This window comes from Syngnathoides biaculeatus, chromosome 4 (genome assembly GCF_019802595.1).
Source record: "Syngnathoides biaculeatus isolate LvHL_M chromosome 4, ASM1980259v1, whole genome shotgun sequence".
In the NCBI taxonomy this organism is placed as follows: Eukaryota; Metazoa; Chordata; class Actinopteri; order Syngnathiformes; family Syngnathidae; genus Syngnathoides; species Syngnathoides biaculeatus.
Window position 1 is genome coordinate 2,312,816 of NC_084643.1, and position 273,448 is coordinate 2,586,263.

Below are 273,448 nucleotides of genomic sequence, written 5' to 3' on the forward strand. Positions count from 1 at the left end.
GGTTCACGAGCCACTGTAGACTGAAACCGCTCGGAAGTTCACATTAAAAGTAACAGTCAGGTCTCAAAATGGCCAAGTGGCTCGTACGTTTTGTGCAAACCATCACGGGCTCATTGAAGTGTTTCGCATCCGATTGGCCAATTGCATTTAGTCACTCCTTACGGCGACTGCTCAAGTGATTTCATGCAAGAGGGGCCGGCGGGTCAATCGATCACACTCCCGCCCCTGTTACGCGCCCACTGGACAGAGAACCCGTGCACAGAATTCGCTTAAGAGGCAGTACCCAACAAGTGAACAGTGATGACGATTTGCTCTCCTCATTTAACGTATATTGTGCTGTCAGTTCATTGGCGACCGGTCAAGTAGCGGCTGTGCAAAACTAAAATTACGCATGGCACGTTAGCGGACACAAACTGGGCCAAACCGGGAAAATAAATAAGTGCGCACGTGCCCACCCGTCCCTTTTCTTGAATGCATGAGGAGGTAGAGAGCTGCGTTCCAATCAGGTGATCGCGAAAATAACATAACTTTTGTTCACTTAAATTAAGAAAAAGTGCTACCGAATGCGATTCTAAGAGATGGCGTTGACCCTTGCCGAAGCGGCGCGGTCGTGTCATTCCCCGGTGCGGCAAGCGGACAGCAGACAAGCAGATAAGACTGCTGGCGGGCGAGCAAAGGGGAACATTTGTTCGAATTCAAGTGCTTTTAAAGTGGCGAAGTCTTGGCAATCAGTAACGTGAAAGATGTGTTGAATGCGGTTGGCCAAGTGACAATTGCGCGTGTGTGTGTGTGTGTTTCCACACTCACTAGTGCTGGTATGGGGGTGGGGGGGGGGCACGTCATCCACGCAAGGAAACCGTCCAGGGCACCCCACATAAAGGCACTGTTTTCAATACCCAGCATCTTTAATGCCGACGCTGTATATCCTCAGCACCCACTCAGGCAACTTCCTCACTTTTTCTCGCCGGTTCATCACGGCAGCATTCCTTGCCTCACAATAGGGCATGATATGTATTTTTTTAAAAGCATAACGTAGGAATTGGGGGGAAAAAAGTGGGCCCTTGTGTCAAATTATCAACTGACTGACACATATTTGGGTCAAGCATGACCGTCGATAAGCTGCCATATAGTCTGACTCACTAACCGCAAAAAGTGGTAATTATTACACTGTCGCTGAATCTCATCGCCCGTTTCAGTGCCTTTAATAAACAATTTAATATAAAGTAATTGAAACTACTTTCACTCGCGGGGGGGTGCAATAAAAGGAGATGATCACAGCAACTCATTCTGGTCCCTTTAAATCGGTTTCGCATTTAGGCTGATTGAATTCCATATTGGTGTTTTTGCTTGAATAAAAAAAAAAAAAAGCCTAATACACACCCAAAAGAGTGAAACATGAGAAAGCGTAAAAAGAAAAAAAACCACCCAAAACAAGTTCAAGGTTAACATGTTGCAAATTTTCCCCGCGGCCGTTTTCCCACCACGGCTAAAACCTGGATTTGTCCACATATGAACAGTAATATATATTCTGTCATCTTTGAGCGTCTGTGGCTATGTACAAGCTATACACGCGACGAGCAGGCTGAGGGCCAGCTTCCCAAAGCTGTGCAGAGGGAGCAGTTGGTTGGGAAGGTTCCCAGTCCCCCGCCTCCTTCCCCCGCAGTCTGCCCATACAGGTGGCAGTTCTGCTTCACTTGCGATCGTCGATGGTCTTAATGAATTCCACCGCCGCGGTGAACTGCATCCACCAATAGCACTCCTCCCCACTCAGCCGGCTGGCGTAGAAATTATTGATGTACTGAACGGTAGACAGCAGGCAAGGCGGATTCGCCTGGAGGGGAGGAGACGCGGAGATGGGACGACATTAGCCCGTGGAAGGAAAATACAAAATAAAAAATGTAAAAAAATCTCACGCTACCACTGTTCAGGTTACAAAGGCGCGTATGGAAATAAGGAAGAAATATTTTGGAAGGACAAGACCACAGCTAACTAGTATGTTAAATTAAAAGCAAGGACAAAGGAGGACGAGGAAAGCACGAGGCCTCACCCTGATGAGCACAAAGACGAGAACGGGTACAAAGTCATCCGCTCCAGGGACAGAGTCTTCATTAGCCAGGCTGAGGAGGTTCATGATGGTGGAACACATGCGCAGTATACACTGGACTTTATCTCTGGGTGTTTTGTAGGCATTGATGGTCTTGATCTCGGACTGTGCAGACGGCCAGGGAGCTTCCTTCAAGTAGACCTTCAAGCGGCGAACATGCACACATATATAAGCATCCCTTTCTTGTCAAGAAAAACACACACGTGGTCAAAAGAAGCCTGCATACCTCTGGGATTTGAAGTGCTTTATGATTCGCAGTCACTACTTTGGACAACCGCTGGATATGTTCATGGAAAAGCCTGTGGGTGGGAATTCCATATTTAAAGTACAACGTTGTTGTTTTTCCAATCTTGCCATGTTGAAAGAATTCTAAATTGAACTCCAAATTCCCATCCCCTCAAAAAAACAATAATGAAAGAATGTTAAGGTTGAAATATGCAAAGAAACGAATCGCTTACTGTCCTTGATGCATCAGGAAAAAACAATCCCACAAAATATCAAACATACACTATCTAGAAAAACACGTGAACCCTTTGGAACTACCTGGATTCTGGCATCGAAAAGCAATTGCACACAGACACTGACGTGTTTCTACTTAAAGTAAATTTCACAACTAAGGCTGGGAAAAAGTATGGGAAGCGTCGGCTTCAAGTAGTTGAACCAACGAAAAGTAGTTGACGATCTTACCTGCAAAACTGTCAGGGAGAGTTTTGGAGCTTTCGGCTTGAGAAAACAGTTTCACTTCAGTAATATTGCGTGTATTTATATACACCCAAAAAGGCAATGTTGCTCCTGATCAGAGTATTAAGTTGATGATTACTTTTCTTGTCCTTTAGGTCATTGTCCTGTCCCATTCCACTGGCAGACTTAAGTCCAATTTCTGATTTCTATTGGTTAACTGCCACTAAATTTGTATTACTCTTGCCATATTCAAGGTATTTCTGTGACCATTGTGGGTTTTTCTTTCTTTCATTAACATAGTGGTTTTCAAACAAGGGGGTGGGGGGTGCAAATTAAACTAAAAATATGTTAAAAGAAATGAAAGAGTAACTTTTTGCAGGGGGGAAAAAAAAAAGTTTTGATTTTGGTTTATTCTTAATGGCTTGGTAAAGTCACCAGTGTAATTTTTTCAACTGTAAAGGCGACCACTGCAGTAACTGTTGCAAGCTAACCTACGTATATTTAGAAAAACTGTTGGGGTTAGGGGGGAGGTTGGACACAGACATTAACGTCGCATCTGATGACCTGCAGAAACCCAGCTAATTCCAAAGGGTTCACATACTTAATCATGCAACTGTATAGCCTGTGGGGTCTGTGGTACCATACTCTGTGTTCTTGCTCTGTTTTATTTTTTTGGGAATGCTAAGTGTTTGGGCTGACTAAATTAACATCTCATCCCTTTGAATGGGTGATATGTTTTTGAACCGTTACTATTACACAGTTCAGTCAAGTGGCAGAATAATAATACTTAAAAAAGGCATTAGCAGAAACGCTGTTCTGTCAGCATTCTCAGAAACAAAGTGATCATGGTGCAAGGCATCATGTCAGTGGAGAAAGTGCAACTACTAACTGATCTCTGAGAATGTCTCCATCCTGGTTGGGGTAAAAGGCCAGCTTGAAGATGCGGTTCATAACGCTGCGCTCGATGGCCATCTGGGCGTCCTGCAGCTGGTCCTCGCTCGCATACTGCCAAATGGCATCACGGGCCATGGCGCCGTACAAGTAGCGCAGAAAATCCTCCACCGCTGCAGTCTTGTCATCTGCTGCTGTGCACACTTGGAATGCTGAGGGACGTGCAGACGGTAAAAAAAAAAAAAAAAAAAAAAAAAAGTGAATAGTTTCTTGAAATTCTCTTGCAACGTTTTTATGAATCTCGTCAAGCATGGCAAAGTCCAGAAAATATTGTCAAGAACTATTCAAGAAAAGCATTGAGGTACCCTTGATGAAGTCGAGCATCCTGGACTCCATATGCTCAAGAAGGAGGCGAACACAGACTGTGGTGAAATAGCGGTTGGCTACCTCTTTGTCCCTCAGAACTCTCTGGAGGAGCCGATCCAGATGGGCCTGAGAGGTCTGCAGGCCCTGGCGGCACCTCGTTAAATAGGCAATGTAAGGAGCCCGTTTTCTACAGGAAGCACAAAGAGAGGAATTGGTTTGGGGAAAAAGGAGCAGCCACATGACCGCAAACTTTGATGCTCGTTACCTGTAATCCTCCGCGATGGCAGCAAGCAGCTTCCTGCAGGTGCGAGGGTCAAAACGGCTGACGCAACGTGTAGTCTCCTGGATCTGGGCCATCTGGTTCTTGTCCTGGAGGTTAATGGCCTCTGCTAACTGGACCTTCAGGAAGCACACGATCTCATTGTCTGGGAGGGAGAGGTGACGCGACAAGAAGCGTTAGAAACGCAGCAAAGGTCTGCCACGTCCACGTCTGAAACCTGACCAATCCGCCGCTTCTGTGTGACAATGTGAATGACGGCCTCCAAGATGGAGTCGTGAGGTTCTACGGTTAACCACTTCAGTCACTTCATTCTGGAAACTACTGTAGTGTGTTCTCCAAATTTGAGCAAGTAACAACAGAACACTGCTTTTGCGTAGCGTTCAATTACATCTAACAATATCACTGCATCATTCTTAAGGCACATGTTCTGAGGGAGATTTTCATGACCAGTAACTATGGTAACCGCAAGGATGTCGCATTTCTTCTGTGATTTTTACCTTCTGGGTCCATGTGGTCAGGCAAACCATTTCTAGTGGTTACAGACGTCAGGATAGGCAGAGCCACTGAGTCTGCAGAGCACAAAGCCAACCGCAACTTTTTCTTGGCATCACTGGAAGTCAATAACAATCACAGATTAAGACCGATTTTAAAAAGTGTCGATAAGTACGTTATACAAAAGCAGAGTGGGCTTGGTGGTGTTCTGCTCAATTGTGAGTGTCGTACCTGAAAGAAAACTTTGAGCCATGCTGCTGGGCCGTCTGGCTGGCTGAATCTGGGAGGTCGTCGGTAGAAATGTTCTGCAGAGTATCTTCTCTTGGAGAGCCGTGAACACTTTCCTCAATACACATATCTGTGAAAATAAAAGGACATTAGATTGTAAACAAGGCATGGAGACAATTCACACATTCCTAAGAATATAAACAAAACATCCTGTACGTTTCTAGATGGTGATATGGCTCAACAATGTAGACCTCATCGTGGTGTGATCACTGTCTACAGATCAATAAAAGCATTATAATTGTGTCGATCCCATTTAATCTCACTTTTAAGAATGTATTTTGAATGATTGACTGGGCAAAATAATGAGTACATGGAATGGGACAAACTTATAGGAACTTTCTAGGGTGTCATTCAGGGGAAAAGGTGAGTACCGAAGTACAACACTTGAAACAGCACCTGTGTAAACACTACTGAGAAATGAGGCTAGTTGTGTAGCCATTACACATGCTTTTGCAAAGTTTATGTATTTTAACTTACAGAAAGATCATATGTGGGTTAAATAAAGTCTTCCAATTGAGCAGCAAAGACAATAAAGCTTAGTTTCGGGTTTGCAGATGTATCAAATTGCACCGCGTCTTACCCTATGAAATCATCAAAATGTGTAACTTGTGTAATTGGGTTTACACTCAAGTACCGTGCCGCGACTTTTTTCCCATGCTTTCAACGCTGCGGTTTATGCTGGGATGCGGCTAATTTGTGCATTTTTTCTAACAGCCGCAAGGGGGCACTCAAGCGGAAAAGGTAAGAATGAGACCGGTGGAATATATGTGCCGAGAAAGTGAGTTTTACCGTTTAGTTTTTAGCGCTAGCGCCGCGCTAGTATTAGCACTAGCGTTAAACTCTTTGTACTGTCTTTGTAAATATCTTGTCATCTCAGATGAACGCCCATATTTGTTTAGCACAGTTTTTACGCCGGATGCCCTTCCTGACGCAACCCCTCTTGGGGAGTAGAGGCCCCAGTGAGATACGAACTCACAACCCCAACCTAACGACTGAGCTATGGGGCGTATGTATGTACCAAATAGTATTTCCTTTACAAATGTATTAGGTGAGGCTTGTAACCAGGTGTGCTCTGTAGGCCGGGAATTACGTTACTTGACACAACTGTGACAGTGGTAGAAAACGATTGAAAAATCCTGTAAATCCATAAACTAATCGTGACCTCCAGCGCCCTCAAAAGGTGCTCCTGCTGTGGCGCCATCACTCGGGCTGGTTCTTTTTATGTTTCGGTACTTGTCCAGGATGTCTTCAGCTACCTGGACTTGGGAGCTTGGTCTGGGCAAAGGGTCATCTGAAAAAAAAAAAAAAAAAAACAACAAAAATCAATCAACACACAAAAGAAAAAAAGATGAACTTTCCTAAACGTCTTGGAAATGTGATGAACATACCTTGTGGGATTCGCTCCGGTGCAATATCATCTTTCTCATGCTTGTCTCGTTTCCTAAATGCAGCTATAGGAGCTGCGGAGAGCATATGAACATAAGTACGTCGTGACAAAAACTTCAATATAACTGGAAGACAGGCTGACTGTGTGCAACTTATTCACCATCTATTAAATGCACAAAAGGCCAACTGATGAAAAATCTCATTCCAGTTAAACTAGCAAAAGAAGCAAAAGAATTATAATTAAAATTGTGAATAGACCACCAGAATATCATTAAAGTCCACTGAAACTCATTATGGATAATTAAGTCTATGAAGTCAAAATGTCTATGGGGGCTTATCCTATTAACACAAATGGTAAAAAAACAGAAGAAAAAAAAAACAATTGAGGCAAAGAGTGAGATACATGAGAAAGACTGGGTGAAAGTGTAATATAAATGCTGATATTCTGTATTGTCCACACAGTAAAGATACAAAATGATGTAGGAAACAAAATGCACGGATGGGGACTGCGGGCATTCAAAAGGCACCATGTGACATCTACAATTCTAAAAAGGCAGCGACTACTAAGGAGCACGGCGCACAGCCCTGGCGGCGAAGCTAGCTCAGTGGCGAGAGCGTTACCTGGGACGTCACTCTCGGCCGTCCAATAAAGCACTGTGAGGGACACAACAGACAGGGTTGGCCTTTCGTAGAAAGCCCGCCGCTCTGCAGGACAAGCGAGCGTGTTGCCAGGCAGAGCAGCAGGACAAACACATTGCACTCTGCACAGGTTGGCAGCAGACTGGCGGTTCAGGCTCCAGCGGCGCCCAACTTTACCATGTGTCGCCCATTTTGTGAATATCAATTTCATGTTTACTTAAGAAAGACAATTATCGCAAAGAATAATGTGCAGTCACTCTGTGTGGGCGCAGTTCATTATTCCCCAGATAGATGGATGAGATATGGTGGTAGAGTAGAACCGCTACAAGAGATGTGCCATCTATCAGCGGTGATGACAGAGAGGTCCATCTAATGACCATTAGCTGCTGGATGACAGCGCAGCTGGGAGGGCTAGCGGCCATACAATCTACACAGCGAAACCTCCTCTGATGAGTGATTAGCTTCCAACGCTCTTTATAAATCTGCAGCTAGCGAGACGTGAATGAAAAGGGACTGCGCGTGTCTGTTAAGTAACTCTGACAAACAAATCACATCATTTTCCAACTGGAACGTTGTCAATACATAACATACGTAATCATTCTTTCTCATGTTATAAATGGCTTTTCGTGCTGCTCTTTAATGTGTGAGAGTTTCGGGCACTTGTGATTCTGAGAAACTTGAGATACATGAAACAGGAAATGAAGGTGCGTTGCAAAAAAAGATCCACTCTTACTTCCCATTTCCTTACCTTTTGGAATGGCCGAAACGAAACGCTTCTTCCACCATGGCCTGTTACGGTCGGACTTCTCATCATCGCTGTCTTTTCTGTCCTCAGCCTATCCATGGAAACCACATACATTTGCCCGTTATTAGAATTTAGTGGTTTGGACAGTATACAATAAAGGTATACAGTATCACAAAATAAAACTAGCTACCGCGCCAAATACATAAATAAAATATACAGTATTTTGACACATAGCCGCCGAAACACTATAAGTCACTTACAATTTTACACATATTCAATAAATCAGGCCAACATTTCAATTACTGGCCAAAGGATGGGCGTAAATAACGGCTTGACTGTGGAAATAAACAATTTTCTCATTATAAAAACAGAAGCAGAACTTTAACACAGGGATGAGAATGACCCATTTGGAAAGACATTGAAAATGTCTGCCTTGGGGGGTGGGGGGGTTTATAAAACATACTGTTAAATGGTGACCTCTGGTTGCTTCTAATAGTGTAAATACAGGGCAATCATAACATTTTAAAAACTTGAAATATGAGTCCAAACAACCAAAATAATTTTGCCAAACTTCAGACATAAAAAATGTAGACTGAGTGAAATTTATATCAAATACGCTACTTTCGAAATGTTAACATCAGAGTGAAAATACCGACGAAATATTGCCAAAATGCTGCCGGAAATCGGAATGTTGTCATTATAAACACCAAATTTAACGCAAACGGATAGCAATGCCGTAAACATGTAGCAATGTCGTTTTCCGCTATCACAGCTGTGACTAATTTCACGAGGATTGGCGGTGGATGCTGGCTGCCGGTCCTGATCACAGTCTCACCCCGTGACAAGCCGTACCGCCCCCCATCCCCCAAAATATTTTCTCAACGAACCAACACGTTTCACAACAATGAATGATATTTTCAGATGAAAAAACTCATAATTCTGCGGAAAATTCTCATCCCCGTTAACACCATCTGCCGATTTTGAGAGGGCAACATCAATCTGATCTTGTCCCACAATGCACCGCTGCCTAGAAAATCACAGGGCTTGACAGTTACCTCTCCTTTCAAGGAGTCCTTGCTGGGCGACGAGGATGGCCCCAAAGCGAAGGCTCCGGCAGGGTCACGCTCCTCAACCGCCACACGGCGATTCAGCCCAGGGTCGCTCGTGGGTCGACGGCCCGGGCACACGACGTCAGAGCTGCGACTACGGACCAGTCGATCAGGGAAGGAGTGGCGCTGCTTGTTGAGCTCATACTCGGCCTGAGCCAGGCTGAGGGGAATGCTGGGAGGGTAGCGCGTATCCTGCCCCAAGGCGCTGGCTTCAGGGATGGGGGGATCCGGGGGTGGGTGAGCAGGCCTGGCATAGTGCACTTTGGGCCTCACTATTGTCCCAGTGGTGGAACCTGGGACATTAAAAAGCATAGAAAATGTGAAGTCAGCACTTCCTTTGGTACACCTAATTCAATGGACTCAATCACATGAGAGGAGACGTTATTATGGGCAATATATAGACTAATTTTGAAGTGTCCTTTCATGAGTGCTGAAGAGAGAAGGCCACGTGTTCCAACACACACACACACACGAATAAGCACAGTGGGAAAAGGGGGCCGTGCCAAAGTGCTTTGGGTGAGGTCTGTCCACCTGTCTTCCTTTCACCTTGCCACAGACATGCAGCACTACATTTCCTCTCCAAACAATATTTGCAGTACAATGCAAAGCCTACACAAGCTGGAGAAAACTACTCAAATCACCCTAAGGACAAGTGACACGAGGGAAACTGCACATGCATTACTCCACCTAACAATGGGTAATAAAAGTAGGGGAAGGATCTCACTTTCGAGTTATTTTTTTTCAAGCTGTGCTGATTTCCCAGAACATTAGGGTTGATCTTACATGATACTAATTTTGAACCTTTATCGGCTGCGGTAGGAGTGAAATTTACCTTCACCACAGGAGAGGGGATCAAACATGACCAATAAGGAATCAGTTTGTGAGGCTGGTGAAGTCAGTGGGTGCGCTCCTGTAACAACACAATTGGATATGAGGTCATTCATAGCCATCACAAGGCCACCACCGATAAGCAATTGCACATCCACCATAGAGGCTCTCTCAGGGAAAGTGGAACCGTTGGGGTGTCAATTTAAGGAAACGGCGATTCAGATTGGCGGCCACTCAGGAAGTGACAGTGATTGTTGGTTCTGGCTGTTTTTAGAGGCGAAAGACTGAGCAAAGTTAGGGGTGATGTGACCCTTTCCTACCATGGCCTGACTCCTCCCCATCTGGACTGGTTACAGAGTCCTTCCCTCCAAAGTCTGAGCTGCACTCTGAGCGCAGATCCTCTATCTTGTTGGGGATGTCTTCTGAGGTTGCACTGATACCTGCAGGTCAAAAACATACAAAAAAAAATGCCCATGACAAAAGCAACTAATTAGCAACAAAGTCGTCAAATGGGACGTGATAGGAGTCATAAGAAGAAGATATTTTCATTTCTCCTTAGACTGATTTAATCACATTGATGGGAAGCCAGTGGGAGCTTTAAATCATTGGTGTAAGCTCTCTTGGGTTCGAGAGGTAAGAATTATACGCATCCAGACTACATCTGAAATATCCAGTAGGAAGAGAGTACGTGTTAGCTAGCATTTGCTGGCTAATTAAAGTGCCACTGTCATGAAATGCATGATTTTTAGTATGTTAATATTGAAAAAAAAGCAGCCGACAAGGACCCATGCATTTTTTTTCCCCACCACAAAACATGATTTTGACGTATACAGCTTTTTATAACTCCTGCCATGAAAATCCTCTCGAGGGATTTGTTTTTGAGAAAAAGCAGGAAGTGACGTACATGGCAGGACTGCCCTCAAGTGGACTTGTTTGTTTCTATTAGTTTTATCTCCAGTAAGGTAGCTCGTTGTTCCTTCGTGTTAGCCAAAATGCCGGCGCGTTGCATTGCTGGACATTGCTTGAACACTCGGGAGGATTGATTTACCCTTCATAAGTTTGCAAGAGACCTGGTTCATCATGAAAAATGGCTTGCACAATTTCAAAGGACGAGAGCTTTGTGGGTTCCAAATGACAGGTAGGTGTGTATACAGCTACTTTTAAAAAAAAAAAAAAAAAACTTGTCAACAGAGCCGAGCCTGTCGGCGGCCTTGTCAGCCGGGTTGGCTGCCTCATGTCCGCCGCGGAAGTGGGCGTTTATCACCGGCGCGCGGAGGTGCATAGGGCGGGGAGGTGGTTTGGCCTTGATCGCATGTCATCTAAATATGGCTCGAAACAATAGGGTAATATTGCCCCGTACACTTCACTCGGTTGTCAGATGTTTTCATTGAAAAGAGCTTCCTTGTCTGAAGGGGCGTGTCCTACAGTAGGGGCCACAGCGTGTTTTCAACGGCAAATATCCAGGGTGACGTCACGGACAATAAATGCAGCCAATGTGGGGACCACTTGGAGGTCGAATGAGACTTCCGCAACGTTCCGCTCATATTTTTTTTTTTCATGTAGACATTCAAGTGAATAATCTTATGTGTATTTTTCATTTCAATATCTATTTTACAATGTTTATAGGGATGACACTAGACCTTTAAGCAAATGTCCAACAATCATTTTCGCCAACAACAACAATGGCCATCACATGGACATGTGGAGTCCAGCATTAGTTCGGGTGAATTTGCACTGTTATTGTCCGTCATTGAGTGAGTGCAAACGAACGACACCTAGATTCTTACCTGAGACGACGCTGAGGCCAGGAGTGCTCGGTCTCGAGCTGACCTCACGGACTTCAGTGTCGTCCGAGGTGCTGCCAACCCCTGAGCAGCTCTCCAGCTCCTGTAGCCGCTCCTCCTGTTTCGAATCTGGGGCTTCTGCAAATGAACACAAAAGAACTCAGGCTAAAAGACAATATCTTAAACCTACTCTTCTTAATAGTATAAAACATTTCAACTATGGTGCAATCATACAGCACAGCTCCTGCTCCAGTTACAGTGGTTGCAACAAACAGTGGTCATTCAGTCACTCCAGCCCTTGCCTCTTGACTATTATTGCCAAGTACACACATATGCACGGAATCAAAGGATGCATTACCTCGAGTGATGAGAGGCAAACAAACCCATAAAGCTAGTGAGGCCAATTCTTTGGCTGCCCAACGGAGCTGTTGGGTTGAACCCAGAGGTTCCATATGAACAGCAGTACTCATTTGCATGCTCGTTAGTAATAATGTGCTGGTGAAGTGGTCTGCAGAGTGTAGTTTTCAGCTTTCCAACCATGAAACAAGCACGGAATTTGGAAGGGGGGTGAAGCTTCTGCTTGGGATATTACTGAGCAAAACAGGAACCCAAAACAGAATAAAAAGCAATCAACAAACGCATGGATGTCATTTGAAGCGTATATTAAAAGGTGTACAATTATAATTAAAATAAGGCACTGTGTCCTGAAGATACAAAGCTGTAAATAAGGGTCACTAACTTCAAAAGAACAAACTAAAAACAAAATGCTACAGAGTTCATATTTCCTTCATAGAAACATTGGAATCTAAGTTCATGCAAAATGAAAATGATTCGCTATACAGTAGTATTAATATCACTGACCACGAAGCGGTCAGAAATACAGTATGGGTACTGTACTCCTGCGACCCTCCTGAAGATAAGCGGCTCAGAAAATGCATAGATGGATGGATGATATAAATATTTAATTACATGTAAAACAAGGACACAGTGTTTTATTTATATGTACTACATTAAACTAGATACAAACACCTTGATTGGACCATATCAATCAAAATTGATCGTTATTTGCCGAGAATTCCTACAGTAGTTATCATTAAATTATGCAGGTTTGGCAAACGACGAGGATGTGTACGGTGGACTCACAACTGGACAAACTGATAACCAAATATGATCAGCCACACGACACAATAAAATGAGTCGAGAATTGATGCCATGTAAAGTGACTGATACCAGCTGCTGTCCTTGCGCTTCCCTCCCCGCCATTGTACCACAGGTGCAAACACACCTGGTGGTCCCTCTAAGGAAACCCCGAGCTGCCTTTTACTGGCACGCAAGGCTCTGCCCTGAACGACAGGCAAGTGCATACAAATACGATGACAGATGTGTACACACATTCTGGGTGTGGAACACAGTGCAACCACACCTGGTGTTCCAACCCCCACTTACAAGGCAGTAAAAACATGAATATGCATACAAACGCATGCATGGGAACACATATTCATGACCGTTGTGGGAGCGAAGTGCAGGCATCATAACAAGGACCAAAGACAACAAACGGTCAGGGGGTGTGACAGCAGGATGACCCCACCTGAATCACTTGGCAGGACCTCCACGCTCCACGCCTCGCTTGTGGTCTCTGAGATTGTGGAGCCGTAGGGGTCCAGCAGCACTGAGCCTGATCCCGGGAGGCACAGCAGGCTGCCGAGCATGTTCTCCGCAGCTGCCCCTGAGAACAAAGAGGAGGAAAAAGATGGAACCTCCACCTGTCCTGAAAGTCACCTTCATTGTCAAAGCAATTTTTTTTTCCATCCTGGAGTTTTTGTTGAGGTTTCCAATGGTCCTCATTTTTATTTATTCTAAGCGTGGAAAATCAGTTCAATATTACGACCGGTGGAACACATTACTACATTAAATATTTCTAATCATCAATTAGTGTTAGAACTACAACAATATCAATGAAATGTGAAAAAAGATGGGCTGAAAGTTGAAAAGTTCTGCAATAAATGGAGGGAGACTGTCAAGAAACAAACCACTGAGAAAAAGGCAATATGATCTGTTGTGCACACACAGATGGAGAAGATTAGAGCTCAAAAACTGAACATTTGACGCTTGAGACACCAGCAGGATTACACAGCTTGCACCAAAGGATAGAGGTAATTGGTAACATCTCACCTGGCCCGGCCTTCCGGGCCTCGACTTTGAGCTGTTGATTACACTCACATTCCTCATAAACAAATTAGTGCCTCCTGCACACACACACACACACACACACACACACGCACTGTCCACCTCCATTCGGGAGAACACAAGATAACAAGGCAGAAGAATGCAGAGGCGTGGCAAATAACGAGCAGATGTGTAGGAGTCGGCGCTCACGGCGCAAGACGCCAAGCGAAAGCCGCGCGCTCGGGCGGTCCGCCTCGTGACACACATGCGCCGTGAGCAGGCACACATGCCAGCGTGTTCTGCGTAGGACAGTTCTAGCCTGTTGTCCGTGTTTACAATGTTCAAGAGTGCTTGTCTTTCAGGTAGATGATTAAATGAGTGGCACAACAAGAAGCGAAACAATTAGAATTTCTGCCTCATTATCATGGTAATCTTATCAGTGGGATAATGAGGTATTAATGGATATTTAATGTGCATCTCATAACCCGATCCCTTGGAGAAAACACATAAGGAAATCGCTGTAAATTCACTTAATGACGGAAAAGTCCCCCAACGCCATATTCCGAAGAATGAAAAATGGCGCATGCAAATGAGAAGGAACCAAGGTCAATCAGACTGCAGGGACCAAATGAATGTCAGAGAGGAAGATGGAGGGAAAGACAGAGAGTGAGCGAGACAGACAGAGAGTGAGACAGGAGAGACAGAGTAAAATAGAGAGGACAGACAGAGAGAGCGAGAGCTTACCAACAGAAGCACTGAGCCAGGGAAAGATGGAAGTTTAAATCCATACTCCAAGCTGAGGTTCATGAAATAATTGGAAGGAATATACTGAACTGGACCAAAAACGTAACCTCTGATTCATTGGCTTCTTTTGAATTGGACCAAAATAAAACCGCACACTGAAATAAGATGGAAAATGTGATTTTGCCGGGCATCGTAGGGCTTGGAACTGATTAGGCTATTTACGTGTAAAATGTGTTTCTACTTACGAAAATGTAGGTTATGTAATGAATTCCAGAACGAATTAATTTTGTAAGTAGAGGTACCATTGTACTGGAAAAGCCCACCCTTGTTCAACAATTGCCTCATGGTGTTATTTCACCAAAGTGCCACAAAGTGATGACATTTTTCTTAAGCTCGTTGTCCAACTGAGACAAAACGTTCACCTCCTGAGAATCAGATTAATGTACTACATATAAAGTGGAGCGAAATTATTCTTAAATAAAGCCAGGCCGCACCTGCAATCTCCTGCAACCTATCTTCATCCACGTTGGGGTCAAAGTCACTGCCGAGCACGTCGGTGCTCCAGGTCTCACTGACCGTCTCCGAGATGTCCCGATCCTCTGTCAAGCCCATCATATCTCGGATCTCGAACTTGCGCAGTTTGTCATCCAAGTTGTCCTGAGTGGTGGCTGAATGAAACACAATATATACTATTATTTAGAGTGCACACATGCAATACATAAACATAGCTTTCATTTGGACAACGTAATATTCCTGCACACATTGCATTTTCTTTGCCTTATTTGACAGCAAAAAACATGTTTAAATAATAGTCAGATGCTGAGACTCTTGAATGTAAAATGTTTTCAAATTCATCATCCCCAAGTAGAAAACAAGTAAGAGAAAATAAGTTAAAACCAGTTGCCAATACAACATTCTGATAAAATGTTTTTATTTATTTTTCTTGACAAAGCACGCACCTTGTTCGTGCTCCAAAAGCTGGAGAGCCTCCACTCCGTTGCTCCCCGAAGGTCCTGCTCCCAGCTCGGAAACGGACTCGCCCTCCAGGTCAAGAGACGATACTGAATTAGAACGATTCGACGGACCTGAGGAACATATTTTCAAAGAAGAATTTGACGTTCAATTTGGGGAATTCTTTGATTCTACACACCAAACAACAATAATACATCATAGTTTCACCAAAGAGGATGTTTAAAGCTGACCTAAAATCGACAAGCACATGAAAAGTAACTTGGTGGAGGAATGGGCCTCGGATATTTCGAGGTAGACCCATGTGAAAAGAACATTTTAATGTTTCTCTGTCAATTTTCAACACTTAGAAATTAGACATTGTGAGACTTTACGTTACATGATCTACACATGATTTAGTGTGGGTCGAAGTAAAAACATTTTTGTACATAGGCCAATAAATACTGGAAGATATCCGACCTCCCTGCGTTCCCTTCTACTTCCTTTATTTGACTTAAGACTGAAAACTAACCCTCAGAAATGCCTTCCAAGTTGTCACTACAGAGTGAGAAGCGCAGCGTTTTGTCCGGTTTCCCATGCAGCTTCGTGTCGTCCGCGTGGCCGTCACCTTGGGCGGCGTCGGCCATCTGCGAGTTCAAAACCTACAGTGGAGAGTATTGATTACAAATAATGGTCTCCGTGAGACAATATAAATGACGAGGCCCATTAAAATCATAAAATGCATGACAAGGTAAGCACACTACCACTCAGTGAGGGGAAAAAATACGTCATTTTATTTATAACATCATTAGCACTACGGCAGTAAATGCATTCATTGAAGTCACATTACCTCATTCTCTGACATCATTCCAGGGATGGTCTGAGGACCATTTCCTAACGAGATCACCAGCACCTCTTCTGGCATCAGCTCCTGCAGCGAGTCCTGGGCGCTATTCTCTGCCTCCCCCTCCTGGGCTATGTTGGTACGGCTGCGGCTCCGAGCAGCTGCTGCTTGGTGGTTAGGGAGGAAAATGTCAAGATCATCAGCAGCCGATAACCATTTAAGTCATTCATATTTAACGTGAAATATATTTGCTGAATTAAGTGAATCTTAGAAGAAAATTTTGTCATTTGTGAAAGCTGTAGCAAAGCAAATTAAGATTTGTTGAAAGTCTCACTGCGGCGATTCATGACTAACTTGTTTTTTCTTAACATGAAAATAGTGAAATAGTGTCCAAACATTTAAACAGAATCTGATCAATTGAGGGCTGAGTATTCTAACATGCATGGACCTTTCTCAAGGAATAAAACAAAAGTTCGCAGGCATGACAATGAGATCAGCACAGGCACCTCAAACAAATAGCAAAGCTATATCTAATGAAAAAAAATTGGGATGGAGGAATATAGCTTGATGGTTTTTGTGGATGCTACTCCTACACTGATTCTATAGTCTCTCTGTCTCTATTTCAGAACGCAATGACTCAATCTCTATGCAAGTTGATCAACAAACCATAAGACATGTCTTTGCCTTGGTCTATCTCTGCCCCCACTCTAGAAATTCTGTCCTGGTCGACTCATCCAAGCTCCACAAAAGGGATGCCGATTACCCAAGCTGCTTGATCGAACAATTTTTTATGATGTTTGAATTATAACATTTACATCGGAACAACTGAATGATGCTCGACAATTTAGAGTCCATGATGAGCAAGAATAGACAGAATATATTTGGCAAGTAGAACGCGGATCATTTAAATTCTGTGATCAAGTGACATTAACAGACACATTGGTTGAAGTGTCTGCCATACGTGCTTTCGGGATATTAACGAGCAGTTTTCTGCGGTGTCAAGGTATCTAAAAAGTGAGATTCTGTGAAAATCAATAAGACTGTATGTAAATCCCCCAAAATGTTCTGGAGAAAACGGCCCGTAAGGTTGGTTAAATCGCTTTCATGCATGATGTCACCTGAGATTCTCATCTTATTTTGTGAGATTTTGGCAAATGTGACCAGACTTAATGAAACAAACATCCACAAACAACACCAAAATTGTGCAATGCTCTCTCTTTTCGGCTTGTTTCCATTTTTTTTGTAGTGGCGAAGGGGAAAAGCGTAATCCACTGCAAAATTTAAAATCTTACCTAGTGAATTTATCTTATTTCTGTACTAATTCAAAACTGTTTAGACTTTTTCAGATATTTTCAAACCAAAAAAACCCAACTTTTTTTAAAAAAGAAATAAATTCATAAATTCAATTCATACCATTTCAATTGGCAGATTTTTAAAATTGATTTTAGGCTTTCGAGATATTGAGTTTGAAGTGCAAAATTAAAAATCTGCCATTGTAAACATCTTGGACCTTGGGGAAAAAAAAGTCTTCCAGAAAATGCTGAAAAATGTCAAAACTGTCTAAACGTAAAATACATTCACGAGGTAAGATTAGCATTTTTGTAGTGCAGCTCAGTATAAAAGCATAAGTGACAATAAGTCGACGTCAAAGATAAAGGTAAATATGCTGAATCGACACCAGAAAGTGGGCTACATTTCATTTTGTGAACACACAAGTGACTGTTAAACAATTTAGAAATGGAAAATTTCCCTGCCCTGTAATGTAAATTACGTTTCATTACGGAAACGGTTTGACACTAATGGATTAATTTAATCCCCATTATTTCCTATGGGGAAAGCGTGTTCTACATTCACAGAAATCTGAGGTCTACCACCCTCCAAAGAGGTTGGCTTTGACCTCAAAGGCTCTGCTGTACAGTCATCCTTTGGCAAGAAAGTTTTTACAGCTGGAAACAAACATATATAAACATACCGTAATTTCCGCCCTATAAACCGCAACTTGCGTCTTTTATACAGCTGTGGCGTATGGATGTATCAAATGGCATTTCATTTACAAATGTACTGGGTGTGGCTTATAACCAAGTCCGCTCTGTAGGCCGGGAATTCCGTTACGTAAAAATTCCGCATTATCAGTTCACTTTGAGAAGTCCAATAACTGAATTAAATTCTGAATCTGACTTGCTTACTACGTGAATTACAATTTTAAAATACCTGTAATGTCATTTATTACAATAAATTAAAACAAAAATATTTTATGTACGTGTAATGAACCGAGTCTGAAATTTGCCACAAACAGGTCACGTAGCTCATACGATCGGTGCTCACGAAGTAGCCCTCAGTCTCAAAAAGGTTGCTGAGCCCCGGGTTAGGGTTAGCCACCAAATGTATTTTTATCTTCGGTATTGAAAAGAAAAATCTGGTTATGAATCGTTATGTTAATCAGGTTGAAAGAATTTAAAGGTCTTGACCTGATGAATGGAGCAAATTGCAGTGCAATGTGAAGAAAGCACGGTGAAGGCATATGTACAAAAGGAGTGCCAAGTGTCAGTTTTGGTGCTTGAGCTCCTTTGGTGCATGCAGTGATGCTGCAACAACATAAAAGCACAAGACGGATAACGTCTAGCTCCGACGCAACTGAGCGGTTACCCACCGAAAGGAGCTACTAATGGAATATGAGCAGACAGGGAGGAGGCTGTAGGGTCCCAGGATGTTATGGCGGCTAAGTGTTGTCCTGGTCATTCATTGGCAGCACAAGAGGGGGGGAAAAGGGAAAAGCAGGAAGTGGGACACACAACACTTCGCACACACTTCAATCCAGAAGTCTTTGTGTATTGCAATCATATTTCATAAGCAAGTGGTCCATTTCTAATTAAGAAGGCGTTGCGAGTTGGGGTTCTAATCATTTGTCTTGAAAATACTAATGAAGGTAGTCGAGGCATCTTCTCCACCCATTCCAATTAAAGTTGAGTTCATTTATATTTAGTCATTTAATTGGTTGTCATTTCTGTAATTGAACCCCAATCCAGACCAAGCTAATTATCTTTATAACAAGCTGAGGAGGAGCTCATTAACTCCTGATAAAAAACACAGGCCTCAAACTAGCCATCACTGCCCAGCTTGTTTATTTTGCTCTGTTTTACAAACAGTATTCTAATCGTTCCTCTCAATCTCATTTCAACATGTTTGTGCAAAACAGACCACACATCTGCACGTCAAGAATTGACAAGTGCCTGCATCATATCCAGCATTCTAATAAATTGGAAAAGGAAGAGGATCAGGCGGAGGAGGCCAGTACCTATGGGGAGTCTGTTCTTCTTATTAGCAGGAGTGCTAGAAGGTGAGAGCTGGGGGGTGTTGGAAGGAGTGAGTTCCAAACTGTTGCTCTTCCCCGTTTGTGACTGGGGCACGTTGGCCAACAGTGTTTCCAGGGCTATGTGCTCCTCCTCGCGTAGGTGGTCTCCAGCCATTACACTACGCACAAAGTCCACCTATGCGTGAAGACAAATACATTCCTAGTTAGAACTTCACCCTCTGAACACAGGACAAACACACACATTTAGAAACTCTGAGAAGCCGCCATAAAGACATACAACATGCTAAATGACAAAAGGCCATTTGGAGAACTCTGGATATCTTACGGAGATACCATTCTGAAACATTTTAAGCAACACCTGCCAAAGTCTTATAGAATTATAATTACCGTATTTTCTGCACGATAAAGCGCACCCCATTATAAGGGGCACCTTCAATGAATGGCCTATTTCAAAACTGTTTTCATATATAAGCCGCACTGCATTATAAGGCACACCGCCTTATAAGGCACATAGAACAGATGCTACAGTAAAGACTGGGGTTACGTTATGCATCCATTAGATGGAGCTGCACTAAAGGTTCAATATTGATCCATATATAAGGCGCACCGGATTATATGGCGCACCGTCGGCTTTTGAGAAATTTTTTTTTTTTTTTTTAGGTGCGCCTTTTAGTGTGGAAAATACGGTATGCGCTTGTTATCTTACATCTAAGTCTGTCTTTGGCTATAGTAGGATTAGGCAACAGAGCCACAAGGAATATAGGTGGGGGTTTTTTAAGTCTTATGAGGAAAAAAAAAGAGAAGAAGCTCTTCTACAAAGACAAATGCAAAGACAAAAAGAATTTGGGTGTATTTAAATGATAAATATTTCTCTTCACCTGTACTAAAGCGAACCGAGAAGAAAAGTGAATCATGGTAATTGCCAAATTGGCACATCAGCCCGACAGATAAAATGGATTGGCGAGATGGGAATCAACAGCCGCATAAGATGTAGTTTGAGTTTCCACAGAACTAGTTTTAACCGCTCAAGAGTCTAGTGGTTGCATTTATACAATTATAACGCATTCCCAACTGGGTTCAAATTCGGATAGTGTCGCTTTTGTAGGAACAGAATTTTTGCAGAAACCAAGGACCCCTTGTAATTTTAACCATATACTGTAATTTCTCAAAAATAATGCACTATTCTTTCCAAAAATATTTTCAAAAAGTCAAGAGCGCGCATTATATTTAGGTATGGATGAAAAATTTGAAAAATACAATCACGTTTTATAGTCGTATACAAATACATAGTGGTTTAAAAAAGTATACATATACATTTCAATATGATATTTGATATCTTATGTTACACATTTATATACTCTTGGGATTCAAAAAATGTTTCCTCACAAACGCCATGGATAGCACAGATGACAAGGTGTGGGGAGCAAGATGGGATCACTGTTCATGAATGCAGGAGGCACCAGAACTGGACCAAGTCATAATGACGAGTTTGATAGTGATGCACCAAAGATAGTTACGATGGAGGATAAAGTGCACTATGCAGAAACATTTTATGGACAAATATTTAATGCAAAAAATGTTTAAGTGTTAAATACTGTCGTTTATTTAAGACTGTAACGTGTTATCAGCGGTATTTATAAAATGTCATGCCATCGTTGACCATTTATTTTAGTTGGTATAGGGATTCTGTTCTGAAAATTGCAAGGAGCAGGACAAGTGTGTCCTGTGGCCCATCCCGAGATATAAATTACCGCTGCATCAGTACATGCACAAAGATTATTATTAATGATGACTTTTTGAAAAACAATATGAGTAAAAACATTAAAAATACAAACCTAGCAAAATAGAAATCAAAAGTCCTAATATTTTGAGCATACGGATAGCAGCAAATTAGTGGGGCGCGTTGTACATTGGTAGAAGGGTTTTTCAAATTTTTTAGGTCAACTTTGGGGGTGCACATTATACTTGAGAAATTACGGTAGTTTGAGATTTTATAGTAGCTGCAGAAATGCCAATACCAATGCGATCAGCTGGTGATGCGTCACATAGACTGCGGTCCTGCTAAGACCTTCAAGAAGGTTCATCGAGGACATAGGTGGGGTTTCAACTGCTCTTCCACCGATCACCACATCCAGAAAAGCTGCGACGCAACTCTGAAAAAATATGCACAGAAATATGAAGAATAATTATCAGACAATCTTTTGCCGTTTCCCCCCCAAAAAAGTGTGATTCTTACTTTATCAAATTTGGACAAGCAGCTTTTTCGTCTAGGGTCTGCATCGTCTTCGGCCATTGCCAACTGCTGCAAAAGCTGACCAACCTTTTAAAAAAATAATAACAACATGTAACATACAGTATGCACTGCATATCAAACGGGCATGTGAACCTATAAAAATGCATTTCTTCACCTGCATTAAATTAAAGCGAGCCACTTCATTAATGGGGGCGTCTGAGATGATTCCATATTGTTCCGGGTTAACGATTGCTGGACAGATGAAGCACGTGAGCAGGAGGTCGGTACACATAGTGCGCACCTCTCCCACCTCAAGACCTTCCACACATGACAACGTTTTGTACATCTGCGACACAATCCATCGCAGGCTATGGGGAAAGCAGTAGGTGTTCTGCTTCAAATAACCAATAAACTTGTTGACCAGCGCAACTAACTTGGCTTCATTGGTCTCAACAGCTGCCTGTACTCTTTGCTTATAGCCCTCGGAGCCCTTCTCTCCAAAGCGCTCCTGCTGGACTGGAGTCAGGCGCTCAGTCACTTTGCCTGGGTCTGTCTCCAGGTGGTCCTCATCTTCCACCAACAACTGCATGATGGGTTCGTGGAGGGTGGCAGTGAGGAAGAGTTTGGCTGAGTACAGGCCCTCGGAGAAGAGCTTGAAAAGGATGCTGAAGGCACATGTGCCTCGTCGCAGAAGCCGCCGTGGGTTGTCGCTCTCTTTTAGCTCAAACTCTACTAGGTAGCGCAACACCTAGGAGTAGTCAAGAGGGACGGCAGAAAATTGCATTTTATCATTGTGTTTTGCCTAAAATGGTCATTAAACGACTAGGCAAGCAGGCCAAACCTGTAACAAGTAGCTCTCGTCCTCCTGCATGATGCAGTTGCCATAAAGTGAGGTGAAGACAGTGTGGATGACCCCCTGAGTGTGCTCCTGGTTCAGCCTTTCCCCTGCCACGAGGCAGGATGCCACCAGCCTTGGGTTCTCCTGCAACCGGGCCAGGAACTCACCATAGACGGTCTCATGGAAGCCCAGAGTCTTGTAGCCATCGACAAACTGCGTGTCTTCAAGCATTTTGGCATGTTGGCAGCATTCAGCCGGAGAGGCTTCCACGCTACGAACGTGAGAAAAAGACAGCAGACTTCATGTTATTATCCATCTTCTCGTCTCATTCCCAGAATAAGTCGAATATGAGTTACTACATACAAGTAACAAGATTATAAAAGGGTCTCCTGACCTGGTGAGAATGAGCCTATCGAGATTGATCCGCTGTTGCTTGGCAATCCAGGCGGCCCGGTATAGCCTCTCGGCTGTCTTCAGGACATCGCTGTTAAGTCTCTGGATCAGCTGCTTCTCCGATGCCACGTAAAGCCGCTCCTGCTTCAGGTGATGGGCCAGAGTATGGATGTCTGGCTTTACCATCTTTGCAAGCTCTCACAGACTTTGAAGCAAAGACAAAAAGAACAAAGAGAGAGGAAACAATATCCATAAAACAACTCAAAGAACAATTCAAACAAAGGTTTAGCAAAGTGACAAGTGGCTGCCACCTTTGTGGAGTGACCACTTCAAATGTCTCAAAAATCACCCAGAACAAATAAGACAAAAAACTATTGATTACTAACTGCTTAAACTGCTCCACTCTCAAAAAAAAAAAAAAAAAAAAAAGTTTCTATTTGAGCTATGTAAATTCAGATTTCAGGGCAAGTGAGACGTGTTGGTTTAATGTATAGGACTCTAGCCCATACAAGCTATTGATGGAAATTTTTAACTGAAACTTGCCGGCCAATCAGAGAAGATGTACGCCGAGTAGCAGACGAAAGTAAATAGTGATATTTTCAGCAATCATCAAGTTGGAAAATTTACTCTAATCTTACATTTTTGGGGGAGGGAAACCATATTTTTCTATAGCCAATATTACATACAATAAGAAAGTTCCCTTACGAAGAAAAAACAGACTCAACTTCTCCGAAAGCCATCATCCAATTTTTAGAATTATTTTTGTGTTGTGTACTCAGGTTGACTTCAGCATACCAAGCAGACTTAACATTTTGACAAAGGAAAATTTTGGGGAAATTTGATGATGCTGCTACTCTTACCTCAAAAGAAAATGTCTTGGTAATGAGGTAGTACTTGCTATTAGGGTTGTGAATCACTGCTCTCCTCCACTCTATTCTCGATTCTATTCTTACTTTTTAAATGTCCTTGCCACTTACAGCTTGTCCTCAGTAGGCTCACGGGAGAGCTGGAGCCTATTCCAAATTAATGCGGGTGAGAGACAGGGTACACGCTGGACTAGTTGGCAGTACCCGCGGAAAAAAATGTGAACGTGCAAATTCGACTAAGGCAGGCCTGAGACTAAATTTGAACCCAGAACCTTGCCACTGTCAGGCAAACCCTCTCACCACTACCATCTTCTTGACACCTGTTACCTTGGTTCTTAATAAGAATTGTATATATCTATTTTTAACAACTGGTGTCAAAAACAGGAAGCGCAAGAACTTTTTTCACAAGAATCTGACATCACAGAGTATCCCTTTTCAAACTATAGAAAGCACAAAAGCATGGAAATTGAATGTTTACTTGGGGAATCCTCTGCACAATAGTCTCTCTTTGAGCCTGGTTAGTAACATAGTAAAAAACACAGTTTGGGTTTTGGGGATTGGAATGAGACGAGACTCCCTCATAATGGGAACGGCTGCGAGGCGGAGACAATGCTTGCTAGGCTAATAGACAACCACAGGATTAGAATTGATGTCCCTGACAAATTAAATTGGTTATGCAGATTTATACACATAATGGTGAGCCATACATGGACATCCCTTGGAAGAAAAACGAGGGATAAAGCTTTCACACTGTGCTCGTGAGGAGCAGATTGTTGTGTGAAAATTTCTGAACCAACATGAATCATCAAAATTTGGCTCCATACTCCCATGGGCCCTGAACAACATGTTCAATTTGGTTAAGAGAATTCTGTGTGGATTTTGTTTGAATTGTCTGTGAACACGTTTTTTTTTGTTTTTTTTTTTTGTTTTTTTGCCATGCCATCATTCAAATCGAGTCAGAATTGAATTACCACCAAGCAGGGAAGCCCACTTCCAAGTCGGCCAAACAATCCTCATCTGGATCAGCAAGACATTTTTGGATTTAAGGTTTTATGCATGATGAAAATAAATGTAAAAAATATCTTATTTTGCACTGTGGGGAGGGAAAAAAATCTATGTAATAAACCTTCCAGTGCCTCACCCAGAAGTAGATACTGTAGCAATTAGTTAAATCCTGTTTACAAAAGTGGGGAAACACACATTCTGTCAACAAACTTAGCTGAAATAAGTTCAATCTTTACGGTAGCAAATCCTTGAGTGCGAGAGCATCAACGCAGTATTTGGCAGAGCCAAGTGGAGGGTGTGAAAACTTTTCATTTTTAAGTTAAACCTAGCTGTTGCTCATGTTTTAGCTGATTCCTAAGGAATAATGTTTGCAAGGGGGGAGTTCAGCCCCCCTCCAATTTTAAAATTTTATTTGCTTGTCATATGTCAGTCTAAAAATCCGTTATCTTGAAATCAGTGTGTGTGTATCTTCCTTCAATACATTAAATAGATGATATCATGTTTTATTCTATTGCCAGGTTAGCAACTAGCCATGCAGGATGTTCGTGATGACCTTCCACACCAGCACCCATGAAGCAGCACATTCCTCACATATTTGGACGGAACTCAAAAACAACACAGTACGAAGCGACTTGGTCGGAGGTGAACAGCCGTGACTCAAAAGGGCCTCGTGTGGAAGCTCCAACGCTAGCAGTACCAGCTGCACTGAGCTGCCTGGTGGGCCACTCACACCGACCACAGAGGAACTATAAAGCAGAAGAGAAACTACACAAGTGGGTAACTCATGACATCAACGCTTCAATTTTACACACTTGGGCAATAAAGCTGATTCTGATCATGGATAAGGCAGTAAAGTCCATAAATATTTAGTCACGGAGACGCCTCTCAGCATCACAATGAATTTGAAATTAAACCAACAAGATGTGCTTTAATGGCAGCATTTCGGCTATAATTTGAGGGGATTTATGTCCCAAATCAAGTGAACAGTTTGGAATCTCAAGTTTACATGTGTCCCGCACTTTTTAGGGGACTAAAAATAATGGGGAAAATTAATTACAAAATCAAATTTTTACTTTTGAATGCTTGGTTGCAAATGCTCTGCAATCAAGTGGATTCCTGAAGTGTGGAACGCATGGAGGTGATCAGGGGCTGGATTTCATCACTGCTGATGCACTGCTAGGCGTGTTCAGTTTCTGCTGGTTCCTGGGGCATTCTCCCTTTGCATTTGTCTCCAGGTAGTGATATTCATACTCAATTGGGTTCAAGTTAGGTGACTGACTTGGCCATTGAATAACATTCCACTTCTTTACCTTGAAAACCTCATCTGTTGCTTTCGCAGTATCCTTCGGGTCATTGTCCATCTGCACTGAAGTGCCAACCAATGAATTCTGAAGCATTTGGTTGAAGAGGACTACAAAATTTTGCCCGAAACACTTCAGAACGCAACCTGCTGGTATCTCGGCAGGCACGTCCTAAATAAATACAAGGGAAAAAGCTTGCTGGCTGGCATACATGCTCACCTGGACATGGAACAGTTGAGCAGCCAATTGTCTTATTCCTTTTGGTTCAGAGACTAGTTCAGGGCCCAAAATATGGGAATTCTGTCCATCCATTTTCTGAGGCACTTATCCTCACAAGGGTTGCGGGAGTGCTGGAGCCTATCCCATGCTATCATCGGGCAGGAGGCGGGGTACACCCTGAACTGGTTGCCAGCCAATCGCAGGGCACATCGAGACAGACAACAGTCGCAATCATAATCACACCTAGAAGCTCCAATATTTATGAACAAGTATGTTGATTCTTTCAGTAGAATCATTTGGTAATTGTAATTGTTTTTTTAATGCGCAAAAATCACAGCTACCACTATTTTCCAAAATCATGCACACACAGAAATCCAAGGCAATACTCAGACATCCTCTTCCCACTTCCCTTTCAGATAATTTGTTACAGAGCCTGTAAGCAGCATCTGTGGCTCTTACTATAACACCATCTGAAAATTGAACCCTTTGAGCTGAACAAAATAATCCTCGACCACTTTTTGAATATCCATTAAAGCAATAAAAAGAAGAACATATGCCACACTGGTAAGATGCTAATTTTGAGGACAGTTAAGAAAGGTAAAGAGCATCCCTCGACCAAATTGGAATAAGCATACTGTACGACAGCCTGTGCACAATTTTAGCACCTCATACAAAGCGGAATAAATCACAACCTGCTGCATCTTGTGAAGCAGCAAAACGGTAGCAGAAGGGCTGAAGCCAAGCTCTTTCACCTGGGATAATGCAGTTTCTGGGTCACTGAGTGATGTGCACCCTGTGTGTTCATGCCTGAATTGCTCTTACCAAAGAATGACAGTGCCATTTTATCCCCATGTGGAGGACTATATATAATTCTCAAATTATATAGAGGATGTCACAATAACTGAGCTACAAAATGGTGTAGGCACAAAATGGTGCAAAAATAACGGGGTGGCGCTCTCAACGACATCAGCTGATACGACAAAAACAGAATGGGAAATCCAAACATTTTTAATTCTGCTGATGACGGCTGGTTGTGTACTGATTCACAAAGATGACTATCAGGGGCTTGACAATGAATGACATATTATCAGTCAGCCTGTGATTGGCTGATGATCAGTCATCATATCAGTTACTTTCCATCTTTTACACTAAGTCAGGTGACATAGGCTCCAGTCACCATCCTAGCAACCCTGAACATGAAAATGAATGCAATGGATGTATTGGATGAAATGGATGGAACACAGAGGGGAGGAAAAAAAATTCAAAACCTTAGTCTAGGTTACATTGCTTGGTGCTGCCAAGATAAACTAAACTGGACCACAATCAGGTGTAATTTGAGAGGTGCTCAAAGTGAAACAAGCCAAAATGGCAGTAAATTCCCAGTTGACAAGAGCAGAAAATTTGAAAAGAAAACAAATGAAAATGTCTGAGTTTGAAATGTTTGACATTTGGCAGTTTAGTAATGGATGTGGAAATGTGTTATTTTCAAACATCACATGTGGAAATAAAAGTAGCATTTAATGTATACTGTATGGTCGGTGCATAAGCATGACTGAATCCTTGATAACATAAAATTTGCTTTTCGAGTCAATCAAAGCATTATGTGCACTTATTTGAATTGCAGATCTACATTACCGCCCAAATAAATTTTGTGTTTTATCGTCTCCCAGCCTCTGTCAGTCAAAACTGAGTATAGTATTATAAATGAAAAGGTTGGCATGTTGATATGTCTTCAGTGATAGCTGTTGGGATCGTGCAGGTCTCCCAAATGCGGCTGGTAAACGTCACATATTAAAGTACAAATTTGATATGCATTTGACGATTAGAAATTATCTCATTAGAGGGACAGCCAAAGTTGGATGGTTTGGAGACAAGGATGGAGAGTGCAGATTTCGATGGTTTAGACATGTCCAGAGGCAAGAGAGTGAGTATATTGGTAGAAGGGTGCTGAGGATGGAGCTGCCAGGCAAAAGAGTGAGAGTAAGACCAAAGAAAAGGTTGATGGATGTGGGAAGGGAGGACATGAGGACTGTGTGTGTGTTAGAGAGGAAGATGCACGAGATTGGTTTAGATGGAAAAAGATGACACGCTGTGGCGACCCCTAACGGGACAAGCCGAAAGGAAAAGGAAGAAGAACCAACAACTGAATTCATTCTTACAAATTAATACAAGCACAACTGCAGCAATTGATTTCGGCACATTTAACCAAAATTGACCGGTTTTAATTATGTGAGTGGGCTTAATTTACTACGTGGGCGCACTTGTCCATAATATTGAAAGCACGCCAACCAAACTGTGTCAAAACATCGTTCAACATAACACCAACGTAAAGCAAGCAACTTACGTCGGCTCACTCACATTCAAGCTCGGTGAGACATCGACAGAAGCAAAGATATGATGGTGAGCCCGTCAAGGTGCTCATGCGGATTTGGTACATGGAACTCAGACAGCAAACATTAGCCTGCCAATGTTCGCCAAGTAGGCTGCTAAACCTCGGCGACTAGTCAAGTGCGACAAGCTAACCAGCGGCTAAGCTCACTTGGCTACGTTAGCTTAGCTTGCAAGCAACTCACTACACCGAGCGACAGCAAAAATATGTTACGTCGATCAGGCAACTTACCGAACGTAAATGCTACGTGTTGTTCAAATCTCAGGGCCGCCAAACGAGGGGGATCATGAGATTTCTCAAGCGACAGAAAATGTTTGTGTGCGGCTAGCCACCTAGCCGTGACTGCGTCGTACTGGATCTCGGAGAAATTGGCTGTCATTGGCTGTCATCGCGAGGACGACGCAGGTGACGCGCATGCGCCGTCCTCGCTCAAAGGGACAGTCCGTGAAAAATCTTGACAAATACAACAATAACAAACACGCAAAAGAACATGTTTGAACTTTTGCATCGTGAATTTCATACGATAATTTTTCCCCTGCAAATGTTTAATACTGCTGTTTAAACGTGTCCTGAAAAGGATGACCACATAATAGCTATTTATTTAACTCACTGTACTGTTATTCTTATTATTAAACCCATGTATTTGTGCAGCTCTTCTACAATTATCATGAATAACTGGCTGGGTAAATTTCGCCTCATTTGATGCGGCATTCGCTGTTTTCATACGCAGCCTTCATTTTGAGGCATACTTAGTATTTACTGTAATACACACAGTTGTCCACCAGATGGCAGACGAACACAGAAAACGAAGCAAATTTGAGCAGTGCAGAAGAAATGTCCTCTGATTGGCTAAGTCTTTTGAAATGTTATTTCAATTATTATTAATCTGATTTGAAAATATCTTTTCGACTTAAACCTGCGTGAATTAATATCATACAGTACACTTATTTTTACTTCATTTGGTACGATTCCGGTACTTCATGTTCTTTACTAACGTTTCTCCCAAAAAGTGTTGTAAATAATAAAGTGTCGGCTTTTAATGCTTGAATAATCCAACATACTCAAAAAGGACCGCCATAGATCAACAAATAATCAAAATGTGTGTCTGCAAAATCATACAACTCGCCCTTGAAGTCATTTGTTAAATTCCATTTATTATATATCTATATATAGGTTATAAACATCACAAAATATAAATTTGAAATCTTGCACAAAGATATAATCCAGTAAAAGAGCAATTTAATTTTAGTCAGCAATGAGAATGGAAGCAGGCATATCATATCAAGGTTCAGTGTTGCAGACGTTTCAGGAACATTCCACTTTTTCCACTTACAGTTCAAACAAAATGAATATTCACAAAATATGGTTCAAAATGACATTCAGTAGTGATCACTATTTTATTATATTTTATAGATATGTTGTATCGTTACTCTGGTATTGCATATCGTCTAAAAATATACTGCAGGGTTAGTTTGTATTATCCAAGTGATTTAGGTCAATAAGGTAACTTTCTGTATTCTTATTTATGAGTATCAAATGTAACAGCTGAAATATATTGAACTGCAATTTTTCTAACACACCTGAATGAAAAATAAAATCCTTTCATTGAAATAAATCTATGATTTAAATGGGCTGTTAATACAACCTCTTGAGACAGGGGAAAAAAAAAGACTTAAAATTTGTACTTTGCTTTATATTTAAAATACATCTATTTTCAAGTAAAGGCCACTTTCAAACAAAGCAGTTCATCCAAGCACGACTCGTTTCATCTAAAATTTGTTCTTAAAGTAAAAGGCTGTCTTGATTGTACTTCATTTTCTATTAAAACAGTAACTAAAAAGACTGATAGAAAAATAGCCACGCAAATTCAGTTTTCTAAATGAATATACTCTGACTACTGGTCACCAGGAGTAATATTACTATTGCAGGGTATAGTTGACATATTCAGATAGAACCGAGTGGGACTTTTGGCAAATGGGACATAGCCGTGTCTACTACGTGGACCGTGGATGCCAGAAGATGTGCACATAGAAAACTATAAACGTTGTGTGCTTTGTACATTGTGGAGCGGAAACGCCGAGCAGTTCAAATCTCAAACACGTGGACGGTTGCGTTGTTGCGCCCTATTAAATTCTCTGACGGCAAGCAAATTCAAGCAGGGCTAAAGCGAATGTGGCTGTTTGTTGTGCGTCGTCGGTCAACGGAGGTGTGCTAACGGCCAGCGAGGCAAATTGCCCAAATGCAAATTCTTTCACGACAATCTTGAACTTTCCAAATTGCTGGTATTTACAATACGTACATTTGCCGTACTTGAAATTGTGATTATTCCCATCCGATGGCGCTCTAAATGATATCATCCAAGAGATGGGGCGTGTCCACCCAGTCTAATGTTCTCGGCTCCGACGCAGCCATGATCATGCACATAAACTGTTTCCCTGTTCTCTTGTCTATCGGGTAAATGGTTGTCGGAGTGAACCTTCGGTTGCTCTCCACAAACTCGCACAGCTGATTGTAGATTTTGGGGTACTCGTGTCGAAGGAAGACTCCCCTAATCCTGAGCTCCCGCTGGATGTTGACAAAGCACACCTCCCTGGCTTTTCTTCCCTCCTCGCCCTCCTGGTCGATGGCCGGCGTTCCCGGTGGCGGGGTAAGGATCAGAGTGTCCATTTCACTATCCTTTTTCATTAGCTTTTTTTCCGGGCTCGAAGAAGCCAAGGATACCTTTGCATATTTTCGAACCGTTGGCGTTTGGACCCTCGGTGAGGGTCTATTAGGCACTAGTTCACCAACAGCCACAGATACATTCAAGAGGAAACATTCACTGGGATCATACTCACGACCTGCCTGCTGAAGTTCCATGCAGTATTCACCTAAGTTGTCCTTAAAGCCATCCAGTTCTCGGAGAGACAGGTATGTGGGCGACATGACGAGGCTCTCGAGCCCGGCTTGAAGAAAGTTATCAGCGGTCTCCGGATTGGCAAAACCCAGAAAGAGGACACCTCTGCCTCTGGAGAGGTAACCAGCTTTAGCGATACGAGAGAAGGCTTTATGAATCTCTGAATCTTCTCTGCAGAACTTGATAGCGTGCCGACACACGCTGCTCACGCGGCCGTACAGACATGTTTCTTTGTGGGTCTCCCAGTCGTCCCTCCGACAGTTTCGCGAGCAGTAAAAGGTGTAACAGCTATGACATGATTTGAAGTACAAGCACGCATTGAACATGTTTTCGGCACGCTTGCATTTGTTGTTGGCGCACACCATGGTTTCCTCTTCCTCCACGCTGTGGTCCGGAGAACATTCTTCCGCACTTCTTTGTAAAGCATCACAGCCGCTATCGGGGTCTTTGATCGTGTCAGGGCTGGATTTAGACGATGGAAGCTGCGTGTTCAGACATTCACGATTTTCAAGCTCAGAAGATCCCCTGACTTTTTCATCATCTTCCGTAATCAGTTGTTTAAGCTGATCCAGAAAGTCCCCACTCGGCTTCCCGCTGGTCGGTGGTTTGTAATCAACCACTAAGTCAGCTAACAACTCATCAAGTTGCTCCAGACTCTGCTGAAGGGAGACATTGTTACGTTTCCTTTCTTTGGTCATTTCTGCAGTGTTGAATGACTTCTTAAGGTCAGTTGCTCTTGGAGCAGATTTCCTTTCACTGTCCATCGTATTCCAGTTGACGGTGTGCAGCCCACGCCGCTCACGGCTGCCTGTACATATGTCATTGTCCGTGATGGTGATCTCGGGAGTCACAAACCAGTGGCCAGTCTTGCTATTCTTCCAGGGATTACTCGGACCTCGGTCTAAAGACGTCTCCGAGAGAGACAAGGCAGCGTAGCGCTTCGGTGAACTTGAAAGGTTAAGGATGACGGGTTGAGATGAGACATTGGGAGATGCCCCGTACCTCGCTTGGTGAAACAGATTCTCGTAGCTCCTTCCACGAGGCACTGGTTGCTCTCTGTCATTGCGGGGATATAGAATATTGTCCCAAGACTTGGAGTGGTTTTTGGCTTCTGTCCTAAGCCGACTTGTCTCTGCGCTGTAGGTCGTATACCACGGGGGTATACCCGTGTCTGTCCGTACTCTCGGTGGGGTGAGCTGAGAAGACTGGTTGGAGTAACCAGATACGCTTGAGTGATACCAGTCATCGGAAAACGCCTGCGACATGCGAGGGCGTCGTCGCCCTTCTGTGTGGTACTGCCTCGATGGGAAGTATCGCTCCTCGTGAGAGTTGAACGGATTGTTATAATATAAATTTGAGCAACTTTGGTAGTAGGGATTGAAACGAGGGTCATCCCCAAAGTAAGAGCTTGAGGGGGTTTGAGAAAAGTAGGAGCCTGCCTCACTTGTAGGGTATGGTGTACTAAATACAGAGTGTGTTGGCTCTTGGTTTGAGAAATGATCAGTATAATATGACCTGAGAGGAAGGGTATGCACCCATCGATTTCTTGGATCATAAGGACTCGTCATAGTACTTCCACGGCTGGCTAAACTGGACCTGTCGTCCTGAAAATATGCTCTTGAATAAGGATGAACTGAATATCGAAGTGGGTCCTCTGTATAGAAAAACTTTGTTGGGATGTTTGGGTTTGAGTAAGCTCTTTGTTCCTTGTTCAGATACATTGCAGTTGGCGAGGGCATCCGGTACATGTCTTGATGCTGGTAAGAGACGGGAGACATGCTTGTGGCGTAGTGATGGCCTTGGCGAAAATCTCCATTGTAGCATTCACTCGGAGTCGGTGCAGGTGAGGAAATCTGCCGTGGCACATACAAACCTCGAGCGCTACTGGCCTGAGAGTATCTTTGCCAGGCCGGGATCTGCCGAGACGCGTGTTGTATTACAGCGGCATCTGGTTTAATGTCTACGCGGCACCTGACGTGAGGCGTTGCAGCTGGTTTTTCTGATTTACCCTCATCAAAACAATCAGACACATAGAGGGGAGAATGGGGTTGTAGTTTATTGGGATGGACCTCGTTCAAAAAAGCCCTATTGGAGGAATTTGTCTCTCTTTGCGCTTCAGAGGGCCTCAAAGTTTCGAGGGCATCCTTGTCTTTGTGAGCCTCCACTGGAGACACAGAGATGGGCACAGGAGTGAGAGTGGATTTGATTCTGGGAGCACTCCGAGATCTTTTTCTGTTGACAGAATCCGACCACGTGAGGTGGCTGCTTTTGTCTTGGGTGGTGTGCGATTGGATTTGCCTGGAGTTAAACAAATCTGGAGATGAAAAGCGAAGATATCCCGGTTGATCTAGTCCATTCCACGTTAGGTCTTTGCGTAAGGTCTGCTGTTCCGGCCGTTTAAAAGGATACTCCATCCGGGATGACGCAGACTGCGGGTCGTCCAGCGTTTCCAGAAAGTCGAAGCTGCGGCAGTGTCTTTTGTTGACGATTTCCGCTTTATCGATCATCTTCAAGTCACATTGCAAAGACGAGTGAGGGGAAACGACGTGTTCGGCGGTTGGATAGAGAGGAACGTCCTGATACAGAGCTGATGTCAGGATGTCAGGCGGATGTGTCCGGGTCATCTTCATGGAATGTCAACGCCCTCCATTCACTGTGACGTTGCAAAACAACCTAAGGAAGAAAAAGATAAATTGAGCCGAATGCTCTGAGACATGGAAATTGATTGACAATACACTGGATAAATGAGACGCATCAGTTTTGTTCTAGCAGGACATTACATAACTAGTACGTCACTTTGAGCACAAGCCGCAGCCAAGGCTGAACTGTTTTTTTAAAAAAAGATAAAGTGGGATGTTTGTTAGTCAGCAGGCGACTTCCTGGTTCAAGTATGTTGGCGAATACACTGAACGGTGCCATTATTATGGCGCGGTGTAGAAAGTTCCATTGATGCTCTCGTGATAGGAAATGTTGAAAGTGAATCGATTGTACGCACATTTTTATACACATCACATCCAAGCTTTACCAGTTTCCTGTACTTCCTCGGCCCATGTAACGCCCCACATGTCCAAAACACGTGCCATTGTGAGAAATAGGCCAAGGACAACATTTCTCAAGGCACCAAAAATATCTAAGATTTCAGATTTCTGTTCATTTGGGGCAAATATTATGGGGGCAGCACGGTGGATCAGCTGGAAAGCGTTGGCCTCAGTTCTGAGGATCCAGGTTCGATCCAACCCCCGCCTGTGTGGACTATGCATGTTCTCCCCGTGCCTGCGTGGGATTTCTCCGGGGACTCCGGTTTCCTCCCTCATTCCCAAAAACATGCCACATTAATTGGACACTCTAAATTGCCCCAAGGTGTGATTGCGAATGTTGGCTATTTGTCTCTTTGTGCCCTGCGATTTGCTGGAAACCAGTTCACGGTGTACCCCGCTTCCTGCCCGTTGACAGCTGGGATAGACTCCAGCACTCCGGCGACCCTCATGAGGATAAGCGGCTAGGAAAATGGATGGATGGATGAATTATGGAAATGAAGGAAACCATTTTCAACACGTTGCCATTCCGAAGGAATGGAATGGAATTACAAGACCTATTGATTTGGTATAGATGAAAAAGATAAATATGAGTGGTTCTGAATCTGATTTTGACAAAATCTAGTAACGTGGCCGCAAGATCACATTGTTTGATCCCAAAAAAAATCTCAATGCAGTGAAAAAGGTTGTCAATCTCAACTTGAAGGACAGTGAAGATTCAACGGTATTTCTATTTCTATTTCTTGGGTATCTTGAATCAAAGCGAGGTGTTTTTGGGCGTGTGCGATGCACACGACGTGGGACGTTGGCCCTCACCCACGAGCGAACCCTTGAGCTGCCATCTGTTCACGGTGACGACAGAGAACTGACCAGCCGCATCCGTGCCACGTCTGGCCAGCACCCCGACTGAGAAATATCACGTATGCTCTCACTCAAACTATCAGAAGAGACAACACTCAACTGCCCCCCTTGGGCCTGTTTTTTTTTTTTTTTTTTTAGAAGCACGAGATAAAATAAATGCCCAAGAGCTCCAAAATGGGGAAAGACCTCATCTGATAGGTAGATGACTTTTACATTTACAATGAATTGTTGTGCGTTGACAGTTTGTCCTGCAGTGTTTCTTTCAAGTCATTTAAAATCAGATTTAGGTAGGTAGACTGAAAGTGGAGTTGCAATTCAACGACATGGAATGCAGTGTCATGACACTGCAGTCCAGATCAAAATTAGAGGCTCGTCTGGGAATTCTTTAAGTATATAACCCTGAAAGTAACCCTTTACAAAGCACCTTCACGGCGCACCTCCACAAATGCTTGCAGAATCGAACTTTGCGCTATTCACTCGTTTTGTTTTTTTTTTAATGTAGTTGGAAAGGGCTTGAAAATGCCTCAACTTTACAAAATGCAAAGTTTTTTTTTGTTTTGTTTTTTTTTTAAATTCACGGTCAAATAGAGCTCCACAATAGATACGCAAGCCCCTTTCTTTCTCCCTCTTCTTTGTCAGGACTCAAGTTTTAAAATCGCATGCCAGATTGCGTCTCCATAGCGACAGCACACAGCAGCCTTCACCCCGCAAGAGCCACAATCACTGACAAAATGGACTCTGAATCAGCAAATTGATGCTTGCTCCACAGCCGGGACGTAATATATATATAAATATATGTATTTACCGGTAGGCTCTGATGTTAAGAGTGCGTGTTTTCACGTGCACTCTATCCCAATTTTGTGGCTATTTGGGCTGCCGCGAGCATCAAACTTGGTCGCTGTTTTCGCAATTCTTTACAGCTTTGCACCACGATCTCGGTCCAATTTGTTTCGAGTGGAGTGTTCGTGTTGGTGCTGCGGCACCACGGGCCGAATGCGACCGATGTGGCCCGAATGACATCATTTGCGCAGCAGAAGGGAGAAGAAAAAAAAAAGGGGGGGGGGCAGCATTGAACCGCGACAAATTGAACGGGGGCTTGACATTTGCCTCACTTTGTAAAAACAAGACCTGGCGAGTGAAGGACGAGGCTTACCGTGTTTCCATGCACTCGATCAGATGAAGATGAGATGGGGCGGGCGAGGACGAGTTGAAGGAGGGGCGGGGGGCCGGTTGCCGGGGGGGGGGGGGGGGGGGCGTGTGCCCCAGCTTGCAGCACCTGCCGAGAGCCTCCGCGCGCGGATCTGCGCTCTCCGACGCGTCACGTCTGCTTCGCCCCCAAACGTCGAATGGAACAGCGCGTGCGTGGGTGTCTTTGTACGGGATGGAGGTCGAGGAGGGGGGGTCGGCACTGAGTCTGCGTCGAGAGGCGTGGTTACGTACGCGCGGTGCGTGTTTGCGTGTGAGTGCGTGTCAGCGAGCGCGTGTGGCTACAAGGATGGTCTGGGGGTTGGGGGTGGGGGGAAGTGATGCACATTCATCGTTCGCCGTTTATGCAACATGCACACGTGAGCTACATGTCTCTTAATCACTGAAATTTATTAACCGGGTCATACGCAACCTTTGAATTGTCTCGAAACAACTTCGGGTTTCCAGTTTGCGGTGTAGGAACTTGGGAAGTAATTGGAATGACTACTTTGTTACTGTACTAAAACAGATTGAGGAGTATTTATCCAGCCATTTTCCTCACAAGGGTCACAGGCAGGCCGCAGGGACAGAAATACGAGTGAAAATCATCAACCCAAGTCTGACCCCGCTAAATCAAAACAAAGCTAAAGAGAACCCTGACATGAAGTCACTTAAAGGGGAAATCCAGTGCTTTGCATGAACAATGTATCCAATAGGTCATGTAATATGTACCCTATTTTGACAATGTGATGTTAAATCCTCTTTCATTTAATAGTGTTTTGAGAAAATCTTTATTGACAATTATGAATTTTCAGGGACGCTGCCATTTTCAAGAGTCACATGACCTATGTGCACGGATGTGACGTGCACTGTGCCGCAACAAAGGCTCGTTTACGTTGGACACCATTTATGGCCAGCGGCAATTTCTCAGATTTATCCTCATCTGATGAAGAAATAGCAGTAACGGTTGATCGGGAAGACGGAGGAATACTTCCATACAGATTTGAACGTGTGGCTGTAATTAATGTTGACTATTCGGATGCCGCGAGCCGAGCTTCCAGGCGGCGGAGGCCGTTAGCCCCGGACGGCCAAGCTTGGCTAAGGTTCCCTCGCCGCCACCGAAGCTCGGCTAAAGACCTCCGCCGCCGCCTAAGCTCTGCTAAAGGCCTCCGCCGAAGGCGGACTGCGAGCGCCCTTAAAAATTCAGAATTGTCGATGAAAATCTTATCAAAAGCACTATTAAATGAGAGAGGATTTAGCATCAGATTGTCAAAATAGGGTACATATTCCATGACCTATTGGATACACTGTTCATGCAAAGCACTGGATTTCTCCTTTAAGTTGCCTTATGGGTTGCGTTAGTCTTGTGTGTGGCAGAGAAAATGAACTACTTTGCAATCAGAAGAAGAAGAGCGCAAACATACTGTACCGTCTTTCAATCTGTGAAATATTCATATCGAGATAAACTGTCAATCCTCCGTCTGATTTATTGGCCATCTTTTTTTTTTTGTTGACTTTTCTCTGACTCCCCCTACCCCATCAGTCTCACCCCACCACCCTCATCCTCCTCATCGTGGATGGTAAGGAGAGGCCAGGCCGTGAGCCCCAACCCGCCCACGGCATGCGACTGCCGCAGGAAATGTGCTTAGCAAAGCGCTCCCTCGGCAGATACAAATCACGACAACAGATGAGCCACGCTGATCACCCACCGGATCATTTTGTTGCGGTTTTCTAGCCCGCGTAAGGAATTAGCTTGTGTGCACACTTCTTGCAGAACAATGCTGCAAACCGAGAAAAATCACGTTGTGTGGCTTTGGGAACCCCACAGAGTGGATTACATATGAGCATGGGTGACTCACCGTCACGGTGCACCATGCACTGGCATCAGTTCCTGTCAGCTGTTGGTTTGCAGGCATAAGTGTCTGTCATTTGGCTGCTCATAGGTGTCTCGGGCATCGAGAATGCTTTGTGGATAGCAAATCAATAACTCTCTCTTGATTAGAAGTGCACCTATTAAAGGCGCCGCCATTCGATCCATCAAATCACGACCGGCGAATGAACGCGGCTTCACGTGACCTGACATTTTCAGAATAGAAAATGTGCACATTCAGTCGGCCCCCTGAATCGGCACTTATGTCCAATTCGGCCCGGGTCGATTTTGACGGGAAATTCCGGTGGTTTGGATTAACAATGTATCCAATAGGTCATGTAATATGTACTGCATCTTGAAAATGTGATGTTAATCGTCTCTCATTTAATGGTGTTTTGAGAAGATTTTTATCGACGACTATGAATTTTTAGGGGCACCGCCATTTTGCCGAGTCACGTGACGGGTTACGTGCCACACCAAAGGTTCGATTACATGGGACACAATTACGGCCAGCGCTGATTTGTCATATTCTTCCTCATCTGATGAAGAAATAGCAGTATTGGTTGATTGGGAAGACGGAGGAATACGTCCATACAGATTTGAACCTGTGGCTGTAATTAATGTTGAATATTCGGATGGTTCTTTGGGCGGAATGACGCGGAGTCTGACTACTGGAGGCCTACGCGCGATAAGTGCGTAAACAAAGGCCCCCGGGAGCTCTGGGCCGACAGCCGCGGATGGTTCTACGGCGGAGTCTGACAACCGAGCTCCAGGGGTGGGATAAGAGCCCAGCGTTCAGGTGGCGGAGGCCTTTCGCCTAGCTTCGGCGTCCGGGGCTAACGTCCTCCGCCGCCGCCCACTTCGTTAGTCCCGCGGAGTCTGTCGAGCGAGCTCCAGCGGCGGGCTCGCTCGGGGCCTGCCACCAGAGTTCACTCATGCCCGGTCGCTCGCCGCCGGAGCTCACTCATCAGACTTCACGTCATTCCCTTCCGAAGAACCATCCGAATATTCAACATTATTTACAGCCACAGGTTCAAATCTGTATGGACGTATTCCTCCATCTTCCCGATCAAAACATGAGAAACACATACACAATACTAAAAGGATTATTACTTTATCATATTCAGATTCAACACTTGAATCAAATATAATTACGGTAGTTGAGATTACCGCATGTCAGTGGTGCACTAAGACTACGTGCAGCATGAACGGCTTTCAGGAAACCCGCTGGCGATAGCTTTTCCTAAGCGTTTCTTGCCTGAAATCCACTTGAATCTTGTAAATCTTCAGCAAAATAATTCCCTGTCCCCTCCTCTCGCCCCAGACTTCAATTATACGTTCAGCAAAGTGTAAAGCAGATTTGCGGACGTTTGATAGCTCGCCAAACGAGGAGGAGTGTTTTCATTGATACCGTGGTGGTTCTGATTTGATCAAAAATATCATCGTACAGCTTCTAGTATCTCTTTTTCTTTATGGGATGAATGAATCTATCTATCTACATATCTAGTTGTTTTAAGGCCTACTACAGTAGAATTTTTTTTTTTCAAACTAACACACACAATACTACTTTTCAATTAAATCCGGCTCGACATATTTGCAAAAGTCTGATCACTTTTGCTAATAGCATAACCAAACACTCCACGAAATACTCACACCACAACAAATCTGTGTATAAACCAAATCATTTGGGAGTGGTATCCATGGTAACACGGCGCAGCGAGTAGGAGCAAGAGAGAATGAATAGATTTCAAAGGGAATGAAGCATTGTGCTGATGGGAGTCATCCAGACTCTCAAAATCCATCTCATTGCTTGGAATCACTCCGGAGTGCAAATACGCAAAATTGCGGCAGAATTCTGCCTCGAGTTGTGCATTCTGTGGGACGTGAAGGTCTATCCTCTTCCATACGTCCGAGGGACATTTGCATTGCCATAAGGCTTAGCATAAGGAGACGTCTTCCGGGAGAACTAGAGTCGGGAAGATGCCTTGACAGCGACCCACGCGCATGTGGGCCGATGTTTAGAATAGAGTGGACATTCTGTCCAGCTGCACCGAGCAAACACAAACTCCTCTGTCCTGCTCTCCGGAGTCGCTCGGCGACATCCCACGGCGAGGCTTAATTAAATCTTTCCCACACGCGCCTCTCTCATCTTTCCTCATCTGGCGTTTTGGCCAAGCGGCGACTCTGCGGCGGTTGCAAGTTTTATAAACGAGCAAAAGAGAGAAGAAGCCATTTTGTTGCCATGCTTGGAGAGAATGTTTAAATTATTTGTGCTTACAACGGCATCTATGAAAAATTGTTACGTAACGCTCTCACATCACACCAACAGGAAAACGTGCCTAGTCACAGCTTCGTTCGTTCTTTAAAACACTGTCTGATTTCATCGTTGGGGGGGGGCCGTCATCGGCGTCGCACTCCACCGAACGGGAGACAACAATGCTTTTGTGCCCCCGTGAGGATGGAACAGTGAGGCCATTCTTAAGATGGACAACGTTTACCCTCCATTTGACAACAGTGCGATGCCAAGACCCAGCCCGAATGCTCCGAGGCTGTAGCAGCACATAACAAATGTGAGTGTTGGACGTAGCTCTTACTATGATGAAATACAGACTGAAAAGGATCACTGATAAAAACATTTGTCAAATAAATATCGGGCTGGTACCGTCCATGTCATGTCTTGTGTTTCATCATATTTTACATATATGATAAGTGATCCATGGAAGATGTCGGACTGAATCTTGAGGATGTTTGCTCTGCATGAGTTTCAGTCCAAGTCTTCTTTGTAGAATTCGTATGATGTTACGCTCATTAATGTTTGGCACAGTTTTACACCGGGTGCCCTTCCTGACGCAACCCTGTGCATTTATCCGGGCTTGGAACGGACCGACAGCTAGCGGAATAATGTGCTGCCCAACGGGCTGCAGATAATCAGAAAGAAGCAATCAAATAAACAAAGTCAGCACAAAAAATACACAATGTACATACTACCTAATCTATGTTAAAGTTCAGGTCAAATGAAAGCAATCACAATAAACACAAACAGCACAGAAGGTACACAAATCACATCCTGTGTTAAAAATATAAAGGATATGGCGATTTAAAGGATACGTGGATGGAGGGGATTCAAACCACCATGACCCTCACTAGTAGTTCAAGGTTAAGTCGATGATTGATGTTTGGTCCTCATTGTATACTCTACGTAGGTAATAACGTCAGCGCGCTCGGCTAACTTGGGCCGAGCAGCTTGAACGCGAACGATACGGCGCCAATTTGGGTATTAAGATAAGACTTGTGAAATTTACCAAGTCCTCACGACCTTCGTCATACAAGTTATGAAGTTATTCACGTTCGATGTTTCTTCAACACCCACGAATTGATCACAAACGCGGCTCGTTGTTAGCACGCTAAAGAATACTAGGCCGATAAGCAAGTTTAAGTTGACGTTTCCACTTGCCCAACTTGTTATTGGTACTCACTATCCTCGTTGTATACGATTCGTAGGTTTTGCACGACGTGTAGATACTAGCGTTTGATGTTTTCCTCCTCAGTAAACATCGAAAAACAGACGCTTTCGTTGTTAGCGGTCGCAGCTAGGCTAACTTAGGCTAAGCTGCTTTGGCGCGAACGATACGACTCCAATTTTGTGTTGTTTCAGTCCAAGAATGTGCCGAATTTTTCCTGTCCAAAAAAACCTTAGTGGCACATCCCGAGACCGTCTCTTTCATGTCTGTTTAAATCCAAAAGGGCAAATATGGAAGTAGATTAGAGCCACTAGGATTTGAATTTGAAATGTAAAGTGATCACATTTTCAACAGTTGTATTCCAGTATAACTTTTCAATATTAACAATTCAACTGGCTACATTTCGCTGTCTAAAACTCACCATCTGTGCCACCAGGCAGGGTTACTTCAGGTCAGAACCGAACAGCTAGCCAATCCAGTTACGTTTTCTTAGTATGTGACATCACGTGACTAAGAAAGCGAAACTGTGATTGGCTGGGTGTTCTTCCTGGTGGCACAGAGGTTGAATTTTAGACAGCGAGTTGTCGCAACTATTGAAAATGTGATCACTTTACATTTCAAATTCAAATCCTGTTTTCTGTGGCATTTCCAATTCAAATGCAATTTCACTTCACATTTCAAATCCAAATCCTGGTGGCGCTAATCTACTTCCATAGGCAAAAGACGTTTTTAACGCGCAACGGAACCCGGAGTCGTTCGCTTGGCTCAGATGCCACTTGCAAAAATCATCATGCACACTTTCTTGAATTTGCTGATTTCATTGCATCCGAAATGGACACCATGCAATTAGAGATTGGAGCTGGCGGCTGCAGCCATCCGGATGCTCTTTAAATGGGTCAAGTCTCGAAATAACCGGTCTCTTCTTGAAGACGTCGTGAGGGCTCCCCACCACTCCCTCCTCCCTCTCTTGTCTTCTTTTTGTTCGTAGCACAGCGCAATTATTACTCGTACTTCTCTTCTGTATATTACTTGAGAATTGAATTACAAGCTGGCACGGTGGAACAGCTGGTAAAGCGTTGGCCTCAGAGTTCTGAGTTCAATCCCGGCCCCGCCTGTGTGAAGTTTGCATGTTCTCCCCGTGTCCGTGTGGTTTTCTCTGGGCACTCCGGTTTCCTCCCACATCCCAAAAACATACAACATTAATTGGACACTCTAAATTGCCCGTAGGTGTGATTGTGAGTGCGACTGTTGTCCGTCTTCATGTGCCCTGCGATTGGCTGGCAACCAGTTCAGGGTGTACCCCGCCTGGTGCCCTTTGACAGCTGGGATAGGCTCCCGCAACCCTCATGAGGGTAAGCTGCTAAGAAAATGGATGGATAATTAAATGGACTGTTGGGCAGCTTAGCTCAAGAGATGCAAGCGAGTACATTACATTTAGCGCTATAAAAACACATTGACCTTTTGGAGTGGAGTCACGTGACATTCCTGTAGTTTGGATTTAGCTCTCCTGACACTTGAGTTTGCAATGAAAACTTCTGCAGCAAGAAATCGATTGATTCGGTGATACGAATTGAACCTATTTCGCACTACATAAAACAAGCATCACGTTTAGGCAGCCGTGTGCAACAATGGAACCAAACGGTACTGGGACACGTGAATTGAAACTACTTGATGGATACGGTCTGCCTTTCACAACCATAACAGATTCCACTCTTCAGGGAAGACGTGATCCTGCACAAGGGTCCAGCTTCATCATCTGAAGTTAGCTAGCACTCTCCAGTTTTTCCACTCCAAACCCATCCAAGCAACCCCTTTAGAATTTTGTCCCTTGCCTGTTTGGAAGCTCAGATTTGCTCAAAGACCTTCTTCTGTAACCCTTGTGAGGAACATACCGGAGCCAAACTAAACTTCAGAGAGCGAACCCGGTTTTTACATAGCGCTTTGGGTCATGAGGCTCGCAAGTGAGCTGGAAGTCCAACGCGCCGACTTAAGGCGGAGACTCTGAACTGGACGAAAGCAGAAGGAGCATACAAAGTCCTGCCGAGGAGACGATAGTCTGGATTTGAAACCCCGACCACAGAACCGGGGGGGGCGGACGTGCTTACCGCTGCCGCACTGTGCCCACTGATCTAAAAAAAAAAAAAAAAAAGACAGGGTGGCTCATTAGCCACCAAAACTGAAGTCACCATCCGCCATCGTCATACTCCCAAAACAACCATGCCAATCTGTGCAGCGACAGCGTTAATCGCCAGTCTCCCTTGCTGGTAAGTTAGAAAGATTTACTTTGACAGTGTTAAAGTTTGTTTGTAAAGGTTATTTTTTTTTAACTTTCTGATGATCTTAATTCACTTGAACAAAGTTTTGTTTATGGTTGTTGTTGTTCACCGTTCATTCTCTGCTTCATCTTTATAGGTGGACGGTTTTTCGCGAAAAAGCAATGAAAATGTTTTCCCAAACTTCATCACTGGATGAGCAAGAAAACAGATTTTCTGTGAGATTTTTGATGAATTTCATAATAGAGAACTCTGCAAATTTAATTTTTCAAATGCGAGGAAACAAGTTTCAATTTTCTGTCTGAAATCAGACCTCGCAGAGACAACAAATGAACAATGCGTTTAGCATGTATTTTTCCATTGTGAGTCCTTATTTTCAAAAATATATCTAACTGATTGACTTAAAATTTAATGATTTTATTAAAAAAAAGTATTAGTTTTTTTTGCTATGTTATGATGATCGTGCTTCACAGCGTATTTTGGGGAAAGTTGACATGTCAAGGAAATCGGGCCCTAGATGGTGTCATATGCAAGGTGTCTTGGTAGTCACGGTGTTGTCTTTCCTTTGCATTTTGCCTTTTTTTGGTTTAGCAAGTCGAATTAAAAATCCTTCATGTTACCAGAACTGAAAAAATGTCAAGATCACACGACCAGTTTTAATACTACATGCCAAACTTTGAGGAAAAACCCCGCCATAATCCAACCTGTAAACCGTGTCTTCCACACGTTTTGGGAATACAAAGATGGCGGCCAACTGGCTTCAACCAATCGACATCCAGTCTTTTTTATTTTATTTTTTAAGATCAGTGGCTGTGGCACACACATGCCCAATTAACTTTACAACATTGCTTTTCTTACTCAATATTTAAGGGCTTAAACCTCTGTATTTGTCAGTTTAACAAATCAAGTTTTGTCATAAACTCTGATGACTAAAGATTAGTGTATAGTATCTCGAATAAAGCAAGCAGGCTTTTTTTTCAAGTGAATGGATTGACAAATCTGTTACATTCCTGCTTCTTTAAACTATTAATAAAGTGGTTTTCACACTATAGTATGCGCCACTTTGTCATTTTTTACACATCTGGGTAATGAGCAAATCTAAGCAGAAAGTAAATTTTAAAATAAAAAATGCTGTAATGCTCAGTTCTATGAATTATGTTTGTACAGGTAGTGTATTAACTTTTTCTCGTCAGTTGAAGGATAGGGAACTAAAAATGCAGGCTTGCGCCACCTTGTGGTCATATGCCTACAAGTACAATTAAAGCGCGAGTTGTGTAGTAAGAGTCATGTAGTAATAAAATACAAATAAAGTTAGATGAAAGATGTATACACAGAAGGAAGCCAAAAAAAAAAAAAAAAAAAGCGAATTTCCAATTGTTTACTAACCGTCCAAAGGTTGTGTGGGTCAATGGAACAGTTTTGAATAAAAAGTCTAATTTAGTTATTAAACTGTAATGGCTGTTATACTGTACATTAGAGTCAAATCTCTTGCTTTTGTCTATTATCGACTTTATTGGGCATGTGCATATTTCAATCACATTCATTTGCACATCATATAATACAAACATTGCATATAACATCAATTTACATATACTTTTATAATCCACCATGATTTACATAATCTCTTCATTTTTTATGAGCCAGCACGTTGGCATTAGATTTTTTTCCCCATTTACATTATTATTATTATTTTGTGGCAGGCATCGAGCGACAATCATTTCCACTTTCCACTCAAATGACCAAGGATTTTATCTATCCACAATGATTTAAAATAAAAATAAAAAGGAGAAATAAATCAAATTAGTTACATTCACAGACAAATATAACCACAGTCAATGAAATCTGATCCAAAAAAATAAAATCATTGCTGTGTCAACAGATTTGGGCATTTTATAAAACAATACATGACAGTTACATTTACCTGTCATACTAAAAACACCTCACGTATTGTCCTAAAAAAAAAATAATTCTAACGATATTCTGGCATGCACACGGGAGGCTCACAGCAAAGTTCCGACTAGTTGAATCACAAGCCAACGCATAAACTCACAAGCACCATATTGCCTCTTGAAATAATAATTTATAAAAATTTGGACTCATTCAGACACTGCAACTGCACAGTATTCATTCAAGAATTCCTTTCAAAAGTGAGGTCGCCACAAGCACGGATAGCAGCAGAAGCATAAAGGCGACAACCCCCGCACAACACAATTATGTATTTCATGTGAGCAGTTACAGGACATTCTCAGGTTGGTGCACCAGACGGCGCACGAGCACGAGGGGTCACTTCTGCCAGACGACGACACACGAGGACAGCGTGAGGAATCTACTAGGGGACCAGGACTCATTTATGTCTAAAAAGCGCGATACAGTATTGCCATAATACATACATATTCAAGCGGGAATCATTCCCCCCTGGAAGACATTTTCATACCTGGAAAATGAACGAGTTTCTTGTTCCCTTACAGCCAAGATGAACATTTGGACTTCTGACTGAAGACGGCAAGGAATCACAACATTTTCACCACACATGCTTAAACTACTTCAAAATTGGACCTTACGCCAGACAAGCCCACATTAGGAAAGTGTTTTTATTTTACAGATGAACCATATGATATGAAACAGTCCTTGGCTTGTTTTTTTGTTTTTTTTTTTTTGTGGTGGGGGTCGGGGAATCCTCTGCTCACACAGAGGCAACCATTACTGAGTCTTAAGTGCATAATATTCATTTCTTAACCACATATTCCTATATTACATTTCTTTGAAATTGAGCAGATGGGTTTAAATCCGTAGCATATATGAATATTTTGCTAAATGCCTCTGCCGACATTTTTTTTTGTGCGTTGTTGTTTTTCCGAGCCGAAGCCAAGTTGTTGCTTCAAGTGGCCCGGCAGCTGACTAAAACCTGAAAATATAAACTTTGTACATCAGTTTGTTGTCACTGATTTCAAGTATAATTCTGCAGTAAACTCTGTTTGCAAATGCATTAAATAATAAAATAAACCTAAAAATAAAAAAATACACCTCGAACTCATTTGAATGCATGCTTGTCCCTCATCGTCAGTAAACAATTAAATTAAACGAGAATGGAAGTCGCGGAGAAATGCACATTCCGAACAGCATTTGCTGCAAGTAAAAATAAAACAAATACATTTTTAAAAAGACTCAAGGCCAACTGGGCTACTCTCATTTGATAAATCTGAAGTATATGACAGCACATTTGCAGGACAAGAAAATGCAACTCTTGACGTGCTGCATAAACATCAGCAAAAGCGCGCAAGGACGAGCGCAACAGAGAGACGCTTTCATTCTGTTGTTTGGTTTATCACAATAAGTGTGAACTTTAGAGGCGCTATGCAAATTAGTGGAAGCCCTATTTTGCTGCCATTCTTATTTGCGTGTGCGCTCATGCATATGCAGACTGCGTACGCGCGCGCGCGTGTGTGTGTGTGTGTGTGTGTGTGTGTGTGTGCGTGTGTGTGCGTGTGTGTGGTGTGTGTGTGTGTGTGCGTGTGTGTGTGCGTGTGTGTAATGAATTAAAGTGTGCCCTGACGAGAAATATTTCAGACTTGTGTGCCAAAATTGAAAGTAGTCTGTACATTTTGAAAGATGTGGTCTTCAAGGCAGTAACTATAATGTTAATATTTCAATATCGTGCTTATTTCATACGGATGTGCACAGCGTCTTGCTAGAAGGGAGAAGAAGGAATCGGTTCTTCTCTTTGCCGGTGTGACAGTGTGAGCGCTCCTGGTGCTGAAAAGCCTCCTTGCGATGAATGCACATGCGCATATAATTTTGTAAACTTCCAGGCCAGTCTGAAACATCCCCCATCCATGCTTCTTCAACATGGGCCATTCGACAACTTGTCGCCGAGTGTCCATGTTCGCTCTTGACGTCTCAGAAAGACCAAGACAGCAAACGTTAGCGTTAGCGTTAGTTATGACGTATGTTAGCTCCCTCTATGTAGAAGAAGGGTGTCACGAACCAACAGTGCACGGGCAGACCTAAATGCAGGACTCCAAGATGAGGACATGATATTCTGTGGGTTTTATTATAAACGAAAGTTGTGCACGACAACACAGTCCGAGAAGGCAGGATCCAAAACACAAGGAACAATGTCCGATAACTATGAGTCAACTAAAGAGCAGAAGCCAAAGCGTGACTGGGCTATAATGGTGCAGTGGTGGAGTAACGGTGGATGCGGGAAAGCATACTCAATGAACTGGCAAAAACCAGTGACAAAACTCCAACTTAAATACATTGTCTAATCACAGTGCCTCATGTGACACAGCTATGACCGGCGACCCCTCTTGGCCGTGGTCCAGCCTTGCTCATGACAAAGGGGAACTATGAGACAGGGGGATTTCCCAGTAACCGTCTGCTACGTACCCAGAGTTCCCCTGTTAGTAACGCATGGCATTCATCACAGGGAGACTTTTCAGCACGGGGCAGCGCACAGACCTCACACCGGGGCAAGTTTCTTTCAGTGGGAGTGGACGATAATGATGATAATGATGATGATGACGGTGGTGTCTCAGTTTGAGAAGAGACTGACAAAAGAATTGCGTAGACCACGTGCGGCTTCGGCCTTCATTTCATCGTGGCTAAGGCTGGCTCGTGCCATTGTGGTTTTCTGGAATGTTGAAGTTTTTTTGTCAGAGGCTGAGATCCGCCATAAACAGATGAGATGGCAGTAGAGGAGAAGGAAAAGAGGCTTTTAACGACATGCGGCAATCCCGTGAAGTGAAAAGACTAAACCGGGGGGAGAAAAGAGGAGAACGACAAGATGAGCTGACGTCGGACGAGAGGGGTGGACACACCCTGGACTGGTCTCGGAGCCAATCGCGGGGCCAGACAAAACAGCAGGGAGGACAAGTTACTAACACACACGTTTTGGACGTGGGAGGAAGTACCCAGAAAAAAATCCACAGAATCGCAGGGGAGCACCTACAAACACTGCACAGAACCAGGATTCAACCCCCCAACTTCAGAACTACGAGATCAGTCCAGTCATCCACTGTTCTGCCCTCAACAATTTTAAAGGACAAAAAAAATAGTTTCAGACTGTTAAAAAAAAAAAAAAAAAATTTATTTGAGTTATCATTTGTTTGGTTGTTTGGTTGTTTCTTTTTGTAGCACCAGAAAGCCAAAGAAACGAACGGAATGTCACTCAAATGCTACTACTTTTAAAATATTTGATCTATTTTGAGAAACTGAAAAAAAAAAAAAGCTACTTTATGTACAACCGGTAGTCACGTTCTGCAAGTATTTGTTTGACGTGAAATGTCACTTTTGAAAGTGTTCCAGAACAAGCGCTGATAAATCATGCACATTCCAGTGAGTCGTGACACGCTGAGGAGAAATATACGGCACATATACGATACGATATAGTCGTGCACATATCAATGCAAAAAGTGAGATGGGAGATGTAACGGTCACGTCATCACAAATGAGAGTGAAGTGTTGGAAAACGTTTGGTCATGTACAGTACGCGTGTTTTCGCCTGCCATAAATAAACAACTTTTAAATGTGATGATTGTCGAGGCTGCAACGACTTACTTCAGTTGTCCCGGGTGGCTTTCTGTGGGGGCTGCGGCTTTTGCTGCACCGGGGGGCGTCCCCCCGGACCTCCCTGGCCTTGGGCTGCCGGCCGCGGCTGCTGGGTGGCGGGCGCCCCGGCGCGGCCCTGCTGGCCGGCGCTTTTCTGCTGCCCCCCTTGCGACTGCTGTCTGGGGGGCTGTGCGGGTCTCTGTTGCTGAGGTTTCTGACCGGTGGCCCCAGTGGGAGGTCTTTGTTGCTGCTGGGTGATAGACTGTTGCCTCTGAGCTTGAGGGGAGCCTCCCTGGCTTCGCTGAGGAGAGCCCTGACCCGCAGGCACTTGGCTGACCTTGGCCTGGGGACAGGGATCGGCCGAAGCGGGGCTCGCTGCAGGCTGCGGGGCCTGCGCTGCAGCACCTTGCTGGGGGGCGCCTGGTGGGGATACATACATTTGACACTTTGATCATCTTTTACAGCGCAAAGCAAAACTTAGTCACTCACATTTGACACACGCCGCAAATCTGCACAGTCGTGCACAAAAAAAATCACAGGGGTAAAATTTGTTACGAGTAGAAAAAAATAGATATTGAAAAACGTTGCTTATTTTGTGTAGGCTTGACATTAATTTACGTGTTTATGTCATAAACGTTAACTAAACAAGCCTGCTCCTAAACAATAGGTCTTCACCCGGAAACAGGAAATGCAAGTGAACCGTACTGAGCATGTACGGAACTTATGCCAAATGCGCATGTTCAGAGCTTCTTCACGTACTGGAAGCACATTTACGTCGAAAGTCATCAACATAATGAGCCATGTCAAAAGAAATTCAGTTACACCAGGGGTGCTCAATGCGTCGATCGCGAGGCAGTTTTGGTTGATCGTGTGCCGGGGTGCCCCCCCCCAAAAAAAAGACGTTCAACTATCATCCACCTCGTCGCTTGATTCAGGAGTGCCCAAGATGTCGAGTGCACGCACATAAAGTCGCATTCCAGCGAGCCGCCCTCCTATTCACGGCAGTCGCAGCGATGCACCCGTGAACACCCCCCCCCCCCAAACTATAATAAGTATGAGATTGTGATTTACTTCCCAGCTAAAAATTTTCTACAGAAATCTATAGAATTTGTACAGAACAACTTGTTCTATAGAACTTTGGCTGTGATTTTCTGTAGAAATTCTACAGAAGAATAGAATTTCTATAGGACTTGGCCCTAAAGTTCTGTAGTTCTTTTTAGCAGGGTTTGACTTGATCTAACTTCTAACGGTCATTTTCCCCGTGGTACGCCTTATCTTGAAGTCAAAAAATTTTTCCCTCTACATGCTTGCGGAAGATATAGATCATCAACTGCTAGCTTTCATTAATGATTGACAATATCGATACCGCCGTAAATTACGCTAGATTATAACAACATATCACGATTGCCGACAGGAATGCTTGTTCCAATGTTTCGCTAGCTTGTTGCCACTAACGGCAATTATGTTGAACTAAACCTTCAGTATTCTCAAAACATCGCGGGTATAGATCGTTCGTGTTTATTCCTTGACAGGCCAGTGCATTTAATTTTTCTTCATATAAAGTTTATAGATGAAAACATTTTAAATACCGTTTTATATCATGTTCTCCTAAAAGCAATTGAAATTGGAAATGATCATTTCTGAGTTTGAAATTTTTGTTTTCTCTTTTAGTTATGTATTTATTTTATTTTTCATTTACAGTTATGTTATATTAATCCAGTAAGTTTTTTTAAGGTCTTGACATTCCATCCCTAATCACACCCGCAACTTTATCTCCGAGTGACTGAAACCTTCTTGATGCTTTCGTTCTTACCCTGAGGTGAGGGTCGCTGTTGAGACTGAGGAACTCTGGGTTGGGAGACAGGCTGAGGAGACACGGCTTTCTAATGTGCAAACACAAAAACAAAAACACATGAACAAACAAATATTATTCATGATTAAGATGAAGACATGAAATGTGACTACTACCTTTTCCCTTAAGTGACATCTTTCCTGCTGACCTGCTAAATAATTTCAGCACGACAGCAGCCAATCATCACCCGGCGCTCACATTTTCCACTGACGCTAAAAAAAAAAAAAAAAAATCTATTCCCGTACGGAAATGCTCCAGTGGAGCGAGACCTGGCTCCGAGCCCCGCGGGGCCAGTAGTGATTTGCACATCCGGAAAAAGTCTGGACGGCGTGAGTTTGAGGATCCTGGAGACGGATGTGCGAGCTTCATCAAACCACAACGCTTGAAGGAGCTTCCTCATTAAATATAAACACTCCGATTAACAATCAAGAGAGCAACCAAATGTGAACTGATGCTACATTGCTAAGACATAAAAAGTATTCATTTGCCTGTAAATGATTCCACATTTAACTTAATGTATTTATGTGTTATAAGTGTGCGTTGGATATTGTTCGTTTACTTGAATGACAGTATCCTCTCTTTGAAATATTACGCTTAGACGCTTTATGCACCTGCGTTGCCGCGATGCGGCCCGTCGAGGAGCTCGAAGCAGGCGGAATCGTCTGGTTCATTTTCAAAACCACCAGTTCTGCGATCTGAACCCGGTCCTCGTCCTGCTGGTCCCCGATCAGTGGCATGGAGCAGTCGTCTACCTAAAAACGAAGTCGGCGTACGGGCATTTTCGAGACCACCGTTTGCCTCGCGCGCCTCGCACGTCGTTGATCCGATCAGCCCGCCCTGGAGCAGTACCTCGATAATGTAGTCCATTCCGTCTTTACCGTGAAGAGCCTCCACAGCACAGATATCCAAACCTCCAAAGATGTTGGCGCACGTGTCCACCCACATCCTGTACCTGTGTAACATGTCAACTGTTCCGCTGAATAACACGTCGTATGAGCAGCAGTCTCTCGTAATGTCAAAATCTTACTTGTCTGACATGGCCACTTGCTCCAGCATCGATGAGCCGGTGTTGGTTTTCCAATTGCCGGAAATGGAGGTTCGCCTGTTGGTGATATCCGAACTCTCTGAGCATTTTTTTTTTTTTTTTGCTTTTTGTCGCGATGGTTGCTTAGCCGATGGATCCACTCACATGTAGGCCTTGTAATTGTCGCCAATCTTCTGGATGCGGACGTCGTACTTGGCATCGATAAATGGCTCAGATGTGGCGTAGGTTTTGGTCAGGGCAACGATACTGGCAATATCTTGAAAGTCATACTGATTGTCCACTTTCACCTATGAAAGCGAGCGTTCAAATGTGAAAATGTAAGTAATGTTCTTCGACTAGAAAACGAAAAAAAAAAATCACGAATGTAGTTTTACCTTCCCCATTCCTGAGTGGGCGTGGCCCATCTTTATCACGACAGGGAACCGAGAGGACGTGATCTAATAAAAGAATAAATGTAAATTAATTGGAACGCTCATGAAGCACCAAAGCAAAGCACGAAAAACTCATCTGGTGTTTCTGAGAGACTTTGGATTGTCCATCTATCCATTTTCATTGTTGCTTATCCTCACAAGGGTCGCGGAGAGTGTCGGAGCCTATCCCAGCAGTCAACGGGCACGAGGTGGGGTACACCCTTAATTGGTTGTCAGTCAATCGCAGGGCACATGGAGACAAACAGCCGCACTCCCAATCACACCTAGGGGCAATTTAGACTCTCGAATTAATGTTGCAGGTTTTTTGGAATGTGGGAGGAAACCGGAGTGCCCGGAGAAAACCCACGCAGGCACGGGGAGAACATGCGAACTCCACACAGGTGGGTCCGCGATCGAACAAGGAACCTCAGAACTGTGAGGGCAACGCTTTCCAGCCAATTGATCCAAAACTCCCGAGACAAGACACAGACCACAAGGGGTTGGTTCCAGGTGGTACACGAGATGGAATATTAACGAGGAGGTCCGTGCCCGCCTGTGCTCGTGGACGAGAGGAGGAGGACAAGATCAGCAGATGTCATAGCTTACCATTTCCTTGTGGTTTGGATAATAAACTTGTTCAATCAGTGGGAACTCCTCTGGGCCCAGCAGTTTGTGTAGCCTTGACATCTGTGCAAACTACGAAACACAAATCAAATCACATGTTGAGCAGTCACTCACATTTGAAAAACGTACAGGTGTGGCCAGTCATGCCCGCAGATATAAAGTTACTGGTGTGGTCCGCAAGTCATGCCCACAGATGTAATGTTGCGGGTCTGTGTTCTGTTTGTAATTATGAGTGTACCCCTTTAAGAGCGGAGGGGGGCGGTGTCAGGTAAATCAGGAAGTAGAAGTAGGCTGAGCAGCAGCTCGTTAGAGACCGTGTGCTTCTGCGCTAATTAATAAATAAATAAATCGATAAATAAAAGACGACAGGTTGTGGTTCACTGCGCTGAATCGGTTTTCATGTGCGCTGAGAGTGTGCGACAATTGCACAGTAGTGCAGCTTAGGGGTAACATAGGTCAAGACTACACAAAATAAGCGACGTTGTTCCATATCTATGTATTTGTACGCGTAACACCATTTTTAACGCACGTGATTTTTTTTTGCGCTCAACTGTGCAGATTTGCGAGTGCGATGGCGCTCGGTGCGTACGGTTTGAGAGTATCAAACAACCTACCACCCATGGTTTGTCACAGAAATTGTAGACGGAGTGTAAAGAGTTCACGCTTGGCAGTCCCGCATACTGCAGGCCGATCACTAAGTTCCGGTGGTCTCCATTCTTGTCCATGCTGAAGGCGTGCTGTCTGATCAGTACAAAGTCTGGTTTGAAGGATCTGGAATACAAAACGTGCAAAACTTTACAATGAACGCAAATCAAAAAACAGATACGTGGTGTGACAATTCACTTCTTAGGCAAAAAAAAGTCGATGCATCCCATCTGAGAAGTATCCCAGACAGTGGCAGCGTGCTTGGCAATTACAGGGGACTTAGACCAGACCCCAGAATCGGAATTCTTCATAATTTGGGGCAAAATGTATGCTATTATGCTGCACACAAATGGAATAAGTTGCCAACAGAGGTGAGGTCTGCCCCAAGTGTGAATGTTTTTACCCCGTTTGTAATGTTTTATCTCTTTGTTTTCAAATGCCTTTAATCATGTAAAGCACATTGAGCTACCTCATGTATGAAATGCGCTATACAAATACATTTGCTTTGCTTTACTTACAATTATTTTATAATGGGCTCAAGAAGGTCTTCCTTTTTCTCTTCCAACCTCAGTGTGCCGCACAACACACAGCAGAGTTCAGAAATGATTTCTTAGATTAGTTTGCTGCGGGAGAACTCGACAGGCCTGCCCTCAAACCCATTAAACCCATTCGCAATGCGCTCCAACAAACAGCCACACCCACTTTGACTGCACATCCAAACAGCCAAAAATGGAGTAAAATGTCTTCCCAGAAGAAAGGAAGCTGGGAAATTAAATATTTTCTTCCATTTTTAGTTCTTACAACATGTTGCGATATTAATTTACAAGACGCCAATCCAGAGGAAATAGTCACACTTACTTCGTCACCTTATGGCCGTTACGAATTGCGTCGACGCTGACTGTGTAGGTGCCTGACGAGTCGGCAACCAGGTTGATTTCCGAAAATTCGGCCTAAAAAGCACAGGACCAGGATTTATTCACAACAAGCAACCTCACAAACAACCGCAGGGGCTGGTGATGGTGATGATGACAAAGTGACAATTTTGCATCTGTCACACAGAATGAGGCACGCTCATAAAATGTCAGGAAGGCTCATCGTATTCGGGGCATGATGGAAAATATTGAAGTGGAGGAAAAAATGTAACGACTAAGAAGGTTTACAATAATATTTTGAATGTCCCCACACAATCGAGGTAAAAAATATTCATACAACACTATACTATAATCATAATACTTGACTTATTCTGAAAGCCTTAACATTTTCCCGAAAACGGCAAAGGTGAAAAAAAAAAGAGCAGCAATATGTCAATAATAATGCATCAAACTTACCTGCTCGACCTTGATATCATATTCACCACCGTGGACCTTTCTCCCTCTGAAAACTCTCGCCCTGCACGTGAAACGAGAAAAGACATCAAATTGTTATTCCTTAACCACGCAAATATGAATCTGATGTGCTTTGCTTATAGTGAAGGAAAATTTCTGGAAGTGCCAACAGAATGATACAAATTGGATTTTTGCGCAAAATGTCTGTGAAAATGTCAGCCCAGAAGCCTAAACCAGAAAACAAAGCACGAGCTCCACATAAGAAGGCTGGATGAGAGATTTGAACCCTGACCCTCAAAACTGTGAGGCAGACATGCTAACCACTTGTATTATTTCAATGATAATTTCTGGATTTGTTGGAGCATTATAAATTTGGAATTATGTTTTTACCAGTTGTATCGGTGTGTCCTGTGTTGCTCATTTTTAACTTTTTAAATGTCAAATGTAAAAATATAATAAATGACAGAAGTACACTTGTTTTCTTACAGTCTGGATATAAAAAAAGACAATTTATATTTATTATATGTAGATCAAGGTACCTCCATCCTTTAATGACATGGGAACATGTATGTTTTTGTTCATTGGGAAAAAAAAAAAAAATTCAGCTTCCACACAGGTGTCAAACTTGAGGCCTGGGGGCCAGAGGTTGGCCCACCACATCATTACTGATGTTACCCGCTGAAGCGAATCATGAAAATCTACTGCCTGTTTCTTGTTAAAATCTGTACAAAAATTGCAAATTGAGATATTGCAAATCATAATCGGCCAATAATTCATTCATCCATTTTCCAACCGCTTATCCTAACCAGGGTCGCGGGAGCACTGGAGCCGATCTCAGCTATTAACGGGCAGCCCAATAATATCGAGCTAAAAGTATCCATCTTAACACTCCACTAAATAACTTTTTAGTACATGCATGAATATTTTTGATCAGTAGAAAAAATAAAAATAAATTCTACGACAGTCACTGATGGTGTAGTGGTACACACGCCTGCCATTGGTGCAGGCAGCATGGGATCGATTCCTGCTCAATGATGGTGTGGATATCGGCCCTGCAACTGACTGGCGGCCTGTTTGGCGTCCCGAAGCTAGCTGGGATAGGCTCCAGCTTTCCCGCAACACTTGTGAGGATAAATGCCTTGGATAATGACATGATATGACACATTGAAAGGCGGCACAGTGGATCAGCTGGTAAAAGCGTTGGCTTCACAGTTCTGAGGTCATGGGTTCAATCCCGGACTCGCCTGTGTGGAGTTTATGTGTTTGTGGGTTTCCTCTGGGCACTCTGGTTTCCTCCCACATCCTACAAACATGCAACATTAATTGGAGACTCTAAATTGCCCGTAGGTGTGATTGTGAGTGCGGCAGTTTGTCTCCATGTGTCCTGCGATTGAGTTCAGGGTGTACTCCGCCTCCTGCCCATTGACAGCTGGGATAGGCTCCGGCACTCCCCGCCACCCTCGTGAGGATAAGTAGCGAAGAAAATAGATAGAATTCTACGACACAGGTGTCAAACTCCAACCCAATCAATGGATCCAGCCCACCGTATATTTTCTGTTGCAAAAGCAAAGGTGCTCTATATTTCATGTCTCTCGCTGAAATTGGCTCTAAAATTGCAAATCCTCTTCATGTTTACTAAAAAAATTCAAATCTTTTTATTATTATTTTTTTTTAAATACAGCCAAATGCACAATAGTTGAACAAATGATTTCAAAACCATCTATTTCTGGTGAGGGCTAAGAGGACCCGGCACCAGAACTCCATGTGGCCCTTGACAAAAATGTGTTTGACAGATTCTCCTGCAATTTGCTTCTCGTGTTTAATACGTTTCGTGGGGCTTGTGCTCTCACCAGTCTGTGTGCTGGTCGTCGAGCACCAGGAGGATCTTAGCACTGCTTGAGACGCCCGCCCGGTCTGCCGCCTCGGACAGGGTGGCGGCGGCGGCCGCCGTGGTCTGCTTGACGGCGTTGGAGATGGACGAGAAGAAGCCCGAGCCCCCGGCCGCGGACTGCTGCTGGCTTCCGGGCTGGCGCCTCTCCGGCGGCCCCGGGGACACTGCGGGACTCGGCTGCTGCTGCTGCTGCTGGGGCGGGGGCTCGGCGCGCTGCTGGTCCCCCATGTAGCCGTTGGGCAGGTTGGACATGAAATTGCTGTCGGAGAGTCGGCGACGAAGGTAGTTCATGATGATGGAGACTCTGGTACAAAAGACGACGAGAAAAAAAAAAAAGACGTGTTCGCCCACTGAGCGTCGCACAAGTTGTCGATCGGGTCCGATTGGATGACAAATTTCCTGCATACGGGAAAATACATGTATGGCCAATAAACCAAATGGATGCTATTTGGAGGCACCCCGGAGCTTGTCAGGAAAAATCAGGTCTGCATTTGCAGACTGAAGCCACTTGTACGGCGAAGCCTACCTGGGAGGGGACCCGAGAGATCCGCCCGAAAACGATGCTGATTGATGTCTATCAGGGTGAAGAAGGAGACGCCCGAGCTTACATGCGCGACAATGGACACGCGTGCCGTGTTATAAAAGCTCGTGCATCAATCAAAAGTGCTAATTGCTGCGTCACCGCCGTGGCCCCCCGCGTCCTTGGCGTCCGGTCGCAGCTTTCACGCGCGCGGCGGCCTCGGGAGGGGCTGAGGGAGCCTGAAAAACGAGATCTGCGTCAAGCGCCTGCAGATTCAGGCGACGCACTTCCGTTATTGCCTGGCTGGTTTCCGCTGAGTATTGCAAACACAAACCGGATCCTTTTCTGGAACAACGCCACGGCTTCCTGTGCGTGGGTTTCATTGATTGTGTGTGAAATAACCTCACCTTAAACTGCGTGATTGTTGTGGCGATGCCGATGACGTCACGGTAGTTGAGGGTGAATGTCAACTTGACGGCGCTGTCGGGCTCTGGTGCTGAAGAGAGGAGACGCAAAAAGGGGGCGTGGCTCGCGCTCAGACGTGATGCACGCCCCCTGTTGCCTTGACAAGATCGGCAAGAGAATTTGGATCACGTTGCTCTTCTGCTGCACCACCTCGAGGCCCACCAAGGCAACGGTGGCATTTCGACCCTCCACCCTGCCCTCAATTTACAGGAATAAGATTGTTGCTCCATAATACACCCTTGCAAGAGATTTAGCAAAATAAACCCAAAAAATCAGATGTTATATCCGTTGCACCGCATCACAGAGATGTTTCATCCATCCATTTTCTTTTCCGCTTATCCTCACAGGAGTGCGTGGAGCGCGTTCCAGCTGTCAATGGGCAGGAGGCTGAATTAGTTGCCAGCCAATAGCAGGGCACATGGAAACAAACAGCCACACTCACAATCACACCTAGGGGCAATTTAGAGTGTCCAATTAACGTTGCGTGTTTTTGGGATGTGGGAGGAAACCCACACAAGCACAGGGAGAACATCCAAACTCCACAAAGCCTGGGCCGGGATCAAACCCAGGTCCTCAGACCTGTGAGGCCAACGCTTTACCAGCTGGACCATCGTGCTGCCAGACATGTTTCAATATTTTTCAATACTAGGTAACATATAATGTGGACATTGAGCACACAGTGTGGGCCAAAAACCTTGAAACTTTGAAAAATGCATAATCTACCTGTGAATGTTTTTAAATTCCGTTTTTCAGTGCCTTCGGGGGTTTGTTAAATTATGTTATTGCTTTGAAATATTAAAAAAAAAAAACGTGTGATGAGTACGTGTACATATTTAACCACGCCAGGGACCAGCAGAACAACTCAGTGTTCTTCCACTAGATGGCAGAAAGTACAAGTACTGTGTTGTGTATCCATTTATTGGCAATCATACCATACATTATATCTTGCAATAGCTTCGTGTTTAACTACTGGCCCAGATTTTACACTGAGTAAATACGTGAATATGTTGAAACGAACATTCCTGACCACGGGCGTCACCTTGAGGAAGTCGGGCTTTGTGAACAGGTTGAACTCAGGCAGGGTAGCGAGCCGAGTTTGTGTGAAGTGTGGACTCAAACCACCCAAAACAAAGTACCGGAGCCTGACTTGAGACTTCACAATTGTTCTGGTAGCAGCTTTGTTTGTGCAACAAATTGTTTGTCTGTTTGCCAGCTTTTGTATGCGTAGCTTTATGTATACAGGACAGGCTTATCCTCACGAGTGTCACGGGATTGCTGGAGCCCATTCCAGATATCTCTGGGTACGAGGCGGGGTACACCGGCAACTGGTTGCGAGCCAGTCGCAGGGCACAAAGAAACAAACAACCATTTGCACTCGGGGCGATTTAAAGTCTCCGATCAGTGCATGATTTTTGGGATGTCGGAGGAAAGCGGAGTACCCGGAGAAAACCCACGCAAGGACAGGGAGAACTTGCAAACTCCACACAGGCGGGGCCAGGTGCTCTAACCAGGTAGTCAACGTGTCACCATCCATTCAACATCAACCCATCCATGATCTACCGATTTTCCGGGTTGGGACGCAGGGGAAGTAGCTTCAGCAGAGATGCCCAGACTTCCCTTTCCCCAGCCACTTCTTGCAGCTTTTCCGGAGGGATCCTGAGGCGTTCCCAAGCCAGCTGAGAGACATAGTCTGTCCAGCGTGTCCTGGGTCGTTCCCGGGGTCTCTTTCCGGTCGGACATGCCCAGAACACCTTACCAGGGAGGCGTCCGGGTGGCATCCGAATCAGATGCCCCAGCCACTTCATCTGGCTCCTCTCAATGTGGAGGAGCAGCAGCTCAACACTGAGCTCCAAGCTTCTCACCCTATCCCTAAGGGAGAGCCCGGACACCCTGCGGAGGAAATTCATTTTGGTCGCTTGTATCCGGGATCTTGTTCTTTCGGTCACGACACACAGCTCGTGCCCACAGGTGAGGGTAGGAACGTAGATCGACTGGTAAATTGAGAGCTTCACCTTTCGACTTAGCTCACTCTTTACCACAACGGACCGATACAAAGTCCGCATCACTGCAGACGTCTGTCGAACTCCCGCTCCTTTCCACCCTCACTCGTGAACAAGACCCCAAGATACTTGAACTCCTCCACTTGGGGAAGGATCTCATACCCGACCCGGAGAGGGCACGCCGCCCTTTTCCGACTGAGGACCGTAGCCTCGGATCCGGAGGTGCCGATTCTCATCCCGGCCGCCTCACACTCGGCTCCGATTCGCTTCGGTGAGAGCTGGAGGTCACGGCTTGATGAAGCCAACAGAACCATGCAATGCTGAGCCCATTGAACATATGCATGGTAAACATTTGACTGGGCCCCAGGAGGTCAAAGGGCAACTGACAATAAACTGACAATATTATTGCACCAGTATAGTTTTTGCGGAATAGGTGGTGCTATTGCTAAGAGTACCCAAAGAGAGCACTATTGAGCTAAATGTAGTTCAACATGTTGCATGTGTTGTCACTTAAGGGCATGAATGCGCAGCTTTTGACGACTTTTTGACCCAGTCTTGCTGAGCAGCTGCTTGAATGCCATCCATCCGTTTTCTTTGCCGCTTATCCTCACGAGGGTCGCGGGGAGTGCTGGAGCCTATCCCAGCTGTCAACAGGCAGGAGGCAGCGTACAAACACAATCACACCAAAGGGCAATTTAGAGTGTCAATTAACGTTCCATATTTTGGGGATGTGGGAAGAAACCGGAGCGCCCGGAGGAAACCCACGCAGGCACGGGGAGAACATGCAAACACATAAACTCCACACAGGCGAGTCCGGGATTTAACCTGGGACCTCGGAACTGTGAGGCCAACGCTTTTACCAACTGATCCACCGTGCCGCCACTGCTTGAATGCAATATACTAAATATATAACATTTATAGTGCTTTTAGATAGTACATGTGACAAAGACTCCAAAAAGTATTGTTCTGTTTAAGTTTAACATTTCCAGGTCTTGGGAGTCTTCATGCGGAGGGGGCAAAAAAAAAAAAAAAAAAATTTAAAAGGCAACAGCTTAGCAGCATGGCACTCGGCAGATGTGTGCGTGTACGGGCAGGTTGTTGGCGGCCTTGGAAGTCTGGTGGGCTCAGCACACACACAAAAATGCAGTCTGGTGAGATTGCAGTCCAGAGGGGAAGGGGGAGGGTGTTGGGGGTCAGGTGCTGGAGAAACAAAGAGCTCCACTTCACGTTCTTCCTGCCCAGAGGAGAAATGAAAATACGGTAGATGGACGAGTGTCCTTTGTGCAGAAGAGTGCACACAGAACGCCGTCGCCAGCGTTTGTTGCCATTTATCGGCCACCGAGACCAGGTCCTAATCTTCGACCTGGGGCCTGCATTCCTCCCGAAGGATAACAACAAGACGGTGCGACCAAGAGCCTTTGATTGGCTCTCGCAGCAGCCAATCGGAATGCAGGGAATGCGTCCCAGGGAAACCTCATCTTTTGTTTGCCCTCACCTGATACGTTACCTGGCCGAGCGCTCATTACCTTTTCCAACGCCGTCCAGAACTGCAACATTCTCCGGCACTCTGCACTTTTTCTTTTCTTCGGGAGTGCACTCGGGAAAAGGAACGCGGTCATGGCCGTAGCCAACTTCCACTACATTACTCGCATGAGCAGCGGCTTCAAGGTCTACATTTTAGAGGGTGAGCGTTGCTTTTTCCTCTTAAACTCTTCGTGGCGGCTTTGTATCAGTTTGACGTGATGATCAAAGAACCATCTTTTTTATCTTTTAAAGCAGTCGTTGTTATATTTGTGTAACAACCCAAACTGTTATCACTGTATTTTTCTAATGATTCAGACAATTCCTCCCACATGTAAAAGGAACAAATGTGATCATATTTGCGTTTTCCTGTTGAACCACAGCTGTGTTTTTGCGATTCGTCGCTATTTAAAAAACAAATGAATGCTCATGCATCATATTCTTTTCCTGATGAGGGAAAATATCCATGCCCGAGGCTGTAGAAAATCAGCATAGGTGTGGTTAAACCGGCCCCCTCCCTCCGCAAAGGTGTGTGGGAGCAGCTAAGAGAGCGTCGGCAGCGCCCAGCAGCCGTGAACGCTTTTTTTTTTTTTTTTTTTTTTTTTTTTTTTTAAATACAATGCAAAATAGATCATCCGTCAGCTTGCCGCTGACTCATTTTCTTTTGGAGCATTTATTAACTGGGTGATTTGCATATAGTTGGAGTTGCCAGCAATGCGAATTGAAACGTGTTAACTGAGGAATGGGGACAAACAGCGGCCAAAGAAACCTGCAATTGTCTCAATACACAATCAGTCGTTTACTTTGCGTGTTATTTCGCAACATGAGGGAAAACTGAATACACTAATAGTGACATAGATTCCACAAATTCTCCAATTGAAATATAACAAAGCAAAGTACAAGCTATTAAGTTTTAGGCGTTATGGCTCATGTCCTGAAATTGAATCTGTGAAAGCCCCTACGCAGTCAAAACAGACATAACTGTGGGTTTGTCCACGATTACAAAATGTGTCGCTTGTGCCCTTTGAAGGCGTAACCGGGACACATGCCAGCCGTAAGCGCGAAAAACAATATTTACCGTTAGCATTGAATCAGCTGTGTCATGTTGTAACACTCACGGATCAGGTCCGTCGGGTTTTGCAACTTAACGGAGTTTGCAATTAACGGTGAGCCCGGGAAAAAACAAAAATAAAACATTTTCACACGAGACGTCAGTCGCGCGTCTCAATGTTGTGGCTCAACACGAGCGCCACTTTTTCCACTGTCAAATTAAAGCAATCGAATCTTTAGATTATTTTTTGTTTTGCGGAAATTAATGACATTATTTGTCATTGGCTGAGAAAGCCTCTCATTCTAACCCTTTTCTTAGACGCTTATCCTCACAAGGGTCGCGGGTAGTGCTGGAGCCTATCCCAGCTGTCAACGGGCAGGGTGCACCCTAAACTGGTTGCCAGGCAATTGCAGGGCACATAGAGACAAACGGCTGCACTCACAATCACACCTATGGGCAATTTGGAGTGTCCAATTAATGTTGCATGTTTTGGGGATGTGGAAGGAAACCGGAGTGCCTGGAGATAGCCCACGCAGGCACGAGGAGGACATGCAAACTCCACACAGGCAGGTCCGGGATTGAACCCGGGACCTCAGAAGTGTGAGGCCAACGCTTTCCAGCTGAGCCACCATGCCACCCCTCTCATTCTCATATAAATATATATTTTTTCTTTTTCTTCAGGTCAGCCTCATCTGAGGAGCGAAGACAGATTCAGACATATGACAAACGAGCGGACTCGAACCCCAACACTTTATCCCAAACGCAAGCGCGGCCACGAACGATGTCTCACTCTGGAGGAAAGGTTGGTGCGATAATCGAGTTCGAGCTCACAATTTCTTTCCACATTTCTCGTATCCAAATCATATTTTTCTGTTGTTCTGTTTCAGGCGCGAGCGGGTGCTGAGCAGAACCAACGGTAAAGCTGCGCCGAAAGCCGCACCCGCGGTGTTCAATAGCCCCCAAAGTCCCACTTCCACCTGGAGCCCCTCACCCAGTCCCAGCAGCCCTCTGCCCTCTCACGTGTACTACACCCCGGTCCTTGACGAACCACTCGCCCTCATCAAGAAACCCAGGAAGGACGCAGAGAGCACAGAAGAGAAGGCTAAAAACACCGGCACAAGTCAGAGCCAGGTAATAAGATTGCTTGAAAAAAAAATGAAATTGAATTTCGAGGTCAATCAGGATGCCAAAGTACCGTATTTTCCGCACTATAAGGCGCACCTACAACGAACGTCCGGTTTTCAAACTTTTTTCATATATAAGGCGCACCCCATTATAAGGCGCATAGAATAGATGATATAGAAGAGGCTGGGGTTGCATGATGCATCCATTAGATGGAGCTACACCAAAGGCTCAATAATGATCCATATATAAGACGCACCTGATTATAATGCGCAACCGGCGGCTCTTTGAGAAAATTAAAGGCTTTTAGGTGCGCCTTATAGTGCGGAAAATACGGTATATACGGCAGGTGTACGGAATACAGTTTGTATCTTTGTCGTCTCCGTGTAGCTCCAGGCTAACCAGCGTCGTGGTGCATTCGCCTTGCGTAGTCGGCGAATCCAGCTGTACGCCCGCAAGCCCCAGCTCGTCCGAGCTATGCGACCGAGCTAGATTCGGGAAGAAAATGTCAGCAATGGAGGGAAGGAATGCCGTCAACAAGACCAAACAAACTGCTCCTACGTTGACCTGTTTATGTACTGCGGGTGGGATCTGCTGGCAAACCAGTTCAAGCAGTTTTCAAATCATTTTTTTTTTTTCATATTACATTTGGACACTGTTTTTCAGAGTTTTAATTGGGGGCTACCCGGACAAGGAATGAAAATTTTGAGATTTTTTTAGCTTATGTTTTCGAACGCGAGGGCCGATCAGCTGACTCACGATGCGCGCTGTTATTGTGTGTAACGCAGCCTCTGTACGCAGACGTGGGAAATATTTATTCAGTTTTCAAACAAATCGGTTCCCGAACCGCCTTCTGGAACGGATTGTGGTCAAGAACTGAGGTTGTACTGTAACAAACAAAATGTATTAAATGAATCCAAAAGGAATGTTATGGAAATCAAGTGGGATTTCATTGTTCTGACTTTCAAAAAGTCAAAAGTTTGAAATTCCAATTTTTTTTTTTTCACAACCCCCCCACAGATACGTCCCACTGTGATCACTTGCGTCTCCTCATTAAGGAATTCCGCCACGAGCTCCGATGTCCACCAGAGTCCGTCATCAGGTGGGTCTCTCGCTTGCGATTGAGCGTCCACGCTCCAGATTCGGGCCTCGCAATTTAAACCAAAAATGTCTTATAAATCTTCCCGCATTTTTTGTCTCAGTCATCTCCAAATGCAACTACGACCACGTGGTTGAGGAGCATTTCCAGAGGAGTCTGGGAGCGAATTACCAGAAAAGCCACCCCCAGCAGCTCTCCATCAGCGTGTCGGTCGACGACCATTTCGCCAAGGCCTTGGGAGATAAGTGGCTGCAGATTAAGTCCAAGTCGTCCTCCTGCTCATCAACACCCCCCAGCAGTCCGAGCGTCACTCACTCCCCGGCGTACATGCAAAGCCCGCATTCGTCCGTGAAAGAACCCGCGAGCAAATCGCCGCCACCCTCCGGCAACTGGTCGGCCAACTAACTGAAAATTGACCTCTGACCTTGCCGGGGAATTGACTTTTAGCCTAGCACCCTGCTCGTCGGGCAAGGGCAAGTTTTTCGGGGCGCTGTCGGATTGGACCGCTGATCCAGACAACTGTGGCATCAACTGGGATCGTCTTGTTACATTTCTTTCTTCATCTTACCGATAATATCTGAGGCAGATGGCGGTACGGTTGGAGAACCATCAAATTATTCCTTCACATTTCCCACGTTTGATTCTTGTAACGTCACGCTGCATTTCATCGTCTTTATATTTATGTCAATTTCATCTCCACGGTTTACCTGTCGGGCCTATATTTCATGCGTGTTATTGCGATTACACTTGTTATACGAAAGAGAGACCTTGAAAGTCTTTGACAAGTTTGGAATACATGTAAATAAAAAAATGTATAACAGAGAACCTTTGTTATTTGTAAGGACTTTACTTGTATCTTTTTCTTGTCAAGCAAAAAAACTCTTCTGGGATGATGAGTATTGAGATCTGATTAAAACTGGGAAGGGCAGTGCACCAGACAAGTGTGAAGTCCAGTGAGTCACTCGGCGTCTGAGACACGTCCGGTGCACGCTTCACCTTGTACTCAGAGACACGTCGCCACTCACAAAGGGCAAATTTCAGTGACGTGTGAGCAACACAGTCAGGACTTTTCCTGTAAATTCAGGGGAACGTAGCCCGCGTGTCCCGACATGCAAAAGACCTTGTGTTCTGACATTCCTGTCTCCTGAGAAAAGGACTGTGAGATCCTACAGATCCAGTTTGGCGAGGGATAGGTGGGAGGGAAGAGGGGGAGCGGGAAGGGTTGGGCTTGAGAACCTGCCGCGCGCTTCGGTTACTTATTTGCGTGCCCTATCTTGTCCGGCCTCGAACACGATCTCGTTTAAAAGGGTTACTGGGACTTTACTGGTACTACTTCACTCACTTGGTGAGATACTCTACAGTTCAAGGCGTAGGTTTTCGTGAATGACGTGTCGCATTTCAGGGAGGGAAATCTCTTTCATCTAAATGTCTTAAGATATAGTCGAAATGAAAATACTGTAAGACATTCCTTTTGCACCTGCAACATCCCACACGAGCATCCAGGGACTCCATTGAGGACTGCTGACTGTCATCAGTGAGTGCGAAAACTGCTGTCTATTCGCAGCAGGAGTCGCCCTGGGGACAGTCTGTAGGGGCTCTAGCTCCATCTTGAGGCAATTACGCGAATTGATGAAGAATGAGATTGATTCTTTCAAATCAAACCATAACTTTATGAATGAAAATAACCATTTGACAGTGTCGATTAAAAAAGATCACCGCATTTTATTATACAATAAAGTGTATCTGATATTGTGTCCAGTGAGTACATAGTAGTCATTTTTGAAGCGTTAAATTATTAAATACACATTGCAAAACCTATCGACGAACTTTACACATTTGCGCGCAATATTATGAGATTAATTCAGGTATTTACCGAAATTCACGGCCTACAAGAGCACACCTGGTTATAAGCCTCATCCAGTACATTTCTCAAGGAAATACTATTTGGTACTTACATACGCCGCGGCTGTGTAAAAGCCGCAAGTGCCCACATTGAAAAGCGAGATATTTACAAAGAAAGATGGTACACAGAGAGTTTAACGCTAGCGCCGCCGCGCTAATGCTAACATTAAAGTTAGCGTAATGCTAACGCTAACGCTAGCACTACACTAACACTAATGATAGCACCACGCGAAGAGGGCCAGTTTAAAAGAACATACCGGTAAAAATCACTAGGACACGGCAGTAGCAGGCTAGCGCAGCGCTAACACAGCTAACAGCGTGTTAAAAAAGTCGCGGTTTATAGGCCAGAAATTACGGTAAACTGTTATTGTTCACCCAAAATTAAGCAGCCATGAGAATGGTAGAAGATCCTATTCTCACACTGCTGCAAAATAAATACCCGTTGTGTTATGACTGAACGGCAACAAAAGATTGTCATTTTTTTATACCTCAAATACTGCCCAAAACAATGTTTATCACAGTATCACATAGACGGTGCCAATTACAGTGTAAGAGTATAAGCCTAGAAAAATTGACAGGAAAGTATAATTACGATTGTCAACAAAAGTAACATTTCCAGCTGTCGGTACATCAAATCTGGCAGGAAATGCAATCATCCATAAGGAAACAAGAAGATCTGCAACCATCTACATATGAGCGCATTGAAAACTGTAAAAACTCGAGAATTAAAATAGCTCAGTAGAAAAAAATAAGTACAGTTGTAATATTTGCATGTATTTATCTATAGCAAACAGAGGCAGTTTACAGAGGCAAAAATTGTGGCTCTTTGTTCTGGAATTTGGCAGAGGAAAATGAAAAATGCTCTTCAAAATGACTTCAAAAGAATAATCTGAAACAACAAGCTGTTCCAATTTATCTGAAAATGCATGAAATGTTCAAACTACCCAAAGCGTCAGTTGTGGAGGTCACTTCCTGTACAGAAATGGCGAATGATTCTGGCTCATATTTGCAACATCGCGAATAAAATTAGTGAGTGATATGGAAGCTATCAGCAGATTTGGAAGCACTGAAGCATTTTTTTTTTGGGGGGGGGGTTTGATTTTGCTGACACTCAGTGAAGCTTGAGCAGGTTTTCTCAGCCTGAGTCATTAGCGGGTACTTAAACGGGTTGAACAGTAACACATTTTGAGCGGCTTCACTTTTTGCATGGTTACATATGCATCTCATCAATCACCCGTACAAGCAGCAGGTGACTGCTGAGTTTATTATACTTCAGTCCGGATTGGATAGCGAAAAATACATTTTTCATATATATATCGTGATTCCTGCGACGTCAAGGGGGAAACCAAATCCTGTCCCGACACACTAACAAAACGATTCAATACATTAGGAGATTTATTCTTTCAAAATAGGTTGTGCTCGTGTTGAGCGGATTATTATATTAGACTATATTGGTGAACTTTATACCTCTAAATTCTAAAGAAAAAAAAGTAAACGTGAAAGAAACTACTAATAAGACACGACTTTTTTCACATGCTTTTAACTGCAAGGGGGGGCACTCGAGCGGAAAAGGTAAGAGTGAGACCAGTGGAATACATGTGCCGAGGAAGTGACTTTTACCAGTATGGTTTTTTTAACTGGTCCTGTTAGCTCCGGGCTAGCATTAGTGCTGTGCTAGCGTGCTGCTGCTCTGGCTCAGTGATTTTTACCGGTATGTTTTTTTTTTTTTTTTTTTTTTTCAAACCGGCCCTGATAGCGCTCCGCTAGTGTTAGCCCTGTGCTAGCGTAAGCCCTGTGCTAGCGTAACCCCTGTGCTAGCGTATTGCTGCTGTGTCTCAGTGATTTTTACCGGTATGTTTTTTTTTTTTTAACTGGCCCTGTTAGTGTTGTACTAGCATTAGCGCTGTCCTAACGTGTTGCTGCTGTTTCTCTGATTCTTCCCATTTTTTTTTTTTAACCAGCCCTGTTAGCGCTGTGCTAGCGTGTTGCTGCTGTGTCTCAGTGATTTTTACCGGTATGTTTTTTTTTTTTAACCGGCCCTGTTAGCACCGCGCTAGTGTGTTGCTGCTGTGTTTCTGCCGTGTCTCGGTGATTTAGGTATGTTTTTTTAACTGGCCCTGTTAGTGCTGTGCTACAGTGTTGCTACCTTTTTTCACCGGTATGTTTTGGTTTTTTTACCAGGCCTGTTCGTGCTACCGTGTTGTTGCTATGTTAAGCTAAGCTAAGGTCTAAAGACTTTGAAAACTCTTTCTGTGTACCATCTTTTTTTGTAAATATCTGGTGTTTCAATTTGGGTTTCAATGTGGGCACTTGCGGCTTTTACACAGGTGAGGCTTATGTATGTACCAAAATGGTATTTACTTTACAAATGTACTGAGTGAGGCTTATAACCAGGTGCGCTCTGTAGGCCGGAAATTACGGTACATTTGAAGAACATCAATTTGACACTGTCTGTTATGACAAAAAGGTTGCTTTAAAACATGGTCGCTCCAGAACCCTATAAAATGCGTGTCAAAAATTGTATACAGTATAGCCAAAATAATTGATATTTTCATTTCATTTTTCAAGAAAAAAAAAAAGCTGGTTTGAAATGCAGCTCCCGGTGATGGGAAAGAAAAACTTTTGGGGTTCCGCTCTTCTTTCCTCAGAAATCCCTTCAAGACCACTGCAATTAATTTGAGCATGAAAACAAACGGGCCACACATGAGCTACGGGGCAGCACAGAGAAAAGGCGTGCACGCAACCTGCTCGGTATATAAAGTGGAGACCAGCAGGCGCCTTCTCACAGCGCAGCCACTGCGGCGGGCGTACGGGTGGCACTTTGCGTTCAGCTCACTCGGGCGGCGGGACGCACAACAAAGAACACAGTAAACATTCACTCCTGGCACAAATGTGAGTACAAACTGTTTTTCGTGTCCTGCGCTTGCTTCCTTGCCTTTTTGGCCATCATGCTGCTCCATTTGTGTTATGCAAGAGCAGCTAAGGAGATTAAAATGCCGCTATATTTTCATTTGTGACGGCGACTGTTGTTAAGATCCAACTCTTGACAACTCTGAAAGGATCAATTTTTCACAGCTCCCAGGCGCTCCTTTTTGATGGTGTGAAGCACAGCTCGTCTTGGTGCAATTATTTCATCATATAACTCACTGACAAACTGATACAAAGACAAACCAATTATTAATTATTATTTAGTCATTCACAACATGACACGGATCCATCCATTTTCTTCCGCTTATCCAAGGTCAGGTCACGAGAGGAAATAATTGAAGCAAGGAAGTCCAGACTTCCCTCTCCCCAGCCACTTCCTCCAGCTCTTCCAAGGGGATCTCGGGGCGTTCCCGAGCAAGTCGAGAGACGGAGTCGCTCCAGCTTGTCCTGGGGCGACACCAGCGTCTCCTCCCCGGTGAGACGTGGCCGGAATACCTCATTTCGGTTCTCTACTCTGAGCTCCTCCCGGATGACCGAGCCCGGACACCCTGCGGAGGAAACTCATTTCGAGATTTTGGTATTTCAGTCACGACCCACATCTCGTGATCATAGGTGTGGGTAGGAACGTGGATCGCATACCTAAACCTGCCGAGCACCTCAACTACAGAGTGGAAAAGTGTCCAACCCTTCTAATGCGGGCTGGTAGCAGAGACCAAGCCATGTTCGGAGGCGAACCAGACTACATCTAGTCAGAACTCCTCCACGTCACTCACCAGCTCATGGTCCTTCCCGGCCAAAGAGGTGACATTCCACATCCCTAGAGCCAGTTTCTGTAGCTCGGGATCGGATCGCCAAGGTTCCCGCCTTTGAGCACCACTCAGCTCACACTGCACCTGGCCCATCTGGCGCACGGGACGGGGGATCCACATTATCCTTTCGGGCTGTGACCGGCCTACTCCGATAGGTGCAGGCACGACCGCAAGGCAGTCGACTTCAGGACCCCATCTCCAGGCCTCGCTCCAGAGCAGGGCCCCAGTGACCCACGTCCGGACAAGGGAAACCGAGGTCCATTATTTTGACTTGTCAAAGGGGTCTATGGACCTGTGCTTTGTTTGGTCTCTCACCTAGGACCTGTTTGGCATGGGTGACCCAACCAGGGGTGTGAATCCCCAGACAAAGTAGCTCCTAATCCCTCCACCACAATAAGGTGGAACATAACATACAAAAATGTCAAGTACAAAGTCACCCGATGTCTATGTTATTGTGAGTCCTTTGGCCTTGTCTATTCTGTTTTTGGTATGAATTATCACATTATGAATGTGTGTTACACTTGGTGAAGTCAGAAGCGTGTCCTACTGAACGCACCCCACCCACCACCAAAACAGCCGAGATAGATAACACCGAGTTACGCTTTAACATTCCTTTCACTCATAATGACATTTACGTTGCCACTTCCCTCTTCCCACACTTACTAGAGTTGTAACATTTTATAGTCTTGATAAAACATTGTAAAGGAAAGAAAAATAATTTATGGCTCGCACATTGGCACTTTGTTGATGCACTAACAAGGAATTATTGTTGCGTGACGCGTACCGCACTTGTGTTTTTTTGCAGCACGTCTCGCCGCAATGGATGTCATTCCGGTCTTCCAGAACCCCTTGCATCTTGCTTGGAGTCCCGCGGAGAAGCCATACATCCCCAGATAGCGATACATGATTCCATTGTATTAATATCTGTACCGAAGTCATCCCATAGTACCCCACTCAACTGACTCTTGGATTAAAACTTCCAGTTTGCAAGTCACCAATGGATTCCGCCACACTGCTGCCCACCACGCCGTCTCAGGCCCCTCAGGCGGACATGTCCGCTTACTTGTGGCTCTTGATCTTGGGCTTCGTGATTGCCTTCGTCCTGGCTTTTTCCGTCGGGGCCAACGACGTGGCCAACTCCTTCGGTACGGCGGTCGGCTCCGGGGTGGTCACCTTGCGACGGGCCTGCGTCCTGGCGACCGTCTTTGAGACGGTGGGCTCGGTCGTGCTGGGGGCCAGGGTCAGCGAGACCATCCGAAAGGGCATCATTGACGTCCAGATGTACAACGGTTCTGAACACGTCCTGATGGCGGGGTCGATAAGTGCAATGTGGGGTGAGCATCCAGATCAGTGCAGTCTATTGTTATGACTTATCGTTTGAGCTTACCTAATATTGAAATTGATAACTCGAGACATCTTCGTAGTGGTTTGTTCTGCTTTCACAGGTTCTGCTGTGTGGCAGTTGGCAGCCTCCTTCCTGAAGCTGCCCATTTCTGGAACTCACTGCATCGTTGGAGCCACAATAGGGTTTTCCATGGTGGCCAAGGGTCATCACGGGGTCAAATGGGTGGAGCTTCTCCGCATAGGTGATACATTTAGTTGTTGTTTTTTAACCACATTGAACGTGTTTTTAAAATCTGCTGATTGTTTTTTTTGGGGGGGTGCGGGGGCAGTGGCCTCCTGGTTCCTGTCGCCGGTCCTGTCTGGCATCTTGTCAGGGATTCTCTTTTATTTTGTCCGCAAATTCATTCTTAATAAGGTGAGTCATCTCATTTATTCATCCTCATTTCGCTTGGTTCTGTTGTCTGGCACAAATCCATCCCCAGGTAAGCAAAACACTTTTGCAGTGGTGGCACGGCATTAAAATGCAGCGACTGTTTAGAAACCTTGAAGAAATGATTTGGCCTGGTATTGTTGGTGGTGCTCTCTTTTAAGTATTTTTGGAAGAAATGCTCCAAATGATGTAAACTCACTCTTAAATGATGTGGAATGAAATTTGTAAAAGCTATGAAATGCCGCAGGCCGACCCGCTGCCCAACGGCCTCCGAGCTCTCCCGCTGTTCTACTCCATCACCGTGGGGATCAACCTGCTCTCCATCATGTTTACAGGCGCACCAAGTGAGTGACTCCGCAACACCGCCGTGGAACGTGACGAACCATAAGTACTGTTAAAACCACAAAGGAGCGGCCCCTTTTCCACTGATCCTATCCTACCTCCTATCCCCTGCACACACGTCCACCGCGGCATTTATCATCTATCACAGCGTGGCAGAAAGCACTCACATGTCCTCGTTTTGATATTTTAGAGGGTGATGTCCTTTTAAAGATATGCTACACACACATAGTTTTCTTTTTAACCTGCAGCTGTCTACAGAATTGAAAAAGGGGGGGGGGGGGGTCAATCGGGGAATATTTGGCATTGCTGCGATTTAAATGACCAAATTCCCAAATGAAGTTACTCAGCACAAGACTATTTAATGATTGCACGCTCACTACAAAATGAATTTATTGGAGCAATCTTATCAGAGGACTGCAAGCCCCTTTTTTTGTAGACGAGTGTACTTTTACTGATATTGTTGCCAGCGAGGACATCGTCGCCAAATTATAACAAGGACAGTATTACTTCCGAACAACAAAGTCACACGTACATTTAGAAAATTTGCGAACGACATACAGTGATGCCTCGGTTCTCGGCCGCGATCCATTCCAGAAAACGGTTCGAGAAGTGATTTGTTGGAAAACCGAATCGATATTTCCCATTACAATGAATGGAAAAAGAAATAATGCGTTCCAAGCCTAAAAAATTGGGCTTTTTTAAAAGCATTTTTTTAGCTTTTCCTGATCATACACTGTATGGTAGAAATACATGTATATTTTAAATACTTTATATAATAAAATAATTGAGGAAATATATTTATTTTTTGGGTTGAAATGCATGCTTTACTGGTAGTGTACACTAGGCTGGGAGTCTATTGCCGTATCTGTAGCGACTCGGCCTCCAGCCTTGTAAACTTTTTTTACCAGCAAAAGTGCAGAATAACTTTAAACAAGCAACTTGCCTTCTTTGGAGCCATGTCTGGGGGTTAATGCGGTAGTTCTCCATAAGAAGAAAAACAACAGTCACTACCGGGACACATCTGCGTACAGAGGCTGCGTTATACAGAAAAACAAAAGTGCGCTGGTTGCGCCGCACCCGTTATGTCATTTCCATTTCTTTTCTTTTTTTCGGGGGGCGTTCGAATTGACAATAACAAAACGCGTCGTGGGTGGGTCAACTGCTTGCGCCGCACACGATGTTATTTCCGGGTATTTTCGGGGGCCGTTCGAATAGACAATAACAACACGCGTCGTGGGAGGGTCAACTGGTTGCACCGTGCGCGTTATGTTATTTCTGGGTTTTTTCAGCGGCATGGAAATTCACAAAAAAGTGCGTCTGGGTCAGCTGGTCTGGCCGCGCGCAATACGGGGACGTTCGAGTACTGATTTTCGTTCGAAAACAGAAGCAAAAAAATCTCGAATTTTTCCTAAGAAAACGGGGATGTTCGAGAACCGAGGCTTTACGGTATACAAAGATTTCATGATTGAAGATGGAAACGTGCCTCTTTTTTTTTCTCATTTGCTCCTAGTGTTGGGGTTTGACAGGATGCCGTGGTGGGGCACGCTGTGCATCGCGGTAGGATGTGCTGTCGTCACAGCGTTGCTGGTTCGCTTTGTCGTCTGTCCGCGCCTGAAGAGAAAAATCAATCGTGAGTCGATGCTTTTTTGACTAAAACATAAATGTTTCCAAGTGCACAGCTGAAGATGTCTCTCGTGGATGTCGATAAGAAAAAATAGGCGCTGCTCCCGGTGAGACTCCTCTGATGAAGAAGAACACTAACCGGGACGCTCAAGGAGTGCCGATAGCATTACCCCAGCACCCTCAACCGCAGAGCCCGCCAAAAGATACTCAGAATATTGCTTTTAAACTTGGAGGCTCGGAAGAGGCGGACCTCGACATGGAGCCCAAAGACTCTGATGTCAGTAACGGTGAGTAAGATTGCAGTTGTGGTTTTCGTCCGTACTGGACTTGAACTAGTAGAACAGACGGCCCAGAGGAAAGTGAAAAAGTTAAATGAGATGAACCATGTGATTTTTTTACAGGTCTAGATAGCAGTGTCGATCCCATGATTATCACAGATCCTCACGGCGGACGACTGCAGACAATCCAGAAAGACCCGGGTCTCTACAAAGACCTTCTCCACAAGCTGCACATTGCCAAGGTGGGCGACTGCATCGCTGACAGTGACGCAGAGGAGCGGCCCATGCGGAGGAACAACAGCTACACCTCCTACACCATGGCCATCTACGGCATCCACGGAGAACCCAAGAACAAGGACAACGACGACTGGACGCGGAGGTCCCGAGTGGACAGCTACAGCAGCTTCAACTCGGCAATGAGCAGAGGAAGTTCGGCCAAGGATGCCAGCGAGCCCGCTTGGGAGCATCCTCCCGAGGAAGATGAGCTCGAGCTCGACCAACCCGCCGTTTCCTGTCTTTTTCAGTTCCTTCAGATACTAACGGCGTGCTTTGGCTCCTTTGCCCACGGCGGAAATGATGTCAGGTGCGACGGGATCATCATCTATTTGGTGATTTATCGTGGCACTGAACCACAGTGTCAAGGCCGCAGATTCTCTCGTAAAAATTAACATCACACATTTGCGCCGTTACATCTTATTAGACAGCCCACTGATGAAGCTGCTGCGAGAATTTGTGGCTCAATCATGAGCACGCCAAAGCCCAATTAAAAAAAGATTGGGTCCACTACGCAGTTTCTTTGGCAACAACTGCCGACACAGCAGCACAAGTGCAGGAAGACTAATGAGAAGGATTATGATTACACTTTCACTTCGAGCCTATTACAGGTCAATCCATTTTTAAGGCAATATTGTTGACAACTTTGTGATTTCTGTCGTTCTTTTAAAAAAATTAATTTATGATGTAGATTCACCCCATGCAGACTGAACCATGTTAGGATCACTGATCTAAAAAAAAAAAAAAAAAAAAAGACTGGATAGCACATACACATCGAGCGGTATGTTGATTGGTTGAAGCCAGTTGGCCGCCATTTTGGTACTCCCAAAACGTGCGGAGGACAGGCTTTACAGGATGGATTATGGCGGGGTTTTTTCCTCAAAGTTTGGCATGTAGAATTAAAACTAGTCGTGCGAGCTGGACATTTTTTCAGTTCTGGTAGCATGAAGGATTTTTGATTCGACTTGGTAAGCCGAAAAAGGCTAAGTGCAAAGGAAAGATATATAACACCGTGACTAGCAAGAAACCCTGCATATTACCTAGGGCCCTTTTTCCGTGACATGTTAACTTTTCCCAAAATACGCTGTGAAGCTCTATCATCATAACATAGCAAAAAAACTAAGCATTTTTTGTCAAAAAAACATTTAATTTTAAGTCAATCAGTTAGACATATTTTTGAAAATGAGGACTCGTAATGGGAAAATACATGTTAAAAACATTGTTCATTTGTCATCTCTGCGATGTCTTATTTCAGACAGAAAATTAAAACTCGTTTCCTCGCATTTGAAAATCAATTTCAATTTGCAGCGTTCTGTATTATGAAATTCATCTAACTTTTCACAGAAAATGTGTTTTCTTGCTTATCCGCTGATGAAGTTTGGGAAAATATTTATATGACTTTTTGCGAAAAACCGTCGGCCCATAAAGGTGAAGCAGAGAGGGAACAATGAACAACATCAACCGTAAACAAAACAAGTGAATTAAACTCATCGGAAAATTAAAAAAAAAAAAAAAAACTGTTACAAACAAACTTTAACAGTGTCAAAGTAAATCTTTCAAACTTACCTGTGGAATGTTTTCTCACAGCCACGAAACTGGCTATTAACGCATGGTTGTTTTGGGAGTATCAAGATGGCGGATGGCGACTTCAGTTTTGGTGGCTAATGAGCCGTCCAGCTTTTTTTTTTTTTTTTTTGGATCAGTGGTTAGGATATATAGAGAAGCACCTTCATAAAAGAAACGGAGGATTTACAACCACAGTGCCATCTGCTGGATTTAATGGAGCACTACTTCACTTGTCCCCAATTTTTTTTTTTTTTTTCCACGGTTATTGATTCTCAACGATATTTTTTTCCTCTCCAGCAACGCTATCGGTCCCCTTGTGGCCCTCTGGATTTTGTACGATAGCGGTTCTGTTGCATCCAACGCAGCGACTCCTATCTGGCTCCTTCTATACGGCGGCGTAGGCATCTGCGCCGGGCTGTGGGTATGGGGTCGCAGGGTGATTCAGACCATGGGGAAAGACCTTACGCCCATTACACCCTCTAGGTATGACACCCTACTCTGTTGCCTCACACTCCTCACAACATGACAGATTCGAGCACGATTCTGCATGATCTTCCATTTTAGCGGCTTCAGCATCGAGCTGGCCTCCGCCCTGACAGTGGTTGCGGCGTCCAATCTCGGCCTCCCCGTCAGCACCACGCACTGCAAGGTAACGGAAATGTCAACAAATAATGTTTCGACGTCGGGACCAAACGCTGCCTTTTCGCGCGAACGCAGGTGGGATCTGTGGTAGCTGTGGGATGGCTGCGCTCAAGGAAATCAGTGGACTGGCATTTGTTCCGGAACATTTTTATCGCCTGGTTCGTCACCGTTCCCGTCGCAGGTCTCATCAGCGCTGCCATCATGGCTCTGTTCATTTACGTCATTCTCTGATCGCAATCCTCAGTGCGTCCATTACTGCCTGAATCAATCAATCGCCAGCAGGTTCTGTTGATGAGAATTTGTTTCAATGTTTTAAGATATCATAGACGTCTGATTCTGAAGTCAACCCAAGACGATTTGACATACGTGAAAGTCTACCTGGTGCGTGAACATATAAATGAAATAAACACTGACAATGATGAAGAAAAAACATTCAGAGATGTATAAATACCCACTGTCAACTTTATTAGGTATACATTTTGATATTATTGATATCAAATTGACCAAAGGTTTTGATCAACACTGTCAGCAAGGTTAAATCAATTATATTTGTATTACGCTGATCGTCGACTAAAGTGGTGGAGAACTGTAAGACTGTATACGTGATATTTATGTTACATTTTCATGTTTCATCATTCTGTATCTATCATCCCATGCACTTGACAATTGATTTTTTTAAAAATTGCGTAAATGAATTCATTATTCTCAATCTACGTTGACACTGACTGACTGAGTGGGGGCTAGTAAAGATGAGGAAGGCCTTTCATATTTGATGAACTCTGAAATACTTTTTCCGACAAAGAAAAAAAAAATACATCCATATTTCCGTAATTCCCGGCCTACAGAGCGCACCTGGTTATAAGCCTCAACCAGTATATTTGTAAAGGAAATACCATTTGGTACATACAAACGCCGCAGCCGTGTAAAAGCCGCAAGGGCCCACATTGAAACCGACATTGAAATACAAGATATTTCGAAAGAACGACGACAGTACACAGAGAGTTTGATGCTGATGCTAGCGGTACGCTAATGTTAATGCTAGCGCCGTGCTAACGCTAATGCTAGTGCTGCGCTAACAGGCCCGGTTAAAAAAAACATACTGGTAAAAAAATCTCCGAGACACGGCAGTAACGCTAGCGCAGCGCTAACAGGGCCAGACCGGTAAAGGTCACTAATTCTATCTCATTCTTACCTTTTCTGCTCGAGTCCCCCCTTGCAGGCGTTGGAAAAAAATGCACAAAATAGCCGCAGGGTTGAAAGCGTGTGGAAAAAAGTTGCGGCTTATAGGCCGGAAATTACAGTAAACAGTATGTCTACTCATTTAAGTAGTGAAAATCACAGTAAAATGGAAACCCCTGCAGACACCATGTTGGCGGTCACCATATTACGTTTGCCACCTTGGCTGTTCGGTGCTTTGAAATGCGCGGATAGAGAACTGTGATCGCTTGACAACATCATATACAGATTTGCTCTGCAGCATTGACCGCTGCCAATTTGCAATCACAAGGAAAGGACGAAACGTGTGTCAAGGAAAAGAAATTGTGCCTTTCCGCTTTTGCCTTTTGCTACTCACAACTGAGTATTGCAACCTTGGGATTTTTTTTTTTTTTTTTTTTTTTTCAAGAAAAAACTTTCCCTTACATGGAGAGTTCTATGTTGACTGGGCACCAAATATTAGACAAAGTTTTCGCATTGTTGCTTCTTAGAACAGTATCGTCCAGCTTGCATGCACATTTGAAAGCCAACCTCACCTCCGGTTTACTCATTCTCATGATACACTCAGAGGGAATTGTTAAAAACAAAAAAGAAGACAATGCAATTGTCACACTCTGTGTGGCGACAAAATGACCTGACAATTTGTTTTTCTGTAAGTTCCAGTGCTTCCAGTTGCTTTACTATGCCAGTGAACCAACTTTTACCCCGACAACGCAACATGATCAAATGTTGTTTCCAGTTTATAAACTTTAATGTGTAATCAATATGATCTTGGGCTTGTGTTGTAATATTACGTCAAATACTATTGATTTAGTTCATAGGTGTCAAACTCGAGGCCCGGGGGTCAGATCCAGCCCGCCACATGTATTTATGTGGCCCGCTAAGCCAAATCTTCAGGATCAATTTCCACGATTCTTGTAAAAATCGGGGCCAAAATTTCAAATTGTCGTGTATCATAAATGGTAAAGTTGAGATGTTACAAGCATTTTTGCATAAACATGAATAGACATTACCCTTGATTTCTGATTCCTAAACTAATTCATAAATTGATGATGTAAATATGACGAGAGAATTCAATATTTTTGTTTCAAAGATGTACCGGTCCTCGGAGGGAACCCAGGACTACAATGTGGCCCGTGAGAAAAATGAGTTTGACACCCCTAATTTAGTTGCTAAACATCACGGCGGTAACAAAACTTATTTATATATGCAACATACTTTTTAAAATGAATTATTCAACCCCACGTGTTATTTTGCGCTTCATTCAGATTTGTCACTTTCTTAATCGTGTCATATTGTGTAGCAAGCCTTGTTGTTTATGACAGCTACTAAGCCGTGGCCTGGTCTTTGCCACTACATTCAGAATTTTCTTTCTCCACTTGACACAGTAAACGAAATTTAAAAGAAAACAAAAGCGTAAGCTGTATGAAATGTCAACTATTACCTGTTTTAGGATGTTATTTTGAGGAAAGGGACACCAATCGGTTTCTACACGTTTCAGGGAATTGACCTTCAAAATGGCGGCCCAGTTAATAATTCATCACGTGATTGGAAATCACCTCAACCGCGATTGATCACGTGGCTGCAGTTTAACGTGGATGATAAAAACGACCACTAGGCGGTGCTACCTCCCCAATAACAATTTGTGACGAGTAACATCACCTTTTGCACTTTCTCACATGGAAAATAATCATGATTATTTTAAAAACGAGTAGTACTGTACTAGCTGACAAAAAAGGCTGCTTGCTGTCCCCCCACACGTTCTTATCTTCATATTTAGGTTATTGAATGTTTTTTTTAACTGTATTTTTCAGTAAACAGGAGATCATTCTTAGACTTTGTGATGCGGATTAGACTCTGTGGTTTAATTCTGGTCAAATTTTTCTGCTTACTTTTTATTTTTTGAAGTTAAAAATGCCTTGAACTCACTGGCGTGAATGCACATTGATAAATCTAATGTGCAATCAATGGCCTTTGTCGTCCAATTATTATATATATATATTATAGCAAGCCATGTAATATAATGATATACTGAAACTCAAGCATCGGGTTTTCCACATTGTTCAATCGGCCTCACTCTCATTAGGTGCTTATTTATGCACATACTTTGCATTATTCATTTCTTTGGGAATAATCAGTTCGGTCCCACGCTGACGTTCATACACAGACGCGCGCGTGGGTGCACGTGCACGTCAACCGACATTAAGAGGCGAAAACATTGCAAAAAAAAAAATACTGGAATTTATACATAAATCGTAATCCAATTTATTGTGACGTCAGGTTAGCCGTTTATGAAAAAAAAAAACGGGATGACCAATCCAAGTTGGTCTGTTGCAATCCAGCCACACATTTATTTTGAAATAAGACCGGAAATTGCTGGATCTTCTTAAACTGCGCTTGACGGCTTGTGTAAATTTTCAGCCACAAACCGTACAGGTGCGCCGGAGGCATCGACGGGCGTTCGAGTCTCGAAAAAAAAATGTGACGTTGGCTGAACTGCTGCGCGTGGACGGTGACTCGTGCGCGCCCCCGCCGCCGACTGGCATCGTGCCATCCTGGCACGTCGTCAAGGAGCAACAAACTGGCGAAGCAGACGGAGCGACACTAGAGAAACGACGCCTGGTGAACGTCGGACGCTTGGAGAAAAAAACCGTCCTCGCGGTTTTCCCCCCTTGCTCGGAAGACGTTTTTTTGTTTTTGTTTGTTTGTTTTTGTTTTTTTTTTTTTTGCTGTATCCTGGGGATGGTCGAGATGTGAGGCGCCACATCTGCAGCCTACAGGTCGATGTGATACACGCGTCAATTCATGTGCATGTTACCCGAGCCCAGTATGTGGCATGGTGTACGAATCCCATCAACCGGAATCATTTTCGACAAGAGTCCAATAAACTGGATTTGGCCGAATGGTTTTTCCTCTCTGTGGCGGGATCGCGATAAGCTCAATCAGCTCACTCCAACCTGAAGAGCGTCAACATTTTCCCCTTCATACAGATCACAAATATTGATTTTACAAGACTTGAGGAGATGCGGTGTCGGACAAGGATGTCCTTAAAGCAGGGGTGTCAAACTCGTTTTTTTTTTTGTACTTGCGGTTTCCCTCAAAGGGCCGTTATGGTTGTGGAATGATCATCTTTTAACCGCCTCGTCATATTTACGCATGAAATTTGTGAACTAGTTTTGGAATCAGAAATCAAGGGTAATGGGTTTTTCCAACGATTGTTGTTTGGTAACACTCACAAAAAATGCTTATAATAGCTCAACATTATCATTTATGATATGCATCCATCCATTTTCTTCGCCGCTTATCCTCACAAGGGTCGCGGGGAGTACGCCCTGAACTGGTTGCCAGCCAATCGCAGGGCACATGGAGACAAACAGCCCCACTCGCAATCACACCTAGGGGCAATTTAGTGTGTCCAATTAATGTTGCATGTTTTTTGGAATGTGGGAGGAAACCGGAGCGCCCGGAGGAAACCCACACGGGCACGGGGAGAACATGCAAGCTCCACACAGGCGGGTGCGGGATTAAACAGAGGAACTGTGAGGCCAATGCTTCACCAGCCGATCCAGCGTGCCCCCCCATTTACGATATGACAAATTGTAATTTTGGTACAGATTTGAACAAAAAAAAATATCACAGAAGCTGATACACATGATTTGCCTCTGCGGGCCACATAAAATGATGCAGCGGGGCAGATCTGTCCCCTGGGCCTCGAGTTTGACACCTGCGCCTTAAAGTGTAAACAGGATACAAGCTACGGATCCAACTGGATCTCAGAAAGACTTAACTGCATTTGTTCACCAGTGTACCTTCCTGTCATTTATTTACATATATATATGAACATATATATATATATTTTTTTTTTTTTTTTACAGCAAGCCCCCCAATTCCGCCTGTTTACCTGCTCTTGACGAGGAGCTGCCCCAGATCCTCCTCACCATCTGCCGCCTCGCACCCCCGGAGGCCGCTGCCGGTTCCATCGAGAAGCAGGTGGCGAGCGATCCCTATTCGGTCGGCAACAAGGAATGAGCTGAGGACCATGACTCCAGCAAGGCCGCCGGCTTGAAACTGAATCGCCGAAGTCGCCGAGCTGAGCCCATGACTGGGTTCTGGGTTGGGATTTGACCGACAGACACGCGGTTCTCTGTCTCGTCTGGAAGGGACGATGGCTCGCCCGGGTCCGGGCCTGCTGCCGCCGGCGAACGGACTGGGCTACCCGCCCCAAAATCTGGCCAGGGTGGTGGTCTGGGAGTGGATGAACGAGCACGGGCGCTGGAGGCCCTACAGTGCGGCGGTGTGCCACCATATTGAGAACATCCTCAAGGGGGACGCCAGGGGAACCGTCGTTCTGGGGCAGGTCGACGGCCAGCTGTCTCCTTACGTCATCGATCTGCAGTCCATGCATCAGTTTCGACAGGACACGGGTAAGAGACGCGACGGAACGTGGAGTTGTCGTTTGTGTCTGTATAATTCATGGGGGGTAAACACTGGACCTTTTTGGACATTCCGACCCTATTTTAATGCAATAAATGGTCAAAATGACAATTTATGTAATTTTGAAGTTGTTAGTTAAACTTCGAGTTGAGTAATTTGTATTAAAAAAAAAATGTTCATTACAGTGGGGCAGCTGTAGTGTGTTGGCCTCACAGTTCTGAGGACCAGGGTTCGAATCCAAGCTCAACTGCGTGGAACTTGCATGGGGCGTGGCACGGTGGATCAGCTAGTAAAGCGTTGGCCACACAATTCTGAGATCCCGGGTTCGATCGGGGTTTGCATGTTCTCCCTGTGCCTGCGTGGGTTTCCTCCGGGCACTCTGGTTTCCGCCCACACCCCAAAAACAGGCAACATTAATTGGACACTCTAAATTGTCCCTAGGTGTGATTGTGAGTGCGACTGTTTGTCTCGATGCGCCCTGCGATTGGCTGGCAACCAGTTCACGGTGTACCCCGCCTCCTGCCCGTTGACAGCCGGAATAGGCTCCAGCGCTCCCGGAACCCTTGTGAGGATAAGTGGTGTGGAAAATGGATAGATAGGTGTTTGTTTGATTTCACTCAAACATTTATCTAGCAAAATCAGAGAAAATGATGATTTTACAGAGGCGGCCATGCCCCGTCCCCCCCTCCCCAGCTGTAAATTTTGGTCACGGAAGACCTGAAGCGTGAATGTGATCGTGTGCAGCTGCCCGTCTCAACGGTTAAGTCCTCTGTGACCGAGTTTGGGGGGGGTTGCTGAAAACTCAATCGTGCGCTGCAAACATAATGTTTACAAAAATGTAAGCTACTAGCAACTTAAATTTGCAGTAATTGTTCTTCATAGCACATGGCTACCAAACAGAAATATCAATGATTCATTTTTTTACTTTTATCCTATCCTAGTAAAAGTGAGGCCATACAGTCTTTTAAATATGATGCGCATCTAAAATTGGTAAAGTCGTGATTCCTTGGCAAATGATGTCACAGCAACTCTCCCTGGGAGTGATTAAAAGCAAGCTTTGATGTGTTATTCGCACAAGTCTTGCGTAACCTTCCGGGGAACCAACGAGAGTCCTCGTGTCCGGCCGCCCCCACCCCACCCCCCACCCTTTGGGACTTCTGAGTCGGGAGCGTCCGCACGCCACGAGTTGCCCACGTGAAAAAAGGTGCTGCCATCGTTTATTCATTCAAAAGCGTCGTCGGCTTGACGTGACCTTGCTCAAGGGCAGGCTGAACGCGTCCTGAAACTCGCTCGGTTGTGAGCTCCATGCGATGTGGATTAAATAGTCCATAAAAAATGTAATTTGCATTAAGATATACAAGTGCTGTCCGATCTGTTTCTTTTGTGTTGTGGACATTTATTGTGTGCTTCGTGGCTGCATTTGGAAGCCTGCATGCCATGTAACAAAGATAATGATAATAAAAACATTAAAAGTACACCTCACGTCACATCAAACCAAAATCCAGTCAGGGCCCGTCTGTTTGGTTCTGTCTAATTGTCACAGATAAAGATTTGGCTATTTTTAAATCTGGCCAGATGTTTTTTTTTTTTTGTCAGGTTTTGTTTTTTTTTTGCTCAACTCCACTGAAGCTTCGTACATTCTCACCATCTCGCGTGTTTGTGTGAGTTGCATTTTGGGGTTGTGCCCATCTTTGGAGTCACGATGAATTACGAGGACCTGCCCCCCCCCCCCCCCCCTCCCCATGTTTAAGGGGAAACCCAGAAGTTTGCATGAACAGTGTATCCAATAGGTCATGTAATACGTACCCTATTTTGACAATGTGATGCAAAATCCTCTCCCATTTAATAGTGTTTTGAGAAGATTTTTATCCACAATTACGAATTTTCAGGGGCGCTGCCATTTTCGCGAGTCGCATGATTTACATGGGCCTATGTCGTTCCAAACGTTCGATTATATGGGACACCATTATGCGCAGCGCTGATTTCTCGGCTTTATCCTCATCTGATGAAGAAATAGCAGTATCGGTTGATCGGGAAGTCGGAGGAATACTTCCATACAGATTTGAACCTGTGGCTGTAATTAATGTTGAATATTCGGATGGTTCTTCGGGTGGAATGACGCTGAGTCTGACTACACGGAGGCCTACATGCGACATAAGTGCGTAAACAAACGGCCCCGGGAGCTCCGGGTCGGCAGCTGCAGATGGTTCTTCGGACGGGAATGACACGGAGTCTGACGAGCGAGCTCCGGCGACGGGCGGCGGGCCGCGAGCCGAGCTTTCAGGCTTCCGGTGATGACAAAACAGGCGGCGGCGGAGGCCGTTAGCCCCGGGCACCGAAGCTAGGCTAAAGGCCTCTGCTGCCACCGAAGGTGGGCCACGAGCTCCGGCGGCAGGCCGCGAGCCGAGCTTTCAGGGGGCGGAGGACTTTAGCCGAGCTTCGGTGATGCCGGAGCCCTTTTGCGTAGCTTCGGCGTCCGGGGCTAACAAAGCGAGCGGCGGTGGGCCACGAGCCAAGCTTCCAGGCGTCCGGGGCTAACGAAGCTCGGCCAAAGGCCTCCGCCACCACCAAAGAACCATCCGTAGCTGCCGGCCTGGATCTCCCGGGGGCCTTCGTTTACGCACTTATGTTGCGCGTAGGCCTCCGAGTAGTCAGACTCCGCGTCATTCCGCACAAAGAACCATCCGAATATTCAACATTAATTACAGCCACAGGTTCAAATCTGTATGGAAGTATTCCTCCGACTTCCCGATCAACCGATACTGTTATTTCTTCATCAGATGAGGATAAAGCCGAGAAATCAGCGCTGCGCATAATGGTGTCCCATATAATCGAACGTTTGCAACGACATAGTACATGTCACGTACGCCCACGTAGATCATGTGACTCGCGAAAATGGCAGCGCGCCTGAAATTTCGTAATTGTCGACAAAACACTATTAAATGAGCGAGGATTCAGCGTCACATTGTCAAAAAGTGTACATATTACATGACCTAGTGGATACAGTGTTCATGCAAAGCACTGGATTTCTCCTTTAAGTCTACACTCCTGATCACTTTGATCCTGATCACTATTCTGCTGAGGGTTAGTTCAGGAAATGGTCCTATCAGCTCGGAGGAGCAAAAACAGGAACACAGAATTCTTTCTCCGAGATCATTTAATAATATTGCATAACATCCGAGGGAGACTCGTGCGTGCAAGGTCACCTCGCTGCGCATTGATCTCGGTGATGTAAATCTGCAAAGATTTTCTTTAAACTCACCCGCCGCATACACATACAAACTAGAATTAATTTTGTCGTTCTCTGTGACATTGTTGGTCAAAACAGGCCAGTTTTATTTGTAAAGAAAAATGTTATTTACTCCAGAAGTGCAAGTGTTTGTACCCAAGTGTCCTGTGAGGGTAGATGCGTTTTTTCTGGTGCACAAATAAGATTCCAGTCCACAGAAACACTTTTCGCTGTATTGATAGTTGTTCACGTCCTGGTGTGACACTTTGTGTTTGTGTGTGTTTTCTTTCATGGGTGTTTGCTCCGGCTATAAATTCCGCTCCATGTCATTGAATGGTGTAGCTCCCTTATTAATGCAAAGAAAAATCTATAAAAACTAGAGCGTTTATAACAACACTATGATTCTCCTCTGACACCCTTGAAACAGTTCTACGAGCATCACTTCCGCTCATCCGAAAGAAAAACTTGCTGCTGCTTTGTCGGCGAAATGCGGCGCGTCCGCGTCAGTGTGACTGTCGGGTGGTCCGTCGTGTAGACTGGTTGCTGACTGATGTCGGCACAAAAGCGCCGAGCGTGTCTGCGTCGGCTGGGCCGCCGTTTGTCAGCCGTGAGGGCGGCGCTGGCGCCTGTCGGTTAGTGCTTTTGTTGTGATGTGGTGTGCGCAGCCTTCCCCCGCGGCTGGTAGAAAACTGTCACGTGAAGGCCTGACGGACAGCGGCGTGATCGCCTGCTGCCGTTCCCTTTGTTCTTTGTGTTTCCGTCCGTGTCTTACAAATGGTTGAACCGCAGATATGAACCTGGTTTAAATTGTTTTCCAATTAAAATCACTTCAGAAGCCCAAACTACCGTTATTCCTGGCCTGCAGAGCGCACCTGGTTACAAGCCTCACCGAGCACATTTGTAAAGGAAATACCATTTGGTACATACATACTCCGCAGCTGTGTAAAAGCCACAAGTGTCCACATTGAAACCCACTTTGAAACACAAGATATTTCAAAAGAAAGATGGTGCACAGAGTTTAACGCTAGCATGGCACTAGCGCCGCGCTAAACCTAGCGCTACCCTGATAAAACTTCTCTATAGAAATCTATAGAATTCTTTAAAATGTGTACAGAACAACTTGTTCTATACAACTTTGGCTTTGATTTTCTATAGAATTTCTATAAGAATACTATAGGATTTGCATCCTAAAGTTCTATAGTTCTTTAGAAATTCTTTAGAAATGTTCTATACAATTTTTTTTAGCAGGGTAACGCTAACAGGGCTGGTTAAACTAAAACTTACCTGTAAATATCACTGAGACACGCTAGTAACACGGCAGCAACACGCTAGCGCAGCGCTAACAGGGTAAAAGTCACTTCCTCGGCACATATGTTCCACAGGTCTCACTCTTACCTTTTCCGCTCGAGTGCCCCCTTGCGGTCGTGAGAAAGAATGCAAAAATTAGCCGCACGACCGCATCAACAGCAGGGTTGAAAACGTGTGAAAAAAGTCTCGGTTTGTAGGCCGGAAATTACGGTAAATTAATATGCTTCATATAACCACCTCAGTCCTGACTGAATCGGACTGGAATTCTATCAAGTTTCACGGAGGCGTTATATTCTTTTCCCGATCCTATCCAAAGTCGTGGACCCGGTTCAGTCAGAACCAGGCTCCCGGCCTGGGTCCTGTGGGTCCGTGCCTTGTGCCTGCCGTGACGTCCTCATCTACACGCTTGAAAATATGGCAGCTCTCGTTCGTATGCGACAGGGATCTGGTTTTGGACTAGCGTACTTGTACTGTTGTTTTACTCAAAGTGTAAAAGCGATTGCATCTACTGTGCTCCTGATAAATCACGTGACGTTTAAGTACATCCGCGCATATGTCGCTCACCTGAATAACGGCTGTTCCGATTCAATTTACACCAGATCGGAATACTAGGTCACGTCACAATTTTGACGCGAGATCGTCAGTTGGAATAATTTCAGTCTGCGTGTAAACGGAATGACGACTCCGTCCGCCGTGACGCTTTTCGAGTGTGGTGGTGCGAAAGTCAAATGTTGTCGAAATCTGCTTTTATGCCTCGGCAGGTCAGCCGCTGCCGCTTGCTGTCGCGTGCGTTTTCTCCCGGTGGACAATCTCAGTTTTATAGTATTGCAGAAGACCAGTGATGTTTTTTGTTGTTGTTGTTGTTTTCATCTGCCAGAGCTTGTAGGGTCTCGCCTGTTGTTTTTCATGGAACGCTTAAAGGGCTTGAAATGTATTTGCAACTTTGCAAATAAATATGATGGGGGGCTACATTAATCGAATGATATATGATGGAAAAATGTGTGTCGCAGATGTTGCGGCGGGGTTTCTCTTTCTCTAGGAATCATCCGCAAGAATCTGGTATTCATGTTGTTCTCTGGACAATTTCTGACAAAGACTTGGAGAAATCCACCATAGTTTTTCACATACAGTACAAGAGTTGAGAGTTTTCGCGACAGTGTGGATGGAATATCCAACAGAGGGCAGTTTCGGGCTCATAGCCAAGTAGAATTGATCTGTTCTGTTCCCGAGAGGGATGCTTGAACCTCTAAACACTTGTGTAGACGGATCCCCTTTCGCACCGCCCACTCCCACCTGCAAAAGACGCCAGCTTATCTGCCATAACCATCACGTACGCACTCTTGCGCCCTCCTTTTCACGTTCGCTTCCCGACTGTTTTTGCCGCCGAAGTGCCACGAAGCGCAGAGACGAGCAAGTGCTCACTCGGGAATTACTGCTAAGTTGTCAAGGTGGAGCCTTGCCGGTGTTTTAAGGCTCCCTCAGATGCAATTACGAGCTGGCAGAAGGGTTGGCGTGATGAAAAGTTCTCCGGGAAGGACGTTCTGACACTGCACACCGGCAGCTGGAAGTGTCATAAAAATAGCCCGCAGGAAACACGTTAGATCACAAAAATTATAGCTGCTGCCAAGATGAAAAGCCATCTCGCAACAGATAATGCTGACTTTAAGAGGTGAAATTTCATCTTTTTTTGAAATAATTTGACAGCTGCCTCTAAAATATGAAAGGTGATCAAGTTCTTAGCAATAACTAAAGCTTGGGCGGCACGGTAGAGCAACTGGTTAGAGAATTGCCCTCACAGTTCTGAGGACAGAGGTTCAAATCAAGGCCCCAGCTGTGTGGAGTTTGCATGTTCTCCCCGTGTCTGCGTGGCTTTTCTCCAGGCACTCCGGTTTCCTTGCCACATCCCAAAAAAATCCGTTCATTGGAGACCCCAAATCACGAGTGCGACTGTTGCCTGTTTCCATGTGCCCTGGGATTGGCTGGCAACCAGTTGATGGTGTTCCCCGCCAATGATAGCTATGATAGGCCCCAGCAGTCCCGTGACCCTTGTGAGGATAAGCGGCTCAGAAAATGGATGGAACTAAAGCTTTTAATTGACAGTTTTGCCTTGTGTCTTTAGATGTCATTTAAGATCATGCTAAGTGAAAGTTGTATGTATACCACCCCCACCTTTAATGCACATAACTTTATACACTACAACCTCGGTTCTCGACCACAGAAGGCGGTCCGAGAAATGATTTGTTCGAAAACTGAATCGATATTTCCCATTATAATCAATGGAAAAACAAATAATGTGTTCCAAGCCTTAAAAAAAATGTTTTTTTAAAAAGCATTTTTTAGAGTTTCCTGATGATAAACTGCATCGTAGAAATACACGTATAGTTCAAATACTTTATGTAATAAAATCATTTAAGATATATCTTTTTTTTTTTGCTTAAAATGTATGCTTTAGTCGTAGAGTAGGCTAGGCTGGGAGTGCATTGCCGTATCTGTAGCCCCCAGCCTTGTAAACCTTTTTTGTTTTTTATAAACAAAAGAGCAAAATAACTTTAAACAAGCAATAATGGGGGGGGGGCAAAAAAAAACATTTTTACAAAAAGTAACATACAAAAACATTAACTCGTAACATGAGTTAACGAAATCTTTGAAACAACAACTTTTCAACTTCGTCCAAGATCTGTGGCCTCTGCTTGCGCAACACGGTTGCTCCTTTAGCAACATCACTTGCTTTAAGGGCATCCTTGTGTTTCACAATGGTGCTTATTGTCGATTTCGCCATGCCACACTCCTTCGATAGCCCAGAACCACGCAGACCAGACTCGTATTTGGTTATCAAATCTTTCTTAAAGTCGACAGTTTTACGCACAACTTTCCTTTTTACAACACCAGCAGTCTTACTAGTTGCACTTGCCTTCTTCGGAGCCATGATTGGGGGTTAATAGTCCTCAATAGGAAGAAAAAACGTTCGAAAACCGATTTGTTCGAGAACGAAGACGTTCGAGAACCGAGTATTCACTGTAGTATCTTGACTTGATGCGCATTTTTGAATGAGATTTTTTTTCTCACAGGAGAGTGGACCAGGACTTAGTACGTGTTGTCGACAAAAAAAATGTTCCTTTTGTTGTTGTTTTTCCCCAAAGAGACTTTACATAGTTTCTAGCTCTCCATTGCAGATTTAACAGCAGAAGTCCATCCGCACTCCTCGCTTGCCCACGCCGGTATTTTATAAGTTGTATTTCGCGTGGAGTGTTCGTCTCGAGCTCCCACATCAGGTATCTTCTTTGCAGCTGGCAGTTTCTATAAACAATCCTTAGGGAGGGTGGACTCCCCAGATGTCCAGAAAGAGAGTTACAGCGCCTGTGAGATAAGGAAAAGGCCAGCGGCATCTTCACACGCGCGCTGGCCTTGAACATTCATCTGCTTGGGAGCTTAGAGCCGAGCAAGTCGAGCATTTGGAAATTTGGTCAACAACTTGAGCTTTTCGCGATGCACGACTGATGCAAAGTACATTACAGTGCAGATGCGTCTCTAGGCTGTCTTTTTTTGATGTGATGTACAGTGGAGAAAATAAGTATTTGAACACCCTGCTATTTTGCAAGTTCTCCCACTTAGAAATCAAGGAGGGGTCGGAAATAGTAGGTGCATGTCCGCTGTGAGAGTGATAATCTAAAAAGAAAAATCCAGAAATTACAGTGCATGATTTTTTTTTAACAATTTATTTGCGTGATACAGCTGCAAATAAGTATTTGAACACCTAAGAAAACCAATATTAATATTCAGTACAGTAGCCTTGGTTTGCACTTACAGAGGTCAAACGTTTCCTGTAGTGTTCACCAGGTTTGCACGCACTGCAGGAGGGATTTTGGCCCACTCCTCCACACAGATCTTCTCTAGGTCAGACAGGTTTCTGGGCTGTGGCTGAGAAACACATAGTTTTACCTTCTCTCCAAAGATTTTCCATTGGGTTGAGGTAGGGAGACTGGCTAGGCCACTCCAGAACCTTGATATGCTTCTTACGGAGCCACTCCTTGGTTTTCCTGGCTGTGTGCTTCAGGTCATTGTTATGTTGAAAGACCCAGCCACGACCCATCTTCAATGCTCTGACCAAGGGAAAGAGGTTGTTCCCCAAAATCTCACAATACACGGCCGCGGTCATCCTCTCCTTAATACAGTGCAGTCGTCTTGTCCCATGTGCAGAAAAACACCCCCAAAGCATGATGCTACCACCCCCATGCTTCACAGGAGGGATGGTGTTCTTGGGATGAAACTCATCATTCATCTTCCTCCAAACACGGTTCGTGGAATTATGACCAAAAAGTTCCTTTTTGGTCACAGATGACCACGAAACTTTCTCCCATTACTCTTTTGTGTTATCCAAATAATCACTGGCAAATTTAAGACAACCTTGACATGTGCTGCTTTAAGGAGGGGAACATTCTGTGCCATGCGTGATTTCAAACCATGACGTCTTAGTGTATTATCAACAGTCACCTTGGAAACGGTGGTCCCAGCTCTTTTCAGGTCATTAACCAAGTCCTGTTGTGTAGTCCTGGGCAGGTTCCTCACCTTTCTGAGGATCATTGAGACCCCACGAGGTGATATCTTCCATGGGGCTCCACTCCAAGTTAGACTGACCGTCATGTTTAGCTTCTTGCATTTTCTAATGATTGCTCCAACAGTGGACCTTTTTTCACCAAGCTGCTTGGCAATTTCTCCGTAGGCCTTTCCAGCCGTGTGGAGTTGTAGAATTTTGTCTCTGGTGTCTTTGGGCAGCTCTTCGGTCTTAGCCATGTTACAAATTTGAGTCTTACAGATTGTATGGGGTGGACAGGTGTCTTTATGCAGCTAATGACCTCACACCGGTGCATCTGATTCAGGAAAATACATGGAGTGGAGGCGGATTTTTAAAGGGGGACTAACAGGTCTTTGAGGGTCAGAATTCTAGCTGATAGACAAGTGTTCAAATACTTATTTGCAGCTGTATCACACAAATAAATCGTTAAAAAATCATACATTGTGATATCTGGATTTTTCATTTTAGATTATCTCTCTCACAGTGGACATGCACCTACGATGAAAATTTCAGACCCCTCCATGATTTCTAAGTGGGAGAACATGCAATATAGCAGGGTGTTCAAATGCTTATTTTCTTAACTGTAATTGTCATTTTCATCATTGCCTGCCACGTTTGTAGAGTCTGGTGCATTGACTTTTAAGTGCATCATCTCGGCTCGTGAGAATGCATTCCATGTTGGTTCTGTGACGTTCACGCTGCTAGAAATAGTGCAGTCCAAACCCAATTAAGCGCTTCACTTTTAGTCCAATCTCCCTTTTAAGTTCTAATGAGGAGATGATGCTTTGTGTCCTTTCACACAGGTCAGCGGATTGAGCATCCTGCAAAGAGTGGAAGGGCGAAATCAAGAAATATATCGAATTTAATAAATGTTTTTTTTTTTTTTTTAATGAAATCTGTTGCCTGGTAATATCCATTCCTCAGATGCTGCTGATGAAGTGGCGACACATGCCTGCCAAGCTTTGCTGGGAAACAGTTGTTTACAATTTAAAACTGCTGAGCACATCGAGTACAATGCCGCAAATGATTGATTTTGTTTTGGCGCTTTTCATGTAGCCGAGTATGTAGTAAATGTGCGTGGGGGCGATTTTGGCGGTCTGTGGGAGGGAGCAGTGAAATCTAGGGGGTCGATGTTAAAGGTCAGGGCGTTGCATGCGTCAGCACCACAGGGGTCAGAAGACGAGAATGAGCAAGAGCGGCTTCAAGATGCCATTTTGTATGTAAGGGGAGAAGGAAGGAGAAAAATGGCCCTTGTTTGTGTTTGTTTTTCTTTTATTGACTGCATAAATCACTGTGACTGTGTTCACTGTGGTGACGAAGCTAGCAGAGGTACACTCGTTGTCGTTCGGTTGCACTGAAACGCTTCGTCAAGGCAACGGCGGAGTCAACGTAGGCCAAACGCGCTGGCCGGATGCCACGTGGATGTGAACAGGACACGGGCCGGAGAGGAGGGTGGCGAGGATGGTCGACTGAGGTGAGGAGAGAAAAGGAACCCGGTGAGAGGTGTGGAGCGTTTTCCTGATGGGAAGTGACATGGCAGTCCAATGACTCTGTCGGACGCCGCACGTTTTTGCCTTTTACTAAGCATGCAGCTTTGAAAAATGGGCTGAGTCTAACGTCGCCGGGATCCATCCGTTGCATCATCTGTACATGGATGGAAAAATTAGCTTGGAAACAAATCACTCATCGCTTTATCTTTTACTTCCCTCTGTATTAGACCCGGTTTTTAAGCGGTGTATCTGACAAAGGATTATGACCGTGGTTACTATACCTGAGGCCAAATGTCAGATCAGATCAAATTCATACATAGCTTTTTTTCTTTCCACCAGATCATCCCCAAAATTTCAAAGTTTCTCCCTACTCATTTGATTGAGAGCTCATAAAAGATGCTAGTAGGCCTCATTCTTTGACATTACTATAACAACAAACATTGCTGTCTGAGACATGAATAAATTGTAGTTGCTTCGATTTATGGAGTTGATTGCTATTTTCAATGTAAGAATTTAAGTTGGAGGTGGGACTGCATCAGGGTTCCGCGCTGAGTACCTTCCTGTTTGCGGGAGTAATGGATGGGCTGACAGACAAGGTTAGACTGGAATCCCCTTGGACCATGATGTTCGCAGATGATGCAGTGAAAGCAGGGAACAGGCGGAGGAACAATTAGAAAGATGGAGGTACACAGTGGAAAGGAGAGGAATTAAGATTAGCCGAAGTAAAACAGAATATATGTGCGTGAATGAGAGGGGCGGTGGGGGAAGTGTGAAGCTCCAGGGAGAAGAGATGGCGAGGGTGGACGACTTCTATAATATTTGGGGTCAACGATCCAGAGCAATGGAGAGTATAGTAAGGAAGTGAAGAAACAGGTTCAAGCGGGATGGAACAGTTGACGGAAGGTGTCTGGTGTTCTATGTGACAGAAGAGTCTCCGCTAGGGTGAAGGGCAAAGTCGATAGGCCGGCCATGGTGTACGGATTAGAGACGGTGGCTCCGAAGAAACAACAGGAAGCAGAACTTGAGGTAGCAGAAATGAAGATGTTGAGGTTCTCGCTCGGAGTGAAATGAGCTCATTAGAGGGACAGCCAAAGTTGGATGTTTTGGAGACAAGGTTCGAGAGAGCAGACTTCGATGGTTTGGACATGTTCAGAGGCGAGAGACTGAGTATATTGCTAGAAGGGTGCTGAGGAGGGAGCTGCCGGGCAAAAGAGCGAGAGGAAGACCGAAGAAAAGGTTGATTGATGTTGTGAGGGAGGACATGAGGACAGCGGGTGTTAGAGAGGAAGAAGCACGACATAGGCTTAGATGGAAAAAGATGACCCGCTGTGGCGACCCCTAACGGGACAAGCCAAAAGAAAAAGAAGAAGATTGCTAATTTCTCTGACTGAAATATTTTTTTCAGGATGTTTTGAATTCTGTCAGCCGCTACCTATCTTCAACCTGCCAAGCGTGACTTTTATCTTCTGCACTGTTGTACTTTTTCTTCTTTCTCTCCACATCTGTGTCATATTTAGTGACACAATTCCGCATCTCTTCACTTCGACGTTTCGTGTTGTTCGGTATTCAGGGAGGCTCAGTTCTGACAAATGCTCCCGTGACAAATGCGTGACGACCGTGCTTTGTAGCCTGTTGGCTACATTGGATAGAAAGCAGATATTCATGCTGTCACACACGGGGTGTGTGTTGTATCAAGACAAGTGCCGAGTCTGACAGTTACAGAAAGCGTCATTTGAGACAAAAGCCGCGCTGACGTAACTCGGGCTGCAATCAGACCGAAAGAAGACCGAAAGCGCGTCACATTTTGGTTTGCTCTCAATTTGCGCGTTTGGCTGCGACTGCACAGCGGCGGCGTGATAAATTGCGGAATCCCAAATTAAAGCCCAAGGTTCTTTTGAGAACGTGTCATTGTCCCAGCGTGAGCTCTCGCAGTGGGCATTTCACACTTGCTCGAAAGCATATGACAGTACTGTGAACCTTGTTGGCACACGAAGCATGAAGCAAAGAAATGGAATTATTAGGGTTGACGATAAAATAATATTTTTGCAAACTGCCAGGTAAGCGTTTTGAGTGACGAGGCAGGAGATGAATGCACACATTCCTCCGGTACTCCTTTGCCTGCACCCCCTGATGCAAAAGTACTTCTATTTTGATTATTTTCCGTGAGAGCACTCAGCCGAGTCGCGATGTAACCCCATCACGTTTTATTATTAACGACTAAGATTTATCACACTGGCTGCTCCAGGTGAATTTCAAGGCTCAAAATGATATAACATATATTTTTTTTCATCTCGTAAGCATTCACGTAGACATAATGTGATACAGTATAGAAGGCAAAAACTGGCAAGGCAAACGGGCCCTTGAGGAATATTACTGCATAAAAAATACGTTGTTGGACATCTCGCATACCTCGGGAGGAATAGTTTACTGGAGTATAATCGTACTTTGCACACTATAACTTGATCGCTAATTATCCTGATCAGCAATTGAGTGTCGTGTTTCTTCCTTAGATCTGCTTTTATTCAAAACAATGTTTTGACAATGAACATGGATTGATCTTGTCTTACAGTGAAGAAAATAAGTATTTGAACACCCAGCTATATTGCAAGTTCTCTCACTTAGAAATCATGGAGGGGTCTGAAATTTTCATTGTAGGTGCATGTCCACTGTGAGAGCGATAATCTAAAAAGAAGATTTTTCTCACAATGTTTGATTTTTTTAACGATTTATTTGTGTGATACAGCTGCAACACCTGTCTATGAGCTAGAATTCTGACCCTCAAAGACCTGTTAGTCCCCCTTTAAATGTCCACCTCCGGTGCATGTACTATCCTGAATCAGATGCACATGTGTGAGGTCGTTAGCTGCGTAAAGACACCTGTCCACCGCCATACAATCAGTGAGACTCAAACTTGTAACATGGCCAAGACCAAAGAGCTGTCCAAAGACACCAGAGAAAAAATTGTACAACTCCACATGGCTGAAAAGGGCGGTGAAAAAAGGTCCACTGTTGGAGCAATCATTAGAAAATGGAAGAAGCTAAACATGACGGTCAGTCTCAATCGGAGTTGAGCCCCGTGCAAGATATCACCTCGTGGGGTCTCAATGATCCTCAGAAAGGTGAGGAATCAGCCCAGGACTACACGACAGGTCTTGGTCAATGACCGGAAAAGAGCTAGCACCACCGTTTCCAAAGTGACTGTTGGTAATACACTAAGACGTCATGGTTTGAAATCACGCATGGCATGAAAGGTTCCCCTTCTTAAACCAGCACAGATCAAAGCACGTCTTAAGTTTCCCAATGACCATTTGGATGATACAGAGGAGTCGTGGGAGAAAGTTTTGTGGTCAGATGAGACCAAACTGGAACTTTCTAGTCATAATTGCACTAACTGAGTTTGGAGGAAGACGATTGAGTTCCATCCCAAGAACACCATCCCTACAGTGAAGCATGGTGGTGGCAGCATCATGCTTTGGGGCTGCTTTTCTGTACATGGGACAGGACGACTGCATTGTATTAAGGAGAGGATGAGCGCGGCCATGTAGTGTGAGATTTTGGGGAACAACCTCTTTCCCTCGGTCAGAATATTGAAGATGGGTCGTGGCTGGGTCTTTCAACATGACAATAACCCGAAGCACACAGCTAGGAAAAATGAGGAGTGGCTCCGTAAGAAGCATATCAAGGTTGTGGCGTGGCCTAGCCAGTCTCCAGACCTAAACCCAATAGAAAATCTTTGGAAGGAGCTGAAACTCAGTGTTTCTCAGCTACAGCTCAGAAAAACCTGTCTGATCTAGAGAAGATCTCTGTGGAGGAGTGGGCCAAAATCCCTCCTGCAAGTGTGTGCAAACCTGGTGAAAAACTACAGGAAACGTTTGACCTCTGTAATTGCAATCAAAGACTCATGTACCAAATATTAACATTGGTTTTCTCAGTTGTCCAAATACTTATTTGCATCTGTATCCCACAAATAAATCGTGAAAAAAAAATCATACATTGCGATTCCTGGATTTTTCTTTTTGGATTTTCTCTCTCACAGTGGACATGCACCTACGATGAAAATTTCAAACCCCTCCTTGATTTCTAAGCGGGAGGACTTGCAATATATTTTGCAGGGTGTTGAAATACTTCTTTTCTTCACTGTAATACTGTGTGAAGTCAGTGTTGAGTGAATACGACGGTTTTGCAAGCCCCCTTTTTTTTTTTCATTCGACACAAGCCATTACATTATAAAGCTGCTATTTAAATGTGGCCGCTGCACAAAACCACGAGAGACTATAACGTTCCTCGGGGTCTACTCGGAATCCTAACGATAATAGATTTGAACACTGACGGCAAACAAGACCGCGAAGTCAATGGAGGGGAATCAAGGTAATCTTGCCATGTAATAAATACTTTGTTGCTTGTTCCAAAACATCATTAGCTAGCAGGGCTGGAGTCCCCGCTCTGAAGCTGGAAAACGGTGTGGGTGGTGTACCGCCGCCTGAGGCCCAATTAATCCCGCCCACTGTCACACTGCGGAGATTTAATTTCAAAGTTGACATCTTTTCAGCAAGAATTAATGAGTTATTCATTCACGATAACACCATATTACGTGTCGTCAGTCTCCCGCTTTGAGAACTTGTGGTCATCTGTGTGCGATGATTCTTTCGACTTTTCCTTTTTGGTTTTTTCTTCTTTTTTCACCACAGTCGGAACCAAAGCGCGAGTCTCCTCAGAACATTAATACTTTAATAGTCTTGCACTTTTTCAGTGACAGCTAATGTAATCCATCTGGTACAGTGTTACATCTTCAAGCTTCAAAAAAAGCCTCTTGCAAATACGTGCCATATTTGAGGCCGTTAATTTGGTATCCGACGTCTATTGTCAAGAAGAACACGACCGTGAATATTTTCCAGATGCTGACTTTTACCCTCGAATCGCATCCGTGACTATTGTTGCCCGTTAATCTCAGCTGATTATCCTCAATGAATGATGTGCGTGTTTTCTCATTTTAGCAACAAGATATAGAGGCAATAATTGTTCATTTTTGTTGTTTAAGGTGTGACAAACTGGTGGATAGGGCATAAGTATAGTAACTCATGACTCATAAGTCTCGTCTTTGAGCTCTGTTCATTTGCTGATCTCTTTCCTGTGACAGCCATGATGTGGTCATAAACGCAAGATCTGGCTACACTAGACAACACTTGTACTCCACTACTTTAAAATAATATGACTCAAGTAGGGCGGCACGGTGGCTCGGCTGGTAAAGCGTTGGCTTCACAGTTCTGACGTCCCGGGTTCAATCCCGGCCCCACCTCCGAGGAGTTTCCATGTTCTCCCTGTACCTGTGTGGGTTTTCTCTGGGCACTCCGGTTTCCTCCCACAACAACAATAATTGGACACTCTGAATTGCCCCAAGGTGCGATTGTTGCCCGTTGACAGCTGGGATAGGCTCCAGCGCTCCCCGCGACCCATGTGAGGATAAGCGGCAAAGAAAATGGATGGAGGATATTGCTAATGTTGTTAGGTAGGTTAGCAACAGTGACAATCCACTCAAATAACAATTTTTGGGGAGACTAAGTTCCATTTCTTACTTATGCTGCACTGACGAACGCTTCCCTTCTTTTCTCGCTCCTGCCATCCATCCATGCATCCATCCATCCACCCTTCCTGCCCGGCCGGGCTTTAACCGCGTTTGAGCGGCGAACAAATCTTCCCTGGCAACCCCTCGAGGGCCGGAGAGTGACCTTCAATTTGATCGTAATGAGCTGCCCACTGAAAGCTGGGATAGGCTCCAGCACTCTCCTGCGACTCTTTTGAGGATAAGCGGCTAAGAAAATGGATGGATGGATGGATGGATGACTCAGGTAAAAGTGAGGTAGTCTTTCAAATACTTACTCAGTACTCTTAAAAACTGCTCATTAAAGTTTTTTTTTAAAATCAGCATATGTATTGGACCATATAAAAGTATTTATCTTTGTTTGCATCAAATATTGAATAAAGAAACTATTTGCCGTCCAAAGGGTGAGTGAGGGAGTGAGGGAGACTCAGAGAGCGATGGATGGATCAATCCATCTGCAACTGACCGCAAGGTGTTTCCTCAAGATAGAAGTGGGCTCAAATATTGGCACTTGGGTACTGGCAGTGCAGAGAGACGTGAAAAAAATGTGTTTTGTTTTGAAAATCAGGTGCATCTATTGGCCTGGGATGACAAGGTCTTGGGAAAAAGTAAGACCACACGCATTTCGCTGTGCAAGCTAGCTAAAATGATAGCATTTTGGAGACTTTATTTGAAAAAGGATAGATCAAGTAATGAGAGAGAGGGAAAAGCTTATAACTTCCAAGAAAAATAAATCTATTTCAAAGATATCAATAGATCATGATCTTGAGGTCCAAGGTTGTTTCTGGAGATGACTGGCCCACTCCAAACTGGTTCTGCAGAAATAAAGCAATGAAGCCATAAACTTTCATCACATGAATTTGCATTTAAAGGCAAGCCTTTGAATGGTTTTTTTTTAAATTAAAAAAAAAAACATTACCGCAATATGGGACCAGCTTGAAACAACGGCTTAATTTTTTTGGTTTCTACACAAGTCCATGAAAATATTTCTGTACCGTCTGTTGTGCAAATCAGGTTTGGGGACTTCTGATTTAGAGAACTCCCTCCTGCCCTGGAAAGATGGACTGAAATCTTCCATCTTTCATTTTTGCTCGGCTGTTTATTCGTTTTGAGTACCTTGCAGAGCAAAATGTGCACGATCCAAACACGACACGGCTGATTAACTCTTTGAGTACCCCCGCCTCAATGACTCCGGTTATCGCTAGTTCCAGTCATACACGACGGTTGCAAGGTCATTTTATGAGCTAAACTACACGAGCCGTTCCACAGCGACTCATCTGTCACGTCGCTAAGTCAACTTTTTGCTGATGTGGCAAGATAGTGATGCAAAATGTCATTTGTGTGTGAGGCCTGTCGTGAAATATAATGTCGCTCTGTCTGCCCTGACAAACGATGGCACGATATTGTGCGGAGGACGCACGGCGCAGTGATCGGAAATTTCGGCCTCGCGCGTCTTTTTTCAGCTGTCGTGCATCCCGCAGGTAGACCAGCACACGCGCGCGGCGAGCCTCGCCGTCGCACACGTACGCGGTGATGTGGCGAGGACGGTCGCAAATTCTCAAGGTTAGCACGAAGTCTGGTGCCTGGCTGTGCTACTGCAAATTATTTTGGGAGTTTTTGTTTTACATCTGCAGATAAATTGTACGCTACTAGTCTGTTCCTGTCACTCGGGTGAAGCCAAGCAAGACTTTTTGGATTTTTTTTAGTTGGGGCGGGGGGCGGCATAGTGGATCAGGTGGTAAAGTGTTGGCCTCACAGTCCTGAGGACCCGGGTACAATCCCAGCCCTTCCTGTGTGGAGTTTGCATGCTCTCCCCGTGCCTGCGTGGGTTTTCTCCGGGTACTCCGGTTTCCTCCCACATCCCCAAAACATGCAGCATTAATTGGACACTCCGAATTGCCCCTAGGTGTGATTGTGAGTGCGACTGTTTGTGTACATGTGCCCTGCGATTGGCTGGCCACCAATTGCGGGTGTACCCCGCCTCCTGCCTGTTGACAGCTGGGATAAGCTCCAGAACTCCCCCCAAGCCTTGTGGGGATACGTGGCAAAAAAATGGATGGCTGGATTAATTGGACACTCTAAATTGCCCCTAGGTGTGATTGTGAGTGCAGCTGTTTGTCTCGATGTGAACGGCAGTTCAGGGTTGTAGTCCGCCTCCTGCCCGTTGACTGCTGGGATAGGCTCTAACACTCACGCAACCCTTGTGAGGATAAGCGGCTAAGAAATTGGATGGATGGATGGATGGAAGATTGGGGGAGTGGGTTTTGTGTGGCTCATTTCTGGAAATAAGTGGCGTTAACAAGGCACAAAAGTCATCCAGGGAACGTAAAATGGAAACGATTTAAAAACAATTAAATTCGAAAAAGTGTCAAATTTAAACCAACATGGTGATATTAAGAAGTGAAGATATCTTCAGTAAGCTGGTGACTTGAGCCTCTTTTAGCCTCATTTTGTGGTGAGAATCTTTCTTTATATCGGTGTTCACTTCCTCCTTCCTATAAGGCCAAACAAAAAAAAAAAAATCCCTTTTTATTGTCTTGACCTGACAAATCTCACCCTCGTCCTTCTCGTAGTCATTTTCTTCCCCGCCTCTGCCAAACACAACCACGACTGTGGCTCTGCGCATCCGTCGTGATTGCGGACAAAGACAAAATGAAGCTTTTGGGAACCCGAGCGGCAGCTCGCTCTCGCGGCACACGGTTAAGCGCGGCAAATGAATGTGTCACAGCGGCGGAGAAAATGAGCTTTGATGTCTGATTGTGCGAGCGAAGCGCAGCGCAACTGTGATATTGAAACCTACAATGCGGTTCTGTTCAAGCAGCTTAATGCCGGCTGTCACCCTCATTATTGCGGCCTCTGATCTCAGCTTGGTTGTTAATGAACGGTTAAACGCTTTTGACTTCACAGGTATGAACGGAGCAGCTACCTTTCAGTGGTATATGCATGAAATAATAATCTCCCCTCGTGATTTACAGTGACTGATTTGTTTGGGCCAGATGTTTTCGCTCGGTACGTGTGTGATGTATTTTTAACAACTAGGCAGCTTTCTGTTTCTTCATCATCTCATCCAACTTGGATTTATCTGTTTGGGGTGTCTTTTTGGAAAGTGCTTTTTCTTTGCCTCCTGCCTGTTTGCGTTATGGGCAAAGCTATCAGGTATTATTTTAATAACAACCAAGTCAATACTGTAATTGCGATCACATTGTTTCTACTAAGGTTGAATGCAGTTTTTGCTTTTTATTTTGCGTATGATGGTCTGCGGCTTTCGCATTAATGGCATTTCCATTTCTTTCAATGGGGAAGGATGATTTGCGATACGAATTTTTGATGTTTTTGAGTTGTGGACGTGGTCGCTGAAAGAATTCGACTCGTATTTCAAGGCCCCTCTGTACCACCTTTGGCAGAGCATGTTTACATGTCGGACTTGCTAACTCTAGGCAAGGTTTAATGTGATGTAATGTTATTTATCTTATTAGCTTATTACAATTTTGGTGGCATATTAAGATTTCCATCCAGTGTACAGAACACAGAAAATGACCGCTATCGTCATTTCAAGTCTCTGCAGTGACACAAAGATGGACATTTTTACATCCATCCATTTTCTTAGCTGCTTATCCTCACAAGGGTCACAGGGAGTGCTGGTGTCTATGTCAATGGGCAGGAGGCGGTGTACACCCTGAGACAAACAGCCGGACTCAAAATCACACCTAGGGACAATTTAGTGTCCAATTAATGTTGCATGTTTTTGGGATGTGGGAAGAAACCGGAGTGCCCAGAGAAAACCCACGCAGGCACGGGAGAACATGCAAACTTCACACAGGCGGGTCGGGATCGAACCCGGGTCCGAGGCCAACGCTTTCCAGCTGAGCCGCCGTGCCGCCGACATTTCTCCACTTATTACAATATTTTGCCACAGAAAAAATACATATATATGTTTGGTGTGTGTGTTTTTTTTTTTTTTCAAAGCACCTAGTTATGAGGTGAGTGCCATATTTGTACAAATCACACTGCTGGTATGTATTACAATGCATTGATTTGATTGGTTGATTGATGCAAAAAGTCATCATAGGTACAGCTCAAGATATACATGGTAACATACTCACCAGGAGCGAGTGTAGTATCAGGAGGTTTCGGGGTGCTGAGGTTGCGTGTCGGGTTGTGAAGTATGTCTTATGCCCATATTTTGTCATGACTGCATAATTTCCTCATGTCCTTAATGGGGCTCTGTTCTGTGTCCTTGAGTGATATCGCGCATCTCTGCACGTAGCTAACCGTGCTATATTGTATAAGAGAAACTTTGTAATAATCCATTGCCAGATAGAACCGGTCGAGACAGAAACCCTTTGTCTAAGTGGAAAGCCCCGATATCATGCCGCAGGTTTGATACCGCTCATGGTCCGCCCTTCTGACAAGATAAAGTATGAGTCCTTTCTCTGTACCTTCGCACTTGTGATCGGCTTAATATAGCCATTGTCTGTAACTCATAACTGCCCGGAATATACTGTAAGTAAATTCTTTGAATAAACTGTTCATCATCTCCAGGATAACCAACATTCTCACTCCCCGAAATTAAACGAACACGCGGAGGGGAAAAAAGCATCCTCCAACAGTATCCGCAGCACCCTCCAAAACGAGCTAGAAACATCCAATCAAGTCAGTCAGTCAACTAACTAACTAACTAACTAACTTCTCTCAGTCCTGTTCAAATGGACCACCAGGATCATTTCCATAAAATATCAGCACTATCTCCTTCCTGACAGCATAAACTGTGACCTATGACTAAATGCAGCAAAAATGAGGAGTGGTCACGATAATCCTGTTTTGGCATCGATTGCTTGGAGCTAAGAAACGTAGCACACATCCTTGTCGAAGCCGAGCAGTATCGGTGGAGCAAATTTTGAGGGAGTCGGTTGGGGCTGCGTTTTTGTACTTTTATAAGAAATGTCTCACCACACTTTTAATAGGCTTAACACAGCCTCCGAGAAATTAGAAACGCGAAGGATATGGCAGTGTCATAAAGCTTGCGATCCCGGTACTTCTCAGATGGAGAAAGCCTCGATGTGCTGAGCGTGATACGGGCCTTAACTCGGTGACAGACGTTTTCTCCTTGTCCAAGAGTTGAGCTTTGTGCGAGCAGGACGGAGTCCAGTGAGTGGAAAATGTGAGGAGCGGCTCAGCGAGACGGTTCTGGTGCGCGGCCAAGAGAGGCTGTGGAGGGGAAGGTTGACAAGTGGGCCGCTGGCAGCCTGCTCAGGGAAAAGGCCGCAGTTAACGTTCACATGCGGTATACTGCACTGTCGGTGACACTCGCGCCATTGAACGCATCCCACTACAGCACATTAAAATCTCGTGAGCCTTATTGAAAGGTTTTCAACATAAGCGTCAAGGCACTATTCGTTTCGTTTTGAGGCGTTTTGTTATTTGCGAGGTCAAGGCAAGTCATGCATCCCTCTGCCTCTCTGTACAAATTTAAACCAAAATATTATTTACAATCAACTAAAAATTGTGAGCACGAAAAAAACAATAAATCCTGGGTCCCTTCCTGTGGCCTGTGTTCTGTGCAATATCAATAATGTGCAATAGCAACAATGTTCTTATTATTTTTGTACCGTAATTCCCGGCCTTACAGAGCGCACCTGGTTATGAGCCTCACGCAATACATTTGTAAAGGAAATACCATTTGGTACATACATAAGCCTCAAGTGCCCACACAGAAACACGAGATATTTACAAAGAAATACGGTACACAGAGAGTTTAACGCCTACGCTAGAGCCGTGCTAACGCTAGTGCCGCGCTAACAGGGCCGGTTAAAAAAAAACATACCAGAAAAAATCACTGAGACACGGCAGTCACACGCTAGCGCAGCGCTAACAGGCTCGGAGCAGTAAAAGTCACTTCCTCGGCACATATATTCCACCAGTCTCACTCTTACCATTTCCGCTCGAGTGCCCCGTTGCAGCCGTGGGAAAAGGTTAAAGAATCGACTTCAAACCTGTTCTGTTCAATCGCCATTTTGGAAGACTGTGGGAGATGGTAACTGTTGTTAAGGGGGGGCGGAGCTGAATATTGCCAGTCGGAGAGATCCATTGGCTGTTTTTTCCCTCGTAGTAAGTTTGCCCCCGGTGAGGATCAGCGACCAATGGGATTCATTGTGCATGTGTGCAAAACGTACCACGATGTCTTTATGAATATGTTCACGTGGGCTTATATTGAGTTATCTTGGGTGCATGTCTAACAACTCTTTCGCAGATGCACAGTAACGGCGTCGTTAGACTTCCCATTTTAATATTAAGAACGATAGATTGAAGTATCTGATGTGAAGATGTTGAAAATGGAAGGCCTTTCTCCGTTCCTGTTTGACTGCGCAAAGGCGCGAAGCAAAAACCCGACGGAGAAAGAAATACTCGGATGGGTTTGTTGTTTGAAAGAACACGTTCTCATTCGTGTCTTTGTGATGAACGAGAAGAAATATTGAAAGGCCCGGCGACCTGTGACCTTGCAAATGCACATTTGGATGAATGGCTTGAAAAAAAGAAAATCCCACAGATGAACTCCAGGATGCTGTTGAAAGACTTGCGACGAGTTCTCGCTGCGAAGGGAGCTCAATTCTGTTTTATTTTCAATTTCTATCAGTTTAATACTTTTGGCAGATTTCAACTGCATGGCATCTGTTTTTATTTCTTGCAGCTGGCTTGTGAGGTTGGTCCCGGATACTCCCTTTGCATTCATCTGGTCCAGCCATTCAGGAGTAATTAAGGCACCGGTCAGTGCCAGAGGAAAACAAAATGGAAGTACACTTTGCCTCCAGCAACAAACGGGCTGCAGGAAGTTTTTCCTCCAGATGAGACCCGAAGGGGCCGTCGAGCGCACCCTGAACTTCCTTAACCTTGAGCGGCAGTGCGGTTAGAGTGCCTCTGCGGAGTCTGACGAGGCCATACATCACACAGCTTGCGCTCGCTTGATCGGAAGCCGAGGAAGACGGGGGGGTGGGATGGGGGGGGGGGGGGCAGGAAAGATGGCTACTAAAATCTCCTGGCCCCAGTCAGGAAGTGGACACTTTCGCTCTGTTTCCTGTTAGGAAGGACGTGGAGAGTTGCCATAAGAACGTCAACAACTCATGTTTGGATTTTTTTTTTTTTTTTTTTTGTGGACACAGCTGTAAATTACAGCAGTAAGTGTTCTGTTGTTTAAGCGAAACCTTCAAATACTTTTTTTTCCCACATTTTCTGTGCAAATCATGCCATCAAAACGGAATTTAAATTTAATTTCAACTTTAGTTTAGTTTAGGAATTCCAGTTTTCAATGATTTTCTTCCCATCTCCAGAGACTCGGCATCCATCCATCCATTTTCTTTGCCGCTTACCCTCACGAGGGTCGCGGGGAGTGCTGGACCCTATCCCAGCTGTCAACGGGCAGGAAGCAGGGTACACCCTGAACTGGTCGCCAGCCAATCACACGGCACATAGAGAACAAACAACCACATTCACAATCACACCTCAGGGCAATTTAGTGTCCAATTAATGTTGCATGTTTTTGGGGGGATGTGGGAGGAAACCGGAGTGCCCAGAGAAAACCCACACAGGCACGGGGAGAACATACAAACTCCACACAGGCGGTTCTGGGGTTGAACCCGGGACCGCAGAACTATGAGGCCAACACTTTACCAGCTGAACCTCCGTGCCGCTGATACTCTGCATATTAAGTATAAAATCAAAAATATACACTGCAGAAAGTTTCCAAATCATTAAAAGTCAGTTTGTCACGACCCACTGTTGGAAGCTGAAAATACTTCAGCACGATAAAGAACACATTTTGAAAACTGAACTGAAAAAGAAAAGCAATTCCAGTTCCGACCGTCCTTGAGAGATGTCGTGTGTGTGCACGTTTCTGAGCAGCTCCAAATCAAATTAGCCACGCGGATGAATCCTTGAAGGGGGGAAAAAAGTTCACATCGGTGGTTATGCTGATGCGTTCAATCCCTGCAGCCCGTACGGAGTTGCTAAAAGAATGCTGTTTTGTTTTGTTTCTGAACTGATTCTCAGTCTCCTTCTGCTTTTGCACACGCTCCCCTCACACTGTATTTTGTCGCAGCGCAGTTAAGCCGCATGAGAAAGGAAGGATGTCCTGGAAAACTTGCTGATGTGTTGGGATGACGTTTCCCGAGTGATGGGCCAGTGAGCTAAGTGACCACAAGTACCGTAATTCCCCGGCCTACGGAGCGCACCTGGTTATACGCCTCACCGAGTACATTTGTAAAGGAAATACCATTTTTTACATACATACGCCGCAGCTGCGTAAAAGCCGCGAGTGCCCACAGTGAAACCCACATTGTAACACGAGATATTTACAAAGACGGTACACAGAGTTTAACACTAAAGCGAGCGCTGTGCTAATGCTTGCGCCGCACTAACAGGGCCGGTTAAAAAAAATATACCGGTAAAAATCACTGAGACACAGCAGGGGCGGACTAGTAAAAGTCACTTTCTCTGCACATATATTCCACCAGTCTCATAGTTTAACGCTAGCGTGGTGCTTACGCCAGCGGCGCGGTAAAGCTAGCGCTACCCTGCTAAAAAATTTCTATAGAAATTCTATAGAATTTGCACAGAACAATTTGTTCTGTAGAACTTTGGCTGTGATTTTCTATAGAATTTCTACAGAACGATAGAATTTCTAAAGGAATTCTATAGAATTTGGGTCCTAAAGTTCTATAGTTCTTTAGAAATTAATGGAAAATTTTTAGCAGGGTGACACTAACGCTAACAGGGGCGGGTTAAAATAAAACTTACCAGTAAATATCACTGAGACACGCCAGTAACACAGCAGCAACACGCTACCACAGCGCTAGCACAGCGCTAACAGGTCACTTCCTCGGTGCATATATTCCATGGGGTCTCAGTCTTACCTTTTCCGCTCGAGTGCCCGGTAGAAAAAAAATGCACAAATTAGCCGCATCACCGCATAAGCCACAGGGTTGAAAGCGTGTGAAAAAAGTCGCGGCTTGTCGGACGGAAATTACGGTAGTTAGTTGCGCATTGGTGCTCAGAGTTTGGACACCGGTGCAGAGGATTGTGGGTTATGATGTCCGTTTCTCTGAATATTTGATGCTTCGGCTCAGCTTCTCAAGTTTTTCTTTTCTTTTTTTTTTTTTTTTTTTTTTTTTTTTTTTGATCTTACACGAGCTTGCTTTGTGGGGAGGAAGTTTCAACAATGTGAACCGCCAATCTGATGTGACAATTAGTAATATATGCCTGGAGCCTTTCAGACATTTATTACAAAGTAATCTTCATTAGCGGCTCAAGTTCCTGCCTCAGCGCGTATTAATTTCCTAATTGGATTAAGTAAGAGTTTGAATTGAGGTTAAAGTAGCAATTACACTTTTTATGATGAACTTGCTCACTGAAATCATCCTTTAAATTTCACATCTGTGCGACAGTGCCACAAAATACCGATGGTCCCTCTAAATCTTCCAAAGATCAGAGATCACAGAATATTTTTTCCTCATTTAAAAATGGCGAGAATATTCGTCACACAAGTTTTTGTATGATTATTATTACCGGTTTTACTGGGAGTATTTATTCAGTAGTAAATGTGCAAAGAATGCATCTTACGGCAGATGCATGGTGGGTATCTTTCACGGTTTCTACAGAGTCACATTCCAATATGTAATCGTTGAGGATTGCAAGTGTCATTTTAGTTTAAATGGCGACTAATCTAATGTTCCGTTTCAATTCTTTCTTGCATTTTCAGGGACCATGAGGCCAGTGCAGAGGAACTTCTACGAACCGTCCTCCGCTCCGGGGAAAGGCGTGGTGTGGGAGTGGGAGAACGACAACGGCTCTTGGACGCCGTATGACATGGAAATCTGCGTGACCATCCAGAATGCGTACGAGAAGCAGCACCCGTGGCTGGATCTGACCTCTCTGGGCTTCTCTTACCTCATCGACTTCAACGGCATGTCTCAAACCAACAAGCAGACCCAGCGCAAGCGGCGGCTTCGGCGGCGGATGGATCTTGCTTACCCGCTCATCATGGGTTCCATCCCCAAGTCGCAGTCTTGGCCCGTGGGGGCCAGCTCCGGCCAACCTTGCTCCTGCCAGCAATGCATCTTGGTCAACAGCACGAGAGCCGCGTCCAACGCCATCCTGGCATCCCAGCGACGGAAGCTCCACGGAGGGGCGTCCGGCGGTACGGGTGCCGCGGGAGCCCCGACGGCCGTGCGGCAGAGCAACACCTTTGCCGGAACTTCTCTTTGGTCTCCGACCTCGTCGGCCACTAATAACATCAGCGCGGGAGGCGGGCAGGCCAAAGACGAACAGGTTCGGGCGCCGTTGTCCCCAGCCAACTTTGCCGCAATGCCGTCCCATGGCCACAATGCCCTTTCTATCAACGGACAGAACAACCTGAACCGACCGGGCACTCAGCGCATCTCTATGGCCACACCAAGAGGAACCATTCCACCAGGGTAATGAGCTCCGTCTTTGTATCTTTGTATTTCTCTGTACTATTCGGGTTCACGTGATGATCGGTGCTTCTGCAGAAAAGCCCTGGCGTCTCCCACGTGTGTATCTGACATGGTTAGTGCTCCGTAATGAGCTTATGTAGGCCCCCGTAGGCAGGAAATATTGCGGCTCTTTCGCTCGCTTCTCCCTTGAACACATTTGTCATGATCACACTGTGCCGTTGCAGCGCCGAACTGTGGAAGTGTGCGACGTCACCGTCTTCATGGTTTCATTCGTTGTGTGTCTGAGCATGAGAGAGGAGTTGTGGCGTACTTATGAGGACCACTTAGCCGTGGAGGTCAGGTTCTACAGGGAGAAAATGAATAATGGATCGCGGGAAATTACGATTGATCTGAGTAGTTTGCCTCCGTAACAAAACATATGTATACTTTTTCTAATTTTCACTTGAAGCCTGGGGCACACTCCGGTCGAATCCAGTTGGGGGCAGACAATCGCATAAAAATAAGAGTTGCAGACACCCCCCCGCCCATTGAGCGATTGGCTATATGGATGGCCTGAACGGCAAGCCTGCATAGGCTATATTGTATGTTATAACATTTATTAAACCACAAAAAGAGATTAATCATTGAGAAAGGAATGCATTGATAAAGAGAAAGGATGTGGATGGATAAATGGATATTTTAAAGGAGTCTTTGCTGGCTACATTCATGTGTACATACCCAGCGTGGTATGTTTGGGTACATTTTGGTCACAAACATTTATTTTTTTCCTCCATAGGCACATTATTCTACGTAATTCCCGGCCTACAGAGCACACCTGGTTATAAGCCTCGCCCAGTTCATTTGTAAAGGGAATATGATGTGGTACATACATACGCCGCAGCTGTGTAAAAGCCGCAAGTGCCCACATTGAAACACGAGATATTTACAAAGAAAGACGGTACACAGAGAGTTTAAAGCTAGCGCCGCCGTGCTAACAGAGCCGGTTAAAAAAAACATACCGGTAAAAATCACTCAGACACGGCACTAACACGCTAGCACAGCGCTAACAGGGCTGAACTGGTAAAAGTCACTTCCTCGGCACATATATTCCACCGGTCTCACTCTTACATTTTCCACTCGAGTGCCCCCTTGCGGCTGTTGGAAAAAAAAACACCAATTAGCTGCACCACTGCATAAACTGCAGGGTTGAAAGCGTGTGAAAAAGGTGGCGGCTTATAGGCCGGAAATTACGGTGAGTAATGATTTAAAACACAATAGTTCATGCTTTATCGACTCATATTGTGTTTGGTGTCTCGTTGGCCTTAAAAAGGCATTTTCAGCATGAGTGAATGCTTGCATGCGTTTTGATTGGCTGTAAGCCGCTAATTTACATTTTCCGTGGCAAAACCATTGGCCGACCAAATGGCCACTCAGTGAAAACAGTTGCGAAGAACGTCAGTCGGGTTCCGTTTGGCCACGTCGGTATGCAGCACCCTTTTACTAAAATGAAAAGTCTCTCTGATTTCTGATTTCATTCCACATGGTCCTTTACACTCATAGGGAGAGACACACGTATTTCACCAATAAAGACATCTAGCTGCCTTATTACGCCTCACTGAAAGTTTACAGTATTTACTTAATAGCAAATAGATGATCATTTCTATTCCGGAGGTGCACGGTTTGCACGTGCGCAAAGGGCGGTGGAGAAAGATTGTAAATCGAGCGTGCGAGGGCTTTCTCACCCAGGCACTGCCGAAGAGGCCGAGGCACGGCAGAGCGAAACAATTCTCAGGCGAGTGGCTCAACATACAGGATGCGAGTGGTTTACGTACGCTGGCTCGCTCACGTGTGCCCCAACACAAACCTCTTGCACATGCTGGCGTGTGGGAGGGAGGCGAGCAGACATCAGAAATCTACACAGAATGTGAGACATCACTTTTTTTTTTTTTGGCACGCAGCAGAATATAGAAACACAGACACTTGGAACCTCGGGGATTTATTTTATGAGTTGCTCTTTTATGGTTAAATCAGATTATTCCGTTATGAGCACATCCTTCTTTTATTTATGAAAAAACCTGCTTGCAAGAGCTATATCAAATTGATCCTCAAATTTTGTCTCTATTTTGCAAGTCATGAAAATTTTAAAAATGCAACAATGAAGTGTGTGCGTGTGTCTGTGTTTGTGCGTGTACAACACAATAATTGACAATATCACAAGGAAGTAATCTTTGTAAGCACTTAAACTACTGATAAAGTACTTGCTTTGTATCTCATGTTTGTGCGAGTGTACCCAATGACGTAGTGTTCCTATCATCCATGATGAGCGTGAATTAAAATGTTTGTTTGGGGAGGTTGCTTCAAAATGCTCCATGTTTATATGCACAAATATTAACGGTGTGGCCATCTGCTTGCTTGTGTCAACAAATTAGTTTCGTGGACATACAGAGACCAGTATCTCAACACCTGCCTTTTTTTTAATATGCTGCTCCGAACTGTGGCTCATAAAACAGAACAGTAGAAGTAGAAAGCTGCTTGCTTCACTGTACACATACCGTAGTTTGCCATAAAGCATTTAAACATCACTGATTAGGATTTTTAGCTAGGTCGAATGAAGGAGGAGTCCGTCCGGTGAGATGTGGAGGGAGACAGTTTGAAAGTCGCTTGCAGAGCCAAAACACATGACTATGAAATTCAGTCATCCATCCATCTTTTACCACTTATCCAAGGTCGGGTCGTGGGGGCACTAAGTTTGGCAGGGACAACCAGGCTTCCTTTTCTCCAGGCACTTTGTTTAGTTCTTTTGGGGGAATCCCAAGTGGTTCCCAAGCCAGCCGAGAAATGTAGTCTCTCCGGTGTGTCCTGGGGCGTCCCCGGGGTCTCCTTCCGGTGGGACACCTCACCAGGGAGGCATCTGGGAGGTCTCTGAAACAGATGCCTGAATATCTCATTTGGCTCCTCTCAATGCAGAGGAGCAGCGGCTCGACTCTTAGCCCCTCCGGGATGACTGAGCTTCTCACTCTGTCAGTAAGGGACAGTCCGAACAGCCTGCGGAGGACTTTCGGCCACTAGTATCTGGGATCTTGTTCTTTCTTTCGGTCATGACCCACAGCTTGTGACTATAGGTGAGGGTAGAAATGTAGATAAACCGGTAAATTGAGAGCTTCACCTTTCGACTTATCTCCTTCTTTACCCCATAGGAGCGATACGAAGTCGGCATCACCGCTGATGCTGGACCGATAAACCCGTCGATCTCCCGCTCCATTCTTGCCTCTCTCATGAGCAAGACCCCAAGACACCTGAACTCCTCCACTTGAGGCAGCATCTCAGTCAACAGTCACCAGAACCACATCATCTGCAAAAAGAGGAGATTCAATATGGAGGCCATCAAACCAGACCCCCCAGATTCTGTCCATAAGTGTTATGAACAGCATCTGTGACAAAGGGCAGCCTTGGGGGAGTCCAACCTTCAAGTTCGACTTACTGGGGGCAATGCGGACCAAACTCTGACACCAGTCATTGAGGGGCCGAACAGTCCATATCAGGGGGTTCGGTACCCCATACTCCTAAATCCCCCCCACTGGACTCTGGGAGGGACGCGATCGAACACCTTCTCCAAGTCCACAAAACATGTCGACTGTTTGGGCGAAATTCCTTCCACCCTACAACTGCCACGGATGTAGAGCTGGCCCACTGTTCCATGGCAAGGACAAAAACCACATTGCTCCTCCTGAATCTAAGATTGGACTTCCCAATTGACTCAGAACCCCTGAGGGAGGCTGAGGAGTATTATCCCCCCCACCTTCTGGTCCCCCTTTTTAAAAATGGGGACCAAAACTCTGTCTGCCAATCCAGAGGCACTGTCCCTGATGTCCATACAATGTTGCAGGAGCGTTTCAACCAGGACAGCCCCAGAACATCCAGAACCTATCGGAAACCCAGACGAATCTCGTCCATTCCCGAGTCCTTGCCACAGAGGAGGTTTTTAACCGCAATGGTGACCTCAACCCCAGAAATAGGAGATCCCTACTCAGAGAACCCAGACTCTGCTTCCTCATGGGAATTGAGTTTTGTTGTTTGAAATCAGTTTTGTTTCCCTTGCAGGGTTCCTGCTCTTCCAGTCAAAAACCTGACCGGCTCTGGACCTGTGCATCCAGCGCTAGCAGGTCGGATCAGGTCAAGAGTTTCCTTTTGTGATGAATGTATTCCGAGACCACTAAAGATCATTTTTCAATTTGTCTCTGTATTTGTTTGTTTGTGTGTTGTTACATACGCATCAGGTATGACCGGTATCCTGATGTGCGCTGTAGGTCTGCCAGTGTGCCTGACCCGTGCGCCGAAGCCCATTCTGCACCCGCCGCACATCAGTAAAAGCGATATGAAGCCTGTGCCGGGAGTCAACGGGATGCGACGCAAGACCAAGAAAAAGCACCTGAGGAAAGGTAAGAACAGGAGTTGACGGTTGCATTAGGACATCACTTGGAGGAAAATGTCAATTAAATTAAACGTTCTATTTATTCCGAAAGATATCTATGTTCTTGTATAGCTTGCGCGAAATGGACCAGGTACATCCGCAAGGCAGTATAATCTCTTTCAAAACAAACTGTGAGTCCCCTCCCATTAACGTCCCTAAGAATGTCGCAGTGTCTCCCTCAAGGGAAGTCAACTTGTGAACTTTCAGCATTGCAGTTCTGCATTAAGGAATACTAATAGGAGGGCTAATAATTCATATTCATGGGTAGAAAAAAGTGTTACTGCAACAACTATGTTCCATGAGATGCAGGCTAGGAGCAAAGTGGACTGAAGATCAGCCCGTGTGGCTCACAGTCTTGAGACTGTGGTTTCAAATCTCGACTCCAGCCTTGCCCCAAAACCTTCTCCAGCTTCCTCCCACATTCCAAAAACGTGCCTGGTTTGTTCGCTAAAGACTGTAACATGGATGGACTTGCAGGCCAGACAAGACAGACAGAATCCAGCTAACCTTTCTTCTCATCAGTTGGGCTGAGAGCACTTAACAGGCCTGAATGAAAACGGGTCAATGGAGGGCAGTGAAACTCTGGAACCTCCCAAGGGAGTCTTTGTCCTAATTGATCAAACGAGACTTCCATCCCGAGCCTACGCTGCGGTCGCCCTCTTCGTCGGCCCTCTCATTGCTCGTTCACCTTGACGTCTACCTTGAGGTAGAAGTCGTTTTGTTTTTATCCATGTTACTAAACAGGATTGTGCCAAAACTCCGGGGTTGTATTTTCTAACAACAGTTTACATCTATTCATTTTCATCTACAATTTTCATTTAGAACAACAGAACAAAAGCCGTTTGTGGCTGATGCCATTTAAAATGACGCATTATTGAGATGTCTCCATTTCCCCCCGTGTCACCACAACTGTACCTGTGTCAAAACAAAATCATCAGACAGTGGTTATGACGTGTTAGTGTTCATCTCTTTCTGCCTGGCTGCAGCGAACAACAACATTATTTTTTTTTCGGGGTGGGCCCTCCTGTAACGTCATCCGGGCTCTGCGGTGTCCATGTGGTCCCAGCCACGCTGCACTGGGCACAAGCAGACGAGAATTTTTCACACGCTAGTTGTTTTCATCCAAATGTGAACACTCGTGCGCTCATGCAATACACGGTTTAACCAAATACTTTCAGGTGAAGATGTACTTTAGATTAGATCACATGCGACTTCCACTTATCTTACAAGACACCACCAAATCTCATGAGACTTCTTCATTGTGATCCTTTAAAGAAACTGGATTGTATTAACTCCTTAAGTGTTTTTCTTTTCCCCCCTTTGGCTTATTGAGTTATTTTTCACCCACAAAAACGTGAGCGAAGTAATATAGAGCTCGTGCACCTACAAAGTCACGTGACAGGCCATATTGACGGTCTAACATTGCATTCTTCAACGCTAAGTCGGTTGGAGACGAAACGAAAATACGTCTTATAGCACGACGCCCAGAATTTTGTCCGATACCGTTAAACATTTAGAAGGTGATAATAAACGAAGGTATGTGGAAAAATGAGAGACACTTGGCATAGAGGACCAATATTTAATGCCGAAATCGATGTTTTCGCCGATAAGAAAGTGGACTGTTAACCCGCTTCCGCTTGTCTTGGACAACTGGATCTACACGTGGATCTGGTGAGTAAGTCGTCGACATTTACATGGAAGAGTTTGAAAGCGTAAAAAAGTCTGGATGCATACAAATAGTCCGTTGCTGGATCTGTTATCAATCAAGAATGAATCCCACATAGCGATGGAGTCACTCAGATTTTTTTCAATACAAATACCAATATTTAAATAAATGACCCCTGGTTTTACACAAACTCACATTCATTAACTATGATTGGGGAGAGAAAAAAAAAAGACAGCGAGTCGGCTCCTCCGTACACGAAGCGTGTTGCGGCCACACGTTAAACTTTGGTAAACTTCTCCATGACAGATGTTTTTTTAAAATATGCACTGATCTCAAATGAGTCCAATACGTATTTAAAAATAATAATAAACCGCTGGGATAGACTTCAGCCCCCGTACACTGAAATGTGTTCCAGCTACACATTAACCTACGTAAACATCACTGTGACCGACGGTTTATTTTCTTTTTTAAAATATGCATTAGACTCATTTAAAAACAATTCATATTAAAAAAAAAAAAAACATCTGTCGGGGAGAGGTTAAAGTTTAACATGTGGCCGCAACACGCTTCCGTGTACATTGGAGATGACTCCGTCTTTTTTTTTTTTTTTTTTTTTTTTTTAAACGCTTTGTTCTCAAATGAGGCAACTTGGTATTATAAATACTTCTTGGTAATTTGAGACTGAGAAGAATAATTCCTACCCGAAATGAAGTGATCGCTACACAGTCGTGTGTATTCGGTTGGGCACCATCCATCACGTTTAATTTCCGAAATCCATCAATCTTTTCTGGTCTTTTCAGCTGGTGTTCTGTGGAATGACCTCTTTGAATTTCTGTCTCGCCTTTTCTGAGAACCAACAGCACAACAAGTCTGGCGCATTGTGAATATTCTGTTCCGGTTCAATGTCCCCCTCACACTGTCGAGCAACTCTTTTTGACCGTCGATATGGCGCCGTGAAAATGGTGACGTCACGTGCACGAGCTCTATAGAAGTGAAATATTATTTCCAGTGATCCTTTTCTCGTATTTAGCTTACGTCTGTCTGCCTTTTACTGTACATTTCTATTTGTTATTGTCTTTTGCATGACAAGGGAAAACCCCAGAGGATGTTGTCCGACGATACACCGACAAAATTAAAGTGGTACCGGATGAGGTAACACACACACTTACACATGATGCTGGTGTGAGAATCTGAAAAAGTACACGGTTGTGGCAAATACTGCGTTTGGCTTGGGCAGGACTGTACCATCTGCATGGAGAGGCTGGCCATGGCGTCAGGCTACGAAGGCGTCCTGCAGCACAAAGGCATCAAGCCAGAGTTGGTGGGCAAACTTGGCAAGTGCGGCCATATGTACCATCTGCTGTGCCTGGTGGCCATGTACAACAATGGCAATAAGGTGGGGAAAAGCTTGGGAGCCAGCCGTTGTTATGCTGTCACTCTCGGGGGCTCGAATTACAAACTGGCACCCTCTTTCGGCTTGACTGGACCGCACGGAACTGGCAGGCGATCCGACTCCGCAATCGTTCTACACGGACGGGCATCTCGGAGAGTCTCATCGGATCACTCGTACCCATCTCCAAAGCCCGCTACCGGGGTCTGGCAAGAAATCATTTGGAATTCAGCTCATTTTCCTGCAGTCGCATGAAATATTAAAAATGCCCCTTCTTGCTTCGGCAAAAAGCAGGAAACGCAAGCACATTCCTTTGTTCAATCATCGGGACTGATCAAAAATGTTTGTTGTTGCACAAAGACGAAAAAAAAGCACGACAACTCTTACTTGCTGCGGTACGGAAACAATTTGATCAATTTCGTTTGCTCCGTGCCGTAACTCGCATTAGAGGCGTCCTCTTGCTCGGACTTGAACGTAGTATAATCTGCAACGACTGGCTAATACAGAACTTCAAATAAACCCAACGGGAGGAGGGGGATCAACATTTCACGCGTATTTTGTCCCAAGCAGGACGGCAGTCTCCAGTGCCCAACTTGCAAGACCATCTACGGGGAGAAAACGGGCACTCAGCCTCCTGGGAAGATGGAATATCACATCATCCCCCACTGCCTGCCCGGCTACCCCGACGCCAAGACCATTCGCATCGTCTACGACATTCCTGCAGGTGTCCAGGTCAGAATCAGCGACCCCCCCCCCCCCCCTCCACTAATCCTCCTTGGGCTTTGTGCTCTGATCCACCGGCTTTCTCCTTCTTCTAAATCGCCCGCCTTACTGCAGCTCCTTTAGCCGCTTAAGTTTGATGAGTCGTGTACCGAGGTGAGCAGTCTTCTATATCTCCCAGTTTTAGGATAAAGACTCTAAGCCAAGAAGATTTTTCAATGTTATGGAAATTAGCATTGCGTTGCTCGTGCATTCACTCTATTACTCATTTCACGTCCATTGTTTTTGTTGCCGCCTGTGATTAGAAAGATCGGGAGAATCAAAGGCTGCCGATTTGGTCCTGCCGCTCCAGTGGTGCTATAAAACGTTCAAATGACCTTTGAGCGCAGGCTCGGTCCCCACAGGCGGCAGCAGCACTCAGCTGTCACGCTGCCACCGCAGCCACAAGATAGATAGCGACAACCTTCAGCTCTGACTGTGAAGACGGTGTGCCTTCATCATTTCATCGCCAACCTCCAGTTTTGGGCACCCTGCTTAAAAACTATTTAATTTGGACTGATGCATTGGACAAGGGAGTCATTATAGTTCACCATTTAAAGCAAAAAATAAATGTCCCGGTTTCAATGCCAACACTTTTCCTGCTATTATCGATAATAACCCATTAAGGCTCCAAGAAAACCCAATTCACTATGAGATGCTGTAAATTAAAAACTGATCTGATCACACATTCCATTGTCTGAGAATGTGTAAAATAGCATTTTCCTTGTTATTCTCAATCAGAACCCAACAAAATATTTTGATGTTAGGGTTAGGGCAAACCATTTACATCTAATACCTGTACAAAGACATTAATAGGATATTACCGTAATTCCCGACCTACAGAGCGCACCTGGTTATAAGCCTCACCCAATACATTTGTAAAGGAAATACCATTTGGTACATACATACGCCACAGCTGTGTAAAAGCCGCAAGTGCCCACATTGAAATCCACATTGAAACACGAGATATTTACAAAGAAAGACAATACACGGAAAGGGTTTAACGCTAGCGAGGCGCTAACGCTAGCGCGGCGCTGACTGGGCCGGTTACAAAAAAAAAAAAGAAACATTACCGGTAAAAATCAGTGACATGCCAGTAACAGAGTAGCAACACGCTAGCACAGTGCAAACGCTAGCGCAGCACTAACATGGCCGGTAAAAGTCACTTCCTCAGCACATATATTCCGGTCTCAGTCATACCTTTACCGCTCGAGTGCACAGATTAGCCGCATCACCGCATAAACCGCAGGGTTGAAACCGTGTGAAAAAAGTCATGGCTTGTAGGGCGGAAATTACGGTTGTCAGGAGAAAAAAAAAAAACATCTCCAAAGAATTCATACAGTAGCAATCATAACAAATATATTTTCCTTCTGAATTGACAGGATGGCGGTATGGTGGCTTCGCTGGAAAGCGTTGACCTCACAGTTCTGAGATCCCGGGTTCAATCCCGGACCCGCCTGTTTGGAGTTTGCATGTTTTCCCGTGCCTGCGTGGGTTTTCTCCGGGAACTCCGGTTTCCTCCCGCATCCCAAAAACATGCAACATTAATTGGACACTCTTAATTGCCCCTAGGTGTGACTGTGAGTGTGACTGTTTGTCTCTACCTTGCGATTGGCTGGCAACCAGTTCAGGGTGTATCCCGCCTCCTGCTCGATGGCAGCTGCGAAAGGCTCCAGCACACCCGTGACCCTTGTGAGGATAAGCGTCTCAGAAAATGGATGCATTGATGAATTGACAGGATTTCTCAGACCAAAAGAAACCCACACTAGTGATGGGGGGGGGGGGAAATCATCAGCAGACGTAAATGGTGCTTCTGACAATCCAACATCTGAGCACGCTTGCCGATAACTACACAAATATTGAGCATTATCAATGATTTGTGAGGAAGCAATTCCATTGTAAATGGAATAATAACTGCGTGGACTGTGTGTTTCAGACCAATGAGCACCCCAACCCTGGGAAGAAGTTCAGCGCCAGAGGATTCCCCCGGCAATGTTACCTGCCAGACAACGAGAAGGGCAGGAAGGTCAGCAATCCCTCCCCCCCCCTCCCCCCCCCCAAAAAAAAAGAAAAAAAACCATATCTAGGGATTAAAATCTTGGGGGAAAATTACCGGTATGTCTCCGTCCATCTGAAATCTGAAAGTGCTTGAGAGCCCAATTTTAGCATTCAAGTGATCCCTCGTTGTGCCGTCATTCACCGCTTGCAGGTTAGTTTTTCTTGATTAGTGTCGTGCAGATGCTCACCGGCACCTCTCGGGTACACTTTACTCAATTGCTCAAATTGCTCTATTTGATTCCAACGCTGCAGCAACGTCTCACTTACGTGCAAAGGGGCTCTCCGTTTGTGCAGAAAAAGAAACCATACTGACGAATCTCAACTCGTACATTTGGGACGTCACCAAACTTGCTTGAGAATACAAAGAACATGACCTGAATGCCGCAGTCAGAGTTTAGAGAAATGAGTTCACATATGCACAATCACAAGCTGCAGTTATGCCGTTAAAAACATGACTTGCAAAGAATTCTGGGAAGCGGCAGGATCTGACAGCCCTACTTCCCGTCATGCTTTGGTGCCTCCCCAGGACCGTCACTGCCAACGCTAAAGGCGGGAAATGGCATGTGTATGTAGCGGCTCTAACTCTGCGTTGTGTATCTTTTTGGATGATGGATGAATGAGAAGACACACACGTGGTCTGGTCTCGGTTTAGTCCTCTCTTTCTGTATTATAAAAGAGACACATTCACGGATGTTCACAGATTTCTCTTCACAAATACTGTCAAAACTCTCTCTCGAGAAGACTCACAACAAGAGGAAGTGGTCCCTCCCGCCGTACGATACAGTGAAGAAAATAAGTATTTGAACACCCTCCTATATTGCAAGTTCTCCCGCTTAGAAATCATGGAGGGGTCTAAAATTTTCATCATAGGTGCATGTCCACTGTGAGAGAGATCATCTAAAATGAAAAATCCAGATATCACAATGTATGACTTTTTAACGATTTTTTTGTGTGATACAGCTGCAAATAAGTATTTGAACACCTGAGAAAAAACAATGTTAATATTTGGTATAGTAGCCTTTGTTTGCAATTACAGAGGTCAAACGTTTCCTGTAGCTGTTCACCAGGTTTGCATACACTGCAGGAGGGATTTTGGCCCACACCTCCACACAGATATTCTCCACATCAGACAGATTTTTGGGCTGAGAAACACAGAGTTTCAGCTCCCTCCAAAAATGTTCTATTGGGTTTAGGTGTAGAGACTGGCTAGGCCACGCCAGAACCTTGATATGCTTCTTACGGAAACACTTCTACGACGAAAATTAAAGACCCCGCCATGATTTCTAAGTGGGAGGACTTGCAAAATAGCAGGGGTTTCAAATATTTTCTTCACTGTATATACTACAATTCAATTGGTCACCACTTCATGGTTCTACTAGCCCTTGCAATAAAGAAGGATTACTGTACACAGCTATGGTGGTGATGATAAATACATATAAAAGGGGTTAAAATACACTCCGACCAATACTCCTGGTATGAACTTCCCATACTAGACCCTCTGTGCCCCCTCCCCTAGGTTCTCAAGCTGCTGATCACAGCCTGGGACCGGCGCCTCATCTTCACAATCGGCACTTCCAGTACCACGGGCGAGTCCGACACGGTCGTGTGGAACGAGATCCACCACAAGACCGAATTTGGCTCCAACTTGACTGGCCACGGCTACCCTGACCCCAACTACTTGGACAACGTCCTGACGGAGCTGTCGGCCCAGGGAGTCGGCGAGGACAACCTGAAGGACTGAGAGGCTCCTCAGGCAGGAACACAAGCAATCATGCGCTGCAATCTTTAAGGATACGGTAACGCCGGATGAACCCTCTTCACGCAGCACGTTACTCTTTACTCCCTCTGTATGGCAAGACAAGAGCGACAACAACATGATTGTTGTGATCCTTTTTTTTTTTTTTTTTTTTTTGGTCTTGATTATCTTTCGCATCATGCCTGGAGCATGTATGCGTCCTCAGAGACCGGAGTGTGCGTGTGTTGCTGCCGACAAATGTGTCACTGAGCTCTTTTTTCGAATCAAACCGAAGCTTCTGCACTTGTAGCGGGACAAAAAGTTCGTGACGAGGCCAGATTGCTCGGCCCCGCCGTCACTGCATTATGAATGTTGAGCGAATTGCTGCAATAAGTCGAGGTGCCAATGAAGCTTTTCTCACTTAAGACAAATCGTAAAAACAAAATATATCTTTTTTTTTTATCAAGGATTTGCTTCTCCCTTGTTTAGCCAATGCACCGTGAGATTTTCGTGCTTTTCGGAGAAGTTGTTGTGCCCCATCACTTAGGGAGGCAAGGGCTAAAGAAAGTGGTTTTGTATTACATTGGAAATCGACTCCAGTGAGCCAAGAGCAATGAAATCTTTGCTAGTTGGCTTCTGTTACGTTGTTAACCTTGTGGTGATGTCAAATAACCAAGCAGGTTTTGCCCAGAAATGTTGGAACGTACCATTGCCACAATTCCAAGGTTAAACCTGTTTTTTTTTTTTTTTTTTTTTTTTTTGCCACTGATAATGCTGACCTGTTTGAGCTTACACTCCATGCTAGCCTTGTCTCAAGTGGGGTGAAAATCCGTCTTTGGGTCTTTCTATCCATAGGGACGGACGCTGCGGCTGCACCCGCCGAGGCCCTCGGCGGTTTTCCCGAGGAGATCCGTCTCGTGAATCTCGACACTCGCGTGGGGTCATTTGCCGGGACACGCCGCTCAGGGCGCCGCTTTGCTTTTCGCGGGGAGCAGCGAGATTTCTTTATCTCCTCGGTTCACATCCTCTTCGTTAGCAGCAGCACCATCCTTCCAGGAAACATGCAAATGAGGCTTTATCACAGCGGCAGATGCATCGGAAGGAACTACAGTACACTATTTAGGTTTCTCCCCTGTCGGTTTTTTCTCCCCCCCACCGACGTAGATGTTATGCCCAAGAGCGTTTTTTTTTTTATCTTTTTGAAGTTTCTTGCTCGGGATCTTCATGTTGTTGTTGTTTTTTTTTTTATCTTAAAGATGAAAGCTGGGTCAGTGCTGACTTTCCATAAAAGCGTCTGATCAACTTTAATGAGCAGCAATGTTGATGTAAACTTTTTTTTTTTTTTTTTTTGTGGGGCGAATCTCAGTCTTCCACGGCAATTTGGGACAGCGGCTCTTCTTGGTAGTTTGGTTTAAAAAAAAAAAAAAAAAAGCGCTTCATAGCATTTTAAACATTGTTTTGTATTGATACATCATCTTAAAGTACGCGTGATACAGCCTACATTGAACGTGTTCATTTAATTTACGTTTATACCAGAACACACTTTCCCGTCAACATAGTTATAAAATGCCGATGTCAACATAATACATCAAATCTGACAATTTTGTCAGTTTGTCAGGGATCGTTTGATTATGTATGACATGTTAATGGACGTCTAATATAACAAGCAATGTTAGTGTATGCTACTGTCGGTATTTTCATGTAGAATGTGCGTAGTTGACTTGAATAAAAAAAAATAGTCAATGTATCTTTATCATTAGCGGCGTAGCCTAAACAGCATGAGCGTTGTCGTTGTTCCCGAAAGGGTCGTTTGGAAACAGGAAGGCAACTTCTTAAATCGCCTTCAGTCAAATGCAGATATTTGTAATGGTCGATTATCAAAAAGGAGCCACAGATGAGTGGAAATAGATTTTTGCTTTTGTTTTTTAAATGAACTGTTCCCAACCCCTGACTTGCTTTGTATTGTGTGAAATATGCAAATGGACAATATGTAACTTTGCTGCGATGGAGCGGCAGGCCTGCAGCCGCTTGTGCTCCCTCCAAATCCGACGCGGCCCGCCGCCAGCTCGCCAGCCGGGCAAAATGTCCGCATGTCTCCCAACAGGTGGCAGGAGGTCATCTTGGAAGGCAACAAGCCTCAAGTGCAATCTGATGGTTAGGCCGAGGCAAAACCTTTATTTTCTTGGGGGGGCTGCGCTGCCTTTTTGTGCAGTTCAAACTTATTTCCAGCGTTGTTAAATTATTGGATCATGATGAGCATGTGCGCCAAGTTTGAGGAGATTTCATGTTTTTTGCGCTGTAAAGGTAGCAGATGTCAACTAACCATCAAATGATCAGGGATTATCTCATGTCTAAGGGAGAACATTTTATTTTGAAATCCGGTTCTCCATTGCTACTCCCAAACATATTTTGGGTTGAACATATGTTTAGAAATGAATTTGGACAGGAAGTCAATCTTGGTAGTGATTTTTTTTTTCGCTCTCTGCTGACGGCCTCATTCACACTCGATGAAAGAATTCTTTTCTTTATATGCAAAAATATCTGTCGAAAGAGAGCTTTTATCCTTCAAAGAATTGGAATGGAAGCGGTTGCTCCATGAACCGTTTTTTAATTTGTTTCCCTCAAATATTATAATACGATCAATTTTTCGCCATTTACACCGCGGATCAATTTAGCTTTGATTTAAGTGCACGTTTTTTTGCGATCTAACGCGGGACTGCGAGGCAGACGTGCTAGCTACGTGTCACCGTGTTGCATAAAATGCTTTGTTACTTTTTCAACTGAATTCTCATCTGATTAAGTCGGGGGCTGTCTGCGTAAATGCGGCAAAAGAAACTGCTCGCCCTTTGGGAGGCCCGAGCAAATCAATCCAATCTATCAGGGAAACGTCCGCGCCGAGCGAATTTGAATGAACTGGACAAACCCAAATATTTGCGTCTTGATCATGGTTTGGGCCCTTGAGACTTTCAGGTGTGTACAAACTTCTACAACGGAAAAGGAACATAAAAATGCAGTTCTGGTTTGTCCCAGCAGCGTGGAGAGATGGTGTTTATGCAATTTACTATTTTCCAGATGTAAAACCTGATTTATGTGTAGCAAGGAGAGTGACTTTCGGGGTTAGTCGGCGTTTTCTTTGTGAGGTGCCTCACTCCTCCTGTCTATAACATGTTGGAAATCATATATATTTTGAGGTATTTTCCCGATCGTTGATTGTCTTTCAGATAACAATGACACACGCATACACACAACCTTTTTTTTTTCCTTTTGAAGAGGGAAGCGGAGACGACGCATCGTTCTGTGCAACATGTACTATTTACACCTGTAAGCAAAAGTCATAAATGTTCAATGCTTATTGTACATCGCTTAAAAATATACCCAAAACATGTACTGTGGCTGAAATGTCTCGGTATCGCTTTGTCTCCCGAGTGTGTACTGATTGTGCGTCTTGTAAGACAAAATCATCGGCCCGCGTACATAACGAGATGCATGCGAAGCAAAGTGCGGGCTCCTCGAATGGCAACGCGGCGGAAATCACCGTAAAGCTCCTCTTCAGAAAGGTCACGCGGACGAGGTTGTCATTTTCAGCGCCGCGCTCCGCGTCTCGCCTCGGAACATTTTTCGGTTTACGCGCCGTTTGGCTGATTTCGCCCGACGTGTGCAACGCGCTCGGTGTTTTCATTGACATTTCCGAGTCGTGACATCACTTGAGCAGTTTTTTTTTTTCCCGTTCTCCCGGACGAAACTGCAATGAGCTAAAAGAGACAGCTATGCTTTAACTATAAAGGGCTTTTTCGATCAATAACTGAATCGTGGTGACCGTGTTGCATGTTTGTGTCTTTCTTGTGGACAGAAATGGAAAAATAAATGTGCCCTCCACGGGGATGGTTTTGTCTCACCTTTACCACCTTGACCTTGATTTTCTTATTTCTCTATTTTGGTGCATCTTTTTATTTGTGTTTAGCGTTATTTCCCCCCAGCTCATTATGTAGATTTGGATGTGCTTTAGTGGTCATTTGGAGCCACCGGCGAGCGAAGCGTGCGTGAGCCGAAGGCCTATTTGGGATGGCGACCCTGCCCCCTTCCCTCCGGCGCTGACCCAGACGCCACCTCTCATTGGTCGCATGCCCCGCCTAATCGGGGGAAGAGCGGAGGAAACTGCTGCGCTAGTGCAGGTACGTCAGCTCTCATTAGCATTTCAATGCCGCAGCGGATACAAACATGAAAATTCATTTAAGGTGACTGTTGTTCTGTCAAAGGAATTTGAAATTGGCGATGGTGTTATGAAGTCATTCTTTTGTATCACGACTATCTCTGGATATTAAAGTTAACGTTTAAACTGGATCAAGCTCCTGCTGTGAAAGTCAACGCTTGCTTCATCTCTCCCATTAAATCCCAGACATGAAATTAACACTGAAAAGGAATATTATTTTTTTGGGGCCAAGTTAAAAAAAAACACACACAGAATTATCTCCTGACATCATTGTGCACAGTCAGTGAAATTTAATAAATATGCAAGGGATTTACACATCTTTACATCATAAATTACAGTAATTTCCAGCCTACAAGCTGCGACTTTTTTTTTCACACGCTTTCAACCGTGCGGTTTATGCGTGATGCGGCTAATTTGTGCATTCTTTTCTATAGGCGCACTCGAGTGGAAAAGGTAAGAATGAGGGCGGTGGAATATCTGTGCCGAAGAAGTGACGTATACTGGCCCGGTTAGCGCTGCGCTTGCGTTAGCGCTGTGCTAGCGTGTAGCTGCTGTGTTCCTGGCGTGTCTCAGTGATATTTACCGGTAAATTTCATTTTAATCAATCCTATTAGCGTTAGTGCTAGCGCGGCGCGAGCGTCAGCACTAGCGTTAGCGTTAGCACTAGCGTTAAACTCTGTGTACCGTCTTTCTTTGTAAATTACTCGTGTTTCAATATGGGCACTCGCGCCTTTGGCACAGCTGCGGCGTATGTACGTACCAAATGGTATTTCCTTTACAAATGTACTCGGTGAGGCTTGTAACCACGTGCGCTCTGTAGGCCGGGAATTACGATATACAGTTTGTGTTTGAAGAATACTGAATATTGTGAATATTTCACCTGTGTCGCAGCAAAATTTTAAAATAAGTTGTTTTTGTGTGCATATTCACTTGTCGTGTAGGCTGCCCATAGGTCATGCCTCCAAAAACTAAATCTGAGCCCAAAAGAAACCAAATCACTATTTTGGAGTCTTGACAATACCACAACATGAAAATGTAACACTGATTGTCATTTCTGGAATAGTCACGATTGTAAAGAATACTGAAGCTCTTCTATTAATACAAACACTTCAATTTAAAGAGTAAAAGCATTGAAAAGCAGACGGTGATTGCTTACATTAAATTGTATGATTTAACATCATGTATGGATGTAAAATAGATCTAAATTCACAAATATGGTAACTGGGATTTCACACGTCACATATTGAATTGCCAGCATTAGTGGCACCACTTTAAAAAAATTATTGCAACCTACTCAATAATTTGTTCATGTAATCCAAAATAATGTTTAATTTACTCTGTATGTAATCAACCGGGTGGCTGGATATAATATGTAAGAGGTAAATATTACCCATATGATATCATAATGCATCCTTAGCTGAAAGGAAGTACGAAGCATTTGATTTGAATGCTGATAGCACCAAACAAAAGCACACTTTTCTTGTCATAAAAGGCAACAATCAGAACATAATTGATATTGTTGTCATGTGGCAATGTTACCGATGACGATGATGAAGACGATGTCACTGCTACGTGGCAGCCATGGTCACATTGAAAGTGCCAATAAAAAAAAAAAAATCCCACTTTCACAAAGTTAAGCTTACATTACAACAACCTTTTGCATTAAAAAATGAAAAAAGTGTGACGTAGTGACTTGTACACTACATCAGAATATAAAACCTTATTTCTTCGCCCCTCACATTCAACCGCACGAGGTTGCAGGCCACGCGTGAAAAATATCAAGTCCAATCACGCTCCCTTTTATCGCCAGACGTCATAAATTGCCGGGGGCTTTCCTCAAGTCGCTGGCACTCAAAATACAAAGTATGGCCGACCGATTTGGAAACGCAGTAAAAAGGACACGCCCCCGTTCGCCCACATTTCCTCCCTCGCCATCTCGCTTGTATCTCTGAAGGATTTATTGAGATCCCTGTTCGAATCTGTTCTGCAGATTCGCAATTCCATTGGTGGAGTCCTCCTGGTCTCTGCACCGGAAGGTCGCGTGAGCCTGTTCTAGAGCCTCGATCGCCATTAAGAGCCGAGCGGCGAGGCTACGACCTGGTTTCGCGGGGTCCACTTCACATTCGGCGCCATCTACGGGGCAACAGAGATGTTACTTGGCGCTAGTTATCGAATAACCTTGTGATTGATTACCACCACTATGACGCTTCCCGTGAATCTGCATGTCATAAGAAACCACAGTCAACTATCCAAATGTATTTCAAAAGGTCTGAAAATGATTTATTGGAATATTTCTTCAGTCTATCAATGCCAGCTACAAATAGTGACAGTCGGAACAATTAAATGCCCTTCCACTGGATGGCAGACAACACAATCGCTGCCGTTCAGACAAAGGACGGTTATGGAAGTAAATATGTGCCGCCAGGATTTGAATTAAAAATACCATTGAAAATTTTATGTCGTAAAATTCACATCATGTCAAGGTGATCACATTTTCAATAGCTGTATTTCAGTTTAACTTATAAATGTTAACAAATACGGCATATAAAAAAATTCAACCTTTAAAATTCAAACGCAATATTTTCAGTGTCCTGAGATTCAACTGGCGATAATTCGCCGTCTGAAATTCAACTGCCTCCAATTTGCCGTCTGAAATTCACCGTCTAACAACCAGCCAATCAATTTACACTTTCGTAGTCACGTGACGTCACATACTAAGAAAGCGGAACTGGAAGGGCTGGGTTAAGAAGGCAGGGTTACCTTCAAGTCAAAACCCAACACTTAAACCCGTCACGGCTTTGCTGTCACATGAGTGCAACGTACAGAACCGACATCAGCTGATGGACCTTCCAAAATTGAGAAAATAGAATGACATTGTTTTAAATTGAGTGAATACCTTATACTCACTACAAAACCAAAACAGCAAATTGGTCAATTTATTCAACTATAGTATAATGCGCACCCCCAAAATTGACCTAAAAAAAAAAATCAGGAAAACCCTTTTACCAATGTACAATGTGCACCACGAATTTCCTGCTACCCATATGCTCAGAATATTAGGAATTATCTGTATTTATATTTTGTTAGGTTTGTACTTGTATTGTTTTTCTGTACAACGATCATTAATAATAATCATTGTGCACGTGGTGATGTAGACGTAATATAATATCGGGACAGGCCACAAGACACGCTTGTCAGAACAGAATCCCTCAACCGACTAAAATAAATGCTCAATGATGTTATAACATTTTATTAATACTGTTGATAACACATTAATTACAGTTTTAAGTCTTTAACTCTTAAATAGCTGAGCTTAAATAGCTTTCCTATGGCGTCAGGTGGCTATCAAAATGAGCTCAAACTACGTAGAAACGAGCATAATGGGCACATTTTAAAAACGCGAGCATTTCAATTGTGTGCGCTCTCCCGTTTATTTTTAATTTTTTATGTACTCATTACGCCCTTACTACGTAGTTTGAGCTCACGTTGTTTTGACTGCCGCGCTGCTTCCGCATCGCTCGTGTCAGTGATGACACATTTCGTTGAAAAGCGGCTGCACAACTAGCCGTTGTAGCAGACATTTTTTTTTTGTCTTAGTTTAAGTTAAAACAAACTCACGGATAGTCGTTTCTGATCTTTGGTGCAGTAGCAACAAATATGCTACGCTAACGATCGTAAAATGTGAAGCGCCGCCGAGGAGGTAAGAGAGCTCAGGTTGGGGGGCACATTACCGTAATATATATAATTGTGTAACATGAGACTTCAAATATCATATCGCTATGCATATGTATACCTTTTTTTTTAACCACACTATGTACCTCTATATTTTTTATTTGTCATCCATACCTAAATATGATGCGCTCTATTAACCTTTTGAAAATATTTTGGGGAAAAAATTGCACATTATTTTCGAGAAATTACGGTACATGCCCAGATTTCACACTGCGTGAGTACATTTCAAAGTAAGTCCAGATGCTATCACTCTTTTACTATAAAGATCGTCCTTGTAAACGTTTTGTTTTGTGCTGTGCCATGAGATTTTTTTTCCAATGTTTACGATGTGCCTTTGTTCAACAAAGGCTTGGAAAAATTGGAATAAGCCATGGTAACATTTCCAATAATTTGTGGAGTTGAGCTCATGGTGTCAGGTAAAAATGGGGCATCACCTGGGCAGGCGTCGGGGTTGACGTCTTCTGTCTTGCTGGCCGTCTGATCTGCATCTGCCTCTGGAAGATATTTTTTCCTACGGGAACATCAATCATGGCGTCATAAGCGCTCACTTGAAATAATTACCGCTGGAAGCAGCACAGGTAGTTCAAGCGTGCAACACAGACCTCTAGTGTCCAGCTTGCCAACTACAGCCAGACTCGGGGTGGAATTTCATTTGGAATCCTGCTGTACTTATGTAGTATCGGGGAAATTTAACTTCTACTGCTGTGCATTTGACACAGGCATGTTGGAAAAAGAGGCGCACAAGCAGTGCTGCACCTCTCAAGCTGGTTGGGGTGTCAGTGCCTTGCTCAAGTGAACCTCAACAGTAGTCACGGAGCAGACTAAAGTCCCTCCAAAAAATTTCAGTCCATAGCGGAACTCTTTGACGCGTGAGCCTTGGATGGCAAAGCGCAAGTCTCTACCCGAGCAGCTAGTGTACACCACTGACCTGAGTTTGTCTCTTCCCTGGAGAAGCTGCTTGTAAATAGTTTGAGTCTCCACATCGGGATCCAGGGGGTCACTCCAATCCCCCAGAGTCACAGCGGAGTGGGTTCTACTGCAGCCTGCAACTGTCAACCAAATATAGTTGAACACCCAATGAATGAATGTTTTTGGGATGTGGGAGGAAACCGGAACGCCCGGAGAAAACCCATGCAGGCACGGGGAGAAGATACTCCACACAGGCGGGGCCAGGATTTGAACCTCGGTCCTCAGAACTGTGAGGCCAACGCTCTACAACTGTTCCACTGCCTTATTTGTACATTAGTTTCATTTTACTGTAATTCCCAGACTACAGAGCGCACCTGGTTATAAGCCTCATCCAGTACATTTGTAAAGGAAATACCATTTGGTACATACATACACTGCAGCTGCGTAAAAGCCGCAAGTACCCACATAGAAACTTGACATATTTACAAAGAAGGACAGTAACAGAGAGATTAACGCTAGCGCCACGCTTACAGGGGTGGTTAAAAAAAAAAAATCATACCAGTAAAAATCACTGAGACACTGCAGTAACACGCTAGCACAGCGCTAACAGGCCCGCACCGATAAAAGTCACTTCCTCGGCACATATATTCCACAGGTCTCATTCTTACCTTTTCCGCTCGAGTGCCCCCTTGCGGCCGTTTAGAAAAAATGCACAAAGTAGCCGCATCACCGCATAAACCGCAGGGTTGAAAGCGGTTTACAGGCCGGAAATTGCGGTAATTAATTTACTGGTACATTACCTAACCACACGTGCAGATGTGACGCTGCAAACATGTTAAAACAATGGTATTTCTCTGCAAAATTTACAAATCACTCTTACAAAACACACATCCAGTGGCTTTGCAGTTCCCAGAATGCATTGCGCCATGCAATGTTGAATTAATGCAATAATAAGGCTGTAAACCGAACAGGGAATTGTTTGGAAATTTTTACGCGAGTGGTACTCATTAGTATCATTGATGTTGGTATTGTTGTGCTTATTATTCCGTGTAGTTTGTTAGAATGCCATTATCTTTGAATGATGTTGTAATGAGTTATTGTAATTAAAGAAAATTCTCCCTGATTATTCCCAATTTGAAATCATTAGTTTACCAGCATATTGATGTTAATTAAGAAGGGCAATTTAATGTACCACAAACTATTTTTTGGGGAAACTGAACATTTTAGACTGAAAAATATACAGCATATTCTGCAAAGATGTTTTTGCCGTATTTTTGAGAGGAATATTCCGCCAACCTAGCAGCTAAAGTTTTTCTATTAAAAAACTGATTTTGGAATGTGTGAAGAAATCAAAGTAGCCAATCATTTTCCTTTCGTTCAATTTAGAAAGATTGGACAATGCGTCGTCGGAAGTAACCGAATGAGGATTACCCGTGCGGTCCGTCTGCAGGCAGCAGGTCCACCTGCCCCCGCGGTGCGTCCCCGGGTGGAAGGACTGAAGCATGCGCTCGTTGTAGATGCTGACTTTCCTGATAGCCGACAGCCACTGGTTCAGCTCATTTACGTTCTGTGAAGACAAACAACATACTTTTTTTGGTTGATCGGTGCGTGAGGGTTCCCTTCCCCTTTCACAGGAAAAATGCTTTATCGGTTTAGGTTTGAAAATGAACTTCACGACTCTTGCATTTGCCTCAAGTCCAAATACAGTATTGCATGAGAGGTCAAGGTATTGCCTGACTTGTGTGTGTCGTGAGCAAGTAAAGCACCTTGCACTGGATGTACATGGTTTGCAGTTGGCCATCGTCGTCGTCCTGGGTAATGACCTGCATCACGTTCTGCTGCTGGAAGGCGTTTTCATCCACCCTCTCCACCGCGCGCACACAATGGATGGGCATTGATGCGCGCACCTGCAACGGTTGAGCCACAAACCGCAGCGTCAATTAAGAGGAGCACAATTACCGTAATTCCCAGCCTACAGAACGCACCTGGTTATAAGCCTCGGTACACAGAGTTTACCGAGGCTTATGACCAGGTGCGCTTACGCTAGCGCCGCATCACCGCATAAACCGCAGGGTTGAAAGAGTGTATGCGGTTTGTAGGCCGGAAATTACGGTAGTACAGAGCACACATAATCTGGGATTCTGATGAGTGTGCTCAGATTGAAGTTATAAATCCAATTAGTCAGGGTCAACCAATGGGGCGATTGCGGATGTAGGGGATTTAGCAAACCCTTCCTCTGGGAGGAATTGTGTGAGGAAAAACAACGAGATCGGCAAGGCGGCAAAGGACGCTTTTAAGTGTAAATCAGACGGTATCGACGGGGGCTCGGCCCGCCGAGAATGGAGAGCTCCAAGATGGAGGAAATGGGCCAGGACATTGTTTACAATCTGATTTGCAATGTTAGCATGCATATCCACAACCCTCAATGAACCCTCGCCTTTATCCTGCTCACACAAAGCGGAGGCTGCCTCAAAGCGAGCGCTTTCTCCCGCTCTCTTCTCTCCCGGGCCCCGGCTGCTGAATGAGGGGAGCTCATTATCGCGAATGCTAATAACGCTAACGAAGGCCTCACAAGGAGATCACCATTAATACACCAGAGCGAGCTGAAGACGACAAAGGTGGTTCACCCTGTTAGGTGCCAAGTGGCACACCATCTTACAAAGCGGATGCCACGAAAGCCCGTTGGCCACCCGAAGCCACGTACCATCCTCTCGTGGAGCGCGGTGGTTCGCTATCAACGTCACAAGTGGATGATGCTAAACAGCCGTAGATCGTAGTCTTAACGTAGCTTACAGGTAACAGATTCAAGCTAATAATAGACCTTAAAAGCAAAAAAAGCATCCCGTTGGTTTTTATAAACACTCAAAGTACTTCAGGAGTAATTATAAACAAATAGACAATAATTTCAGTTGAATTTATTTCTACCTTTGTGACTCAACACCTTCAAATTGATTCATTATTTATCCCTTGATGTCAACCTTATTTATCCACCCGTTCCTCTGCTACCTGACACCCCGATGCCAGCTGACATTAGGCATGCACTGCAAAAACTGCATATCCTACCAAGAATAATTTCTTTATTTCTAGACAAAAGTCTCAAAACAGATTTTAAGCTATGGCGCACTGACTGAAGGGTCTGTTCATGTTTTGGGACGGCGGGATGTTCTTTCTGGCAATTGCTTTCTAGCTACCTGCCAATCGGGCGTCTTTGCGTAAGAGAGCGTCTGGCTCGTCAACCAGAAGTAGCGCTTCTTGGAGGCGAAGCGGGACAGAAGCTGGGCCCCTTCCGCCTTGTGTTTGTGGAGGTATCCCTCTTTGACGATAACCGAGGGCAGGAACACGCCGCGCTGCGGCATCTCAGATACTGCAGAGGAAAAGAAACACTGAGCCAAGTTTGGATACAGCAAAACCTTGGAGCGTCTGACCATTATGAAGATACTTTGTCTGTCGGAACCTGAGCCACAAGAGCATTTGGATCACATGCCCTGCCCGCATCCACAAGAGTAGATTAGATTTAAAAACATATTTTACACACTTTCACTTGCTTATTTTGTAAACATACTTTTGCAGGCTCTTGATTGACTCACAAGGATATGCAGTTTACGACTTTTAAGCTATGCTGAGCATTTTGAAAATACAATTTCTATCGCAGATTATGCCAAACATGATTTTGAGGTTTGGATTCTACGTGGGTGCGTCAAGTTCTTCAACGCAGACATCGAATGCCTTTATGTACCTTACACTGTGTACTTGGGTACAATCAAGTAAAAACAGAAAAGGGACTTCTCCAACCAAATTGGAAGCACAGAGTTCTCTAAAAGGACTTGGAAATATGAAGAATTAAGACACTTTTATTGTCCTTTTCGATCAATCAGAACGGAAAATCTGCATCCCCTTTATGGCAGAACAGTTTTACTGTGCCACGGTGGAGTTCTGTGATTTATTTGCATTTTAAATGAAGATTTATTGAGGATAAGAGTCGATCAGTTGAACAGAACAGAATTTACAGAAGGGGGACAGAAACAAAGACAGCGCTAACTGTAAACAGAATGGGGGGAAAAAAATCAAACATTCCATATTTACAGGGAAAAAAAAAAAACATTAAATACGGATGTTGCATGAGACTACAGCGATACACCCTGTGAAGGAAGGACAGGACAGGACAGGAGAAAAAGCATCCAAGACAAGGATCCTGAACCCGGCTATACAACTGAAATGTGATGGGACGGACTAAGTGAATTCTAAACATCCATAGTACGAGAATTTCGTGGGGGTTACATAAGAACTTTACGTATACATGAGTTACTTGTTGCAACGACTGGGTAGTACCACATACAGTGAAAGTATACCGGGGGGGTTGGCGTACAGATACACACAAGTGAATTCACACCCTTGTGCATGCAAAAAGACCAACAGAAATGGCCTGTAATTGCTGTGTCTGCAAGGCAGAGGCAAAAGGACCTCACCCAACCAATCGAGGACAGAAGTGAAGAATTAAGACTAACCGAGAACTAAAAGGGCTCACTCAACATTCCTCAATCGTGAATGATTTATTAGCTAATCTGCCTCAAGACATTTCAACAAAAACATATTCCCCAGACTGTCCCCTATCGCCGTGTGAAGACCATATCAAAGTGGTGTAACATTCATCCACTGGAGGTGTTCAAATCGAGCACCGTCAAATGTCAAGATGACCTTTAAGCAAAATTTTGAGCGTTATTGTGCAGTTGAAGAATGAGACATAATTAAAAAAAAGGGGGGGATGGGGAGTTTTTTGACAGCACTCTACTTGCTGACACGACGGTCAAAAAGCAAGAAAATTGTGCGTCACTCTGACTCTCTGCCAAGTCATTAGTTGCGTCTATACTCGTAAATATTTTACCACAGAGCTGTTTATAATGCTGCAAAGTCACTCCTGACTGACTACATAAACTTCTACTTGACCCCTCCCCCACTGCAGGTTATCCTACCCGTGTCATGATCTACATCAATCAACTTGTCCAAGAAGTCCTTGACGGACGCCACGCTGCGCAGGATGATGGGATGAAGAGGCGCCATCCACTGCTCCTTTCCGTGACCGAGCTGGAGGCCCAGGTTGCCCACACTTTGTAATGCCTGACGACGACAAAAACACACAATCTGTACGCACTTCCATCACATTCACAACTTTGTTTTGCAACGTGCGCAGAAGCTGGAGTAGCACGGAAAAAAAAAAAAACTATCAAGCATGGGTAGAGCATCTAAAGCCAAGAACTGTAGAACTGCAGACATGCTACCCACTTCTCCACCGCACTGTTAAGTCAAAGTCACAGATGAAAAATGTCCCTGCGGCCACGCATGCTGTGAGGCCTTTTGTCCGGCACCCACCTGGCCGTGGGAGAGAAGGAAATCCCTGCGTACGCCCTCTCTGATGCCGTCTTTGAACATACTCTGCTGGCTGCACGTGGGCAAGTAAAAATAGCCTTTCCCTTTCACAGCAGCGCACCCATGGCAACGGCGCTTTAGCGCCGTGGTCAGCCGCCACGAAGACCACGTGGATTCAAGACTCCATGTGTGACCCTGACACCCTGGCCCATACATGCGGGTAGCTTTAAATTAGACTGCATGGAATCGGTTCCTTTCTTTTGCCATTTGCTTTTTTCATTTGAAACGTGACAGCCAGGCCAATATGAGAGGGAATCGAACAAAGGGTCCTCAGTTTACGCAGTTCCCGATTTACGATGTTTCGAGCTTCCGAACAGCTTTCAATTTACGAGTTTGGGCGCACTGTGAAAATACTGCGGATCGAGACGGCTGTGCATCCAGTTAACATCTTACTGTATTTTAATTGTGGCCTGCAACTATTTTTCATACAAATATTTACCATAATATTGACTTAATCTATTGGTTTAGTTCAAGATAGGCGCATGCTGACGTACACACAAGTTTGGGTTGCTTCATCACACTTGGAATGGAACTCAACTGTAAAATCAAGGACCCCTGTAACATCCTGTACAGTTGACCCCTGTTATTTACAGTGAAGAAAATAAGTATTTGAACACCCTGCTATATTGCAAGTTCTCCCACTTAGAAATCATGGAGGAGTAAATAAATTTTCATCATAGGTGCATGTCCACTGTGAGAGAGATAATTTAAAAAGAAAAATCCAGAAATCCCAATGTATGAATTTTTGTAACGATTTATTTGTATGATACAGCTGCAAATAAGTATTTGAACACTTGTCTATCAGCTAGAATTCTGACCCTCAAAGACCTGTTAGTCCACCTTTAAAAATCCGCCTCCACTCCATGTATTATCCTGAATCAGATGCACCGGTGTGAGGTCATTAGCTGCATAAAGACACCTGTCCACCCCATACAATCTGTAAGACTCAAATTTGTAACATGGCTAAGACCAAAGAGTTGTCCAAAGACACCAGAGACAAAATTCTACAACTCCACACAGCTCGAAAGGGCTGTGGAGAAATTGCCAAACAGCTTGGTGAAAAAAGGTCCACTGTTGGATCAATCATTAGAAAATGGAAGAAGCTAAATATGACAGTCAATCTCAATCAGAGTGGAGTTACATGCAAGCTATCACCTCGTGGGGTCTCAATGATCCTTAGAAAGGTGAGGAATCACACCAGGACTACAGGACAGCACTTGGTCAATGACCTGAAAAGAGCTGGGACCACCGTTTCCAAGGTTACTGTTGGTAATACACTAAAACGTCATGGTTTGAAATCATGGATGGCCACAGAAGGTTCTCCTGCTTGAACCAGCAGATGTCAAGCCCCGTCTTAAGTTTGCCAATGACCATTTGGGTGATACAGAGGAGTCATGGGAGAAGGTTTTGTGGTCAGATGAGACCAAGATGGAACTTTTTGGTCATAATTCCAGTAACCGTGTTTGGATGAAGACAAATGATGACTTCCATCCCAAGAACACCATCCCGACTGTGAAGCATGGGGGTGGTAAGCATCATGCTTTGGGGGTCTTTTTCTGTACATGGGACAGGACGCCTGCACAGCATTAAGGAGGGGATGAGCGCGGCCATGTAGTGTGAGATTTTGGGGAACAACCTCTTTCCCTCGGTCAGAATATTGAAGATGGGTCGTGGCTGGGTCTTTCAACATGACAATAACCCGAAGCACACAGCCAGGAAAACCAAGGAGTGGCTCCGTAAGAAGCATATCAAGGTTCTGGCATGGCCTAGCTCCAGACCTAAACCCAATGGAAAATCTTTGGAGGGAGCTGAAACTCCTTGGGACAGCCCAGAAACCTGTCTGATCTAGAGAAGATCTGTGTGGAGGAGTGGGCCAAATCCTTCCTGCAGTGTGTGCAGACCTGGTGAGCAACTACAGGAAACGTTTGACCTCTGTAATTGCAAACAAAGGCTACTGTACCAAATATTAACATTGGTTTTCTCAGGTGTTCAAATGCGTATTTGCAGCTGTATCCCACAAATAAATCATTAAAAAATTCAAACATTGTGATTCCAGAATTTTTCTTTTTAGATTCTCTCTCTCACAGTGGACATGCACCTACGATGTAAATTTCAGACCCCTCCATGATTTGTAAGTGGGACAACTTGCAATATATTTAGCAGGGTGTTCAAATACTTATTTTTTTCACTGTACGTGTCCAAAACATGTAAAGGACAGAACTTACACTGTGGTTACAAGATGAGCATGCGAATAACTGCTCTGTGCTGTGTTTTTAGGGAAAAAAAAAAAATTAAAAAAAAAAAAGAAAAAAATTGTACATGTAGGAATCGTGTATGTGTGTGGTAAATTCTACCTTGGCCAGCAGCAAGAGTGTCCTGCTCGTGCGTGTACCAGCATGCTGCTCCCTCAGCTGGAACAGTTTTGGAGTGAGGATGGCAGGAGCAAAAAAACGCAGGAAAAAGAAGCCACTGATGGCGAGATATTTCACATCCTGTTCAACATGAGATGAAGACGACAGGCCCCATTAAAACTACATAAAGATGTACACGAAACCTGTGCACTGTGACATGCGTTCACGTCGTGGCTTTCCTCGACACGGAGGCACACGGACCTCGTTCTGCGGTTCAGCAAACTGCTCTTCGACGCGCCTGTGCAGCTGTTTGAAGGCCACCCTCATGACGGCGGGACATTGCTCGACCGAGCCCACGATTGAGTCAACGATGCTCGTCAAGTAGCTTTGCAGCATCTCCACGCTGCTGTCCCGCACCTCCGCCTCCGACACTGCGCCCTTAAATGAAATTCGCCTTCCCGGAAGAAAGGAAGACACGCTGTATCAAAGGACTCCATCCAAGACCCTGGCTCTAGGACACTTACAATTGAACAAATCCATTAGTTCATTAGTTAATTAATTTGTTATTACGCCCACACCTAGCCATGCCACAGACTTGCCTACAAGGCAAACTGTAACATTTGTTAGCGCATCTTGCTCACGAGAGTTTACACATAAAACATCCTGCCATCGATATTTATATTCAGGGAATGAAAACATTTCACAAAAGGACAGCATGTGTGGCTACTGCAAGAAGTCGACGATGTGGGATCCTGGATCTCCCTGCATGTCATCATCGGGAGACGTGTCAGGGGGGCTCATGGCAGTTGCCAGGCAACAGCCATCCCCCACTTCTTACATTCTTTTTGGTTTAATTCTCAGTTTCATGTACCGGTAGTCCTTTAAAGGACAAAGAGGAGAGGAAGTGTGCGTGCTTATATATATATATATATATATATATATATATATATATATATATATATGAACACTGCTTTGTCATACTAAGAGTCAGAATTACCTCGTGTGATTCAGGTCAATCTTACTGGGGTCCAGTTCGATGTACTTCTTCTCATCAAAGATGCGGTTGATGATGGGCTTCAACACTTCGTGTAAATACAGCATGCCAACAGCCTGACAGTGCATGAAACCATGCGTGTTTTCAAATTATGTACTCTATATTCAGTGGACTAAAATCATCATCTCTGCAATCTTAGTACCCAAATTGGAGCTGTATCGTTCATGTTGAAGCTGCTCGGCCAAAGTTAGCCTAGCCGAGATCGCTAACAACAAAAACCCGTCTCTATTCTAATATTTAACTGAGCTGAACTAATATTGAATATCAAACATTAGTACTTACATGACCGGCAAAACCTACGTTTCATTTAGAAAGAGGACCATGAGTACTTCGTAGAAGTTGGGCAAGTAGAAACATGAACTTAAGCTTGCTTATAGGCCCAGACTACTTAAGCTTAGCTGGCTAACAACGAGACGCGTTTGTGATCAAACCGTGCTGTAGAAGAAACATCGAACGTGAGTAACTTCATAACTTGTACGACGAGGGCCGTGAGGACTTATAGGAAATGTAACAAGTCTTATCATAGTACATTTTAGTACCCAAATTGGTGCCGTAACAGTGGAGAGGCCGGCCATGATGGACGGATTAGAGACGGGGGCACTGAAGAAACAACAGGAAGCAGAACTGGATGTGGCAGAAATGAAGATGCTGGATTGCAGGCTGGATAGGATTAGAAATGAGCTCATCAGAGGGACAGCCAAAGTTGGATGTTTTGTAGACAAGGTTAGACAGAGCAGACTTCGATGGTTTGGACATGTGCAGAGGCGAGAGCGTGAGTATATTGGTAGAAGGGTGCTGAGGATGGAGCTGCCGGGCAAAAGACCGAGAGGAAGACCAAAGCAAAGGTTGATGGAAGTTGTGAGTGAGGACGTGAAGACTGTGGGTGTTGGTGAGGAAGATGCACGAGATGGGCTTAAATGGAAAAAGTTGACACGCTGTGGTGACCCCTAACTGGACAAGCCGAAAGGAAAAGAAGAAGATTTACTGTATATTCAGCGGGGAAGTATGTGTGTCCGAATAATTATTTTTTTTAAAAAAGTCGTCTCTGAAAGACTCATAAGTACTTGCAAACATGGAACAAGACCAGAAGTGAAATGACTCACCTTCATAAACTGCTCCATGGCTTTGGACGCAAGGGAGTTGGAACGAAATAAAGTATTTGGATCAGCTATGATGGCAGAAAGACAAACAAACAAAAAAAATATTCATGTAAATAGAGATCCTTGCACAGACGATGAAGCAACAAGAAATGATTTTGGCTATATGACAACATTGTCCTACGTTCCAAAAGGATTTGACGCAATTTTGTTTTGAGGGTTTGTCAGCGATCCAACCCACATAATATTGTATGGTCCTGATAAAGCGGCTACTGATTGCCATTCCCATGGAAACGTGGAAAAAAGCTCATCATCTCAAAGTAAGCTAAGAGTATACGAATGCAGTACGAGAACACAACTCTGTGTGAAATACGCACCGAGCAGCCACAACATTAGGCACATTTGCACAATATAATGATTTCCAATACAGGAGTCGTATAAAATATTCTACCTTTACAAGATAATAAAGTGTATGATTGGCACAACATGAACACATTCTCTTTGTCACGGCAGATTATTTGATACAGCTGAATTGAATATTTTTATATTGTACAAGACAGGTGGTCAGAATGTGGCTGCACGGTGTCCGCGGACATGTGATGTGCGGGCGGGCAGAAGCGTGACGAATGCAGACCAGAAAAGATTTCCCTCTCATCGATGGAGCTTGACCTTCCCTTCCAAAGACTATGACGCTCGCCTGAAAATCAATTCCTGGAGCGAGCTAGCAGGGATGTCCCAAACTCTGGCTAAAAACAAATAATGACTCATGGAGATCAAGATCTCTCTAACAAAGCTGGGTTGTCTAAAGTCACGTTTTTTCCAGTGCAGTCCGCACACGTGCAGTATTTGCCTTTTCATTGTAAAAGGTTCGAAGGTGTACTGGAGTACCCGATCTGTGTTTTATCTCTCATGGGAATTTTTCCATTTAGTGTACGTCACCGGTGTAGTTATCCTAACTGACGCTTCCACGCCCAGTGATGGAAACACGGCGCGGATCAGGGTTGACTCTTCCAAACTGTATTGTGATGAAACGTGGTATGTTGTATACAAGCCACCTATGACAACTCACGGCCCACCACATGATTTTACTTGGCCCACGAAGCCCTACCGAGTGTCAATTTCAATTATCCATCCATTTTCTTTGCCGCTTATCCTCACAAGGGTCACGGGGAGTGCGGCAGCCTATCCCAGCTCTCAAGGGGCAGGAAGCGGGGTATACCCTGAACTGGTTGCCAGCCAATCGCAGGCCACATGGAGACAAACAGCCGCACTCACAATCACACCTAGGGGCAATTCAGTGTCCAATTAATATCGCATGTTTTTGGGATGTGGGAGGAAACCGGAGTGCCCGGAGAAAAGCCACGCAGGCACGGGGAGAACATGCAAACTCCACAGAGGCGGGGGCGGGATTGAACGCGGGTCCTCAGAACTGCAAGGCCAATGGTTTACCAGCTGAACCACCGTGCTGCCTCGATTTCAATTATTGTCGTAAAAATCTGTACAATAATTTCAAATTGTCATGCATCATAAATGATAAAGTTGAGATGTTGCAAGCATTTTTGTGTTACCAAACATGAATAGTTGAAAAAAAAAAACATTACCCTTGATTTATGATTCCAAAAGTAGATCATAAATTGATGATGTAAATACGATTGAGACTATTAAATATCTGTTTTGTCTCACGGTCATAACGGCCCTCTGAGGGAAACCGGAACCCGCAATGTGGCCCACGAGAAAAATTACAATGAAAGAAAATGTTTCGTTGTCGTTATGAATTGCGTCTTACTGGTATGGTTGACCTCCTGGGTGTTGAGATAATCTAAGAAGGGAATCACAAGGCCCTGACCCAAGTAGATCTTCACCAAGGTCATGGCCACGTCTTGCCGGCTCTCGACCGTAGTCACTTCCTCCAGCATGGTAAGCGCACTGCTGTCCTCAACCTGGTAAGACGACACATTGTATTGTTTGTTTGTTCTATCAGTCATTTTTTTTCCTGAAAAAAGTAGCAAAGGAAAACGAATGAGACCACAAAGAATGATTGACGACACATGTGAGCGCTTTGGAAAAACAGCCGCTAACCTCAGCAGGGGAGATGACCGACTCAACCAAAAGGTCAATGAGGGGCTGATAGTACGACGACGGCAAAATCTGATCCTCCACCAAACGCACCTTCAGTCGCAGTGCGCCCAACTTGCCACTGGACACAGGAAAGGAATTTCAATTGAGGCACGTAAAAACAGGTTTGACGTGTTGCATTTGTAATGTTAAATGCGTTTCTGTGAGGGTGTTCATCGGAGAACTTGAAAAACCTCCTTTTGAAAACCCAGCTGACCTTCATCCACACAGGAAAACTCTTTTACGATTGCTGCATTATTGTTTGTAAGATAATGTTTTCTATTTTTATCGACCTATCGTGATGTAACCAGCTGAGCTCCATTTCCGTTTGCATGTTTTCTGTGATTGCATTTTACATTGTGGGGGACTAATAAAAAAAAAAACATAAATGCAGCATATTTGCACCAATGAGGTGTGTCGGCACAGTATGCCAATGTACCGTATGTGCCTCCGCCATATACACAATGAAGATACTAACAGCCAAAAGTCCAATATTCACCGGAATGTGATCAAACTGAACAAAGACAAACAAAAGCGAAGTCAGAATCCTCACTTTGCATCCACCTCATTGTTTCCCAAAGGAAGCAAACGGAACCAGCTCTCCAATAGAGGACTTTGGTGTAAACAAGCAGAAGGGATTTCGACCTGCAGAAATCAAAACACTTGAAATGAAAGGAACGAATTGAAGTTTGAGCCGTTTGCGGCCGGGTCCTCACCTTTCCCAGAAAGTCATTTTTGCCCACCATGTCCCAGTCCCAGACCTCCACAACGACAGTGCCCTCCTCACTGAGCTCCTGCGGATCCAAGTCCAGCTCCAGGGTCTCTCCCCAATGCGGGAAACGGGTCTTCTTGATAATCTGAAATCAAAACCGTGTGACTCAAGATCACCTTTTTATTCCTCCTCCTGCACATTGTGAACATGAAGACAGAGCTCACCGAGGTCTCTGCGCTGTGGTTGTTGTAAATAACTCTTGCAAATGGATCCGAGGTTCCTGAGATGTCTCTCGGGGCCAGGTCCCTGACATCAATAAACCAACAGACATTTTTGTTGTGACACACAGCCGCGAGCGGACTAAACTACTTCCGGCAACGATAACAGAATTTCATTTGGAGCCGGAATATTTGCAAGGACATGATCGGATAAAGCGATGTCGAGCCGCGAGTGACGTGCTTATTAGCGCCCTGGCTGAGGGGGCGCGGGTAGACAGCACCCGCAGATGGGGTTCTGGGAGGTGTGAGGGTGCTATGTTGACTCAGGCAGCGAGAGTTGAGGCCCGCGGCGTGATGATGGTTGCACAATGTAGCTTTATCAGGAACAAGGATGAAGAACTGTAGATGATCCCAAACCTGGCTTCCATCACGTCACATCGCAGGATCGTCTTCTCGGTGCCTTTCAGCAGTTGTAGAGTCAAGTGGATCTCTCCTTGGACTTCTTCATTAGGATCGACCCTCGTCAGGTTTATCCAGCTGTCTAGAGCTGACCACACACACGTGACATTAGTTAGTCCAGTAACTTCCAAAAAAATACATAATAGGTGTTTACGCGGTATCTTTTGCAGTAAATAGTATCAGACATAGAGAAGTTAGAAAATCCGATTGCCAAATCATCTTACAACTAATGCAATATTGAATTAATACGCTAAAGTATGAAGATCTTTTTGTCACCGAGACACATTTCAAAACTCTCAGCACTCCCCCAAACAAAACTGTCACAAAAAGTATGACTGTACTGTATTCTGAAAAATTGATGATCTCGTCTCAATGTTCTCACAAATGTACATATTTGATGTGAAATCTGAGCCTTTCGAACATTAAATTATCATTCTGTTCGATAGAGCTCGTGCACCTATGTCACCGAAGTCCCGTGACTGGCCATATTGCTGGTCAAGCTAAGCATTGCTTAATTGCTAAGTCGGTTGGAGACGAAACGAAAATATGTCTTATAGCACGACGCCCAGAGTTTTGTCCGATACCGTTAAACATTTAGAAGGTGATAATAAATGAAGGTACATGAAAAAATGAGAGACACTTGGCATAGAGGACCCATATTTAATGCCGAAGTTGTTTTCGCCGAGAAGAAATTGGACTGTTAACACACTTCCACTTGTGTTTGACAACTGGACCTACACATGGAGCTAATGAGTTAAGTCGTCGAGAGTTACACGGAAGAGTTTGAAAGCGTAGAGAAGTCTGGATGCAAACAAATACTTCGTTGCTGGATTTTTTCTCAACGGGGGAGACGGTTCGTGAACGCGGAAGTGTGTTCGGCTACACGTTAACCTTTGCCAAAATCCATGGATCTTTTCAGCTAGTATTCAATCCAAATACGAATACATAATACAATGCATTCAATACAAAGAAAATAAACCGCTGGGATAGGCTTCAGCCCCCGTACACGGAAGCGTGTTGCGGCCACACGTTAACCTCCGTAAACTTCTGTGTGACCGGTGCTTTATTTGCTTTTTTTTTAAATACGCATTGGACTCATTTGAGAACAAAACATCTGTCAGGGGGAGGTTTACCGAAGTTTAACGTGTGGCCGCGACACGCTTCCGTGTACGTTGGAGACGACTCCCTGTTGTTGGGGTTTTTTTTTAAATGCATTGTTCTCAAATGAGCCAACTTGGCAATTTTAATACTTCTTGGGAATATGAGATTGAGAAGAATAATTCCTACCTGAAATAAGTGATTGCTACGCAATCGTGTGTATTTGGTTGGGCACCACCCATCACGATTAATTCCCGAAATCCATCGATCTTTTCTCGTCTTTTCAGCTGGTATTTTATAGAATGACCTCTTTGAATATCTGTCTCATCTGTTGTGACAACCAACAGCACAACAAGTCTCCGGGATTTGTGTATATTCTGCTCCGGTTCAATGTCCCCCCCCCCCCCCCACACTGTCGAGCAGCTCTTTTTTTCGGCAATATGGCGCCGTGAAAATGGAGACGTCACGTGCACGAGCTCTATTTGAATAGCAACAAGTGGGTTCTTTCCACCTCCCATTTAGTGGAAGAACATTTTTCCACTACATGTCACTAGCATGGGTGGATAAACAAAGATAGCTGCATATTTGGTGGTAAATAATTTTTGCAAAAATAAAATAATAAGAGGGAAAATGGATAATTTCTCACAGCACACCTAATCTCTCGGAACAGTGGTTGAGAATCACTGCTGTTTTCTTTTTATCTTCTCTCATACTGATCTGTTTCTACGTTTCCCCTTTTTTTTGAAAGCCTTGCATAAAATTGCTTATATTTTCAAAGTAAAGATTCAAAAATAGCATCATTTTTTAAAATCATGTTCTTGCATGTTGGCTTCTGTTTTCTGTGTTGCACATTTAAAGTAATGCTGTCGCTGTAAATATTTTTCAAGATTATACATGAGCGAGCACAGCGGGGGAAGGGAAAGAAAAAAAAAAACATTCCCAGACTGATGTCATGTGAATCCAGGACCATTTAACCTCTGAGCTGGTATCGTGCGTCATACCTTTAGCTTGAGATCCAATGGCTTCTTTGGTCAGAGAAATCTTTCCAATAACATCATCGTGCCTGTTGAAGAAAAAGCTTGATGAGATGCAACGCAAACTCGAATAAAAACCGTCGATAGGCCTACAAGACTAACGGTGTTGAGGATGAGAGGTTAGAAAAACTTTAGGCTGGCACCATGCACTATGTTTGTTTATCCTGAGTCTGTGGGGTCTTTTGCACAACACGTAAAGTCAACATGAGACACGAATCCGACTAAATCACGAGTTAAGCCAAGCAAACACTGAAGCTTGTTTAGACCATCATACATCAAATAAGGAACCGCTAGTCAAATGAACGACTCGTGTGGAGATTTTGAGTTTTTGGGATCGATGCCTTTACCCAATAGTATCCTCATCCATGACATGGAAGGAGAGTGAATGGAAACCCGTTGGGAGGTGCAGTGTGTACTCCTCACCCCAGAAAGGATTGAGGTTCTTCCACACCGTAGCGGTCCTGAAAAGAAAAGTCACACCAAGCTTGCCAAAGAGTACCTGCAGTATTACCACACCGCGGCACGAGTGTGTGTGTGTGTGTGTGTGTGGAGTGTGGACACAGTAGATGCCTGCATATCATTCACATATTAGAAATTACAAGAAATGTCAAAGCACATTGTAAGAATTTATTTCATTCAGAATGTCTCAACATGTTAATTAAAGGGAAATTCCAGTGGTTTGGATCAACAATGTACCCAATAGGTCATGTAATATGTACTGTATCTTGACAATCTAATGTTAATCCTCTCCTATTTAATGGTGTTTTGAGAAGATTTTTATCGCGGGAGACATAAGTGAGTAAACAAAGGCCCCCGGAGCTCCGGGCCGGCAGCCGCGGATGGTTCTTCGGTCGGGAATGAGGCGGAGACTGACGAGCGAGCTCCAGCAGCGGGCCACGAGCTGAGCTTCCAGGTGGCGGAGACCGTGAGCCCCGGACACCGAAGCTCGGCTAAAGGCCTCCGCCGTCGCCGAAGCTTGGCTAACGGCCTCTCTGGACGTCAAAGCTCGGCTCGCGGCCCGCCTTTCATTCAGGCTCCTCTGGCATGGCCGCGAGCGAGCTCCGGCTGTAAATAACGTTGAATATCCGGATGGTTCTTCGGGCGGAATGACGCGAAGTCTGACGAGCGAGTTTCGCTGAGTGGCAGGGCCGTGTGCGCTAGCTTCCCATCCGAAGAACCATCCGAATATTCAACATTATTTACCGCCACAGGTTCAAATCTGTTTGGAAGTATTCCTCCGTCTTCCCGATCAACCGATGCTGCTATTTCTTCATCAGATGAAGATAAATCCGAGAAATCGGCGCTGGGCATAATGGTGTCCCGTGTAATCGAGCCTATGGTGCGGCGTGTAATACATTTCATGTGACTCGCCAAAATGGCGACGCCCATGAAAATTCGTAATTGTCGATAAAAAATTTCTCAAACCACCATTAAATGAGAGAGGATTAACATTACAGTGTGAAGATACAGTACATATCACATGACCTATTGTTGATCCAAACCACTGGAATTTCCCTTTAAGACATTCCCAACTGCAGCAGATCCGGATAAAACTTGCTTTTGAAAGACTGGCAGATAGAAATAAGTGCTAGGCTATCTTCGAAGGCACAATTTTCTGAGATCGCATCGTGTTGTCGCGGCTGCAAGTGACGATATTGCATGCCCTCGCTCTCAAACACAATCGCTGCCTGACAGAATTGATGACTCAAAATAAACAGCGTGGGCCGGACAACAGAATCGTTCGAGAAAAGACACTTGTCGCTTCATTTTCAGCTTTTCAGTGAAACTATCATCAGAGAGGCTGCAAAGACTTGCGTATTTTGAGTCGACAAATGTGGAAGAGTTCTCATAAAAAATAAAAAAATGTAAAAAAAAACACCTGTTAGAGAAAGGGCTTGAGGCAAGGGAGTGAATAAGCAGCTTATTATTGTGTAATTTTTTTACACACATTACATTTCATGTGACACTCCCGGTAATAAATATTTGATCGGGGTGGAAAATAGAATGCGTTACGAAGTAAAGTCGTGAAATCTACAAACATGTACTGAACCGGGAACATCATGAGTAAACTGAGATCGTCAAATTCTACCAGATGGAACAATTGCCACTGAGTTCATTGAGCTCAAGTTCTTTTTTAGAATCCCACTGCATTGCGCTGAAAATCACAACATGCGGTGGACAGTGCGTAATTTAGCGCTCGGAGAACAGAACCGAGAGAATCAGTGACAACGGGTCGGTTCATGTCTCCAAAGCTGCCGTGCCTCCATCAACTGGACGCGTGCAATTCCTGGTGCATTCTCTCCATGGTTACCTGCGGGTCTTTTAAAGGCCAGACCCAGTATCAGGTTCTCTGGTACAGAAGGGGCAACGGTGTTACGCCCCCACCAGCCTGATCAAAATATCTCGGCAAGTGTACAGATCACCAGGTGCGGTGGGGACATTTGGTACAATGAAAAACAGCAGATGGGGGGGAAAAAATGACAGATTGAGACTCACCTGGCCACGACTTCATTGTCAACTTTTACTATGCAGTAAGGATCACTTGTTCCAGACCTTGAGATGGCAAGGAAAAAATATATATGACAGCAGTAAATATCATGTATGATGGGGGTGACTAATGAGCATGCAACCTTCATTTCCAGCACATCTGTATTTATTTTTCAAGCAATCAAGTGTCTTGGGACTTTCTGAAGCGGGAAAAAAAAGCCCAACATATTCCTTTGAGATAATATTCCATGAACATAGCGCAAAAAGCACCTGCCCTGTATAAAAAAAAAAAAAAATACTCACACGTCTTTAGCTGGGAGGTTCCTGCCCTCGACAATGCGAAAATATAATGAGGTGTTTTTGGCCATGTTGTCGACGACTAAGCTATGGATCCAACGGTCCCATGTGCGCCGTCTTCGTCCAAAGGTTTTGGTCCCCCCCCTTCTCTTCATCACAGCGATACACGCGTGCGCGCACCCGCAGCGGGCCACGCACGCGAGTGTCCAGCAGCTTGTGGAGCCACGGCGGGCGTGGGCTCGCTCGGGTCTAAAAGCTGTACAAATTTTACGAGAATTCATTTGGTGCTCCATCACAGACTACCAACCCAATAGGCGCAATTAGAAATTCATTACTATGTTTGATATGTTCCCCCCCCCCCCCCCCCACACACACACACACACAACGTCCCACTGCTGCTGTGCTGGTGCGCTTTTATTCTGGTTAATTTACATACTGTACACCACGGTGTTGACATAAGGAAATAAACAGGCTAGACACGTATTGCGTTATTTTCTTTGTTCAGAATGTGCCACCTGGCGACTTCTTGGAGCGACTACATGGGCGGTTTAAATTTCATTTCCATTCAGGCAGCTTGAAGGCCAGCACGCTGGGGTCCTCTCAGCCAGTAGAAGCTAGCATAAATTGCGAAGAGAATATCTCGGTGAAAAATTCACTTATTCGATATTGTGGTTATTTGTTCCATGCCAAATCTCCTCCCTTAGGTAACCAAATATTCTCCGTGATATATACTCCCCCCAAAAAATAGTTCGAATTTAATTGTTGGACAAAGGCGCTGTGTGGATGCCAAATGGACTATGGACTGCTATGCCCCAGTAAATGACGGTGATTCGGCAAAACAGCAGGAGCGGCATTACTACCTGTTGTCAGAGCTGCAGAACTTGGCGAAAGATTTGCCGAGGTGACTTTAACCCGGATGAGAACGTGCGATATGCATTGACTTGTGTTATGGAAAGTCGTTTGAGCTTTTATGCGTTGTTATTGATATCCTTCTTGAGGTCTATTGACCATTATTATGTTCCTTAATTGTTTTCAGCAGTACTGTATAAGGTAGTTCACTTCTTGTAACGCGAAAATGTCTGACGAAAAACATGTTTCCCCTGCTGCATATTTCTGCACATTGTCAAAGCAGTCCTCCCATTCTAATTCTTGTCACTAGAATATATTTTTTGGCACATGCCTACTAGTTTGTCTCACTCGTGTTACTAGTGGAGCATAGTAGTTTAGTTGAGGTTGAGGATAAGCGGTTCAGTAAATGGATGGATTTAGTTGTTACTCGATGGCCAATAGAGCTCGTGCACCTACTTCACCGAAATCACGTGACTGGCCATATTGCCGGTCAGACAAAGCATTGTTCAATGCTAAGTCTGTTGAGACGAAAGGAAAATATGTCTTAAAGCTCGACGTCCAGTGTTTTGTCCGATACCGTTAAACATTTAGAAAGTGATAATAAACTAAGGTACATGGAAAAACTTGAGACATTTGGCATAGAGGACCCATATTTAATGCTGAAGTCGATGTTTTCGCCAATAAGAGATTGGACTGTTAATTCGCTTCCGCTTGTCTTGGACATCTGGATATATACATGTATCTGGTGAATAAATCATCGAGATTTACACACAAAAGTTTGAAAGCGTATAAAATTCTGGACGCATATGAATACTTCGTTGCTGGATCTGTTCTCAACAGGGAGACTGCTCGTGAACGCGGAAGCGTACTCGGCTACACGTTAACCTTTGGCGGAATCCATCGATCTTTTCAGATGGTATTCAATGCAAATACCAATGTTTAAATAAATGACCCCTGGTAATACACAAACCACATTCGTTAATTATGATTTGAAAAAAAAAAAAGAGGGTGGGTAGTCAGGCTCCAGCGTACACGGAAGCGTATTGCGGCCACAAGCACACCTACCTCTAAACCTCTCTGTGGAAGTTTGTTTTAATTCGCACTGTTCTCAAATGAGTCAATTTGGCATTATAAATACTTCGTAATTTGAAATTCAGAATAATTCCTACCTGAAATGAAGTGATCGCTACACAGGCGTGCGTATTTGGTCGGGCACCATACATCACATTTTATTGCCGAAATCCATCGATTATTTCTGGTCTTTTCAGCTGATATTCTATTGAATGATCTATTTGAATATCTGCCTCGTCTGTTGTGACAACCAACGGCACAACAGGTCTCGGGTATTGTAAATATTCTCCTCTGGTTCAATGTCGAGCAGCTCTGTTCGACCAGCAACATGGCACCATGAAAATGGTGACGTCACGTGCACGAGCTCTATAGTGGCCCTTGTAGTTCTATGAATGTGCCCGAGTTGTGCTACTAGTATGCTAAATTATTACTAGTCACAACAACAAAAAACGTGGACACTAAGCTGGATATCAAAAATATATAATAAAAATGCTTAAACAGCTTTTCTTACAGACTGTTTTCACTGCTGTTATAAGGTCATCAGCAGTCTACTCCAACTATCGTTAGAAAGTACTTGTGACTACCGGTTGTGCTTTTGGCAGCTCCTTCCAGCAACGCCTGTCCTACAATACACTTGGAGACCTGGCTCTGGCCCTCATAGATGGAACAGTTTATGAGATCGTGCGGGGGCTCCTGGATATTCAGCACCTGACAGAGAAAAACCTTTACAGCCAGAGGCAGAAGTTGCACTGTGAACACCAAGGTTGCTCCTCTTTCCCAACCTTTGTCACACAATATTTTTATTTTTAAATCTCATGGAACACCTCCAAACAAAATAAAATGTCAAATAGTCCAATATCCTGAAACCATATGGGTTGGTCCTAGAAAACCAATTAATTTTTATTCCTCTCACTTGATATGACACTGGAAAAGATAGATGAACAAAGACATACTTTTTTATGTTAAATAAATATGGCAACAAGTTTAGGACCATTTGAGTGAAACTATATACACCCAATGATCTCTAAGAACCCCCAGCACAGTGGTTGGTAATTATTAAAATGTGGAAAAAGTGAAGGTGCGAATAATTTTTTGACGCTATAAAAGCCAACTATTCCGCGAGTTAAAGTAAAAACTGGCATAACTTTAAATCCGTAAACCTGTTTGGATGACTATTTGCAAAATACACACTTTTATACATTTGTTTTCTTGTGCAGCCCTGAAGCAAGATATAGCACGGAAGCACAAAGAAGCCCTGCTGTCATGCAAGTCTCACAACCTGGCACTCCTCAAATCAAATCAGCAAGCTGAACAGGAGGTAAGGGGTAGAGGGGGGGGGGGGGGTGACAATCCCGTGTACCCTAATTCCCGGCCGACAGAGCACACCAGGTTATATGTCTCACCGAGTACATTTGTAAAGGAAATACCATTTGGTACATGCATACGTCGCAGCTGTGTAAAAGCCGCAAGCGCCCACATTGAAACACGAGATATTAGAAAGAAAGATGGTACACAGAGTTTAACGCTAGCGCGACTCTAACGCTAGCGCCGCGCCAGCACTAACGCTAACAGGGCCAATTATAATAAAACTTGCCGGTAAATATCACCTTGACACGCCAGTAACACAGCAGGAACATGCTAGCACAGCGCTAACAGGGCCGGTAAAAGTCACTTCCTCGGCACATATATTCCACCGGTCTCATTCTTACCTTTTCCACTGGAGTGCCCCCTGGCGGCCGTTAGAATAAAATGCACAAATTAGCCGCATCACAGCGTAAACCGCAGGCTTGAAAGCACGTGAACAAAGTCGCGGCTTGTAGACCGGAAATTATGGTACGTTAACCGTGTGTGGCCGTCCCTCCCGGGGCCGTTGCAATCTCTTCACTGGCGCTGGTCGGGCTTCATTTAGTCAGAAAGAATTCTCCATTCAGATCAATTGAATTTGGAATACACTGTAGGGGGGAAGAAGACCACCCCGCAGTAGGCGTAAATTTGAAAGAAAATAATCAACTGTAAACATATCGTAATTCCCGACCTACAGAGTGCACCTGGTTACAAGCCTCACTGAGTACATTTGTAAAGGAAATACCATTTGGTACATACATAAGCCGCAAGTGCCCACATTGAAACACGAGATATTTACAAAGACGGTACACAGCGAGTTTAAGCACTAACGCTAACAGGACGGTTAAAAAAAAAAAACATACCAGTAAAAATCAGTGCGACACAGCAGTAACACGCTAACAGGCTGGGACCGGTAAAAGTCACTTCCTCGGCACATATATTCCACTGGGGCCTCTACTCCCCAAGAGCGGTTTCGTCAGGAAGGGCATCCGGCGTAAAAACTGTGCTAAACAAATATGGACGTTTATCTGAGATGACACGAGATTTTTACAAAGACAGTACAAAGAGTTTAACGCTAGTGCTAAAACTAGCGTGGCGCTAGCTCTAAAAACTAAACGGTAAAACTCACTTTCTCGGCACATATATTCCACTGGTCTCACTCTTGCCTTTTCCGCTCGAGTGCCCCCTTGTGGCCGTTGGACAAAATGCACAGATTAGACGCATCACCGCAGAAACCGCAGGGTTGAAAGCGTGTGCTAAAAAGTCGTGGCTTATAGTCCGGAAATTATGGTATATTAATGACTCCTAACAAACTTCAAATTGTATATCACTTGCGGCTTTTATATGAACGTTTACAAAGTATGTCATCATAAAGCTTTTCCTTTCTATGAATTGTTTTTTGTTTTTCTTTTCAGGCGCTTGAAATTCGTGTGCGGGAGGAACAGAGAATGATGGATAAGAAAATTGTGTCTGAGATCGATCAAAAAGTTACAGACCAACAGAATACTTTGGAGAAGGCTGGAGTTCCTGGTTTCTACATCACTGCAAATCCCCAGGTGTGCAGCTAATCACGAATATGATGATTGATAATCCTACAAATTGGTGAAATTGCCCCTGACTGATCACCTGCGTGGGTATTATTATTTCCCCCTCGTTACTCAGGAGCTGACAATGCAGATGAACCTGCTGGAGTTGATCCTGAAGCTTCAACAGAAAGAGTCCCAGTCCGGGTTTTTCTAAGATGCAACATAAGGCATGACAACAACAAAAAAATACCTCGATGACATTTAAAAAAAAAAAAGTGCTTAAACCCCGCATTATCATCGGAAAACCATCAAGTTACTTGAAAATAGATGCATTTGAAATATGGGACATGAACGTGTGAATTGTGTCCCTGAAATCATTTTTTTTCACCCACTGGCAACGTGATGGGTTCTTTATGGGAACTTGAAGATCCAGAAAGATCAACCCAAGCAAATACACTTAAATCTGGAGAGGTGCTTTTGGATTTAGGATGGAAGAGTCTGACAGTGCTTGTTTTGATCTGATTGCATATTTGCGACAATATTAATTCAGATGCACTGTACTTTATGAGCACCCTTGCTTTGTTGTGGATTGTTGGGATTTTTTTTTCCAGACCTTGATGGAGACGGGACCAACTTGAACAGATGTTCTTGATTAAAGTTAACTTTTTTGTGTACATACTGAATACAAAATTGAAAAATTATTTTTCAACATTAAATATTTATAATACAACAGTCCATCTATCCATGCATTTTCTTTGCTGCTTATCCTCACAAGGGTCACGGGGAGTGCCGCAGCCTATCCCAGCTGTCAACGGGCAGGAGGCGGGGTACACCCTGAACTGGTTGTCAGCCAATCACAGGGCACATCGACATAGACAACAGTTGCACTCACAATCACACCGAGGGGCAATTTAGAGTGTCCAATTCATGTTTCATGTTTTTTTGGGATGCGGGAGGAAACTGAAGTGCTCGGAGAAAACCCATCCAGGCACGGTGAGAACATGCAAACGCCACACAGGCGGGTCCGGGATCGAGCCCGGGACCTCAGAACTGTGAGGGCCAACGTTTCACCAGCTGAGCCACCCACAACAGTCCATGCATGAATGAAATGTTTTATGTGTGGGTCAAGTAACTTTTTTGAAATTCATTTAAACCAATGTTTCACATAGGCATTCCCCACTTGAGGAGACTTCAAAATTATTGAATATGACTATTCAATTACATGATTTAATATCCGATTAAGTGAATTCTGAAGGCCAAATACTTTACTTCCGCTGAAGACTGAAAACCTTTGGATTTGGTATTTGCATCACTGGCAGAAAATGTAAACAAATAGATTGATTTTAAAAAAGTCATTTTTAATCATGTTTAAATTACCCCTAAAAAAAATAATAATCCCGCGCAACCTACAAGTGGCGGAGATAAATCGAGTGTGCAGCCGAGCTAAATTGACAACCTAAGAACAAAACCGTCATGTGGATTGTAAAACATTTTCTCACAGTTGTGTATGGATTTCTTGTTTAATTTTATTTTATTTTATTTTATTTTTTCTTGGAGTAATTTAGCAAAATAACAACTGGTTTGCTTGCATTTTAATTGTTTCAACCCTCCGGCTTTTTTTTGTGAGTGTGTGTGTCAATAATTTTACACCGCACAATATTTTTTTTACCTCTTCAGTTTCCGTTTTTACGCTAGTCTCTAGATAGTTTGAGCTCTCGTTTCATTGATAGCCACCTGAAGAAATGGTGAAAAACTGAAACGCTCTCGCTACAATTCAGTACTACTTAGTTCCCAGCTGTTGCTAATGTTTTCAGCAAGTTTCCAAACGTATTTTTGACACCAGTGTACTCATGGCTCAAGCCCATAGTCTGTTTTTGTAAATGCCGTGCGATAATTGAAGGAATTGTTCCTCGTGATGCAGTTTTTCTTTTCTCTCTTCTGTCAGCTGCCCTTATTGCTTTGTGCCCAAAGGCAGTCCTGTGATCTCCATCTTTATTACACCTCTAACTTGGGTAAACGAAGACATTTGTGGTGTTTGTTGAATTATTCAAGGCGATGGGACACACCTGCATTGCCGCAATAAAGTCTGACTGTCACACGTATGCCCCAATACTTGTGAATTCAAATTAAAGGTACAAAACCGGGTGAAAAGACCAGGAAAATTTCTAGTTTTGTTCCGATGGTCGAGCAACGATGTGTTCGGCAACAAATAAGGAATCGGTCTCATTGTTTCGATAGATATTTTTCACCTGATGTCGTGAGTCACATGACTTTTGTTCACCACGCCCACTGGACGGCAAAACTACAATATAACTGGCCGGTTTTAGTGGTCTTTTTGTGAATATTGGCTCGATTGTAAGCGTCTTACGGCCTTTTCATCATGGTATTTCATTGTGTGGCTTATGGTGTATGCTCGTGGGAAAGTACAGAGAAGGTTAGAAGGAGCTACATTGTGTCTTTGTAGACCTAGAGGAAACCATATGACAGAGTACCAAGAGAGGAACTGTGGTACTGCGTGCGCAAGTCTGGTGTGGGGGAGAAATATGTTAGAATAGTACAGGACATGTGTGAGGGCAGCAGAACGGCGGTGAAGTGTGCCATTGGTGTGTCAGAAGAATTTAAGGTGGAGGTGAGTGCATCAGGGATCCGCTCCGAGCCCCTTCCTGTTTGCCGTAGTAATGGACAGACTGACAGATGAGGTGAGACTGGAATCCCCTTGGACTATGATGTTCGCAGATGATATTGTGATAAGCAGGGAGAGGAGGGAGCAGGCAGAGGAACAGTTAGAAAGACGGAGGCACGCACTGGAAAGGAGAGGAATGAAGATTAGCCGAAGTAAAACAGAATATATGCGCGTGAATGAGAGGGGCGATGGGGGAAGAGTGACGTTCCAGGGAGAAGAGATGGCGAGGGTGGACGACTTCAAATGCTTGGGGTCAACAATCCAGAGCAATGGTGAGTGCGGTAAGGAAGTGAAGAAATGTGTCCAAGCGATTAATCTTTGCTTTCCAGGTTTTTGCGGTGGATAACATGAACCTCGTGGCTGTCAATAGCTTTGAGCTGCACTTTTGCTAACTCTTGGGAGCTGGCTATCCCGATTGTTTTTTTTCGAGCGTGAGCGCCGGCCCCTAGCGGAGTAGCTTTTCGCGCAAACTCGTGAGTTGCTAGCGAAAAGTATACGGTCTCTGATTATCTCATCGCTGTTTGTGTAGTTACAGTCTTTAAGGAATATGACTCAGAGTTACCTTGCTCCTTCTCGTGAAACTCATATCAAGCAAATATGGGGTTTGCTTTCGGAGTGAGGTAATCAGAGAATTTTTCGTGATAAGTTTTTAGCAACTTATCTTCGTCTCCGGTCAGTGTCCACGTATCCCGTCCTTTTTCGCCGATCCACACCAGGAGGAAACTGCACTTTTCCTCTTCACCTCCGTTTTTAACCAGTCCTGTGAACATCAGTTCGGATCTGGTAAATTGGGTGAGTTGGAACACCGAACGCCTTCTCGTCATCTTCAATCGTTTTTTTTTTTTTTCTTTCCCGTGAGTCCGAAGTTATGCTTCCGTCACTCTGACACCATGTTACGATATTGCTGTCGCGTTATTGAATAACCTAGACGTGAGTCCAACTGTACTTTTTAACGTGGGTGATATTTTAATTTCACTTCCCAACCTCTCTAGCTCACTATCTCATCATCCTGTCTTGTCACACCCCGCTGACGTTGACACAATGCTCTCGGTTTCAGATGTGGTTTCTTTCTTGATTTATGCCTCACGCCAGCGCAAGCGCCTCAATCAATTGTGGTTACAGTGTTCGTTTGTCAAAGGACTTTCAAGATGAAAGCTCAAACGATAGCTAAAACGTAACAGTAAACATTCACGCTTCCTAGCCATGTCTTGCCGTCCAAAAGAAACAAACACGTGATCGTGTGACGGCTGGGGTTATTTAAGGTCAGAACCAAACAGCCAGCCAATCCAGCGACGCTTTCTTAGTATGTGACGTCACGTGACTAAGAAAGCGTAAATGCGATTGGCTGGGTGTTCTGATCTGAAGTCACTCTGCCTGGTGGCACAGACGGTGAATTTCAGACAACGAATTGCAGCCAGTTGAACTGTTAACATTGAAAAGTTACACTGAAATACAACTATTGCAAATGTGATCACTTTACATGTCAAATTCAAATCCTGGTGGCACTTATTTACTTCTATACAAACTTGTAAGTATCAGATCCAGGTGAAAAGACCAGGAAAACCTCGAGTTTCTTTTTGACGGTCTAGCCCCGATGCTTTCAGCTACAAATTAGGCCTCATTGTTTCAATTTGGGTGGAAATGTCTGCACAGTCAACAAGACGTTCACGTGTTGTTTTTTTTCATGCTTGGCTTTTCAAAATGTTGATTCCTGCTCTTGTCAACTGGAACTGACATGAAGTCATTTGTATTTGTTTAGTTCGTCTTGATAAACAAGCTGCAGGTGAGTTGAGTATCCATGGCGCCGTGTGGCGGCGTCTCTGGGAGGTGACTGGCCCTTTAAGGCGTGCCCAGGCTTTTGGTCTCAGCCGCAGCCGCCGCGGTCGTCGTCGTCGTCTTCGTCGCCGCCGCTCACTCATCTTGCTTCCACCGCTTCCCAGCATCACCGAGCGGCCAAGCTCCCGCACAATCTGACACCTGCCGGCGCACATGGAAAATCCGGAGCGGTAAATAGATAGTATTATTATTATTATCATCCTCCGATCATTCCTACCTTTGTGCTTCTATGGAAATCATTTCAAAAATAAGGAAGAAATTGCTGTTGTTAGGCCGTGTATCCAACACGGGGCACAGCTCATTTCCATCTCGGAGTAAGCTTATCCTCTTTTGCTTTAGTCTCCATCTTGTTATTAATTATTCATTTTTCATCAAAGCGATATTTTCGTTGCGCTCAGCGGACATTCTTGTTTATGTGCGCTTTAATCGTGTACATCAGTGATCTTAGTGATGATGGATGTCCCGTTTGCGTACGTCGGAAAGTGAACGTTATGTAATTTGTCTGTGTCGCCGGATGCGTTATAGGAAAAGCAGGAGTCGGATACATTTGCACCACCTCTCTCCAACCGGACGAGTAAATGTTTACATTTATTTTTTTTGGGGGGGAGGGGGGGGATATGCTCAAAATAAATGTGATATTTTTTATGGTATATTCTATTATTTATGACCTGACCTGGTACGTGACAACATCCTCGCCTTCAGACGCTTGGGCCACACTTGCGTTTGCGTTTATGATTAATGCTTTTGGTTTGCACAACGTTTCAGCCTCTAATTTAACTTATGGGCGTCTCAGCGGCTTTCTCTCGCGGATTCATGAAGCAGAAAAGGAAATACTGGAGCCAAATATTTGTTCAGGATGAGCTAAATGAGCCCCGGTGGTGTACTGTGTGGTGGATATACAATGAAATTACTGTATGTTTTTTTCGCTCTCTTTTGTCTGCATGAATTTTATTCAGAGACTGGTTAAAAAAAAAAAAAAACGAGACTAATAAGCCTACAATATGGATTTTTATTCATTTATTTGTGAGTGTTACACTATTCAAATTTCTGTGTGTGTAATTGTGGAGACCAATATATATATATATCCATCCATCCATTTTCTTTGCCGCTTATCCTCACAAAGGTCGCGGGAGTACTGGAGCCTATCCCAGCTGTCAACGGGCAGGAAGTAGGGTACACCATGAACTGGTTGCCAGCCAATCGCTGGGCACATGGAGACAGACAACAGTCACACTCACAATCACATCTAGGGGCAATTTAGAGTGTCCAATTAATGTTGCAGGTTTTTGGGAAGTGGGAGGAAACCGGAGCGCTTGGAGAAAACCCACGCAGGCACGGGGACAACATTCAAACTGCTTTAACAGCTAATTCACCGTGCCGCCTGGTTTAGATCGTATTTGGTTTATCCATCTGGAAGAGTTTTTCCACTTCAAAAATCAGCTGGTAAAGCATTGGCCTCACAGTTCTGAGGACCAGGGTTCGATCCCGGCCCCGCCTGTGCGGAGTTTGCATGTTGTCCCCGTGCCTGCGTGGGTTTTCTCCAAGCGCTCCGGTTTCCTCCCAAAAACCTGCAACATTAATTGGACACTCTAAATTGGCCCTAGGTGTGATTGTGAGTTCGGCTCTTCTGTCTCCACGTGGCCTGCGATTGGCTGGCAACCAGTTCACGGTGTACCCTACTTCCTGCCCGTTGATAGCTGGGATAGGCTCCAGCGCTCCGCGTGACCCCTGTGAGGATAAGCGGCAAAGACGATGGATGGATGGATGGATCTAAGCCAAGACAGGCAGAAACAAGACAAGTAGATTGACTTGTACGATACAGGTCCATTTTCTCCCCAAAACCCAAGTCCTCTTATCCTTACATAGAGTAGTTATGGCTGCAAAGATTTAAGACTATATTCTTCTTTTTTTTTTTAAACACGTTAACCAGCAAAGAGCCGTAACATGTTCAAATTAGAGGCTGACTACAAATTATGTAGTGTGGAGTTTTGCTGAGACTTGTGAATGTCATTGAACACTCTCCATTTTGAAGGAGAGCATGTTTTTCTTCTTCTGTATGAAATAAATCCAATAAAAGTAATTTAATCAGATTACTGTGCTTATGACTGAAAAGCTTTGTTTGGCGCGCCATCAATTAAAGAGAAGCATGTAAATTTGTAGATCTGCAGTGCCCGGTCTTCCTTGCGCCACAGACCGGGCGAGTCACTTTTAAGTATTTGAATAGTGCACGGGAATGCGGCCCTCAGGCAGCACCAATTCTACGACCAACCAGTCCTGACGATTGAAGTAAAGTGCAATGAAACTCTAATAGAGCACAACTGCAGTCAACAAAGCTTTGATTGGACTTGTTCTATGTCTTTCAGGTGAGCTTCTCGTAACAATAATGGATCGACTGTGACTCCTTTCTCGAGTTTCCCGTTTCCCTCGAACATTCTAACTATGGCTACTTGTCAGCAAGGCTGCACGCCAGCCGTCCGCCTTTGTCAGAGGCTGAACCGACTCAAGACGCTCGACGACGACATGATGGCCACGTCGCTGAAACGCTGCCTCTCCACCCTGGACCTGACTCTCTTGGGTGTTGGCGGCATGGTGGGCTCTGGCCTGTATGTCCTGACGGGCACAGTTGCCAAAGACATAGTTGGGCCTGCTGTCATTCTGTCCTTCCTTTTCGCAGGTTTTGCCTCTCTGTTAGCTGCTTTTTGCTACGCAGAGTTTGGGGCACGCATTCCCAAAACAGGATCGGCATACATGTTTACCTATGTCTCTGTGGGAGAGGTCTGGGCCTTTTTGATAGGTTGGAATGTTATTCTGGAGAATATGATTGGTGGTGCTGCTGTGGCACGGGCATGGAGTGGCTATTTGGACTCTATTTTTAACCACGCCATCCAGAACTTCACTGAAACCCACATAATGCGGTGGGACATTCCCTTCCTTGCCCATTATCCTGACCTACTGGCAGCGGGGATTCTAGTAGTTGCCTCACTTTTTATTTCCTTTGGAGTTCAAGTGTCCTCCTACCTTAATCATATCTTTTCCACCATCAGTATGTGTGTTGTCGTTTTTATCCTGATCTTCGGTTTTGTGCTGGCGGAACCGGCGAATTGGAGCCAGAAGGAAGGAGGGTTTGCACCTTTTGGATGGTCCGGAATCTTGGCAGGCTCCGCCACATGCTTCTACGCATTTGTAGGTTTTGATGTGATTGCCTCCTCAAGTGAAGAGGCCAAGAATCCACAAAAGGCTGTTCCCATTGCCACAGCAATATCCCTTGGACTGGCAGCGACAGCCTACATCCTGGTGTCCACAGTGCTTACATTGATGGTTCCCTGGCATACACTGGACCCCAATTCCGCACTGGCAGATGCTTTTTTCCGTCGAGGTTACAGTTGGGCTGGAGTTATTGTGGCAATCGGTTCCATCTGTGGTGAGTGTAAATCTCAAGTATGCACCAGTGAACAGAGATAATGACTACATACAATTTGACAATACAGTAGAACCTCTCAGGGTTTGAATCTAAAATAATTTTTTACCGATTAGCACATCTGCCTCACAGTTCTGAGGACCGGGAATCAAATCCCGGCCCCACCAGTGTGGAGTTTACATGATCTACCCGTGCCTGCATGTTTTTTTTTTTTTTCTGGTACTTCGGTTTCCTCCTTGCATTGACTGGAGACTTCAAATTGCCCCTCGGTGTGATTGTGAGTCTGACTGTTGTCTGTCTCCATGTGCCCTGTGATTGGCTGGCAACCTGTTCAGGGTGTACCCCGGCTCTGGCCCAAAAATAGCTGGGATAGCCTCCAGCACGCCCGCTACCTGCGTGGGGATAGGTGAAATGCAAGCTGAATGAATGAATGCTCACTGAGATGAAGTCTGACAAAAGTGGAGAGTCCCAAAAGTGATGATCAAACTTGCAAATCCTACAACTATCAAGATGCTCTAACTTTGAAAGTTCTGTTGTATAATTTCTCATTGTTCCCTCTTTCTCCCTTTAGCCATGAACACAGTGCTGCTCTGTAATCTCATCTCCCTCCCTCGGATCGTGTACGCCATGGCAGAGGACGGTTTGTTCTTCAAGATCTTTGCACGAGTCAACCCTATAACCAAAGTCCCCATCAATGCTATTCTAGTATTTGGAGTCCTTATGGCCACCATGGCTCTTGTGTTTGATCTGGAGGCTTTGGTTCAGTTCTTATCTATTGGAACCCTGTTAGCCTACACCCTCGTAGCAGCCAGCGTTATCGTCCTTCGCTTCCAGCCAGAGAAAAAACGGTCCAAAGGAACTTCATCAACGTCTCCCAATCCAAATGCAGAGCCTTCCCCCGCCCCCTCAGAATGTCAAAACATATCCGAGGACAGCGAGGAACTGAAACAGTACGAGTCCTTCTCTGACAAGCTCCAGTTGGTGGAGCGGCAGAAGCAAAGTGAGCACGGAGGCGTGGGACTGCTAAAGGCCCGCTGGGAACCATACCTGGGCCGGCTACTGGGGAACTGCGAGCCTGGGGAGATAGTAGCAGTCTGTGTGCTGGGTCTGATAGTGAGCTCCGTTTTCTTTTGTGGCTTAGTCGTATTTGGCACCACACCACTGCAGCTTCCAAGATGGAGCCACATCACCCTGCTGGCGATTTCTAGCCTCATTTATGTTGTCTGCATGGCATTCATATGGGTTCACGAGCCACAGACTAACACCAAAACATTCCAGGTAAGCGCTTAGACAAGGCCACGTTATACCTTTGCATGCATTTTGCCAAATATACAGGATGTCTCAAAAGTCACTATACACTTGGCTTTTTTCAGTATCATTTTAGGTAACATTCGAACACATGTGGAGCCTTCAGCATTTGACAGCTTCTGCTTTGCAGTCTTGGTTGGAATTTCATTGCCTTGCTCATGGCTTAGCAGTCGACAGACCAGTGTTGTGAAATCGCCCCTGGTATTTTTCTGTTGAGAGTATTTACCTACAGTTTGAGAAACTTTACATCACACAATTTATGCTAGCCATGGCAAGTTTCTCGTGACAGGATCTTGTCATGACCAGAACACGGGGTTGGACCCAAATGCACCACTCACGAGACACAGAGGCGGTTCAGGAAACGTCTTTATTCAGTTCAGTGTCGAGAATCAAACAAGCAGTCTTGGTCGTAATATCATTGCCTTGCGCATGGCTTAGCAGTTGACAGAAAAGTGTTGTAAAAATCGCCTCTGGTATTTTTCTGTTGAGAGTATTTACCAACAGTTTAAAAAAAATTAGCATCACACTGATCTAACCTTTGGCACAATTTATGCTAGCCATGGCAAGTTTCTTGTAACAGGATCTTGTCACGAACAGAACACGGGGTTGGACCCAAATGCACAAACTCGGGAGTCGCAGAGGCGGTTCGGGAAACGTCTTTATTCGGTTCAGTGTCGAGAATCAAACGAGCAGTCCACGGAAGCAGCAGTAACAAAGTTGGCAGGCACGAAAGGCAGGTAAGTAGGCAGGCAGGGGTCAGTTCACGGGAGAGCGGGAACAGAATCAGGAGAATGCGGCAATGAGGCACGAGGCAACGATCTGGCAAAAGACAGACCATACGTGGGGTTCTATTTGTATTTGGCGTGATTATGTGAGACGAGGCGCAGGTGTGCGGCTCGGCTGATTGCTGCCGGTGCGTGCCGCGTCGAGGACCGCCACAGTCAGGATAGGGAAAGGCAGAGCCATGAGAGATCTGTTCTTGAGAAAACACCCAGCAGAAGGCCTGCCATAAAAAATGTCGACTTCCATGAGCAGGCGCTTGAGCAGAGCTAAGGAAAGTCGATCCGGACGGCTTCACTGGGCTAACCGTTGTCGGGGATGTCTCGCCAGTTGGCAATTTTGCAATGCTGCTCCAAGGAGAATTTGCGAGTCATGGGCAAGGGAACCATATGCTCACAAAAACCGCAAAGCCGAGACTGTCAAATGCTGATCGCCTCACATCCATCCAACCAAGACAAACAAAAGGGAAGAAGGAGGAAGTGTGTACAGTTTCGACTTGGGAAAATCCTGCATTTCAAATGCACACCGTATGGATAAATTCTCATACCTCTTCAAAACAAGGAGAATTATGGAGTTGAGCTCGTATTTGCAACTTCCATTCTTATTGGATGACTTTGCTGAAAATTTTTGTGTCGGTGGGATTTTTTTGAGGTCAGAACGCACTGACGTTGTACAAAAGGGCCATGCTCACAGTCTTTGTTCTCATTGAACTCAAAGGATGAAAAGAACGGGTCAAAGGACAGAGGTTCTTCAATATCAAACATCCAATGACTTCACTTTATAGAAATTTATTATTTATTTATTACTGTCATGGTAACAAGATAAAAATTAAAATCGTGTTTTTTTTTGTTTGTTTGTTTTTTTTTTTGTAGGTACCTCTAGTTCCACTTACTCCAGGCATTAGTATTCTCTTTAATGTATTCCTCATGATGAAGCTCAGTCCTCTAACGTGGATAAGGTTCACTGTCTGGATTGCCGTAGGTAAGAGGTGTCCTATGTTTTTCTTTCACTACTCTTCAGACCAGATTTCTATCTAGCCGAGATTCCAAATGTCGTTAAATACTGTAATGTGATCAAATATTCTGCTGTCTAGTCTCTGACATTCTCTGTGTGCCAAAGAGGAGAGAAACTTTTTTAGCCCATCAACTAAGTGTTCCCATTACATGCGCTAATGTTCACAATGTATAACAGATATTTAAACTTTCAAGAAATGTCCAAAATACAGTGAAGAAAATAATAATATTTGAACACCCTGCTATATTGCAAGTTCTCCCACTTAGAAATCATGGAGGGGTCTGAAATTTTCATCGTAGGTGCATGTCCACTGTGAGAGAGATAATCCAAAAAGAAAAATCCAGAAATCACAATGTATGATTTTTTTTTTTAATAACTTATTTGTGTGATACAGGTGCAAATAAGTATTTGAACACCTGTCTATCAGTTAGAATTCTGACCCTCAAAGACCTGTTAGTCCCCCTTTAAATGTCCACCTCCGCTTCATGCATTATCCTGAATCAGATGCACCGGTGTGAGGTCATTAGCTGCATAAAGACACCTGTCCACCCCATACAATCACTAAGACTCAAACTTGGAACATGCCCGAGACCAAAGAGCTGTCCAAAGACACCAGAGAAAAAATTGTACAACTCCACATGACCGGAAAGGGCTAGAGAGAAATTGCCAAGGAGCTTGGTGAAAAAAGGTCCACTTTTGGACCAATCCTTAGAAAATGGAAGTAGCTAAACATGACGGTCAATCTCAATCGGATTGGAGCCCCGTGCCAGATATCACCTCATGGGGTCTCAATGATCCTTTATAAGGTGAGGAATCAGCCCAGGACCACACAACAGGACTTGGTCAAAATGACCTGAAAAGAGCTGGGACCACCGTTTCCAAGGTGACTGTTGGTAATGCACTAAGACGTCATGGTTTGAAATCCTGCTTGGCACGGAAGGTTTCCCTGCTTAAACCAGCACATGCCAAGGCCCGTCTTAAGTTTGCCAATGACCATTTGGATGCTACAGAGGAGTCATGGGAGAAGGTTTTGTGGTCTGATGAGACCAAAATTGAACTTTTTGGTCATAATTCCACCAACCGTGTTGGAGGAAGACGAATGATGAGTTCCATCCCAAGAACACCATCCCTACTGTGAAGCATGGTGGTGGTAGCATCAAGCTTTGGGGCTGCTTTTCTGTACATGGGACAGGACGACTGCACTGTATTAAGGAGAGGATGACCGCGGCCATGTATTGTGAGATTTTGGGGAACAATCTCTTTCCCTCAGTCAGAGCATTGAAGATGGGTCATGGCTGGGTCTTTTAACATGACAATGACCCGAAGCACACAGCGAGGAAATCCAAGGAGTGGCTCCATAAGAAGCAGATCAAGATTCTGCCTCATGCCTCGTTCCCGCACTATCGTGATTGTATTCCTGATCTCCCGTATTCCGACCCCTGCCTGCCCACTGACCTGCTTCCTACGCCTGACGACCTTGTTACTGCTGCTCCCGTTGACGGCCTGCCCTATCCCCGACACTGGACTGAACAAAAACATTTCCCAAACAGCTTCTACGTCTCCCGAGTCGTGCATTTGGGTCTAATCCCGTGTTCTGGTCGTGACAAAAACCCCTGCAAGCGCCACACGGGAAGAGGGAACCGTAAGCGAAACATGCTAATCGCTACCCTACCGTGCTTCCACCCTAACGCATAAATACAAATAAGCAATGCCAAAGTTTCTAACTCCTCAGAAAGTACGATTGACACTATTAAAACCCAGATCACCTTGGAAACGATTTTATTTTTCCTGCCCATGTTTGTGCAATCCCGCCGGCATCATTTTTACTCCATCAAAACACGACTTTGTATGTTTGTCCACCTCTTCCTCTGATTTTAAAATGACGCTTTTCACGCTGTGCCCCCTTGCAGGTCTCTTAGTGTATTTTGGCTATGGGATTTGGCACAGTAAAGAGGGCCTGAGGGAGCTGCAGCCCAAAGACATGGCTGCCCGCTATGTGGTGCTGCCCAGCGGCAGCCTGGTGGAAACAATGGAGTCCGTCCAGCCCGAACATGCGGACGCCACTGCGTCGCACGTGAACCCGGCCATGACGACTGAGGAGTTTGCCGGGAGAAGATGATGTGTGACCCAATCTGATGATGACACCTGCCTGGTATCTGCCGTCTTCTAACCTCATCGCAATCTTTTTTTTTTTTTTTTACACTGCTGACTAGCCTGTTGCTTTCTGTACTCATCGTGTAAGCACACCAAAGGACAAGATGCACATCCTCTGTCTTGTTGTAACGCATATTTGTATATCTTGTCATACTCAAATGCAAAGTTGGGGCCTTTCAGACTCAAATGCGTCTCGCTAAATACCCCCCTCCCCCCCAAAAAATAAAAATAAAAAAATAATGAGGTTGTGGGTAATAGTGTATGATGCATTTTCTTAGCTCAAGGTTTCATAATATTTTTTTTTTATGGACCTTTAACATTTACAACAAACCAAAAATTTCAAGACACCAATTTAAGCATAATCAGCAGTGATGTTTTATTTTTATATACAGATAATTGCAGATTGTTCTCATATTCCTAACCGTCATTGCCCTGAATTTCTTCCACAAAACTATTATTTTATACAATTTATTTAGTCAAGTTTGGGTTTTGGGGTTCCTGGCAGTCATTTTTTTTTTGGGTCGGCCTCTCCTGTTCTCTTAAATCGTAATTATTTTTTTTTCATCATGCATGGTTAGGTAGCAGTCTTTTCTCTTGTCACTAAAATAGTTCTATACATCCAAGCACAGTCATATTCAAGAAGAATTTTCTCGAGGGGCGTTGAAATTAAGCACAAATTATTTTTAACCCGTGACTCTAGTGAGGAAAAAGGATGGTTATCATTAAAATGTTTAATATCTGTGAAGCCTCTTTGATCTCAGATTTGGACACGTCACAAGTGTGCAGTCTAACGTCTGCAACGGATAAAAACGTACATTCCCACAGTCTGCACTTGCGTATACTGGCATCCATCTAAAGTTCATGTTTGTTTTCACGTCACGTCTGCTTATAAAACCAAATGGCCTTAAACGCATGAATCAAAGACGACGGATTTATGTCGTGGTTAAGATGTATATAATTGTTCTATTCTGCAATAGATTAGATACCACATCTTGCGCATTGTAATTTATTTTTTTACAATGTGTCAAACCAAATAAAAACCTGGAACAGAATGTAAATGGTATTGCATTGCTAGAAAAAGATGTTGAGCCCCTGAGAATTTGTATACTATAACTTTGCACACTATTTATAAAAAGATCCCTGGTTATTTGGGGCACGGGGGGGTTGCACAGATATGATTTTCCTACCTGCCGATTTATGTTTTTCCTGCATATTAGTCTCAATTTCTTTGTTCTGTCTTTATGAAAGTGCTGTGTTATATACTGTATGGAAAATAAATGGTTTCAAGCACTATTTAGGAAAAGCTACATTCTTGAATAATACAGCGTACCATTTAAGACATTATAAACGTCTCTTTAGCTCTTTAAACCCATGACAGGGTACCCAGTAAGGAATTATAGTACTCGATACAAAGGTCTGGAGTGGCAGAGAAGTACCGTATGGTCAAATAGTGCAGGATATGAATGAGGCCAGCAAAACGGTGCAGAGGTGTGCTGTGGGTGTACAGTACAGAAGATGGAGTGCATCAGGGATCATATCTGAAACCCTACCTGTTTGCGGCGGCAAGAGATAGGGTGACAGATGAGGTTAGACCGGAATCACCTTGGACCGTGATCTTCGCAGATGGCATTGTGATCTGCAGTGAAAGCAGAGGGCAAGTGGAGAAACATCTACAAAGGTGGAGGCGTGTCGTCGAGAGAAGAGAATTGAAGGTGAGCTGCAGTAAAACAGATTGGCATTCATGTGGGGTGAACCTTCAGACCAAGGATGACTGTGGTCAGGAAGTGAAGAAGACCAGCAAGAAGGTTGATGGATTAAAGGAAGACAGGGCACTTGGTGTGAACGAGTTTTTCTGAATAAAACAGAATACATTACACAGAGGGAATAAGAAGAGTATTTTTAGCTATACATATTTACCCGCTTCCACTTATGTCTCAGGTGTCTACGTAGTAACATTTTGAGACTTATGTCCAAATGACTTCATTATATTGACTTAATCACAGACATGTGGCATCAAGTGAAAGAGCTTAAGATCTAGCATCACACGGCTGATGACACGTAGAGGGCTGTGCCAACGTCAGGGATTAACTTAAAGGTCAGGAGCTGTCCGTTCAGCAATCAGAACAATACATCAGTTGTCCACTCGGGCTGTGACCACAGCGTGTCCCCGCCATGTTAATCCCGTGATTACATTTAGTTAAAAATAGTAATAGACATTTTAAGCAGTTTGACACCTTTAAGGCAGCACGGTGGGGTAGAGCGTTGGCCTAACAGTTCTGAGGACCAAGGTTCAAATCTCGGCCCTGGTTATGTGGCGTTTGCATGTTCTCTCCGTGCCTGTGTGGCTTTTCTCCGGGCACTCCGGATTCCTCCCACACTCCAAAAAACATGCAACATTAATTGGACGCTCTAGATTGTGACAAGACAAATGTTTGTCTTGATGTGCCCTGCGATTGGCTGGCGACCAGTTCAGGGTGTACCCAGCCTCCTGCCCATTGACAGCAGGGGTAGGCTCCAGCACTCCCCGTGACCCTCGTGAGGATCAGCAGCAAAGAAAATGGATGGACGGATTTACTATAGATTAGACTTTTACCTCTGGTAACTCAAATGAATTAACAACATATCTTAATAATAAAAGAGAGTGAATTGATCCTCCAGAAGCATGACTCCTCTGAGGGCTTGTGTTTCCATGGAAACTCATTCACCATCTATGTAAAGTGCTATAATTAGTCCCGAGATCAGTAAATTCAGTGTCATACAAACCAGCCGCCTCCTGAACAGGAGGAGATATTTTTGAGATTGTTGTGAATATTTATAGGTTCACGTCATGAGGAACGTTAATTATTTACAATTGACACCCTAGATCGCAGTGAACATATAAACAACAAACTCGCACCCAAACTGTTACACCACCACAGTGCCACAATTTATGTTTAAAAATGACTCACACAAAAAGATGAGGACTTTAAAAATCCTACTGAATGGATGTTTGTGCTAATTCATACTCAAACCCCAGAGATGATGATGATGATGACAGAGGGCTTGCTGCCTTGCTCATGGGCCACTCTGCATTTTAGAGCAAAGTTAAGGCGAATCATGAAAAACTCTTTACCAAATTAATTATGAGCTTGATTCAAACAGGGCTCCAAAGTCCACGATTCATTTTTTCCTCAGTTTTAAGCTCCTGCTTTGAGGAAAGTTGGAGGTTTTGTGCGTGTTCCGTGTCTGGGTTCGAGCAGCAGCGGATGTGATGTTGAAGTGAAGGGTTTGAAGGGAAATACTCTGAGGTGTTGAGGAGGTCACACGAGCGGGTGACACATGATCCGCGCCGCTATTTGACAACCAAACACGTTCGACTCCGATTTCTTTTTCACATCTGTCATTGTATCCCGACCACGCTGCCCTGCTGGTCTGCCTGTTACTGGGGTGAGGCAATAAAGGAATGGCAGAAAGAAAAATAGGATGATCATCATTTACAAAAATCACTGGAATTATGACTTTCCGTTATACTCACCAAGGTCTCCTTTGCATCGGCGTTCGGCAGTCCAGTTGGTCCACAGGTGGGCTGGCTGGAAAGAAGCTACACATTTGCAGAGGTGAGCTTTCCTGTTGATGAGTTGTGTCCTGTGGATCCGAACAAACTGTTCTTCGAAGGCCTGATTTTGATTAACATTTGGTATCATTAGTGAGGCATAACCACAATTAGAAAGATGGAGGTATGCACTGGAAAGGAGAGGTATGACGATTAGCCGAAGTAAAACGGAATATATGTGCGTGAATGAGAGGGGCGGAGGAGGAAGAGTGAAGCTCCAGGGAGAAGAGATGGCGAGGGTGGACGACTTCAAATATTTAGGGTCAACAATACAGAGCAATGGAGAGCGTGGTAAGGAAGCGAAGAAACGGGTCCAAGTGGGTTGGAACACCTGGCGGAAGGTGTCTGGTGTTCTATGTGACAGAAGAGTCCCCGCTAGGATGAAGGGCAAAGGAAGCAGTACGACAGTTGGCAGAAATGAAAATGTTGAGGTTCTCGCTTGGAGTGAGCAGGCTGAAATGAGCTCACTAGAGGGACAGCCAAAGTTGAATGTTTTGGAGACAAGGTTCGAGAGTACAGACTTTGATGGTTTGGACATGTCCAGAGGCGAGAGAGTGACTATATTGGTAGAAAGGTGCTGAGGAGGGCGCTGTCAGGCAAACAAGCGAGAGGAATAACAAAGAAAAGTTTGATGGATGTTGCGAGGACATTGTGTGTTCGAGAGGAAGATGCATGAGATAGGCTTCGATGGGAAAATATGACACACTGTGGCGACCTGTAACAGAACAAGCCGAAAGGAAAAGAAGAAGAATGGCATGTATTTATGCAATCAATGTGATCTGCAAAACGGCTTACGGCCATGCTACCCTGAGAACGCCCGAGCTCGTCAGATCTCGGAAACTAAGCGGGTTTGGTCCTGGTTAGTACTTGGATGGGAGACCGCCTGGGAATACCAGGTGCTGTAAGCTTCTCTCAACGGCTAAAATGCAGAGGGGTTGCGTCAGGAAGGGCATCCGGCTTAAAACTGTGCCAAACAAATGTGGATTCATCTGACATGACACGCTGTGCCGACCCCTAATGGGACAAGCCGAAAGGAAAAGAAGAAGAAGAATGTGCTCTAGAAAACGATGATACCACTGTGATCTGGGCAAAGCAGAGGAAAATGACAGATCTTCACACTGCAACGTTTTTGAATTTCTCATGTCACTGAAATAGTAACCAAGCACATTCAAGAGAAAACACGTACAATGTGGCGCTTATCCACATTAGGACCCTCCAGCCTTGTTGGGTTCTGTGAGTGCCATTCAGGTTTTGCTGAGGTGGTCCTACCTTGACATCGTTTTGTTGCGTTGTCTCCCTCAATTTTTCGAGAGTGGCGTGGAGGGTCGCATTCTCCTTCTGGAGCACTCCAATGCGAATGCAGTTCGCCTGCAACTGCTGCTCCATATCCAACAGCACATCGCCCGTACCTTGTAACGATTCCAAGAACCGATCGGTCAAAAAGGGATTATTTAAGCGTTCCCGGCAAGGGAACGTCCCCACGAATGGTTCATACTCTGCGGTTGGGCGTGAGCCAGGGGGCTGAGTTCCGGGAAAGCCACCAGCAACCTCTCGTTCTCTTCGAAAGATTTCACACTCTCCTCGAGCTCGGCCACGCTGCCCTTGAAATTGTCCAGTTGTGTTTCTAGCGTCTGCTTTTCAGTTTGCAGCTGGGAACAACGGTCCTGTTGGGAAAGAATACCTGTCATTTAGTGGTATGCTCCGTTGATTATGGAGGTAGCGGCTTGAGTACGACCTGCTGTGAAGTGAGCTGCGTTCGCAGTTGTTGATTATCCTCTGACATCTGCTGCAGCTGATTGCGGAGGTGAAGCTCCCGTTCCTCTTTCCGTCCCAGCTCTTTCTGCAGCTCCTCGCACTCTTCATCGAGAGCCTCCACTCGCTGCAGAAAAGACTTTTGCTTCGTTTGGAGCGTCTGCGCACATCGCGAGAGTGATGTCAAATTTCGCCGGTCTGAAGTCCTGGAGAAGGAAGCAAATTACTACGCGCGACTGCGGGCTGACCTCGTGGTGGCGACACGCGCTGTGGTACTTTGCCTTCTCCTTCTCCAGAAGTAGTTCAGCCTCACAGAGTTGACTTTCAAACTGATGGATTCTCTCTTGTAGTTCACAGCAAGTCTCTTCCTTTATGCGCAGTGTTTTGAGTTTCTCTTGCAAAGAATTCCGTTGACGCTCTAAGAAAAAAAATCCACATTGGAGGGGTGCCACAGGGTGAAAGATTTGATTTCTGAGCTGGAGACCGTCTCAGCTGACTTTTTGGCGAGCCTCTCAGACATCCATCCAACCATCCATTTTCTTTGCCGCTTATCCTCAGTAGGGTCACGGGAGTGCTGGAGGCAATCCCGGCTGTCAACAGGCAGGAAGTAGGGTACACCGTGAACTGGTTGCCACCCAATCGCAGGGCACGTGGAGACAGAGAACAGCCGGACTCACAATCACACCTAGGGGCAATTTAGAGTGTCCAATTAATGTTGCAGGTTTTTGGGATGTGGGAGGAAACCGGAGCGCTCGGAGAAAACCCACGCAGGCACGGGGGGAACACAGGCGGGGCCAGGATCGAACCCTGGTCCTCAGAACTGTGAGGCCAAGGCTTTACCAGCTAATTCACCGTGCTGCCTGGTTTAGATCGTATATGGTTTATCCATCTGGATGAGATAGTTTTTCCACTTCAAAAATCAGCTGGTAAAGCATTGGCCTCACAGTTCTGAGGACCCGGGTTCGTTTCCAGCCCCGCCTGTATGAAGTTTGCATGTTCTCCCCGTGCCAGCGTGGGTTTTCTCCGGGCACTCTGGTTTCCTCCCACATCCCCAAAACCTGCAACATTAATCCAGCCAATCCCGGCTGTCAACAGGCAGGAAGTAGGGTACACCCTGAACTGGTTCCCAGCCAATCACAGGGCACATTGAGACACACAGCCGCACTCACAATCACACCTAGGGGCAATTTAGAGTTCCCAGTTAATCTGTGTTTTTTTGGGGATGTGGGAGCAAACCGGAGTGCCCGTAGAAAACCCATGAAGGTACGGGAAGGATATGCAAACTCCACACAGGCGAGGCTGGGATTGAACCTGGGACCTCAGAACTGTGAGGCCAACCCTTTCCAGCAGAGCAACCGTGCTGCTTCTGAGACATCCATCCATCTATCTATCCATCCATTTTTTCACCGCTTATCCTCACAAGGGTTGCAGGGAGTGTTGGAGCCTATTCCTTCTGAGATGTACAGTCTTGATAAAAAAATAAAAATAGAAAAGAAAACATTCACTGGGCGGCATGGTGGATCAGATGGTAAAAGCATCGGCCTCACAGTTCTGAGGTCCCGGGTTCAATCCCGGACCTGCCTGTCTGGAGTTTGCATGTTCTCCTCGTGCCTGCGTGGGTTTCCTCCGGGCACTCCGGTTTCCTCCCACATTCCAAAAACATGCAACATTAATTGGACACTCTCAATTGTCCCTAGGTGTGATTGTGAGTGCAATTGGCTGTTGTCTGTCTCCATGTGCTCTGCGATTGGCTGGCAACCAGTTCTGGGGGTACCCCGCCTCCGGCCCGTTGACAGCTGGGATAGGCTCCAGCACTCCCCTTGACCCTCGTGAGGATAAGTGGTGAAGAAAATGGATGGGTGGAAAACATTCACACTCACATTTACACCTATGGACAATTGAAAGTCTTCAATGAAGCCAACATCCTTGTTGAATTATCCGGAGAAAAGCCAAGATAGCCACAGAATGGCCCGGATTGGAATTTTAATAACTTATATATTATTCTTACCAAGATCTTGCAGTCTATCTTGCTGTATTGCTGCTTCTTCTGTCAGATCAGAATAACTCTTCTTGAGGGATTCATATTCTGTTGCAAAGGAAATTGAACATTAACAAACGTTTAACAGACGTTTTCTTGTCGCCTCGATATGATTCATGCCATCGCCTCACCTCTCTTGAGTTTCTGGTACTCATCTGACAGCCTCTGTTCGCTTCCTTTCACGGTCGCCTGTGCTTCCTCCAACTGAAGAATTACGGATTTCTGTTTTTCCACGTCTTCCTTGAGTTTTGTCTGCGCAAGTTCCATGTCGCCCCTTAATTTCTCCCGATCTGCTTCCAACGCTGCCAGTTTATTTGTAAGAGGCTCGAATGTACGGCGCACATCTTGTACATGTTTGGTCAGTCGGCGCATGTCTCTGAGCTGCTCACTGGCCCACTCCTTAACATCAACTGGTGTCATTGGTCCTACAGTGTCCTGCGTGGCGACTAGTAGCGGGTGCAAAGAAGAGGGCAAACCTTCACCCTGGAGAAGTTCTACCAGAACATTGCCAGTCTTTCTTATCGAGGATTGGGCTTCATGACAAGCGTTGCAAGGCGCGGCAGGGGATTCGTCTGTTTGACAGCTTACGGCGTGTGTGCCAACTTTGAGAGAACTTGGTGAGCTGGGAGTGGCACTGAGGGGTGTATCATCATCATCATCATCATCATCATCTGGCGAATACCTGAAGCTCAGAGGAGAAACGTCATGGGCACACGTCGTCGCTACACTCTCATCACCAGTTGACATCTCAGTTTTTGGCTTTTCATTGCACTCCAATGTCTGACAAATGACACAGAGAAAATAATTAAGAGACAAAGAAGGGATTGACTACTTCTGATGGAATTTGGAAGAGCTTTTACCTTCATGTTTGCAAATTGTAGTAAATGGCGCCAATAGTCCTTCGCAACAAGTCCTATTGACATGAATTCTTTTTGATGGGCTCGTTGATTCCTGTTGCTGCTGCTCAGTTTGACAACATACGCATTGGACGCTTGTAGAAGAAGTAGTAGTCTTATTTGATTACAAAGAGCATACGTGTTATGTTGCAGGGTATATTAGTTGAAAAATACACATTTCTGAACATGCGCTGAGCGTTTAATTACCTATCTATCACTAACTCAAGTAAAACAAGGTGAGCGTGCTGATTAAATTCATCCTCTTCATCCATAAAACTGTACTGCTCCAGATCCAAATCCAGATTACAGGAGAGTTTGTCCGGGAATTTCCACGAGAAAACACGCACCGGGCCAGTTGTGGTAAAGACGTCCGCAATTGCGCACTGAAGGTCGGCGACATCTTTTTGGAGGCTTTCCATGCAGTCCCGACGACCTAAGAACTGACACATTGTTTTTTTTATTTATTTATGTTTTTTACAAAACACAATTTCAGTTTTGCACTGAGAGCGGAGCAGTCGACGCGAAAGGGAGTTGCTCGTTGATGTGTCGTTTCCCGGACAACGTGACAGATACGCACTCCAAGTCCCAGGGTGCTTTGCGCGCGCTGATAACTCCCGGAAGTAATACGTCGCCATCTAAGTGTGTTCGCAGGAGGACCACGCAGTAAGTATTCAATCACAAAAGTTGTTTTGACACTTATTTACTACGCATTTGATCGCATTGTAGAATAGTTCAATCTAATTAAGATTCTGAACTATATGATTCTGTGTCTTAGGTGAGTTTTGAGTTAATTAAAAAGACGCAGCCATGCCGCCTGGCCCAGTTCAAATCGTCCAGCCGGAGCTCAACAAGGTAACATAGCATTGCTAGCTTAGCCGATATCAGCAAGTGACCCAACCTTCATTTTGCATTGAGTTACATGATGTGTTTGTATCGTAATATTGGTTAGTAAGCATTGGAATAACTTCAATTTTCAAGTGGCTGTTTGAACATAAAGAATTTATATTTTTTATGATATAATTTACGGCACCTCCAACAACTGTCATTCATTCGCAGATTAGCATTAACGTGGCCAGTTTTCATTCTTTAAAAAAAAAATTCATGGTAAAAAAAACTACAAGGGATTTGTTTTAATAGTTATCTGTAGTTGTAGACGATGGCCTGCTTGCTATATATATATATATATGAAATATATAATAACGCACCTCCCGAACGCGAAAACCTGTTTGTGATGCCTATATAGTAGCCGGGTTGTTAAAATTGTATAATGTATTGCCTTTCCTGTAATATTCAATTGAAAGTCATATCTCATTCATTTTTAATTGGAAAAATATACGTGCGCTGTACAGGTTGATGCAGCTGAAGAAACTCCAGCAACAAAACCTATTGTTGGGATTATATACCCACCGCCTGAGGTCCGAAACATTGTTGACAAAACAGCCAGCTTTGTTGCCAGGTTGGTTTCTAAATACAAGTGAATTAAAGTCATTTTCTTCCAATCGAGATTGTTATTATATTCTTGAAATACTTAATCATGTGTTGCCGCTTTTCAGGAACGGGCCCGAATTTGAAGCAAGAATCCGTCAGAATGAGATCAACAATCCCAAATTCAATTTCCTCAACCCGAATGACCCGTACCATGCTTATTACCGACATAAAGTCAATGAGTTCAAGGAGGGTAAAGCCCTGGAACCATCAGCAGCTGTGCCAAAGGTTATGCAGCAGACCATGCAACAAACCCAGCAACTTCCTCAGAAGGTACGGCCGTTTTGGTATTCCAGGTGTTTTTATTTGATTTTTCCAATTAGGGATATTTGCATTATTTTATTGTCCTGTGGTGATCAAAAGGTGCAGGTGATCCAAGAAGCTATCATACCCAAAGAGCCACCTCCTGAGTTTGAGTTCATCGCTGATCCTCCATCGATTGCTGCATTCGACCTGGATGTCGTCAAGCTCACTGCGCAGTTTGTTGCCCGGAATGGCCGTCAGTTCCTCACTCAGCTAATGCAGAAGGAACAGAGGAACTATCAGTTTGATTTTCTACGCCCACAACACAGCCTTTTCAACTACTTTACCAAATTAGTCGAACAGTATACCAAGGTGGGAAAAAATGCCTCATCTCGTTCTTTTACAAATAATTATTGTTTTGCTAAATGATGTCTTTCTTTCATTTTAGATTTTAATTCCCCCCAAAGGGCTGCTGATGAAGCTTAAGAAAGAGGCCGAGAATCCAAAAGACGTTATGGACCAGGTAAACAATTAGTCTTATTATTATTGTTTCTTACTTAGAGGGTTTAACAGCCTGTTGTGTATTTAAATCAACTATCAGGTGAGGTACCGAGTCGAGTGGGCAAAGTACCAGGAGCGTGAAAGAAAGAAAGAAGAAGAGGAAAGGGAGAAGGAACGAGTAGCGTATGCTCAAATTGACTGGCATGACTTTGTTGTGGTGGAGACAGTGGATTTCCAGCCTAACGAGCAAGGTAATACACGCAGTAGAATTACTCCTAGCTAGTGTTGTTTAAATTTAAAAAAAAAAAATATATATATATATATATATATATATGACTTTACGATACCTGCATGATGTATCACAATATTATGGTAAAGGCTCCATCACACCATGACGTTCTGGTCTACGTTATCTGAACATTTCAATCGTTCTATTTTTCAGCGTTCTCAAATGAGGATAACACATCTGGCGTGTGATTAACGTGTGTCTAACGCATGACTAACGTGTGTCTAATGCACGAGAAGCGTGTAACAGCGACCAAATAAGATAGCCCTAAAAACCATTAGCGTGTGCTAATGTGTCACTGGCGCGCAACGAGCGATTTGTCAACTTTAGACGAGCGTGTTGAGCGTGTGACTAACGGGTGTATAACGACAGAATAGCGTTTTGCTGGCGTGTAATTTTTACAGTGGAACGGGAACGAAAACGGAAAATTCATGGTCACTTCAGTTGTTCTCGTGAGTTTGAACAGTCAGCATCATGCTGCCTAGACGGAAAAAGAACACTAGGAGGAAGAACACGTCCGAGACGTAACGCACCATGTGACACCCGCAGGAGACCCTAAACACCATGAAAACCCCAGTGATGACGTTCCGACGGTAACAAACGATAAGCCACAACCAAGTAACGCTAGAGTAATGACTAACGATAGCCAAACACGTGCAACGCTCGGCGAACGTTAGTAAAATGTTCCACGAACATTCTTGAACGTTCTGCAGCGTTTAAAATTAAATGCTGATGAACGCTGGTCTTGGTGAGAACATTTGTGCGTGTTCAAAACTTTTTTTCTGGACCGGCGTTCTCCGCCGATTCCCAGCGATCATTGACGTTCACTAGCGTTCAAACAACGCTCTTCTGGCGCTATCCCGGCGACCATGGGCGACTACCAACGTTTCTTCAAACGCTATAGAACGCTTACCAGAACGTCATGGTGTGACGGGGCCTTAAGAAATGATAAATCTCGGAACTTGAAAATTACTTATAAAAAAGTATTTTTATTGGCCAGTGGACGAGATATAAAAATGTTGTCTATGTTGCGTTGACGGATGAAATAAAAATTCATCACGGTAGTTCAGCGATGGAGATATTCTTAAATACAGTACAACTTCGGTTCTCGACCACAATCTGTTCCAGAAGGCGGTTCGAGAAGCGATTTGTTCGGAAACCGAATTGATATTTCCCACGTCTGCTTTCAGAGGCTGCGTTATATACAATAACAACGCGCGTCCTGGATGAGCTGGTAGGGTCGCGCGCGTTATCTTGTTTCTGTTTTCTTTCACGGTGTGTTTGAATTCACAATAACAACACGCATCGTGGGTCAGCTGGTCCGGTCCCGCGTGTTATGTTATTTCCGGGTTTTGTCGCAGGTGTTCGAGTACCGATTTTTGGCCGAAAACAGAACCAAAAAAAATTTCAAAATATTCATTTGAAAACCGATTTGTATGAGGATGGAGATATTTGAGAACCGAGTATTCACTGTACTACTGAACATGTGTGGCCATTTATCGCTTTGTATACTGCACACGCTTTGGCGCGTGAGAAAGGTGCCGCTCACTACAGAGTTGGAGAGTGCTCTGGCTTACAGGCACACAGTTTACTCCTTGCAGCAGTCTGTCACTGTCGATAGCAATAACACAGAGTTTTGTTTTCTTTTTGACGCCAAGACTGGTGTACGTCAGCCCTACCTATGCCTGAAACTGAATGCAATTTGAAGGTTGCAGCATAACGCTAAAAGCCAATCTTTCCCAGGGCACTTCCCCCCACCCACAACCCCCGAGGAGCTCGGTGCCCGCATCCTCATCCAGGAGCGTTACGAGAAGTATGGCGAGAGCGAGGAAGTAGAAATGGAGGTCGAAAGTGACGATGAGACTGATGAACGAGAGGGACGCCCTACTAACCAGGCCCCGCAACCGGATCAAGACACACAGGTCCAGGATATGGATGAGGTAAGATGCTTAAAAAAAAAATTATACATCCTTCTCCCACAAATGTGGCTCATTGATTGAAAATTACGTTAAAATACTGTAACAAATGAATATAATGTAATTTCTGGCCTACAGAGCGCACCTGATTATCAGACTCACCCAGTACATTTGTAAAGGAAATACCATTTGGTACATACATACGCCGCAGCTGTGTAAAAGCCGCAAGTGCCCACATTGAAACACAAAATATTTACAAAGAAAGACGGACATAGAAAGAGTTTTCAGTTTTAATACCTTACCTTATCTTAGCTTAACATAGCGACAACACGGTAGCATGAACAGGGCTGGTTTAAAAAAAAAAAAAAAAACAAAACAGTAGTAGCTACACAGTAGCAACACGGTAGCACAACATTAACAGGGCTGGTTGGGGTGGAAAAAAACATACCTAGATCACTGAGACGCGGCGGTAACACAGCACCAAGACGCTAGCGTGGCGCTAACAAGGCCGGTTAAAAAAAACATATGGGTAAAAATCACTGAGACACTGCAATAACACAGCAGCAACACGCTAGCACAGCGCTAACGCTAGCCCAGCGCTAACACAGCCGGCGTAAAAAAAAAAAAAAAACACGTACCGGTAAAAGTCACTTCCTCGGCACATATATTCCACTGGCCTCACTCTTACCTATTCCGCTTAGTGCCCCCTTGCGGCCGTTAGGAAAAAATGCACACATTAACTGCATCACTGCATAAGGCGCGGGGTTGAAAGCGTGTGAAAAAGGTTGCAGCTTAAAGGCCGGAAATAACAGTACTAATGTATTATAATAATCATCTTGGTGCTGCAGACCAACATATTTTAGTCTTCAAAGCGAATGATTTCTTATTCTCACATTGTACAATGAACAAAGTAGATGTACCGATGACGTTTTATGGCAATCTTGCTTTCTAGGGATCAGATGATGAGGATGAAGGCATGAAAACGCAAGTGCCTGCCAGCAACCCAATGCCGCCCCCACTGCCCCCAACTCCAGACCAAGTTATTATCCGTAAAGACTATGATCCGAAAGGTAAGGGCTTCCTCCTCATTAGGATGCCATCGGTATGGTCAGCGTTTCCAGCGTATGATGATTTGATTCCATAATTTCACCAGCTTCTAAAGCGCCAGCGCCAGTCGTTACTTCAGATGAGTATCTCATCTCACCCATTACCGGTGAGAAGATCCCAGCCAGTAAAATACCTGAGCACATGCGCATCGGTCTGCTGGATCCACGCTGGCTGGAGCAAAGGGACCGCAGCATCAGAGACAGGCAGACTGAAGATGAGGTTTATGCTCCCGGAATGGACATCGACAGCAGCTTGAAGCAACTGGCGGAGAGGCGTACGGATATCTTCGGTGTGGAGGAGACGGCCATTGGTAAGAAGATTGGAGAAGAAGAAATCCAGAAGCCAGAGGAAAAGGTGAGTAGAGTCAAGGGCTCATATTGAATACCGTGATTTCTCGAGTATAATACGTCCTGAAGTATAATGCTCACCCCCAAAGTTGACCTAAAATCAGGGAAACCCTTCTCCCAATGTACAATGCGCACCACCAATTTACTGCTATCCATTTGCAGAAAATATTGGGAATTATCTGTATTTCTATTTTGCTAGTTTGTACTTTTATTGTTTGTACTTGTATTGTTTCTCAAAAAATCGTCCGTACAACAATCATTAATAATAATTTTTGTGCATGTACTGATGCAGCTGTAATATGTATGTCGGGACAGGCCACAGGACACGGTTATCCTGGTCCCTGTGATTGTCAGAACAGAATCTCTCAACTAACTAAAATAAATCCTGCAAAATAACCATCGCAGCTACCTTTTGTGCATCACTGTCAAACTCATCATTGATGAATTGGTCGAGTTCTGGTGCTTCCTGCATTCATGAACGGCGATCCCATCTTATCATCCTCTATGCCAACCATGGCGTTGGTGAAGAAATATTTTTTGAATCCCAAGAGTCTTGGTTCCCTTTATTTCTCATTATCAGCGCTTTGATGGGAAGGTCCATCATGCTAACAGCGGAGCCTCTTGGCCCCGTTCGGTTACAATCTCTCTTCATAGCGTCAGGTCGCGATCAAAATGAAAGCTAAAACTATGTAGAAATGAGCGAAATAGGCACTTTTAAAAAAGGTGAGCATTTTAATCGTGTGCGCTATCCTTTTTTTTTTTTTTTTTTTTAATGATCGTACTACGTAGTTTCAGCTCAGGTTGTTTTGTTTCCGGAGTTTTGAAACATTTCTTTTAAAAGCGGCTGCACAACTCGCCCTTGTGGTCGACATTTTTTGTCTTTGTTTAAGTTGAAATAAACTCACGGGCAGTCGTTTCTGATGTTTGGTGCAGTAGCATGCTACTTTTTACGCTAACGGTCGTAAAATACAAAACTTCTCCCCCGCCCCCTCCGTTGAGGTGAGAGTTCAGAGTTCACGTAGTATACCTGTTTTATTTACCACTCTATGTACCTGTATACAACTATACAATGTGATTGTATATTTTATTTTTCATCCATACCTAAATATAATGCGCTCTAGTGACTTTTTGAAAATATTTTTGGAAAAAGTTGTGCATTATTTTTGAGAAATGACAGTATGTATTGTATTTATTTAAAAAAATATATATTTATTTTTCTCTCTCTCTCTCTCTCTTCAGGTCACTTGGGATGGCCACTCTGGAAGCATGGCACGCACCCAGCAAGCGGCACAAGCCAACATCACCCTCCAAGAGCAGATTGAAGCCATTCACAAGGCCAAAGGGCTGGTGGGAGAGGATGACAATAAGGAGAAGATTGGGCCAAGCAAACCCAGTGACACTCACCACATGCCTCCCATGCCGTCGTCTGCGCCCATTTTGCCTAAGCCCAGCCCTCCGGTGGCTGCAGTGCCCCGTCCTCCCACTACTGTAAGTTGTGCACACGAAAAGAAGATTCGTATTGGATGACTTTGTTGCTTGACCGCAGTCCGCTGTGCTGGTTTGCAGGTGGGACCCCCGGTGCGCACCACGCTTCTGTCAGCCGTGCCTGTGATTCCAAGGCCGCCCGTAGCTCCCGTTGTCCGCTTGGCTCCGGGACAAGTTTTAACACCAATGCCCCCTATGATTCCCGCTCCTCGCATTAACGTGGTCCCCATGCCGCCGGCGGCACCTCACATGATGGCGCCCAGACCGCCTCCCATGGTCGTTCCAGCGAGTAAGATACGTGCTTTCTGTTAGAAGGACTGCTTGTTACGCTGTATAAAATTGCAACCTCGTTTTCCCACCGTTTCCATCCAGCATTTGTTCCTGCTCCTCCTGTTCCACAACCGCCGATTGTTCCCGCACCGCCATCCCATCCTATGGCGCCTCATGACGATGAGCCAATGAACAAGAAGATGAAGACAGAAGACAACCTTATTCCCGAGGAAGAGTTTATTCGCAGAAATAAGGTCCATCATCTTAGTTATTTGCAGTTTAGCTTTCTTTCAAAATCAATATTTTCTTTGGCATACTGCACTACACTACAAAATACTCCCACAAATGTGGCTCATTGATTGAAAATTACGTTATAATACTGTAACAAATGAATATAACGGAATTCCCGGCCTACAAGAGCGCACATGGTTACAAGGCTCACAGAGTACATTTGTAAAGGAAATACCACTTGGTACATACATACGCCGCAGCTGTGTAAAAGCCGCAAGTTCGCACATTGAAACCCACATTGAAACACGAGATAGTTACAAAGACGGTACACAAAAAGAGTTTAATGCTAGCGTGGCGCTAACGCTAGTGCTAATGGTAGCGCCACACTAAAGCTAACGCTAACAGGGCCGGTTAAAATAAAACTTAACGGTAAATATCACTGAGACGCTAGTAACACAGCACCAAGATGCGAGCAAAGCGCTAGCGCACTGCTAACAGGCTCGGTAAAAGTCACTTCCTCGGCACATATATTCCACCGGTCTCATTCTTACCTTTTCAGCTTGAGTGCCCCCTTGCGGCCATTAGAAAAACTGCACAAATTAGCCACATCACCGCATGAACCGCAGGGTTGAAAGCGTGTGGAAAAAGTCGGAAATGATGGTAATGTTGCAAAAATGACACTGAAAAAACACTTGCAAAGCCAAATTTTTTATTAAAAATGTGAGTATTAACATCAAAAAGCAGAAATTTTTCATAAAATTGCGAAAGTGTACGCATTTATGTTATGTAAATCCAAATGAATGGTAACATTGGAAGTGTATCAATGTTCGAATTAAGTTTTATCAAGTGATACAAATTTACAATTGAGATGTATAATTGTATTTTACACAATCATAATTTTTCAATGGCATACTTGTCAACAATAAGCCAATCTTAGTTTTAGGACTCTTTTGCTGTGGCAACGTAATTTTTTGTCGTTTTTTTTTTTTTTTTTTTTTATTGTTGTGTTGCTTTTCTTAAGGGTCCCGTGGCAGTTAAAGTCCAGGTCCCCAGCATGCAGGACAAGACCGAATGGAAGCTGAATGGCCAGGTCCTCAATTTTACTGTCCCGCTCTCAGACCAGGTAATCAGTGGGCTCTTTGTTTGTTTTCATTCTTTCAAAAACATGCCTTCTCAACGCTTGCTTAATGGGTGTATAAATATAATTTCTCCTCAGGTGTCTGTTATTAAAGTCAAAATCCACGAAGCCACAGGCATGCCGGCAGGAAAGCAGAAGTTACAATACGAGGTAAATTGACCTTGGGAAAAACAAACTGATTCTTAATTTTCAAACGAAGCGGTCACCATTAAAAACAGCATGGGTGATAATTCATCTATCAGCCCAATTCACCCAAATGTAAATATGTATGTGCGGCGGACTAATCTGAAGCTCTTTTTTGCAGGGTATTTTCATTAAAGACTCCAACTCTCTGGCTTATTACAACATGACCACCGGTTCGGTCATTCATTTGGGATTGAAGGAGAGAGGCGGAAGAAAGAAATGAGCCTCCAGAAAGAAGCACAAGATTTTAGGATCCCATTTTCAAGTTGGATATTTTTTACCTTATAAATAGGTTTCCAATTACGCCATCTTGTGTGTCACCACCACCCTTAGACCAATCGGCTAAATTAACGATAGAAAAAAAACTTCACGCTTCACCTGTGTTCGTTGACCTCTACGACACACAAGATGGCGGAATTGGAAACCTATCGATCCATTGTCACAATTTTATCTTTATCATTTTCATTGTCATTGTTTTCAGTATTGTGGATGCTGTAGCTTGCTTACCTAAAGGCAATGTTATTTGAATTACTGTAAGTCAAAGTACAACATATTGTGTTCTTTTAAATTGATAACTGGATTTTTCCACATGGTGCATCTTCACTTAATAAAGACAAAAAGAGCCCAATCCTACTGGGATTTTTTTTTTTACTTTACCCAAGTACAATGAATACAGATAGAAGCCATGTATACACAAATTAGACATAAATCAATGCTAACTGTACAGTAAAAAAAAAAAAAAAGTGTAGGGAGGCATCTGTTCCTCTCCGAAAGTGGTAGTAACAATCGCAGCCATTAGGGGTAACACTACACCAGCACTGAATTGCTCTCCGAAGACAAATCAGTAGAACGCTGGACATCGAGCACTTCATATTTTTATCATCTATAGCACTTGTTCCCTTGGCAATGAAGTACACTATACCGTTGTCAGTGGACGGTGGAGCCCGAAGAGGAAGAACAGCACTTGGCGTTGGAGTTCCGAGCTGTTAGCGTAAGTTTGCATTCAGCTAACGAGCTAGCTAGCTAGCGTTCGATCTCGGGCTTGGAAAGTTGACTTTCCGCAAACTCACTTTTCCGCTAAAATGTCGAGCCCAAGTATGTTTGATGGGTTGTTATGGTGGCGTGGCGAGTGTTAATGGTTAGCGAGGGAACAGTAAAATTCAATTTTAAAAAAACAATGGCGTCAGTGATGTTTGGCTCGACCGTCCAGGAGCATTTTTTTTTCTCCTTTTCTGACTTGGGCTTGTCAACAGGCTCGCTAGCTGTCGACGCTAACATGGCCAACACGGAGAACGGCCGTCGTCCCGTGGACACGAGAAGCATCCGGACCATCAGTAGCAGCCAAATCGACGACGGAAGTTCGCTGGGTTCCGACTCCGAGGTCAACGGCTTCACCAGCGACAATCAAACTGACAAATATGGATTTATTGGTGGAGCGCAGCAGTACACGGAGGCGTCGTAAGTTGCATTCCAATTTGGCAAATGTGCTTTAAATACCCTCTTGTGCGCCTTGGATCGTTGGAACCGCAAAAGAATGAGAACCGGGTACAGAAAAAGTGATAAACTCGAGATGTGTGCGCGCACTGTGTGGATTTCTCGATTCACGAGCTGCGTGGCACAATGTGGTTATTCTACCCTGTGTTTGCTTCGCTGTGCCGTCCAATGTCTGGCCTTACAAGAGTGAATTAAAACGCGTTCCATTCAAGGTCATATTATTATTTTTATGGCAACCTCTTTTTGCTCGTGATAATTTTATTCACTCTACAAATAATTGGCGTTTTATTGAACTGTCTGCAAAAAAAAAGCACAAAATGTCATTTTCACGGGCCCCAGCATACATTGTGTTCTCCTACTGAAGAAGTCACTTTAAGTTCTGTCAAATGACATTCATTCCCAAATCCAACACTTCTTCCAAAATTGTAGATTATTAAAATATATATAATTTTTCTAATCCGCATGTTCCGTCAACTGGTTGTCACCCTGTAAATAAAAAAGGAGGGCCTTAAAATAGCCCATTTGAAGTAATGTGAGCCTTCAATTACACACTTTTGCTGATGAGGTAATTGTATAGTTGAAAAGCATCATTGCTCATAATGTTATATTACAGCTGCCTGCATTTTCTTTTACAATCTGCGCTTTTAATGTGGCTCTCTCTGTAGATACTTGAGTCAGGCAACTACTGCTCCTCATAAAGTTTCCTCTCAAAGTTACTAGATCTATATAAAGTGTGTTAATCCTCAAATTTAATTGTACTCACATGAACATGAATTCACATGTTAAAATAAACCGACGCTCCATACAAAGCCTTTGCGTTTAACAGACGACTCTGGATGTTTATACTGTACAGCTGACGATCACTTCATGCCGACTTGAATCCTTTTATAGTTCAATTTGTTTCAACAAAGAACACTTGTTTAGATAAAGTGAAATGAGCTGTGTTCTCTTTTCATGTGTGTCCCCAGAGCTCAGGATGTGCCTACAGCAGTGCTGCGGCAAAGGGAGGTGAAGTGGTTGGATATGCTCAATCACTGGGACAAGTGGATGATCAAGAGATTCAATAAGGTCTGGCCAAAAATGTCTAAAACTGTCAAAACACAAAATGCCGCGTGGTTCACACGAGGTCAGCCATTTAGATGGGAACAACTTTGACATTCCTAAAGGGTTATTGTTCAGCCAATATATTTGCCACATTCATTTCTACACTCTCATATTTATACAATTAGTTTGTTCATTGTAAGAAGCCTGTAGGAGGCTACATTTTATTTAATTTTTTTGTCACTGCACTGCGCAATGACTCTCTTTTTAACCCATGCTAAAGAGTTCTTTGTGTTCTTTGTTTTTCTAGTTTTAATTGTAAAAATGTGCTGATAATCATCGAACCAGAAGTGAACATTACTGCGGCATAGAACAGTGTCTGAGGTCTCAGTGTTTGGGCAGTATAATTTATCAAACATTACTGACACATCTATTTTTACAGAACCCAGGAGACATTTTTGTTCCATGCATGGGGCATAAATAATAACTTAATGTTGTCTCCCAGGTGCAATAAATTTTAACAGATGCTGTTAAAAATAAAGTACAAGGTTTGTAAAGTATGGCTTTTATTATTTTGGCCATTTAGACCTCCATAGAGTGTCTCCCTAACATGGTCGTGCCAAATTCTTTTCTATGAGTGGTCAGGACAGGCCCCCTGACAGCAACTTTTGTTTGACCCAGTTTTGTACCTGGTTTGTCCATATTTGGCTAAGTCTGTCCCCTTTCCTCTGATTGGTTGCCTCCATTTTGAAGCCCCGCTTGTGAGAGCGTACGTGTTGGTAATGTTGACAGCTCTGGCTTGGTAGCAGAGATCTTCGCTGGAGACGTTGACGGATTCGAGAAATTAGCTGATTGCAGGCCTCTTGGCGCAAAAACATCGGCAACACAGGGATGCAATTAAAATTTTAATTCATGTTTACATACTGTATTTGTTCAGGTACCAGAGAGCCAGTATTACCGTAATTCCCGGCCTACAGAGCGCACCTGGTTATAAGCCTCACCCAGTACTTTTGTTTAAGGAAATACCATTTGGTACACACATACACCGCAGCTGTGTAAAAGCCGCAAGTGCCCACATTGAAACACGAGATATTTACAAAGAAAGACAGTACACAGTTTAACGCGAACGCTAACGGCAGTAAAAGTCACTAAGACACGGCAGTAACATGCTAGCGCAGCGCTGACATTGCCGCACCGGTAAAAGTCACTTCCTCGGCACATATATTCCACCGGTCTCACTCTTACCTTTTCCCCTCGAGTGCCCCCTTGCGGCCTTAAGAAAAAAAATACACAAATTATCTGCATCGCCGCATAAACCACAGCGTTGAAAGCGTGTGAAAAAAGTCGCGGCTTTTAGGTCGGAAATTACGGTACGTCCCAAATATTAGAAAAAAGTGGGTTTGGTAACCTAACCTCGCTAACAGGGCCGGTTAAAAAAAACATGCCAGTAAAAACCACTAAGACCCGGCACATACTGTATATTCCACCGGTCTCACTCTTACCTTTTCCGATGGAGTGCCCCGTTGCAGCCTTTAGAAAAAAATGCACAAATCATCCGCGTCACAGCATAAACCGCAGGGTTGAAAGCATGTGGGAAAAAAAGTCGCGGCTTCTAGGCCGGAAATTACGGTACATCCCAAATACTAGAAAAAAGTTGGTTTGGTAAAATATGGTACCTTTAAATTCAACTATAAAGATGCCATGTGCAACTTCCTTCTCCTTTTCCATTATGGGTCTGTAGTCTTCAAAGATGGAGTACACTAGTTGAATGAACTGAGCTTTATGATCAATTTAAAATTTTGCTTGCAGAATTGTTAAGTTTCATGATGCTAACATTTTGAACCTGGAAATGTGGCTCAAATGTATTTACCCTGTATATATAAGAGAAGATGTGATTATAAAAACAATGTAAAATGAAGTTGCCACAGTGATTTAGGAAATGGAAAATGTTTAAGACGTGCAGTTCATCAAGTTACATACTGTAATCACGTTCAGTCTTTTGCCGAGATTACTTAACCGCGTTTGTGAGCGAGAGTGAGACACTGTCAAGACATTTAACGCCGTGCTGCAACTTTTCTTCATTTCCATGAGTCAGCAGCAGGGCAGGACTTGACCTATCCCGCCTTCACAATACTCACCGCGCAACAAACACTTTAGAGTCATATTCAGGGTGGGGCTCACATGACTTCACACAAGACTGGTATGACAAGACATTGTCCAAACATCCTCTGTGTGCACAGACCGTGTTTGGCCAGATTAGAAGAGCAAAATTGGCGTGCGTTGAACAATGGGTTCTTTAGCTTGTTGTGGGCTTAAAGCTGATAGTCGGCCTGCTTGCAAATGTCACAAAGAAAAACTTGTTTTTTGATCCCACAATATATGTGCCAAAAATATGGATGTTTAGAAAGTGTTCTATCACTTCAACTTTTCTGTCAAATCAAAATCAAACACTGAACTAGTCATATGCGAGCTGCATTCATATTGTCTTTACCACAATGTTGTTTTTAGTTCTTTTATCCGTTGTGCGAAATGTATCGCGTTGGTTATATTTCCCCGTTGTTATGCTTCATTTTGTGCCTCAATATTTCACTTTGGTCCAGGTGAGGCTGCGATGCCAGAAAGGAATTCCTCCTTCGTTGCGAGGCCGCGCGTGGCTCTACCTCTCGGGGGGAAAGGGCAAGAAAGAGCAGAACCAAGGGAAATTTCAGGTCCGAGACATCCTCTTTTCACTTCCACTCCGTTGTAGGGATCATTTCATGTTTCATTTTCGATAAAAATAGTTTTGGATGTATTAAATTATACGGGTCAATTTGTTTGTTGAGCACTTAGTGTGTTTATTGAACATGGTTGATGCATCTTTTATTTCTTGGGAAACCTTATAGTAAAAAAGAGATCTATTGGGCTTCTTCATTTTCTTTCCTAGGAGTTGGACAGTCAGCCAGGTGACCCCAAATGGAGCGACGTAATTGAAAAAGACCTCCATCGACAGTTTCCATTCCACGAGATGTTTGTGTCGCGGGGAGGACACGGGTAAGGACCGACCGTAAGGGACGTGACACCCAAAGTCCAGTTTTGCTGCACGGTTGTGACCACCGTTTCCGTGTCGGTGACAGGCAGAAGGATCTCTTCCGCGTTCTGAAGGCCTACACACTGTACAGACCAGACGAGGGGTACTGCCAGGCGCAGGCTCCCATAGCTGCTGTGTTACTCATGCACATGCCTGCTGAGGTAAATCACTCCCGCGTTTCATCCCCAAACACACATAAACAATATCCATTCATGTGATGGTGCTGTTGCACGTCACTGTCATGAAACATATTGCTATCGCGTGACTTTGTTACAGCAGTTAACTTGACCCTGTGGCCACGAGGATTTTCACAATATGGGCAATTAGACCTAACCAGTCTCCATGTGTTTTGTGGACTTGAAGAAGGCGTTCGACTGTTTCCCTTTGGGGAGTCTGGTGGTGGGTTCTTCGGGAGAATTGGGTACCGAGCCCCCTGATACGGGCTGTTCGGTCCCTGTACGACCGCTGTCAGAGTTTGGTTCCCCATTGCCGGTAAAAAGTCGGACTCGCTTCCGGTGAGAGTTGGACTCTGCCAAGGCTGCCCATTGTCACCGATTTCGTTCACAACTTTTATGGAGAGAATTTCTAGGCACAGCCGAGGTGGTCGAGGGTGTCCGGTGTGGTGGCCTCAGCGTCGCATCTCTCCTCTTTGCAGATGATGTGGTTCTGTTGGCTTCATCGAGCCGTGATCTCCAACGCTCACTGGAGTGGTTCGCAGCCGAGTGTGAAGCGGCTGGGATGAGAATCAGCACCTCCAAATCAGAGACCATGGTCCTCTGTCGGAAATGGGTGGCGTGCCCTCTCTGGGTCGGGGATGAGAGCCTGCCCCAAGTGGACGAGTTCAAGTATCTTGGGCTCTTCTTCACGAGTGAGGGAGGAATGAAGCAGGAGATTGGCAGATGGGTCGGTGGAGCGTCTGCAGTGATGCGGACTTTGTATCGGTCCGTTGAGGTAAAGAGGGAGCTAAGTCGAAAGACGAAGCTCTCAATTTACCAGTCGATCTAAGTTCCTACCCTCACCTGTGGGCATGAGCTGCGGGTCGCGACCGAAAGAACAAGATCCCGGATACAAGCGGCCGAAATGAGTGTCCTCCGCAGGGTGTCCGGGCTCTCCTTGAGAGATAGGGTGAAAACCTCGATCATCCGGGAGGGGCTCAATGTCGAGCCACTGCTCCTCCGCATTGCGAGGAGCCAGAGGAGGTGGCTGAGGCATTTGATCCAGATGCCTCCCGCACGCCTTCCCAGTGAGGTGTGTTCCGGGCTTGTCCCACCGGAAGCAGACCCCGGGGACGACCCAGGACACCTTGGAGAGACTACGTCTCTTGGGTGGCCTGGGAACGCCTCGGGATGCCTCCGGAAGAGCTGGAATAAGTGGCTTGGGAAAGGGAAGTCTGGGTATCCCTGCTGATGCTACTTCCCCTGCGACCCGACCCGGAGAAGCGGTAGAAAATGGATGGATGGTTACATTCTAATTAATTGTTTAAAGGTTCCATGCCATCAAAATCCACTTTTTGTACTGGTTTATGTATAGCCCAAGTCAAACTGAGTCTGCAACCTGATTTCACTTTCACGTCTGTGTTTTTTTTTTTTTTAATCAATGCCAAAGACAATAAGCGCTTAATGCTTACAAAACGACCACGTCAGATTTGTGTCTTTGTGATGGAGATAGTGAGACCTTTAGTTTACCAGTCTGAAGAAGTGTTGCAGCCATTATGGCGACTCGGGTCTTTGTGACATTTCTTGTGGCCAATGTGATGTGCTCTGACTGAAGAGAACTCAAATGTTTTCGAACAAAATCTTTTGTGGTGTAGTCTTTTGACCACTGTACAAAACATTTCGATCTCCGCAGCAGCAGCAAAGGTTAATTGGAGACTGAAGCAGTCATGAATTTGTTTAGCGAGCACTTGTAATCAGTGTTTACTCTTTGTTTTGCTTATCCATTCCGATAATTCTGGACACAACAGGCTGCGGTAACCAAGGAATATATCTAGTGTATTTGCTAGCTGCGCATCAACATTATCTGCACCCCCATTGGTTGTCACCTTCATCACAACCCCTTTGCGATGAATCACCAACCTGACCTTTCCTCCTGTTATTTTCTTGGACTTCTCCATAGGTAGATATTGTGACCAAATTTTAAACTAAATAAAAATGATGCCTTTTGCATAAAACTTTAGGAACATGAGCGGAACAAATAATAAATGTAGATTAGTGCCTGTCTGACAGGAAGGCCAAATTGTTGTGCAGTGTTGGGTATCAGATTGTGAAAGTGTAGTAACGAAGTGACCAAGTAGCGTACGCGATTAATTTCTTTTGAATGGAACAAAGCTATTTCTAATACTGTAAATAAAAAGGCATGAATGGATCAAAACCATTTAGTTTGCTGACCTCACTGCGTGCTTCCCACAGGATGCCTTCTGGGGGCTGGTGCAAATTTGTGAGAAGTATCTTCCTGGCTACTACAGCCCAGGCCTGGTGAGAAATGCACTGACACAAGAGTACAATGTGAATCTTATAGTGATGATGCAAGAGTTTTTATGAATAAGCCTGACTACCAGAAGCGCGATCACGCTGTAATTGTGTAACAAGAATATAGTTATGGGTGATTGCTCCTATCATGTGACTTGGCCTGAACTGCCATTGTCGTCTCAAACGGAGACAAGATTTACAACTTAAAAGGACGATGTTATGTAATCATTCTAAAACATGCAGCAACATGATGCGATTGGACTGGTTCTCTCATAGTGGAGCATTCTCACGCCTATCTCTTTCTTTCATTCAGGATATTTCGCAGGGCGCAGGTGCCAGGTTCCAAATCCCGATGTTAACGTTTCCCCTGTCTCTTTGTCTCTCAGGAAGCGATCCAGTTAGATGGAGAGATCCTTTTTGCTCTGCTGCGCCGCATCTCTCCTCTAGCTTTCCGCCATTTGGAGAAGCACAAGATCGACCCCATCCTCTACATGACTGAATGGTTTATGTGTGCCTTCTCCAGAACGCTGCCATGGGCCTCTGTGTTGCGTGTCTGGGACATGTTCCTCTGTGACGGTAATGCAAAACCTGTATTTGCGTTCTCGAGTTTATGTACACTCAACAAGTCGTCATTTGGGGTATTTAATGTATTGTTGGATGAATTATTTCTTTTTCCGGGGTAGAATTGAAATACAATTTATACTTTGAGCCCTTTGGGTACAATATTTTGGATATCAGTCCAGACAGGCTCAAAATAATACCGTAATTCCCAGTCTACAGAGCGCATCTGGTTACAAGCCTCACCGCGTACATTTTGTAAAGGAAATACCATGTGGTACATACACACGCCGCGGCTGTGTAAAAGCCGGAAGTGTCCACATTAAAACCCACATTATAAAGCGAGATATTTACAAAGAAAAGTACACAGAGTTTAATGCTAGCGCTAATGCTAGCACCAAACTAGCACTAACGCTAACAGGGCTGGTTAAAATAAAACTTATTGGTAAATATCACTGAGACGCGCCAGTGACACAGCAGCAACATGCTAGCACAGCGCTAGCGCAGCGCTAACAGGGCTGGTAAAACTCACTTCCTCTGCAAATATATTCCACCGGTCTCACTGTTAACTTTTACGCTCTAGTGCGCCCTTGCAGCCGTAAAAAAAAAAAAAATGCACAAATTAGCCGCATCACCGCATAAACCGCAGGTTTGAAAGTGTGTGGAAAAAAGTCTCTGCTTGTAGGCCGGAAATTACAGCACTTACAAGATCAAATTCACACCTATGTTGACTAAAATCTCAAAATAAAATGATATTCAAGGTTTTAGCTTGAATAACTTGACAAGCGCTAATAACTTTGTGATCATGATTTATCTCACCTGGTAGTTTATCCTTGCAGAGTTCTGACAGAACCACCTGTCCAGCAAATACTTTGAACACAGAACATACCAAAAGTAAAAAAAAAAAAAAAAAAAACTGATCGTTGGACGTACGTAAATTTACACAAATTGTCATTTGCATAAACAACTGCAGTTATCGATGTATCACCTCATGATTGTTTTTATTTATAAAACAAAGACAAAAACAAAAGAACTTAATGGATTGTGGAAGAAGAAATTTACACTAGAAACTAGTTTTAATATTTGCTCATGTTTCCTGCCTTAGGTGTGAAAATAATCTTCCGAGTTGGCTTGGTGCTGCTGAAGTGCATGCTGGGTAGCCGCGAGAAGTTGAAGGCCTGCCAGGGCCAGTACGAAACCATGGAGCTTCTCCGAACAGTGGAGCCACGATACATGCAGGAGGGGTTCCTCGTCCGAGAGGTAATAACAGCGACCTTATTGAGTCTTTTTAAGAATACACCCATCCGTGTATGTATATCGCTATCAAAATGTATGCTCAAAGTGACGTTCCCTCAGTTAGAATTAGATTCAGCTCAGCTACTGCAACGTCCAATTCATTGGAAAACGTCAGGAAAATTACTGTTCAATTATTTGCGGAAAAGAGTTGACAGGGAACTCAAGTCATCATCACACATCGCACAATCCCACACATTATGAAATCACCGACTGGAGTCATAGAAAGTCGTGATCGGTGAAGCCCCAGCGTGCACTCCTCACTGACCGCCAAACGTCCAGGCTACGCTTTGATATCATCGTGTAGCTCCATTGCATCGGCGTGCGTTTTGCATTATGAACTCAAAAGAAATAAGAGTTGACTTTTTTTTTTGAGAATGTGCGGACAAAATTGGAATCTCTTTTTATTTTTTTAGTACAGGACATGTATGAGGGTAGAAGAACAGTGAGAGATGTGCCATAGGTGTGTCAGAAGAATTTAAGGTGGAGGTGGGACTGCATCAGGGACCTGCGCTGAGCCCCTTCCTGTTTGCGGTAGTTATGGATAGGCTGACAGAGGAGGTTCGACTGGAATCCCCTTGGACTATGATGCTCGCAGATGATATTGTGATCTGCAGTGAAAGCAGGGAGCAAGCGGAGGAACAATTAGAAAGATGGAGTTACGGAAAGTTTATAAAACAGTGGTGAGGCCGGCCATGTTGTACGGATTAGAGACTGTGGCACTGAAGAGACAACAGGAAGAAGAACTGGAGGTAGCAGAAATGAAGATGTTGAGGTTCTCGCGTGGAGTGAACAGGTTGAATAGGATTAGAAATGAGCCCATTAGGGGGAGAGCCAAAGTTGGATGTTTTGGAGACGAGGTTCGAGAGAGCAGACTTCGATGGTTTCGACATGTTCAGAGGCGAGAGAGTGAGTATATTGCTAGAAGGGTGCTGAGGATGGAGCTGCCAGGCAAAAGAGCGAGAGAAAGACCAAAGAAAAGGTTGATGGATGTTGTGAGGGAGGACATGTTAGAGAGGAGGATACGCGAGATAGGCTTAGATGGGAAAAGATGACATGCTGTGGCGACCCTTAACGGGACAAGCCTAAAGGAAAAGAAGATCGGAATGAATTAGGTCGCTATTCAGATACATTGTGACTATTCAATTTATTTACTTTTTGAGATAAGATAATCCTTCACTTCAGTCTCTACTTTTACCCAGTGTGGAAATGTAACCAACAGAAACGTAAAAGCTGTCACTGTGGCTGCTGCTGTCTTTTTTGCCGTACAGTACAGTGGTTTGGGATGTGGCCCGTGTCAGATAGCGCCACCTGCAGGCCAGAAGGCCTCGGCCCATGGAAAACGCTTCGCAGTGACTTCATGGACTGTGGAGAATAAGGGGTTTTCACATCCAAGCGGTCTCACCCAGTCTTTATAATAATCCGTCTGTGTGACTTGAGCGCTGGTGACCCTGCCAGAGGCCTTTGGCATTCACTTATTAAGTTACAGTGGTTAACACAAAGACCAGACCGGGCTGGAACTTCCTGCGTTTCCCATAAAGGGCGGGTCTATTCCTTGGAAGTGATCTGAATGACACGTTTTTATCGGAATGACGCGTGTCTTCCTGACACAGATCCTGGAAGTGCCAATAACAGCGCGAGACGTGGAAAGGGAACATCACACCCAGCTGAAGCGCTGGAGGAAGAACCGCGGCGAGCTCAATTTCAAATCCCCACCGAGGATGCACGGCGCCCGACTCATCATGCTGGCCGACCCCCCGAGGCGCCAGGACCTCCAGCAGCACCCCACCATTTTGCTGGAGGAGGCGGAGCTCGGCCCGCTGCTGAAGAAGGGCAAGGAGCACAAGAGCAAAAAGAAAACCCTGAAGAAGTCCCAGGTCCACGAGGAGATTCCAAACCCTTACCCTCTTCCCAACGCGACGCCGCCCCCACCCTCGTATCCGCCAGCCCCGCCTCCAGTGCAAAGCGAGTCCCCGGAGACTGAAAGCGACCCGCTTGCCCAGGACGGCGTTCCCCCTGCCGAGCTGCAGCGATCCACGCACAGCCTCAGTAGCACGGACCAGGATACGTACCTGTAATTGGGATGCACCAGCACTCTGCAGCCAGCAACCACACATGGATGAGTTTGTTGGACTGTCACCTCACCTTCAGACACCATTTTGGCCTCTGGTGGTCTACAACTGCCTTCCTGCGCTCCCCTCCAAATATCACCGCCCATTTCCTGGGAAAACGTCGTCACTTTCGATGTGTAGAAACAAAAATTGCCAAAGTTCATGTTTGTTTTGTTGGTTGTTCTCTCAGATTCAACACTACAGTGATACAGTTTTGATGCAATCCATTCAAAGTCTTTAATACAGAGATTTAGTTTTTTTCTTGTATTATCTTTTTTCAACTTTATTTTTGGAGTGGAGTGGGCAGCTCTTTCTATCAGATGGTTTTATCCAGCAGTGAGTCAGCTGCCATTCTTCTTACATTCCTTGTTTGGGTCGCTAATCACCGCCGCAAGGTCGATTGGGAGACAATCTTTGTTTGTTTTTTTTATGTTTTCAATATGCACATTGAACACTTAAGCCTTTTTAGAGTCTTACATTCAAATCTCCTTGACATCTTTTCCTCAGTTATTTATTTTCTACTCTTTGTCTCAAAAGCCTCGCTGGTGCACAAACGGTTGCCTTATTTTATTTTATTTTTTGTTCTTTTTTGAATTTTTATAACGTGGATGACTTAACCCACAGTCACTGTGCCACTTTCTGCAGTTTCCGAGCAGCAGAAACGGACTCTCCTTGTGGCAGCGGCCACAAGAACGCGGCACCAACATTCCTGCCGTCTCGAGCGCTAATCAGCCTTAACGCGCTCGTCTGCCAAACGCTAATCAGTATAACTAATGACCGTGCATGTGCTTTCTTTCAAAACTTGCCAATTGCGTAATGGTGCTGACCTTTTTGGGATTGTTTGGATATCACCCACCTGTTCTTCGGATTGATCTCTTTGTACAGGACGGATTTCAAGCCTTTTCGTTGTAGGCTTCTTTGGCCTGGGAGGTGTAAAAGTGAAGAATTCCTCGTGGTGCTTTATCAAAGCAGCAAGAAACGTCAAACGTCTTTCCAATTTTCCGTAGGTGGAGTCACTTCTATGAGGTGCCTCCTTTTTTTTTTTTTTTTAACTTGTCATGAATTGTACGGATCTGACACAATGTATTATTATGAAATATTTTGATGTGGAATGGATTAGTAGCAATTGGAAATGTGCTAACACTAAAGGAAAAACCTGTCCGTAAATTGTGAGGGAAATTGTGCTATACATAAAAAATGTAAAATTTCTGAATATTTGATGCCACATCCTTAGGTGGCTTATGAAAAATGTTTAATCCAAACCAAAAGGCACTTTGCAACATATTGTTTTCAAATAAAATATTTTCAATTTTGTTCCATTTGAAAGAACCTGTAGTCAAGTTATTTTTTTTTTTTCTTTTCCAAACAATGGCTGGAATGGACCTTTCCCGACCCGTCAATCACTCGTACAACAATAGCCAATCAGATAGCCGCATTGTCATAACCCCCCCCCCCCCTGGCTTGACACGCCCCTCTCACTGTATTGACCCACAAACAATGCTGGTTGTCGGTAACGTGCGCTTGGAAAAGTTAATGTTACGAAGAAAATGGTCCTCAGGTGCGCTTGGGGAACGTGCAATTCTGATGAAAGTTAACCCTGCTATGTTACAAGGTGCCCGCTTGATTCATTTTCCAAAGCCTAAAGCACAGTTGACAAAAGTGTCTACGATGGATTAGGGCCCGGGGAAGAGCGCACGTACAACAAAATGTGGACAATATCAACAAATGCAAGGCTGTATGTTCGAAGGTAAGTGAGCGAGAAGTATCTTCTCTGAATTATTATCAGTGCTTTATACATCACAGGAGAACAACTTTCACTTTTTTAGCGTATCACTGACCTGCTAAATGAAGTGTGTCATGTTTTATGCCGAAGAGTCGAGTTAGTGAGGCGTAAATATGCAATGTCATGCAAGAGAAATGTCTATTTGCCTATTTGTAGCACATCAGACTTTTAAGACGGAGCACTGGGTTTGATTACGAGCCAAGTCAAATGAATACGCCCACTCATAAAGACTACAATGATATTACTCGTGATCTTTCCAAGTAAAAAATACTCACCCTGCTTTACATGAGCAGTACGATTCCACTATTTTATCCTGTTGGATTTCAATATGAAGTTTGTGAGGCGTCAAACTTTTTTGCATCGATCGCCAACGTTTCGCTGTAACTGACATTGTGTCCTGCTTCCGTCCAAAATCTTAATTCCGTGTATATATCTCTTGCGTGAAATAGTTTAGACCTCTCTATAGAACTCTCTTGGACAAGTCTGACGCATTTGGGAAAAAAAATACCCCAATATTATCTGGAATACATGCTAGAGGGTCTTGTTCAAACATGCTCTGTTCAGTCGCCATTTTGGAAGATTGTGGGAGAAGGCAACTGTTGCTAAGGGCGGTGGATCTGAAGATCGCCAGTCGGAAAGGTCCATTGCTCTTTTTCACTCTGCGGCCGATGTCTTCATTTCACCAGCAGATGGCGCTGCCCAGTCGTTAGTGAAACGAAGCCCAGAATTGTGCAGAACGGGGCACCCTCGGCGGGCCTAACCGAGCAAACATCTAATATCTCAGTCCTTGCTCTCATCTTGGACGAGCCGGTAAAAACAAGAATATAGTTTCCACACTTTCAACGTTTGAAGGAGATGGAAAAATCCATGTGAGTGCTTGATGAAGAGAAATCGAAATGTATAAGCATCATTCTGAAGAACCATTAAAAAAAATGTCCTTGTAGAGATGTTTTCATCTTAACAGCCTCTTATGACAGGTATGAGTACTCGTTTTTATAGCATTGATAATTCATTCTAATTGTATGTAGATAGGTGCATAGCTGTACATTTTTTTGAAGTGTTGTAAGAATAATAGCCATACAATACCATCCAACCATTTGCTTAGCCGCTTATCCTCACAAGGGGCGCGGGAGTGCTGGAGCCTATCCCAGCTGTCAATGGGCAAGAGGCAGGCTACACCCTGAACTGGTTCCCAGCCAATCGGAGGGCAAATAGAGAAAAACAGCCGCACTCACAATCACACCTCGGGGCGATTTACAGTGTCCACTTAATGTTTTTGCAATGTGAGAGAAAACCGAAGTGCCCGGAGAAAACCCACGCAGGCACGGGGAGAACATGGAAACTCCACACAGGCGGGTTCGGGATTGAACCCAGGATCTCAGAACTGAGAGGCTAACGCTTTACCATCTGATCCACCGTGCAGCCGCCCTTGGGACAATTTAGAGTGTCCAATTAGTGTTGCATGTTCTGGGGATGTGGGAAGAAATTGGAGACCGGAGTGCCCGGAGGAAACCCATGCAGCCGTGGGGAGAACATGCAAACTCTAGACAGGGAGGGCTGGGATTGAACCCAGGTCCTCAGAACTGCAAGGCCATCGCTTTCCATCTGATCCACCCCACCGTGCCACCTTTACAATTGTGTTTGGATTATTGGCCCTCTCGTCCTTAAATCATGATCAAGTCCATGATGGAAGTGGACTGTGTCGTCTAAGATGGGGACCGCGTTGTACTGTACTAGCTCTTTTCTGTGAGAAGCTGCTGGTCCCGCGTCTCGTGGCCGTCCAACAAGCTCTGGACTCTGTGTGTCCGTTCAGTATTTATCCTTCCAACACCTGTCTCTTTAACTCCACCCTTCCTCATGAGGTCATTCTTAGCGTGAACCCCTATCTTTAAACTAATGACCGACTTTTATTGTTTTCTTAATTCCTTCTTGAATTGTCCAAAGCATTTTCTCTCCCCTTGCGGGGCACTTAGTACGTTGCCCCGGGCCTCGAAGAGTTCACGCAAGTTGCCGCCTTGCTGATCTAGGTGAGGCAGCTAACTTGTTGCTAATCAGCCAGCAAGGCGTGAGCTGCAGCTGTTGACTTTTGACCTCTGGTCTTCAACGGATCAAATGACAAAAGAAGGCGGCTAATCTCACACAGTTCGGGACTTGTTTCTGTTCTGTTTCATAGCAAGAAATCCCACCAGTGCAGTTGTCCATTACGGGGTGCGTTTGGCGCTCAGCGCGCGCACGAGGCACGGCAACAGTTAACGGTGGAGGTCGCGGAGGTATGCATGCACCGTCACGCTTTGCCTCTTTGCTCGGGACACCTGGGCCTCTTTCAGTGCCGCCGTCGCATTTCCATGTCAAAGGGGACGCGGCAAGAAGGCGCTCTCTGTGTTGCGCTCCTCCCACCCCCGAGATGATCTGATTCATCTCTCCGTCAACGGAAATATACGCTTCGAGCGGGCCGTGACGCCCCCACCCCGGTCCGCAGTTGAAGAAGAGACTTGTGATGCACGGTCCGATCCCAGACCCCGTCACGATCCTTGATGCGGGTGATCCTCAGGTATCCGATTCCCACATTTGATGCAGCGTAACAAGTTGGCTCGGGTCAGATTAACGGGCCCAAGCGACAAATGTGAGCGCAGACTTTGTGGTCGCGGTGGTGCAGCTGAGCTTTGGGTAGCAGAGGGAATTTTTTTTTAAATTTATTATTTATTGCTCCAAAAGAGAAATCATTCGTCTTTGTGAAGGAAGCATGAACAGGGATTCCCAGCGCGAGAGTCAAGGAGAATAATTGAATCAATCATCCAAGTTCTTCTGGTGCCGACCCCAGGAGTGCATACGCAGAAGAAAAAGCAATTTTTTCACTTTTATTTTCTTCCACTGGGTCTTGGAATTACTCTGATCCTTCCGTTCATAGCACAATTCAAAAGTCCTCAGCAAAGCCAGCCAAAGCTGACTCTGTTCGTAGACCACAACCTGAATCATAAGTTGGGGGAAAAAAATGTTTTACATCTGTCACAGCTAATTTGTATTTGGATTCGGACCAAAACATATAAACTGAAGTGATTGTCCATGTGCTGTCCTGAAAATGTAAACATTGTCTCCCCTTTCCAAAGAAAGTGATGAAAAGCGTCTTAAATCTGTACATTTTATCTGCTGTAACATTCAACTTGAATGGGTTCTCCTATAACCACGACTTTTTTGGAAAAATCGAATTATTTTGTATTTCTTTTTGGCATGTTCACTTTTAAAGCCCCAGTCACATGCCTATAAACATTCTATAATAGATATTGTAATGAAAAATACATACAACATTCACTTCAATGTCTATATGAAAAAATAGATATGAGCGTCGAGCGTGACATTCATGCGCAAAGTTGCGGAAGACTCACTCGACATCGAAGTGGTCGCCACATTGCCTGCTATGTCATCAGCAGATGTCTCAGTGGGACATTCGCCATTGAAAACACGTCGTGCCACCTGCTATGGGAAATGAACAACAGAGATTTTCGGATTTTTCCGATGCCCCCTTCTGACACGGAAGCTTTTTTCGAAGAAGAGAACATGTCACAATCGAGTGAAGTGACCGGGACAATATTACCCTATCGTTTGGAGCCATATTTAGATGATATGCGGATCACTTCTAACTAACAACAGACTCCCCGACAGGATGACAGTATGCAGCGTACTCGGCACCATGAGCGACGACAACGCCACGGCCCGGGCGCGACGAGCCGATCACGGCTTTGGCCAGGATGGCTCATTGGCGCCGAGCTGTGCTACTTTACGGCAATGTCGTCGATCGTGGCTGAGTGCGTCAACGTCGGCGGCGCTGTTCATCCGTTGGCGTTGTTCATCGATAGCAATGATTCAGCGATTAAACAACACCACCGACGATGGGGCACTTAGTCACTCGCGATGTCAACGCCGTAAATCTGCCCGGCTCAGCCCCGTGATGAGACACTCCAGCTCGGCGCCGCGATGAGCCACCCTTGCCGAAGCCGTGATCGGCGGACGTGCACATCGACGCATTTAGCACCCCTGACTTACACGGATCTTTTGTTACGTTCTGAGAGGATTACGTCCCCCTCCCCCTAACTATTATTTTTTTTTTAGTAGCTGTATACACACCTACCTGTCATTTGGAACCCACAAAGCTCTTGTCCTTCGCACCTGTGCAGTCCATTTTTCAACGAGCCAGCATTTTGGCTAACACGAAGGAACAACGAGCTAACTAGTACAAACAGACGAGGCCGCTTGAGTGCGCTACTGACCTGTACATCACTTCCTGGTTTTTCTTGAAAACAAATCCCTTGTGAGGATTTTCATGGGGGGGGGGGGGGGGGGTGTTACAAAAAGCCGTATACGTCAAAAATCATGTTTTGGCGTGAAAACATGGATGCGTCCATTCCGGCTGACATACTAAAAATCATGCATTTCATGTCAGTGGGGCTTAAAGTGTTACATTCTGTTAAATTAGCAGTTTGGAGCATTATTGCTCACAAAAATATTATTGTTAGCTAATGTAATGTCATGTCAGTGTTGGCAAATTTACTTCCTATTCCTGCACTAAGTCACAGGAAAGTTAAAACATCGCCATCGCGTTTAGGTCTCATAGACCAGTACCGTGTTTACAGATTCAGACTTTTCCGATGCATTTGAACATTCCACCGCTTTGTAAAATAATTCTTGGGATTACAACTATCTAAAGTGTGCCCCCCCCCCCCCCTATGTAAACATGACAGGTCTTTTCCTATGCGCGCATCCTCATAAATATTAATGTGCTGTATATTCCCGCCTTAAATGGAAACGGCATCGCGGCCTAGCTTCTTTTTTTTTTTTTTGTAACGTATGTTAACGTTTAAATCTGGAGCCGCGCTTCCAAATGGAAACCTTTTGAAATGGAGTTTTAGCACCTGTGATGTTTCCACTGTGTTGCTCCGCTTCCATTTATGGTCCACAAATGGCTGCACATATGGCCGCTAGATGGTAAATTTAACATAGGATAACAACTTAAGAATCTCACGGGCGTATTTAGCGAAGTACTTAAAATATCATCGTGGGTCTCCTTCCACTTATTCCCACCGGCCCGCTTGGATTAGCGAGCGCACGAATGTTGTCGCGCTGCCTGCGGTGCTTGATTTTTATTGTTGCTGTTTATTTGAAGCACTTTTACTACTCAGTATTATTATGTCGCCTTTTACTTTATTGTTACTGTAGCTGAGCTCGCTAAGTTTTATTTGAGCAATCTCGATTTTGACTGGCAGACTTATTGCGGCCTTGATGAGCAAGCGGACCTTACGGCCACTCCAAGGCTTCGGTCCACGACATTGCAGTGAGTTAGCAACCATTTTCGGGGTGACTGAGGTCCAAATTATTAACAAATTCCGTCTTTTTACTTTGTGGCGGCCTCGTTAGCTTCTTCTTGATCATCTTGACTGCACAAGGCAAGATCTTGTACGCAGCTCCTTTTCCACTTTTGTGTACAGTAGCCAAGCGCCTTCGCTAACCAATCATTTTGGTTTAGTCACCCGTCCCAGCTTTCTGTTCCTGAAATTTTTTAAAAAATGATTGTTGTTATTATTTACTGTTTTTTTTTAGTCTTGCTCACGGTAAGAAAATGATTCCACTAAATTGCTTTAAACACGCTTCACATTTCCCTCAATTTTACAACTTTATTTACATATTGTGCATTTACGATCAATATTTTGTCCATTAAACAACAAAAACAACAAAATTCAGAAAGCAAGGGTCACTGATGGGGTCGTGGTACACACGCCTGCTTTTGGTGCGGGCAGCGTGGGGTGGATTTCCGCTCAGTGATTATGTTGATATCTGCCCTGCGACTGACTGCCGACCGGTTCAGGGTGTAGTCCCCCTTTCGCCCGAAGCTAGCTGGGATAGGCTCCAGCTGTCCCGCAACCCTTGTGAGGATAAGCGGCTTGGATAATGACATAACAATTCAGAAAGCATCATATACCATTTTCACACGCTTTCAACCCTGCGCCTTATGCAGTGATACTGTTAATTTGTGCATTTTTTCCAACGCCCGCAAGGGGGCACTTGAGTGGAAAAGGTAGGAATGAGACCGGTGACTTTTACCGGCCCTGTTAGCGCTGGGCTAGCGTTAGCGCAGTGTTAGCGTGTTTGTGCTGTGTTACTGGCGTGTCTCAGTGATATTTACTGGTAAGTTTTATTTTAACCGACCCTGTTAGCATTAGCGCGGCGCTAGCATTAGGACTAGCGTTAAACTTTTTCTGTGTACCCGCTTTCTTTGTACATATCTCGTGTTTGAATGTGGGCACTTGCGGCCTTTAGGGTGTAGGCTGGGAATTGCGTTTTTTTTCATTTGTTACAGTATTTTAACGTCATTTTCTATATTATTAGAGTATTTTGTAGTGTAGTATAGTATCCAAAGAAAATACTGATTTTGCCTATAAACCGCAACTTTTTTCACAAACTTTCAACCTTTCGGTTTATGCGGTGATGCGGCTAATTTGTGCATTTTTTTTAACGGCTGCAAGGGGGCACTCGAGCGCAAACGGTTAGAGAGACCGGTGCAATATATGTGCTGAGGAAGTGACTTTTACCGGTCCGGCCCTGTTAGCGCTGCTCTTGCGTGTTACTGCCGTGTCTCAGTGATTTTTACCGGTATGTTTTTTTTTTAAACCGGCCCTGTTAGCGCGGCGCTAGCATTAGCACGGGGTTAGCGTTAAAGTGGCGACGCTAGCATTAAACTCTATGTACTGTCTTTCTTTGTGAACATAATTTTATTTTTCACCGGCCCTGTCAGCACCGCGCTAGCTTTAGCATTAGTATTAGTGCCACACTACCATTAAACTCTCTCTGTGTACCGTCTTTCATTGTAAATATCACGTGTTTCAATGTGGCCATGTGCGGCTTTTACACAGCTGCGGCGTATGTATGTACCAAATGGTATTTCCTTTACAAATGTACTCGGTGAGGCTTATAACCAGGTGCGCTCTGTGGGCTGGGAATTACGGGAATTTGGAGACTACAAATGGCTTTAATTAGTGAGTAAATCTCCAATCCAGCATATTTAACTCACTATACATTCCCTCCGCCAATAAGAAATTAATGTTTAGATTTAAAAAGCATAATGTTTTTCGCCTTCTCCTTTTACCGAGTTTGCCAGACTTGACGTCACATCGAGTGAGCATGTTTGCGAGCAGTGTAATGTTAAATGAGGCGAAGTAAATATGTCTGCTAATTAGCCACTCGCCTCCGGGATATTTTCACCCTTAAACGAAAGGCGTGTCGGGTTTACGCGAGGGAAGCACGGCACACCTGTGCTGCTCCTTGAAGATTTACAAGCATTTCATTTCATCTCCATCAATGCACGTCTCCCCCCCCCAAACCCCCCCCCCCCAAAGGCATACACAACTCTTGACTGGAGGTCACGTCAGCTAAATGAAGCGTAAGAAGGACACCTATTTCCCGACATCCGAGAGTCCTGTTTGAGCTTTGCGAGTGTATTTTCCCAAAGGTCAGGCAATCTGAAGTCGCTCGGACAGGATTCACAGATTACGTACGCTCACTGGTCACAAAATTGGGAATGCCTGCACCATATCTATAGATTCAGTACAAGAAATCTGTCAGCATTTGATTTTCTATCGCGCTTGTCACCATACAGGTCACGGGTGAGCTGGAGCCTATCGCAGCTAACTTTGGAAGCTAGGTGAGCTCCAACTGCAGGGCAAGAGATCGATCAAAAAGACGGGGATGAATCTCTGCTTTGATTGAACAATATGCCGCTTTGGCCTCACAAGAGACTTTTGAAAACTGGTCTCAAAATGTTCCATTTGAAGCTAAATCTGCAAAGGACACGTGCGCGCGTTTTAGGCGCTCAGCGTCGACGGCACAACCAAAATAGCGACGGCGCATGTTAGCGCTGTTGCAGTGTTTGTGGCCAGACCACTTCTTCAAGGTAGTCTTGGACCAGCGTGATATTTTATTGATTTGCAATGGCAGAATGATCATAAAAATTACAGTACAGAACTCCCCAAGACCGAAAGTGAAACAATTTGTCAAGGGGAATATTTTTGTTCACGTGCAGTCAAGTTGGCTAGCAAGCAACAGTACTTCCCAGCCGTTGGAGGATGGCAGCGTTGCTCATCAGCTTGGTTTAAAACCTGCATCATATCGAAAGTGCCTTGGTGGTTTTTCCTCCCCGCTCACGTCTCACGCACATGCGGCCAGGTAGCGACTTCTACTTAGCCTGTGAACGATTCTCCGCGGGTGTTTGTTTACCCCTATGCGAGCCTGCGGAGGCTCCCGGCTGGCCCGGTTGGTGATGAGTAACAGACACAGATGGTGGGCATCAGCGGGCCGGCCGGCGGCAGATTAGCAGCCGTAGCCCCCTCCCGAAAGCCCACTCCCACTGAGCCCCGGAGGAGTAGCTGTGTGTAACTCAAGCCTCGGGTGTTGATGGAGCACAACCATGAGCTTATCTCGTCTCATTCCACGGAAGCCGTGTGCCCGCGGAGGAGGTCGATGTGAAGATGGCGGCAAATGAAATTCTGTTGCTTTCAAATCTTTATTCACTTGTACTTTTAAGGCCTCGCTGGGTGTTGTGGGGCTGCAGCTCAGTTCCTGGATCAGATTCAGTTTTTAAATAGACTGCTGGTGGTCTATGAAGCACTGAATGCTTTAAGTTCTGAACTCGTGCAGGGAATGCTAATGGAATAAAAACCCAGTAGGGACAAACTCGGCTCAAAAAGTGGATAGAGCGGAAAATCCAAAGCACACATGATGCTTTTCAGAGTTTACACTTGTAAATCGTCTTTTTTGCCCTGTCCACTTTTTCTTTTTTTTGTTTGTTAGCTGTTTTTTCATCGTGTAAAGGACAATATCGATATTTCAACCCCTCAGTGTGTAGGAAATGGCGCACGCCATCTCCACGTGGATGTGGGTAATCATCTCTTCCAATTGATGGAAAATGCCAAGAGTGCAGATCTTTGCCGCGACGCCACATTGGTATCGGACAGGAAGCATCGCGGAGGCCGCAGGTCATCCAGATGCACTGTGAGGGTTCAGGCGGGAGGGCGACTGGGCAGCCTGTAGGTTAGTGTTCAGGGGGGCTGTTTATTTTATAAACAGTGGGAGAAGATTAGTAGTGGAGCCGGATTCCCCCCACCAGATGAGGAGGATGTCCTCTGTGTGAGGAGGCTCTGAGCAAACCATTGTGTTCATTCACTCGGCGTCCCCGCTAATGATGAGATAACGTACACGCCGACCACGGGATGTGTACGTCTGCCTGACTTCCACTGACTGAACGATCGTGTGAATGACGCCTGGCAGCGTCGGAGTCATTAGCGACGTTGGCACACGCTGGCCCTGGTCACCGCTTAGCCGGGAGGCAAAAAAAAAAAAAAAACAGGAAATCGGACGCGCCGCCGCGCTCTCCCCCGAGCTCGGAGAATTGTGCTTGAAGATGTTTGTGAGTGGCTCATCTCCTGAAGACTTGCAAGCCCTTCCTGCCATTGTTCGGGCCTTCTGTGAGATACGTTGGCAGGCGCGTCCCTTTGATGACTCCCGCTGCCTGCGCCCGGCCTGACCGCTGCACTCGAGAATTTACGTCAACGCGCATGCGTTTGATGGCTTCTCTGCTTTCATGCACAACCCATTGCTCACCCAGGAATTCATATTTTTCCAAAAAGAGGCTCCAAACCAGTAGTTCATGCTTCAGAAGTTCAAGTACAAACCTAACAGAATATAAATACAGCTCATTCCTATTATTCTGACCATATGGGTAGCAGCAAATTGGTGTTGCGCATTGTACATTGGTAGAAGGGTTTTCCTGATTTTATTTATTTTTTCCCCCCGTCAATTTTGTAGTATTTTCTCCAGTATAATCCGTCCTGAAGTATAATGCGCACCCCCAAAATTGACCTAAAAAAAAAGAAATCAGGAAAACCCTTCTACCTATGTACAATGCGCACCACCAATTTGCTGCTATGCTCAAAATATTAATTAATCTATATTTATATTTTGTTAGGTTCGTACTTGTATTGTTTTTCAAAAAAATGTCTGTCATTAATAATAATCATTGTGCACGTGCTGATGTAGCCGTAATATTATCTCGGGACAGGCCACAGGACACGCTTTTATTAATACTGTTGATAACACATATTGCAGTCTTTAATAAATATTTAACACTGTTTGACGTAAACATTTTTTTCCATTAAATATTTCTACATAGTGCAGTTTATCCTCTACATTACACATCCTTGGCCAGGACTTCAAAAGCAACATCTGGCTCATCTTTAATCTGAAAAAGATTCATCAGAGCTACCTTTGGTGACTTAGTCCAGTTCTGGTGCCTCCTGAATTCATGAACAGTGTTCGTATTTTGCTCCCACGACGTGTCATCCTCTGTCCCATCCATGGCGTTTGTGGGGAAACTTTGAATCCCAAGAGTTTTGGTTCCGCAGCGCAGCCTCTCGCTATCAAAACAACGTGAGCTCAAACTACGTAGAAACGAGGGTAATGGGCACATTTTTGTTTAAAAAAAAAAAAAAAAGCGATCATTTCAATTGCGGGCGCTCGCCCATGACGCTCGTATTACGTCGTTTGACCTCACGTTTCGATACCCACCTGAAGCCATTGAGGCAATCTATCGTTTTTTCGGACTGCGGCGCTACTTCCGGGTGGCGCCGTTATCGGCACGAGAGATGACACATTTCTTTTAAAAGCAGCTGCACAACTAGCCATTGTAGTCACCATTTTTTGTCTTGTTTGTCAAATTTGGTGCAGTAGCAACAAACCTGCTACACTAACGATCGTAAAATGCGTCACATAAGACATAGAATATCATATCGAAATGTACATGTATACCTTTTTTTTTTTTTTTTTTTTTACCACTCTCTGTACTCGTATACAGCTATACAATGTGATTGTATTTTTTATTTTTCATCCATACCTAAATAAAACTATTAACTTTTTGAAAATATTTTTGGAAACATTTGCGCATTATTTTTGAGAAATTACGGTATGTCAGGTAGACAATAAAAATAACATTCCAACTTTGTCGCTGTTTAAACAAGTTGCTTCCCTGCACTATTTCTATTTATGAAGTCCTGCAAGTGACAACAAATATTTTATGCTGCTCTCTTTGATCCTTGCCTGTCGCATCAATATCGCGCTTAGCCTGCCTCCCTCGCGCTTCCGAGGCCTTCCTGCGTGTAGCCCGCGCCTTCTCGTGTTTGCCGGAGCAAATTTTCTTTGGCCACACCAGCTTCCTCCCATATTCCCGAAACATGCATCTTTACTTTTACTCGGGAATTCTCAATTCCGCGTAATTGTGACCGTGACCGGTCGTCGGTCTCCGCTGTACACGGAGGTGCTGTCTCGCTTGATGGAAATCCGGGTGAAGCGGGCAAAAGTTTCTCACAGCCCCAAGTCCAAACTTTGGCTGTCCTGGTGTTTAGTTTAGAGGTGAAATTGAAATCGTGTGTCTCTGCACAAAGGGTGTTTGTCTTGAGAGCCGCGTGCACGAAAACTCTACATCTCCGGGCTCAGGTGCGAGTCGCGGGGATTAGAACTCGTTTTGGACTTTTGTTCTAGCCCTGGGGCCCAGATCGGCTTGCAAAAATATTACCGCTCGATTCTGGATTATGAGTCACAAGGGTTGACTGTTCAATAAGTCGAATAATTGAATTACATGCACAGAGGTGCATGCATATTTCATTCCTCCCAAATATGTGAATAGTTCTTGCATGCCTTCTAAATGCAAGCAGTAATCCTTTACGTTGGACAAACACTTTTGTGGTTTACAGAAGGATTAAACTGAAGCGCTACAGCTACGTTAATGTTGGAGAGTAAATCCCCCAACCCGCCTTTTTTATCTCAATGTTATAAATTTATCACATATTGTGGTGGATTATGTCAACATTTTAAAACCCTTATACATACAATAACGTATTAAACGGCACATTAAGAACGTTTAGATTTGAAGTGGACGTGGAAATTCCAGACGGCTTTTCAGTTGAATGGTTGATGGTTTTGACCTTTTTTTGACGTAAAATGTGAAAATAAACAACTTGTTCATCGGCCGTAATAACTTCAATGAAGTCAGAGATGTTTGGGCGGAGGACGTCGTGATGTGTGGCCCCCATTTTGCCCGGTTATGAATGTTTCTGTTACCACGATTGCCCGTTTTTCACCTAAATGCGACCCGAGCCGTACAGCTGCTCTCGTTACTCCCTTTCTTTTTCCCCCGGTCAACTTGGGCGTGTTTTCCATTTTTCCCTAGGAAGTAATGAAATCTGAAATACAGCGGGCCCTCCCGTACACTCGCGGTTCAGCGCCTGTGGATTCGCCTCCCCTCATATTTTTGACAAAAAAACAATACCGAAAACACTTATTGGTTGTCTATCCCAACGCACTCAATCATTTTTGGGGTTGAATATATCTATATTTTTTTCATTGCAATTGTAATGGCCATCGATCATCTGCGGATTTTCGCTGTTCGCGGGCCGGCCTGGCTGCTGTGCCGGACGTTCAAGCCCCACTGACATCCCTATAAACATTCTAAAATAGATATTGGAATGAAAAATACATATAACATTATTCACTTCAATGTCTACGAAAAAGTAAATATGAGCGGAGAGCGCGTCATCCATGCACAAAGTCGCGGAAGTCTCGCTCGACATCCCGGTGGCAGCCATATTGCTTGCAACGTCATCAGCAGATGTTACACCGGGACATTCGCCATCGAAAACATGTAGTGGCACCTGCTATGGGACACGGAAGCTCTTTTCGAAGAAGAAAACATCTGACAATTGAGTGAAGTGACTGGGCCAATAACACCCTATCGTTTCGAGCCATATTTAGATGACATGCGGATCACTTCTAACTAACAACAGACTCCCAGACAGTATGTATGAGCCACCCCGGCCGAAGCCAGGCTTGGCAGACGCGGCACCGACAGGCACATCGACACATTTAGCACCCCTGGCTTATGTACGCGTATCTTTTGTTACGTTCTGAGTGGATTACGCCCCCCTAACTATTTTTTTTTTTTTTAGTAGCTCTATACACACCTACCATTTGTCATTTGTAACCCACGAAGCCCTCATCCTTTGCACCTGTGCAATCCATTTTTCACAAAGAACTGGGTCTTTTGGAAAAGTATGAAGAATAAATCCACCCTCCGAGTGTTCGAACAATATCCAGCAATACGACAAGCTGGCATTTTGGCTAACACGAAGGAACAACGCAGGTAAAAGTGGTAGAAACACACAACGTCGCCTGAGTGAGCTCCTGCTGACAATGTCACTTCCTGCTTCTTCTCGAAAACAAATCCCTTGAGAGGATTTTCATAGCGCCAGTTACAAAAAGCCATATACGTTAAAATCATGTTGTGTGGTGAAAAAACGGATGGACCCATTTCGGCTGCCTTTTTTTTTTTTTTTTTTTTCAATGAAAAACATACTAAAAATCATGCTTTTCGTGTCAGTGGGGTTTTAATGCCCAACGTGTGATATCACATTGCAGCTGCCTCACACATTTCATTTGCTTTTAACATTCTCGACTGTTAAGCAGGCGGCACGGTGGCCGACTTGGGGAACGTGTTCTTGTTGAGGCTGCTCTTGCTTATGGAAAAAAGTCTTGCAAGAAGCCAAACAAAAAGCAACGTGTGCAAAAGTTAATCCTTTCAAGTCTTTCGGCTGACCTCTTGTGATGCGGTGCATAAAGCGCTTCAAACCCTTTTGCAAAGTTTCGATTTTCGAGGCTTGAAAGCACTTCCGCGTTATACGAGCTGCGGAGGATTCGACTTCCACTGTACTGCTTTTATCAACTTGAGATTGCGCAGGTTTGCGTTTGGCTGGAGTCACGATGGGATGGCGCGCTGACGGCGCCGGACGTAGAGATTAAGAAGGAGAGACGCGAGCAAGGTGCCGCTGTCAGTGATAACACCAGAAAAGAATACAGGAGAGGGTTTCTTGAGAGTTTTCCTTTAGGAGAAATTATTTTCTGTGCAGTTTTTTTTGTTTTTTTTTCTGTGTGGCCTATATGCAAACTGAAGGCTCAGTTTCCATCCTGATCTGGTTTCCTGTACGCTTTCAATTCAAATAAAGCTTTTGTGAGCTTTGCTAATCACAGGAAAGAGGTGTATAGTTCCATAAGAGTACACTGCTGATGTAGAGTAAATGCATGCAAAGACTTGTACGGGACATTTTAGAGAGATCCTTTGGTGTTCGTTCTCACATCCAGTCCAGAGTGACAATGACTCAGATGGTCCCTGTCCCTCTCCAGGTGATATTGACCATTGTCTTCATGTTCCGCTTGTGAAAGATGAGCTCATGTGTTGTTCAGCTTCAGCCCGTGCAGATGTCGCAGGTGGTGGCGAAATGCACAGAAGGAAGTTTGTTTGCCTCTGCTGTGCTGTCAAGCTGTTGGTTCCAGCTGAAAGAAAAAGAACAGTCCGAATGACTTTTGGCCGCGCTCACGCAGCCAGCGGCGCGCTCGTTTGGTCGCTGGCCTGTAATTAGATGACAATGGGCGCCCACATATTGACGGCCGAAGGCTTAACGTGGAATTATTGATCAAAGGAGGAGAACCAGGGAGGGGGCGTGCGGCGCAGCAGCTCCGGTAGCCGTGCTCGGCGCGTCGACAACAGGTGGCAGACATCCTGCGGCTTCAACTGCAGCTTCTGTGAGCTATTAGAACATAAAAAAAAAAAAGATACCACCCAAGAAAAGTTCAGTGGGCTGTAAAAGTTGTTTTGCCAGTGGTGGCACACTTTGAATAAAGATTGCAGAAAATAAGATGTTGATCGAGGTCATTTAACAAGTAAAGCCTCAGTAAAGCACGTTGGAGAGACTTTGTAGCCAGATGGTGGCAATATGCAGGATAAACCAATCTCGTAGCCTTCAGTCAGCTGCAACTCCCACGCTTAGCTTGGCGACGTGCATGCTCACGTGGATGCCAACTGCATTGGTGACACCGGAGCCATGATCTTGGGTAAACGCACATAAAAGTCTCGCTCGACTAAAGGCAGCAGCCGGCCGGCAAAGACCTGAACCGTTCCTGACTCCACGGCGGGGCCGGGGACGCAGAAATCCGTGCAGCTTCCAAGGGTGAAAGTTGAAAGGCAATCAGTCCGCGGACTGTTGCCAACCTCGGATTTTTCTTCTTTCATATTTGTCCCTAAGAGGAAATCATGAAAATAGAAATCATATCATCGATCTCAGTGCAACTCTTAATGGCGCAGGTAATACAATAAATCACATTTTAACATTAATATTGTTCATACAAGCACAGTACAGGACATGTATGAGGGCCGCAGAACAGCGGCGAGATGTGTCGTAGGTGTGTCTGAAGAATTTAAGGTGGCGGTGGGACTGCATCAGGGATCCGCGCTGAGCCCCTTCCTGTTTGCGGTAGTAATGGATAGGCTGACAGACGCGGCTAGACAGGATTCCCATTGTACCATGATGTTCGCAGATGATATTGTGATCTGCAGTGAAAGCAGAGAGCAGGCAGAGGAACAATTAGAAAGATGGAGGCACGCACTGGAAAGGAGAGCAATGAAGATTAGCCGAAGTAAAGGGGCGGAGGGGGAAGAGTGAACCTCCAGGGAGAAGAGATAGCGACTGTGGACAACTTCAAATACTTGGGGTCAACGATACAGAGCAATGGTGAGTGTGGTAAGGAAGTGAACAAACGGGTCCAAGCGGGTTGGAACAGTTGGCGGAAGGTGTCTGGTGCTCTATGTGACAGAAGAGTCTCCGCTAGGATTTTTGAAACAGTGGTGAGACCGGCCATGATATACGGATTAGAGACGGTGGCACTGAACAAACAACAGGAAGCAGAACTGGAGGTGGCAGAAATGAAGATGATGAGGTTCTCGCTCGGAGTGAGCAGGTTGGATCGGATTAGAAATGAGCTCATCAGAGGGACAGCCAAAGTTGGATGTTTTAGAGACAAAGTTAACGAGAGCAGACTCAGATGGTTTGGACATGTTCAGAGGCGAGAGAGTGAGTATGTTGGGAGAAGGGTGCTGCTGATCGAGCTGCCAGGCAAAAGAGGGAGAGGAAGACCAAAGAAAAGGTTGATGGATGTTGTGAGGGAGGACATGAGGACAGCGGCTGTTAGAGAGGATGATGCACAAGATAGGCTTAGATGGAAAAAGATGACACACCAGGACAAGCAGAAAGAAGAAGAAGAAGCACACAAAAAAAGGAAGCACAGTTTTGTGATCAATTGATTGAGGAATTGCTATTCGGCAAAGGCAATGATACGGTCTTCTAACAACTGCATATTTATCTGTCCCCCTGTTAGATATGATTTGCTTTAACATTCCTACCCTCGTTCATGAAGAAGTTGACTACACTCATCATTCTATTCATTTTCAACACTTAAGATGGTCGCCAGTATCGCAGCTGCCATTGGATGAGAGGCGGCATACGCCCGCCCTCCCGCCAAATGCAGCTAGAACTACGCTACATTTTCGAGAAACACACCCACCCAGTTATGGAAAAAACACACCAAAAGAGAACAATTGAAGTGCATTTGCACATTACAGGAATCTTCCTCTCTAAAAGGCAAAGGGAATGGAAGCCAAATGAATGATTGATTTCACGAGTATCAGTGCTAACCTTTTTCTAAGTCAAATGGATCGCAGTGCAAAAGGTAGAGAACATGTCGAATATAGCCGTGTTTTGCTTGGCTGTGTGGCCCCACAGCTGATGTCAAAGACCAACCCCCCCACCCCCACCCGGCTGTGTGGAAGCAGCTTCAACCTTTTTCAAGTTGGTAAATAAACCCGTTTTCTAATGTAAACACTTTTTACTGTGGGGGCTTATTGAGAGATTGCAGTAAATTACAGAAGCTAATGAGGCCGAGAGCAAGTCAAAGGTCACGGCGTGCTCTCTGTGACTATCAGTGTCATGTTACGTTCTTGCAAAACATTTGTTCCGGATTTGCAAAGGCAAGGGGAAAAGGGTTCTTTCTCTAAGTGGATAGAATCATTATTGTTAAAAGTCCCCAGTGTGGTGTCCGGAATTCAATAAATAAAATGACAACTTGCTCACTCTGGATTGAAGTGTTGTTGTTGTTGTTGTGATGGATTTTTGTCCCGACTTGTAAAGACACAATTCAAAAAGCTCTTCCACCCAAAGGCATCCGCTTTTAAGTCTTTTACCGTCATTAGTTCTACTTCATCAGTGCGTTCCATTAAACCGACTTTAACTACGGGGAAAATAAAAGGTTTCACCAGCACTTAATTGCTGTGTGGGTTACGGGAGTCCGTCCGCGAATGGTCTGACGGATCCAGTTTTGGTGGCAATGACGTGGGCGCATCTGCAGCACACATGCTGGAGTTTTGGAAAGAGGCCTTGCCTGCCAACCTTCTCTTTGGTCTTCTTCTCACTCTTTTGCCTGTCAGCCCCATCCTCAGCACCCTTCTACCAATATACTCACTCTCTTGTCTCTGAACATGTCCAAAACGTCAAAGTCTGCTGTCTCGAATCTTGTCTCCAAAACATCCAACTTTGGCTGTCCCTCTAAAGAGTGCGTTTCTAATCCTATCCAGCCTCTTCACTCCGAGCGAGGACCTCAGCATCTTCATTTCTGGTACCTCCAGTTCTGCTTCCTGTTGTCTCTTCAGTGCCGCCGTCTCTAATCCGTACATCATGGCCGGCCTCACCAGTGTTTTCTCAACTTTGCCCTTCATCCTAGCAGAGACTCTTCTGTCACATAACACACCAGACACCTTTCGCCAGCTGTTCCAACCTGCTTGGACCCGTTTCTTCACTTCCTGACCACACTCTCCATTGCTCTGGAGATAAATTGTATACTGTACTCAACTTTAATTTGAGACGAACCTCCGTCGTGGTGTTGAGATGCAAAGTGAGATTACAGTTTGCGCGTGTTTTCAAGAACTGACTTTGGAGTATCCGTTCAAATCTTCTTTTCCCGATATCAGTTTCGGCGTTTTCTCCTGGTTCCCCCTAGGACCGAGACGTGTGTACCGCATTTGTTCATCCAAACACGCCCGATTCCACTTTTGTGGGGTTCATTATTTCCTCATTCCTCTCTGACTCTCTTCTCTGGAATCGTCACGCACCAGAAAAAGCAAAACACGCCATTTGTTGATTACCGGGATATCTTTTTGGATTATTCCATGGCAATTTAACTCAGTTCTATTTCCGAGGGAATGTCCATACAGTTCCACATGTTATGTACTGTATATGTTATGAAATACCGCATGATATAAAGGCTGAAATGATATATTTGGCAGGCATGCTTCATTCCAGAGTGCGTCTTCCCAACATCCCACAGAGAAAACCGTAGTAAACTGTCATAGTTAATATCCATAGTTTGTGAGACTCTTGGGATGCTGTAACAGTAATTGTCGTCTGGGCCTGGACGCCTGAGGCCCGTAGAGAACAGCTCGCCGGGTCTTAATTGCGTCTTGCTTTGGAGTGGGTGGACCGTGTGTGCTGAGCGTCACCCATTTGGCACAAAGACTTGCCGCCTCGCAACATCACTCATTAAGTATTAATGTCGAACAGATTCCTTGTGTTTTCTCTGTTCCCGTATCATCTCGAGAAGAATATCAAACGGCAAGTGTGCGTTACCTAAAAGCAGCTAGAATCACTGCGGTATGACTGAGTTGCACGTGACGTCACGCTTGTATTTCCGGGTACTTGACCGCCATTGTTGCAGACAAGCAGTCAGCTGTCCGTCGTCGTCATGCCGGATTTTTGTTGCATCTTCGGATGTGGAAATCGCGGAAACAGAGACATCGGGAAGCGATTTTTCCATGTTCCAAAGATTAGATTGCATGAAGGAGAAGATACAATGGAGTTATGGAAAAAAACAGCAGTAAAAGTGGCTTGCAAACATACGACGTGCAGATCTGGACAAAGCTCGAGTACACAAGGCAAATTATTTGAAAGTCTGTTCTGATCATTTTGTAAGCGATCAGCATGCGTATTTCTAGTGTCCAGATATTCTACTTCAGGGAAGTCTTTCAGATCCTTTAAAAGTACGTCGTTGTGGAGAGTACACGGATCGATATCTTCACGGAGTTTGATCTTCTGTACGTATCTAGCTTTGGCGACATCATCGAGTAAATTCAAGTAGGTATGGGTCTACGGGCGTTGCCATGGTGATGTCGTCTGCAACGCCTAGCTTGTCTGTACAAATGGCGGCGATTATCACGTGATTGCAACCCAAGAATTCCTTAAAAATGACTGGATGTGTAATGAATCCTTATCACATCGTAGTGGAGTAAAAGTGAATTTCCGTTCAATCTTACATCAGAGTCCATTTCGGTTTTTGTTGTTGGTTAAGCTTTGGAAGCTACACTGCACGCTTCCTTGTTTTTTTACTGAATTCCTACCAACTGGAGAGAGAAAATGTTTATTTTTTTCGTAGCTTGAAAAGCAGATGTCCGTAAGCAAAAGCAGGTCGCAGAAATTGCGCTGATAAGTGCGCGGGACGTCGACGTTGATCTGCAGCCGTTGCTCTCCGGCGAGCTTCAGATGTGGAGCGTCTGTCGGCCAACTGTTCGCTCACCACATCAACAACAAAGCGACGGCGGCACGTTTCCACCAAGCATTGGAGTTTAATTCTGCTCTCAACATTCAACATCAAGAGGAAAAACAAACATGAAAAAAAAGACATTATTCGTGTTAAGTGGCCGTTTATGACAGGAAACAGACAGGCTTGAGAAAACGGGATTTGTGTCGTCTCTATTCTCTTTTACTGTGTACTGTTTTTAGCAGCGATGTACCATCCGTTACGACCACCCTTTAGCAAGGCAGCGTAAACCTCACATGCTCCCTCCGTGCTCAATTCATGGAAGTCGTCACTGTGCTCAAACCACTCACAGTCGTGTTTGCTGTTTTTATTAAATTACCGTAATTTCCGGCCTATAAGCAGTGACTTTTTTTTACGCGCTTTCTACCCTGCGGTGAGGCGGCTAATTTGTGCATTTTTTCCTAACGGCTGTTAGGGGACGCACTCGAGCGGAAAAGGTAAGAGTGAGACCGGTGGAATATGTGTGTCGAGGAAGTGACTTTTGCCGGTCCGGCCCTGTTAGCACTGCTCTACCGTCTGTGGTTTTTACTGCTATGTATTTTTTTAACCGTCCCTGTTAGTGCGACGCTAGTGTTAGCGTTAGGGTGGCGATGCGAGCATTACCGTTAGCACAGCGGCACTAGGATTAAACTCTCGTGTTTCAATGTGTGTTTCAACGTGGGCACTTGCGGCTTTTGCATAGCTGCGGCATATGTGTGTACCAAATGGTATTTCCTTTACAAATGTACTGGGTGAGGCTTGTAACCACGTGCGCTCTGTAGGCCGGGAATTACGGTAAACGCAAAGGTGACGTCGAAGGAATACTGATGATTGGAATCTAAAGATAAACAAAACCATTCAATTGTGAACATTAAAAACCTCACTTGTACTGCTTGGAACTGGTACTGCTGGAAAAATGGAGGATTAAACAACAGCATTCCACTTGATGTGGAATACATAATGCTGAACATTGTTGAGTGATTAGCAATGAAGAGAAATTATGGTACTGAAGTAGAGTTTTCAGGTACAGTTATCTGTGCTTGGGTGTTTATTTTTCTGTTGACTTTTTACTTCCAAACTGTAGCCTTTTTACCTTCTTCTTTCTGCAGTTGATGACATCCATCCATCATCTGAGCCGCTTATCCTCAAAAGGCTTTTTTCTTTTTCCATTTACAATACTAAAAATCAAAAATTTAAAAAAACACACACCTGTTCTTGTAGTTTAGTTGAGAGTATGATTACTTTTGCTACATCTGGTGATTTTTTTTTTTCCCTTTTTTTTTTTTTTTTTTGGTCTAGACTTGGTCTGCTGCGGTTCTCAAAACAAGGACAATTTGCCCAAGTGGCTCGTCTCCTTCCTGAGCACTGTCCAGGCAAACGTCAGCGAGTATAGACAGTTCTGGAATTAAAAACTTGTAGGATCCAGTATTTTTCACTCCCGAGAGGCCCAACCACCCTCCCAGTGAAAATATCTCCTAGCGTTCCTGAGAATGAAGTGGCCAAAGATGGCTAATGCACCTTGTAGTGCTTGCGACTCCGCGGCCTGACTTTCTTCTGCTCCTCAATTACTGCGGAAACAGGAAGAGGGACTGTTTGGAGAAGCCGGCCGCCGTTCACTGGCCGTGTGCGTGTATGTGCTAATCTAATTTCTTTAGTGCGCATTCATTGTACCATTGAGACAACATCTTGAGCCTGATGTATTTGACGCGTCCCCTGCAACGTGTTCAGGCATGCGGCCCTTGAACAAATCAACTCTCGCGCGAGGTTCGAGCGGACCATCCGAGTGCTGACGTGACCGTTTTCCCTTGAGCTCGTTCAGCATATTTCCACGTCTTGCGCAGGCGGCCTTCCTGTCGTCTGCGCTGTTGCGTTTTGCAGGAATGCGCAGCAACTTTCGGCTGCCACCAGCCCAGCGAGGCCCATTCTCCTCGCGGCGGGCGCCGTCAAGTCGAGCGTGACGCCTTGCAGCCGAGCTGAGCTCGCGTCCCGTTTCGAGGGGCCGGCGTGGGGTCACGGCGCCGGCCCGCTGCTGCAGATCGCAAGCCGGGATACGCACATGCGATGTGACAAGCCACGCCTGCGCCACAATAGAAAGGAGGGCAGCTGTAAGATGGGCGCATTCTCGATGTTCACCGCTGTTGGGTCGCATTTGTCTGGCATATTAATGAGAACCGAGACGCTCGTCTTTTGGGATTCCGACAGCAGATTTCGACAGCGTGACCTCCATCTTCAAGCCAAATTCTCATATTTGCTTCATGAAATTGTGTTACCGAATCCCAGAAGTCCATTTTATTGATTTGCTATCTTATCGCTTGGCTACGCTGCTTTCAGGTTGCATTTTTGATTCATAGTGTTAAGGCCGGCACGGTGGCTCAGCTGGTAAAGCGTTGGCCTCACAGTTCTGAGGACCCGGGTTCGATCCTGGCCTCACATGTGTGGAGTTTGCGTGTTCTCCCTGCGCCTGCGTCAGTTTTCTCCAGGTACTCCAGTTTCCTTCCACATCCTAAAAACATGCAACATTAATTGGACACTCTAAATTGCCCATAGGTGTGATTGTGAGTGCGGCTGTTTGTCTCAATGTGCTCTGCGATTGGTTGGCAACCAGTTCAGGGTGTACCCTGCCTCCTGCCCGTTGACAGCTCTCCAGCACTCTTGGGACCCTCGTGAGGATAGGCGGCAAAGAAAATGGATGGATGTTACGACCATAATTTCTGGCCTACAGAACACACCTGATTATGAGCCTCACTGAGTGCATTTGTAAAGGAAATACCACTTGGTACATACATAAGCCGCACCTGTGTAAAAGCCGCAAAAGATATTACATAAGACGGTACACAGAAAGAGTATTGAAACTTTTAATACCTTAGCTTAGTTTAACAAAGCAACAACACGGTACCACGAACTGGGCTGGTAAAAAAAAACATACCTAAATCACTGAGAAACGGCAGTAATACAAGCAACGCGCTAGTACCGCGCTAATGCACCACTAACAGGGCCAGTTAAAAAAAAACATACTGGTAAAAAATCACTGAGACACGGCAGTAACACAGCAGCAACAGGCTCGCGCAGCGCTAACAAGACCAGTTAAAAAAAAAAAAAAAACATACCGGTAAAAGTCACTTCCTCGGCACATATATTCCACCGGCGTCACTCTTACCTTTTCCGCTCGAGTGCCCTCTTGAGGCCGCAAGAAAAAAATGCACAATGCCCATCACCGTATAAGCCACAGAGTTGAAAGCGTGTGAGAATAGTTGCGGCTTATAGGCCGGAAATTACGGTAGATAGTTTTCTATTGTCAGTGGCTCCAGACGGTGCAGTTGCATGCCATTATGTTGCATTTTTGTACACCACTCATGGTGTATGTAATTGGGAGCCGATTAATGGTGTTAAAAACCGGATTTGATCAGATAATAACTAATTGCGCCAGCCGCCGCTGGATCGCAAGTGACTTGGCGGCAGTCGAAATTGCACCCCATTCCCACGAGGGTTTGGAATGTGCGTAAGTTGTTTAGGCGCAGCAAATTAACTTGTTACTACTGCATTTTTTTGTGGGTAACGACCGCGCTCGCGAGCTAATCGCGCGCTGTTGGCATTTTGCGTGATAAGATGTTCCTCTGTGAAAACTCAGTGGGCGTACCTCCTTTTTCTGCCCCCACGGCGCTTGTTAGCTGTGGAATTCGGTGGGACTGTCGGCGCAAAATGGAGGTCAGACCGAGGCTAAAATGGAATGAGAGTTATGTGGACACTTTCGAACGGGCTGCTTGTGGAGCTGTTTTTGTACAAAGCGATACTCCCATGCGTGATCCCTCCGTGTGTAGTTCTACAGACAGCTATACTGTATGAAAATATATGGAGTTGCTCCACCGCAACAGCTGGCCGAGACTTCACTGGGCCTCAATAATGGCAGACAACAGCTGGACGGGAGAGAGGAAATCTCCGCATCTGCTTTAGTGGACGGGATCTGAAGGCGCGTCTGCCTGCCGTCGCAACGGCTTGAACAATACCGGCAGCGGTGGCCAAGCTATTAACAGAACCTCCTGCGCCGTATCCACACTCACCGTGGCCTACTGTAATCCTTCCTGTGAAATTTATGATGAAGACTATAAATCCTTCCAAACTGACCTCTTATTTCCCTTCTGCTGTGCAGCTGGGAAGGACACATCATTTCTTTGTTAGATAAGACCCCCTCAGCCGCCCCCTCCGCCCCCACACTGATGCCCGAAGTGATCCCTGCCGCTTTTGCCACTGAACAACTCGGAGCCAAGTCGCCGAGTTTGCACGGTTCGGTTGTCAACTCCCTCCCGTATTTCAGCAGTAAGATAATCATCAGTTTTGTACGTACGCAGGAAAGGAGCAACCCTAGTTTTTTGTACAGTGAGCGTGTGTAAACACGGATTGTACCGACAAAACCGTCGGGCGTACCTGAAAGTCTTCTGCCTCCATCAAACATAGCCCAGCCTTTTCACGCCAATTTCGAGACGTATCATTATCCCACTTCCCCGAAACTCTTTTTCGTACGACTCACGCGTTGACACTTTCGACCTTTTGCGATCGGCCTCATTTAGTCATTCCCTAAAAGGGGAGAGGTCACAGCGACGGAACGGAAAGACAATTGCGGCGGCGACCCGGGCGTTGTCTTGAGTCGGCCTCGGGTTCAGGAGGCTGACTTCAGCTCGGGTTGAACTCTCCGCGGCGCTCCGTCACTTTAGTGCTACTCCATAAAAATAGCACGCCTGGAAGCCACGTTTAAATCACTCCAGTCGTGAGGCAGCATTGAGCTGATAGGTATTATCGTAATTCCCGGCCTACGGAGCGCGCACCGGGTTACGAGCTTCACCGAGTACATTTGTAAAGGAAATACCATTTGGGACATACAGATGCCGCACCAGTGTAAAAGCCGCATGTGCTCGCATTGATACCCATATTGAAACACGAGATATTTAAAATGAAAGACAGTACACAGAAAGAGTTTAATGCTAGCACGGTACGAACGCTAACACGGCACTACTGCTAGCGTGGCGGCAACGCTAAAGCTAGCGCCCCGCTAACGCTAGCCTGACGCTAATGCTAACGCTAGCGTAACCCTGACAGGGCCGGTTAAAAAAAAAAAAAAAAAGCTCACCGGTAAAAATCACTGACACACGCCAGTAACACAGCAGCAACACGCTAGCACAGTGCTAACGCTAGCGCAGCACAAACATGGCTGGTAAAAGTCACTTCCTCGGCACATATATTCCGGTCTCACGCTTACCTTTTCCGCTCGAGTGCCCACTTGCTGCCGTTAGGAAAAAAAATGTACAAATTAGCCGCATCACTGCTTAAACCGCAGGCTTGAAACCGTGTGAAAAAAGTCGCGGCTTATGGGCCGGAAATTACAGTAATTACAACAAAAGTCTATTAAAATTAAAATTAAAATTACCCAGAGAAAAAAATAACAATATACAACATTCATGATGAACAATGAACAAAAGTTATAGCTTTGTTGTTAAACATATTTTTTTAAGTTGCAATCAATTACTTGGCGCAAATATTCACACGCATGACTAGATCATGCGAAATTTATCATTACCAACATTATATTGTCATAATAAATAGAAAATATTTTTAAAAATCATTTTTAAAGTGTTGTGCTTGTTTCTACTTTTGTTTTTATGAATTGTGTGCATCATTTTGGACTTTTTATTATTGTATTAATAGTAAATAAGAAAAAAAAAATTCCATTTGGACTGGAAATAAAGTGCAGTGAAAAGAGTTTAATACTAGTGCGGCGCTAACACTAATGTGGTACTACTGCTAGCGTGGCAGCAATGCAAATGCTAGTGCCACGCTACTGCTAGGGCGATGCTAACGATAGCGTGGCACTAACGCTGGCGCTGACAGGGCCGGTTAAAAAAAAAAGCTTAACGGTAAAAATCACTGAGTCACGCCAGGAACACAGCGGCAACATGTTAGCACAGTGCTAATGCTAGTGCAGCACTAGCATGGCCGGTAAAAGTCACTTCCTATGCACATATATTCCAGTCTCACTCTTACCTTTTCCACTGGAGCGCCCCCCTTGCGGCCGTTAGGAAAAAATGCACAAATTAGCCGCATCACCGCATAAACCGAAGGGTTGAAAGCGTGTGGAAAAAAAAGTCGCGGCTTGTAGGCCGGAAATTACGGTACTAGTTTCGTAATAATTATTATTAAAGTAACTCCCTAAAACAATAATATACATCCTTCTATGCTATAGATATCCCTAGCGGGTTATTCATTTTATAGTACAGTACACAGTATGTACTTCATGCATGGCATCCCTTTTCCAACACACTTGTACACAGTTTCTTGTCCTGAGACAAAAGTAAAATGACAATAATAGCAAGAGCAGCTTTGTTATTCAATTAGCTACAGTATATCCTGTTTGTGTCTTGATGCCCAGAATTGCAACCCACGGGGTCGTCCCATGATTATTTTTACTTTTAATGGAACATCACCGGTGCCAGCGGAGGAGCAAAGTTGAACGCTAGCGTAGGCCGCACCCCTTTTAGCGTCCATTCACAAACAACATCCAAGTGGCACAATCAACCCAGAAGGCCGTGACATACTTTTTCACAGTTTGGCCTTCTCTTTGACACCGTCCAGTTCAGGCTCCAGACCTTGTGCGATTTCCGTCGCCCGCTCAAGGAGGATGCCTCGCTATTTCCTGTTTACACTGGAGCCCAAGAAAAGTTTGTGGGGGGGGGGACCAAGGAGAAAATACTCCAGCAGAAAACCTCAGCGATAGTCTGTTTTTAGGCGGCGGCCCTTGGGGTGCCGCACCCTTCGAGGTGGTACGTTACTGCGTTGTAGAACTGTCGCTGGACATGATGGAGGACCGTGAAAGGACCGTCTGGTGAAAAACCTCTGACCTTTGTAAGGCTCAAGAGACTATATGAATAATATACATAAAAAGGCTGCGTGAGAGTCCGCTCGGAGTTGCACGTTTCCATTCAACAAACTTCAAACCCGACTGCTCTGCCTTAATTGTCACTGTATCCTTTATAGATACAAATATTCTTGAAAAACTTGGAAAGAAAAAAAAAAAGCCAAATGAAGGAAAGGGAGAAACATGGCATCCTATGTGTGGGCCCATAGAGAGATTTTGTTCCGTTAAATAAAACAGAGGGAACATGCATCCATCCATCCATTTTCTTAGCTGCTTATCCTCACAAGGTTCGCAGGGAGTGCTGGAGCCTATCCCATCTGTCGATGGGCAGGAGGCGGTTTACACCCTGAACTGGTCGCCAGCCAATCGCAGGGCACATAGAGACAAACAGCCCCACTCACAATCACACCTCGGGGCAATTTAGAGTGTCCAATTAACGTTGCATGTTTTTGGGATGTGGGGGGAAACCGGAGGGCCTGGAGAAAACCCAGGCAGGCACGGGGAGAATATGCAATCTCCACACAGGTGGGTCCGGGTTTGAACCCGGGACCTCAGAATTGTGAGGCCAACGCTTTACTAGCTGCCCCACCGTGCCACCCCACACACAGTTTAGATTCAATTTAAATCTATTTTTTAGTACAAAATTGTGAAAGGTTATACTGCTCCACAGTTGTCTCTACAAAATAGAATTTGTAATCACTACTGCTCTATTTTATTTATCCATCCATCCATTTTCTGAGCCGCTTATCCTCACAAGGCTCGCAAGAGTGCCAGAGCTAATCCCAGAAATCTTCGGCCAGGAGACGGGGTACACCCTGAATTGGTCGCCGCCCATTCGCAGCCCAGACATAGACAAACAACCATAGTAAGACTTCCTCAATGTGAGCGCCTAACATATTTAAATGGGCTCGTTGGGTTTGCAGCCATGTTGTCCAGTTCAAAGCGGGCTGGGCGCGGACTTTGCTTCTGTGGACGGAGAGCGCGGCCGAGCGGAGCTCACCTCTGTGCTCCGAGGGGGTCTCGCTGATGGATGGCCCCTAATCAGCAGCAGGCAGACCTGCCACAGGAAACATCTCCCCATCACGTTTACGGAAACCAGCCCTTCTCCAGAGACGTGCTGATAGCCGCCCACCCGAAGGGGGAATGGCAGCAAAAACACTTTTGATTTCTCCCTCTGACTTTCGACATCGAAAAGCAGCAAACTCGAAATTCCTTTTCATCAAGTGACTATTTGTTGCTCTATTGCCACATAGAAAGAACATTCAACAATAGAATAGTTGAAAAACAAACCAAAAAAAAAAAAAAGCAAATGTCCAAACTTGATTCGGACATAGAAATGACGCTTGGCAAAAGGTGCGATAATCGCACGTGAGATGAAATTCACATGGATCGTTTTAGTCACAGAGCAGGATGCTCACTTCCCACAGCACAACTGAGAAAATCAAACTATTAAAAGGCGCAAAGGCAAACAAATGAGGCCACAATAACAATAATGAGTGGCAATAAGACACATTGATTTAGAACGCGGGCGCCATCTTGGTTTGGCGAATCCACGTAAACACTCGTAACTCAGCAGGAATCATTTCAGAAAGGCGTATGAATGGGGGCGCACTGCCAGGTTATCGGATGCTCAAACGAAAGTGGGCAATGTAAAGCGTCTTTCTTTCGACTGCCAGCTGTGATCAAGAACCAGTGCGAGAAAACGGAGCAGTTAGCAACCAAACGGCGACAACTGCGGCTGTCTCGCGTTAGCAGAGCCGATCTAGCAGCTGAGCCGATACTCGTGTGTGAATGCAATGCATGTCTCCAAAATCTGAATTTTCTGTTTCATTATCAGTTTTCATTATCAGTTTGCACAAACGAGTTACCGCACCGCTAGCTGTTTCGTGAGTCGATGAGAAAAAGGTGTGGGCTCCACTTGGGAGTCATCCTGGTCCAACCTCTCTCTCTCCCACTCGGTAACAAAAACGAAAGTAATAATCTACACCTCTTTCGTTGGTACAATCAACATAATTTAACACAACGCTAACTATAATCACGCGGTACGCTAACCTTAGCAGTGTGCTTACAATGGATACCGCCGCATGACGAACCCAGCCATTGATGAATTGGTTGTAGGACTCCAGAGCTTTGTAATGCTTTAGTTGGTCCGCGGTATAAGCGCTTGTCGAGAAGAGTCTGGCTAAGTTACCGACGCCCACACTTGGAAATTCTTGCTCCGTTTGTGTTTCTACAAGGCATATGGGTCGATATTGTCGATCAAAGCGCACTTCTTGGCGTCACGCTTTCTTGAAACATCTAACGAGCACCGATAACTTTCCAAAGTCTTTTTATCCTTCATGCATCGCATTTAACAGACGTACGAACCCCGGTCTGTATACGAAAGCCATAGAGTGAACGGTGCGTCAGTAGAGTGAACCCATCCAACATGGCCAAGTTCCTCGGATGTAGTCACGTGGTTGAAAACAGTCTATACAAGTCTTACTCACGACTTTACATGCTGTTTTTTTTTTCCCTACAGGCGGTACAAAATACAGTACCAACATTTCTAGCCTCTCAAGCCCCCGTGGCTTTCTTCCCCCGACAGGTAAGGCCCCTTGTCGGACCCCCTCCCCCGCAAACGTCGGGATGAGCGAGGCGTCGCCAGCCGCTCCGCTTCTGAACGGACAGGTCCGCCTGTCATCTTGGAATGTTGAAAGCTGTTTGCCTTTTTGGGCCCGTGAAAGCACGTCGCGTCGTGGCGCGGAAGCCGGGGATTATCTCCGAAAAGAGCCGAGGTGTCGCCCTTTCCTCGCCCAAACGCGGACCCCCAAGTCCACTTCGGTAAACTTTATGGCTTTGATTTTGCTTCCTGCACGAGGCTTCACGAGAGGAAAACCAATTACCGAGGTCACATCGCGCCGTCAAACAACTCTGGTCAAAAATGATTTCCAGGACACACTTTCCCGACTTTCTGCAGCTTTTGTGTGTTTGTGTCCGTGTTTGCGGTCTCGCAAACAGGAGGCGAGCGATCAGGTTTAGACTTGCCCCCGTAAGCCTGAATGCTAAAAAGCCCCGAGGGTTCTAACCACCTCGACCTTCCCTTGAGAAAGCTGTCAGTTTCCATGGTACTCAAGATAATAACCTCTTCCAGGATCTGCTCCATTTACAATTGAATTTAGCTGAGTTTACAATGCATTGTGAAGGCGGAATTTTCTGGACAAACCTGCGGAGCAGGGGGGTCACGCAAGAGGTGGACGAAGATGTACCACCCTAAACAAAGTCCAACAAAGACAGGAAGGGCTGAGCCGCTGAACCTTATACCCAGGCCAAGTCCCCCCTAGCACAGTTAGCGGCTGTCGGTAGTGCCTGATGGGCAAAGGAAGATTGTTTTTCCTGTTTGGGAATTTATTCCCGGAGGATTAGCCATGTGAGAGCGGCGGCTCCCTGAGAGTCTCCACTGCACCGTAAACAAGATGGAGACACAATTCAATGCTTTTTGGGTGAAGGAATGCATTTTCAGATGTTTTACAGTTCCTCGGGAGAAATAGTTAGCATCCAAAAGCACATTTTGGGGATGAGGTAACGACACACATTTTCTTGACTCGCTGCCCTTTCAAAAAGTTCTCTTGTTATTCAACAAATAAAGTTTGGCTTCTTCTACTATGCACACACTGTGCAAAACGTTTGTGAGTTCAGTGAAAGCGCAGCGAGGATGGCTGAAGGCGGTTCAGCTCAGACGGACTAAATCCGGGACTTAGTATTCATTTCAAGGCATGTGCAATTTGTTGCAGATAAAAGCAAAAGGTGGAGTGAATGTGCCTGCTCACTGGCTGGATTTTCGGATCACCTTTCAAAATAGTTTCACAGGCATATTATGAGAGAGACGTGACACAGTATATTTCATATCTAGGGTAGCTGAGGATATTGCAGTATGCCCTTTGCGCAGTGTTATTCTCATAGTACGTCCTGTATAAATTGGAATCAGGACATGATATGATACATACAAACTTAATTGGGGACTTGAAATTGCCCATAGGTGTGATTGTGTGTGTGACTCTTGTCTGTCTCCGTGTACCCTGTGATTGGCTGACGACCAGATCAGGATGTACCCCACCCACTGCCCGATGACGGCTGGGATGGACCTTTCCCGACCCGTCAATCACTCGTACAATAATAGCCAATCAGATAGCCGCATTGTCTTAATCCCTGGTTTGACACGCCCCTCTCGCCGTATTGTCCCACAAGCAATGCTGATTGTCAGTAGCGTGCGCTTGGAAAAATTAATGTTCCGAAAGAAATGGTCCTCAGATGCGCTTGGGCAACGTGCAATTCTGATGGAAGATACCCTGCTAGGTTACAATGGGCCCGCTTGATTCATTTTCCAAAGCCTAAAACACAGTTGACGAAGTGTCTACGATGGATTAAGGCTCGCGGAAGAGCGCACGTAAAACCAAATCTGAAGAATATCAACAAACACAAGGCTCTATGTTCGAAGATAAGTGAGTGAGAAGTAACTTCTCTGAGTTTGATTTCATTATTATCAGTGCTTTAGACATTGCAGGAGAACAACTTTCACTTCATTAGTGTATCACTGACCTGCTGAATTAAGTGTGTAATGTTTTATGCCGAAGAGTCGGGTTTGTGATACGTAATGCGTGATGCAATGCAAGAGAAATGTGTATTTGCCAATTTGTATCACATCGGACTTTGAAGACAAAGCGCTGGGTTCCATTACGAGCCAAGTCAAATGAATACTTATGAAGACTACAATGATATTACTCGTGATCTTTGCAAGTAAAAAGTACTCACCCTGCTTGACATGCGCAGTACGATTCCACTATTCTATCCTGTTGGATTTCAATATGAAGTTTGTGAGGCGTCAAACTTTTTCGCATCGAACGCCAACGTTTCGCTGTAACTCTGACATTGCGTCCTGCTTCGTCCAAAATCTTAATTCTGTGTACATATCCTTGCGTGAAATATTTGAGGCCTCTCTGTAGAACTCTCTTGGACAAGTCTCGACGCATTTGGCAAAAAACTTACCACAATATTATCTGGAATACGGGATAGAGAATCGACTTCAAACATGTTTTGTTCAATCGCCATTTTGAAAGCTTGTGGGACATGGCTAAGATCGCCATCGGAAAGGTCCATTGGAAACAGGGTAACCATCTCTGTTCAACTTAATTCATCAGGTGTTTTCTGGGGTTCAGGTCAGGGTTCTGTGCTAGTTCTTCCACACTATACTGAGTCATGCCAGAACCTAAAAGGAACTTTTCCAGAGGATCTTGCGTTTTTGGGAGGCTAGCCAACTATTCAATTTCCAGGCGCCTTGATTCTTACTCTGCCTTGTGAGTCCATTGTTTTATGTATCATGGCGCTACGTGTCTTTAATTGTTCTCTGTCTGGTCCCCTCGGTGTATGAGTAAACTGAAGACCCCTGGACTCTCGAAGGCTCGATTGAAACCACAGGTCCAAGTCCCGATTACGATGTAACGCTTGTATCCGATTTACATGCAGGTTCTAGTGACACATATCAACGTCACAGGATTCAAACTTTTTGAATTTGATGAGTTTGTGGATTTCATGAGCTAGAACCCTAAATTTTGTAAAAATAAACAAATGCTAGAAATTGTTTAAATTGTAGGCCCTGATTCTATAGTCCGACACAGCTGGTAAAGCGTTGGCCTCACCGTTCTGAGGACCCGGGTTCGATGTGAGTGTGGCTGTTTGTCTCTATGTGCCCTGCGATTGGCTGGCAACCTGTTAAGGGTGTGTCTGTTGACAGCTGGGGTAATCTCCAGCACTCCCCGCGACCCTCGCAGCAAAGAAAATGGATGGATGATTCTATAATCTATGTTTTTTTTTTTTTTGTTTGTTTGTTTTTTGCAAGGGTCTGTACATCATATGTGTTCTTTGAGCATACAGAATGTGAGAATGTCCCCGATTGGGGCATTTTGGCAACATCAAACATTCATCGAAGACGTAATTCTGATGTTACGCTGCACTTGTAGCTTCAGATTCAGATTTATTATCTACTTGGCAGTAAGAAAAGAAGAGTGACGTGAGGCATATCTATGTTGTACCGCTTTAGCGCATAAAATAAATCCTAATCGTGCCTTTGAACACTCCAGTTTAAATCCAACCAACAGCAAATGCGGTAACTGATCAAGGTGCACGTATCAATTCTATTGTTCGCTAAATACATCTATTGTGTTTATTTTTGTCTACTATGGTGTCTTCTCCAGCCAAATCGCATCCGGATTTGGGAATGCAGGCATAGCACATGCCGGAGTCGTTCACGGGCAGCAAACATCTCCGCAAGAAGTCATTCAACATCCCAGTAGCTGAAGGATTGGATTCGACGGCGAATTAGTGTGTGGTCACACTCGAGTCTTCACAGAAGGTCAAAAATGCTGTCTGTATTTATTATTGATGTAAGACTTCTCGCAAAATCCTCCAGCTGTGTTTCCAAGCCCTCGCTCCCAAAAAAAGAGAAAGTGGAACAACATGTGGCGAGCGGCGACGATGTGGACCGAAACCCATTTCGAGGGCTGAAATACCACCGGGCCCTATCCAAATATTTTCTCAGAGTCCCGGCTTCATTCTGGAGGCAGTTAGCCTTCCCCAACGAGGCTCACAAGAGTGACGCACGGCTCCGACATTGACTCCCAGGCTGTTTTGGGATCGTTAAAAGCTAATTTGTCGGCCTCCGCCGCGAGGGAGACGGTGAGAAGTGTTTCGGGGGGCCTCGCGTCTGAAACGTTTTCTGTTTTAACGGGGTCGCGCTTCCTCTTTTAGAAGCCTGAAGCGGTCGCCTAATGGGACGGCCCACTTGCTCTAATTACATTCACGTCGCACGGCTGGGGACCTCGAGGCCGTCCTACCCTGGGTACGAGTTTCATCTTCAGAGTCACCTGGTCACATCTTTACCGTTAATATTCGCAAGTTGGAATATCAACTTCAGATGCATGTTGATGACCTTGAAAGCGCCAGGCCTGCAAGTTCCTCAACATGAGTCGTATAGTACGAAGACAAAAGTGAGATGAGGCAGTTATTGGATGGCAGTTAATCACGCCAAGGGCGGATTGAGGAGACGAAGTGGACCACAGGGAAAGTTTTTTCCGTTTTCAATCTGGGCGATAGCAACAGCAAAACTACTGCCAAATTAGAGGGAGTCGGAGGATGTTTTCACCTGGACAGTGACCCCCCAAACACCACACATACCATACGCACGCAAAAGTTGTCATCAGTGTAAAAGTTGATTTTATTATGCCCTTAAAGCACAGTCAAGTTGACAGGATCAGAATAGTTCCACTGTTAAAATGCATGTTGAAATAATTCATATTTTAGCCTGTGCAATTTTTTGCTATCTAAGAAACAAAAACTATTACTGTTATGGCCATGATGAAATCCGAGTTCACGTGTTGCAGCACCAAGGAAGTGGACAACACACCGTCAGTGAGAATAGACAAAGACAGGCACCGATACACAGTCACAGTTTGTTTGTTGGGGCAGGGAACGGGCCGGTCTGGGGGTCAGAGGTGACCGATTTACAGTCAAATAGGTGACAGATGGGAAGCAGCGCCGACTTCTTGGACATAGCGTCGCCACTGTCAGATGCTGCCGGAAGTTGTCCAATGTGGGAGTACCATATTTTGGCAATTGCACAGGTCCTTGTAAAGACGAAGAATTCGTCAACTGCATAAAAATCGGGTACCAAGCAAGCGTGATGGAGGACCAAAACACCAAGAAAAGTTGGAAAAGATTTGAATCACCAGTGACAGGCCAATCAAAATCCAGGATACAGAGCAGTTCACGTCATCGTCAAGAGGGTCAGGCTTTGAAGATCGGGAATTTGATGCAATGATCTATAATCCTCTGGTGGGATCTGAGGAAATACTACTCGGATTTCACTGTTGACTTCATCCGCGATTCACAAGAGCAGAAACTGAGAAACTCACACAAAGTTCATCAGGCAGAACTCCTGGTCTTTGGTGGAACGGTGGATTCGGGGTAGGTGGAGGGAGGCTAGCACAGATGACGGTTGGACGGTCTCACACTCATTGCACCATCAACAATCAATAGGGAGTGTGTCACTGTGGCGACTTGGACATGATTGGCTGTTTGTCATGACCGAAATGATAGACACAATGGGCCACAAAATTAAACATTTCAGTTCTATGTTTGCATTGAACTCCAACTAAAGAGGATTTCTGATTCTTTTGGCCCTCAACGGGCAAAAATCTACACCAAAAAATATCCTCTGAGTGTGTTTATACGTCGCCATCTCATCAACTGCAGCTCAAAACTCAAACGTCCGCCAGTAACGTTTGACATTTGCATGTTGCCTTTCAAAACCTTCACTATACCTAATATTTGATAAGTATATTTTAAGTTTCCTATTGCCCCAAGATGGATTGTCATCCAGCATATGAGAGTCACAGCCTGAGAATAAAAAACAAAACAAAACAAAGAGTCCACATCACTTCTTATCAGTGGGTGTATGTTGGGCTAATATGAATAGTCTCCAGTATTCTTGGCTGGCCTATATCGAGGGGCACAATTTATTCTTCATTTTTCCAGCATTTAAGAATGGTTTTCCTTGGCAGCACTCCAAAATCCATCTGTGCTTTGGAACTTGCTGCAATATTAAATTGTCATTTGGGACTAAAAAGTTTTCAAGCTTGCTTGAAATTCCCATTTGTGTTTTGACTCGCTGATTCTTTTGTCGAGGTGTCGGCTTCTGGTCTTTCTCGCCGCCAGTCGGCAGGATGATGACAGCCCTTCCATTCTTCCCCCTGATGATTATTTTTTGCATTTACATAAGAAAGCGCCGGTCAGACCTTGGGCGAGTCCTTTGGCTGGTTTTCACATGGACTGCTGGTTCACCTTGACTTCTGCTCACAGGGGACGGCTTTGGGGTGTTCGGCTGCATTTTTATAAATCGCACCTGGGGCGGTCTGTTCTTATTTTAATCATGAAATCCAGATGCTTCCTTTTCCAGCAGAACAAGCATCCACCTTCACAAAATACAAAGTTCCCCGTTTTTGAGAGAATGTGATATTAAAGCTTTCAAGGAACTCGGTTCGTGAAAACGGAGACCAAATTCCTCCTAATTGAGCCCGAGGCTTTTTGTTTTGTCAGGAGATTTAAGAGCAACTGGAGCCAGCTTCTCGCAGGTCTCCTGGGGTGGGAGGTCCCGGCCAGAGTGAAGCAGAGCCACAAGATCCCAGCAGTCCCCGGCCTCTAATCCCCGCCGTTAACGGGGGCGGCTGCCCTCTCATCAGCGTCACCGCCATCCCTTTGTCGCTGTATTTCTTCCCCGACATCCTCTCTATCATTTGACTCATCTCCCGCTTCTTTATTTGCTGCGGTGTTATTGTTTCCTCCGCCGTTTCCTTCCCGCTCTTCCCCTTTGACCCCGAACATCTCCTGTGTGGCACCTCATCCAAACGTGCCCTACCGGTGTTATTTTTCTGAATGTCTAGTCGGTCTACAATAACGATGAAAAACTGGGCTTCGGTTTGTCAATACATTTTTCTGTCACACGCTTAAACTCGAACTGATGGAAAGACGGTTGCGCCGGAGGTGTGAGCCCCCCCGAGTAGCAAGAAGGGAAACACCTTGTGACCCGCTCGCTCCCGACCGAGCTTCTACGGGGGCAGGACGACAAAAGTGGGTGAGCACCGAAGAGAAAGTGCTTCAAACTTTGAACTGATCAGAGTCGAAAGGTCACAAGAGAAACAATGCTCGCATCTTTTGACGGGGTAAACATGAACGAAAGCATCGGAGAGACCGTCAATATTGTTGTGGCAACAAAGACGATCAACTTGCAAACGCTGGCATAATTTCATCCTGACCAGGCAAAGTCGAGGTCCGCGTGTGGCCGAGAAGCCCAACCGTCTCTCGGGCCAAATTCAAATGGACGTTTTGAACACAGAATTCGGCTTACTTGCGGCCTCTGTATTTACCTTTCCAGTACAGATCAAGTTCACAATGTACCCTGACACATATGGTGTCGAAAATAACTCAGGACAAGTTATTTAAGGGTAGAAGTTTGACTCGTACTAAGCTAAGTGACCCCAATAACCTTTCAAACGTTGGAGATCTTGATGATGTTCCACCAGAGTGCGAATTTAGGAATAAAATCCAGAAACAATGGAGCAGCCTTCTCAAGTCCAACGTGAATCTGATTGGGTGGGGTTCTGTGTTGATGAAGTTTAAGCGTCGTCAGATGTGAGGAGCTATACGAAGTCCATTGTCCTTGGGTTTAAGAGTTGAATTAAGGACGCCATGATTTTAAAGTGCCTTTAAGGGTTCTGTCATAAAACGATGGCTAATTGTCATTTGCCAGAGAGAAGAAGAAGAGAGCGAAGCGGCACGTTAATAAGCTGCCGCCTAGCAACCTCCTCAACGGGTGTTGCACCCTCGCACATTTGGGGCTGTGCCACTGGCTCCGCGGCACGAGCGTGTGACTTCGTCTGGCACGGACGAGTTGGCGCTTAGCGAGGCCGTGCGAAAGCTCTCCCATCCAAACCCAATCAGGCGGAAACGCACCTCAGAAAGCAGCGGAGGAGTTCACGTTATTTTCGTGATGAAACGCTCGCTGTCCGACTTTGTTACCCGCTTGTTTGGAGTGACGTCTCGCCGTGATCCTCCGTGGGCCACGCAGCCTTTGAGCTCTGCGAATGCCGCCGCGTGATTTGTGGGGTATCACTGGTCGCAAATCACATAAAGGGGAGCGCGTGCGCCGGCAACAATTTTCACTTCAAACAATCCTCGCGGCTTCGTCCGTTTTATCAGCTCCTCTGATCCCACCGGGGCTGACACGCAGATATTATAAACGGTCCCCGTGCGTCCTTTTGCTCATTAAATATCGTCTGATACCCCAAACCTTCTGCCTTTGTGTTGAAAAATATCATAACCTTGTCAGATTCCACGAGGATGTTTCTTTGAAACTTTTTAATATCGAAACCAAAGTGAGTAAATCTTCCACCACCACCACCTCCGACGGCCGTAAAAGTGACTCGAGGATCAGCATCAGGTCTTTATCTGGCCGCCTATCAAGACCATGATTAGCACGTGAGGAGGTCTTCAGAAGATATCCAAGACGAGGCTCTCATCTGACCATCTGTTTCTTATCTCCTTGCTTTTAGTTCTGAAATCTACACGTTTATTTGTCCAAGGGACACGAGCGGCAGGCCGCCAAGGGTCTCCCTGGGGGCGGAGGTGGAGGTGGGCCCCCACCTGCTGTGAGATTGGCTGTCTCGCGACAGTCGCGGCGGGCTGGCTGAGGAGGAGCAAGTGGAGCCGGAAACCGCTTGAGTTTTGCCAGGATCGCTTTCAAGAGAAAATTCTTTTCTATACGGATGACCGGCGTGTAAAGGAATGTGGAGAGGAAAAAGGACAAATTAAAGAACTGTAAAAAGAAGAAGAAGAAAAAACAGACTTCTTGGCCTCCACATAAGCGGTTCTTGCACAGTTTGCGATTCAGGGAGGACGGCATAGTCACATCTGGATCTGCAACTCTGGTGATTTGACCCTAGGGGAGCCATTTTGATAGATTTAATCCAAATATGATTAAAAAAGAAGAATTTAAAATTGCTCAAGGGCGTAGCCAAAATGATTTGAGCAACCTCAATCACCTCAACAATGGGGAATAGAATTAAGATGAAGCATATCTTCAAGTATTTTGAAAAATGGAAATCAGCTTTGCTCAAATATGTATTTAGTCTGGTGGCGCAGCTGGTAAAGCGTTGGCCTCACAGTTCTGAGGTCCCGGGTTCAATCCTGCAGCCGGACCTGGCTGTGTGGAGTTTGCATGATCTCCCCGTGCCTTTGTGGGTTTCGTCCGGGCACTCATTAATGCAACATTAATTAGACACTCTAAATTGCCCCTCGGTGTGATTCTGAGTGTGTCTGTTTGTTTCAATGTGCCCTGTGATTGGCTGGCAACCTCTTCAGGGTGTACCCCGCCTCCTGCCAGTTGGCAGCTGGGATGGGCTCCAGTGCTCCCCGTGACCCTCGTGAGGATAAGCGATGAAGAAAATGGATGAATGGATTTAGTCAGTGCAAGGCTATCAAATGGACAACAAATTGAAGGAATAAAGGTGGTGTAATGATTTTCCCAAGATTAGAGATTTATTTCAAACATTTTTCATCCTCGGACCATTTCTGGTATGACAAAAAACTGATGCAAAAATATTTTTAGTGTCAATATTATTAAAAGAAATTAACAGCAGCTCAAATGATCAAAACCAACGCATACAGTCAAATAAAAGCAAAACCAAAATATGTACTTGCTTTTCAATGGCCTCAACAAAAGCAGCGTCAACGCGAAGTTTCCTTTTGTTTGCGTTTGAAAGCGCCGCGTTTGCGTTGTCTTTCTCATGGAAATGAATCCGCAGGCCGGAGATTTCAATCCACGTGCCGCCATTTCATCTAATCTTCAAACACTTTGACGTTCAGAGTCTTCATAATGACACTGACGTGACTTTGTACTTGGTAATATTTATTTGAGTTAGGTTTGTTAGGTTAATCTGTGTTTTTTGCGTGTAATGGGGCTAATTGTGATGCAAAACGTGGTGACTCAAGTCGCGACGTGTCCAGAGAAGGTGGCGAAGTTTCGATGGACCACGCAGGGCAGACGCAAAAGTGAAATCAGGAAAAGGTAATGCGGTGTTTGCTGGACACATTTTCAAATTTTCATTCAAAAAGTCACGATTTGTGAAATGTCTCCACACGCGTCAAATTAACGGCCATTAAAATCGAGTTAGGCATTGCGGCAATTTGGTACCCAAAACAAATCCAGATCGGGTTTGACCTGTCTGAACAAGAACAACATATTCTTGAGCGGAGGGGGAGGGCAGAGAGATGCTTGTGGGAGGGGGTGGGGGGGAGAGGAGTGGGAAAGGTGGGGTCATCCTGGGGCTGGGGCTGGGGCTTGGTGGTGGTGGGGGGGGGGGGGGGGGTTTAAAAAGGCAGTCAGCCGGCAAGATTCGCTCACACGCCTGGCGTCCTTCTCCTCCGCTTGGCAGCAGCGGGACGTCCACCTTCCCTTCATCTCAAGAGGCCTTTTGGACTTTTGAAGCCTTCTTTTTGTTTTGGGGGGGGAGGATTTTTGTGTGCCCCGCCAGCATGGAGGCCACCACCGGGGAATACGCGGACAGCTACGAGTACTACGACGACAACGAGACTTTGTGCGACTTCTCGGAGTGGGAGCCCTCCTACTCCCTCATCCCGGTCCTCTACATGCTCATCTTCATCCTCGGCCTGTCCGGGAACGGCGTGGTCATCTTCACCGTCTGGAGGTCCAAGTCCAAGCGCCGGGCGGCGGACGTCTACATCGGCAACCTGGCGCTGGCCGACCTCACCTTCGTGGTGACCCTCCCGCTGTGGGCCGTGTACACGGCTCTGGGCTACCACTGGCCCTTCGGCGTGGCCCTGTGCAAGATCAGCAGCTACGTGGTCCTGGTCAACATGTACGCCAGCGTCTTCTGCCTCACCTGCCTCAGCTTCGACCGCTACCTGGCCATCGTGCACTCGCTGTCCAGCAGCAGGCTGCGGTCGAGGGCCACCATGCTGGCGTCGCTGGGCGCCATCTGGCTGCTGTCCGGCCTGCTGGCTCTGCCCACGCTGCTGTTCCGCACCACGGTCAGCGACCAGAACAACCGGACCACGTGCGCCATGGACTTCAGCCTGGTGACCCTCAACCAGAGGCACGAGTTCCTCTGGATCGCCGGGCTCAGCTTGTCCTCCTCGGCCCTGGGCTTCCTCCTCCCGTTCCTGGCCATGACCATCTTCTACTGCTTCATCGGCTGTACGGTCACGCGCCACTTCAGCAACGTGCGCAAGGAGGACCAGAAGAAGAAGCGGCTGCTGAAGATCATCACCACGCTGGTGGTGGTGTTCGCCATCTGCTGGACGCCCTTCCACGTCCTGAAGAGCATGGACGCCCTGTCCTACCTCAACCTGGCCCCGAGCTCCTGCGGCTTCCTGCGCTTCCTGCTTCTGGCCCACCCGTACGCGACGTGCTTGGCCTACGTCAACAGCTGCCTCAACCCCTTCCTCTACGCTTTCTTCGACCTGCGCTTTCGCTCGCAGTGCCTGTGCCTGCTCAACCTGAAGAAGGCCATGCATGGCCACATGAGCTCCATGTCGTCCACGCTGAGCGCCCAGACTCAGAAGTCGGAGATTCAGTCTCTGGCCACCAAGGTGTAGAGAGGAAGCGAGGCCCGATGTGGAGCGGAGGTTGGGGTTGGGGCTTGGGGGGTGGTCAGTGGGGGGGCAAATCTGTGGGACACTCCCTGTCCCGACCACTGGAACACTTGTAAAAATAATAATACAGACTGGACGTGTCCATTTACGGCGGTGAGACGACAAGATGAACTTTGACACGCACCCGCTCGTTGTTCTCCATCATTTCAAGCAGACTCGGAAGGCAGGAGCCAGCTGGCTGAGCTCCTTCGCTGCTGCTCTGTTCCTCCTCCTTTTGTTGCGATTGTGAATCCCCCCCCCACACACAAAAAAAAGAATGACACTGGATGAATCTTAAAGGTGTACAGTATTTTCATACCGTAGTTTTTGTTTTAGAAGCACTTGTACTGAATGTGTATATGTCCTCCTCCTCAACCCCCCCCCCCCCAAAATTAAATAAGCTACAGCAGAGATGATGTTGCAGCTTAATGATATCGATTTTGCGGAGGAGACGAGGGGGGGGGTGCGGATGGCAGATGGCAGTTGACAAATGTTGTTGCTGGGGGACAGCAATCGGTTGGAGAGGTGGAGGGTGACCTCATGGGGGCGGGGGGTGTCAACATAACTGATGAATTTCTATCTTTTATTTTTGAAATCAATGTAACTAACTAACTACTGTATTAAAGATGTGTTCTACCAAAGCAAAATGTCTGTGCTTCTTTTGAGTGTGACAACTCATTTTGCACCACAGAAACCCGAAACGGAGACGTTTTGACGGACGTTTCACGACACCCTCGCGTTATTTGGCCGACCGGCGTGGCCGCGGGTTTGAAGCTTTGTCGTGAATGCCTTGCACTTGCCTCACACCTTCAGACTAATGGATCTGTAATCTCTATTGATTCACAGCCGGTATCCAGACTGTAACCAGATTAGGCAAAGTGGCGGCCATCCTGGAATTGTGTATTCAGTACTCACCTGTGACAGATGGGCTTCTGTCTTGTGGCGCAACACATTCAAGTACATCGAGTACTCTCTGTTGTCTGTGAAATACATGGTTCTCGAGGTTTTTTGCGCGGCGACAAAACGCAAGCAGGTGCAAAATATTCACGGCAAGCCAAATCGGGGAAATCTTTAATGGGGTCTATCGAGAACGATACGTTTTTTTCAAGCGCGCGACTCTTCAGAGGAGTGCTTTGATTTGCTGACAAGACTTAATGACTGTTTAGAGACGGCGGCGGGAGGAAGCGAGGCTCTAATCCTGGCAGAAGCCGAGCCGTTGAACAAGTCAATATTTGTCTGTGGCGACAAGAGATTGCAGTCCGAGCGCTCGTGGGGATGCGGGGGGTGGGGGGTGGGTTTGAGGTGCTAAAGACTCGGCAGGCCAGCAAAGGAGAATTTGCGAGAAATTACAGCATCAGCACTTGTGTGAAGGCCAACACTGATCTGGTCTTTGTTGCGTCACTGCTCACGTCACATATTTGCACTTTGCAGGTCCAAATCTATCAGCTGGCCTCACACGGTCCAGTCGCTTAGACGCCTTTTGTCTGGGATTTGCGAGAGCACTTGGGCGTCTTGAGTTTAAAGCCAAACAAACCCCAAAGTGGCTTTTCCTAGGACCTAAAAACCCTAGCGCTGCGAGGAAGACCCGAGACCCTCATCTGGCTCGTGTTTGGACATCATAGCCGCTATCGGAACGACAGCAATGTGGTGGAGAGTAAGCGGCGCCAATCATGCGTTCGGATCTGGCCCAACTTGATGTTATTTGTCATTGCCGAGACGAGCCGTGCTCACAATGTGCCCGGACTTCAATACGGAATAAGTCACCCAGAAGACCAGCTGACACAAGCGTGGGGAAGAGGTGGGAACCGGTTTGGAGGGTGGGGTGGGGGGGGGGGTCCATAGGAAATGGCCCTGCTCGGATAAACAACAGTTGTGTGCTCCAGAAAACACTCAAATGTTGTCCGTGCTGGTGTGTGGCCCGCGCGCTTGTGAGCGTGCGAGCGAGAAGCCCAAAAAAGTTACCACCGTTCATGATCATCGAAAAGAAGAAAACACGTTTGACATTCCGCTTGTCAAACGCGTTTGCGTTTGGTTTATCACCTCCACCAAAGATGTTTATCTTTTAATATCTGTTTATTTGTTTCCGACTTAGCGGGATTGTTTGCGGCTGCTAAAGAGAATTCTGGGAGACTTTTGGTGTCGTCTGGTGTGACATTAAAGGTCAAGTGTCACGCCGAGAAACGTTCGAAAATAGATATAGTCATGAAAAATACATACGACATTATTCACTTCAATGTCCATACGATAAAACGATAAATATGACCAGAGAGCGCGTCATCAGTGCGTAAAATCGCGGATGTCTCATTCGACATCCAGGTGGTCGCCATATTGCCTGCATCGTCTGTTCATTACGTCACACCGCGACATTCGCCATTGAAAACACGCTGTGCCACCTACTGTGGGACACGGAAGCTCTTTTCGAAGAAGAAGAACATCTCACAATCGAGTGAAGTGAGCGAGGCAATATTACCCTATCGTTTCGAGCCATATTTAGATGATGTGCGGATCATTTCTAACTGACAACAGACCCCCAGACAGTATGTATGAGCCAGCCCAGCCGAAGCCGTGCCCGTTGTCCGAAGCCGTGCTCGGCGCCGACGGGCACATCGACACATTTAGCACCCCTGACTTATGTGCGTGGAACTTTTGTTACATTCTGAGAGATTTACGTCCCCCCACCCCCTCCAAAACTATTGTTTTTTTTTGTAGCTGTATACACACCTTCCTGTCATTTGGAACCCACAAAGCTCTCGTCCTTTGCACCCGTGCAATACATTTTTCACGACGAACCAGGTCTTTTGGAAAAGTACGAAGAATGAATCCACCCTCCCAAGTGTTCGAACAATATCCGGCAATCCAACGAGCCGGCATTTTGGCTAAAACAAAGAAACAACGAGCTGCCTGCCAGCAGGTCAAACTAGTAGAAACAGACGAGACCACTTGAGTGGGTGTCTGCTACTAACGTCACTTCCTGCTTCTTCTCGAAAACAAATCCCTTGAGAGGATTTTCGTGGCAGGAGTGACAAAAAGCCATATACGTCAATATCATGTTGTTGCGGTGAAAAAAACAGATGGGTCCATTCCGGCTGCCTTTTTTTCATTAATAACATACTAAAAATCATGCATTTGATGACAGTGGCACTTTAAAGTTAAACGGTGGCGTTGATCAGGACGCAGGTGAAATTAGAAGATTCAAGAAAAAAATCAGTTTGTGTATTTTTCACCATTTTCCCCAATTTATCTGCGAGGGTGCGCAGTTTGGTGCGGATCCAATTTAATAATCAGATTGTTTACGCCAGCATGCAACTATATTGGTAATAACATGAGAATGAAATTTATCTCATGAATTTCTGACCTGTGGAGTGATAAAATGCTTCAGTGGAGTGAAAATGGGCGACTGGTAAAGCGTTGGCCTCACAGTTCTGAGGACCCAGGTTCGATCCCGGCCCCCCCTCTGTGGAGTTTGCATGATCTCCCCGTGCCTGCGTGGGTTTTCTCCGTGCACTCCGGTTTCCTCCCACATCCCTAAAAACATGCAACATTAATTGGACACTCTAAATTGCCCCTAGGTGTGATTGTGAGTGCAACTGTTGTCTGTCTCCATGTGCCCTGTGATTGGCTGACAACCAGTTCAGCGTGTACCCCGCCCCCTGCTCGATGACAGCTGGGATGGGCTCCGGCACTCCCTGCGACCCTGGTGAGGATAAGCGGCAAAGGAAATGGATGGATGGGTGGAGTGAAAATCAAAAGAAGTTCCATGAGTGAGGTAAGGAATCAAATCATACAGCATGTGGGCCAAAAGTAGCTCGCAAAATTGTCAACCTTGTCATGTTTTTTTTTTTTCTTTTTTCCTTTTGTGCACTTCAAAATGTGCAAAAGGAAAATGAACGCCGTTGTATGAATGTTTGCTCGTTAGATGGGGCGAAAAAGACATTCCTCCACGGTCTTTGCAATCTTCCTGTCATATTTTGAACAAAACAATATTTGCTCACTCTAAAGCGGAATGCAATGCCTTTCGTGCAATTCCGCGCAATCACTGCACTGCGAAGTCACCCACGTTTGCCTTTGCATGAACTCTGCGGCTAAAAGTCACCATTAGTCACCGTTTTTTTTTTTGGGAAGCGCAGAGGTGAACCGGAGGAAACAAACAGAAGCAGGTGACCGTTCTTGGGTGGAATCGTCATGTAAGCCGCCGGCCACGCACAAATGGGCCTTGGGAAGAGTGCCACCAAAATGCCAAAAGGCTTGTTTGCCTCTTCTCAGATCTCCTGCTCCTTCCCACCCAAGCAGCGCCAAATGCCCTCCGAGTGTGTGTTTAACGTGCACATGGCCGCCGGGATCTGACACATTCCGTCTGCTGTCAACGCGAACCCGACTTTCTCTGTTGCCTTCGTACACCTGTCGCCAGTGCTCACTCACACACACACTTGCACACGCACACTCGTGCCACCTCCTTCCAAGTACAGTGATGCCGCAGTTCTCGACCGCGATCCGTTCCAGAAAACGGTTCGAGAAGTGATTTGTTCAAAAACCGAATTGACGTTTCCCATTACAATGAATGGAGAAAGAAATCATGCGTTTCGTCTGTTTAAAGCATTTTTCTCTTTTAGCTTTTCCTGACAATAAACTGCATAGTAGAAACACATGTATAGTTTAAATACTTTATATTATAAAATAATACGCCTCACAATTCACACAATCAACCACAAGCTTGTGTCTAATAGAAGTTAAGTCAGTATCCATACATATGAGTGATATGAAAATCCATCCATCCATCCATCTTCTTAGCCGCCTATCCTCACAAGGGAGTGCTGATGTCAACGGGTAGGAGGCGGGGTACACCATGAGCACCACACACACCACCAGCCAATCGCAGGGCACATGGAGACAAACAACCGCACTCACAATCACACCTAGGGGCAATTTAGAGTGTCCAATTAATGTTGCATGTTTTTGGGATGTGGGAGGAAACCGGAGTGCCCGGAGGAAACCCACGCAGGCACGGGTAGAACATGCAAACTCCACACAGGCGGATCCAGGATCGAATCCGGGACCTCAGAACTGCGAGGCCAACGCTTTCCAGCTGCCCCGCTGTACCGTGATATGAACATAACATTTTGTGTTCTTGTTGACTTGTCAGGTTGTGTTTTGTCACACGCGTGGCGAGGGTGTCGTTGATCTGCGAGGGATTGACGCTGATGAGCAACTGTCCGAGGGATTAAGGCTCACAACGGACTGCAGTTAATAGCATAAATTGTCTGAGTTGTGGGGTCGGGTCGGGGGTGGGGGGTCGGCTCACTGGCAGTCTAGACAGCATCGCCTCTGATGCATCAAAACAAGATGCACAGACCCAAAAGTCTTTGTCGCGAAGCTTCTCCTGTTCGGTTTGTCTTTGGAGGTGTTACAAAGTTCAACCTGGGAAAAGGGTTTGAAATTTTGCACAGAAACATCTCAGGAACTCCCAGTCTCTATGTTATACACTAAAATGTGGACGAAAATGAAGGGGACGACGGCTTTGAGACTCCTCTTGGTGTCTAGACATTTTCACGCCTCCCTTTTGTGATATTTGAGTGATCCTGCATCTCATCTGTTCGTGCTTTCATTTCGAGGCCTTCTCCTTCCGATATCATCCGATGCGATTTGTAGAAGTCGAATATAGTCACGTTGGGTCAGCCGGTAAACTTTGGCCTCACAGTCCTGTGGACCCGCGTTCGATCCCGGCCTCGCCTGTGTGGAGTTTGCATGTTCTCCGTGTGCCTGTGTGGGTTTTCTCCAGCCTCTTAAGTTTCCTCCCACATCCCCAAAAAAAAAGGCAACATTAATCGGACACTCTAAATTGCTCCAAGATGTGATTGTGATTGCGGCTGTTCGTCTCGATGTGCCCTGTGATTGGGTGGCGACCAATTCAGGGTGTAACCCCGCCTCCTGCCCGTTGTCAGCTGGGATAGGCTCCAGCACTCCCCGCGAGCCTTGTGAGGATAGGCAGCAAATAAAATGGATGGATGCATGAATATCGTCAGGAGTTTTCTCCGTGGAGCTGATCGGCCCTTAATAATCATTCATTGTGATAAATGGAAACAAATATGTAGAAATACTTGAAGAAAAGAACAACATCTAAACTCATATCACTACTTTTCCGTTCAAGGGAGCTCTTGCTACGACTCGAACGGTGATAGGAAAGTGATTTTTGATATGAATTTCGAATATAACTCAATAAATCTTTGGCATCGCGTGACGCACACAAGCAGGATGCCTATAACTTTTTTTTTAGAGGTTTAATGTTCAAACCTGATGATCTTCACATTTAGAATGAAATTCAAAACAAGGACAAACTGCAATGAAAAAGATTGAATTTCTGCATCGCAGCGCAAACAATATCATTTGCACGAGAGACACGGGAGCGGCTCCGCATGCATAGTCATGAGCAGCGGCCGCTGTTGATCGTGTAGGCTGGAGATGCCGCTTCCGAAAAACGCCGATGCCTTGGCCAGACCTGAATGCGCCGGCCTTGCGTCGCCTCCGGATGCGGTCGCTGATGAGCCCGTCGACCCCCCCAACCCCCGGCGCACAAAGATCCTCTTCACGCGCTTCTCTATCCAGTCCATTGTGAGGCCCCTCAGGCTCCAGGCCTAAATGCAGCTTCTGTCGCCGAGGCTGGCCCCAGAGTAACTTCAGCTGCTGGGGGGCCCTCAGGTGCTCGATCGGGACTCCGTGCAAAAGCAGCCGCGCTTATCGGCCTGGATTCAACTTTCTGCAGACGAGCCTTCGCGGGGACATTTTTCTGAGACGCTTATACTCATTTTATTTTCTGATGAATGTAGTCTGAGGCGGCACGGTGGATCAGCTGGAGGACCCGGGTTCGATGCCGGGCCCCACCTGTGTGGGATTTGCATGTTCTCCCCGTGCCTGTGTGGGTTTTCTCCGGGCACTCCATTTTCCTACCACATCCCAAAAACATGCAACATTAATTGGACACCCTAAATTGCCCCGAGGTGTGATTGTGAGTGCGGCTGTTTGACTGCCCGTTGACTTAGCTCCAGCAATCTCCACGACACTCGTGAGGATAAGCCCCAAAGAAAATGGATGGATGGATGGATGATGAGAGAAACAGAGCTATTGTGTATCCACATTAAACTCCATTGGGAAACCTACTTGAATTCTTCCCAGTAGTCTGCTGCAACCTGTTGGTCAAAACGTGCTATTACAACAACAATGTGATCTGCTGCTTCACAATATGATCTGCTGCCACCTCGTGCTCAAATGCTGTAACTACAGTGACAACGTGATGCACTTGTTGCTTGTGCTCGACCCCAAATGTGTGTGCACTGGGGGGGCAGAAAAGGGTCTTCCCCAAACTGTTCCTTCAAGTATGGAATGCTAGAATTTGCACTGTGGTGTATAAAGAATATTATGTTTCACATGGTTAACATATAAAAATCACAAAGATACACTTAATGCAAAAAAAAACAAAAAACAATAATGATAAAAAAAATCGGAACAATCAGATCTCACTGGGATTCCTGACTAAAATCTAGAATGTGTTTTAACAGCTTTCCAGCATAGGTCGCAGCTCTTATCTTCACATTCCACAAGTTGTGTGTATGTGTGTGTGTGTGTGTGTGTGTGGTGTGTGTGTGTTGTGTGTGTGTGTGTGTGTGGTGTGTGTGTGTGTGTGTGTGTGTCGGGGAGGGGGGGGCCGGGTCTTTATACCAATAAGTAGTAGGTGGTCAGCTGACCCCTGCGGATAAACACAGACAATGACATTTCATCGTCCTTTTCACACAATAGCCATTAAGTACGGAGGAGGACTCTGTTCTGGGTTTGAAAACCAACGGGAAGCCATTTGAGTGCGAGGATGGCCAAACGGCGGTCAGACCGAGAGGTTGGGCTTCAACTTTGCTCCATATAATGTGGAAAAGGAGGTGACTCGGGTTTCATAACGTTTAGTTACCAATGAATTGTTCACAGTGACCACAAAATGGAAAAAGTTTGGAACGCACCCCCCCGTGAGGGCACCTCAGTGATGACGTTACAACGAGTTCTTGAGTGGCAGCACGGATCTTAAAAAAAACAAAACTGTGTGGCTCATTGGCCACCAAAACTGAAGTCGCCATCCGCCATCTTGATACTCCCAAAACAACCATGCCGACCTGTGCGTTCATCGCCAGTTTCGTGGCTGTGAGAAAACATTCCACAGGTAAGTTAGAAAGATTTACTTTGACACTGTTAAAGTTTGTTTGAAAAGGGTTTTTTTTTCTGATGAGTTTAATTCACTTGAACAAAGTTTTGTTCACGGTTGTTGTTGTTGTCCACTGTTCACTCTCTGCTTCACCTTTATAGGCCGACGGTTTTTCGCAAAAAAACGATGTAAATATTTTCCGAGACTTCATCAGTGGATAAGGAAGAAAACACATTTTCTGTGGAATTTTTGATGATTTCACAATACAGAACTCTGCAAATTGAATTTGATTTTCAAATGCGAGGAATCAAGTTTACATTTTCTGTCTGAAATAGGACGTCGCAGAGACAACAAATGAACAATTTGTTTAGCATGTATTTTCCCATTGTGAGTCCTTAGTTCCAAAAATATACCTCACTGATTAACTTAAAATTTAATGTTTTTATGACCAAAAAAAATGCCTACTTTTTTTACTATGTTATGATGATAGTGCTTCACAGCGTATTTTGGGAAAAGTTAACATGTCACAGAAACCGGGCCCTAGGTAATATGCAAGGTTTCTTGGTAGTCACGGTGTTATATGTCTTTCTTTGCACTTACCCTTTTTTGGCTTACCAAGTTGAATTAAAAATCCTTCATGTTACCAGAACTGAAAAAGTGTCAAACATAGACGACTAGTTTTAATTCTACATTCCAAATTTTGAGGAAAAACCCCACCAAAATCCAATCTGTCCTCCAACAGATTTTGGGAGTACCAAGATGGTGGCCAGTGGTTTCAACTAATAGGCAGATGTCTATGCGCTATGCATCTAGTCTTTTTTTTTTTTTTTTTTTTTTTTCAGATCAGTGGGGAAGACAGGATAAGATTTTCAATTTGGCCAGAAGTGCTTCTACCCAACACACAGGATCACTTATCACTATCATTTTAATCTTTTGTTTGTTAATGATTTCACCGAGTCACGTGACGGTCATTTAATTCACTTTACTTTTTACGATCAGGACAGCTGCGGCAAAATGATCGAGACATTATCATCAGCTCAAAAACAGATAGTTTCATGCTTACATTAGTAAATTGTGTCTTTTTCTTTCTTTTTCTCTTTTATTTCAACCACAATACATGAGAGGTCACCCAGCATCTTCCAGTTGGCTCACTTTCCTGGTTGGGGTTTTCCCTTGACGGTCTTTTTGCTCTGGTGCAACGGGGGCCAAACCGGGGGCAGGGGCTTGCGACCCTGGCGGGACTTGCCACCCGTCGACGAGACTCCCGGGTCTCTCGGCATAATTCGCGAGTGTTCCGTCTTGGAGGAGGTCAGAGTCTCTGATTTGGCACGTGGGCCCACAATGACGGAGGGGGAAGTCTTGGGAATGATGGTGGTCATGGTCCGGGTCAAGGCCCGGCCTCTCTTGTACAAAGCGGGCGCCGGAGGCTTCTGCTTCTTGTCCTGTCCTTTGGCTTCTTGTCGCTCTTTGTGAGGCGTCTTTTGAATCTTAGCCTCCAGGTCTTTCAGGGCCTGCTCGGTGTAGGCCCGCATCTCGCCGCGCACCTTTGAAAGATGCTCTTCAAACTCCAGCCTTAGAAGCTTTGTGGCGCCCTCGATCTTCCTCTCAAAAAGAGCACACAACGCGTCCTCGCCAAGTTGGTCTTCGGCCTTGCGCTCACAAGTGAGCTGTTCTCCCTTCTCCCCTCGCCTGCTCTGCTCCAAAGCCTGTTTGTCTTTGAGTCGGTCCACCAGCTGGACGATGGCGCCTTGTGAGGCCTTCACGGCTACTCGCGATCTGATCTGGCTGCGCACCTGCTGGAAGACCGACTGCACCTTTGCCTGCGTCTCCGCGTCGGCGGCGTCACATTCGTCCACGCTTTCGCCGTCCGGAGAGTCCGCGTTGAGGCGCCCGTCGAGCTCTTCGCCGCTGATCTTTATCTGTGGGTTCATCTCTGCTGACGGTCGAGCGCTGCCTGTTGCTGCTGCTTTGTTGACACGCTCTCTATTGCGATGATGTCGGTAGTGCTGGCTGGGGAGGGGTCTCCGTTCGCCCCTGGGGAGGCAACACACTGGGGTGTCGCACTGCAGTCGTGGTGGATCATTAAAAGATGAAGATAAATAAAAAAGATAATGAGTAAGATTTGACACAGCACTCTCCTTGAGTAAAATATTGTTCTTTTGCTATGAAACAATTGGCCCTCCCACACGCAGCAACATGAAATGATTCCACCTTTCATGTGTCCTCTTGCCTCCCATGACAGCAGAAGGCATCCTGGTAACAACGGGAAAAACAAACAATCCCGGGGGGAGTGAGGAAGGGAACACTGCTATCAGTGCTGTGACTTTTTGCCCGAGAATCGACTACACACAAATAGCGCTTTAGTCCTCCTTCTTCTTCTTCTTCTTTTCCTTTCGGCTTGTCCCGTTAGGGGTCGCCACAGCGTGTCATCTTTTGCCATCTTAGCCTATCTCCTGCATCTTCCTCTCTAACCCCAACTGCCTCATGTCTTCCCTCACCACATCCATAACCTTCTCTTTGGTCTTCCTCTCGCTCTTTTGCCTGGGAGCTCCATCCTCAGCATCCTTCTACCAATATACTCACTCTCTCGCCTCTAGACATGTCCAAACCATGGAAGTCTGCACTCTCTCACTTTGTCTCCAAAACATCCTAATTTGGCTGTCCCTCTCATGACCTCATTTCTAATCCTATCCAACCTGTTCACTCCGATCGAGAACCTCAACATCTTCATTTCTGCTACCTCCAGTTCAGCTTCCTGTTGTTTCTTCAGTGCCACAGTCTCTAATCCGTACATCATGGCCGGCCTCACCACTGTTTTGTAAACTTTGCCCTTCACCCTAGCGGAGACTCTTCTGTCACATAACACACCAGACACCTTCCGCCAACTGTTCCATCTCGCTTGGACCCGTTTCTTCACTTCTTCACCACGCTCTCCATTGCTCTGTATTGTTGACCCCAAGTATTTGAAGTCGTCCACCCTCGCCATCTCTTCTCCCTGTAGACTCACTCTTCCCCCTCCACCCCTCTCATTCACGCACATACTGTAGATTCTGTTTTACTTTGGCTAATCTTCCTTCCTCTCCTTTCCAGTGCGTACCTCCATCTTTCTAATTGTTCCTCCAGCTGCTCCCTGCTTTCATTGCATATCACAATAACAATCGCTTTAGTCCTCTTTTTCTTCTAGGGTTAGGGTCTTAAGTTGCAGAAAATTGTTTGAATGCAAGAGTCAGTGTGGAGTTTCTTCCCGCTCCTTCCCGCCTTGCAGAATTCAGCAGGATTAAAGTTAGCTTCATAAACGTCTTTGAATGCGGAGTCGTCCACATTGAAGTGTAGAAATTCGCTTCAAACCGTTCTTACTTTCGTGTCATTATGGAGTATGATTTGGGTGCACATATCAAATCTCTTCAATCAGTAGCACCAAAAAACAACAACTAATCAATCACATAAGTACACTGCCACACTCTACAGGCACAACATATTATCGAATCAGATTTATTTCCAAAAGTGTGTGACACAAACAGATTTTTGATTGTGCCTTTGTGTTTCTGTGACTAAAGACTCTAGAGATGATCGTGGACTTCAGGCGGCATCCTTCGCCAATAACATCAACTCCATCCTCAAAAAAAAAAAAAAAAAGCCTAGCAAAGGACTGTTCTACACAGCGGTCATCGGATCAGTGCCGTGTACCCTCCATCACAGTCTGGTTTGGCGCTGCCACAAAAATGGACAAACTCAGACTACAACTGACAATCAAAACTGCCAAAAGAATTCTCGGTAGCCCCTTACTGACCCTTAAAGATTTGCACCCTGGCAGAACCACAACAAGGGCCTGCAAAATCATCTTGGAGCCTCCACATCCTGGTCGCCATCTCCTTCTGTTCTTGACCAGTAGTGGCCACTCATGTGACCTTTCCGATGGCGATCTTAAGCTCCACCCCCTTAGCCATGTCCCATAAACTTCCAAAATGGCGATTGAACAGAACATGTTTGAAGTCAATTCTCTATCGCGTATTCCAGATAATATTGGGATATGTTTTTTGCCAAATGCGTCAGACTTGTCCAAGAGAGAGGTCTCAACTATTTCACGCAAGGATATGTGCACGGAATTAAGATTTTGGACGGAGCAGGATGCAATTTCGGAGTTACAGCGAAACGTTGGCGATCGATTCAAAAAAGTTCGACGCCTCACAAACTTCATATTGAAATCCAACAGGATAAAGTAGTGGAATCGTACTGCACATGTAAAGCAGGGTGAATACTTTTTACTTGGAAAGATCACGAGTAAAATCATTGTAGTTTTTATACGTAAGTAAGTAGGTGTATTCATTTGACTTGGCACGTAATCAAACCCAGTGCTCCGTCTTAAAAGTCCGATGTGGTACAAATAGGCAAATAGACATTTCTCTTGCATGACGTCGCACATTTACGTATCACTAACCTGACTCTTCGGCATAAAACATGACACACTTAATTCAGCCGGTTAGTGATACACAAACAAAGTAAAAGTTGTTCTCCTGTGATGTATAAAGCACTGATAATAATGAAATCAAACTCAGAGAAGATACTTCTCCCTCACTTACCTTCGAAAATTCGGCCTTGTGTTTGTTGATATTGTTCACATTTATTTGTATGTGCGTTCTTCCGCAAGTCTTAATCCATCGTAGACACTTCGTCAACTGTGTTTTAAGATTTGGGAAATGAATCAAGCGGGCCCCTTGTAACATAGCAGGGTTAACTTTCATCAGAATTGCACGTTCCCTAAGCGCACCTGAGGACCATTTTCTTTGTAACATTAACTTTTCCAAGCGCACGCTACTGACAACCAGCATTGCTTGTGGGACAATACGGCGAGAGCGGCGTGTCAAACCAGAGGTTAAGACAACGTGGCTATCTGATTGGCCATTATTGTACGAGTGATTGTCAGGTCGGAAAGGCCCATTGTCACTGTTGGACATTATTGCAGTACTACTCACTTTAAATTGCTTGCATTTCTTCAAGACTCTGCACCATTTGCACAATGGTCGCTGGATCAGATTATCGCTCTTTTAGACATTTCACACTCTCAAAAGCATTTTGTGTCTAAATGGCTGTCTGTCGTCGCACAAGAGCGGCTCCAACTCCCGGAGAAAGATCCCTTCTGAATCAGATGATTCTGATTGTGACTTGAATGAACGTGTGAATTTTGAGCCCCTCAGTTGTCTAGAATGTAAGTGAAAAGGAAAGACATTTTGAGGTTTGACACGGACAATTTGGATCGGTAACGCTGCGGGCTTTTCCCCGGAGACGCCATCTGTCAGCCAACCAATCGGAGCCCTGAACGAGTGAGCCTCCTTCTTGCTGCTAAACAGAAACACATGGCCTTAAATTTTAAGAAAACCTATGCGTGTATTTTTAAGACCGCGTGCACAAACATTTTCGCTCTCTCTCTCAAGCGTGCAGCCAGGTGCTTGTCTGTTTGTTTCCACCTTGGGTCTTATTTATGAAATATTGATAAGGGTTTAGAATGAAACCAGCAGAACAACTTTTCAAATTAGTGGGAATTGCCCGTATGTTTACTTTCAACAGCTGTAAGACAATGACTGAGTTTATCTTGTCTGCGATGTCAATTTGGGAACTCGCGTGTGTTGAATGCAGCGTATATTTTGACATAAATTAGATAATCATCATTGCATAACAAAGTGGGAGGCGTAAAACTTGTGCAGTTTCCCGCATCTCCTCTTCCTCCTCCTCCTCGTCGTCGTCGTCGTAAATCTCCTCCTCACCGTTTGAGGATGGCTTTATAAGGTGGTTCCTGTAAGTTTTTCACTGCAGAGAAAGTCAGCAGGGGCAACATGGTGAGTAAATTCTGACACCTCCTTTCAAACAAAACAAACACCTTGCAGTTTCATTTAAAGCTGACTTTGCATGATAATTTGCCTCCAGTTTATTTTTAATAAACTAAATAGTGTGATGCCTTTTTGTTTGCAGACGACATACACGGACAAAGGCGAGAAGGTGGGGAAAATGGATTTCTCTCTGCATTTCCGAGTCACCGCTGAGCAATTTTTGTGTTCTTCTTCTGCAGCACGAGCAAGGACAATTCCTCTGCTTTGATCACTTGACGTTCTGGGTGGGGAATGCAAAACAGGTACGCGATCGCAACACATCTTTCCCCCAACGGAAGTCGAGAAAACATTTAGAAGAACCGCTGACTTCACGCAATATTTTCTATCAAACGGGTTCCGAAGCAATGTGCCAGGTCCGGTGTTGCCACCTACTTCATTGATTACTTTATTTTAAAAAGTAACTTGGTTAGATTACATCCATCCACCCAATTTCGTAGCCGCTTATCTTCACGAGGGTCGCGGGGAGTGCTGGAGCCTATCCCGGCTGTCAACGGGCAGGAGGCGGGGTACACCCCGAACTGGTCGCCAGCCAGTCGCAGGCCACATGGAGACAGACGACAGCCGGACTCACGATCACACCAAGGGGCAATTTAGAGTGTCCAATTAATGTTGCATGTTTTGGGGATGTGGGAGGAAACCGGAGTGTCCGGGGAAAATCCCACGCAGCCACGGGGGGGACCATGCAAACGCCATACTGGCGGGTCAGGGATTGAACCTGGGACCTCAGAACTCTGTGGCCAAGGCTTTACCAGCTGTACCACCGTGCCCCCCTCACAATCACACCTAGGGGCAATTTAGAGTGTCCAAATAATGTTGCATGTTTTTGGGATGTGGGAGGAATACGGCGTGCCCGGGGAAAACCCACCCAGGCACGGGGAGAACATGCAAACTCCACACAGGTGGGGGGCGGGATCGAACCCTAGACCTCAGAACTGTGAAGCCAACACTTTACAGCTGAGTCACCGTGCTACTAGTTAGATTACAGGTAACACAAAATGCTTTTTGAGATTGGGTCTGATGCTTCTTCAAATGACAGTCACAAACGATAACTTGTTAAGATTCAGTAGTGACTATTAGTGATATGATGAGTGAACTAGAAAAGGTGGCGGCTTCTGTTGCTCGTTACTCAAAAGTTTTGTGAGGTGTCCACGGCATCACTGCTTACAACAATATAAACATTTCATTTTGCGTGTGTATGTGTCCTGGGTATTTTTTTGTTTTTGTTTATTTCTGGGGAGGGGCATTTTTTTACTCTGATTATCAAGGTAAAATGCAACAGGCAAAGATTTGCACACAGTTCATTAATGTGCATATTTATGGCAACATTGAATTAATGTGAGATCAGTTTTGAGCATTACGTTTCCTCCCTCGGTTTGTGGACGTCTACGCGCTCAGCAACACTTTTGCTTGAGGGGTGGGGCCAAGATGTGAAGTCAAAGGTCGCGATTTATCCTTCACGAGGCCTCCCCGACCACCAGCGGTGGCGCAGCCCGTCACTTTCAAACCTAGCACTTCATTTGTGCCGCCAAACATAAATCCTTTTTTCTGTAGGCGGCGTCGTATTACTGCAACAAACTGGGATTCGAACCGTTTGCTTACCAAGGCTTGGAGACGGGCAGTCGCGACGTCGTGTCGCACGTGGTCAAGCAAGGAAAGGTGAGGAGACGTTCAAGGACGCCACGTCGGCCCCCGCTAAAGATCCCGAAATGCAATAGATGACGTTTGAGTCATGTACATTTCAACAGCATTTCTGACATTGATAGTTCTTCATAAGACCTTTTGAAATAATAATAATAATAAGGAACTGCGTACAGTTTTTTTGTGCGCTGATGATTGATTTCTTGCTCTCGCAGATTATTTATGTATTCTCGTCTGCCCTCAATCCTGGAAACAAAGGTACACCAACTGCCTTTGCATTCATTCACAGATGAAGATGAGTTGTTTTATTTTAATTTATGTTGCATTAAATTTTCGTGATTTGCTCGATTAAGCGACCTGCCGAGCACATGTCATAACGGAATGAAAATACATTATTTAAAGGGGAAGTCTGGTGGTTTGGATTAACACTGTATCCGATAGGTCACCTCATATATCCTATACCTTGAAATTTTTAGGTTAATCCTCTATGATTTAATGTTTTTTTGAGAAGATTTTTATCGGCAATTACCATTTTGGCGAGTCAGGTGACCTACGTGCGCGGATGTGACGTATTACGTGCGCAAACAACAGAAATCATCGCCGGTTTGTAGTGTCTTCACATGTGGTGCCGCCATGATGGGACACGGTTGCAGTAGCCAAGTACGACGGTCGTTATTCTGTATCAAGGTCCAGAAAGTGCGCCACGTGGGCCGGAGCGATCCACAGGTGTTCCACCGTCAGCGTGGTCGGTTTTTGAGCACAGTTGAAGAGATGATGCGTATCGTGGTGGGGCGACGACACGCAATGGGCATTTATCGACGATGTTGTTGTCTAGTCGATGCTGATAGTTGTTGAGCTTGTGACACCAGCCCGAACGGAGTTGCGATAGCGTCGCTCTCACGGGCCGCGGGAGTCGTCTTCGGGATTCGGCTACTGGAGGCGGGTAGCCGCCCAACACGATGTTGGGTTTGTAGCCGAGAGGCCGCGCCTGTAGTCCTCTGCATTGCCGGACGGCCGATGAAAGTACTGCTCTATCGGACACGCTAAAATTGCTTACTCTATCGTGACATGTACAGTGGCATGTTCTGCCCAGTAACAAAAAGAATCATTTAAGGACCAGAAACCGGAGTGCCCGGAGAAAACCTACAACATGCAAACTCCACAATTCTCCACACCAACAAAACTCCACAAAAATCAAACCCGGGTCCTCAGAACTGCAAGGCCAACGCTCTATCAGCTGTGCTACCGTGCCGCTGTTGTGGAGGCAGTATTAACTTGCACCAAGCCAAAGATTATTTCATTCTCACTTGGACCATGGCCACGCCTGTTGGCTAAAACGACCTTTCCCCAAAATACAAGGCCGACCTTTCACTGATGGGTTCTACCATCCTTCATGGCCACGAGAGCTGTCCTCAGTGCAGTCCTCCGCTGGCTGGCCTAAACGCACTCCAAAATCGATAGGATGGATGAATAGTGTGTCCCGCGCGTGTAGTCAGACTGGCGTCATTCCCGTCCAAAAAACCATCCGAATATTGAACATTATTTACAGCCACAGGCTCAAATCTGTATGGACGTATTCCTCCGTCTTCCCGATCAACCGATACTGCTATTTCTTCATCAGATGAGGGCAAATCCGAGAAATCAGCGCTGGCCATAATTGTGTCCCAATGTAAGCGAGCCTTTGTTGCGGCACTTAAAACGTACATGTTTATGTAGGTCATGTGACTCGCCAAAATGGGGGCGCCCATGAAAATTCGTAATTGCCGATTAAAAATCTTCTCCAAAAAACATGAAATGGTATCAAATTAACCTCAAATTTTCAAGATGGAGTACTTATTATGTGACCTATGGGATACATTGTTAATCCAATTGACCGGACTTCTCCTTTAAAGCTTGCGTCTTTACATTGAGCAAAAGTCTATTTTCACAGTGTTGACTAAAGATAAAAACTAAGGTGTCTTTCTTTCTTTCTTTTTTTTTGACTTGTTCCTCTTCTTCAGAGATGGGAGCTCATTTAGTCAAGCACGGGGACGGCGTGAAAGATGTCGCGTTTGCGGTGGAAAACTGTGACTCCTTAGTGCAGGTAGTGCGCATCGTCTTCGCGGGGTCTGACTCTCGACTTTCAGCTGAACGAAAATCCGCCCGACTGACGTTGGACAGAAAGCCAAAGAGCGAGGAGCCGTAGTCTTAAAAGAGCCCTCCACCCTGCGGGACGAGCACGGCGAGGTTCGACTTGCTGTGCTGCAAACAGTAAGGCGACAGCCGCTCGGGAAGCGAAATATTGTATATCAGAAAGCTCCATAACGTCGCTTTCCAAATGCAACAGTACGGCGACACCACGCACACCTTGGTGGAGCGGGCGGGTTACCGTGGGCTCTTTCTGCCAGGCTTCCAAGCGCCTCTATTCAAGGACCCCTTACTGGCCACGTTGTGAGGATCCCTCACATTTTGCTGACAAATAAATTCGTTCAAATGTGTCGAAAAGTTCCACATGAGCTCCCTTTGGACCTTTTTCTGCAGGCCGGAGGGAAAACTGGACTTCATTGATCATGTTGTGGGAAACCAACCAGAGGAGGAGATGGTTCCAGTGGTGGATTGGTGATTGTTTACTTATTTCCAAAAATGCTGTGTTTAGAGGTTTCCTCGCGGTGGGCTAATTATACCTTCGCAGTTCTGATGGTTACAGTGGTCTGAGTCTGAACTGAGCCAGTGAGTCCTGGTACTGTTCATCAGGGAACAGCGTGACCTTGCGCTTTTCTCTCATCCCTGTCCACATCTGGACCGCGTTTTTGACCGAGGCCGTTCTCCAAATGCGGCTTGTGATTGGTGGATTGCTGCTGGGGAAGGGGGGTGTCGGCTGCAGATTTTTCGGTGTCCGCTGTCATTTAGCTCGTTCGGGAATAATTCTGCATAGTATCCATTAAACAGTAACAGGCCAGAAAGACCCAGTAGTTCATCCGGTATCTTTTGGCTGACCTCCCCATGTGTTTCTCCGCCACCGCTCCAACACACAAAAGGTACCAGAAGAACCTTCTCTTTCACCGCTTCTGGTCGGTGGATGACAAGCAGATGCAGACGGAGTTCAGTTCTCTGCGCTCCATCGTGGTGGCCAACTACGAAGAGACTGTCAAGATGCCCATCAATGAGCCCGCCATGGGCAAGAGGAAGTCTCAAATCCAGGTTCGCGGCGTCATTCCAACCAGTTCAAGTCACGACATCGATGCATTGTCGTCTTTAGGTTAGTTTAGTAAAAAAGGAAAATAAAATCAAACTTACTGTACTTTATGTGTTGAATTGCAGGAGTATGTGGAGTATTACGGTGGCCCAGGAGTGCAGCACATTGCCATGAACACATCGGATATTATCACAGCTGTGAGTCGATAAAAGCGTAAAAGCCGCCATTGCGCTACGGGAAGACATTTTCCGCCCATTTTTCAAAAACTTTACCGTTCCCTTATATGATGGACATATTTGCAGATTCGCAACCTCAAAAAGCGCGGGACAGACTTTATGTCCGTGCCCGACACGTATTACCAACAACTGAGGGAGAAGTTAAAAGACTCCAAGGTGAAAATCCCAGAAGACCTGGATGTCCTGCAGGTGTGATGAAGCCAACGCGCTAAACAGGTTTTCCACACCTTGGCAACATGTTTTCCTTCTTTACAGGAACTGAAGATCCTGGTGGACTATGACGACAACGGCTACTTACTCCAGATCTTTACCAAACCGGTCCAGGACCGCCCCACGGTCTTCTTGGAAGTCATTCAGAGACATAACCACCAAGTGAGGACACTTCTGGCCGTCTAACTTTTCTGACTAGCGCTGGCTGACATTTGTTGTAAATTTTCATTCCACAGGGCTTCGGTGCAGGAAACTTCAAATCTCTTTTCGAAGCCATCGAAGCAGACCAACACGCTCGAGGAAATCTGACCGTCCTTATGCCCAACAGCGCGTCCGAGAGGTTGTGAGCTCCAGTTTACCCTTGTGGGCTGTTTCGTCGTCATCAATCAATGTAGTCTTTTTACATTTGAGTGTTTTGCACATGTCAGGTGGCGAAGCGCAACGCAAACGCACGCGCGTACTTGTATATTACTGAGGTGAGCTTAACTCAAAGAAAACACGATGGAAGGTGTCATCACCAAAAAAAGGTGCATTATCATTTGTAACAGATAATAATGTACAATAATATTTGGAGGAATGTATCAAATAAAAAAAAACAGGCTGCTGAAACTATCTGTACTGTGATGCACAACCACAGATACTCTATTCATATACCGTAATTCCCGGCCTACAGAGCGCACCTGGTTATAAGTGCCGGTACACAGAAAGAGTTTAACGCTATCGCGGCACTAACGCTAGCGCCGAGCGAGAGTTAAACTCTCTCTGTGTACCGAGGTGTATAACCAGCTGTGCTAACGCTAGTGCCGAGCTGACGCTAGCGCCGAGCTAATGGTAGCGCTGAGCTACTTCCGAGCTAACGCTAGCACCGAGCTAGCGCCGCATAAACTGGAGGGTCGAAAGCATGTGAAAAAAGTCGCCGCTTGTAGGCCGGAAATTACGGTCGTCATAACATGCCTCTTCGAATCCTTTGCCAGTAAGCTTGGACATACATTGATGAACCAAAAGTCTGGAAAGTCCTGTTCATTTATCGTTTCATACTTGACACAATAGCTTACGTGCTGGTTGGGAAAGTTCACTCGCTCCTCTTGGTGCATTTCTCGGGTTATTTTTCACCTTCAAGAGAGCTGCCGCAAACCTTTGAACGTCATTGAAAAGGTTCCTCTTCAGTGTAGCGAAGACAATGTGGGCTAAAAAGAACTTTCCAGAACGGATCAGTTCAAAGAGCCTCGACAGCTTTCAGCGCCACACAAACAAGGAATCTTTTTGTCCTCAATGGGAAACTTGTAGTCGTACGTGAGTTCTTCGTCGATGCCTATCGGCTGCCGCGAGTAAATCACGATCTTCTTTTGAGACTCCACCGTGATTATCTTTGCGTAGCAGTTCGGCTGCAAGACAAGTCGGCACTCGTGACGTCGGGATTCGGGGAGAAAGCCGGCGGTAGCGAGTCGTACTCACGTTGCAGCTGTGGTTGATGAATCGGGATAAATTCCCGCACGTTGTGGCATCGATGATGGTGTTGTGATCCACGCGGAACAAATAGCTGCTTCCGATGCCCGCCTCCTCATATCTGCGCTCTCTCATGTCAGCAACGTTCTGAGGAGAACACCACGTGCAAATGAAGTCATTTTGCAACATGAGCGTTGACAATCACTGAAACCGCTTGATGTTGGTCTGGGTATCTTTCCGCCATTCCTTTTGGCCTTAATAAGACCACACGCTCGATGGCGGAAACGTCGCTGATCAGACGCTCAAACGGTGACATCGCAAAGTTTCAGTGACGGGAAAGCACAGGCGCTGCTACGGGTTCTATAATTATAGAGGAAAGCGCTTCGTAGTCCATAGATTTCAAAATATTGGGGGGATTTTTCTGACTTTTTCTGTCGAGACGTCGATATACATTTTGGTGATGACTGATTGTAGTTTTGTGAGTGAAGTTAGCGTAAACACGACTCTCCAATGAAATTGAACACGTTTGATGTCATGGCGACTCGCTGGCGTCTCCATGAGACATCTCCGCAACCAGCGGAGACTCCAGTCGCCATCAGGTCGCCACCTATTCTCCAGGACAGTGAGATTGGACTCTGCACTCCGTCAAAAGCGTCCTCTAATGAGTTGAGCTCGTGAGAACACGCAAACTCTTTGAAAACGGGATTGTTTATAGTGCGGAGAGCTTGGGGGGGGGGACACAATATATTTTTTCCTCACCTGTCTGATAACATGGCCGACATACTCGACGATCATCTCGTCTGCTCCAATGGCCTCCATGGCAAACAGACCCCAATCGTGGATTGGACTTCTGCTGAAACGAATCCTCTTCTTCCGGAACTGAAGGGTGAAAATATCACTTGTAGGACCGTATTTTCCGCACTATAAGGCGCACGTAAAAGCCTTTAATTTTCTCAAAAGCCGACGGGGCGCCTTATAACCCGGTGCGCCTTATATGTGGATCAATATTGAGCCTCTTGTGCAGCTCCATCTAATGGATGCATAACGTAACCCCAGCCTCTACTGTAGCGTCTATTCTATGCGCCTTATAATGCGGTGCGCCTTATATATGAAAAGTTTTAAAATTGGCCGTTCATTGAAGGTGCGCCTTATAGTGGGAAAAATACGGTAAATACTTTATGAAGGTCATGTTTCTTCTGATTAAAAACAAAAAAATATAGAAACATTTGACCACCAAGTAGCATCATTATTAACAGAGTGATTTAAAAACATCTACAGTCTACACAACAGGTGTCAAACTTAAGGCCCGGGGGCCGAATCCGGCCCCCTACATATTTTTTTTGTGCCCTGTGAAGTCAAATCATGTGTATAAACTTCGATGTTTTTTTTTTTTTAAAAGCTGTTCCAAAATTTCTAATAATCATGTCTTAAATGATATTGTTAAGATATTGCAAGTATTTTTATGTTACCAAACATTAACAAGAGGATTTCTGATTCCAAAACTAGTTATCAATTTCATGTGTAAAATATGATGAGGTGGTTAAAGATTTTTCTGGTTTCACTGTCATAAAAGCTCTCTCTGGGAAGCCATATCAAAAATGTGGCCCGTGACAAAAAGGAGTTTGATGCCCCTGGTGTACACAAATACAAGGTTTTTAAATATTATAAAACAGACCAAGACAGATCATTTGAAACCTTTTTCCGCTATTAGTGTGACCGGTACAACTTCATGATCTTTTTCAAGAGAACCAATACTAAACAACTGAAGCAATGTGGTTGCACACCCGCTTATAAGTGAGACGTGGCTAACCCGAACCTTCATTTATAGTCCTCCATTACTACAGTCCATGCTTCATTTTAAAGTTGTCAAGTGTTTGTTTGTGTGTGCAAGGTTTATTTTGCAAACCTTGAGTTGGTTAAACTTGACCAGGTCACCGTCGCAGCTGAAAGACGACAAGAGACGACGCTGCTCTGACCTGAAGTCTGACCCGGCACGAAGTGCCGTCGACTGCGTCACAAGTCCCTGTTTGGACGCCACACACGCTTTGGTGACATTTTGCGACGCACACAAACGATATCACAATTTGCTGCGCCGGATACCCGAGCGGCTGTCGACTGAAGCTCGGTGGCCCGGTTGAGGTACTCGACTTTATCCCTCCGGCTGATTTTGTAGAACCCCTCGCTGCGAGCGGAGCCCGTGACGTGGTTCTGCTGCCATGATTGTCGTCCTTCGCTCTTTTCTGTAACTTTGGTCAGTGAGGAGCAGTTAAGCACGTAAAACACAAAGCGACCCGTGATCAGGTCGATGGGGAGTAACGGAATACGTGGAACGGTGTTGCGTAATCAATATACCACAACATGTGACTGTAATCCAGTACAGCTACAGAAAAAAAAATACACATGCATTTATTAAAAAAAGACTTGTTTTCTTTTGAAAAGAGGGGATTTCAACTTTCGCCAACTTTCAACCAACTCTATTGGAATATATTTTTACCTGGCAATTACACCGGAGAATTGTATTTTCATTCATCTATTCTATGTGTCCCAAATAGTGTAAAGATAATTATCTGATTTATACTGTGTACTATTGTGATTAGTACTATTATCCAGACCGCTTATCCTCACAAGGGTCACAGGAGAACCGGAGCCTATCCCAAGCTAGCTTCAGGCGAAAGGCGGACGATAGCCTGAACTGTCGCAGAGCAGATATCAACCCCATCACTGAGCGGGAATCGATCCCACGCTGCCCATACAAAAAACAGGCATGTGTACCACTACACCGTCAGTGTGGTCACATGACTTGCATTGTGACTGTCAAATTGGTGGCCACCAAAAATGTTAAATGGGAATTCCGGTGGTTTGCATTAACAATGTATCCAATAGATTATGTAATATGTACTCTATCTTTACAATGTGATCTGAAATCCTCTTTCATTTAATGCTGGTTTGAGAAGATTTTTATCGACAATTACGAATTTTCAGGGGCGCCACCATTTTGGCGAGTCACATGACCTACGTGCGCGGATGTGACGAGTGAGGTGCCGCACCACAGTCTCGATTACATGGGACACCGTGAGGACCAGCGCTGAGTTCTCAGATTTATCCTCATCTGATGAAGAAATAGCAGCATCGGTTGATCCGGAAGACGGAAGAATACTTTCATACAGATTTAAACCTGCGGCTGTAAATAATGTTGAATATCCGGATGGTTCTTCAGGCGGAATGACGCGGAGTCGGACGAGCGGCGGAGCCATGAGCTTGCTCCCTCGCCGAGCCCCAGAGCTCGCTTGGCCGAGGAGCTCGCTCCAGTGCTCGGCGGTGAGGCGTGACCTTGCTCCCCGCCAAGCTCCGGAGCTCGCTCGGCCGCGTGCTCGTCAGACTCCGCGTCATTCCGCCCAAAGAACCGTCCGAATATTCAACATTATTCACAGTCGAGCTCCCCTCCTTGCTCGGTGGTGAGCGAGCTAACGGCTCCGCCGCTCGGCGGCATTATTTACAGCCACAGGTTCAAATCTGTATGGACGTATTCCTCCGTCTTCCCGATCAACCGATACTGCTATTTCTTCATCAGATGTGGATAAATCCGAGAAATCAGCGCTGGGCATAAATGGCGTCCCATGTAATCGAGCGTAAAACATCACATCCGCCCACGTAGGTCATGTGACATGAAAATTCTTAACTGTCGATAAAAATGTCATCAAAACACTATTAAATGAGAGAGGATTTAACATCACATTGTCAAGATAAAGTACATATTACATGACCTATTGGATGCATTGTTAATGCAAACCACCGGAATTCCCTTTTAATAATTTGTATTCCACAAACACAATACTGTATTAACGAGAAGACCATGTTTACACCAGTAGGAGGAAAATCTAGCTTGGGTTTAATTCCCCTTTAAGACTGGTTGCACGTGGAACCCAACGACCACATGCGAAAACAAAACACAACTTTTTTTTTTAATATTCCTTCATGCTGATAATGAAGTGGAAAGAGGAAAGGATATGAGGATGGTGTACCCACAGGGTTCGGCTGAACCGACCCCGGCCACCGTCCTGCTCTTGCAGCCTTTCATGAGCGCGCTGCAGCAGCCTCCCGTCCTCCTCATCCAGACCGTCCTTCCAGATACTATGAAGTATCCTCCTCTCCTCCCGCACCGAACGCCAACTGGGAGGACGACGACGACGGCGCGAGCGGCGTCTCCTCCAAGCGCTTTTTATTCTCTTGCACCTTTTACTCCTGTTTTTGGTTACTCGCTCGCTTCCGTCGTAGAGCAGAGCCGGCGTGTTCTCCAGTCCTTGAAGAGGTGCCGCTCTCCTGCCTGACCATGTTCTTACTCCTCCGCCGTCAGATGAAGATTCAGAGAGGTCACGCGGGGATGACCTTCCAAGGGATTTGTGGCATAAAAGAGCTTGAGAGGTCTTCAGCCTTTTAGGCTTTCGTCTGTGGACTGAGGCTCTTGGTTTTCGACGGCTATCTCTTCCAGGCGTCTTTGGTGCTAATATACTAAACGGATTGCGGTAGAGTGAGGAATGAGCCCCAACTTTTGTAAAATGTGAGTATGTTACCCTGGCGTTCACCGCTGTGACGCTCTCATGTCCCGGACTTGTCGAGACCCAGACGTCTCTGTTCGGACTCCATGCGCTTGTGTCTTCTCTACCTGGAGTTCTGGGTGTTTCCAGGAGTAACAAGGATGACGGCAAGTGGAAGTCACTGAGAACTGACGACAGGTTGTCGTCTCCTGATTCTTCACTTCCTGATTGAAGCGCTACGCCCTCGCCTGGAGTGTGAGGTCGTTGGACCTCCTCCATCACAACTGGAGAAGTCGCTTTGCTTGTGATGGAAAGGTCCGGATCGGTGTCAGTAAAGCAGCCGGCCGGAGTGAGAGGTCTCAAGGTGTAGTCTGGAGATCTCGAGGGCAAATCACGGCTCTCTGTCTCCGCATCAAGTTCAAGACCCGCTGATAAAGAGATGGTTGACAAGACCAGAATACAGAACTTGACCTTATTGATGCAGATAATTATTTCAGTCATGCTAAAACAATTACCTGGAAGTCCGACACGTGTCGGGGACGGAAGCTCCTGGGGCTTGATGGTATGAAGCTCCATCATGACGCGCTCCCGGTGGTTCACCTCTGCTTTCTCACTCGAACCCATATCTGACAAGTCTAGATTCAGCTGAGCGCCAGGAGTGGGAGGGGCTGAGGGCGTCAGAGGGGGCTCGAGCTCCATGCACTCCTCATCTGATGATATTACGATGCAGTCCCAACCTTCACCATCCTTCACGTTATCTCCCAAATCATCAGCAGCGGGAGCGGCGTCGTCGTCTTCAGAGCTGAAGTCAGAGTAGGAAGACTCATCAAAGCTCTCTGAAGTCAAAGAGTCAGAGGAGTCTGCGTCGGATGAGCAGTCCTCCGAGGATCTGCACTCTGAATATGTTTCTACGAAGGCAAAACATTTGGTAAACATATTGAAAGGTAGCAGTAGCACGCACATACAGAAAGCTTTCCACCTACCACTACCAGAGGAGAGAAATTCACTAGGAACCGGAGATGCGTCTTCAGCCTCAAAGTGTTTTTCAGTCTCCTTTTCGTTTTTCTGATGATCGGTTCTCTCGCGCTGAGACAGAAATGCGATCATCGTCAATGTTTGGTCTGCTTGTTAAGGTCAAAGATGCTCAGATGACAAAATACAACTTTTGCAACGCCCAAGAATTGCTGTTCCAAACCACGTCAAGGTTTTGTTTTCTACAATTTACGGACACAACCTTTGGGGGACACTTCTTTTAATCAATTAATATTGTCTTGGCTAATTTATTTATTGCACATCGATCAGTAGGAGTATATTTGCTCAGTCAGTATTTTAAGTCATACATTTGGAAATGCAACAGAAATCCAAACAACCAATGACGGAATTCTTTCAGGTGACTTTTCATGGACCAGCTTATTTACCATCCCGAGTACTTGACCGTCCGCGGGTTCAGCCAGTTGCTCTTTTTCTGTCACGATTTCCCTTTCATCTGCTCGATGCACATTGTGTTCTACGTTTCTGTCATCATCATCATCATCATCATCATCATCATCATCACTATCAAGATCAAGTGGTCTTGCGTGTCTGCGTTTACGCCTCTCAAATGTTGGTTCTATCTTATCGGCGCTTTGGCTTTCATCTAAATGCAAAAAGAAGAATGTTAGTCCTGAAGTAGTCCAGGGGTTGAAATTCATTTTTGAAAATAAATAACTTACCGTCACCTTTATTTTCGATCACTTCTAATGTTGCCGGATTGTCACCTGTTTTCTTCTTAATCTGCATCGCAAAACTTAATTTCAGTGTTCAGTTGTGTAATGTACGAGAAATCTGATAACGCTTACCCTGAAGGAGGGCAGCGGTGGTTTCTTGCTCGGCCCATTGGTGTAATTCAGAGGATTTATACATTTGGTTTTCTTATCATTCAAAGGCAAAATCGGTACCTGGTGGGAGATTTTTAGTCAAAAGGAGGAGTAGCGTACATGGCGAATGGTGGAAACGGGTGGAAAGAAAGGATTACCCTTGTTTTCTTCTCTTGATCGTCCCACCAGTCTTCAAACGCCTTGAATGCGACTCCCTCAATCATTCTACGCGTTATGTCCCGCTTGATAATTGACTTCAGTTCACCCATCAGCACCTCTAAAACTTTTTCAAGTGTTACTCCATAAGGGTTTTGTGTCGTGGGTGGGTTGTGTGGTGCTGGTACTAATGGGTTGCTGCAAGGAGAAGGTGCAGTGGACCAGTGCGGTAGACGTCCAAGACTCGGTGGGTTGCACGGAGGCTGTAAAGATGCGGTGTACCCGTGCACAAGGGGTGGCGTCAAAGGAGGTCGGGGTAGCTGGAAATCAGAAGACGGTGGGATCGAAGCCGGGGGAATCCGGATGGCGACGTGACGGCCTGGAGGAAGCGTCCAGCCTGGAGGTGGAATGGGAATGGTGCCATCTGGCAGGCAAGGTGGCACCGGCACAAATGAAGGTGCGGGGAAACGCAAAGCGGTAAATGCTGGATGGAAAGACGGCGTCAACACTTCAGGGTCCGCATTTGAGAAGGGAAGATCCTGAAACAGACATAAAGAGCGAGCGGAACTGACAAAGAAGAGAAGCTAGCAAGTGTGGGGTACGACTGATAAATGCTTACTTACAAAAATAACACAACTCCTAATGAATAGAATCAATACCTCTGGCGCCTGGGACGGTTCTGCATCTTTCTTCCTCTTTCCATCTCTGCTTCCTTCAGACTGCGTAAACTCAAATGTAGAAGGACACTCGGTATCTCTTTGGGATGTGAGAAAAAAAACAGCTTGGGAAGTTTCATCCTGTTCGAGGGGCGCTTTCGGACTGTCATCCTTCAAATTGTTGTCCTGGCCATCGGACAGCGGCGAGTTCTGCAGTGAAGACGCTGACGTCAGCCTGTCCTGAGAGAAGACTTCAGCCTTGAAAGTGCTTTCAACAATAGTGTCGGACCGTTGGATGTTTGTCAGCAAACTTTGGATGCGGGCGTCTAAAGTCTCCGCCTTCGTTTGGGGGCTTCTGGGGACAACGTTGGCGGGTGACTCTGCGCCGTCTGCTCGGGGGTCGGATGGGAAAGTCACGTTCACGTCTGCCTGCTGGTTGGGTGCCAGGTTGAAGCTGAAGATGCTCCAAGAGTTTTTAGGCAAGGTGTTTGGGGTAGTTGTGCGCACATCCCCAGACTCTGGACCAGGTGATACAAGTTGGAAGGAAGGTTTTGCATGATTTTGAGCAAATGCGATGCCAGTCCTCCCCGTTTGTGCAAGCTTCTGCTTGCTTCTCTGGCCAAACAGCAGGAGGGAAGCCTGAGCTTGGCGCTCCTTTAAATGCAAGTTTACCTCTGAGAATTCACCGACTCCCCGCCGAAACGTCGACAGTTGATGAAGCTCTCTTCTGATTGCTTTGCGAACACTGTAAGTCTGGGGCTCCCCCTGCAGGATGGGAGTACTCTGAAGACTGGAGTAGCACGAGTCCTGGGAGAGGGGAGTGGCAGACGAGCAGGGAGTGCGTGGGGTTCCCTGCGAAAAAGGGCTCAGCCCCAAGCTACGAGGTGTATCCTGACTAATACTGGAATACGCCGTGTCCAGGGAGAGGGGGGTAGAGAGGCTGCCGGGGCTCCCTCGCCCCCGCGGGCTTGAAGTGTACTGAAACAAACAGATGAAGACGCCTTACTTTTGCTTTTGACTCGACTGTGCTGTCTCGACATTGGTCGGCTTGCCTCGGCCGTACAACTCCCCCGGAAAACGAGAACATACTGCTAGAGAGACGAGAGGTACGCAATGCAACTCCCGCTGTGCAATTTGGACGTTCATTTAATGAGAGGCCCGTTATGACAGTGAAACAATACAAATATTTAATTGTCTCATCGTATTTACATCAATTTTTGATCTACTTTTGGAATCAGAAATCAAGGGTGATGTGTTTTTCAACTATTCATGTTTGGTAACACAAAAATGCTTGTAATATCTCAAATATTGATGATGATGCTTGACAATTTGGAATTTTTATACAAATTTTTACAAGAAAAATTGAAATTGACATTCTCGATTTGGATTCGCGGGCCACATGAAATCATGTGGTGGGCCGGATCTGGCCCCCAGCCCTTGTGTTTGACACCTGTGATTTAAAATATGAAGAATCCTATTCACGTAGTTGTTTTGACTCAAGGGACATTTATCCAAGAGGAAGCACTGATTTTCATATCTATAAAAAAAAAGACAAAATATTTCTGTGGAAGTTGAAGGTAAAAAAAAATGCAATTCTTGGCTTACAATAACATCACTTTGATTTGATTTTAGTCAAGGGGAAAATTTGAAAAATTGGAAAAATGACTTTGAAAATTAGATCAACTGGTAAAGCGTTGGCCTCACAGTTCTGTGGACCTGCGTTCGATCCCGGCCCCGCTTGTGTGGAGTTTGCATGTTCTCCCCCGTGCCTGCGTGGGTTTTCTCCGGGCTCGCCGGTTTCCTCCCACATCCTAAAAACGTGCAACATTAATTGGACACTCTAAATTGCCCCGAGGTGTGATTGTGAGTACGACTGTTTGTCTCTATGTGCCCTGCGATTGGCTGCCAACTAGTTCGGGATGTACTCCGACTCCTGCCCCGTTGACAGCTGGGATAGGCTCCAGCACTCCCCGCAACCCTCATGAGGATAAACGGCAAAGAAAATGGATGGATGGATGGATGGATGGACATTGAAAATTAGCGATATTTTTCATCGGAAATTCTCACCCTCGTTCATATGAGACGGTTGCCTGATTGGTTCTTTGACTTCAAATCGGTTGAGCGTGCTTAGCATTCATGCAATTAATAAAACCAAACGGTAGCAAATGGCGCACATACCAGTAAATTGCTGATTAGGTTTGGGAGAATTTGACTTCTGCTTCCCACTGGTAAACTCCACGGGGAGTACAGACCATTGTAGAGCAACTGCAGATAGTGCACCCTCTTTTCACCTGTTGAATCATAATAAAAAATATAATCATAATTTAAAAAAAATCACCATCAAGCTGTAAAATGAAACAAAACTGCAGTCATAAGCCTCCTGACCTTTTGGATCAATTTCCACGTGGATGACGTTCCCCATCACTGACGTTTGGTGGAGGTGGCGAACGCTGTCCTTGGCAGCCCTGACAGTGTCAAAGACAACTCTTGCAACGCCCGAATGCTTCTTGTTCTTTGGGTTGTAGAAGATTTCCACTTGTTCCGGGCGGCCATATTTCCCACACATGCTGGTCAGGAAGGCCTCGTTGACGTTGTCATTCAACCCGCAAAATGTCACTTCTCTGGGGGGGGCGGGCCCGATGTAAAATTCGTCGATCTGAAAGGAGGTGCCCAAGAGAGGAGACGCGTTATTACCACCGCTGACGTTGTTATGAACATGAATTCAAACCCATTCGCGGGCAGCGTCCCATTTTTGCGACATCATGATTTTCACGCATTATATCCTTCAGTATGTCAAAATATTTAAGTGTTTTAATCTGAAGCCATACTTTGGTATCAGAAGAGGATAACTCATCGGTCAAAGTTAGCATGGTGCTATTTCCCTTTCCTTCCTGACCCAACATGGCCGCCTCAAGTACACATGGAGCGTTTTCCAAGAGAAGAAAGGGAGAAAGGTCAGTATGCAACCAAGTTTGTCTTCAAAATGCTAATCCGTCAGTATTATTAATGCGTAAGTGTCGTTCTCGAATAAGAATTAATTAATAAAGATATCTCCAGTATGTGGCACTTCACATAACTGATAACATAACCGTCCCAGTTTTGGGACGCTCCCTGCGAGAGGGTACATCTTGTTTTGTCCTTTGTTTATGCGTTAAACGAAAAAGAAGTGTTAGTTCCTTGATTGTGGCCCGTTGGGAGACTTTTATCTCAATAAGGCAAAAAAAAAAAAATTGCCACCCTGTCCATGAATGGTTAAGGCTACCTTGAAGGTGGGAAGGGAAAGGTCAGCCTTGACGCCTTTGCTCCACATGCGGCGGACGCGCGGGTCCCTCACCGAACCCACCGGAAGCAAACCCAAGTCTTCGACCTGAAGTTGCAAAAAAAAAAAAAAAAAAGAAAACGCAGCTGTCAGGGAGTTGCGACAACGACGACGACGACGCTCGCGAAAGTCTCACGGGGATGTTGAACTGGCGGCCATCGTAGCGGTACACTTTATGCAGTCCTTTTGTCAGGGCGGGATCGATCATCAACTTGCAACTTCTCCAGGGCTCGCGCGCTGATTCGTTCTCTGAAACTTGAGGCTCGCTTTCCATTACATTGGCCAGCACCTGCAAACATATCATTAATATCCACGCACATCTGGATAACTGTCGCTTTTAGCGCGTTTGTTGATCCGTTTTTTTTTGTTTTGTTTTTTTTGGATGGAGGTATACACGCCCCGACAGGTGATGCGGGGATGCGGACCGCAGCATCGCCGACAAAATCTTCCCTCGTCACACTATTAGAAAAGAACAACAACAAAGCCATCACATTCGAATAAAAGCTACAATCGTGCTTACCTAAACCGACATCCTATCCTTTGGCGGACCAACATTTTATTTATTTTTTTTTTCTTTTGTCCGCCAGGTAGCGTACGTCGTCCAGGTTGGTTCACAGATCCATCCGCCGAGACTAAAATAGTTCCGGCAGCCTGGGCGGACGGGCACGCTCGAAGAAAGCGTCGTCAGGCTGGCCTGTACTGTACATCATTTCAGTCGTATTTGCTCGGTACTCTGCAAATATGTGAACAGGAAAATGAATGAAGTAATATGTATCTTTCCGCCGATATACTGCCGCGTACTGAGATACACAGGCTCACTGAGAAGATTTGAAAATACTTTTCGGCTGTATGAATGGTTACAGCTAAGCAAACTTATAATACCTCCCCAATATAGACTGTTTTCGACCACGTGACTACATCCGGGGCACCTGGCCGTGCTGGATGGGTTCACTCTACTGACGTGCCATTCACTCGAATGCTTTTGGTGTCACACAAATGTTCGTACGACTGTTAAAAGTGACGCATGATGGCTAAAAAGACTTTGGAAAGTTATCGGTGCTCATTAGATGTTGTTCCAAGAAACCGATACGACGAGAAGTGTGCTTTGATCGACAATATCGACCCAGATGCCATGGAGAAACACAAATGGAGGACACAAATGTGGGCGTCCGTAACTTATCCAGACATCGTCCGCTATCTCCTCTTCTCGACAAGCGCTTATACCGACCGTGGACCAACTAAAGAATTACAAAGGTCTGGAGTCCTACAACCAATTCATCAATGGCTGGGTTCGTCATGCGGCGGTATTTATTGGAAGCACACTGCTCAGGTTAGTGTACCACGCAATGCAATTTAAAAATGTACTGTGTGATTATAGTAGAGTTGTGTTAAATTATGTTGATTATACCAACGAAAGAGGTGTAGATTATTATTTTTGTTTTTGTTACGGAGAGGGCACTAGAGATGATTTGCCTTTGCTGGCTACATAAAATCGTGTGGTGGGCCGCATCTGGCCCCCCGGGCCTTGAGTTTGACACCTGTGCATTAGATAGTTCCCCGCTTTTGAAAGTGCTGGTTCTTCAACCAGTCTTACCGCCAAGTAAAGGGCGGGGAAACTGCATGGGTAGCTCCATTTGTGGTTTGGGGGATGAGCCCATTCGGAGATGCAAAGGCTTTTGCGCACCCTCCCACACACACACACGAAAAAACCTTCTGCAGTGCAACCATAAAGTCGGTGAACTGAATGTTGCTCTGCAGAGTGTCTTCAGAAGTTTGCGTCGACTGTTTATCTCTAAGTGGTTACATAATTTATACTGGCAGGATCACTTCAACACAGACCGTTACAGCCACCGTACGTACGTGCGTCTTCTCAAAACAAGGGAAGACAGGAAGAATCTCAACTTAACAACACACAATCCACCACCCAGCAAGGAGGCATCCAGGTCGTTTTTGGACGACCGGCTTGCTCAGTCGAACTCTAGACAAATCTGTCGTATTATCCATCCATTTTCTTTGCCGCTTATCCTCACGAGGGTCGCAGAAAGTGCTGGACACTATCCCAGCTGTCAACGGGCAGGAGGCGGGGTACACCCTGAACTGGTTGCCAGCCAATCACAGGTCACATCGAGACAAACAGCTGCACTCACAATCACACCTAGGTGCAATTTAGTGTCCAATTAATCCATCCATCCAACAATTTTCTTTTCCGCTTATCCTCACGAGGGTCGCAGAAAGTGCTGGAGCCTATCCCAGCTGTCAACGGACAGGAGGCGGGGTACAACCCTGAACTGGTTACCAGCTAATCGCAGGGTGCATAGAGACAAACACTCGCACTTACAATCACACCTAGGGGCAATTTAGTGTTGTATTATTGTTGCATGTTTTTAGGATATGGGAGTAAACCGGCGTGCCTGGAGAAAAGCCACGCAGGCACGGGGAGAACATGCAAACTCCACACCGGTGGGGTCGGGATCAAACCTGGGTCCTCAGAACTGTGAGGCCAACGCTTTTCCAGCTGCCCCACCGTGCCGCTCTGCCGTATTATTTTATTACGATCTTCCCGAAAAGGGAACTGGCTGTGGCACACTCTTGGTGTCGCCACTTCCTAAAGTGCATCATGACAATCTGTAAGATGACAACTAATGTTTTCAAAAGGGCGTTAGAGGAATCTAAGGACGCGATCCTCCCATTCAATTGACCCCTCCGTGGATATTGCGCAATCCGCGTCACTGACCAATCAGAGGCCAGAGATCTGCACAAAAGCCCGTTTTTGCTCCCGCCATTTTCTCTGACAACATTGAATGGTCCAGTATAGGTTTAGTTAGCATTTTATCGCATATTTGGGTTATTTAACAAAAAATATGGTTAAGAGGTGTAGTCACGGACTTTGTAATAGTGACGACAGGTATCTTGAAAGGCTAGTTGGTGGAGTTCCATTCG

At 45.0% G+C, this 273,448-nt stretch overlaps 15 protein-coding genes, 2 long non-coding RNA genes and 1 pseudogene across 31 annotated transcripts; 11 read left to right on the forward strand and 7 right to left on the reverse strand.

Moving 5' to 3' along the window:
- Positions 1-1,185: 1,185 nt before the first annotated feature.
- gapvd1 (GTPase activating protein and VPS9 domains 1) lies at positions 1,186-29,236 on the reverse strand. 3 transcript variants are annotated; one of them, XM_061817633.1, is made up of 28 exons: positions 29,084-29,236; positions 23,074-23,277; positions 22,683-22,950; positions 22,017-22,589; positions 21,845-21,928; positions 21,627-21,761; positions 19,591-19,783; positions 18,946-19,026; positions 16,302-16,459; positions 15,984-16,113; positions 15,463-15,588; positions 14,998-15,171; positions 13,182-13,319; positions 11,597-11,731; positions 10,130-10,249; positions 9,814-9,891; positions 8,928-9,274; positions 7,876-7,963; positions 6,491-6,562; positions 6,265-6,393; positions 5,046-5,172; positions 4,820-4,932; positions 4,308-4,467; positions 4,042-4,229; positions 3,675-3,888; positions 2,331-2,403; positions 2,048-2,245; positions 1,186-1,831 (listed from the first exon to the last, which is right to left on the reverse strand). In XM_061817633.1, the coding sequence occupies exons 2-28, from the start codon at positions 23,256-23,258 to the stop codon at positions 1,691-1,693; spliced, it is 4,428 nt and encodes a 1,475-aa protein (XP_061673617.1). In that variant the 5' UTR covers positions 23,259-23,277; positions 29,084-29,236; the 3' UTR covers positions 1,186-1,690. The 3 variants fall into 3 exon arrangements, with proteins under 3 accessions (XP_061673617.1, XP_061673616.1, XP_061673615.1); XM_061817632.1 differs by lacking the exon at positions 18,946-19,026; XM_061817631.1 differs by lacking the exon at positions 18,946-19,026 and having other exon boundaries at positions 16,302-16,462.
- An 874-nt stretch (positions 29,237-30,110) lies between these two features.
- unm_hu7912 (un-named hu7912) lies at positions 30,111-36,878 on the reverse strand. Its single transcript, XM_061817644.1, has 2 exons — positions 36,798-36,878; positions 30,111-34,421 (listed from the first exon to the last, which is right to left on the reverse strand). The coding sequence occupies exon 2, from the start codon at positions 34,376-34,378 to the stop codon at positions 31,196-31,198; it is 3,183 nt and encodes a 1,060-aa protein (XP_061673628.1). The 5' UTR covers positions 34,379-34,421; positions 36,798-36,878; the 3' UTR covers positions 30,111-31,195.
- A 9,075-nt stretch (positions 36,879-45,953) lies between these two features.
- syn1 (synapsin I) lies at positions 45,954-58,841 on the reverse strand. Of its 4 annotated transcripts, none has more exons than XR_009794679.1 (15): positions 58,302-58,669; positions 57,735-58,079; positions 55,888-55,948; positions 55,418-55,509; positions 54,529-54,685; positions 53,897-53,986; positions 53,255-53,317; positions 53,025-53,167; positions 52,863-52,937; positions 52,685-52,787; positions 52,447-52,587; positions 51,797-51,866; positions 49,993-50,403; positions 46,868-47,338; positions 45,954-46,787 (listed from the first exon to the last, which is right to left on the reverse strand). XR_009794679.1 is itself a non-coding variant. In XM_061817646.1 (15 exons), the coding sequence occupies exons 3-14, from the start codon at positions 58,064-58,066 to the stop codon at positions 49,994-49,996; spliced, it is 1,737 nt and encodes a 578-aa protein (XP_061673630.1). In that variant the 5' UTR covers positions 58,067-58,079; positions 58,302-58,534; positions 58,703-58,841; the 3' UTR covers positions 45,954-47,338; position 49,993. The 4 variants fall into 4 exon arrangements, 3 of the variants coding, with proteins under 3 accessions (XP_061673630.1, XP_061673631.1, XP_061673629.1); XM_061817646.1 differs by adding an exon at positions 58,703-58,841 and having other exon boundaries at positions 45,954-47,338; positions 58,302-58,534; XM_061817647.1 differs by having other exon boundaries at positions 45,954-47,338; positions 57,735-58,174; positions 58,302-58,672.
- A 3,115-nt stretch (positions 58,842-61,956) lies between these two features.
- Positions 61,957-66,338, forward strand: vgll4l (vestigial like 4 like). Its single transcript, XM_061817493.1, has 5 exons — positions 61,957-62,444; positions 64,014-64,134; positions 64,220-64,463; positions 65,475-65,556; positions 65,657-66,338. Exons 1-5 carry the CDS (start codon positions 62,378-62,380, stop codon positions 65,956-65,958), a joined length of 816 nt encoding a protein of 271 aa, XP_061673477.1. The 5' UTR covers positions 61,957-62,377; the 3' UTR covers positions 65,959-66,338.
- A 5,193-nt stretch (positions 66,339-71,531) lies between these two features.
- slc20a1a (solute carrier family 20 member 1a) lies at positions 71,532-77,921 on the forward strand. The gene is made up of 11 exons (XM_061817344.1): positions 71,532-71,646; positions 71,998-72,526; positions 72,638-72,778; positions 72,866-72,951; positions 73,214-73,310; positions 74,819-74,938; positions 75,018-75,218; positions 75,333-75,792; positions 77,346-77,531; positions 77,613-77,697; positions 77,766-77,921. Exons 2-11 carry the CDS (start codon positions 72,190-72,192, stop codon positions 77,919-77,921), a joined length of 1,869 nt encoding a protein of 622 aa, XP_061673328.1. The 5' UTR covers positions 71,532-71,646; positions 71,998-72,189.
- On the reverse strand, positions 74,246-79,104 carry LOC133500003 (uncharacterized). The gene is made up of 3 exons (XR_009794813.1): positions 78,883-79,104; positions 77,858-77,975; positions 74,246-74,919 (listed from the first exon to the last, which is right to left on the reverse strand). It is a non-coding gene; the product is annotated as an uncharacterized LOC133500003 (long non-coding RNA).
- Positions 79,105-81,337: 2,233 nt separating this feature from the next.
- On the forward strand, positions 81,338-125,963 carry dtx1 (deltex 1, E3 ubiquitin ligase). 2 transcript variants are annotated; one of them, XM_061817373.1, is made up of 10 exons: positions 81,338-81,685; positions 82,781-83,329; positions 109,290-110,004; positions 114,085-114,146; positions 114,261-114,422; positions 117,211-117,272; positions 117,358-117,516; positions 118,081-118,242; positions 120,206-120,295; positions 121,844-125,963. In XM_061817373.1, exons 2-10 carry the CDS (start codon positions 83,071-83,073, stop codon positions 122,066-122,068), a joined length of 1,896 nt encoding a protein of 631 aa, XP_061673357.1. In that variant the 5' UTR covers positions 81,338-81,685; positions 82,781-83,070; the 3' UTR covers positions 122,069-125,963. The 2 variants fall into 2 exon arrangements, with proteins under 2 accessions (XP_061673357.1, XP_061673358.1); XM_061817374.1 differs by having other exon boundaries at positions 114,291-114,422.
- A 541-nt stretch (positions 125,964-126,504) lies between these two features.
- Positions 126,505-153,928, reverse strand: LOC133499693 (rasGAP-activating-like protein 1). 3 transcript variants are annotated; one of them, XM_061817975.1, is made up of 21 exons: positions 153,653-153,928; positions 148,972-149,028; positions 146,823-146,936; positions 146,443-146,504; positions 144,302-144,431; positions 143,891-143,972; positions 143,671-143,811; positions 143,508-143,599; positions 142,919-143,036; positions 142,626-142,779; positions 140,846-140,910; positions 139,686-139,798; positions 138,950-139,142; positions 138,692-138,829; positions 135,884-136,028; positions 134,105-134,277; positions 132,680-132,820; positions 132,345-132,480; positions 130,933-131,053; positions 130,439-130,515; positions 126,505-128,405 (listed from the first exon to the last, which is right to left on the reverse strand). In XM_061817975.1, exons 1-21 carry the CDS (start codon positions 153,745-153,747, stop codon positions 128,230-128,232), a joined length of 2,523 nt encoding a protein of 840 aa, XP_061673959.1. In that variant the 5' UTR covers positions 153,748-153,928; the 3' UTR covers positions 126,505-128,229. The 3 variants fall into 3 exon arrangements, with proteins under 3 accessions (XP_061673959.1, XP_061673960.1, XP_061673958.1); XM_061817976.1 differs by lacking the exon at positions 153,653-153,928 and adding an exon at positions 149,266-149,586 and having other exon boundaries at positions 146,899-146,936; XM_061817974.1 differs by lacking the exon at positions 153,653-153,928 and adding an exon at positions 149,266-149,586.
- dgcr6 (DiGeorge syndrome critical region gene 6) lies at positions 149,770-154,779 on the forward strand. 2 transcript variants are annotated; one of them, XM_061817978.1, is made up of 6 exons: positions 149,770-149,902; positions 150,008-150,160; positions 151,782-151,942; positions 152,397-152,497; positions 153,939-154,079; positions 154,186-154,779. In XM_061817978.1, the coding sequence occupies exons 2-6, from the start codon at positions 150,057-150,059 to the stop codon at positions 154,261-154,263; spliced, it is 585 nt and encodes a 194-aa protein (XP_061673962.1). In that variant the 5' UTR covers positions 149,770-149,902; positions 150,008-150,056; the 3' UTR covers positions 154,264-154,779. The 2 variants fall into 2 exon arrangements, with proteins under 2 accessions (XP_061673962.1, XP_061673961.1); XM_061817977.1 differs by having other exon boundaries at positions 149,821-150,160.
- A 3,820-nt stretch (positions 154,780-158,599) lies between these two features.
- On the forward strand, positions 158,600-168,535 carry slc7a4 (solute carrier family 7 member 4). 2 transcript variants are annotated; one of them, XM_061817948.1, is made up of 5 exons: positions 158,600-158,738; positions 160,932-161,989; positions 162,558-163,264; positions 164,947-165,055; positions 166,999-168,535. In XM_061817948.1, the coding sequence occupies exons 2-5, from the start codon at positions 161,008-161,010 to the stop codon at positions 167,205-167,207; spliced, it is 2,007 nt and encodes a 668-aa protein (XP_061673932.1). In that variant the 5' UTR covers positions 158,600-158,738; positions 160,932-161,007; the 3' UTR covers positions 167,208-168,535. The 2 variants fall into 2 exon arrangements, with proteins under 2 accessions (XP_061673932.1, XP_061673933.1); XM_061817949.1 differs by lacking the exon at positions 158,600-158,738 and having other exon boundaries at positions 161,035-161,171; positions 161,243-161,989.
- A 1,580-nt stretch (positions 168,536-170,115) lies between these two features.
- Positions 170,116-176,059, reverse strand: ccdc157 (coiled-coil domain containing 157). Of its 3 annotated transcripts, none has more exons than XM_061816706.1 (11): positions 175,728-176,059; positions 175,485-175,635; positions 174,756-175,404; positions 174,595-174,672; positions 173,084-173,176; positions 172,835-173,004; positions 172,570-172,746; positions 172,330-172,498; positions 172,104-172,243; positions 170,757-170,866; positions 170,116-170,663 (listed from the first exon to the last, which is right to left on the reverse strand). In XM_061816706.1, exons 1-11 carry the CDS (start codon positions 175,967-175,969, stop codon positions 170,402-170,404), a joined length of 2,241 nt encoding a protein of 746 aa, XP_061672690.1. In that variant the 5' UTR covers positions 175,970-176,059; the 3' UTR covers positions 170,116-170,401. The 3 variants fall into 3 exon arrangements, with proteins under 3 accessions (XP_061672690.1, XP_061672691.1, XP_061672692.1); XM_061816708.1 differs by having other exon boundaries at positions 170,395-170,663; positions 170,757-170,898; XM_061816707.1 differs by lacking the exon at positions 173,084-173,176.
- Positions 171,624-171,742, forward strand: LOC133500102 (5S ribosomal RNA; annotated as a pseudogene).
- Positions 176,059-185,345, forward strand: sf3a1 (splicing factor 3a, subunit 1). The gene is made up of 16 exons (XM_061816704.1): positions 176,059-176,183; positions 176,296-176,372; positions 176,870-176,976; positions 177,074-177,278; positions 177,369-177,620; positions 177,697-177,771; positions 177,850-178,000; positions 179,779-179,975; positions 180,904-181,021; positions 181,105-181,412; positions 182,645-182,893; positions 182,972-183,179; positions 183,263-183,414; positions 184,413-184,514; positions 184,608-184,679; positions 184,834-185,345. The coding sequence occupies exons 2-16, from the start codon at positions 176,328-176,330 to the stop codon at positions 184,933-184,935; spliced, it is 2,343 nt and encodes a 780-aa protein (XP_061672688.1). The 5' UTR covers positions 176,059-176,183; positions 176,296-176,327; the 3' UTR covers positions 184,936-185,345.
- Positions 185,346-185,494: 149 nt separating this feature from the next.
- Positions 185,495-198,073, forward strand: LOC133499125 (TBC1 domain family member 10A-like). Its single transcript, XM_061816709.1, has 10 exons — positions 185,495-185,703; positions 185,966-186,170; positions 187,175-187,274; positions 189,848-189,955; positions 190,171-190,277; positions 190,361-190,475; positions 192,723-192,788; positions 193,169-193,358; positions 194,446-194,600; positions 196,247-198,073. The coding sequence occupies exons 2-10, from the start codon at positions 185,989-185,991 to the stop codon at positions 196,709-196,711; spliced, it is 1,488 nt and encodes a 495-aa protein (XP_061672693.1). The 5' UTR covers positions 185,495-185,703; positions 185,966-185,988; the 3' UTR covers positions 196,712-198,073.
- Positions 198,074-198,253: 180 nt separating this feature from the next.
- LOC133499126 (uncharacterized) lies at positions 198,254-237,794 on the forward strand. Its single transcript, XR_009794555.1, has 3 exons — positions 198,254-198,491; positions 231,207-231,687; positions 231,760-237,794. It is a non-coding gene; the product is annotated as an uncharacterized LOC133499126 (long non-coding RNA).
- A 173-nt stretch (positions 237,795-237,967) lies between these two features.
- aplnra (apelin receptor a) lies at positions 237,968-239,830 on the forward strand. The gene has a single exon (XM_061817386.1). It carries the CDS (start codon positions 238,099-238,101, stop codon positions 239,179-239,181), a length of 1,083 nt encoding a protein of 360 aa, XP_061673370.1. The 5' UTR covers positions 237,968-238,098; the 3' UTR covers positions 239,182-239,830.
- Positions 239,831-253,052: 13,222 nt separating this feature from the next.
- Positions 253,053-259,160, forward strand: hpdb (4-hydroxyphenylpyruvate dioxygenase b). Its single transcript, XM_061818179.1, has 14 exons — positions 253,053-253,230; positions 253,364-253,390; positions 253,461-253,523; positions 254,833-254,937; positions 255,135-255,177; positions 256,920-257,002; positions 257,080-257,169; positions 257,246-257,349; positions 257,440-257,517; positions 257,937-258,099; positions 258,220-258,291; positions 258,397-258,519; positions 258,586-258,702; positions 258,777-259,160. The coding sequence occupies exons 1-14, from the start codon at positions 253,228-253,230 to the stop codon at positions 258,885-258,887; spliced, it is 1,182 nt and encodes a 393-aa protein (XP_061674163.1). The 5' UTR covers positions 253,053-253,227; the 3' UTR covers positions 258,888-259,160.
- LOC133499817 (histone-lysine N-methyltransferase SETD1B-like) lies at positions 259,052-271,125 on the reverse strand. 3 transcript variants are annotated; one of them, XM_061818177.1, is made up of 18 exons: positions 271,029-271,125; positions 270,645-270,797; positions 270,452-270,556; positions 269,575-269,845; positions 269,368-269,480; positions 267,193-268,167; positions 266,536-267,072; positions 266,360-266,458; positions 266,234-266,294; positions 265,940-266,157; positions 265,505-265,607; positions 265,037-265,429; positions 263,996-264,949; positions 262,087-262,241; positions 261,893-262,009; positions 260,746-260,865; positions 259,996-260,133; positions 259,052-259,925 (listed from the first exon to the last, which is right to left on the reverse strand). In XM_061818177.1, exons 2-18 carry the CDS (start codon positions 270,780-270,782, stop codon positions 259,752-259,754), a joined length of 4,671 nt encoding a protein of 1,556 aa, XP_061674161.1. In that variant the 5' UTR covers positions 270,783-270,797; positions 271,029-271,125; the 3' UTR covers positions 259,052-259,751. The 3 variants fall into 3 exon arrangements, with proteins under 3 accessions (XP_061674161.1, XP_061674160.1, XP_061674159.1); XM_061818176.1 differs by lacking the exon at positions 271,029-271,125 and having other exon boundaries at positions 266,240-266,294; positions 270,645-270,976; XM_061818175.1 differs by lacking the exon at positions 271,029-271,125 and having other exon boundaries at positions 270,645-270,976.
- Positions 271,126-273,448: the final 2,323 nt, after the last annotated feature.

Coding starts and splice junctions, on each gene's coding strand:
- LOC133499693 (XM_061817974.1), bottom strand. CDS start 149,552: ATGGAGCACCAAATGAATTCTCGTAAAATTTGTACAGCTTTTAGACCC. Junction 140,911..142,625: donor CCAGGAGGTCAACCATACCA/GTAAGACGCAAT, acceptor CTGCCATCATAG/CTGATCCAAATACTTTATTT. Junction 130,516..130,932: donor CAGGGAAGAGACAAACTCAG/GTCAGTGGTGTA, acceptor ATGTTCCCGTAG/GAAAAAATATCTTCCAGAGG.
- unm_hu7912 (XM_061817644.1), bottom strand. CDS start 34,378: ATGAAGATGACCCGGACACATCCGCCTGACATCCTGACATCAGCTCTG.
- dtx1 (XM_061817373.1), top strand. CDS start 83,071: ATGGCTCGCCCGGGTCCGGGCCTGCTGCCGCCGGCGAACGGACTGGGC. Junction 110,005..114,084: donor AGAGGAACCATTCCACCAGG/GTAATGAGCTCC, acceptor TTTCCCTTGCAG/GGTTCCTGCTCTTCCAGTCA. Junction 117,273..117,357: donor TTAAAGTGGTACCGGATGAG/GTAACACACACA, acceptor TGGCTTGGGCAG/GACTGTACCATCTGCATGGA.
- sf3a1 (XM_061816704.1), top strand. CDS start 176,328: ATGCCGCCTGGCCCAGTTCAAATCGTCCAGCCGGAGCTCAACAAG. Junction 177,772..177,849: donor CAAAAGACGTTATGGACCAG/GTAAACAATTAG, acceptor ATCAACTATCAG/GTGAGGTACCGAGTCGAGTG. Junction 182,894..182,971: donor TGCCCCGTCCTCCCACTACT/GTAAGTTGTGCA, acceptor GCTGGTTTGCAG/GTGGGACCCCCGGTGCGCAC.
- gapvd1 (XM_061817633.1), bottom strand. CDS start 23,258: ATGGTAAAGCCAGACATCCATACTCTGGCCCATCACCTGAAGCAGGAG. Junction 13,320..14,997: donor TAGGTTGCAGGAGATTGCAG/GTGCGGCCTGGC, acceptor CTTTGTTCTCAG/GGGCAGCTGCGGAGAACATG. Junction 7,964..8,927: donor AGGACTCCTTGAAAGGAGAG/GTAACTGTCAAG, acceptor TTCCATGGATAG/GCTGAGGACAGAAAAGACAG.
- slc7a4 (XM_061817948.1), top strand. CDS start 161,008: ATGGCTACTTGTCAGCAAGGCTGCACGCCAGCCGTCCGCCTTTGTCAG. Junction 163,265..164,946: donor CTAACACCAAAACATTCCAG/GTAAGCGCTTAG, acceptor TTTTTTTTGTAG/GTACCTCTAGTTCCACTTAC. Junction 165,056..166,998: donor CACTGTCTGGATTGCCGTAG/GTAAGAGGTGTC, acceptor GCCCCCTTGCAG/GTCTCTTAGTGTATTTTGGC.
- aplnra (XM_061817386.1), top strand. CDS start 238,099: ATGGAGGCCACCACCGGGGAATACGCGGACAGCTACGAGTACTACGAC.
- syn1 (XM_061817646.1), bottom strand. CDS start 58,066: ATGAACTACCTTCGTCGCCGACTCTCCGACAGCAATTTCATGTCCAAC. Junction 53,318..53,896: donor ATCCAAACCACAAGGAAATG/GTAAGCTATGAC, acceptor TTCTTTTATTAG/ATCACGTCCTCTCGGTTCCC. Junction 52,788..52,862: donor CAAGTGGCCATGTCAGACAA/GTAAGATTTTGA, acceptor CATGTTACACAG/GTACAGGATGTGGGTGGACA.
- hpdb (XM_061818179.1), top strand. Junction 257,350..257,439: donor GACCCCTTACTGGCCACGTT/GTGAGGATCCCT, acceptor CTTTTTCTGCAG/GCCGGAGGGAAAACTGGACT. Junction 258,520..258,585: donor AAGACCTGGATGTCCTGCAG/GTGTGATGAAGC, acceptor CCTTCTTTACAG/GAACTGAAGATCCTGGTGGA.
- dgcr6 (XM_061817978.1), top strand. CDS start 150,057: ATGGACTGCTATGCCCCAGTAAATGACGGTGATTCGGCAAAACAGCAG. Junction 151,943..152,396: donor GTTGCACTGTGAACACCAAG/GTTGCTCCTCTT, acceptor TTTCTTGTGCAG/CCCTGAAGCAAGATATAGCA. Junction 152,498..153,938: donor ATCAGCAAGCTGAACAGGAG/GTAAGGGGTAGA, acceptor TTTTCTTTTCAG/GCGCTTGAAATTCGTGTGCG.
- LOC133499125 (XM_061816709.1), top strand. CDS start 185,989: ATGGCCAACACGGAGAACGGCCGTCGTCCCGTGGACACGAGAAGCATC. Junction 186,171..187,174: donor CAGCAGTACACGGAGGCGTC/GTAAGTTGCATT, acceptor GTGTGTCCCCAG/AGCTCAGGATGTGCCTACAG. Junction 192,789..193,168: donor GCTACTACAGCCCAGGCCTG/GTGAGAAATGCA, acceptor TTTGTCTCTCAG/GAAGCGATCCAGTTAGATGG.
- ccdc157 (XM_061816706.1), bottom strand. CDS start 175,969: ATGTGTCAGTTCTTAGGTCGTCGGGACTGCATGGAAAGCCTCCAAAAA. Junction 173,005..173,083: donor TCTGAGAGGCTCGCCAAAAA/GTCAGCTGAGAC, acceptor TTTTTTTCTTAG/AGCGTCAACGGAATTCTTTG. Junction 170,867..172,103: donor CGCAACAAAACGATGTCAAG/GTAGGACCACCT, acceptor TCGGATCCACAG/GACACAACTCATCAACAGGA.
- LOC133499817 (XM_061818175.1), bottom strand. CDS start 270,812: ATGATATGTTTGCAGGTGCTGGCCAATGTAATGGAAAGCGAGCCTCAA. Junction 270,557..270,644: donor GCCGCCAGTTCAACATCCCC/GTGAGACTTTCG, acceptor TTGCAACTTCAG/GTCGAAGACTTGGGTTTGCT. Junction 264,950..265,036: donor GACACGTGTCGGACTTCCAG/GTAATTGTTTTA, acceptor TCTCTTTATCAG/CGGGTCTTGAACTTGATGCG.
- vgll4l (XM_061817493.1), top strand. CDS start 62,378: ATGGCCGTAGCCAACTTCCACTACATTACTCGCATGAGCAGCGGCTTC. Junction 64,135..64,219: donor TGTCTCACTCTGGAGGAAAG/GTTGGTGCGATA, acceptor GTTCTGTTTCAG/GCGCGAGCGGGTGCTGAGCA. Junction 65,557..65,656: donor CCACCAGAGTCCGTCATCAG/GTGGGTCTCTCG, acceptor TTTTTGTCTCAG/TCATCTCCAAATGCAACTAC.
- slc20a1a (XM_061817344.1), top strand. CDS start 72,190: ATGGATTCCGCCACACTGCTGCCCACCACGCCGTCTCAGGCCCCTCAG. Junction 72,527..72,637: donor GTCGATAAGTGCAATGTGGG/GTGAGCATCCAG, acceptor CTGCTTTCACAG/GTTCTGCTGTGTGGCAGTTG. Junction 73,311..74,818: donor CATGTTTACAGGCGCACCAA/GTGAGTGACTCC, acceptor ATTTGCTCCTAG/TGTTGGGGTTTGACAGGATG.